The sequence below is a fragment of the Sinohyriopsis cumingii genome, chromosome 15 (genome assembly GCF_028554795.1).
Source record: "Sinohyriopsis cumingii isolate HCF-2022 chromosome 15, ASM2855479v2, whole genome shotgun sequence".
Taxonomy (NCBI): domain Eukaryota; kingdom Metazoa; phylum Mollusca; class Bivalvia; order Unionida; family Unionidae; genus Sinohyriopsis; species Sinohyriopsis cumingii.
In genome coordinates, this window is record NC_142975.1 from 4,360,115 (window position 1) to 4,590,833 (window position 230,719).

At 37.8% G+C, this 230,719-nt stretch overlaps 3 protein-coding genes and 3 non-coding genes across 7 annotated transcripts; 4 read left to right on the forward strand and 2 right to left on the reverse strand.

The window, feature by feature from the left end:
• Positions 1 to 521: 521 nt before the first annotated feature.
• LOC149781145 (cyclin-L1-like) lies at positions 522 to 34,514 on the reverse strand. The gene is made up of 11 exons (XM_089935254.1): positions 34,271 to 34,514; positions 34,083 to 34,157; positions 32,624 to 32,733; positions 20,663 to 20,783; positions 20,069 to 20,133; positions 15,211 to 15,310; positions 12,207 to 12,311; positions 11,237 to 11,357; positions 8,632 to 8,728; positions 4,296 to 4,382; positions 522 to 2,774 (listed from the first exon to the last, which is right to left on the reverse strand). Exons 1-11 carry the CDS (start codon positions 34,505 to 34,507, stop codon positions 2,411 to 2,413), a joined length of 1,482 nt encoding a protein of 493 aa, XP_089791380.1. The 5' UTR covers positions 34,508 to 34,514; the 3' UTR covers positions 522 to 2,410.
• Positions 34,515 to 34,900: 386 nt separating this feature from the next.
• Positions 34,901 to 66,070, forward strand: LOC149781146 (45 kDa calcium-binding protein-like). 2 transcript variants are annotated; one of them, XM_089935256.1, is made up of 6 exons: positions 34,901 to 35,057; positions 36,939 to 37,075; positions 40,335 to 40,448; positions 43,051 to 43,209; positions 51,967 to 52,142; positions 55,387 to 66,070. In XM_089935256.1, the coding sequence occupies exons 1-6, from the start codon at positions 34,984 to 34,986 to the stop codon at positions 55,561 to 55,563; spliced, it is 837 nt and encodes a 278-aa protein (XP_089791382.1). In that variant the 5' UTR covers positions 34,901 to 34,983; the 3' UTR covers positions 55,564 to 66,070. The 2 variants fall into 2 exon arrangements, with proteins under 2 accessions (XP_089791382.1, XP_089791381.1); XM_089935255.1 differs by having other exon boundaries at positions 34,918 to 35,426.
• A 26,851-nt stretch (positions 66,071 to 92,921) lies between these two features.
• On the reverse strand, positions 92,922 to 129,631 carry LOC149781147 (C-type Lectin CRL-like). Its single transcript, XM_089935257.1, has 4 exons — positions 129,370 to 129,631; positions 122,706 to 122,803; positions 122,127 to 122,214; positions 92,922 to 94,678 (listed from the first exon to the last, which is right to left on the reverse strand). Exons 1-4 carry the CDS (start codon positions 129,590 to 129,592, stop codon positions 94,434 to 94,436), a joined length of 654 nt encoding a protein of 217 aa, XP_089791383.1. The 5' UTR covers positions 129,593 to 129,631; the 3' UTR covers positions 92,922 to 94,433.
• A 69,021-nt stretch (positions 129,632 to 198,652) lies between these two features.
• Trnaa-agc (transfer RNA alanine (anticodon AGC)) lies at positions 198,653 to 198,725 on the forward strand. Its single transcript has one exon. It is a non-coding gene; the product is annotated as a tRNA-Ala (tRNA).
• Positions 198,726 to 221,187: 22,462 nt separating this feature from the next.
• On the forward strand, positions 221,188 to 221,260 carry Trnaa-agc (transfer RNA alanine (anticodon AGC)). The gene has a single exon. It is a non-coding gene; the product is annotated as a tRNA-Ala (tRNA).
• Positions 221,261 to 225,809: 4,549 nt separating this feature from the next.
• Trnaa-agc (transfer RNA alanine (anticodon AGC)) lies at positions 225,810 to 225,882 on the forward strand. Its single transcript has one exon. It is a non-coding gene; the product is annotated as a tRNA-Ala (tRNA).
• Positions 225,883 to 230,719: the final 4,837 nt, after the last annotated feature.

Consider the following 230,719-nt stretch of genomic DNA (forward strand, 5'->3'; position numbering starts at 1 on the left):
AAGCAATACTTGTGCTTTCTATTCTTTTGTACAAACTTTTAACACTTGTTAATAGGTTTATTTTCCACTTTCATCTTAATAACTTGTTGCTTTTTGGATGCCATCTTGGGTAATTTCTACAAGCAACTGCTTGATCATGCAGATGATTTGAACGAAAGTATATGTGCATTTGAAAGTGTCCGAGGTACTCCTGTAACAGTTGTATGGTTCCCAGTCAAATTCCATTAAATCTAATTTGAAACATGCCTGTATCCAGATTTTACTGCAACACTCATATTTCATTTTTGCTTTCATTCCACAAGTCTGTATTTTAAGGGTCATTTTCATACGACTTGTAGTCATATCATAAGGGATGGCAGGAGCGATGATGAAGAACCTGGGAAGAACCACCGACCCATATAAAACTACCTGCCAATTTCCTCACATACATGTACTGAGATGTAATGTGCTAGTACCTGTAAAGGAGAGTGCATTAGGTCACCCAGAGCACCCAGTGTCCAATACAAAACCATAAGGCATGCCAAATTTCATCCTTTTAATAAACTTACATTTTTATTGAGTAAATTCCAGATCTACTTTGAGACTAAGGACATGTACATTTGCAAGCTTACTTCATTGTAAATTCATTTTCACAACGATTTTTCAATATCAACATCTATACATCATAGCTGTATGAAAAACGTGATTAAAATATACATTAATATATTTGGTCCAATGATGCCAACCAATGAGCATGCTCTAAAGAAATACCAAAAGATCTTACTCGTGGCAGCCCATCTGGAATGGATCACATATTCTATTCTTTAAGGTAACAAACTTCTATACAATCATATTGCATCTTCCTATGAGCCTATACATACCTACAGAGAGCAAGTAACAAAGTTTAATTAAATTAATACCTGTGCCTTGAATTCCTTGCACATTTCTGCAATACCCCCATTAAAACATTAGTTGTCTCGCAAACTTTATCCTCTTCTCTATTTCCCCCATTGACAGTGTAATGAACTCGTTTAAACTCAGTTTGTCACATGGAAAAACTATATTCTATCGGAAAAAGGTATTGGTGCTTAAGTATGTTTCTCCCTAGCTGTGACCACACAGAAAACCTTTGCAAAATGCTAATAATGTTGCAGGAATTCACTGAATATAATTCAGAATGCGGAATTTCCACAAAATATTCACAGAATTTCCGCAAAATTTGGAATGGTTGGCATCTCTGTTGGCCATATTCAAGTACATGTACATAACTTTATTATCAGAGAATATGTACAGTTTCTCCTGTACTTCTGCATAAAAATCACATACTGAAAAACTTCACTGAAATGAATCTACCACATGAACCTAGGAACCAACACTGCAATCCATTTAGAAAAATTAAGGACGATCTGGACAATTATTTTGAAAATCATGATTGAACAATTTTCACAATGTATAATAACCTGCACTTATTGCACAACTCAAACTGATTATAAATCTGACATTGGTACCTGAAATAAAAACAATCCCCCTTTCTGTTGAGCCTGCTTTTATTGGTCTATGAAGAAGAAAACAATGAGCTCAACATATAAAAAAAACACCCATGTTAATGTTGGCCTTAATTGAGCATGTGGACGGAAAGGATGGTTTTATCTCTGCTACAGTACTCCACAAAAAAATAATCATTATTTGGTCAAGAGAAAATGTGTTCCACACAATTTTGACAAGGCTGAGAACAGTCTCGTGTTACTGTCTTTATGCAGACATGATAGAAACCAAATTATAGTGTTATTATACCAAGTTTCCGCTGAATACATATTTACACAACTTTCTGAAAAACGCTGACAATGCACCAGAACATGTTTGAATTAACAGTGAGACCATTAAAGGAAGTTTGACACCCATGCCCAACCATTCACGGCCAGGTCGGGCAGACACTTTCATGAAATTGATTGCCATTCCTATGTGCACCAGTCATCAGTATCCTCCAACTTTGCATTTCGTTGTTAAATTTGTTCACGAATCCTAGCAAATGCACTTTTCTATAATGTTTAATATCTTTGTCAATAGGCTGATTTTAATTACATTATTTCTTATGACATGTTACATATTTTAATGAATTGAAGCTTTTGTTTAAAATGGAATTAAGCTTTTTTTTTTGTTTGTTGATGAAATGAAGATTTTATTCAATGCAGTGTTCCTTCTCATGAATGATGGTGTGCTGATTCCACAAGTTTAATGAAATGACAGTAAATATTTTGCTAATAAAGAAAATAAATACAATTTTTGAGCAGCAATGAATCTTCAAGTACCTGAAAGAGAATGAAAATAAAAAAATACCCTGAGAATTTTTTTATGAGTAATTTTATAACATACATCTTTTCATTACTAGAATCACAGAATGTACAACTGATGTGCAATAAACAAATCATTATCATCTTCTGTATTTATCAGTGTATTTATCACTGTATGTGTCTCTGGAGGAACTGCGGTGTCCATTGTGGTGTTTCCTTGAATGCGAGTGCTCTGGTGAATAATATCGATCCTTTTTCCTCTCCCTTTCCTTCTCTTTAGACAACTTTTTACGATTAGGCTTATAATGCTCTGGTGACAAAGACACGGAATTGCTACGAGACTGAGATCGGGAATGTTGTCGTTTTCGTTTGTGAGATTTATGAGCATCTTTGTAGGAAGATCTGTCAGAGGAATACCGATCTTTCTTGCTCTTTTTTCCTGGAGAGCGACGCTTTCTGTGTTTTGCTACCGGGCTGTGGCTGTAACTTCTGCTGGAGCGAGACCTTAATGAAGTAAAGAAATGAATTTAACATAAAGAATGAGAGAAATCAATATAAACACAGTAAACACAGGTGGCTGACAAAACAGAGCATTGCAAATGTGCTAACATCAACACAACTAAGAACAAATATATAATACTATACTAAATAACATTAGTCAAAAGAATGTTAAGAAATTTTTTAAACGAGACTTTAACATACCAACATTACAATCATAGGCTACAAGTCTACTTTTTGAACATCTACAAGTTTTTTTTTTCTGGATTACTACTGGTTTCTTTTCTTAATTAATACATCTGTCACATCCTGTTGTTGACAGCGACTATTACCATTACCTTGTGATAGGTTATACTTCTATCATCAAGGGTAATGTTGTTCGATTAGTGGAATAGGGACACTATTACCGATGTCTTGCACAAGAACACACCATGGTAGACTAATCTGATCGTACATCTGAACCTGCACCCTTTTTGTCGGCAGTACGGCACTACAATCACCAAGATAGAGCAGATTTTTCAGCCACAACTTGCAGACCCGTTTACCCTTACAATAGACTATCAGTATTTTTCCACAGATCAATCTGCGGTTTTATCCTACCCTCTAACAGTCCAAAAGTAAAATGTGTTGATGCATGTGGCCATTTAAGCAGAACTGTTCTTTGATTAGATAAATCCACACCACCCCATCTATACCAATCAATAGTCTACATGCACTGGCTGATTCAAGTTTTTAATTATTTATGCACTTAAGTTGTTGTGCTTATTGTTATGTGGTTCAATGCCATTTTTCAGCACAAGATAGGCTAAACATGGCGGCCAGTATAAATGGTGGAGGAAGAACCCAAGAAAGAACCACTGACCCACAAGAAGCTACTTGCAAGCTTTCTCACATACGTACATTGGCCAAGCCCGAGACTCGAAACCCACGCAGAGGTGTGATGGAAGTAATCTGTAATGGTGAGTGCTGGGGGGGGGGGGCCTCCATACCACTTAAGACCATCTCATTGATTTATTCAGTGTCATGGTGATCATAAATTCCAATGCCTCATTTTATTTGTCCTGGAATGCAGCATCTTTGCAGAGTATGTCAAAACCTTGACCTAAAACACCCAAAAACTCTAGGAAAATATTCCATAATACCATGAAGAAATTGTAGCAGTAGATTTTTGAGCAAGTCAGGATTGATGGAGGCCATGTTCAACAGCATGGGAATAAAAAGTTGCAATGCATATTATTTATTTGTCTGATTGTAATGATCACAACCTGTGACTTTTAGATGCCAAAATCGAAATCTTTGTATTGTTGATAACTACAGCCTTTGGCCTGTGACCTTAACTATTGGTCGCCAGATCATAAGGTTTCTTTGTCTCTTACAAGACTACCATTCTAGAAAGTTGGGTGAGGGTATGTGAAGCAAGCTACTGCAGAACACCATTTTGCTTTGGTTACCAAGCAACCATAACCCTGATCTTGAAACCAACCAAATTAATGGACTTCTTTGAATCCAGCTCTACTTATGACAAACCTTGTTCTTGATTTGCTCCTGGATCTTGAGAATCTAGCTTCACTTCTATCATAGTTTCTTTTCTTGCTCACATGATTGTTGTGATCACTAAAAGAGAAATAAAGCATGAATGGAGAAAATCATAATAATTATTAAAAAAATATTAAAAAATCCCCAATGCTTTACAATTAAAACTCTGAACAATGTAGTCATTTAGGTTTATCTGAAAGAAGAGCAATAAATGCATGTCTGTGTGACATCTGGCACATCACAGCAATACTAACCGAAATCGGAATCTAATGAAAACAGGAGTACTGTGATTAGCACAATACAGCCTGCTCTTTGTGCATAGCTGCCAACCTTCCAGGCTCGCAATTAGTGAAAATAGGGATAAAAAGTAGTGAATTTGGACATGAATTAATCAAAAATACTATGACAATAACTCAATCCACTCTGTCAATACTACACTATATCAAGATCGCGATATAAAACTAAAACACTACATATACGCATAAATGTATCTGCATTTCTATTTATTATGGTATTTATAAACTTCACTTGTTCTTGTGGTTTTTTATCAAGTCATGATACTGCGGCAGACATGAACTTCCGCAACTGCTTGATCGTAAATGTTTTCTAAACAGTTCAGACTTCTTGCCTGCTGGTTTATCTTGGTGACTAAAATTGCTGACAAATTTTCTGCAGTTAAGGAGGCCCTAAAATCTGTCTTATTTTTCCTCACTAGAGAAAATACTCTTTCGCTGTCACTGTTGCTATGAGAAATGCACAGGAGCTGCAAGACTTTTGGTTCTTCCACAGGAAAATATGGAAGCGATTTTCGAGTCTGGGAACATCTGTCAGAACAAATGTTTAGCATGGTCTCCAGCTGATAAAGGTAGATTGTGTTCAACAAGAAAACTCACAAATAATGCTTCAGCGTTGATAGTATGCAGGTCTTCTGATGATGGCTTAAAATATTCCAGAGCTGAAATTTGAGAATTCTTAATTTTCCCAACTTCTATGTTTTTTTTGCAACCGACGTGCTTCTTCACATTGTTTCTGCGATGGCACACTGAGCGCAAAAAGCATGACAAATATCAATATTTAATGGAAGAATGCACAACCAATTTTTTATATATTCCAAATTAAACATTCACTTTTTGAGCAATACATTTCATTTTCCTCGGTGGTGAAGACATTTTCAAGATCTTATATTCGATGATGAACGGCAACTCAAATCAGTGTTGGCGATGCATGCCCTAAGCAAAATTCTGGTTAGGCCCCAGTTTCTCTCAAAAGTATTTGTAAAACTACTCTTATACATATAGATTAAAATAGGATAAAATGCTCGTTACCAGGCCAACTGTAATATTCGCCTGTAGGTCTACTAATATCGTGACCAGCAGTACCGAACCATTTCGGCAACTGCCAATATCATGACTTGCGCTTGACGGGAAATTGGTTATTTTATTAAAGATTTAAAAGACATGAGAATTGGAGAATTCGTGAATTTTCGGCTTGTGGCATGAATCGCTGAAAAAGTCATGAAATTCACACCAAATTCATGAGGGTTGGCAGCTATGCTTTTGTTATATTTCCTATATAGGCACTAGTGGGTATCATAATGTGGACTGGATTATTGACAGATGGGTCTCAATGATCTTTGGACAAGATGTGCAGTCTGTTAACTATGTTAAACAAAACCGCTGATATTTAGACTTAAATGTAAAGTCTGGTCAAGGCACTATAAAAACATTTATTCTTAAAATAAACTTGCATTTGTCCTTAAAATCAACTAACTTGAATTCAAGTTTTATCCTTTCGACAATGTATCCACAAACTCTGATTGTACATGGTCAAGAAATGACCCTTTTTTTGTGTACAGAAAACATTTAATTTTTAGAAACCGACCTTGAACTGTGACCTGGAATTCAATACGCTTCTTCTTTAATCCAAGTGCAAGCAATTCACAAATTATGTTCACGGTATAAGTTGCCATGTCAAAACTAAAATAACAGAAGGATGTCAATGTACAATCAGTCTTGTGCCAGGCAAAAAAAAAAAAACAAATCAAAAACCTTGAGTGAAATCTTCCAATTACAATTTCTGTACAATTTATGATTTTATACAGAATGCCAGTGACAGTATTTTTCAGGATGACACTACCACCGTTTCAAAAACGATCAATCGTAACAGAACATCAACTTGCATATTTAAATGTCGACATTATTACAGAAATAACCATCCCCAACACTATGCCATGCTAAATACATATAAAGTATCCCTTTCTAATTAAACTCGCATTCAGACTGCACATGAGAAAGTATCATGTCAAATTAAGTACAAGGCAAGGCTTTACCCACACGAACTTCACAAGCTTTTCGTTCTCATGGACAATTTCTAATTTGAAGGCCCAATCAGAGTAATAAAGATGTATTCAAAAACTATTACAAGCAACTACCGACTTCTCTTGTAATCACTATCTACAAGTGAATGAGAATTAGGGGTAAATTGTTGTAAGGTACTGAGTGTGCTGTTAATTCCCCACCACAGACACCTGTGAAAATAGCAGAATGGATGGAACCTGCTTGAGAACTGCAAGATTTTAAAAGCAGCCATTTCTGAAGCCAAATCTGGTATAAGTTCAGCATAAAAATAGCCACCTTTAGAAGACTTTCAATGAAAACCACATCTTTATAAATCTTCCAGTTGCAATCTCATTCCAATCTGACCGCCTACAACGTGGCTGTATGCATGACTGGTGCAATCTTCACTTAGGACCAACCAGACATAATGGAAAGTCTTTGTGAAAACCACAGGCTTTTAAGATGGTCACTGTGATGGCCATACTAGATCTTAAAGTGGAACCATTTTCTTACGGGCAAATTGGAGACAATGAGCAGTATTCAGGTGAAAACCATGTTTTTGTCTTTCGTTACTGAAGTAACAGAATCAGATTTCAGATTCTTACCACTTTCCTTTAGGATATCCCAACAAGTCTTTTAGTGAAAACCTCCTTTTGATATGATCATCCATTCATCAGGAGTAGCAGTAACATTTTTTAAGATGGCTGTAGTGGGATTCATATAAGATGTCTTCTTTAGAGCCAAGTAGAGTGAGAGATAAACGAGTGCATTGAGTTGCATCACAACCCTACATGTTGTTGTTGTTGTGGGGTTTAACGCCATTTTTCAGCACACGATAGGCTATACATGGCGGCCAGTATTAATGGTGGAGGAAGAACCCGGGAAAACCCCGGAAAGAACCACCGACCCTCGAGAAGCTACTGGCAAGCTTTCTCACATACCCACATTGGCTGAATCTTAGACTCAAACCACCGCAGACAGAAACCCTACATGTAGTTCAGTAGATATAGAATAATAAACTCCAAGACCTGCCAACCCTAACGGGTCCATCTCAGTAAGGCAGTTGATTTTTTTCTGTAAGACTGACCAGTTTTCAGTAAGGTGTAACAAAATATCAATAACTGTGATTGGAAAAATGGAAAACATCTTAAAAGTTTCACACAGAGACAATATACATTATGTTCAACTGTAAAGTTTGTAAAGTATGAGTAGGCTTTGTTTACCACTAGTACAGTTGCACAAACTTTAGTTCCAAACCCTATGCAACTCAATGGCTTGCTGCTATCTGTCAACTTGATGTAATTCTTTTAAATTCTTTTTCCATTTCACATGATGACGGCAGTCATATCTCCTGCCACGAGACATGCTCAAATTGACACGCGATCTTCAATCAACATAATCGTGTCCTTTCCAGCTTTTATTCACAAGAATCTGAATACTCCTTTCTATTCTTCTGTGTTGACTAACAATTTTCTAGAAGCTCACTTTCCCTTTTGTCTTCAACATGCATAGCTTTCTGGACGACATTTTAAAAAAAATAATACAATCAACAGTTTGATCACGCTGATGCTTTACATACACAAATAGGTGGAGTTTTAAGCATCTGGGGTGCTGATCTGGTGTTAATCTGGTTCCCTGTGTAAGTAATTTCACTAATTCTAATATGAAACCCAGATTCAAATCGAACACTAATGAACCTATTATCCAGATATTTTGGCAACTATCATTTTTCTGTAGTTTTTGCTTGAAAGCAGTTTAAATCTGTAAGGGCTGGCAGGTCTGAATTTCAAAAGATGGATGGATGGCTTTTCTGGTCATAACCAGCAGGATTTTATGGTTGCTAATCAATACTTTTTTCAGATATTGCAATTCCATCCATGTGGCCGATTATTTAATTATCTGTGCATATAATAAATGCTGTACATTCATGAATATCCATCTGGCTATGCAATCAAAGAAAAAGACATATTTATCTTGCAATAAAAGCATACCTTGATTGTTTCTCTTTTTGTTTTTCCTCCCCCTCCTTCTTAACTCTCCGAATTTCAGCCAATAATGTGGGATTTGGGCTGACGTTCTTTGGAGAATCTGTGGGAAAGAAGAACACATAAAAACATGGCCTCTAAATTATAACCTACTGTAAAAATTGAAGACTAGCATGTTACAACTATTTCAAGTTCTGAAGAACAAAAATCTTTTTCTTTTCCATTTGCAATGATGATGCTTTCATCATCTCCAGTCGATCCAAAAACACAGCCATGTTCAGCAAAGCAGTTAAAAGCTGTCCCTATAAACAGGCAATTTTTATCTGCAGTAAAATTTTGCTCTGAGTATGAATGGGGGTCTATCAAAGCTGACCTTTGCAAAAAGGTGGCATCTTTATGAAAATTGTCTTTTTGGAGGAAAACAGTAAATAAAGATGAAATAAAAAACACTATAAAGATGCCTTATTACCAGTATATTAGGAATTTTTGTATAGTTGAAGGACAAGCAGTACTAATTATATGGAAATGGGTGAACATAAAATATAGCATATATGGGTTTGGCTGGCCAGGATTGGTTAATAATGTTAAGTTATGTTTTACAAAAAGGAAACTTGTGAGAGTTTATGGGAAAAAAAACATTGACATTGTTTTATTGATGGCATTTCAGTCCTATAACATTCTGGAGTTTGGAACACTCATTACTAGAATTAGCACCAGACTCTTTGGTGCAGAATTGAAAGCACATGCTTCAAACACATGCATTTTCATAAAATGCTGTGACTCGTATCCTTTCCTGTACAAAGCAGCTGACATCCAGGTTTCATCGATACTGATAAATATAGGTTTGATCATGAGCACTCAGAAATTTCAAAGTTATTGAATTTTTAAAACACTTCAAATAGTTACATCATGGTGTTTGCATAGGTTTACAATGAATTAGTAGTGAATCCTGAAGGGTAAAAAAAATATTAGAAGTTAGAATCTGGTTAAAATTCAAATGTATTTTTAAAATGGAGGCTCTTCACATTAATTATACAACTATTGTTCCTTACATTCTTGGATAAGATGTTTTCTCATTAATTATTCAGAATAAATTATTTTATCTTTGAATAAAATGCCTTCTCTGTTAGAGTTTAATTTCCTAGACCAGGATCATAATTACTATATGATCCTAAAGTTATAACATTCCTCTGTTAAAACACTTCAAATAGTTACATCATTTGATCTGCGAGGTGCCTCCAAGAAAATTATCTTAATAATAAATTTCTATCACCAACGCCAGGTAAACAAAGCAGTTATTTAATTAAAAAAAGCATCAGGTTGTTGTTGGGTTCCTCATTCCCATGCCCAGTTTTGTTGATGAAGAGATTTTCATTGCATGATGAAATTGGTTTATTTCTTCTGTTTTGAAGATAACATCATAATGTCTTCCAAGTTTAAGTAAAACATGAAATTGGAAATAAGATGTTTTCAATGCATTCATGCCATGCAAACCAAACGGGCTGGTGGGTCTAGCGAGTTAAATTGAGCCACCATTAAATGGCCTAAATTGCTGAATAAAACTCATTGACAACCAACAGGCATCATGTTTGCAATTATCTTTGTTTTCTTGTGATCTATTGTTGTTGTTGTTGTAGGGTTTAACGCCATTTTTCAGCACATGATAGGCTATACATGGCGGCCAGTATTAATGGTGGAGGAAGAACCCAGGAAAACCTCGTAAAGAACCACCGACCCATGCGAAGCTACTGGCAGCTTTCTCACATACACACATTGGCTGAATCCGAGACTCAAACAGGCGCCAAAAGAGGCGAGATGGCAGTGATCTGTAACGGTGAGCACTTCAGACCTCTCGGGACCCCACAAAAGCATCAGGCAAGAAAGGTGTGAAGGCAATGGCGCAGTCAAGGTTTGACAATTACTATGACGTGTGATTTCTTGGCTCATGTTAATTCCAACACTGACAGTTTCACATCTATTACAACAGAAGATATTTTTTTAAATGAAGAAAGTGACCATTGTTTCTGCCACATGACGATAATAAGGACTCCACACCAGCTGTTCTGGTGTCAGCTATGTTCTAGAGAAGATGACAGACATTAGATGGTAGTTACTAGCTCAACAAGATAATCTTTATGAGCATCTTAACATGACTTAGAAATATACGTACAATAACAATTTCTTTCCATCCCATTTAAAAAAGAAATATTTCACCAGTAAAGTTAATGAACATTTTTCACAATTTTTTTTTAATGATTCACTGGCTGGTCTTGTACATCAACATGGCAAAGTAAAATAAATAAACAATTTAAAGATAAAGCAAAATGATTTTGTAGGCAACATTTCTCAAATGCAACATAAAAATCACAGTCCCTTGAAAAGCATTACCAATCTTTACTGAAGATATGATCGAGGATAGATGTTTTAAGGCAAATCAACTCGTGAAGGATTAGTTACTTACAGGCAACCCTATTAAAGTAATGCCCAGGGATCTATCATGGCAGCCAACTTGGGGTGATCTAGACAAGATACAAACCAGAAAGAACCCAATGAAAAGTACAAGTCATGCAACGATGAAAGATATTTAACATATTACTTAATGAACACTCACTAGTTCTTGAGGTAGAATTAGGTGTGTCCCTCTCAGAGGTCAGACCTTTTGCCTTCAATTTTGCTTCAATCTGTATTTTCCTTGCATCGTTCACCTTTTTTTCCAGGGCATCACAATTTGGCTGAAAAGGATGGAATATGCAAACATCACAGAAAGATGAAAGGGGTAGGGTTATGGTTAACCCATACCCTATCATGAAAAATTATGGAAGATTATCATTTTACAAATAAACTGCAAGAAACTGCTCGGCTAGAGATTTCATACATGATCAGGAAATTATACTTTGCCCTCCTACTGCCTAATGGGTTTTCCATTTAATCAAATTTGACACTGCAGGTAAATGATGACAAATAACATTTTACTTATTCTGGTCCTAACTGTAATCTAACAAGTTTTTAAGACAACCAAGGTAATGGTCATACTGATACCATATTCATCTACAGTCATAAGAAGCTATTCGGAGTTACCCCATGATAATGTGACCATTGACTTGGGATGGTCATCTACACATCATAAAGGGATTTCTGATGCAAAAAGCCATGGCAACATTATTTTCATTTCAAGAGGAACAGCTAACACAGCATTTTCAAGATGGTTGCCGTGTTAATTACAAAGATGTTAAGATCAGTAACAATTTTCATTGATGAAAAAGATTATAACAAATTTAGTATAAATCCAATATTAATATCACCATCAGTTCTGGAGGAGTAACCATAACAAGATTTTCATGACGGGTAATACGGTTACCATGTCAGATGTCTGACTGGCTCCATTTTCATTTGAGATGAACATGACTGTAGGATGACTGCGTGTCAAGTATCATGGAAATCCTCCAAGTGGAGTCTAGAAGCAGTAGTAAAAACAAACATGGCAAAAGACAAACAATACAACATACATCATCATCGAACTTCTGGTGTCACACTAGTACCACAAAACATTAGAAGAAAAGGCTTTTAAGCAATTTACTTACTCTTTTCCTTGCATATAGACGGAGCAAAGTTATGCAGATATCCTCAATCTCACGTTCATCCACTTGGAAAAGGTAGAACCATGGTGGGGTGTTTGGCAGAGGAATCTAGGAGGAGGAGAAACTTCAATTAAGCATGACATAACTGTGTGATGTAAAAAGAGCCAATACATTTTCATGGGTTCCATTACAACTGTTAAATTAAAATGCTCTTTCCATATGCAAACCAACACACAGAAAGGGCACAAGGTTTTATGAATAGCACAACAACATAACACTTGGACAAAATCCTTACAAACTGTTAAAGACATTAAAAACAATGGAACAAAATGCCTGTCTAAAATACAAAAATAAAAAGAAGAATGTCCATGCTATGCTTACCATGACTATGAATGCTACAGATAAGCAAGAAGTTTGTATATTTTGCAAAGAAATCCTCACAAATTACATCAAGTTTTCTTAATTGCATTCAAAGTAGGCAAAACTTAAAGATCGTAAAATGCAGCAAGACATGATTTCTCTAAACGAAAACTTGCCTCAAGGTCTGTACAGAGAAATATAGGTTTGATAACAACCGTTAATTTGAAGTTTCTGCACCTCTCCTATATGATTCCCACGCTTTTCTAATGATAAATTTCCAGGTTATTTCCTGGATGAAATTATTTTTTTCAAGGTTCACATCTGACCATTACTGAATGGAATTAAAGACTTTAAGATCATAAAATGCTCATTTTCTAAATCTAAAGATGTTTCTCTTTCAAGACTTTCCAAGGCAGAAAAGGTGATCATGTACAAAACCACAAAATGTATCACACAAAACAAGTTTGACAACATTCCTATAAATTGGCATGTAAATTCATCTCAATGTACAGAATAAAAAATTCTAAACTTCATTGTGCTGACCTGCATTATGTTGCTAAGTGGGAACAACATAACAAACATAATTTTGTTTCTTTTCAATAAAGAATTCTAAAGCAATATATACAAATCTTACAGAAAGTAAGCATTTCCTATTATAGCAAAAATAAAAAACCAATAAACACAAATAATTAGAATCCTGTCTTCTATCAAAAGGGGCCAATTTAAATTTTGACAAAAGTTCTTCAAAATTTCATACTGTTGTATAAACAAGGACTAAATTTTCTATAAAAACAAGCTGTCTTCTTGTAATTTGTTAAACCAGTCCCCAAACCTGTATTGATACAGGGGCACATATCACTTTTTAATAAATAATAAAAGGGACAACATTTTCTCGTTTCAGCTCAGAGATTCATCAATTGGGACTAAAAATTTGGCTTAAAACGAATATCAGTTCGTTTTCTATTCTGGGTTGCCTCCAAATATTACCATTGGGCCTAGAAAATTTGAACTTGTGTTATATCAATTTATAACTGCATGAAATCGATAGGAAAGTTATTTATCTTCTCAGAAATGGCAAATATTATAATCGTTATGTCTTAATCCACTGAAAGACTAGACGAAACTACGGCATAGAAGAAACCGGGCCCGGCAATCACCATTTGCATTACTAGTCACATAACTTCACAATTCTGAAACATCACCAAAAGTCCAATAGTCAAGTGATATAAAATACTCATTTTTAATGTTGTTGAAGTAAAATACCTTTGGTACAAACCAGCAATCTGTCCAGTCTAGTTTATCAAGCAGAGAGCACGTCGACATGGTGGTAGTCACGGGATGCAACAAAACTCAAGAAGTTGTTCTCGGATATATAAATATGAAACATTGTGTTCTTGCGTTTTTGAATTTTTATTACAACCAGTATTTATTTTTTTCCTCTTCTCTAAAACATTTGACAATGTGGGTTAGATTTATGTACTCAAGCGACTAGCAATACAAATCGCAAGTAACAGGTCACATTCGATCAATGCCGTAGTTTTATCGCGTCTTTTAGCAGAATTAAAAACGATTTTAATGCTTGCAATTCGATCAATGCCGTAGTTTTATCGCGTCTTACAGCAGAATTAAAAATGATTTTAATGCTTGCAATTTCTGAGAAAATAAATAATTTTCATATCAATTTGATGCATGTTACACTTGATCTAACGTTTAAAGTTTGCTAGGCCAAAAGGTAAGCAGCTACACTTTGCCAAAACCATGCTGGCTACACTGGTTTCCTTCCAGGCAAGGAAAGATAAAGATTATCGAGCTGACTTTGAAAATAAAAGTCTACTAATTTAATCCACAGAGCGTTTGGATTGACTCAGCGTAAATGTTCACTGCAAGCACCCAAATGTCCCATAGTGCACCCTCCAAATATTTTGTTTAGAACACGATAAATTTAACTCAGATCAGTTTAGTTATGACTCAATTTCGTGATTGTTTCAGGTTTAAAGTGGTGGCAGAAAATTCCCTGATTTTCCCAACTTTCATGGTCAGAATTTTTTTTATCATTTCTCCCAACTTTTTCCTGGTAGCGTGGGAACTCTGTTCCTATGGCAGTTGAATTAGCTAGTTCTGAATTGATGTTAATTGATGATCATAAGAATCCTCCCTTCAAATAGAATCATATAAGCAAACGAATTAGACTATAATAACCAGCCAGTTATCTGCTTTACATTGTTTAAAATAAAAACATCAGCTCCAAACTGAAATATACAATACTCAATTCACCAAAAATCTTATCTAGAACTCACTATCTGCTGGCTATACATATGTACTGATATCTGATGCGGAAATCCTACCCAAGAGACTTTTCCCATCAATATACAAGACTGATCATCATTTCCACATACATACGGGGGAAAAATGAATATTAAACAAAACAGCACCCAAATGGACAAAGTTTCCACAGAAAACCTGCAATGTCATGCATCTGATCTTATAACTGAAACATCATGCAAGGTAAGATGCTTTGTGCCACAGGATAAGGATTCTCTGTGGATGCACTGCTTGGAAAACCTCTTTATTGATAGGGAATGTGAGAAAACTAAGACCAGGGAATGGGGAATGTATACTTTATTTACAAGAAGGTTACTTTGTTTACCTGAAGCTGCCTAGCAGCAAGAAAAATACAGGCACAGGCAATTGTTTCTGGCTGGTAACGTACGAACACGTCAGTCCTAAAGCTGTCATTCATGTAGTTCCTGCAAATAATAAATGGTGAAATGATGTTTGGTTTTCACCAATACATGTTAGTGCAGTTTTTTTAACATACTTTAACTGATGAATATGGTAAGAATTTTATGTACTTGCATTTGCTAAATAAAATGCAAGATCAAGATTTATATAAAATAAAATAATCAAATAGCAACTTTCTCACAATTAAGTTATCAGATTGCTATTATCATTATATTAAAGCTGATAACTTCTGAAATGCTTGTATACAATCTTCAAAGTTGTCAGAAACATGAACACTGCTAATATAATTCTGACATTAATATGTATTGTGTTAAATGTAAAAGGAGCATGAAATAGTGTGACCAAGTGAAAACATGTCACCAACCATTTAACTTTTCTAACCAATTTACATTAAACCATTTTAGTGTGAACTTGGAATTCCTTAAACTCTTTGAAATAAGGATTGTACATACCTCCCCCATTTTTTTTAATTAAAAAAAGAATCTTGCATATTCTGATTCACTCTGTATGTATCCATACATTCATTATTACATTTCCTAAATCACCAAGCAGGATTTCAAAGTCAAGCTGCCCCATAAGGATACCTTCTGTGACCTGCTATCACTGTTGTCTCCTTCCTACTTTAACAAGACAACCTCTGTAGAGCATCTATTATTTTTCAAAAAGTGAGACAAATTTTATGTGTAATGAAACATTTACATTATGTTAGACCTGGAATGCATCCATATGAAAATCAAAGTGTAGTCTGACCCAGCAAAGGCAACATTATGCTGAAGTAAAAAGTCTGAAGTATTTCAATAAGTGCAGTTCCAATCCCTAAGGAGGCCAATTTTTCCTTGCTAGCTCTCTTAACTAAAGATTATGCTTCGTTTTTATCTTATGTGGTAGTTGGCCAAGAATCCCATTATTCCTTCAAATTTTGTGCGACTCCATGAATTAATTCAATATCCAAATGAAACAAATTTAATAATATACATCAATTATATTTTCCCTCCTGCTACTACAAGACATGGGAGTACAGAATACTGCCAATTTATAACAAACTAGGCTTCAAAAAAAAAAAAATTTAAAAACAAAAGACTTTAAAATGTACACTGTACTTTCCAGTCACATCTTCATTAAATTCTGCAAATCCCTTTTTCACTCAAATCAACGACATAAAACAGGTGTTGGATATTGTTCATGCATTGTAGTTTCCTACATATTCACCTCTTTCTCAGCTTCATTTAATCATCCTCTTTAATTTGGATGCAAGAAGTTGCCAATGCTAAACCTGCCCAAAAAAGTTTGCAAAGATTTTTTTATATCCAGTTCTGGTTTCCCACACAAAACTAAAAACTGTCAGCAAACATCCTTGATTCATCTCAAAGTTCAAATCTACTCAACACTTCTGAGCTCAAATGATTTCTTTCATTCAAAATAACTCTTCACAAGTCAAACACCCAAGGAATGTTGAATAAGATAATAGGATTAAAATTTCACAGTAATTGTATTATTACATACTTATTAGCACATTGTATCTTTGACAGATTAAAATACTTCCTAATGTGAGAGGAATTGATAACAATATTTGCACAGAAGCAGATGGCCATCTCACATACATACATACAATGCACAATTCCATGCTATTAAAACATCTTTAGAACATTTGAGATGAAAAATCCACCGAAAAAACCTTACCCAATTTTTGCTGACATCTTGAAATACTTGTGTTTGCCTATAAACTGACATAACTAAAGAAAATGGTATAAAATTAAACAAATGCAAATGATGGACATGGCATGATTCTTTCCAGCTGTCTTCCAACAGACTCCAGATTACACCTCTGAATCACACTCTCTCTTGCCCAGTGTAGTCCTTGTTGTGTCTGCTTTGGAACCAACAAACAACCTTTAATGGTCTTTTCCACTATTCACAGTTCTGCAGTCATATACTAGTTTCTTGTACATCCATGGACAGAATCACGAAGATTTCACATCATCTACTGTTTGATTTACAGTCGTCCTGAATCCAAATAAAATGACCCTGGGATTTTCGACCTGCTTCATTTGGTGGAAGCAGTTTCTGAAACAAGGTCAGACTAAAACAATCAATACAAAGTTCTTCCTGGCTGCCACTGTCACAAAACATACATGATTATAAAAACATTCAATGTATTACGGTTTACTTGATGTTTGAATGTATCATTCATTGTACAAATTTGTTCCCCTGCCTTCCTAAACATTTCAACATTGTCTATGCTTTAGTCAACAGGAACATGTAGTGAAATTATTCTTTTTCTAAGGTCTTACAGACTTCATTTATTTGAATTATTATCAGCTATGTAGAAAAAGAAATGATGTTCTGGCAATGCTTTAATACATGTGAATAACAATGCATTTATCAACACAGCTAGGGCATGATGAACATGCAGCACATCGACAATGTATAAAACTGGCTCTGAGACAAGATTCCCTCCATAGTCGAGGGCCGACTGGTTCTCTTGTAGTACAACCGACTCCTCAGATTGGCTCGTGGTGCAAGCTGACCTGAACAGACTGGTGCTGGTTACCAGAGAGATGCAATGCATGGTGTAGGAGGACATCTACCCACCTAAGCTGGGGTAGGCAAAAGGAAAAGTTCAAATTAATACTGTTCCAGATGTACCTAACACCTACATCATAGCCATAGTTGACAGCAAAGCTTTATGTATTGCAAAACTCATTTAAAAGGCTCTGGCAATGCTTTCTTAAAATATCTTGTACGGAGTACTCAATTCAAATTATTTTTTTTTAAATTTCACATGGTCTTATTTAATTCCCATCTCCCAATGTTCAATCTTTCTATGACCAGTGTACAATAAACGGAAAAAATACAATATTGAAGAGTTGAGCTGAGCATAGAACTTACTCAAACATCAGGATGTTTTATGAAAACAAAGCCAAGACAACATGCCACAAGACAGTTATAAAAAGTAAATACCAAGATGGAAAATGTCCATCGGATCTTTAAGAATTCTCGTAATTTGGATAAATTCACAGCATTTATTATTACAAAATATTTCTTAAATTTTTATTTCAAGTTTTCACATAGCACAACGCAATTCAGAGACTTATTATACAATATAAATGACTATTTAGACCACAAATAATACAATGAATTCAAGTGTACAAGTACATAATTCAATATGCTCCAGGCGAATACAACGATGGCAAATTTTAAACACCAGAAAACATTAATATATACTTGAAAAACAAATTTTATGATCTGGTTTAACATAAAAATTAGCAACAGCTGGTATAACATACAATTAGCAATGAATAAAAGGTGAGATTTATGAGAAAAAACATTGTAAAACAAGCAGAACTGTACATTCATTTTATTCTTAAATTTTCTGAAACACCAATGGCATAAATACATTAAATTTCATGGGTATGAGTATGTTCTATTTTAACCTTTGAAAGAGGTTAAATGTAACTGAAAATAAGAGTTTTACAAGTTTTGAAATTGAAAATAATGGGGGTGGGGTAGTGCAGTGCTTTCTATGCCTGTGATATTCTGGTTAGGATAAAAAAATATTTTAAAAAAAGTATTGGTAAAATGCTTTTTAACACTGAATGAAATGTAAAACTGCATTTCCTCAAGAACAAGACCATTCAACTGACCCACCCAAACCAATGACCCTCACAAGGTGAGAAGTCAACAAAATTTGAAGCATTATGAGCGTATAATCCAAAATACTGACCTAGTTAAGAGACAAATAAACATTCCCTCATCTCAAATTACATTTATTGCACTGGAAAAAGCAATGAAAAGGAAACTTACATGCATTTCAACATAAAATTAAATGACCATTATCGTTGTTTTAACACATTTTCATGAAATAGGTGTTGTCAAATCTTGCTGTATAATTTCCTTGATGTACTTTCTTGTTTATTACATACCCATTGAATCTTACATGGTTGATCTGGCACTGAACATATATGTTCAATCTGCATTTCTGCATCACACACTCATATTGGAACTGTTTTGGTGTATTCCATCAATGTCCACACATCATTATTCTAATATATATAGAATAAACCTTTTACAAATCCCATTTCGTTTTGAATTCACTGTAAAGCTACAAACATTCAGCATGTGAAATAGAGGGTATGTAATAAATACAAAACTCCACTCATCTTTTGTTCTGAGTCAGGGGAAATAACTCATTTTATATAGTGTATAAATAGGTGTGACAAACTAGATGCATCCCAACACTATTTCAAACTATTTTCTTCCAACTCTGAACAAAACATGTAGTCTTGTTTAATTATACCCTGAAGAGAAGTCATTCCAAGTTCGAAATTGCGTCAAGTCACAATATTTCAGCTCCATTACAACAGACTTTTGATATTTCTAAATTTAAAAACATTACTTGCTTCAGACCATCAGAATTTTAAATATATATAACCATTAATTATGTCTCCTTTACATGTTATTTATGCATACAAAAGCCACACTAGTTGATCACTGAAAGGTGCACCATCAGGATTCAATTAGAGCTGTAGTTATTTTCCAAAAAATCCAAATCCAGCTGTCCTAATTTAAAACTGTACATATCTGGATTAGTTACACAAGTTAAGTTAAACAACGATTAGAATTCCATTTTAACATGAACCAAAATTAGGGTCTTTCAAAGAAGTAAAAATCATAAATATAATCTTGTTACACAAGAGGCTTTTGATGCATAAAGTGGCATGTGTAAAGACGGAAAAACCTTGAATTAATTAAATGGTACCCACCAGGCACACTGGACAAGCTTCTGATTCTGTTCACACTCCAATACTTGTAGGTACATCACAATTATCTGTAAAATAGACAAGTTAAAAACTTTATATTTGTTCAATTACCGATTGTGCCCCTGATCTCGACAAGATTGTCGTTTTGTGCACCATCTGGATACCATGGTACAAGTCACATGATAGCAGTGATTAATGATAAGTTCATAATAAACACAAACATACCTTGTCTGCCCAAGTGCACTAAAACCAACTAACCTAAAAAAGGGACTAAATTTCCCAAAAATATAAAAATTCTTGTTACGTTAAGTTTTATTAGTTTTTAAACTTTTTTGATCACACATCACCAATTCCTTGAAAATACTAAGCCATACATCTTTAGTAAAACCTTTGTAGATACGGTAAACTGTCGACATCCAATCTAAAGTCTACCAATCTCAAATCCCACTAATGCCATTCGTTAACAAGGTGTGGTGTGTTCATCCAGTTTTTATCTGTACCAACCAAAAGCCATGCCATTTCAAAATTTTGGTGTGGTAGCAAAACAATTCACCAGGCAGACAATGTATATTGTGGACGATTCAGACAAATAATCACCTTGTGAGGATGCTGTACATGCACACAAAATCCAAGTTCCTTCAGGACTCTTCGCTCACTTTTAATAACCTGATTCTTGAGATTGATGTAGTTCTGATCCAGGACCAAAGGATGGATGTTTCTGTAAGTAAAGAACTCTTTGTAAGGAGAAAAATAGTACATACTTTTGTGCTATTATAAGCAAGGCAATGCAATGAAACATGGCTGCACAGCATCTGGAGGGTATCGGAACATGGCCTCAACATAGCTTCACAAAGATAAGGAACCCTCTTAAACCATTCCTACTTGTAGTGGACATGAATACCGGAACACCATGATAATATGAAGTGTCTACTCCTAGAGCAAAATAGAAGTAATACAGTAAATAATCTTGTAAAAGAGACTTCTCAACGTGATTACACAGTATGTAAAAAGTCTTTGTAAACTTTATTAGTAAATATTTTTCTATAGCCTGCATTCATAAAAGCTTACAATTTTGTTTCACTTAAGTTTGTATAAAACACAACACTGTCGAAACATTAATATAATCAATACCGCATTTCACACAATGTTGCACAACTCGACTTCACGGTCTTGAAAATTTCAGCAGGGTCTAAAATCAGTGTTGAAAACCCCATGAAACTTTGTGAACATCAATGAATATTGGAAAGGCATGACTTGTCATCCATGAGTCATGGGCTTAATACACAACCAAGTGTCCATGAGGAAAAGTCATTCTGCTGTCTTTCCTCTTCATAAAAATGGGTAGAACATTGCCCAAATTTACGGTTCACCTTGGGAAACCAAAATGTATAACATCTGGTTGCACAGCAGAATTTTCTGTGTGCCTGGTAAATAATTTCAGTCAGCCCCTGGGAACAACCATTTTAAGTATTTCAAAAAATGTTATAGTCATAATTCCACACAGTATGTGCAACTGGCCATTAGTTCTGCTAATGAAAAAGTGCCTAACAAGTTTATACATTTATTTAATCTATTCAAGATCTTCTTGATACTGTCCTGTTGCTTGCTCACCTTGAAATTAAACCTGAAATAAGGTTTCAGACAATCCAATGGTACTTTGTTTATAAACAATCCATGCAGGAAAATTAACTTTCCGACAACATACCTACTAAATATGCAACAACAATTTTAATCACGATTATTAAATGGGTCCATTTCTTCAACAGAGACCAAAGGTTCCACTACCATACCTTGGTGTGTTGACAAAAGATGAAATGATCAAATCTGAGGGGTTTGTAATAATGACGACTGTGATTAGAGAAGTAGCCAAACACACGAGGATTAGTATGGCCTCCTCAATAGTAATCATTTTCCTTGGTACTTGGATTAATGGACTTGGGAAGGCATCCTATGCCATGTAAAACAGTCAATTCACAGCATATTAATACAGTCATAACCTTGTATGCAGCTAAGCATGTCTGTGCATGTGTATGTATGTACAATGGTTTATCAGTCAATTCACAGCATAATACAGTCATAACCTTGTATGCAGCTAAGTGTGTCTGTGCATGTGTATGTATGTACAATGGTTTATCAGTCAATTCACAGCATAATACAGTCATAACCTTGTATGCAGCTAAGCGTGTCTGTGCATGTGTATGTATGTACAATGGTGTATCAACAAATTCTTGGCTATATGGAGCTGATAAAATGTAGTGATGGATAATTGCATAAATACTTATGGATGATAAACTGTTTTTTTTAAAAAAAAGAGTAATAAAAGGTACAGATGTTAAAAAGGAAAAAATCTAGGCCCAAATATAAATCCTTAAACTACAACAAATATTGGTTGCCATTAAAAGCAGACGAAAAAAAACAATGAACTATTATTAAAATTTTCATTTTAGAACAAAACCAACTGTTCAAACATTTTGGCATGGTAGGTCAGTGGGTCAAGTTTTAAATTTGTAACACAAGGATCATCAGTTACATACCTGCCCTGTTGAGGACCGACTTACTCAGTAACAACTACCATTTCTAATGCTCTCAACGAGTTGTTAAGAAGTAATCAACATCAACCAACCCTTCCATTTGTTTTCACAACTACAGAAGTACAAAATACTAGTAACTAATTAATCTTTGATATATTCCCCAAAAGGCTATTACAGTTTTGCTTTTTGTATTTTTTTACAAATAATTTGTTAGAACTTTACCAATTAAAATGTAGATCTTGCCAAGACACTTAAACCTTGTATCTTCATATGGGCACAAATCAGAGCAAACTTTCCAAATTGTAAAAGCAATGCATTAGATCCATATGATGAAGAAAAGAATGAAGAAAATAAAAATTGGAAATTAATAAGCTTTAAAATATAAAAAAGGATACAAAAGACAAGTTACAATCCCCAAAACCAAATTTGTTGGGTTTTAAAAAAAATGAAATCCCTAATTCTGAATTTGTCAAGCATTTATTGCAACAAAATATATATAGATATCTTGTATAGAAAAAATAAAAAATACAAGGTTATCTTGGTTGGAGTTATTTGTAGATTTGAAGATCAAGCTCTCATTTTCATGAGTCTAATTGTTGAATTTAAATTATAATAAATCTGCTTGTACTGAGATTTCATTACCACAAAATTTTCCATTAATTGATCCCATTTTGTAATAGTCTTAGCTTTGTATGTCTCAAAAATTGTTTCATTGCTCCTGGTCCTATTGGACTAAAGAAAAACAATATTGTAAAATTGTCTGCAGTTACAATGAAAATGACTCATCAATATCCAGCTTGTAAATCAGCAATACAAATAGAAGGATTCAGCGTTTTTCTAGCCCCAACTTGTTACCAATCGACAATTTATAATACGTTTTTTTTTAAAGAAACGTTTTCCTGAAAAAGCTGAATTGAATTTATTTTCTTACCTTTATTAAAGTAAAAAATATTTTAATCTATTCTTCTTGCATGAAACCATTTTCAATTTGAGTAGATGAGCTTCATTTGGCAAAGCATATCTGATCCAATTAATTTTTACAAGATGACAATTCATTGAATAGGTAGATGATTATAGGCAACCTAAGATGATAATACAAAATCAATTATAACCAAGAATTTTTATGGTGATTATCAAGAATGTACACCTGCGAATTTCATATTGACTGTAAATGGAGATATCAGTTCTGTTATGTCCATATTAGGATGTCCACTAATTTATGGAAGTACTGAGCAAGTAATTTTTGCCTATACTGATATCAAAATGACACGAGAAATATTTCTGCTACTAAATAATGAAACAGCCCAACTACAAAATAAGAACAATAAAAAGAAACAACATTATTGAAAATGTCGTTTTGGGTTTAACATTTCATAGCACAAGAAAGGTTGTCCTTAATGGCCAGTATACCTAGAAAAGGGAAAACCCAGGCAAAAACCACCGACCAACGGAAAGCTATCAGTAAGTGATTAAAACCTTTAAACCACAGCTACCCACCAGAGACCCCTTACTGTAATAAACAAGACCACATTTACCACATACTGCAGATTAGCTTTACATTACATATATAATCAGAATAAAAGTAAACATGATTTGGTTCATTATGAACTAAGCTAAATGAGATGTAAAGAGAATGGAATTTATTCATCCAATTCAAATTTGGAGCTTTTAAAAAAATACTCTTTATAACATTATTTCAAGCCTATGAAGTGACAGAATATTGTATCCTCTTATGTTACATGTAATTATTCTGATAAAATATGAAATGACTGGTACTGTTTCTTTTATTGTTTCAGTACACATGCTAATATGCAGTAAAACAATAATATTTGACAATTCAAATCCAAACAACTTCCAGTTACAACAGTTTCAAAATATTAATGGAAACAAAAAATTAAATGATAAAATTAGTTTTTAAATTTTACACATTCATGGCCTTCAAAATTTAATCATGTACACCAAAAAAAAAAAGAATTAGTTTACAGGCTTACCAGCACACTCTTGTGGAAAACAGGTTCCGGGTTTTCCAAGATGAAAGTGTCCAGGTCTGTTGTATGTTTTCTCCAAGGTGAAATTAGATATTTTCATGGTCCACATGACCTTTTTTAACGGAATCAAGAAAAACTGACTTCAAAAATGTGTATTTTTTAAAACTCAAAAGCCATTTCCTAACAACTGATTTAGACATGATTACCAGTAAAGAAAAGTGCAACTGGTACAAGTCATAATTAGCATGCAACTCATTTAAATTTACAGAATAAAAAGGTTGACTATTCTCTGCATAACTGCATGTCAAAGTCGTTTTAAATATTTTCATAAAAAGCCCTTGAAAAATATATACCTCTGACAGTAATGTTTAACAATGATGATAACAAAGTTACCTGTGTAAACTAACCAAACTATAAGTAAAGATTTATCACAATTAGTGTTTGCTAATTCTGTTTCAAAAGAGCAACTGCAAGAGATAGGTCATGGTCATACATCACGCAAGTCTCCAACATGTTGCAACACTGCAAATACCTTCTACACATGATACTTATACTGGGTGACCAGTCTAAATGACCAGTTCAATCTGCTCAATCAGTTCCATTGGATCGACAAGAATGACATGTTTAGGGAAAGCCCACAAATGATTCTGGAAATATAACTCAAAGCATGCAAGTTCTGCAACCTTTAAATATTACTGCTAAGAGCCACAAAAAAATTGAACTCCAGATCATTTAAATTGTGACTTCATCTGGACTTATCTCCCATGATTTTTTTCCCAGTAACAAAACAATGGAAAATTGAACTAAAATTCATTTTTTTTAAACAAAAGGAAATAGATGGAAGATCAGACAGATACAATTTTTTTGTTCCAGGAATAATCAATGCAGCTGCCAACTTATCTAATACGGCAGTTCATACATGGCCAACATTCACCTCTATCATACGGCAAAACAGGTGTGCCAGGCTGCCAAATTTCAGTAACATCCATGTCAGATGGTCCCTTAAAACAGCATCAATTAGTTCAAAGTAGAGTCAAAGAATGTCCCCATGACAGTTGTTCATAATAACTAGATACACAAAAAATACTTTTTTGAAAGGGAGGCAAATAGTAGTAAAATGAAGGGTGGGGAATACAAAGCCCAAATGAAAGCCTTGAACACCATCCAAACGAAATATAAGGCTAATATCACATCAATATGAAAATCTTGCAAGTGTATCAGCAGCAATCTTCCACCACTAAATGTCAGATCAGCTACAAGTTTACAAGCAGGTCATTTATACTACATGATTACAATCTTCCAGCTCCTGCACAATCTCAAATGATAAAATCAGTCTTGAACACTAACAAATGCAGCTTGCCAATCTAGAGAAAATAGGGAGAGAAAAAAATTACAATGAAGATTTCACTTACTGGCCATGTGCCACAATTTTGCCACACAGCATCCATTGAAACGAGTCCTATAGTTTGTATTGTTATCAATTCATTTTTCTGTTATACTTTGTTGTTGTGTATAAAAAAAAAAATGAATTTTTCTACGACAATGTACGAGTCCTTCTATCAGTGAACTTGGCAAAAACACATTAAGCACCCATTGATATACATTACATCAATAAATGTTACAGTAAATCTTTTCTATTTTCTTTAATGGTTTACAGGAAAAATCGTTATCATTGTGGTAAACAATTTTTAAATAGCAAGGCCTTTATCTTGCATCTAAAAGTTCTGCAAGATCAAACCTAATCTGATATTAACAGTATAATTTGTAAATCAAAAGTATTCAAGTGGACTTAAGATTTGTAATGTTAGAAATCAAAGTGTTCCACTGACAGCTCTAAATTGCACGTGTTAAACATTTTTAAAACTGATACTGAAGAAAGTCAACATGCTCAAACGGGACTTTGAGTTGCAAGTAAATTACTTGAATGTTTACATGTTTCAAGTGGCAAGTAAATTTGCAGAACAGATACCCCCCCCCCAGCTAAATCATTGACATGTATCACTGCTTACAATTTGCTCGTATTACAGGCCAATAATTATGCTTTAGGAATGCGTTACTTTTTCCCCCCACATAATTAGGTCTTATGCTCTCCTGTGTATTGATTATGCTTTCCCAGTTCATTAAAAAATAGAGCAAAAATGAAGCAATAAAATGTTGTACTTGCCATTTTTATCATGAAAATTAATATTATTTGTCAGTCCATGTAGTTTCCTAATTTTCTATTTATAGCAACTGTACATGACACATTTCCAAGAAAACCTGGGTTTCTTTAATCTGATTCATTATGTTGACATCAGGTTAATTAGCAGATCAGTCTGTGAAGACATTATCGCCGGATGTTCAGTTAAACATATTTTTACGGTTTGACATGTTGATAAATCTCGGAGCTTGTGGGTCTCTTAAAATAAAAAAACATGTCCAATTGGAAAAAGGACAAATCAATACTGCATTTAAAAAAATGAAACGAATAATACGAGGTTCAGGGCATTGTAATGGTCTCTGCAGAATCTGAACCATTCGACTAAAGTTAGACATGTAGATGAATTGGTGTGAGTGCTGAATATAAATAATTTGTCATTATGTTGTGTGTTTGTATTATGGTTCTAATTCACATGGCATTCTGACGTACTGCAGATAAGGTTAAGTAGCAAAAATAAATTTTTCATACTGTACTGTAATTATGGCCTGCAATATATAGATTACACATTATATGCTCAGACTTGCTTTCTGCCACATACATTAGCTAAAATTATGCTTACACCTCTCCAGATTGGCGTGTATGATACAAGCACTCGAAAAGAAAAAAAAAAAACATCAAAGGAAGGACACTTCTCATGCATAGTGTAATTTGGCAACCAAATGTTTGCAAATGGAGACTTATTTTCAAGTTGGCAGCCTTTCTGCAACCAATACATCAGATATAAGTGGAGCACTGATAAAGACAACCAAACAAGTAAATATACATTTTCTCCAGATACATGTTGCTTTAGCCAAGATACCCAAGACTCTTGCAGGTACCTTTGAAATCTTAAAACTTCAATCGTTTCAGTACTTGATTAATTAGTACACAAAGATGGATGACAACTTGCCCATAGAAATAAGAGATTTGACCTGTGAAATTTATAACCAGTGTTGTACCTAAAATCCCATCGGCATGGGACGCTGACTACCCCTCGCCTTAAATTTCAGGGACACAAAATTTCATCGAGACAATTAGTTGTTTCAGAAGTAATGGTCAAAAAGGCATGCATAGGAATAAAAAGTCTTGGGAGACATTGGGACAAAGATTGCAGGAAACCCACACTCAATGTGCAAGTTACACCAGTCGGACATTTCTAAAAAAAAAAACAGCAATTTGCAACAGCCGTTATTGGTGAGAACAATAGTTAATGACACTCCCGAGTCACAGTAGCTCAGATGACAGAACAATGGAATCCCAATCAAACGGTTGTGTGTAGGATACCTACTCAAACTGGATGCCATGTGTCCTTGTTATACAAATTTATCTTGCGTCTACTATGCATGAAAGAACCAAATAAAATGCCAAAAGAGCCATTACAAACCAAACATTCCTACAAACAAGGTTGCTTCACAACTTACGAACTATACTGTCACTATAACCTTAACTGGGTCCATGCAACTCATAGAATCATTTCAATACCCATGGTAAACTTTGTACAATATCCGATTCTGGAAGGCTATTTTACTGATTATGAATTTTTCAGGGAGGTTTGGTTGCAAGTAAGGTTTTCGAGCGATCAAGTTACAAAATATACTTTTTTAAGAGACAAAATAACCGTAATTTTTTTCATATTTCACCACAAGCAAAAAAAAAAACAAAAAACAAGTTGTGATTCTCATTAATGACAACTTTACAGGATTCTGGTCATGGGTCTTACTATCAAACAATTCAGTATATCACAGGTCTTACTATAAAATAATCCCATATATCAGTCTCTGATATTTCACTTCACTGCTTACATCATTGTAACATATATTACACAAGAATATCAGGTTGCCTCTTAATGTCATGACTCTCTAACAGTTATAGCAAGGTACCACTGTGATACGCTATGCATCAGATTACACTATATCAAATTATCACACAGCATTTATTTATTACACAATGTGAAATGTACTGCACATCGTTTTTGGGACAATTTTTTATATTCAATTATTCCCAGCGATTCGTTAAATTTCCAAGAATTTTATGTATGTCATTTTATGTTGTATTTTGTTGTTATGCAAGCTGTATTTTATATATGGCTCTGATATTATGGTGAATGGTCAACTTTAACAAAACAATAAAAATCATTCAGATTATAAAAAATGCAACAGAATAATACACTACACGACAAACAGAGCTATAGGTATGGGTGCACTTGATTCGAAGATCGAAAAACAGTCTGTGCGCATGTTTACTGTGCATCTGCAGGTACTACTTACATATCTTGGGTAGTACCTGTACTTCACGTGTATTGTTTCACTCATCATGTGTATTGTTACACTCACAGAATGAACAAAATTACATAAAAGACATCAAAATGTACTTCAAGTAGATTGTTAAATTTTTTACAAGGTTGGTCACGTGGCTCATCTTCTTTCAAGGTCTCTCTTAAGTAGCAACTACCACTGCTGGCACCCATCCCCGCCCATCCTCACAAATGAAAGAATATCTGGATTAGGGGGTTAACTAGAGAAAGAGCTGCAATTTTAAATGGTGTGTTCCTGATCCTGCCATTTTAAATCTTCAACCTTTCAACTAGCAACTTCGAATGCTGTACACTCGGGCTGTGAAAAATGATTCAACGTTGCTCATGGTTTCATATCAGTATCTAAAGGCACACATGCATCAACTGTTGAAAGGCATGCAAGGACGGACACTTTCCTGGCAAAGTTAATCAAATCCCGTTAAGCATTTTTTATTTCGAGATACACGCAGACCTGCCAACTCTGACGAGTCCATCTCAGTAAGGCAGTTTATTTATTCACGTAAGATTGACCAGTTTTCAGTAAGGTGTAAGAAAATATCAATAAGTGATTTGTAAAGCTGGAAAACATCGTTAAAAGTTTGATGCAGAGAAAACAAACAATGTTCAACTGAAACAAATGTATAGTATGCAGAGAGTTTATTTACCACTAGTACAGGTGCACAAACTTTAGTTCCGAACCCTATGCAACTCAATAATTTGTTGCGATCTCTTAACTTGCAAGTCTTGGAAATCATCCTTTTTCCATTTCACATGACGACGGCAATCATATCTCCTGCTACGAGACATACTCAAATTAGCATATGATGTTCAATAAACGTAATTGTGTCATATCCAGCTTTTATTCACAAGAATCTAAATACTCCTTTTATTCTTCTGTGTTGATTATTAACAGTTTTGTAGAAGCTTATTTTCCCTTTTGTCTTTAAATGCAACATTTTCTGGACGCTATTAAAAAAAATCTATTATCAACAGTTTGTTCGTTCAGACGGTTCGCATGAACAAAAAGGTGAAATTTAAATTGTCTGGGGTGTTACTGTAAAGATAGTCTGGTTCCAAGACTAATTTCACTATATTTAACAAGAAATCCGGATCCAAATGAAACGGAATGGTTCAATTTACAAAAATACCAAATGTGCCAAACACGCTCATTATATTGGCAGGCTCTGCTGTATTCATTGACATCCATTTTCTTCTTCAAATGCAAGTGGAATTTCAACCACCCAAATTTTGATGTATGCTCCAGAAACAAAAATAATTAAGGACTACACAAAATACATAACATTTGGTCAAGCAGTTCATTTTTTTACTAATAAAAAACTCTGCCTAGCAATCGAGGAATTGTACCCCAACATCATTCTCTGAGAATATTTTATTAGTACTATTCCCACCACAAACTGCCAGTGCAAACTTAAATTTATGAAATCGCCATATTCTGATCATTACTGGGGACAAAAACCTTACATGCAACAATATTTTATGAACAATAAATTTTAATACAGTTCCAAGACTTACCATCAGGGCCCCTGGGTGGCAGATTGGTGATAGAGTCCAAGGCACTTTACATCTCAACTCTGCCAGAGTTCAAGTCTCAGACTAATGCATGGGAAAAGTGAGAAAGCTTGCAAGTAGCTTCCTGTGGCTCAGTGGCTCTTCTTGGGGTTATACTCCACCAAATGTACTTGCCACCTTGTATAGCCCATCATGTGCTGAAAATGGCATTATACCCCACAAAACCAAACCAACTTACCGTCAACTTTAAGGACACTCAATAAAAAAGCACCACTGACTCTGCTTCTACAGTTTTCATCAGCCACAACTAGTTGTTGGCTTCCTGAAATCATTCCACTATTAGTCTAAACAATGAATTGCTGCACTTTACACATTAAAATATTGATTTTAGTTCATACATTACAATCACTTAATATGGTGTCATCTTGTACATGTCGTCATATATCAACTATATACATTCACACAAATATGAGGGTACCTAACAAAGTTTTAAAAAAAGGTGATTTGCAACACGGAAACTCCAAGCAGTCTTAAAGATACATGCCAATAAAACTGAATCTTAAATGATTTCTGGGCTTTAATCCATTAAAGTACTTTAGTATATTTTTTTTTAATTTACTAGACCTGTATGATCACACCCTAAAACATTCATATGTATGCAAAATGTACCATATCTATGTGAAGCTATGCCAACAGCCTTAAATGAACTTTTTTTGTGTGCACTGAAGACCCTTCTTTGCTTTTACTGTATACAAACCATATTTGCCATGTCAAGGGTCGTTCCATGTGGCATGGCGAATATTGGCCACGGATGGAGTTGACCCCTGGAGGATCTCAAGATGGCTTCTGACCCTTTCGGGTCTGGGATTGGTCAGGACTTGCTTTGACCCCAAACACAAGGTCAAGGTCAAGCTCCACTCCAGATGCTGTGCACGGCAGCAAAAGAAAAGAAATAAGAAGTTAACAAATGCTTCATGAATGACCGGCTTCTTAACAAATTAACCCAAAGCACTTACTTTTTAATTTTAATCTTTGACTTAACTTGGAACAATTTAAACCTAGTATCCCTGCGGAACGTCTAAAACTACTGGTATACCTCTATTCTTATTTCTGACCCTGTGCCATACAAGAATCTTACGGGGTGTTTTTTGTTTTAAAAATTGTCTAATTTTCTTGGAAGTCAAAGGCCTCGTGAAAAGGCATATTGATTGCAAAATAATTTTGTTTTAAAACAAAAACAGTTTAAATTATATACATGTCAATTCGATTTAACAGGGTTGGAGTCAAAGTGACCTTGCAGATCTGCAAATCAATTACCTGTAGACTGGGAGATCCAATGGCAAAAACATTCTCCAGAAGAAATTTTCTATAATTTTTTTTTTATTATAAATAATTGGTGGGGAAAAAGCCTCTTGTATGTAGTGCAAACATGCCGTTACATTTACAGTACATTAATGACCTGTAGCTATAAACATACATACCAAGAAAGGACTGCAAATCCCTGACATGTTCAACAGCTAACTGTGCACATGCTGAATTTCATTACTATAGATCTTCTGCTGGTATTTTGCTTCCATGGTTTTCAAATATTTCAATTCATCTAAGGCCAACAACAAAAACTGTGTGTTTTCTATCGCAATAGTTTTAAAATTAGAGTTGACATTTTGTCTTTTTTTTTACATACACATTTAATGTGATTTTTACTATTGTGAACATGAGGGAAGAGTGCTAGGGTTGGAAATGAGAAACTGGGATAGTTGGGTGACCTGAAACACACATTTTTTTGTTTGGCCTAAAGAAAAATTTAGTGTTTCAACTTCAGACTTTTATTCCGAGTTAAAACCAGAATAGTAAACTTCAAACCTGTATTCAAATTGAATTGTCAACTGCAGAAAACTGTGAACAAAATAATTATAGACATGGTTCATGTCTGCATCTTCTAAAAATCGCAAAATAAAAAGGAAGAAGCTAAATTACACTAGCTGAGGATGGATTAGGATATTTGTAGTTGCCAAGAATGATTATATGCATACTTACTTTTGGTTACGAACTTGTTTGATGTGATGGAACACGTTGATCACATCTCGAATCCGTCTTGGACATTCCTCAATCTTAGATGCCAGATTAATGCAAGCCATAGCAAGAACCTTAAAAAATAATTCCAGAAGAAACGATTTATAAATATTTCTATGTGAAAAAAAATAATGGACTTTACTAATGTACATTCGTTCTCACAAATTCAATTTCCAGTATGGTGCTCACTATACTGGTATATATACACTGAAACGAGCACCAACATGAAAATAGTCAAACGTTTTGACATTATTTCATGTCAGCTACGCACTCAAATGATCATCTCAGAAATGAAAGTTTCCCCCAGTTGGCATTATTTCCACTGCCAGCCCATTCTGCACATGGTGCTCTTTAGTTCTACAATGTAAGACATAGTACATGTATTTATTTTAGTGCTATGTCTTACTACCCAAATAACAACCTTGTATAGTGTGTTCCGATGTCGGTTAACATTGAAATGAGTAGTCAAACTTTCAGGAATATCACACACTTGGCAGCCTATATCAACACTCTTCCACTAATCTGTTTAATTAATATACTTACTATGCTGTTTCCATCCTGGCAGAATGAAAATATGTCACTAGCAAATGGATGCATTTTCATTTTCCATCGACATACATTTGAATTTGTTGCAATGCAATAGTAGTCTATGTATGCCAAAGTATGTTTAAGTAGGTTCATGTGGCGGTTATGTTTCTTGAACGAAACAAAATGTTGCTTACTGTTCCAATAGGCATAATATATTTTTATTTGTTTCGTTAAAGAATAATCTCAACTTCACCCAACTTACATATGACCAACAAAACTTGATAACCAGTCCATTTCTTTTTTCAGAATTTCAATTTATTAGAGAAAAGACATCAGTTAAGTCTGACAAAAATATAACTTTACTTTGTAGGAAAGCGTCATTATTGGTTGCCAGTTGTGTGTGATATATCTGAAAATTTGACTTTTGTTATACTGTTAGTCGACATAAAAACATGCTACACAGTGCCGATAGGAAGTAAGACACATCCCAAAAATAAAAAATCGGGTGATGTGTATTACGTTGTAGACACAACATCCACGGATTGCGCGAAATATTCATGAAAATTTGGCTTCCTTTTTCAATATCAGCAGACATCGAAACACGCTATACAGCGTTATTTAGGCAACAAGATATCGACACCCAATACATAAATATCATGGTCGATGTCATGCATTAAGCATGTAGAATGAGGACACAATGAAGCCCAACTCTTTAAAAAGCACTGCGCTTAACCCCAAAATAAATGTAAAACTATTTAAAGAGGGTGTGACAAGCCCTCACAAATTTTTTTAAATCCATTTTCAATTTGGTTAAAATGTTTAGTATTACAGTGAAAAGGAAAAAAGATAAATATGTAGGTCAGATTGGTTGATCACCAGTGAATAGCGTGCTTACCTCCATATTGTGTTTCACGAACGATTTCGAGTAGTAAAATCTTTGGAATAAAACTTGACCAGTGGCCATTGCGACCTGAAATTTGAAGATAAAAAAGTGTATAAACGACGGAAATTCTACAATTTACAACATTTAAGACTTTTTTTTAACAGCTTGTAAAATCAATATGGCCGTCATTATCGACATACCTGAGGCAACTTCAGCAAGATTCCTGCGGTTTGAATTAGCTCACACCCCAGGATCCGCAGGTCCATTTCTGTTTCAAAATCTAACCCATCTTGTAGAGAAGGTGTTGGGGATAGTTTATCATCAGGTATCAAGACGTTTTCAAGAGTAAGAATTACCCTACTAAAGTCACGAATCATCGTTACAGTAGGCTTCGAATTCACCTCCGCCATGTTGCCAAAACGTACCACTGACGTCATTTAGTCGATCCTGAAATATTAATACACAATATATATTCTCAAGTCCATGTAGAAACTGTTCTTTTTACATATTATATAAAGCTAAAATCGGACAGGGTTTATATTTATACACCTACTAATGCTGTTATAATCCAAGAAAACTCTTAAGAAACCTCTGAACTATACCTTGAGCGTGATAGACTCAAATATGTTGGTGGTAATGAGGTCCGATCGCTATCTACACAGAAAACTGTTACGTAAAACACAAAGACTGGTCCGCCACTATACATATCACGTGTTTTGCCTGGTTTCCGAACGCGTTGTAGATCCCAGAACAATGCAAAGTTATTATAGACTACCAGTTTATAAGGTTTATAGTGAATTTTTAACAGGAGGAAACAAGTCTATCTTTACATAGTGTTTTATGACTTTAATGATACGTCACCAATAAATACAAAATTTCTATGTCCCATAAATGATAACGTCTGTTCATTTTAATGATAAAACGATTCATATTTGAAAAACGGAATAATTCGTGGGATTGGCCATACACTGCAGTAGTAACACAAACGTTTGTATTTTATTTTTAGTTGAGGACTTGCTGAGGAGTCTACACAGAAAAGAACTACATATCTGAAATGACTAATATTTTTCGACCTAGATTGTACTTAATTTGCAGCGTATTGTATCTGAATTTTGAATTTTGCATTTCTCGTAATATTAACCTTGAAAATGTTGCGAAAGATGTTAAAATCGCAGAAAAAGATGTTTTATCAGTAGATAAACTTGAGGTTCCAGAGCATTTAGATGCCATAAAAATTGAACAAAATGGCATGCTGAACAAAGACTATAAGAAAGAGATATTCTTGGGAGATCATGAAGAAATAGAAAATGATGATGCAGAGATCGCAGAATCAAAACTGAAAGACATTTTCTCAAAGTATGTAATGTCAACAGTGCAATATGTAACAAAGAAAAGCATTGAATAGGGATGACAGTGATAGAACATTTGCATTTCTTGTTCAAATAATAATAGCTATACAATCCATCTTTGTCCGTTCACTGATTTGTAAAAAATTAAAACCATGACAAGTATTGTAAGCAGTAAAATTTCCCAAAATAGTTTTCAAGCATATCAGTCACCAACAGATTTTTTAAATAAGAAACTTGTAAATTCTCTTCTTACTTTAAAAGATTGATGCAGTGATTCATATATTGGGTATGATTATCACACTTTCATGAAATTCAGGCATTTTAAATGGCTTTGAAATACTTTTGTGTCCTTGTGATTTCTAATGGGCAGTAGTTTCTCTTCTGAATCTCAGATTTTGTTTTTGGTCAATACTTTCTGTCTCGTATCTTAGTCAGAACAGAGCTATTTGAAGACAAGGATCTCTGGACCTACTGCTCCTGAAACAGAGACCTGACTGGAAAACTTGGGGTGGGGTATAGGCAAGGAATGAGGAATTCCATTAGTTGATGTTATATTAAATCAATAATAAAAGATTACAATCAAAATACGAATGGAGGGTTCAAGACAAACAACTGAAGGTCCAGGATGTGCTGACATTCAGTCAACTAAATAGTGCATGTTAACTGCAGTTCATGTGTTATTTCACCTATAGCTTAAAATAGCAGAATCATGTATCTATAATAAAGATTGCTTTTGCGGTGAAATTGAGAATGCAAACCACTTTCTTCTAGACTGTTCCAAATATTCAAGTCTTAGAGATAAAATTTTATACCCATTACTGTCATTATTTGATGTTAACTGTAGAAAACAGCACAAATGTTTACTTAATTGCCTGAACTCACAACCATGTGAATTGCAATTCTGACTCATTCCTATGCTTTGTATGCATATTTTCTGTAAAACTATTGGTACACGCATTAAGATCCTTGATGTTATATTTTGTTGTTACATTTGGGGAGACTGCTAATAAGCTTATGCTTTCTACTGAATCCGCCAAGTCATTACATTTCTAATTTGACAGTGTCTCAAACAGATATGGTTTAAACTAAATGGCAGATGCATTATACAAAAATTACTTTGCATTCTTGTAGCACATGCATCTCTTTTGGTAAAGTTTATACAAATTGCAATTCACCTATGGCTATGCATTTTTCTTGGTTTACTCATTGAGAATGCATTACAGAGTTGCTGTTTGCATTTTCAAGAACAAATTTGTGAAAATAGGATCTATTGCATTCATTTTCATTTCAGAGATTGTTAGTGCATATATATATATATATATATATATATCTTTTGATTTGACAATGACATTATTTTGGTGGTATAATTATCAATTTTTATTCGTTAAGAGAAATATTACATCTGTCCAATCTACAAAAAATGTTCATTATTTAAATGTGATAGCAGGGAAACTTAAATTAAAAAATAACCATCCATATAGCTCAAGCTTTAAAAGTTTGTTGCTTTATTTACTTTCAGAGTAGATTTAAATAAGGACAATGAATTGACTGTTGAAGAAACAGAAGGATGGATTTTGGAAAAGGTGCAGGAACATTTTAATGAGGCCTTGGAGGAAACTAAAAATGTTTTTAAACACCTTGATCCTGACGGTGACGGTAAATTTTCAGATATATTTTATCAGCATGTTTTAGTGGGAAGATATTAAGATACCCTCCATCTGTGCTAAAGTACATTTTTAAACCCGCTAGACAGAAATGGACCAAATTGGGCAAATGAGTTGACCTGTGTTATGGGCTGTTCCAGTAAAACATACACGAGACCCAGGGAAGGCATGTTTAATGTGGGATACTCAACTGTAGATGCAATTTTTTTTTAAAAATTATCATTTTAATATGAACTCTGTTAAATCAAAGTACCCTAGCATATATTTTATAAAAACTGTTCCCTGGATACCATGTATGTTTAAATTGAACAGCCCTAACCATTTGTGAGAGGGGTAATATTTTATTTTTTTCTTACCAGACATTCTTAATGCATTCATAAGACCAGGATGTATAAGCACATATTTGATATTATAACCCTTGTGTCACATCTGGGCAGGGAGCAGGAACCATGTTATAAAAGGTAGGGATTTGCAATGGCATGCCATGGAAGTGGTTGTATTGTATTGCCTTGTTCTTTTCTATCTGCTTATGCTTAGTGTAATTTTTTGAAATTTTCTGATATTTTTATGTATTTTCTCTAAATAAGAAAACTTCTTCCCAAATGACAATGCTGAAATTCCTGTACTGTAGAAATGCATGTGTTTCACCAATTAGTATTCTTAATTAACAAAGCTAACAAACAAAATAGTGTATGGTTATACTTGGCAAAACATATGGGTATGTGAAGCATTCAGTTTGGCAAATTGACAATGGCAATACAAAAAAGGCTGTATCATAATTAACATTTCAGTTGAGTAACATAAGTATCTTAGGAAATTAATGTTGTCTTATGACAGGGATTATAAAGCTTTTAGTCTTTATCAAAACAGCTTGGGGCAAAACATACCAGAGCCTCTATAACCCCATGCCTAGAAATTGACCATTGTTATGTCATTTAATTGCACTAAGCTATTTATCATCTGATACTAATGATACCCCCAGGCTAGGAAATTGACCAGTATTATGTCATTTAATTGCACAGAGTACTTATCCTACTCACTCATACAAGAGCTGTTTTTAATAAGGAAGTGTTTTTAATTAATAAAATTGTGAATAGTGTCTTAGGTCTGTAGACAGGAAATTAAAGATGATAAAGAATTTTGCATTTTATTAGGAAGTATAACTCTGTTTTACTTTTTTAGTTATATAATTTCTAATATTATTTTAGATATCATCCCCAATGCAGATTCATTTCTATTATATATATATATATATGTATATATATATATATACACACACACACACACACATAGTATACATACTCTCGGATTCAGCCAATATGGGTATGTGAGAATACTTGCCAGTAGCTTCTGGAGGGTCGGGGGTTTTTTTTCCTGGGGATTTCCCTGGTTTCCTCCACCTTTAATACTGGCCACCATATATAGCCTATCGTGAGCTCAAAAATGGCATTAAACCCTACAACAACAACATATACATACACACTTTACTTACATTTGCTTATATCTACCGACATCTGACCAGGTTGGAGAAATGGATGAAGGGTACAATCTGTTACTCTTATTTTCATCAGAAGTTGACCTTCATCATGAGAGGCTATTTTTTTCTTTTTATGCTGAATACTGAAAAGAAATCTGAATTTGTACAAAACTGAGTGAACAGAGAAGTATTTTTTTAAATAAAAAAACTTCTATGTCAATAGGTAATTAAATTTTGTCCAGAAACGCACCAGCATTGAATTACATATGTGCTGCATTGAAGAAATGTTCTTGTGCAATTGCACTTTGTACTGGTTTGACTGAATATACGTATATAAGTATATAACAAATGAAGTCAAAGAACAACTTCATATATAGGACATTAGACATAAGGTGGTGTCCCTTTTCTTTCACTCCTTTATGATTGTGTTTTCCAGTATAAACACTAGCACAGGTTAGTTATATCCTGCATGTGACCATTTTTCCTGTCTTGTGGAGCATTCTGACCTTCTAATGTGAGCAAAGTAGCGAACATTCCGTATTTACATCATCACTTGTACATTCTTTCACAATAATCAAGATGAACATTAATTGCAACAAATTTATGTCTTGCAATGTACATTGATTGAAGTGTCATACAGATAAGCCATTTTGCTCTGATCAACCCAGTTACCTGGGTGCGTGCGCGTGTTTTGGATTTTTAATGTTGCTTTTTTTAAAATCGGTCATATTGCTACAATGTCTGCCATGTCATAGGTTATAGTGATGGCATCATGCTACAGACATGTAGCATGATATCCCACCCAATCACATTATCCTGACACCAGGCCAACCAGTCCTGGCACTAACCTCATAATGCTGATCGCATGACAAGGCAGCTGTTAGTACCATTTTTGTACGTGGGAAAGCCTGCCAGTAGCTTCTCCTGGGTCGGTGGTTCTTTCCTGGGTTTTCCAGGGTTCTTCCTCCACCAGTTATACTGGCCGCCATATATGGCCTATCTTGTGCTGAAAAATGGCGTTAAACCCTAGAACAACAACAACAACAACAACAACCATTTTTGTAAGTCTTTGATATGACTCCACTGGAGTTCGAACCAACATCCAAGTTACTTAGACCATTGGACTGGTCTATGAATTATGTACACAGTACCTCTAGTCCAAAGTAATGACATAAAGGACATTGATATAATTGTTTCATTTTCAAATTCATCTAGTCTTTAATACTTCTAAAGAGTCATTCTATTCTAGACCAGTTATAAATTAATAAATTTTCGTTATTTTGTTTCACCTGTCTCTTGTGGATAAGAGTGGACTTCATTTTTTTACCTGTTCACATTGGCATCATTGCACAAGCTATCTACAGTACACAATTCACATGTGTATTTCCATTACCATAGCACTGCAGTGTGCATCCTTTGAAAGTTAAAATGTGTTTAAACATTATTTATCCTTGCACTTAGTTTTTCTGTGTAAACCTAATTTGTTACACTGTCATAGGATATGGACATTTTCAGTTTGAAATTAATCTTCACAATACACCATTTTGACATAGTCCTTTATTGTTCATTTATAAATTGTGATAAAAACAATCTTGAATTATGCATTAATGTGGGATAGGAAAATTTGGGAGACAAACTTTGCATCAGACACTCAGCAAGGATTCATGTCCGATATAAAGCTATTAGGTAAGCAATCCTTTCACATGGATAAAATTAACTGCATGCAAAGTATGTTATATTATTTTTACATTTGTTTTCTTCTATTTTATTTAAGGTTTGGTAGATTGGAAAGAGTACTATGTCCATTTTCTGCTGGCCAAGGGTCATCCCATTGAAAAGGCTACTGATCATGTAAAGGATTACGATGTAATTGACATGGATTTTGATGGTAAGCAACACCGTAACTTGAAACACCATAAATCTATAAAAAAAAATGAACAAATATACAGGCATCCTACCGTTTTTTTTAAATCAATAAAACAAACATTATTTCACTTGTCAGAATTTTTATTATATTTTCAATTTTTCAATGTTCATATTAGGGGAAGGGACATTATATTTAAACGCTTAAATGCCCTCTGTGCTGCTCTGCTTCACAAAGTAAATCTGTCAACTAGGATTTCTGTAATTTAAATTGTGCTGGCCTTTCTAGAGGGGGATGACAAATGCATTTAGTAAATACATCTGAAGAAAGTTACAAGTACATTTATTTCTAAAACTTAATATTTTCATTAAAATATAAATTACATGTTGTGAAATAAATGTAAACAAACTGTGTCATCATTATGAATAACCATTGATATAGTTTTAAAACTGTCTTCATAATTATGTTACAGATCACATCATCTGTCACTCTGTTGGTAACAGACTAAAAAACAAACCAGTCTCCTCACAATTACAAATATTCTTGCTGTCATATCCCCTGCATATATCATTTAGTCTTTTGTTCCAAACTTCAACAGCTTCATTATTAACATCATCTGATTCTCCACTGAGGACAGAACACATAATGTTTTGTCGGACTTGAAATCTGTGCAGCCATCCGTTACTTGAGGTAAAGTTGTCATATTCCATTTCAACTGACAACATTTTACTTTTTTCTTAGATCATTTGAATGGTGAGTGGAAGTTTCTTAGTATGTGCAGTGCAAAACCATTCAAAAACCTTGTCATTCAAATCACGATACAGACATCTCTTGGCTCAAACAATCTTCCTTTCTCAATCCATTTCACCTTTACACTTCTGCAGAATTGTTTCCTTATCTTTCACGATATTGTTTATCTGAGTTTTTCCGACATCAGTTATCTGCAAGGATTCTCGCTTCCCCTTCCCCTTTTGGTCAGTTGAATTACTTTCACTTTCTCTTCTAAACTGAGAACTGTTCTTTTCCTCGATGACATGTTGATCTTTTTGCAGCAAGTTAAGTTGCCAACAATAATACTGGTAAAACAATTTTTTGGCATCTAAACAAATTGTCGTGTGTTTTTAAAGGAAGTGATCTTGTCACTTGATTCGTTACTCGCAGTCTGGTAGCCTATTGTTTTTATACATTTCTTTACACTAAGTGAGAGAAGCCAAAACAGCTTCAATATGTACCATTTACATCACGCAGATTTGACCTCACAGCTGTTAAGATTTGTAATCCTGACAATTATTGTCAGCTAAGTAATAGCCACTAATTATCAAAGTGAACAAGCTCAGCATCTTACTAAGGGAAGCCATTAAGGCTATCAAACCATTTTCCTGCTGACTTGTGTATTGTACATCAATGCTGCCACTTCTCAGCTGTTACTACTGTTCAATAATTGTAATCTTAACAATTGTCAGAGTGACTAAACTGGACATCTTATGATAACACAACAGTAAGGCTAATTGGATTACATGTACTTACACTTTTGTATGGATTAAAATTTCAGTCTTTCTCAGCTTTATGGAATGAATGTGGCTTCTCATGAGGCATAAATGATACAATATTAACCTTAGTTGTACATGTACTTTAGTCAACACTTCTTTTAGTAACGAAAACCTGACATCAGGAAACAGAAATCGGGTTATTTAACACATGTTATGAATAAAATACTGGTTCTGGATACATGTTAAAGTAAAATTTGGCTGCTTGTGAGGGGTAAATTTTATATTATTGCAATAATATGCTGGCTACTGGTTGCATTAGCCAGGTGGCCTTTCCTGAGGGGTACTTTTGAACACAAACTCATTGGTGCCAGTGGATTCTGACCATAAGGAGCTGGTGGTGAAACAGGCAATCTACCAGGTGAATTTTTTTATGTTTGGTGCTACTCACCATGTAAAAGTTAAATTTTTAGGTAGTTCTCCCTGTTTTGCTTTTGATGTTTTTCATCCAATTTTGAGAACCTTTAAAGATTTAGTTAACTACAGAAATGAGATTTAAAGAACAAATGCAAATGAAAGGCATGATGTCACCATTTTAATATTTGAAAATGTTAAGTTTATTAAAATATTCATGTCATTAGGGGCTAAGGTGGCTAGAGTGGTCTCAAGTGCTCTCCTTTATCAATCACTGACATCTCACCTCTTTCCATATTGATTTGAGTCTTGGATTTGGCAGTGTCAGCGGATGAGAAGCTTGCTTCCTGTGGGTTGGTGAGTCATACTGTGATTTTCCAGAGTTCTTCCTCGAACATTTATACTGCTCATCATGTATAACCTACATGTGCTGAAAAATGGCATTAAACCCAAAACAACAACAACAACATATCAGTTATTATTATTATTATTATTATTATAGTACAATTCCATTTATCAGAGCTACCCAGGGAACATCAGTCTTTTGTAGTTCCAGCATGTGGTTGTTGTGTAACTTGTTTTACATTAATTCAAAATGCTGTTTGGTACATAAGGTACTTTAAATGTTTAAGGTTTAGATAAACAGATTTATACTGGGTTGTTACTTTTTTATTGTTGTTTTTGTTGTTGTTATGGTTATTAGTATTAATATTATTATTTTCCAGAGAGAGAACAGCTTATAAGGTACAAATTTAAGTGGACTGATGCTGACCAGGACCCAATAGACAACAAACTAAGTGAATCAGAGTTCTTTGCCTTCCGACATCCTGAACAGAGTCCACAGACCTTGAAGAGCATGCTGCAGTCAATAATGAACTCACTTGGTGATTGACTTATCCACTAAGTTCCTCAAACTCTTCATTCTATATATTTTGTTTCTCCATCAAATAAATTACCCAATCACATTAGCATTAGGAATTACTTCTGCTACCTCCAGAATATTTCCCTCCAATAGACATGAAGTCTCACTGTCTGTACTTTGTTTAGACAAAGGAAATAACTCCTACAGATTATCTCCCCTCACCTTGCATAATACTGTGCTATATACTGGATATATTATCTCCCCTATCACGGTACTGCACTGTATACTGTATATGTATTATCTCCCCTCCCATGATACTGCACTATATCCTGGATTTATATTATCTCCCCTCCCATGGTACTGTGCTATATACTGGATATATATTATCTCCCCTTCCATGGTACTGTGCTATATATATAATGGACATTGTCAGTTTTAACTGTGAATTTCTTATTCTTTTTGTTAGTGATCCAGCCGTTTTTTTTATAGTACAATAAGTCAAACAGTCATACTGTGTAATCTATTCTACATTTTCATGTATTTTGGTTAAATTTCAGATATTTTGTCCTTTGTGATAAAAAAAAACCACAAACGCCAAAAATCATACCAACCGTCATCTGTCCCAGATATTTTGTCCAAATTTGTTACCACATCATTTTACCCTTTACTGCATGATGACGCCTTTTAACGCCAACCCCTTTACTACATGATGACACCTTTTAACGCCAACCCCTTTACTGTATGATGACACCTTTTAACGCCAACCCCATTACTACATGATGACACCTTGTAACGCCAACCCCTTTACTGCATGATGACACCTTTTAACGCCAACCCCTTTACTGCATGATGACACCTTTTAACACCAACCCCTTTACTACATGATGACACCTTTTGAGAACTTTGATGACAGACTGTATTAAGATACCCGGTACTACCAAAACAAAGTCTGTATATGTATAAATATCACTTATATGGCTGCAAGAATGAATCTAAAAAATAATTATGAACCAAATCATTAGTTTTTTTGCAGGATTAAAGCATCTTCTCAGTTAAATCTACACTCAGTGGTTGTACATAACAGCATGTCTCAATTTGTAAACATATCTACACTCAATGGTTGTACATAACAGCGTGTCTCAATTTGTAAACATATCTACACTCAATGGTTGTACATAACAGCGTGTCTCAATTTGTAAACATATCTACACTCAACAGTTGTACATAGCAGCGTGTCTCAATTTGTAAACATATCTACACTCAACGGTCGTACATAACAGTGTGTCTCAATTTGTTAACATATCTAAACTCAACGGTTGTACTTAACAGCATGTCTCAATTTGTAATCATATCTAAATTCAACGGTTGTACATAACAGCGTGTCTCAATTTGTAAACATATCTACACTCAACGGTTGTACATAACAGCATGTCTCAGTTTGTAAACATATCTACACTCAACAGTTGTACATAACAGCATGTCTCAATTTGTAAACATATCTACACTCAACAGTTGTACATAACAGCATGTCTCAATTTGTAAACATATCTACACTCAACGGTTGTACATAACAGCATGTCTCAATTTGTAAACATATCTACACTCAACGGTTGTACATAACAGCATGTCTCAATTTGTAAACATATCTACACTCAATGGTTGTACATAACAGCATGTCTCAATTTATAAACATATCTACACTCAACAGTTGCGTGTCTCAATTTGTAAACATATCTACACTCAGCGGTTGCACATAACAGCGTGTCTCAATTTGTAAACATATCTACACTCAACGGTTGTACATAACAGCGTGTCTCAATTTGTAAACATATCTAAACTCAACGGTTGTACATAACAGCATGTCTCAATTTGTAAACATATCTAAACTCAATGGTTGTACATAACAGCATGTCTCAGTTTGTAAACATATCTACACTCAACGGTTGTACATAACAGCATGTCTTAATTTGTAAACATATCTACACTCAACGGTTGTACATAACAGCATGTCTCAATTTGTAAACATATCTACACTCAACGGTTGCGTGTCTCAATTTGTAAACATATCTACACTCAACGGTTGTACATAATAGCATGTCTCAATTTGTAAACATATCTAAACTCAACAGTTGTACATAACAGCGTGTCTTATTTTGCAATGTGAAGTCGTTTTAAATTTTGAATAGCACACTTCAAAGATTTTTTTATAATATACACCGGAATATGCCATCCTTTTAACTAGTCCAGATTATTGTTATCAAGGTTACACCAATGAATGTCAATAAATATGCATAAAAATGATATAACTTTTACCTTCAAGCTTTTTATGAATTATTTGTCATTCATCAGTTTTCTTTCAAGTTTTTTTCATCTTGAACACAGGCATTGCTATTAGGGAGATTTGGTATAAAATCATCTTTAAGATAGTAATATTATCAGTGCATTTTTTGTTTGTTGCCATAGTAACCAAGCTATTTGGTATAAATTCAACAAATTAAATGTTAGACCGAAATACTCGTTATATTTGAAATGTTTCAGACCCATATTAGTAGAATAACATAATCACCGAATATAAACTATATTGATTTTAAATGATTAATCTTAAGACTTAAATGAAAACAAAACACCTGGTGTGCCTGTATTTGGTCAGATCTGGATAATCCAAGCCAAATAATTAGAAAATCTCACTTTTCACAATCATAAATTGAAATTTTTCAAAACCTGACTGATTCAGCAAGAAAGTAGAAAGCTTAATATAAAGAAATACTAAAAATATGTAATTTTGTCATGATTTTTATGCATTCCAGGCAGGATTTGGTTGCCATGATAACCAATCAAATCATATCTTCCCCTGCATGCTGAAATAAAGTATACTCAATACCCATCCAGTGTCCACAATAAATTTACCACTGTAAAGAAAATTGATATTGCACAGTAAGTAAATTCAAAAGTGATGCTAAATTACTGAATTAATGGATAAATCCTGTGCACATCAGGAAGTTAAACCTCTAGACTGATGCACAGTTAATATTTATACTGGCAACACCATATTACAGCTATGTAGTATCATAATAGACTGTTCCTTTTTATAGTTTCACCTATTCCAGCCATCTGTTTCATTCTATCCTTGTTTAATTCAATCAGTACCTGTTTTCTTTTAAAATTCACAGACTACTGTTGATATATGATGTCAAACAGAAATAAATATATTTGATATTCAATAGCCATTATCTAATGTTGTACTTGTACCTGGTGAGTTTTGTTCTTATAGTTTTCAGATAGTCTGAGACAAAAAATGGCTATTAAATGATAACAAATGCAGTGGCAGTTAACAAATCCTGCCTTGCCTAAAATTAATGCTCATCGTCTGAAACCTGTAAGATGTGCTTCTTTTGCACAGAAGATGTATGATCCAAATGCACTTCAAAAACAGCTCAACAGCAAAGAAAAAGGGCTTGATCCAAATTTAGCCTCCCTCTGACTCATTATCTAATTTAGCCTGGTATGTGGGAATGCATCCCCTACAGGGTATGTGGGAATGCCTTCCCTACTGGTATGTGGGAATGCCTTCCCTACAGGGTATATGGGAATGCCTCCCCTACAGAGTATGTGGGAATGCCTTCCCTTCAGGGTATGTGGGAATGCCTCCCCTACACCTGTTAAACTGCATCATGCAAAGGACGTATTATAGGCACCAACAGGTCCAGAATTGAGGGTGATCAATATGATTCATAAAGCTTTTTCAGAAAGAATGCTGACAAGTCAATATTATAAAGTTGCCTTATACAAATCTGGGCAACCCACTAGGCATAAGTCCAGCTCCCTGCCCAGACATGGTATAGGTGACAAAGTCAGATGTATGGAAGTGTTTCTTTTATTTTGCTGACTGACTTAATCAACATCATTCTTATGGCAATTTATTTCTGCTCCATCTGTCAACAAACCAGTCCAGCCAATCTGACTAATAAACTGACCACAGTAAAATATACTTGCAGTCCTGGCAGTGGACAGAATCATACAGTCATTCAGCCAGCAAGCCAACCACAATAATATATTTGCAGTCCTGGCTATCGACAGAACCATACAGTTATTGGGTCACATCATTCATGTGTACCATCAGCAAAAATGTCCTCTGCTGACCTTGCTACCCAGGCTGTCATTCTGGTTGTGCAACCAACTCAACTGTGTCCATAATGCTCTTTAATATGCACAAGTACAGCAGTCTAACCAGTCAAACCTATAAATCATATCACCCCTGTCATCTGTCCCACCCAAACAGTCTCAGCTGACCCAGCCTGTTATACCAGACCATCATATTAGTACACAAGCCATCTGGAATATCACAGAACCACCTTTCTTAGGCTTCTAGTGTGTAAAATTGTCGGTAATGAATTCTGATGAAATATTGTCATTTTTGTCATATGGTATGACATGTCCACTTGATGAAAAGGACCCTCAGGTCAACGATCATTACAACCTGGACTCTCCTGATAATTCTGATCCTGCCATGGAAAGAACTGAATTAAGTTTGAAAGCTGCCATGGAAGAAATCAATGTATCCTACCTTCTACAGATTGTCCCCCACTGCCAGTTATAATCATAAAATGCAAAGTCAAGATTTTATTTGATATAAACTAAGTATTCTTCAGTCTTTGAAGATTGCAGAAATAGTTGGTCTTTTTCCTGAAAAAATTAGCGATCCTGGTAATAATAAGGAACTTTTTTGAGCAAGTCAACTGTCACCTTTTCTAAGTATTGATGCAGGTCTTATGCTAACACCTATCATACACATGTGCCTAGCCTTGACAAAGATTTTACTGCCATAAATATCTCAGCTCTGGAATTTGGACAGACAAATTTCAACACAACTTAAGAGCTTATTCAGAAGTATTGTTTCTATTTCCTCTCATTTGGATTTAATGTCTCTCACAGTGTACCATGTGGTAGAGAAGGATCACACTTGGGATGTTGTCAGTCACATCTCCCAAGTCATTATTAGGGCTGCCCATCATGCTGTAGTTATGTTCCTAATGGTCTCCTCCAACCTAGTTCCAAGAAGACAGTATTCTCTAGTGCATTCTGCTTTGCTCAAACCATAACACATAGCGACTTTGTGCTTCCTTCAGGGATGTGATGACAAGCATCAGATATATGATAGAAGTTATACTCAGATGTGACAACCTTATAGAGGCAGACTAAATAATAGGAGATTGTCTCACCCTCCTTCTTGCAGACAGGCAAGAAACAGAGAGAAAAAATAGGTTTTCTCCTCTTCTGGACCTCCCAATTCCAAACAGTGACTTATCTCCTTTACCGCTAAGTTCTTTCTCTTCCACATCTTGTTCAGCCAGCACCTCCCTTCTCATCTGTTTCCTTCATGATGGAGACTCCAGTCGACCCAATGAGGCCAATAAGGAGATAAAGATATTACTAGAAAAAAGAGAGGTCAAGATCATTAAAAAAAACCACAGCATTCCCAGGTTTCTATTCTGGGCTGTTCAAGTCAACTTGAAATTGTGTCTTTTGGATTCACTAATGTAGCAGATTTAGTGTTAGGATGCTCTTGCCAAACCAATGGTTATATATAAAAGTTTAAACAGCCAACAACGTCGCCAACAAAAAAAACGCCATATGGCTGCCAATAAGGAAAAACAATCCAAGTTTGCGACATTGGCGAAGACCTACCCGATCCCAGAATAAACTTTTTATGAGTTATTTTTCATACTTTTAAGAAGAAAAAAATACTTTTTCGTGTACAAGAAACATACATATAAAACTTCAGGAGCCAAGCAACGATTTGTCTTGAATGTGTTATAAATGGAGCAGGCCCTCTGTGATGCACCCATCATTATTTGCTCTAGCTACACCTGATATGTGTAGACAGGTCCAGAATATCAAATAGACTGGATTTTGGTCCAAAATCCTTTTACTTTTGTAGTGAAAGCTGTGTGATGAAAAGTGCATACTTGTTTCTCATTGTTTAAGAATGTCTGCTGATCATAAACGAATGCTTTATACACAAGTCAAGAAGACTAAATAACCAAAGTGTGTTGATGTCATTTATTGGTAACCCTCTGTGGGCCTGGTGTGTAGTGAAAGACAACTAACAGAAGCAGCCATTTTACCTTGTGATGTATGATAGATTGCTTTATGATGTTCCATCTTGGAAGGTCTTATATTTTCAAAAGAGTGTAGTTTATATCAAATATTTAACTTTGTATTTTAAGGATCACCAAAGATTTCCCAGTGTCTTGTATAGTATATTCCAGATTTACGCATATTCGACTTACCCAAGTCTTGTGTTTACATGCTTAAGACAAAAGCAGAAAAATACTTACCATGAAACACATCATTCATATATATACATGAATGTATAGCATTGATTCTCAGGCAGGAACTGCCATTTTTTTAAATGTGTTTGACTGAGTGAAGATTTGGCTATCCATTGATGGATGAATTGAAGATTGTTGTCCATTTTGCATTTTTATTGTCCATTTCTAATAATGTAACTGAATAAATATGTTTACAGATGTTTTTGTTACCTAATAAATAAAGCATTGGATACTATTGGTATCATAAATATGAGGTCTAAGGAATGCAATCCCTCAATTTTTTAATTCAGCTGAAACCAATCACTTCAAGTCGCATGAATTTGACATGTGAGACATTTCTCATAAATGCATACTATGCGTAAATTAGGGGTTTACTCTGTTTATGCTGACTTATTCATTTTCTTTTCACAGAACTGTCATTTTGCTTAAATTGTGTTATAATTGGTTATTTACATTGTTATAACATTTCGTGTACATTAATAAATGAAAGACAGAAAATGTATCCATGTCATTTTGCACCCAGTCTTTACCAGCTTTTTACCACCACAGTACTACCATATGTCAAGGTAGAATGTGTTATTGTATCAGTGACATTACACATGCCAAGGTAGAATGTGTTATCATATCAGTGACATTACACATGCCAAGGTAGAATGTGTTATCGTATCAGTGACATTACACATGCCAAGGTGGAATGTGTTATTGTATCAGGGACATTACACATGCCAAGGTAGAATGTGTTATTGTATCAGGGACATTACACATGCCAAGGTAGAATGTGTTATTGTATCAGGGACATTACACATGCCAAGGTAGAATGTGTTATTGTTTCAGTGACATTACACATGCCAAAGTAGAATGTGTTATTGTATCAGTGACATTACAATGCTATGCAGCTTCTGTGTTTTGTACCCAGGAATCTAGATTCTAGAACCTGTTGTCTTGCAATTCCATTGAAAGTACTGTATCAGCAGTACCAACATTAAATTGAGAGTCAATACAAAACCAGTGTGTCACTCTCAACAGTATGCTCTCATTGCAGAAACATGTCATGAACATGTGCAAGGCTGCATATCTGGAGCTGAGAAACATCAGCTCCATTTGCAGTTTTCTTTCGATTGATGCCACTAAAACATTGGTGTTCCTTAGTACTTTCAAGTACTTTCACTTCTGTCTGGTTCATCTCAGTATCTATACAGAAACTTCAAAAAGTTCAAAACATGGCTGCTTGGATCATTCTTAGAGTACAAAGAACTGAGCACACCTCCCCACAGCTCTGTAATTGTCGCTACTTGATTGCGAATCAGAAACAAAATTTGTTCACTATACCACATTTTCTTCCTACTAGAAGAATTTGATGATTTGTTCACTATGCCACATTTCATTGACTAGTCCCAGTCCAATCTACCTTTCTGACTTCTCCCATGTTTACACCCTATCTTGAAACTTACTTTTCTTATTGTTCACACTGTTGAAACAATCAAATGGACAATGTTCTTTTGTGTACCATGGCCCAGCTACATGGAATGAATTACCCATAGATTTTAGACATATGCGACCATTATCTCATTCAAGAGTGCTTTTAAAACATACCTCCTTCAGCTACATGGAATGAATTACCCATAGATTTTAGGCATATGCTGTCATTTTCTCATTCAAAAGTGCTCTTAAAACATACCTCCTTCAGCTACATGGAATCAATTACCCAGCTACATGGAATGAATTACCCATAGATTTTAGACATGGTACTATTTTCTCATTCAAGAGTGCTTTTAAAACATACCTCCTTCAGGTACACGGAATGAATTACCCATAGATTTTAGACATATGCGACCATTATCTCATTCAAGAGTGCTTTTAAAATATACCTCCTTCATCTACATGGAATGAATTACCCATAGATTTTAGACATGGTACTATTTTCTCATTCAAGAGTGCTTTTAAAACATACCTCCTTCAGCTACATGGAATGAATTACCCATAGATTTTAGGCATATGCTGTCATTTTCTCATTCAAAAGTGCTCTTAAAACATACCTCCTTCAGCTATATGGAATCAATTACCCAGCTACATGGAATGAATTACCCATAGATTTTAGACATGGTACTATTTTCTCATTCAAGAGTGCTTTTAAAACATACCTCCTTCAGGTACATGGAATGAATTACCCATAGATTTTAGACATATGCGACCATTTTCTCATTCAAAAGTGCTTTTAAAACATACCTCCTTCAGCTACACAAACAGACTTAATGAGTTAATAATGTTTACTTCCTTAATTATTGTCAGTGTAATTTTTTTGTAATTGTTCTTGTAATCTTGTCTTTGTATATGCTTTTATGTATTATCTAGTATTGAAAAGTGCTTAGAGCTTCGAAAGATTGGGTGCTGTACTAAGTCCACATAATTATAATTATTATTATTATTATTATTATTATTATTCATAGACAAAGATGAAGATGGTGCTCTTACTAAAAAGGAATTCATTTCCTTCCCGCTAGCCGAATTTGATGATGAGGAGCAGAAAAAATTGGACAAAAATTGGCAGGCAGATAGACTAAAGGAGTTCCAAGGACGGATTGATTCAAATCATGATGGAAAAGCCACAAAAGAGGAACTAGAGGTACACAAATTACATGGCTGTATTTATCGAAATTAACTGGAAGATTAGTCAGTTTTCTTCTCCTTTTTGAGGATTTTAGAATTATTAATTATTTAAGCTGAGTCTTGCGAACATTGCATCATTCAGTAGAATCAGTGAATTAATTATTTTGTTACAGTAACACATGTGTTTGAACGTTTTTTTTCTCACATTTTGAAATCAATATTTGTAAATTTAATACTCAGTAGCATTGCATCAGGCTAACCATCGTGATGTAAAAATCAAAACTGACAGTTTATATTGGATTTGTAAATTTTGTTTTGTATGTTAGGCACAATCAAAAATTGTATGGGGCCCCGAGTGACCGAGTGGTCTAAAGCACTCACCATCACGGACCACTGCCATCTCACCTCTGTCTGCATGAGTTCGAGTCTCGGATTCGGCTAATGTGGTTATGTGCAAAAACTTGCCAGTAGCTTCTCGTGGGTCGGTGGTTCTTTCCCAGGTTCTTCCTTCACCATTTATTATGACTGCCATGTATAGACTATCTTGTGCTGAAAAATGGCGTTAAACCCTACAACAACAACAACAACAACAATTGTAGCATGGTGGCCATCTTGAAAATCTCAATGAATTGTAATGGTGCCTGATTGGTCAGAAATGAAAGTGATGTTGATCTTTTGTCCAGTATGAAAATTGTGTTATTGCTTGAGTGGATGGCCATATCGATATTTCACCAAAAGACTTTCATGATATTATAATTTTCATGACAGGTCACTTTCATTATCAACTTTCTATCTCATCATGGACTTCAGCTACACATTAATTGAAATTGGTTGCAGCATAATAATGTGGTTTATAGAAAGATGTCTTGTAGCATATGAAGCCCATACAGAAATTATGGCTATTACATTATACACTTACATGTCAACAAAGTGTATATTTAAGTATTTAGATAACAGAAACTCAATGAGAAATTAAGGATTTATTCAAGTCTTAATATAATTTACATGTTCTCTTATTGTGCACCCTCTATTCTATGACTCATCATGATAACCAAGTCACAACAGCAGTGTATTATCTCACAGTAGTGATCAAAATTTGCTATTAAAATGCAAGTATATTCATAGAGGTAACAGTAAAGTCCCAAAAACAAAAAATCAAATCAGCAAAATTACTATTGGAATTGGATGATCATTTCTTGAAAAGAAAATGTTAAAGTCATACAAGTATACAGGAATAGTTTTATGTAATCCCAATACCACTTTGTAAAAATAAATAAGCTGTCCATTCTTTAATACAGAAAGTTACTAAATGTTTTTATTTACAGCAAAGAAAGTTTACTTTCAAATACGATTGCTTTAGATAATTTTCTGTTTATAGAATAACTACATTAATTTTCCTACTGCTTTTGGAGGCTGATTTGTATAAGGTTAGTGTGAAACAAACCTTGGTGCCTGTTGGAGCAAATCTAATGTTCGGTTGTAATTGCCATGTAATACTCATGTAATTAATAATTATTGCTAAGATATGTAATTCAAGAAATACTGAATGTTGAGTCATATTATTCCACTTTTAATTCCAAATATATAACCAATCACTAAAATTCTTGCATAAAACAAGTGAAAATTAAACCATACAATATACTGAAGTGCCATCTTTACATGAGATAGTAAGCAGGTATTTTTAATGTCAAGTTAAACTTACTTCATTTAAAAAGTAATAATACGGATTGTTTATTATTGAAAAACTATCCCTGCACATATCACATTGAAAACTGATGGTGCCTCCAATATATAAATTACCCCCAAAACAAAGATTGCATGCATAATAAAATACGTGTTTTTCATTGAACATATCACAGAATAACAATTATTTCTCAGGAATACAGAACATTGTTTGGGCAAAACATTATGAATTTGCTAGCATAACAATTTTATGTGTAATTCAATCATGCTAACAAGGTAAACAAATATTGCAAACGTTTGTGCAGAAAATGTGACAAGCTAGTGGTACAGATTAATAAATAGACCCCCTCCTGAAAGTAAATATTTGGAATTCAGGTTAAATTTGTCACAAATTGGTCCTAAGTGAAAATAATGCCAGTTTTATTTCCAGCATTTGTGCCACAATTGCCATTTTGAAAATATTATTATCACTACTTTTGATTGGATGATGATATTGTCATTGCGATTTACCAAAGACATCGAAAGTGAACTGATTGGTCCTAAATGAAAATGCTGATATCCAAATATACCTCTCCCTCAATAATTCATGCACAGTGTAGTCCAAAATCGTTGATCGCAATATAAGCGAGAGCGTGAGTTATGGAGGGACCCATAAAAGAAAACCCCACACTAATAAAGGGATTGACATAGAGACAAAAGGTCTCTTAATATTTTTAAGGCAACAAACACTTCCCCAAGCTGTTGATCAGAAAAAGCCGGCATGTAATTAGGTTCTCACAGAACTACTTGCAGGTTTTGATGTGATGGTCGATTGACTCTTTTCATGTTTTCATAGAACAGAATACATGTATGTTGTAATTATAATGTTTGCACTGAAATGGAATTAAAGGATTAGAACATGAATTTCACATAGCAAGACATTTAACTGGTGTTTATTACATGAATTTCACATAGCAAGACATTTAATTGGTTTCACATAGCAAGACATTTAACTGGTGTTTATTTCATCCTCTATTGCCACCTGTTAGCATTTACCAGAAGTTTTCAGTGATCTCTCTTTCACCAGGCTGTTTATTTACAGTGTATTGACAACTATTTTTCCAATAAGACCTAACATAATATATGATATCTTATTTAGAACTTTCAAATTTCACAATATGGATTCTATCTTTACATGCATTAATGACCATTTTCAATGATGAAACGAGTGATGTATCAAAGATTAATTTATCAATTCTTATCATGACTTTTTCAATTTTAGCACATTTTAAAATAAATTTTCATTGGGGAAAAATCTGGATCCACGCTGGACTCTGCATTATAAGCAGGTTTGCGAGTTATTAGGGCACAAGTTATCGAGGGAGTCGTGTATGGACCAGCATAGTGATCAGTTTGAAAATCTGTCACCAAAGAACTCTAAAAAGAAGGTATATACTTGTAGTGGATCTCTGGAAATTCTTTTCAAACTATAGAGAATCAGTCCCTTCAAAGAATTCTTGTTTATTTTTGTTAAAAAAATATTTATGCAGATATAACTTTCTTGCTAAATGTGTGTACATATATATTTATTTATTCAGAAATACATGGATCCCAGAAATCCAGACCAAGCCAGGCAAGATGCCCAAAATCTTATTAGTATGCTTGATGATAATCATGACAACAAAGTAACATGGGATGAAATCCTGAATCACAAAGACATATTCATTAATAGCAAAGTCGTCAACGTCAAACGGATACTACATGATGAGTTTTAGACGAAGAAAAGTCTTTGTCCAACGAATTCCTGTCCTCCTGAATTTACTGTCCTAAAATTGTTGGCGCTGTTTGAGATTGTTATGCACATTCCATGCTATTTTTATACTGTTAATTTTTTAAAACAACATAAGTGACATGTTAACCTGAGGCTGTAATACAATCAACTGTGAATTATGTAGACCCAGTTTTGACTGAACATAATGCATCAGCAGGTTAGGGTCTATGTTTTTGATCAAAATCAAGAGCAGAATAAACTGCTTAGATGCCGATTGATTAGAATATCCTAGTCTCTTAGATGCTGATCAGTTGGAAATCCTAGTCTCTATCCAATCCAGATTTAATAACTTTGACACTGAAAGAGTTTTAGAGGTGATTTTGTGATCCTTCCCAAGTTGTTTATCATTCACATGGACAAAGAATGGTTGTGTGATATGTGTTTAAGATAGTTCTCAGTGGCATCAATTAACCACCTGTGCTTTTAAGAAGCTATTCTCTGTTCAGACTATTGTTTACATTGCTATTAATAATGACATTTCATCATTAGTGACATCATGAAGTTATTATTATAAAATAACAACCACTGGATTAAGGCAGTTAAAAATGGCCACAATTTACATCTGATGTTTTTCCCAGCATGCGATGGAAAAGGCCACGGACATTCAGATTTTGCATAGACTCTGATCTGCGAGTATATTATTCAGTCTTTCTGGTTCTTTGTTGGAGCAATTATATACTAGTATATACTATACAAAAAAAAGGCTAAATCTGCTTGATTCACAACAATGTACAAATCCATGAATGTTTAGATATTACAATGCAGGCAGTAATTTTGCCTTTGGGTTTAGGCATGATCCCTGCATGGATGATGTGTATTTTAATTGTGCTGCTAAATTTTACTAGATTTTATGCACATAGTCTGTTCATAAAAAAAAGACATGTCAGCATTTACTTGGACATAATGCATTACTGTTTTATAACTGAAAAGAGATTTTTTAAAATTATTTCATCCTGTTTGTGAAGCAGTAAATAATTTTGGTATAACATGACAAGGTGTGGTATATGAAAACTTCACAGTTTTAAAAGTTTCATGATTTAGGATTCATTCACATAGCATCAAAGAATTATTTGTTACTCTGTGCTGTTCCAAATAATCTATCTTACAGTGTGACATGTTGGGGTGGGGTGGGGTATGTATGATGCCATATTGATGAATATTCAGTTTGTCTGTTATTTCATGCTTTTAATATTTTATGAACTGAAGGTTTGGATCGGTGGGAGAGTGTGAAACTTGTTAAAGCACATGTTTGTGTTCTTTTTAATTTCACATCTGTGCATGTATACATACACAAATGTATGAGTGTGTTTGCTTTGTATTTTAAGAGTCATGTTGAAATGTTTTTGGGTGTGCGTGAGTTAGAATATATATGTATATACCAATCTCCCATCACTGAACGATAGACATATATGCATATACAAACTCACATGCACCGAACAATATATATATATGTGTGTGTGTGTGTTGTTGAGTGGGTATGGGTTTGTATATATATCTTTTGTCGAGTGGTTTGGTCTACACATTAGATCTAAGGCATCTAAATTATTGATAAAGCACACTTTGTTATTATGAGAGTTTGGATATAACAATCATATTATAGATCCACCTACCCCTCCACACACACACACAACTTTTAAATTCAGAATAAAATAAGATTCTGATTCCAGCAATATGAGAACCATCAGTAATGCTAATTGACAGATATTAATTTAATTTTAAAAAAAGAAGTCTATATCTTGCAGATCTTGATGAGTGTTGATTGTTGTCAATGTTTACAATCTTTAATTCCCATCATTAAATTAATAGGCAAGTAGTAAAATAAGCACTCATACTGTCCGTTATACAAAGGCTCTGTTCCTATATATAAAAATATACAAATCAGCTCATAAACAATGTTGAATAATCATTAGAGAGCATTTAGGTGGTCTTTCAATGTATTTAAGTATGCAACAATTTACGTCCAGTTATTTTCAACAAACAATCTTGAGATTGGCTTTGAATGCATCTCTACCCAAAATTTACCTTCACCCATTTGGCATATAGCTTAATTGAGGTAGGGGACCAGTTGGTAGTGTTAAGATTAATTAATTCTCTGCAAGATTTATACCTAATATCAGTTCATTTTTGCTTGTTTCCAAGATGTAAAATTCTGATGTCAATTATGGAAATATAATTTTGGTTAAAATATAACCTATTTGTTTGTCTCCTTAAAGAATTATGCCACTTTAACTGTTGATCATCCCTAAGCAAAAATACATAATGGATGATGGGTGACAGAGTACCAAGACACCATTTATGACTAGTGGATTGACCTTGCCAACATGTAGATTCTTGGACTTTTTACATTGAGTTTACAGCAAATCTAGAGGGATGTTTAGTTAGACTATATACTTAGATGCTCATTCAAGAACTTGAATTAAGTTTTTGTTCAGAATTTGCATTTTAAGTGCAGAAATCTACTATTAATTTCTGCTAGTCAAGGTTACTGCTGTCTGACATTCAATATTGGCACAGTTTTGTATTGCTTTGAATCAGCAACAGATGGATTAATTTGTGAACATTAATTTGAATTTATTTTTAGTTGAATCTGTTCATTGAAATATGCATTTTATTTGATACTGATTGTTTTAATTTCTTTTAGTTGATATACATTATACATGTGCCCCACCCCCACCCCCAACATTTCTATCATATTACATTTTGTATTTCTTTGGGAAGTTTGTATAAAATTGATCCCATATATAGTACATGGTCTTTTCATGGACCCCAACAACTGTTGTAACTAGGTTTATTTTGAATAGGATTGTGTCATAATAATGCGGCATCCCTTGATTCTACAGTTCTATATGTACAGAGATAGCTTTATATGAGGGGTTTTGTCTCCTTGTTTGTTCTGACTCTAGCAAGCCTTGTATTTGTTATTATTATTTTATCTCTATTAGTATCATTATTATATTATCATTGTTATTGATGTTAGTAGTATTATTCTTGTTAATGAATTGGTAGGAATCATATCTTTGAAATCAAATTATGCAGCTGTATTATAAGTTCATAATTTAAACATCAATCAAACACTCACCATCATTCCATAGCTTGCTCAGCATTATGTTTTCTTTTGTCCATAATATAAATAAACTTGATACATCCAAAGATGATTTAAAAAATATTCAACATAATTCATGCAATGTGAACTTAAAAGTTGTGGTTCAGGTACGTTATGTGAAGTCATCATTATAAGCATACAGATCACAATTGAATGTTTGTAAATATTAGAAAACTTTGCTCACTTTGTGTTGGAAGCTGTCCTCTTTGGATCGGCATTCTCTATCAACCAATATGATGATGCATGCCAAACATCAATCCTTTTCCATCTTACATCCTGGTCATTAGAGCCATTAGGTGGAGCATCTGTGTTTTATGAACACATTCCTGAGCTCAAGCTGGCATGCCTATTGGACGAGTGATCTGAGACAATCACCTTTCAGCTTGATGACAGGTCACCTGCCCTCATGAGGTCAAGTCTTGGCTTGCCCAAATTGATTATATGGGAAGACTCGTCATAGCTTCCCATGGGTCAATGATTCTTCCCCAAGGTTTTCCCAGGTTCATCTTCCACCAAATATACTTGCTCCCGTGCATAGCCTATCATAGCCTATGCCGAAAATAAATCAATATATGAGTCCCAAATCTTAAACGGGCTGCTACTTTGATAAGAATTAGGTTAGGTTCATGGAACTTTGAGGACTTATTTTATTTTTATTTCCTTTATTTCCTTTATTTTATTGACCTAGACTAACATCCAGCATCCTGTCTGATTTGGGTCAATTGAGTTTCGTGCATAACAAGTTTCTAAATATGTAGCTTAGTCTATGCTGTCCACATTAAGGGGAAACATTAGACCATTTCCTCCAGCTGTAGTCTCAGACTTCAAGAAATTTTGGGATATCATTTACCATAGTTATGAAAGGTCAGTTTCTTAAAATAAATGAATATTTAAACTTTAAATAGATTCATCATTTACAAAATATTTTAAGAAAGATGATATATGAAAAATCAGTTTTAAAATCATTACTGTTGGATGCAGTAGTAGATTTATGGGCTGGGTTGTTTCTAGCTACCCCAGCACATCAACACACACACAGAAATGCTTTCCATTGAAATAAATTTAGAGAAAGACACCTTGTTGCTGTACTGTGATAAACCATTCCCAAAATGGAAAATTATGATGGGAATGAATTTGCATGTGATTATCAAAGACTCTGGTACACTTGATGGAATCACTGTCACAGAAAGGTATATGTGTCAGTAAAGTTTTCCATGATTTTTACAGTATGTAAGTATACAGTGGTCTTTAACTTAACTTGTAAAAGCTTATTTTACAAGCCAGGTAACAAAAATGAAATTCTAATTATTGTTAAAATATTTCTGTCTCAATCTGCAGATAAACTAGTCATATTATAACAGCTTTTCACTGAATATTTTTGTTACTAATTTCTTTTACAAGCTTTTCTTATTAAATGTCTAGCTTTAAGGATTCTTGAAAGTGATTTAGAATCTTTTGCTTTTCCAAGAAATGCAAAACTATGCATAATGTAAATTAAGTGACGAATAATTCCAGTTTTGTATTCTTTATGCCGGTCTAATGAGATATATTCATTGTTGCCAACAAGAAAGAAATCCAACAAATTTAAATCTTCTTTTGAAGAGAGAAATTTGGCATGATTATTGATGCTTTGACCTGACCTGGAAATCCATGTAGTTGTACTTAATGTCATTTAAAGTTAATCAAGGGTTTTACATTTTATAAAAATTCAATCAGTTTTATTGATTATCAACAGGTTTAAATACAGTTATAAAAGTTATAGGTAGATTCACAATATTTATCCAGTAGCTGTCTGTAGTATACATTTTATATGTTTCAACTTTTTTAGCTGTTTAAAGTATGCCATTTCTTTTACTTTCTGTTCAAGTCATTGTATACAGTATGTACTTATTCAGTTGTTATTGGATTACATATTTGGTCTTTTTTGTGGGATAGTGCAATGGCACTGAAATAGCATTTGCTTTTCAACTAGAAACAAATTGTATTTATGTCAAAGCTCGACAGTGGCTAAATTTTTTTTACCATTTTCTTCATATTTGGTTAGGTTCAGTCAGTATAATAGTATTTTAATCAGTAATCAGTAATGGTTTCCGTCATTAAGGAATGTACGGAAATTTCCAAGGAATCTTGTTAAGACCTTAACAGTGTCTTTTCATTACGCATGACAAAGTAGTTCAAATTAATAACAAAGCTGTTGTATCTGTCATAAATTAATAGTGAATATTACAAATACAATAGTATTTATGATCCTTTAATTGCATGTTTGATGCAGATTATGTATCCCAACAAATAGAGTTGAAATTAACTGTTGTGAAGATATTCAGACCAAATCCAACTGTCAGAAAAATTTCAGATTTAAAAAAAATATGCATCTTTTCGTTATATACTGACATATGTGAATGTGTTAAGTATATGTATCCCTTTTTAAGACTGCCAATCATGCTTCGATTTTCAGGAACCACTTGTTTTTTTGTATGAACTTTACATAATTTCTCCAGTCCGCTAAATATTTTCTTGTTTGTTGAGAAAATGTGTTTTATGTTCATTGGACTTTGATGATAATTATTTTGCCCAGGTGTTGACATCCCACTCAATGTTTCCCAGTCTTTTATATCAATAGCGTGGCTAGAAAATTGTAAAACACTTCCTATTTTTGTCAGTAGGTTCTCTAATATGATGGGTGACCCGAGTGGCCAAGTAGTCTAAAGTGCTTACTGTTATGGATCACTGCCATCTTACCTCTGTCTGTGTGGGTTTGAGTCTTGGATTCAGCTAATGTGAATATGTAAAAATAGCTAGCCTGCAGCTTCTCGTGGGTTGGTGGTTTTTTCTGGGGTTTTCCCAGGTTCTTCCACCAACATTTATACTGGCCGCCATGTATAGCCTATTTTGTGCTGAAAAATGGTGTTAAACCCTACAACAACATCAACAGTGTATTTTACATTGTAAGCTTTGGTTATGGCATTTACATTACAACTTATGCAACATCCATTTTCATCTACTGTAGGTACTGGCCATTTTAATCTTTTTCAGAGAGATGTGATTTTCTTTTGAGCAGCTGAAGTATTCTCTTCCTTTGATCTTGAGGTAATTTTTTCCTTCTTCTGAATAATATGATTATTTAGTATTGCATTGTTTTGCTATAAATCAGTGCTAGATATTTTTGTCAGCTATTGACAGATGGAAATTAAACAAAAATGTGTTAGGCCCCTGCCCCAGAACATTGAATTGTGGTTCCTAAGTAGAGTTTTAAGTTTATTCCAATACAAAGTTTTGTTGGTAACCAGATCCAGATATATATATTGCATAAAATAACCTGTCTGTTTGCATACATGCCAACCATTATGCTTTTGGCATAATCATTATGCTTTTTTTCAGTAAATTATGCCTTACGCTTAAGCTTATTCATATTACGCATTTTCAGTATGTCTCCCTCCAGAAAATATTAATAATTTGTTTTTTTATTTTTATTAACATTTCATTAATCTTTCAGACCATATTCTAGAAAAGACGGCTGCTATGTAACTACGACATAAAGAATACGCTTGTCCCTAAGCTTGCATGCGCTTTCCTAACAGTATTATGTTCTATTTATAGCATCTGCCCTATTTCCAAGAAACATGCTGGTTTTACTTTCAAACTTTTTACCTCAGTTTCTATTTATAGCTGCTGTTTGGCTTAGTTCGGAGAGAAATGACTGGTTTTCTACTTTTTTTATCTTTGCTTGCAGAATTTTTGTTCTATATCATATTTTGATACAGAACCAGTCTGTAGGTATTTGGTGCTAAAAGTCAAGTCAGATTTATTCTAGTAGATGCGTGTGTTAGAGCAAAAATACGTTGCACATGCCTGGTCTAGTTATTTTATCTTGTGTGCATCCACCATGTTTAATGCATGCATACAGAGATAGCCTTTTCTTAGAGGCAATGAGCCCTATTAATTTCAATGAAAGATCCTATGAACATGTCATGTTGGTCAACCTATAATCAATGATCAGAATTTAGAAGCAATTCTTCATATCATGTGTCACATCTTTTCATTTTTTTTTAACTAAGTGGGAGAAGTAGTAAATATTTTGTTATGTCATCTTTGCCTTTATGCCTAAGTTTGATTTTTTTTAAAAGTTTCCACTTGAGTTGGTATGTTTTATGAATTTTACTTAATATGACAATATGTAACATTTTTTTTTATTGGATGGCATAAATTTCACTTATTGGAACAGTTTTGAGGTAATCTGGTAAGAATATTTGAATAATGTTTTGTAATTTGCCCCTAAGGATATTAATCTTTGCTTTCTTGTAGTTTTGGTTACTAGTAATGACATTCCATCCTTTATATTGTATGTTCTATTGTTTCTTTTGTAGTAAAGCTTCCACTGAAATCTACATATTGCTTATATGACAGTGATCAGTTTAGTATAATCCATTCTTATTATTTTCCACAGATCAGAAAGTTTGCTTAGAAAGGGTAAAATGTTGGTGGTATGTGTTACACAAACATTGTGATTTGCTTTGCTGAAACTTCGTTATCTACCTGCATCGAACAATGTGTCAGTGTGATTTGTTATGCTGAAGTTTTGTTATTTACCTGCATCGAACAGTGTGTCAGTGTGATTTGTTATACTGAAGCTTTGTTGTCTACCTGCACCGAACAATGTGTCAATGTGATTTGTTATGCTGAAACTTTGTTGTCTACCTTCATCGAACAGTGTGTTAATGTGATTTGTTATACCGAAGCTTTGTTGTCTACCTGCACCGAACAATGTGTCATTGTGATTTGTTATGCTGAAACTTTGTTGTCTACCTTCATCGAACAATGTGTCAATGTGATTTATTATACTGAAGCTTTTGTTGTCTACCTGCCTCAAACGGTGTGTCAATGTGATTTGTTATGCTGAAACTTTGTTGTCTACCTTCATCGAACAATGTGTCGATGTGATTTGTTATGCTGAAGCTTTGTTGTCTACCTGCATCGAACAATTTGTGATAAACATACTATCTTTTGGTTGTTTCATTGGTACACAGAATTGTCTCCTGCTCCTGTTTAGCCTCCCTCAGCAGTCAGTTGATATTTATAGATCAGCAGTCAGGTGTCAGTTTCCCCTGTCATTCCCTGCTGTTTAGCCTCCCTCTGCAGTCAGTTGATATTTAAAGATCAACAGTCAGGTGTCAGTTTCCCCTGTCATTCCCTGCTGTTTAACCTCCCTCTGCAGTCAATTGATATTTATAGATCAACAGTCAGTTGTCAGTCTCCCCTGTTGTTCCCTGCTGTTTTGCCTCCCTCTGCAGTCAGTTGATATTTATAGATCAGCAGTCAGGTGTCAGTTTTACCTGTCTTTCACTGGTCAGGTAGTTAACCTGTCTTTCACTAGCCAGGTAGTCAACAGAGCCAACTATCTTATTAGATCATGATATGAATCATATTTACCTAATGGCTACAAAGGTCAGACATGGATTAGGTACAAATATGTGCTCTCGTAGTATTTTCTTCACCTTTTACTTAATTTTTGGTTTAGTGACAAAAAAGTTATTTTCAAAAGCTTTTGATGTCCTTTTATTGACAGTTAGCTGGCAGGTTCAAGAACAGTGTAACACCATCTCATTTGATAAATACTTCCCTCTATTCACAGTTAGCTGGCAGGTTCAAGAACAGTGTAACACCTTCTCATCTGATAAATACTTTAGCCAATATGTATAGTTAGAACAATATTTTATAATTTGTAAAATATATGCCCAGTATGTATCTTATAATCTATTTGTTTAGGACACCAGTATCTTTAAGTAAAAGGGACTACTTGGGTAACTCTTAAATAAACTGGACAAGGGAGTTAATGAAAGAAAAACAATGCTAATAGGTGAAAAGCAACTTTGTTGTCAAAGATAATTTTATTATGAGTTTTTTTTAAATACCTTTTGTCATTATCAAAATAACATTATTTTGCTCATTGGCATTGAGTTCCTAATACATAACATGTACAACAAATTAATTATGTGTTTCACAAAGCTAAAGTGTTGGTTTACTATTGGAGAAACAATGAATTCATATTTGTGAACCAATTAAGTCATTGGATTATTGTTATAAAATCTAGTTTGGCCCTCTACTAACCAGTTGATCAGATGGATATAATCATTAGAAAAAATTATATATTATGTATGCATTGATTGCATCAGAAAATAATCCTATATTCTTTAACATTTTCTGTGATATACTTTGATTTGAGCAGAAAATAAATCCATATATTTCTTTTCTTGGTTAACTGACTACTCAAAAACATTTAATGTTCTTGCTGATTTTGATAGGAACACATAATTCCTCAATATTTGTCCATATGGTGCTTGCATGATGTCATTTTCCTGCTGAAAATCAAGGTTTATTATGTAGATTTTGTTATCTACTTACATTGCCTTTTGTAAATGATACTGTGCTGAAGTACATTTCAGTTACTTTGCAACTGAGATATTATTTTGGATAGATGTGTAATGGATACAATTTTCTCGTTAACGAGTCTTGGGGAATAGTATCAAACAATTGGATATTATTCAGATAGTTTCATCTGTCTGTTTTGTGCAGTCAGAAGAGGGTGCGAAGTAGAAAACTTCTTGCCTTGATCATTCAAAACAGCAAACATTTGAGCATAGTAGAATTTCAATTCAAGGAAAAACAAAATCAAGACATGCGTTTTCATATCATAAGCTGTTTTCATTTGTCAGAAATTCAGGTTCTGTTTGAACATGGTCATTGTTTTGCATATGCTTATTTTGGGGCCATATCATGCTAGCAAGAAGAAAATCATGGTAAAGCTGGACACCATAGATGTTCTAGACAAAAGTATGCATTGTCAGCCATAGCCCAGAATTGTGTTTATGTATTTATGAAACAGTCAGGCTTGCTAATTATCATGCATAACCCAAACGTGTATTTATACAGCAGTCAGATATTGTTGTTACCACCACAGACCATGAACAAAATATATTTAAAGCTTTGTAGATCTACACCAGGTCTCAGAATTAAAAGAAAACCCAAGTTTTTAGCTACATAAAAAATAATAATTAGTAATTGAATGTGCATTTTGAGATTTTAAACATTTTCACAAACATTTGGGACAAAATCTGAATTTTCACACTTCAGGATAAGAATCCTTGCATTTTTGACTTGCAATCTTTGCATGATCGATATTTTATCAATATATTGCGTGACTGCATGACTCTGTAAATATGATATATGTTATTGAGTTTTTGTATATGAATTGGGTAAATATGTAATATTTTCAAATCTGGTATTTTTTAATATAAATACCATGTTGGTTGATATTGGAGGTTATTATAATATTAAAAAATATAAAATTAGAGTCTTATTGTTTTATTTTTATCCACTTGTCTGGGATGAAGAAATTTAAAGAAAATTTATTGAACAGTTTTACATTTTAGAGATCTTGTTTGGTTGGGGCATTTTTTGAAATCATGAAGTGTTAGACCTTATTTTGAAGTACTGACTATAGCATGTGGCTAATTATTGTTCATGGTCATCTCATTCAACACACTTATGTAGGGTGTGTAATTACTGAAATTTTCTTTATAAATTGCAGTGCACATGGCTGACAAGGCTGAGTCATTCACCACATTAAATGGCTCATTCACCACATTGAGTCAATCACCACATTAATGAGTCATTCACCACATTAAACGAGTCATTCACCATATTAAATGAGCCATTCACCACATTAAATGAGTAAATTTCCACATTAAATGACTCATTAACCACATTAATGAGTCAATCACCACATTCATGAGTCAATCACATTAAATGAGTCAATCGCCATATTAATGAGTCCATCACCACATTAAATGAGTCATTCACCGCATTAATGAGTCAATCACCACATTAAATGACTCATTCACCACATTAACGAGTCAATCACCACATTAATGAGACAATCACCATATTAAATGAGTCAATCACTACATTAACTGAGTCAATCACCACATTAAATGACTCATTCACCACATTAACCAGCCAATCACCACATTAATGAGTCATTCACCACATTAAATGAGGTAGTCCTTGGAGACAGCAAAGACCTTGGCTGAATATGTCTTGAAAAAAAACCCACTTATTATGTAATGGAGAAACTATAGATTGTTAAGCCAATATCATAGGCAGATAACTAGTGAAACCTGTCTCTCCGGATTAGGTAGTGGTTTAGCAAAATTCATAGGATGAAGAATATGAAGGGATCCAGACTAATAGGTACAGTGCATCAGTGGGAGGGGAGGGAGGAATACAAAGAGGTAAAAAGCAGATTAAGACAGACCAGCCCCCTGTGTGCTGGTCCAAAATGGAGCCAGCCCAAATCCTCATTGAAATGAGTATGTAGTTTCATGATGTGATCAATGGTGAAAATGTTTGTTGCAAAAATTTGAGTCTGGTTAAAAAGTGGAAAGGGAATTGCCTCACATTGATTAGTTCCCGTCTAGTTTTGGACATTAAATGGCACGCATTGATCTTCCTAACACACTTGTGACTGAACAACTGAAAACTTTTTCAACAAAATGCTACTTTAGATCATGAAGAGGCTACACTGACTGTTACCGTATTCACAGAATGTTCTAGTTCCAGTCACGATTCATCAAACTTTGCTTACTTGCTATACGTGGGTCAACTTGCCCTCGCATGTATTTATTCCAAAGATAACTATAATTAGTCAAAACTCAATAAAGAGTATGTATGCTTTTACATTGCCTTGTTACGCTGGGACGGTAATTTTTTGGTTGAAATGGAAAGTACCAACCTGAAGCAAAGGAGTCGGTTTTGTACGTTATCTGGTGTGACACCAGTTTCGTTGTGTCACAAGTATAAATTCTATACGTAATTCATTATTTCATTCTGATAATAACACATACTTTCTCAGTCACATCCTTTACCTCAAACAATTTATATCAGTAACACCAACATTAAATTTACAGTCAGTACGAAACCTATGTGTCACTCTGGACAGTACTCGCACATTCCACCAACATGTCATAAACATATGCAAGACTGAATATCTTGTATGTTCATTAGTACTTTCAAGACTGGACTATTGTAACTCAATTCTGCCTGGTTCATCTCAATAGCTACTTCAGAAACTTCAAACTTCGAAAAGCTGCTCGGATCATAATTAGAGTACCACGATCAGAGCACACCTCCCCGCTGCTCTGTACCCTACACTGGCTATCTATTCGATCGAGAATCAAACACAAATTTTTTTATCTGTGCTACGTTTCACTGACGGACTGCAGTCCAACATACCTATCCGACCTCACCCATGTGTACACACCAGCAAGATACTTACGCTCCTCTTCTGACAATCGTATACTCATTATTCCCACTACGAAAACGAAGTCATATGGACAGCGTTCTTTTGTATACCAGGGCCCAGCAACGTGGAATGAATTTAGACACAAAGACACAGTGAACCCATTCAAGAGGGCTCTCAAAACTCACTTATTTCGACTGCAAGAACAAACTTAAAGACCTAGTAATGTTTCCTACCTTCAATATTTTCAGCATGTTTTTATGTGTTCTAATTTCATGGTGTTTGTTGTCTGTAATAATATCATTATATATGTTTTTTATCTTACAGGTGTTGTCTAATGTTGTAAAGCGCTTAGAACTTCTAAAGATTACAAAGTCCTCATTATTATTATTAATAGTAGTAGCAGTAGTAGTATTTAATAGGAATGAAATTATTACTATAATCAGATAACGTCTCTAATAATGTGGTAACATTTCCGAGAAACACCAGTTTTAGAAACACTATACTATTTAATAAGCATAGTGTTCTGTGTTCACAAAATTAAAAGACATTTATTGCATTTAATATCCTTTTCACCATGAACAAAAGCCATAAAAATGTTGTATGTTTAGTATTTGCAGTTATAAAAGAGAGTTATATCATACTTTCCCCATGCTCATTCACAACGCATGATGTTGTTTCCAGTTGTAGCAAGTAATCGTTTAATGGTTTTAAAAATATTTTAAAAAAGAGTTGACGTTACGTTAACACTGGTTGCCCCAAAGAGTTGACGTTACGTTAACACTGGTTGCCCCAAAGTTATTTAGGTAATAGCAGTTTCATGATGTTTTCTCCTCTGTCCGTTTCTAAAGGAAACCATTTTTATCACAACCGTTCTTCCCCACATGTAATTTCTTTTTTTCATCTATTATGTAGTAATAGTAGAACATTTTTTCCATATAATAAGTCCCTAATATAATTAATGTGATGTAAAGTTTTTGCCAAGAGTCTAAATTCGGTATGGCTTATCAGACGATTCGAATTTAATATGGAATTAACTAATAACTATGATAATGCAATGGTTAATAGGGAAGGTAGACATGTATTTTGCATTGATGTATTTTCCTTCTTTTTAACTGTTGGTCATTTTGTGTCCTTTAATTAACTTTAGTGTTAATTATTTAATTGTTCGTGATGTTGTGCCCTTTATTTAACTAATTGTTCATTATACAGTTTTTATTTATATAGAGTGAAGGGTTTAATTGTTGGTCATTTTGTGTCCTTTATTTAACTATAGAGTTCATTATTTAATTTTTGGTGATGATGTGTCCTTTATTTAACTAACTAATTGTTGGTCATGCTGTAGTCTTTATTTAAGATAGAGTCAAGGGTTTAATTGTTGGTCATTTTGTGTCCTTTAATTAACTATAGTGTTCATTATTTAATTGTTGGTGATGCTGTGCCCTTTATTTCACTAATTGTTGGTCATGCTGTAGCATTTATTTAACATAGAGTCAATGGTTTAATTGTTAGTTATTTGTGCCCATTATTTGACTAAATAATTGTTTGTCATGCTGTAACTATATTTATAAGTTACTGCATTTGTATGGGAAAATATGAACGAGTTGTTTGGATGGAATACTGCACGAACTTGTGAGTGCAGTATATCCTTCCGACAAAACGAGTTCATATTTTCCCATACAAATGCAGCAACCTTTTTATTATATGCTCATTTTTTTATTCTACCTAAGGTTTAATTATATAAACAAAATACACTACAAGAAACAACGTAAATGAATGAATGCCGTATTCCAAAGTAAATACACAAGCGCAGATTTGTCATTACACAATGACATCATTAGTAATGCGCACATAACTCCGCCCAGATAAATTTGAACTTAGTCGCGCGCACGACATAACTTTCGAAAGAAAATGGCGTGTCTAGTTAAAATTGAAATTTGCAGTCATATTGTGAATGAATGCGCATTGCAACAACTGTTCCATCTGATCTGGAATGAATATATTTTGGTATTTTGTTTCAATTCGACGAAAGTTTGTGAGTTTGGACTGGATTCATCTGTGTAAATTATACATGAAATACATCGGATTGAAGTGGCGCGGGAGAAGCGTGTTTACGTCTGCAAATGTGTTTGTTTCTGTCATTGAATGTTTGAAATCATAATGTGGGAAAAATATGAAGTCTTTCAATTACAATTATCAAAAAGACGCTATGGAATTTAATGCTTTTTTCATTTTGAGTGCAGTAAGGAGGATGCAATTGCACTTATCATCGAAATTACAGCACAGTTTCGAAATGTGCAATCCAGATTGAAAACCGATGACATGGCTCATGTAATTCGGATTTGCAGAATTAAGAAAATACATTTTGAGGAAATTCAGGATGTAAAACTGTAAGTATATTTTATTTTGCCATTCTTATCACCAGCTAAAGAAAACAGTATATGCCTTGTCACTTGTATGTTATTTGTAAGGACCTAATCTTCCGTCATTTATATAATGTAGCTAGCCTAACTCCGAAATATTGAATCAACGCGGAATGTGCCAAAACAGCTGGATTTTTTTTTTGCAAAATATGTTTTAGTTCATTCAGAAACAAATTTAAACAACCACAACGTAAAGAGCCTCTTACGCGAGTGTACATGATTTGTTTACAAATCAAAAGTGCTGGCGTCTGAGTCCATTGTTTGTTTACAAAAGAAAGTAGTTCCTTTATTCACGTGAATGCTATATGTGTATTGTCGCGCGCGTTCAGTATCGGGGAATATTGAACGATTCTGAAAATGTAAAGTTAACGGGGGAAAAAAATGAGCATATAATAAAGCCACTTATTTAATTGTTGGTCATTTTGTAACCTTTTTTGGACAGTGGATTCAGATATTAAAAAAAATGAAGCCTAAAATATCGACATATTATATACTATCTACTCGAGTGTACCAAAGTAACCGTAACAAGACATTAAATGATCATTTTTTGTTTTTATTACCTCGATTCAATAGAATACTTATTTACAAATTTCCTCAATTGTATTAACAGAAAATTTAAGGACGAAACTATTAGCTACATACTTTGGTTTCTAGCTATGAAAGAACTATTGTTGAATTTAGATTATACAAAAACGTATAGGGCCTATACATTCAAAAACCAATTAACTAATTTATCAGAACAAGTATTACCAAGCAAAGACAGATATTTAGAAGGTCGAAAGATGAATATATTTGCAAATTGCTATTTTTATTTATATCCCTTGGATGCTGCATTTCCAATAGCTTATATGTAGCATGTTCTTTACGGTTATATGTAGCACGTCATTACGGTGATATGTAGCACGTCATTACGGTTATATGTAGCATGGAGTTCAATACGGTTATATGTAGCATGCAGTTCATTACGGTTCTATGTAGCATGGAGTTCATTACGGTTATATGTAGCACGTCATTATGTAGCACGTCATTACGGTTATATGTAGCATGTCATTACGGTTATATGTAGCACGTCATTACGGTTATATGTAGCGTGTCATTACGGTTATATGTAGCATGGAGTTCATTACGGTTATATGTAGCATGTCATTACGGTTATATGTAGCACGTCATTACGGTTAAAAGTAATACAACACAAAGACTTTCTCATTCACATCCTTTACCTCAAACAATAAATATCAGCAACGCCAACATTAAATTCACACAATCAGTAACCTATGTGTTACTCTGGACAGTACATTTACATTGCACTAGGCGCTATACAAAGTCCTCATTATTATTATTATTATTATTATTATTATTATTATTTAGCATGTTATTACGGTTATATGTAGCATGCCATTACGGTTATAGTGGGTTGGTGGTTCTTCCCGGGGTTTTCCAGGGTTCTTCCTCCACCAATTATACTGGCCGACATGTATAGCCTATCTTGTGCTGAAAAATGGCGTTAAACCCTACAACAACAACAACAACAATCATTACGGTTATATGTAGCATGTCATTACGCTTATATGTAGCATGTCATTTCGGTTATATGTAGCACGTCATTACGGTTATATGTAGCATGTCATTACGGTTATATGTAGCATGGAGTTCATTACGGTTATATGTAGCGTGTCATTACGGTTATATGTAGCATGGAGTTCATTACGGTTATATGTAGCATGTCATTACGGTTATATGTAGCACGTCATTACGGTTATATGTAGCGTGTCATTACGGTTATAAGTAGCATGGAGTTCATTATGGTTATATAGCACGTCATTACTGTTCACGCAGATGAATCAGTATCAAAAGGAAAATTAGTTTGGTTAGAAAACTTACATATTTAAATTACATTTGTAACAGAGACACACACACACACACACACACACACACACACACACACGTGTGAGCGTGTGTGTTTAATTTGAATTGTTTGTTGACTTTTCTCTATCATTATATGTCATGCTTTTTTTTGTATTGAACTTAGTCCACAATTAAATCAATTGTCTACCAGGCTAGTGACATTTTTAACCAAACATACATGCCTGCATACATCATGATAGATAGATCGATACATACATACATACATACATACATACATACATACATATATACATACATACATACATACATAGGTAGATAGATATATACGAGCGGTTGCATATATGTAAAGTTTAAGAGGAAATTGAATATGGATACGTAAATAATTATTCATATATCAGTGTAGTTAATAACACTAATATATACGTTCTAATGATAGCATTGAGCACTGTCCATGTCTTTATTTGTGCCTTTAATGACCTTTCACTATTTTGTTCCTTAAGTTTAGAAATAGAAATGGTCATGCTGAAGATACAAGACCTTGATATAGTAACACCACTTTATGTTGGAATAATAATAATAATAATGAGGACTTTGTATATAGTAATGATAATAATAATGAGGACTTTGTACATAGTAATAATAATAATAATGAGGACTTTGTATATAGTAATAATAATAATAATGAGGACTTTGTATATAGTAATAATAATAATAATGAGGACTTTGTATATAGTAATAATAATAATAATGAGGACTTTGTATATAATAATAATATAATAATGAGGACTTTGTACATAGTAATAATAATAATAATGAGGAATTTGTATATAATAATAACGAGGACTTTGTACATAGTAATAATAATAATGAGGATTTTGTATATAATAATAATAATAATAATAATGAGGAATTTGTATATAGTAATAATAATAATAATGAGGAATTTGTATATAATAATAATGAGGACTTTGTACATAGTAATAATAATAATGAGGACTTTGTATATAGTAATAATAATAATAATGAGGACTTTGTATAGCGCCTAATCTTTAGAAGCTCTAAGCGCTTTACAACATTAGACAACACCTATAAGATAAGAAACATAACAATATTATTACAAAAACAAACAAAATGAAATTAGAAAAACATTAAAAAATTAATAAACATGCTTGGAAGGGTAGTATTTTAAAGTACTTTATTATCCAATTTGTGTTGCTCGATTTGTTTTCCAGTGCAATGATCTGCATGTTGTAGGCAATGAATAATGGTTGTAGGAGGCCCATTGGTTGACGTGCCAGGCTCGAGACCGAAAGGGTGCGGCTTCGAATCCTAACTGGCTTCCCTGGAATTTTTGTGTTGTTTTATGACTAGTAAATATTAGTTCTTCAAGGTTTACCATTTATAATTTCAAGAGTATCTTTCCTTAGAATATTTGACTCAAACAACATATTTTTTCAACACAGAATGTATATGCAAGTTCAGTATTATGCCATATAGATAAATATTTAACATCGAGAATGTGTCACTGTTATGAGCCTATGCTCTAAAAACAAGTAACAAAAAAGAGTGACGACAACAAACTTTGTAAGATTTAACAAATATTTTATTTCCATTGAATACAAAGTGAAAAATGAGAAAAAAGAACTTACTGTTTTATGAATTAAATCCTAATTGCAATCCAAGAATTAAAACATAAGTCCTATCAATGAAAAGTTCTAAATGAATCTCAGTTCAAATCCTGATGAAATTCAAGATGGAAGGCAATGCTGGCTGCAATAGTCAGCGTTGTACTGATGTGTCAACAGTCTCTTATTGCATCACAGAACTCCAGTAAATGTCTTTGTCCAAGAATTATCTGAGCACTTTTGAATTTCCAGAGAAAACAATCACTTGAATTCAATAATTTGAAGAAAAATAAAATTCAGTCCAAATTGGCTACAACATGATACAACTTAACTGTTCAAATGTTAAAGCGCGACTGATAGAATTCTTATCAAAACATCAGTTATACGACTAAGTAAGACGCAAAACAGATTCCCGGATTGGGAATTATATGTTATGCTGCGAATTTAAACATTGTATCTTGTTCATGGACGTTCATCCTTCTGGAAAATATAGAATTTGTTTTACCAATTGACACATAATACTTGTCACGTAGTCCATGTATGGCCTTGGCTCAACTTACTGATTCTTACTCTGAGAAAGATAATAAACAAAAATAAAAATGTTGTTTACCAAAACTGTCACTGATTTTGGAACAAGCTCAGTAACAAGGTACAGTGTTTAAATTCGCAGCATAACATATAATGAAAATTTTAAAAATTAAAAAATAAACATTAAAAACTAACAAAATATCCAATAAAATAAATATTCAGAATTGTCACTACCAGTTTCGCTTCTAAACAATTAAAATGGTAATGTGATGAGGTGGTTATGGGTGCAGATATTTTTTGGAGTTATAGTAATGTATTGTGACCGGATATTTGCATCATTCGACTATATTAGACTATAGTAGACTATATCAGACATAAAGACATTCAGAACTGCATCACATGATAAGAGCTATTTTACGACGTAAACATGCTGTGGTTGGCTAACGTACCTTCAGTTTGGAGGCCGGTCCACATGTTTTTATGAACAGGGGTGAGTTTATTTGCTAATACAAGTTAACATTTAAACCGCTTTTTTGTATATAGGGTTGATTCCATGTAACAGGGTGGATTCCATGTATATATATATATATATATATATATATATATATATATATATATATATATATATATATATATAGTGCGTATATGTGCATTTCACCATTTTCGTTCGTCCATCTACGCTAGACCTAAAGCATGTGTATACCTGCAAACTTTACTTTTTAGCACTTTTTAAACCCAATTTCATGCCTGAAAAGTATTGCCTTTAGCAAGAAATAAAGATATCAATATTAAAATTCTACATATCTCTTTCGTTGGAAATACTTAGGGAATGCATTATTCTTTAAAACTTACAGCAACGACTCCAGCCAATGTTATAAGCAACGCAAGAAGTATGGAACGAATGTAATTATTATCCTTGTTTTGGGGTTCTTTCCTGATATATCCACTATCAGGATATGTTATACTACCCTCGGGTAATATGGCCCATTCCTGATGAGACAATAAACAGGAAAGCTTTGAAGCACATCATGGATGATGCATATGATATAGTTCAAAACGGTAAACTCGCAAACAACATCAGTAGAATTATTTAATTTGACATTATTCTTTTCACGAGATAGAAATGTTGCAAAGAAAGAATTAAAAATCGAAGTACTGGATCATATTTGACGGCCATACTTGGTGCTCAAGTTTTAACTAGGATAGGTTTAATTCATTCTGAAACTACAATACCAGATACAGCTAAAACGGTAATGGAGGTTGTATTGTTACAAAACGGTAATGGAGGTTGTATTGTTACAAAACGGTAATGGAGGTTGTATTGTTACAAAACGGTAATGGAGGTTGTATTGTTACAAAACGGTAATGGAGGTTGTATTGTTACAAGTTATGCTTAGGATGGTATCATTATATCACGAATTCAAGAGTTAAATTAGATTGTGACGTTGGTGGTGATGGTATGATTCTTCTATCCAGTGGTATGTTTATACAAAAATTAATTAGCATCAGTACCAAGAACAGTATGAGAAATTAATCTGATAATTCCACTTTAAGATTCAATCACAAAAATAGACAACAATCTAGACAATTTTATAACCAAACAAAACATTTAACAAAGGCTGATAATGAATCAAAAGAAAAGAATATCAATGAGAAATGTGTGTGTGTGTGTGTGTGTGTGTGTGTGTGTGATTTTGATTTTTAACGTAGCTTTAACAATTTTTCAGTCATATCACTACGATGTCTGCAGTGTGGCAGTTTACAGTGATGTCTAGCACTGGGGCATCATGCTGCAGACATGTAGCATGATGTCCCAACCAGTCACATTATCCTGACACCAGGCCGACCAATCTTAACATTAACCTCTTAATGCTGAGCGCCATGCGAGGCAGCTGTAAGTACCCTTTGTAAGTCTTTGATATGACTCGGCCAGGGATCGAACCCACGACCTCCCGCATCCGATGCGGATGCTCTAACCACTTGGCCGCCAGAGCGGTCAATGAGAAATAAAAAAATTCATAATTGATTTAGGCCAAAATAAAGATCAGAGAATAATGAAGCAATCGTTCCTACAATATTATATTATAACAGGAGCTGATTTCATTGGTTTATTCCCACTCCGGTGGCCTAGTGGTTAGAGCGTCCGCCTCGGATGCGGGAGGTCGTGGGTTAGATACGCAGCCGAGTCATAACAAAGACTTATAAAAATGATTCTAACAGCTTTGCGCTCAGCATTAACAGGTTAGTGTTAGGACAGGTCGGCCTGGTGTCAGGATAATGTGACGGGGGTGGCGGGGGGGGGGGGGGCATCATGCTACATGTCCCAGTGCTAGACATCAGTATAAACTGCCACGTTGCAGACATCGTAGCGATATGACTGAAAAATTTTTACAATTAAAATCACACACACACACACACACCATGTCTACTTTATAAATAGGAATATAAGGTATAAGGAAGTATACGTCCGGAAATGGGGAAAGTTTAAAAACTGAGTTTAGTAAAAGTATAATCATCGCGCTCATGTTGAGCAGCAGGGAGGGTGAACCGGCTCTAATTGGTTCACCCGTATTTTCGCAAAATACGACTTCTTGTGGGATCGCAAAAATCGTTTAAAAAATGCACGATTATCAGTGACGCGTTGAGAGCGTCGCCCTCCCTGCTGCTGTCAATTAAAAATTGCTATACCAAATAATGGTACATTCGGAATCTTACACAGCTAGACTATCCAGAGAGCGAGAAGAAGCACTTAAAATATATATCCCTGTAAAAGAGGAGTTCAAAAAAAATGTGCAATCGCGGCAGGAATCACAAGTTGAGTACGCAGCGGAAACGGAACAGTTGTTTAAACCTATTACCGCGGTTACTGGAGATGTTTTAACTGCTATTAGGGGACCTAAAAAGGAACCAGGTGAGAAACAAGAAAGTCTTATTCAAGTATTAAAAGAAACTGCTGAAAAAATGGCTGCGGTCCAGCCTCAACCTGAAGGTGCTGTTGGAGAACCAAAAAAGGGAAAAAGGGGAGTTGATTTTAGGGAGAAATTTACTGAAGCGGGTCTAAAAGAAATTCAAACTTATGAGATAAAAACCCGCCAGGATGTAGTCAAATTTGGTGAGTTTGCTGTCGAAAGATTTAATTCCAGAGGTGATATTTTAAAACCCGAACATATTAAAGTAGATAAAAAACCGTGGACTGATTGGTTGTATAAAATAAATCGAGGTGATGAACAAATAGACAAGGATAGTACTGATTATAAAATTTATTCGCAGGGGATAACGAATCATAATAGGAATCAAAAAGAACGACAAGAAGAAGAGAGAGAACAAAGGCTAAAAGAAGTAGAAGAGAAACGAAAACAGCGACAAATAGCGCTGGCAGAAAAGAAGGAACGGCAACGAGAAATACGAGAACGAAAGAAAAAAGAAAAGGAGGAGAAAAAAAAACGATCTTTTATTGTTGTTCCGCACTATATACCTTCTCCTACACCTGAAGAAGACCAAGATGATCCTCTTTTATATCTACTGTAGTAAATTTAGAGTATGTGCACTTGGTTATAGCGCCCCGTTTTAAGCAATTCTTAGATTTGTGCGATTGCTTGTTTGATTATTGGAATTCGGCGCCATGGAAATATTTCTGGCCCGAACTAATGAGCTAATTAATAGGAGCAAACGTCACGGAGTGAAGTGTTATTGTGTTTCCATGATGTCCTGGTTAACTAGTAGTGAATTCCGACCAAAACCGAATGACTGTCCCTGTCGTAAAATAGTACATATTAAAATCTAGTGGTATACATCGGTAGCGTGACTGCAAGGACAGTACTTACGGTATTAAACCGGTAAATTACATAAGGGAATAAATAAAAAGGGACTTGGCAGACACCGTTTATGTCGCCATGCGGGCGAATATGGTGCAGTTATATCGGCGAAATGTGCCTGGAAAGCATACATTGACTGGCCTAAGGTGGCGGAGTTAAAATAGTTCTCATTACTAGGGAGTACTCATATATGTTCTAAGGCGTGAACGGTTGGTGGTACGGAAACATAATGAAGCCAAAACACGCAGATGTACGGTTGATAGGTAGTTGGCAGTTTGGTTTATCTGTGGTCTTGCATTAATTAGAGGAAAATTTAGGTATAGAATGGACACGGCGGGCTTTCTAATTTACAACTGGAGTTGTATGGAAGTCGTTGGAAAGTCGGGGTAAACTTATGACTTCTAGCGAGAATCGCGCCAGGGTTTGACAACCGCTCGGTCAAGTAAATACCCGTGTGCGTGTAACACTACCTTCTTCGTCTCAGCAGCAAACAGAACAACAATCTCAACTCTGGTCCGGATTACCATTGAATCCTGCAGAGATGTTTGAAGAAACTCCCATAAAAAATCTTCAATTGCATCCAATGCATCGTTTAATCGATATTGCTGCGAGATATAATTTTAAGACTTATTTGAAACCTGAGTATCTTGGAAAAGTAACACGTGAGCATTGGCCTGCTGCAGTATATTTTACTGCTAACGAATCACCTATTAACCTAACCGATCCCGATTACTTGTTATTTATGAAAAAGGTCGAAGAAAAACGATCAAAAAGTAAGCCTAACACCGGCGCTACTGGCAGTGGTTTAGGAAGTGGTTTTATTCCCTGCCCTGATAGTATCTTCAATGATGTTTCGCGATTAGAAGTTCTCATAGCAGGAAAACGAGCCGGAAACAACTCACCAGAAATGATTAATGAAGCAGCTGATATTTGTCAGCAATTGTTTCAAGGTGGTGTCATGGATGCTAGTATTTACCGAGAACTCGTTGATGAGCTCGTTGATGATTACAGCGATTAAACAATAGTAAATAACATAACATGGTCATATATAATCGACATACACCTGTGCAGATCAGAGCAGTAAACTCACGATTACCAATCTATAGAGCAGCTTACGGAGACGGACTTGGTGATGTGACTCAAAGATTATATGCAGGGTTAGCACCAAAATATGGTCCTCTTGCAAAACAATTATCAATGAAAGCTATTAATGTTGTTAGTGAAAAAGCTCCTGGTGCAATTGTTAGCGCTGCTAGTAAGGCACTTTCGGCAATCAAAGAAAGACGAGCGCGATTAATAAGACGAAAATCAGCACCGGTGAAATTACCAAACACCGAAATTATCCCTGCGGATGTCAGTAAGGTGATAAATCAAGCTGCAAATCAGAGACTAGCAGCGTTAATAAATCAGGAATCCGACTCACAAAAAAATATAACAGCGAATTTGATAGCAGGAAGTGGACTTCGTATGCGACGACGATAATCACCATTTGGAAAAATACGCAATAGTATAAAATGTTCAAACGCATATCCGACCCAGCATTTGACATTGATGCGCCGGTCGAGCGAGATTACTCAGTGCGTGATTATCAATTTTATTCCTATGATGCAGTTAAACCAGAACAACGAGGGCGTATCGAACTTCAAGTTCATGATACAAGTAGATATTTTCTACCTTGTGAGGCGTTTATTGAAGTAGAAGGTGAACTTGTAAAAAAGGATGGTACTAACTACGGTAAGAATGCCCGAGTTGGTTTTGTCAACAACGGAATCATGGCATTGTTTAGTAGCGCCACCTACTTGATTGATGGAAAAAATATCGAATCCATCCAAGATAATATTGATGATGCTACAACAATAATTGGTCTAGCAAGATATTCTGACGATTTTACAAGATCGGCTGGTCCATCAATGATGTTTGCTAAAGATATTACCGACAACGCTGACCATATTCAGTATACTAAAGTGACATTAAAAGATGCTTCTGCAGCTGATCGACCAGCTGACGCCCCCCTTGAGGTCATAGCTAAACCAGCTGCTGCTTTTAATGTTGCACAAATTAGTGCGACTTACAACTTAGGATTTGCAACACGCCGAGCAATGTTGTCAGGGGATAATAACAGTTTTTCGTGCGCGGTTCCACTAAATCACATCTTCGGATTTTGCAGGGATATTAGAAGGGTTATCTTTGGAGCTAAACACACAATTGTGCTCTTTAGAAAAAATGACGACAATGATGCGATCTGGCGAGGAGCTGGTGTTGTTGATAATGCTGATGATAATGCTGATGCTCTTCTTGCTGGCCAAGTAAAAATAACAAAACTTTCACTGTGAATGCCGGTATTAACTCCTTCGGTCACGGAAGAACCTCGATTACTTTCTTTTATGAATCAAGGTGGCAAATCGTTGCTATCGTGGTTAACAGTGACTACAGACGCTATCCAAAGTTCCGTTAGGGGTTTGTTTACTTGGCATATAGTATCACAGCAGGGTGTTTCTGCGCCACGACATATTTTTATTGCTTTTCAAAATAAAACTCGATCAGGTAGCCAAAAACGATCTCATATGATATTTGACCAATTTGATGTTATCGATGTTTCGTTGAGAATAAACGGACAACAAGAACCATCCGAAGATATATCATTAAAATTCGCGCATAATCATGTGGCACGTGTATACCATCGCTTGTCGACGTTCCTGGCGCGTAACACAAATGTGGATACTGGGTTGCAAATATCACAACTGGATTTTAAAAATTTGTATCCGATTTATTACTTTCCACTGGAGCATCTTGATTTATCCAAGCAGTCTGTTGCTGATATACACTTCCGAGCTCATGTTGGTGACCCGCCAGTTGGTGGTGTTGACCCTGGTTACAGATCAATCGCGGTCATACTCAGTGACAAGGCAATGTTACTTGAAGGTATTAGTGGTCGAATGAGAATCGTTGATGCGCCAGTGGAAAATATGTAGACAATTAGATCAATCGCGTTTATTATAAAAATGTCATACAGTCACGTTAATGTCACTTTGACTTCTGGTCAGATAAAAAAATTACAATCGAAAAACGCAAAAACGTGTGGGGCAACGATAACACTAAAAAACGATCAAATTGTTAATGGTGGTCCAAACAAGTTATCGCTGACTAAAACCCAACTAAAACATTTCAATAAAGCAAAACAGGCAAAAACCGGAGTTCAACTTGATTTCGCTCCAAAAGCTATCAAGGATATGGTTAAAATCGGTGGAATATTTCCAATTCTCGCAGCAATACCAGCGCTGATAGCTGCTGCTGCCCCAGCTGTCGCAAAAGCAGCCGCGTTAGGAGCTGTTGGAACAGCTGCTGGAATGGCATTAAAGAAAGCAACTGGAAAAGGATACAAAAAAAAGGACGGGGTCTCAGACTTCCAGGAACTCCACCTTCATGGTACCCAAAACGGTTTTAACACAATACGAAGTATTGCACGCACCGATGTCAAATTTTGATTTGCTCGATGATGCTAAACAACTTAAAATAAAAAAATTCAGAGATGTCTTTATGCGAGATCAGTTACCACGACAACCGAATAATCCAGAAACTGGAATTATTAATCTCGATAACAGTGATGGTTCAGGAACTCACTGGGTTGCTTACGCGATCAGTCCACGTGGAATTATCTATTTCGATTCGCATGGGTTAGCACCGCCAGTTGAATTCCTCAAATATGTGCAAAACACTCCCATTCCAGTCTGGTATTCAACGCTACCAACACAAACACTAACCGATCCACCAATATGTGGCCGTAAAGTATTAAATGTGCTTGACGCGATATCAAAGTCAACCAAACCGCCTCACAAAGTTGTACACGATTATACCGCGGGTCGATTTAAACAATCCTTAAGAGAATAATGGTAGATATTTACGGAAGATCTCTCATCGAAGCAAAGATAAAACGCGGTGATGTAGATTTATCAAAATATGCGACCAAAGATGAAATCTACAATCTTTTATCGTTATCCGGGATAGACCCAGATAAGGTTGCTATTTTTCAGGACCGACATGGCAAGCTAAAAACCAGCAATATCAAATTGAATGACATAGTTCTCAGGGTTCTCGGAGCTACCCCGGATAACATTCCTGTGTTTACTGACAGCGGAAAAATCAGGGATTCAAGTGTAACTGTTGCAAGTTTCAGAGACGAGATGAAAAAAGTTGTAGCAAATCGTTTAAAAAACACCGGTGACACAATGACAGGTGAACTCAGCATGAAAGGAAACAAAATAGTTGTTTTAAGAGATCCAACATCCGATGAAGATGCTGCAACGAAAAAGTATGTTGACGTTAACTATGGCACCGTAGATAATAAATTATCCACGTTGCGGGCCGAATACGACGTTCACGTAAACGCGTTTTCAAGACTTCGTAGAAACTTGCAAAAAATTAATGAAACCACAGAAGGATTCTTCGGCAATCCGCACACCGTTGACATAAATCTTTCTGATATCAAAACCAACATTGACACGATCAAACAAACACAGCCAGATATCGTAAGTGGGATTCCTGATATCGTTAATAAAACCAGTTTCATTAAAATCCCACCTGGAGTTACTCCCGGGCATTTTGCCAACATAGTATACACGGTATCATCTGGGTTTGCAACATGGTCTAAACAAAATAATACTATCAAATACTATCAAATACACCGCAACAGCCACTGGCGTGTACAGGTTTTCTGTGTTCTGTGCTGCAAAATTTGAGATTTTCACAACATATCCCTGGCGACATTCCACCGACAGGTTTTCCGGGGTTGTGACTGTAATAATAAATAGCGGAACCGAAGAGAAATGTATACTGGAAGCAGCCGATAAGACATTAAACGCAACATCTTACTGGTGGTGTTTGGAATTTGTAGCTGTAACACCTCAATTGGTTACTGCGTAAGATAATAAATGACCCCGTTAACAGAGTCAACGACAACAGCATCAACAACAACATTAGATGCGCAACAATATAGATATGATCAAGTGCGCGACTGGCAATCAGAGTTAAAAACCCTCATCGACAAAAGCAACCTAAAAGTAAAAAAATATAAACGACGAGCAGTCATCCTGGATGCGTTAGTATACTCAGTATCCGCGTTAGTTGCATCCACCGGAGTAGTATTATCAGCGCTAACACCAGTAACAATCGCAGTAACGATATGCGTCTCTTCATCAACTACCATCGCAGGGGTTTTTAATATAATCGCGAAAAATATATCCTCGTGCATGAGCACAAAATTGCACGATTATATCATACAACTAAACACAGCCGCAGCAGCATACTCAAAATTATCGTATTTGATATCATCAAGCATCGACGATACAACAATATCAGATTCCGAATTCGCGTTAATGGTTAAGATATACGAAGACTGCACCCGCCATTTAAAAACAACAAAGATAGATAATGACAGAATTACTTCAACAGATAGTCGAAAATACAAGCCCCAAAAGAACTTTGATGACAACGGTAAGTTCGACTAACCCTGAATTTAGTATTAATTTTCCAACTGCAATTCCCGTGAAAGAAATCGCACTAGCACAATTACGAGTGTATCACAGTTGGCCCAATATCAGATCAAAATCATTTGGTGGATTACCAGCGAATAATTCGTTTGTGTTTGCAAATAATAATACAGAAGATGGTACACCAGACTGGAACGTCATTGGGATACCAACCGGGTCTTATCAAATCGAAGAAATCAATGAGAAATTACAACGTCGAATAAAAGATATCACAGGAAAAGAATCCAAGATCAAAATAACTGTTCATGAACCAACTCTGTCTTCTGCGATCGAAATAAGCACCCCAGACTACGCCGTAGATATATATCAGAGTTCGATCAGAACAGTGTTAGGATGGCCTGACATTTCACCTGAAGCACCACCGATACCACCAGAACCGAAAAAGTCTGATTATGTCACGGACAATAAGTCATATCACGATGATGTCATCACCATGATCCTTTCTCGTGTGCGAGATCTAACAAATCCAAGTGAATACCGTAATGGGTTTTGTTTTTTTGAAAACAATGGGGTTTGGACTTCACTGGATCAAGCTGATGTTTTGGGATATTTCGATACCCTTAATAAAGGATATAAGGATAAATATTAAATCAAATTGCACATGACATTGAATTGTTTAACCTACGACTTATTCAAACTGTATTAAATGCCAAAGATGGTTCTGTCAGAGTAGGGTTTGCAAATAGGTATAAAATACACGTAGATGATATTTCAACATATAAATTTCCAGGGTATATTCCACCAAACGAACTCAAAAAATCAGTCAATGATATCATTGATGAATATTTTCCCGACATACTTGCTGCGTGGAGAAAAACACTGCCACCAGCAACTATTCTCCGGCACAACAATGACCCAGAAGGGACAGGCCGACATGTGTCCCCGGAAATTGTAAATATAACTAATGTGGTCGCGATCAATCTTGTGTGTGATGTAATCGATGGCCGATACAGCACACACACGACAGTATCAAATCAAGTCCAGCAAGGATTTGTTCTTTATTCATTCACCCCGAGAAAACCATCTGGATATCTGATTACGCAAGAGCCGATCAATCAGGTTTATTTGCAGTGTTATAATCCACTGTTATCAAGAATAAATTTCAAACTAACGGACCAATCTGGCCATCTTCTGGATTTAAGAAATGAAACGCTACATATTAATCTGCTTGTAAAATCCTAAGGATTTCTATCTTAAAAATCTCATTAAAAAAAAGTAATTCTCCTGACAGTCAGCGTGGATATTTTTTTTTTACTGTCGCTCAGAATTATAAGAAATTTATTTTTTACTGAAAAACTGTCAAATTTCTCAATTCGGAAGGGTAATATGCCTGTCAAAATCATAAAAATCGACCGATTTGCTAATTCGGAAGGGTAATATGCCTGACAAAATCATGAAAATTTAGTAAAACAAGTATATTGTTTGTTACCCCTGCCGATCCTTGACTTTGTCAACGTCGACCTTACCACTTTGTCAAGGGAAGTAATTGGAGATATTTACTTCCGTGTTAGGTAGCACGGAGAACCGTTTACCTGTTTTAGTGTGTATAGACGATTCGTTAAAGTTAACTGTATAACGTATCATTTGACTTTTGGTTGTTGCAAAATAATACTTGAAATTATTTCAACTTTTCAGGATATTACCGCAGAGGATAATGACATCGAAATCTTCTGAAAGTCAAGGGGAGGAAACTAATTGCATGAGATATGCTTAACGGAGTTATCTCCCTTAAATTTACATAAAAACCCTTACACAATCTAACAATAATGAAAAAGAATCATTTGATTATTTTTTTTTGAGAGGGCGGATTTGTATATATTTTCTGCGACTTTTCGTATTGAAGATACACAAATATCAAAATACTTGCTAGCTGCATACATCGATTGAAATTTTATTTTTTCGTTTGTCTTTAGATTTATAGATACAACTGCCTTGGCGCTTTTGTCGTGACGTCCAGTGTTTCCAAGTTCACAATTCTTGCTCTGCGTGACAATTCTCAGATTGGATAAAGAATTATCAAGTTTCTTGTTGTTGATGTGATCGATCACAAAACCATCTTCGATCACTCCGTTAAATACCTCAAACACGAAACGATGACAGAGATATCTTTTCTTCCCAACGGTAAATCTAAGATAACCAGCATTATTAACAGTACCAACTGATTTTTTCAACTTACAATTTCTAATATCACCATTACGATTCGCTTCGTTATTGTTGATGATGGGGTGTCGGACAAATTCCTGATTCATTTTATATAATAATGTCATTTGTCTAATTTATATTTGTCTGAGAACTTAGTTATATAATCGCGTTCACGTTTCAACGCATCATATTTATTGTTTTTGTTATAATATCTTTTAAGTTCCCTGTTTCGCTTACCGCCGCAACACAATTGTGTTATACCCCTGACTCCAATACTACATTGCAGACACGGTATTGGTCCGAAACCCCCTTTCCGAATGTTTTGTAAATGTTCTCCACAGAATTCTTTTCTGCAGGATTTGTTACAAGGAGTTACAGATCCCACTTGAAACCACTTGTACTGATTGGTTTGAGGCATTATATGTATATTTCTTATTTAAATGTTTGTCTTAAATATAATATGGATGAGTTTGAGAGATTATCTGCAATCAAGCCCCGGAAAGCTTCTAGATTTGATCTCGACAGACTAACCCCTGATTCGCGAAGGCGAGCTCTGACTGGTCTGTTTGATATTATCAGAGATGCCAAAGACGAATTTCGTAATGTTGGAGCATCTCACGTGTAGTCTACATTCAAAATTATACACGACGACGATGTCAAGGACGTTACAATGAGTGATGCACGAGCGAAAACAATTATCGATTACCTCAATCAGAAATATCATTTCAGAATAAAGTTTATTGTGCAGGCGGATTCCGATACGTGGATTATCCGTGACAAACGTGACCCTGTCCTTGCTAATGGAAAAACCGCTCTGTTAATTAAAGATTCCAAACCAGGAATGTTGACTGGGATTGATAAACCATATTACGCTCGAGCATATCCTGTGACCGCGGTCATTTATGGAATCTATCAGCTAAATGATAGACCTAACATTAATGATCTTACCCCGATGAGATTTTCAAAGCTGAATTGTGTAGCCGAGCGAGTAATAGAACATTTTAAAAATGCGAAGCGTGGCAACGGTTTAATTGATCTGCGACGTGAAAAAATAAACAAATGGGCAGAATCGGTTAAGGATACAGGGGCGTCAATAAACGATGTCGCTGAGTTATAAAGTAAATTAAAATTTCCAATGATAGTAAAAACGATAACGGGGGAGGTTTTATATGAATCAGTAAATAAGTCAATGGGAGCACCAATTGAAATTATTGACCACAACGCTCACGCTCGGACTAGCGCAGTAACAATATTTCCACGAAATCGTATTGTGAGATATTACTCGTCAGAAAGCTTTTGGGATGGAATGTTCGATGCTATCAGCCGGATAAGCAAAAACGACCCTGTGTCAGTGTGGTTGTTTAAAAGTTCCGAAGATGGCGAGTATGATCAATTTGTAAGACCTAACGCCGAATTATATCGTAAAGAATCTCTCCACGAAGAAATGAGAACTCGCACAGAGATACTCAGAAAATACTGAGCAGTTATTAACTAATTGTTTTACGGTTCCGTCAGTTGCTGCCCACGCCGCGGGAGGGAGAAATTCATGGAGACCAACACACGCTGAGTTCCTTGAAGATGTCCAGGATAGTTGTATCGAATACGGACACGGCGGTTTGTGGAACACCCAGCATAATAGCAGCGAGATGATTTCCGTAGATATGACCGCGTGTAATCCCGGAAGTTTTCTTGGGATGGGCGAGTGTGCTGGAGATTTTAAAAGATTTGGTCATCCTTGTCATGAGATGGTAAGAGTATCAATTAATGGTCCATTACCTGATTTTGATCTGACAGGATTTGCTCGTGTAACGTCGTTTGAATTTACTATGAATCTTCATCCTTGCTGTTATGTTTGGTTTGGCAGACACTTTTCGGAGAAACGTTGGGCGCCAATAGTGTTATTACGATATATGCTTGACAGTAAAATATTGATATCGTTGGTTGTCAGTGAAGCAATTATATCATATCGGCCGCAGACTTCGGTTTGGTTACCAACACCAGAGCGTATCAGTCTCGATGAAGTCATCGAAGAATGCAAACAGGAATATCCAAACGATTCTGTTGATGTCAATGTTAATGATGCTTCTAATATTCTTAAGATTAATCTCAACAACAGTGAAAAAACAGCAAAGGATCTCGGTAGAAGAATAATCGGTAAATTTACTCAGGGTGGTGCATATGATCATAAACGGCATCACTCACAATAGATTAAGGATGATGTTGAATTAGATTTTATAATTAAGGATGCCACTGCGAGAAATATACTTTGTAATCGGGAGGACGCCTACTTGTCTGACGGAACACGGTTGGGTACAATTGTTAGTTACATCAATGGAGAATCACCTCAGTACACCCATTTAAGATCTTCGATGCTCGCTTATGTTTCTATAAATTTGCTATCGATGATAAATAGATTTCCTGACACTGAAGTTAGAGTTGCTACGGATTCATTTTATATCGATAAAAAATATTCAGAATTACTGGCTCGTTTCAAAAGCAATGATGACTCATGGAGTTCATGGAGAATAAAAAAAGAAATGTTACATTGTTATTGTGAATCCGCTGATGTTGCGGTTAAAGATAGCTATTGCAAATCAGAATTATCAGAAATGTCGTCGGCGCCGTCTGTGTATGATCCAGTATCCAGACACAAGACTGTTAATTGAACGGGGCAGATGGCTCTGGTAAGACAACTCGAGTAATCGAATTATTTCGACAGAATTCAGATATAATCGTGCTAACAACTACACACAGACTCACGCGGGAGATGAAACAACGAGGAGTCAATTCTAGTACTTATCACAGCTTTTTCCAATACAGCGGTGGTGTGTGGACTTCAGATCGAATGGGAGAGAAATATATTCCAGAGGTTATTATTTGGGATGAAATATGTACGGTACCGTTAGAAACATTAAAAACATTTCTCGATTGGTTATTAACAAAAAATACAGCAGTGATAATGTGCGGCGATAACGGTCAGCCACCTCCCTTTGTTGGACCATCTCCACACGATTGGTTGAAGAATTTTGTTGATTATTACGAAGTAGTGACTGATGATCACAGATCTCTCGATGCAGAATTAAAGGAATTTAAAACATTAATCAGACTACAACCGAATAAAATTCAATGTGAAATTATGCGCAAGGTGATTTCAGAAACTTCCTTGAACGACTTTTGGAAAACGCGGAGACCAAACGATTTGATAGTGGCAAGTAGAAAGATAGTCAGAGACACACTTCAACAGCAGTTATTTCAATTATACAAGAAAAAATTTCCAACACTGCCAGTGCCATTGTGTTATAGACCAGCTGATTCGTGGTTACAGAATATCGACGATGATATACCAGGACAGTCAGGGAAACAAAACCTCGTATTAAATGATGTTGTCACAGTTGATGTCAATGTTGTTGAAGATGCACTGCACGCCGATAAATCCCTGTGGACGCTAGGATACGCAATGACGATACATTCATCTCAAGGACTATCTATCTCTGATACAGTTGTTTGGATGATTGATGATCGAATCGAGTGGTCAAACTTAGTTTACTTAGCTGTGTCCGGAGTCAGAAGAATATCTCAACTGCGAAGGATTGTCTTGGATGAGTCAATGGCTGATGAAATTAATAATGAAAACAGTAATGATATAATCAGAAAAAATTTAACTGGTTACAAACAAAGTGACAAAAAAAATAATCGAGAATTTGACCTTAATGTTGAATTTATCATGACACTGAAACAACAGCAGAATAATCACTGTGCAAGCTGTAATTGTATAATGTTGAGGCAGTATTCGGATAAACATTCAAGACAATTCACCGTAGATAGAAAGATAATCGTCTTGGTCATACACGAGACAATGTGATGCTGACCTGCCTCGAGTGCAACCGGCGTAGGGGTGCTGACACCCTTGGCGCTAGTAAAGTGATCTGGGTGATAATTGTGTGTCCTCGGGAATTACTTGTAATTGTTCACGTGTGAATCCACGTTGAGGAGCAGTTGAATCCAGTTTGTAGATTGCTGGTCTACCAGTAGATCTAGTTATGTTAGATATCTTGTGTGTAGTGATGCTCCAAATAGGATCAGTCGCTCTTTTTTAACCACCTTCAAATTCATCTGGTTTATATAAATATCTCACAGTGACATCGCCCAGTATCGGCTGTGTTGAAAAATCACGTCGCTTTGGTATATGTTTTTTGGTAATTGCGTTAATAGGTTTCATGTTGGTTGTTCGAGTAATTTCATTATTTAATGCAGCTATCACATTTGGTAATCTTGCAACCCATTCGCGTGATCTCTTGTCCTGAATGAATTCCTTCGCGTATTGATATCCAAATAACCGCTCAGCAGGAGTTCGATTAAATCGCTCAACAATTTCCTGATCACGATGAATTGCAGTATGCTCTCGTCTGATGGTGACATTATGTTGCTTCATCAGCGATGATACTATACCCTGAAATTCTTTGCCAGGATCAACTTGTAAGAGATGTGGCCATCGTAGACCACCTCGTTGATAAATTCGTTCAAAAGCAGAAGCAACCTCAGATGCTGTTTTAGTCGTTAACGGTTCCGCATCTTTGTATCTACTTGCAACATCAACTACAGTTAACGCGTATTTATATGTTATTTGACGTCTTCGGATTTTAATAGTATCATGTGGCAGAAATAATATATCAGCCTGATGAACTTCATTAGGAACACTAACATCAAAATGTGCGAAGTGAATTTGTTTAGGCGGTGGTTGGTAAATTTGCCATATTGCCTGTTTGGATAACCAATTTTTAGCAGTAACGCGAGTAACTTTTGCTGCTTCAGCGAGTTTACTAATTGCTGCGCTACCCCTCCAATATCCTTTTGGGGAATAATAAATCGACTCCATTTATAATTAATTACCAGCACCTAGCGCTAATTTACCTTTCATTGCGGATTTTATTAACCAGCTAGCTAATTTTTCCTTGAGAGATTTATCAGTGATGGAATTTAGCGCGTGAATTAATTTCACATCTGCGAGATGTCTATGCTGCAGATCTTTACTTTTATAAGCTACATCATGAGCATGACACGCCTTATCAATAGCGTTTATCGGATACTCACCTGGTTTTGGTTGATCTCGGTCATCAAGTCTGATATCAAGTCTGGTTCCAGGACCGCAGTAATTATATCCTGGAAGATGTTTTTCTTCTGGGTATTTAGCCCACGGAGTCCCAGGTAGTTTTGTTAATTTTGCTGCGATGTCACCTCCGTGTTGCTTTTTTTTAACTTGATTTTGGGTTTGACTTTTGGCTTTGGCTTTGGTTTTTCACCTGACTTGCCAGTGGAAATAAATTTAAATTTCTTTGTACCGCATCGCTCACACTTGCCCGTAACCGCAGATCTATTATTTTTTGTTGTAATGGTTGTTAGATCACTTGTTGGTGTGCGCGCCCTGCATTCACACAATATAAATCCATATTTATTTTATATTATTCTAATGGAGATCACTGATGTTTCTGCTACAAAACGACGAGAACCAGCTAAGCATCACGCAGAGCTACAAATTCTGTTCGTATGATTATTATTGGTGCATCTGGAAGTGGTAAGACGCAGTTGTTACTTAATTTAATAATGAAGTGGATGAAGTGGGATAAATTATAACTGGTAGCTCCATCTGTAGACGATCAGCGTTGTTATGATGTAATAAAATATTTTAATGAAAGCGCAAAATCGTTAAATGAAAACGGCGATGATGTTGTTGAATTTATAACTGACATTAATGAAGCGCCAAGTATTGATGATATTGATGGGTCAATTAACAATTTAGTTGTTTACGATGACGTAATGTTGGATAAACAATCAAATCCTGCCAGGATAATTTCCAGAGGTAGACACAAAAACACAGATGTAATTTATGTAACCCAGCGGTATACACAAATTCCTAAAGTGATCAGGGATAACTGTAATATTCTTACTGTCTTTAACGGAGTTGATACTCACACGTTACGAAATATTCATCAGACCTGGTGTAGCGGCGATATGAACATAAATAAATTTAAAAATTTCTTTAGTCGTGCTAAAATAATCCCACATGGGTTTATAACAATAAACTTACACGATCCTAGAATACGGTATCGAATCGGGTTAGATAAAAAATTTTAATTGACAGCAGCAGGGAGGGCGACGCTCTCAACTCGTTACTGATAATCGCGCATTTTTTTTAACGATTTTTGCTATCCCCCAGGAAGTCGTATTTTCAGAAAATACGGGTGAACCAATTAGAGCCGGTTCGCCCTCCCTGCTGCTTGTTGTCAATTGTTCCTTTCTCGTACGTCTCTGATTGTATTTTATGTAGAAGAAAAATGTGTGCTCTCAGACTTTATGCACTCAGCAGCGGACTTTGCAACTTTCAAAACTTATAATAGTATGTAGTATAATGATGTATATCGTTATGTCCTCTGTCTGCGCGTTATACAGGTGTAGCTCAATTTTCAAATGATCCCATTACTTCTCTCGTTTTCCCAATGTCTTGACAAAACCTGGGTACCACGAAATATTTGGTACCGTGATAGTTTTTAACATACCGCGATACTAACAACGGTATAAACTTGATATTAGGTACTAACAATTTAATGTTCTTCGTCAAGGACCTGACAATTTAAGAATAATTCTGCCTCTCAATTACAGGAAGAAATATCTAGCTTCGATTTATAGCAAAATAACACCGTATCATATCCCTTGTATCATTTGAATAAAAATATGATCTTAAAAACAAAAGAAATAAAATATCTCAGCTCAAAAGAAAGTTGCAGCACCATCCCACTCCCCGAAAAATGAATTTCCAAATACCTTACAGTCAATGAGTCTGCTGCGTGTATGTTGTTTATGCTGTAATCTGTAACTATGTGGAATGATGAAGCTTACAATATATACAAGACACTGAGAAAGTTGATACTGAAATATACAATTCACTAGCCGCACTACCGGTATAATAGGTAGGGAAACTTAATTTTATTTATCAAACAGAGCCAATAAACATAAAACTAAAAAAAATATATTAAAAAAATATTGAGTGGATTTGATAAATTGCGTATATTTCAACCAGAAAACAAATCCTCTCACAACAGTCATAGAATGAGTGTCCATCTTACAATGGAAAACATGTACTTAACACATTAATATCTGATAGTAAGTAACTAAAAATGACATTTCTTTAAATCCTTTTTTTCCCTCAAAGTTGTATTTTCCAACATGAGATGAAATGATCATACATATAGTTATAATTGTAATATTTTAAAATTAATTTGTGAGAAATATGACTGTAAAGTAAATAATAAAACCGCCCTGTTAATATCATTAAATTCGTAACAACAGTACTTGGGAAATTTCGTACATTCCTTACTCAGAGAAACTGTTGAAGAACCGGTAAAGTGAAAAGCACTGGGCGGGAAAATGTACAGCGGTAAACCCATATTCCGGTAATGTCGTGCACATTTAATCTTTGCCAAATCCTTTAATTTCTGACTCTTCCTCAAAATTATATAATTAGGATTTGTTAGCTTCCATGTCTTTAACAAAATTCATCTTTTGTTTCTTATCGTCTAATGATTAATTTATATCTATTGTTACAGCTCTATTTCCTCCAATACACTTTTCTGTGGTTTTTGTTTGAGCACTGGTTTCAATGATTAGTTATTTCTGGATCTATCTGTCTTAAGATTCTTTTGTTATCATTAATGTTGACACTAATGTTTAGAACGTGTGTCTTCAGTGTGGCATTCATATGCTAGGTTGTCAAATGTCTATTCGTGCCTTTAATTTTAAATTTTTATTTTTCAAAAAGTCTTTGGAAGGATTTTCTAGATCTTACTTACCAAAAGCTTTACTTGTACTTTCCTTTAAGAGATTGCCGTCTTTTGTTTTCCTTGCTTATACTTTCTCTCCATCTTTATATTTTTAAGTGTTAAAATCTTGCCGCGACAAGACTGAGTAGGATACATTGGTGTGTCCTTGGGCAAGGCTGTATACACCAGCTACCTCGCCATGATAGAACTTTCCATATGTTAATGTGCCATTCAACACCAGTCAGCCAGTGAGTTAATTTTGTGTAGCCGAGATAAAAAGAAAATACAGGATGCTTTCATCTATAAACATCTATTTATTTTTTCTTTAATATAGTCTAGACGTGAAATCAAAATGTAAAAATTAGCTGCACGAGTGAAATTGAATAAGACTGCTAAAGTAAAGGAAATATGTATCCTGAATTTCGACAAATGTTTATACGCCCACGTCTACTCATTTGGTTTCAGAACCATTGTAAATCAAGCTCGTTACACCAAGAAGCAACTAGTCATACAAATTATCAAATCTGTCGGCCAAGACAGAACAAGAAAAAGAAAATAATTGTTTCTGATAACACAAAACTTATTGTTCTGTATTTTTTCATTGCATGCAATTCTGCTTCTCTGTCATCAGGCTGGTTCTGAAAAAAAAAAGTTCAGTTACTGTGCTTCACAGAGAAAATGCATTTTGGAAGAACACGAGCCATCATTTCCAATATATTGTCCAGACACCTTCGCAAACCTCCCACAGTCTTCTTCTTGATTCCAGTCATCAGGTTGACCTGATGCCCAAAGACCCACTCCAGCCTTTCCGATCATTCTTTGGTCACCATTGCCTTTAGTCCAGTGCCAGATGCCTTCGTTCAGTACATCGGTACCGTCTATCCAAACACTGTCCGGCGCCTCTGAAATTATAGAATGTTGCAATGAACTGATAATTTATGAAGAATTCAGACTGAACGTTTATCTTGTCCTCGGAAAACTACTAGTCTCGTTTTCATTTGCCGGGAGAAGGTGCCTAAATGCAAAATAATTATCACTTCATCCATTATCCTTTGTGTGTCAGCCACTGGATGTTTGCTGAATACATGTTAGTTTTGCATGTTAGTTTAATTTTATTTGTCTCGGGTTTGCAACTGTTCGTACTTGCACTGTTACCTTTGATATTTAGTCTTGTGTTTACGTTTATTTGGAACGGTTTGTCCTCCTAAATTTGTTCTGGTGCAATTCTTTATATTCACATTTTTAGAAATTTACCTTTCATCGTCACAACATAGCGGATATGTCACCTGATGTGATCATTCGGAGTGAAACGCATATTGACGAAAATTATTTTGATGCCGTGATCCTTTCTAGTGACATCCCAAATAATCAAGAATTCCGGAAAGACAGAAAGGAGATGGTGAATAAAGGTGGGGCATGTGTTACCATCCCTGTCAAACCAGATTGCAAGTGTGAAGAATGCACAGGTCTTTTACCTTGCTTGCAAGCTAAAATCGATACTAATACAATGCTCAGTTAAAAACTAGCTTATGATTGGACAACCAAAATTGATTCTTGATGCATCACTTAAAAATTAATGTATCAAAAACCAAAGCTACAAAAGTACGAAAATCATGTTAGAATGTGATTTCAGGCTAGTTACATCAACTGGGACATTTGTAAAGCTAACCTTGGTACCAGAGATAAATCACATTGTGGTCATTTAACGGATACAGTGCGAAAATTTTACTCTTGAAATAGATCAACAAATCACCTACCAGATGGGGTCATCTACTTAATCTGAATAACCGTCTGGAGCCAAATATAAAGAGTAAATCGATGACGTTTTGGAAATATATGATATCTAAAACATAAGACACCATGAACGAAGGAACTTAAAAAAATTGAATTGAGTAACAACATAAACAGCTCAGAATAATGGAGACATGTTTACTGAACAATTCTTGACTCAACATATGAATGCATGACAATGATTCATAGTTCTGCTTGATGGGTGGAAATAGGAATGAGGATGCTAAATTCCAAAAGGTTGTCCAGATAAGATGATAATGTTAATTCTGACAGAAATCGAGGATACAGTAGCACTAGACCTTAAGTCAGTCTATTTATCATTAATCTCTTGACACATCAAAGGTACCATATGACTGGGATCCTGCTAACAAATTATCGCCCGGTATCACTAAATGTGCATGTATTGGTGGAACACATCATAATCTCCGGTATAATGGACAACCTAGACTAAAAGATCATCTTGAATGAAAATAAGTATGGTTTTAGAGCCAAATGGTCCTGCGAAACACAGGTCCTCATGACCCCCAACATCATGGCCAGAAACTTTGACAAAGGCACTCAAGTCGATATGGCCAGGATTGATTTACCCAAAATCTTTGACAAAGTCCTACTCCAGAGACTCTTACATAAGTAAGCATATTATGAAGTCACAACATACATTCATTTGTAGATAGACTCTTTCTTACACAAATGAAATAAGTCGTGCTAAATCGGTCCGCATCAACAAGCAATCCCAAATCATATGGCCTTCCCCAGGGGACAGTACTTGTCCCAATTGTGTTCTTGATCTAGATAAATTGTATTGCCCATAACATATACTATCCTCTTCACTGATGACTACGTAGTTTACCAACAGATCAAATACTTCAATGATCACTCGTTCTGCATGTAGGTCTATACAATCTGGTTAAATGTAGCGAAGCATGGCAGATGGCGTTTGGCATCAAGTAATGCGCCATCATGTAGATTTCAAGTATAACATCTAAGCAGTTGATCTACAACATGCCAAGCTTGTCGTGTTGTGCAGCACCATCCATACCTTTGAATATAATTAAGAGACAACTTGAACTACAACCTATATACTGATTGCATCACCAAAAAGGATTTTATGTGCTTCCATTTCTTGAATCTACTTAAGGAATTGCCGATCCAATGTAAACAGAGGGATATTTCAGTTTAGCAAGACCAAAGTTGGAATATTCACTGACGATGATGGAACATCAACAAAAGACCAATGTCATTTAAGTTGAACAGATCCAAATGAATGCATTTGTATCTAATAAACCAAAGAGCATGTACCATTCTAACAGCGCTTACGCTATGCTTCACGCCTTGCAATGACAATCGTTACAACAAAGACTCATCCATGCAGATTTGACCCTATTATATAAGGTCATTAATTGTTGTTGTTGTTGTTGTAGGGTTTAACGCCAATTTTCAGCACACGATAGGCTATACATGGCAGCCAGTATTATTGGTGGAGGAAGAACTCGGGAAAACCCCGGAAAGAACCATCGACAGTAGTGAAGGGGGGTAGATTAGCCTCAATGGGAATTAGCATTACAGAACCCCTTGGGTCAGATTAGCCTCAATGGAAATTTAACATGGAGAAAAATCGTGGGTCAGATTAGCCTCAATGGAAATTTAACATGGAGAAAAAATCGTGGGTCAGATTAGCCTCAATGGAAATTTAACATGGGAATAAATTGTGGGTTAATATACATACAAGGGAAATTGAACATGGGATTTTTTTTAAAAAAAAAAATAAATAAAATAAAATAAAAAAATAAAATAAAAAAATAAAATAAAAAAGGGGTAGGCAATGGAAAGGCTATCTCTTTTCGAGAAATATGGGGGCCCTGAAAAGGGCCTTTGGGTTTCTTCTTCTTCTAACTCCTTAACTTCTTCCACCAAGTCCTCACTTTTTCCATTATTCCTTTCTTCTTCTTTTTCTCCTCTGGCATCCAGTCTGGATGGCCCAAAGCTCTAAACTTTTCCTGGACTTTGATCCAATTCTGATTTAGTCTATCAAAATCAGCCTGTTTCTTTTTGTTTTCCTGATCTTTACTTTCTTTATACCATCTCTCTTTAATCTTATTTACCTCTACCTCCATCACTTTTCTCATCAACTCCTCACCTTTCCGAAGTCTTTCCTCACCTCTCTCCACATAAGAGCACTCTGTCCCATGTGACATTTTTTCAAGAAAGCACCTGACTTTGCTTGCATTGTCAAGTGCTTCCTTTAGGCTTCCCACTCTGACATAGGTGGGATTTATCATACCTCTCAATCTCTTTTCCTCCTCTTCTATCATTCCTGCTATCAGTTCTTTGGCTATGTTTAGACATTTTGCGTAGTCCAGGTACTCTGCTATCTTCCACTCTTTTTCTAGTCTCTCCACTACATAGATACCATCTATTATCCAGTTGTATATATGTACCAAATTGTTGAACAAGTCACTTGCAACCACCATCTTCGTTTTTTTATTATTCCGTAGAATGGTTCTAATGACGAACGTGGTGGGTTCTTATAGTGAAAGCGCGGACGTGAAGGAAAACATCCCCCTAAAAAACATAAAATTGATCTTACCTAGATCATGACCTAACATCGCGCGGACGTGAAGGAAAACATCCCCTACTTTCTCATTTCATATAATATAACCCTAACTATACTCTCTACATACGCTAATCTACTCAAAAAAATCTAAGAAAGTAAATCAAAGACCAGTTAAAAATATAACAAATCACTGTTTGGGAATTATGACGGCCGGCTCGGTCTCGTGGGTTCACAGACTGACACAGCCGTTCATAGCCCGAATAATAAAAACCAGTTAAGGACGAATATTACAAAATCACTGTTTGGGAATTATGACGGCCTGCTAGGTCTCGTAGGTTCACAAACTGACACAGCCGTTCATACCCCGAATAATAAAAACCAATTAAGGCCACAAAAAATTAAAATAGGAAAATAGGAATTAATTAAAACAGGACTCCATAATAACATACAAACAACCATAAAAACAAGTTTTCATTCCAAACCAATAAGATAGGGAATCAAAATAAATAAGGAATTGATGAATAAAAAAAAAAAAAAAAAAAAAATACTCCTAACCGTCTCCTTGTCTCTTAAACAACATCTGGCTGAACTTTTAAATCAAGCTTCCACAGCTATTTCTACTAACATACTCAGCCAAATCCAGGCAATGTTGGCAGACGACACTGAAGAATTTGAAACTTCCACGCTGGCAGCGGCCCTGGAAGTATCATCATCCAGCGGCGATGAAGCTGATGAACCTGCACCACCCAAACAGAGTGGAAAAAAGGAAGGCTCTGTCTACCGGAATATCGGACTGGGAAAGGCAATTGATGATATCAAAAAAGCGGGCCACTTCGTCAATGCCACAAGACCGGGTGTCCTAATGTGACCTCATCGCTGCAGACCAATCCTGGCGGGAGTCACATACTGCTTGGTTTGACACCTGGGGCATTTCAATCCAACTAAGAAACACGAGTGTGTGGTGTGACTATTCCCACTCATGTCTATTAGCCTTTCAGTCAGGTTGTTAAGGACTAGTTAGTCCTACACCTGAGTGGCTAAATTAAAAAGTACTCTTTGAGTACATAAAAGCCTGGGGGATGAGGCTCCTTTTCCTTCCCCCAGGAGTAATTAAAAATCACGCAGTGCGTGAATAAAAAAGTGGTACATGTTCAAAAGAACGAAAACCACTATAATCCAACTAACTAACTAACTAACGCTAAGAATCAATAAATTAACCCATAATCTACTATTCACACAAACTTACTTCAGCATTTACAAACACAAACACACAAACACATACACTTCCACTATTATTAAAGAGTTAGTGTTTATATTCACACTACTCTACCTACACACATTGACAAATTAATAGTTATTTCTTTTCTAGAGTATTGGGTAGCCCTGAAAAGGGCTGTTGGTTTTTTTTTTTGAACTCCAGATGCACCTATCTAATGGTTGCACCTTCCTGGCCTGGCGCCACACACGCATCTTCTTCCCCAGTCTTCTTTCACCTTTCTTCTTGGGAGTGCAGAGGCAGGATATGTGGCTTCAGAATCCCAATTTTCGGTTTCTGGGATTCTGAAATTTCTTCTTCTCTCCTTTTCCTCCTCCTCCTCTTCTTTGTTTCTTCTCTCCTCCTCTTCTTTTCTTCTTCTTTCCTCCTCCTCCTCCTCTTTCATTCTTGCTTCTTGGATAATGGCCTCCGCGGCCAGTTCATTTAGTATGCGCCTGGCATATTCCAGGTGCATCTGGAGTTCTAACAGTTTCACTATTCTGGTGTTCATTCTTCTGGTGTTGATCAATCAATAAGGGTATCTAGACTGCCCAGCGAGTTTCAATTTATACTGAAAGCGCGGACGTGAAGGAAAACATCCCCCTAAAAACATAAAATTGATCTTACCTAGATCATAACCAAAAACAACAACGCGCGGACCTAAAAGAAACACTCACTCACTTTTTATGCTACCCATCACTATTTTAAAAATTTTTATAAATCACTTCAATAGACTATCCACATACGCAAAGCAATCCAATCTAACCCCAAATATACACTTCAAACACCAAAAAAAGACATCATTTTAATCTACTATTCATACCAACTTACAAACACAAACACACAAACACATACCCTCACATTTTTAAAAAAAGAGTTAGTGTTTATTTTCACACTACTCTACCTACACACACTGGCAAATCGATCGTTATTTCTTTTCTAGAGTATTTGGGTAGCCCTGAAAAGGGCTGGTTTTTTTTGTTTGCGATGGCATTCTTTTTTTAGTTTCTAAGAATGCGATGTCCTCTGAGGATAGACTTTCTGGCGATAGGTCTGCTTCTTCGGAAAGAGAAGAAGAACTCTTTGGTGTCGATACGACAATCGACAAAGCCTCTGTCAGCTTCAGGTTGCTGCTGCTGCTGTTGTTGTTGTTGCTGTTGCTGCTGTTGCTGCTGTCTCTGAAGTCTGTACTTCTCTGTCCATTCTTCTTTTTCCCTGTTCATTTCTTCTCTGAAGAGCTCTTCTATCAGGTCTTCAGTGATTTTTAACATTCTCACATTCTCTATTTCTTCTGGCTTCGGTATCAGACTGTGTCTGACCCTATGCAAATTCACGTAGGCTTCGTTGAGCTTAGCTAGTTTGGAGCACATCTTCGTAGGAGGATGAGTCGACAATGGATGGTTAGACTGGAAACAACCCCGGTTCTTAAAGTCAAAGCGCGGACGTGAAGGAAAACATCCCCCACACGATTTTCGAGCCGCAACGTTCAGTGAGTGTCATTAGAGGGATAGTAAGAAATGAAAGAGCATCAATCCAACATTCTTATAGCTAAACAAAAGACAAAGGCATTTTTTCAAAACACAACATTTTTATTCAAAAATCACTTAACACTAAACAACAACTCTAACATTTTTAACAATAATCCAACATGATAACATCAAACAATTTTTTTTTTCAAAACACAACATTTTTTCTCAATTGACAATCTACTTTAAACAGGGCTGACAACGTTGTGAATGAAATTGTGATTTCCACTGTTGGAAATCATTAGGCCATTGATGGACACTACGTTTCCTAGCTTGAGACAAAAGATAAGCATAATGGTCACAAAACCATCGATCTACTTTCACATCGTTTCTAGAAGAAGAACGAGGATCGAAATGAGTCACTAAATGTTCTAAGGAATAGCCTAGGCTGCGATGATGCAGAAAATACACACAGTATTGTCCACACACCAAGGAATCTGTGCCTTGTAATTTCACATTATTGAATCGGGTGGTCTGAGCATTTCTTCTCATAAAGTCGATGATATCGTCTTCCAAAGGGGGCAATCCGTACGAATCGAAATATTCCACACATCCTTCTTGAGGAAAGTAGACGGCTACCCAGTGGGTTCCTGGGAGATGACTGTCATCCCTGTTGATGACGTAAGCTTGATGGTCTTTAGGTTTGCGATGAGGGAGTTCATCTTTAGCACAGACGACAGGATTCCAAGAAGCCGTATACGAACTGTGGTTCAAAAGGTAATAAAGTTCCCAGGTATCCATTGATTTGTGTGTTGTTTTCTTCTTCACAGATAATAATAAGTCGTCAATTCGATCCTGACCTTTTGCTTGAAAATGTCTGACGAATAAACGGTTATTCGTTCTGTTTCCTCACTCTGATTCAGGAGAGATTCGATACGATGGATCTCTTGTGTGGTTAATGGTGGACAAGAATGTTCACGCAAGTCTTTATACCACTGGTGCAACACGTCTTTGTTCGAGATGAGACTCAAAGCTTCGTCCAGATACTCGTCCAATTTTTCTTCTTGACTTAACATCAGGCATTTATCGTGTTGAATTTGACTGGGATGATCGTTTTGACATCCATAGCAATTTTTCTTGATCAATTCCGTCATTTTTTCGACCAAGTGTTTGGCAAAACAGCAGACTAAATGGGCTTCTTGTTCTGGCCATCTTGACTTCATCATGATCACTTCTTCTTCCACAGTCTCCTCACATTTCATGTGCAAAGTTTCTCCACTAGGTAAAGAGGGATAACAGTCTTCCATGGTTTCTAGTAATCTAGAATGACTTCTCTCAAACTGTTGATTTCTATGGTATTATCGAATTCTGCATACAGGATGACGTTCACCGTTTCATCAGGGATACGGTTTGCAAACTGAATTTCCACACGAATCTGGCCAGATTTTATAGGGTGGAAATGTCCCTCGTCGCTGCCTTGGTCAGGAGTGAAATCAAAAGCCCACAAAGCATAGCCTCCTGCATAATCCTCGTACGTAATACCGTGACTGGTGTTGGTTCCTAACTGACCCGTGGCTTCGTACAGGGACAAGTACGATCTCAAGTAATTCTTCTTCTCAAAGTTGGGTTCAAAAGGTCGGGTACACAAGGTCTTGCCATCGCGACTGACTTCGATCTTGGACACGCCAAAGTGTTGAAAGTAGAAAGGATTTTTACCCAAATCTCCGTTGAAGGCTGTATTCTCGACAATACCAACGATCAAACGTTTCGGTAGCTGTCCTTGGAACAGATGATCTTCGATCATGGATCGCTGTCCCTTGGGAATGGTGAAGGTTTTCACTTCCACGCGACGGATCGGATACTTGGCGTTCGTTCTGCTCAACGTTTGACTGATGTCGTTACCCACTTTAGGTAACACTTCCACGCGTCTTGCTTCTTGGATAATGGCCTCCGCGGCCAGTTCATTTAGTATGCGCCTGGCATATTCCAGGTGCATCTGGAGTTCTAACAGTTTCACTATTCTGGTGTTCATTCTTCTGGTGTTGATCAATCAACAAGGGTAGCTAGACTGCCGAGCGAGTTTCAATTTATACTGAAAGCGCGGACGTGAAGGAAAACATCCCCCTAAAAACATAAAATTGATCTTCCTCGATGACAGTTTTGCAAGCAGTAGTACCTATCAAATGGAAAGTGGCACTGCTCCGATTCAGTCTCAGGCGGACATTCACCCCGTTCAGCAAATACTTCTCTTGCAACCACATGTCCAAATGCAAACGATCCATCAGTTCTAAACTATCTCCACTTTTGATTCTGTTTCTTCGTTCTATAAATCCATCATTTGTTGATTTAGTTTTATCCTTTGTATCAATTTCGAATTCTTCAAACTGGCCTGCTTCGTCAGCTTCCCAAAGCACACAGGCATTGAGATGAGTATTCTTGGCGTCTATTCCGTACGTCAAGAGATTTTCCAGGTAGGCGCGGTAAGGGTAAGTATCCATGCTGCTACTGACCAGTTTGTTGTTCAAGTACAAGTCCACTCCGCTAAACAAGGAATGCATGAAATTGTTGACGGGAGCTATTACCTCATCGCCATCTAGGGGCGTATTATCCTCATCGACAACTTTGACTTTCAAGTACAAGTAACTGCTATTCAGATCGATGTAATCTTTGGGCTGTCCTTTGATTTCAAACTCGATGGGAGTTGAGGCTGTCAATGAGGAGACGGGGTGAAATTCCACCCACTGGGATTCTTGCATGGTCATCATGGTGGGGGGCATGGCAAACAGATCCAGTTCCGACTTCGAACAAGCGCAAGACTCTCGGTGCATCATTTTGTTTTTGTTGCTGTGTCTCAATAATCGAAAACGTCTAAGTCTCGAACGGTTTTTCTTTTCTTGGCCTTTCTAGCTTGAAGTCTGGTGAAAGGGTGTTTTCTTCTTCGCCGTCTCTTTCTGCCTTGTCCTTGCTGAATGCTTGATTCGGTAGCATGCAGGGCATTTATAGGTGTGTCTCGTCGGCCTAAAATGTCTTTGCCCGTTTGCAGCAAGACATTTTTGCCTGCCCTCATGAAGGCTTCTTTAGGGTTTTGTTTGTCGATGATGACATTTTGGAGAAATTCTTTGCCTTGCGTCAGTGCCGCATCTTTCAAGGCGTGCAATCCGCGTGTCACCATCGGTTTCAACACCGGGGCCACCGAACGAAAGGCCGATTTTAACATGTCTCCTAAACCGTGTCCTCGCTGTCGAGCAACCCCTCGGTACACTGGATACATGACTTACTTACGAGTCGTGAGAAAACCGTTTTCGAAAATGGAGTTTCACCGTGACTTTTCCTTTGGTGAATGGAATATTTTGTCCCAAATCTCCTTTTATAGCAATGTTGACGTGTCTAAATACGACTTGCTGACAGGCAAATAGTGAGGATGCACAAATTCCCGGTGGATGTGGTAAGTGTTTCCACCTTCCTGGTCACTGGTCGTGGTACTATCCACTTTGAAAGGAATGACACGCAGTAATGGCACAGAGGTGTGTCCCACTACGTTGTATTCCACCACATCGGAGTACACAAACATTAAATTCAGTCCTTGGTTCAGTTCTACAGGGAATCGAAAAAACTTGTAAAATTCCGTATTGCTGTTGATCTTCGGTTTAAAATTTGGAGCCATTTTTGTGTCTCCACCTAAAATATCAAACAAGTCACGATTAAAACTGATGGACAACGTTTGGGTATCCTGAAATTTCATCAGTAAGCGACGAGCCACTTTATGGTACTCCAGGGTGACACTTTTTTTGATTCTGTTCAGGGCTTTGCCAAAGGCGAACTCGAACCTGGAAGTAATGGTGTCCACCAAATGTTGGCCACTAAAATAAAACCCTGGTGGAATTTTCACGGTGTAGATATTGAAGGGTGAATTGTTGGATGGTCTTGTGTCCCCTGAAAACCCGATATCATTCATGGCTTCTTGTAATTGTTGGTTCATGATTTCGACCTCAAAAGTGTTTTGCTTTTCGGTGATGTTTTGGATTTGTGTAGGGTGAATCATTTCTACTAAAGCCACTTCCCAATGGGCTTCGTGATCTAACTGGATGGCCTGAGGTAATTTAGCCGTGTAACAGCACAACGTGTTGTGGGGAAACACCTCCATGGAACTGTCACTGGGTAAGGTCAAGGAAAATTGGTTTTCGTGACTCATAATTCCAGAGTTCTGTGGCTGTCCGAGGGAATATTACTGGACGTCAGAGGCGTGTCTCCGCCCAAAATGGGGTTCTGGTTGTGGTTGTTGTTGGAGTGGTGACTGACACTGGCACTGGACACAAGGTTCCCGTTGGAAGAGAATTTCAGGGAGGGATTGGGAAGCAGGTAACCGATGCAACTGCTCAATAAAATGGTCCACAATTGTTTGTCTCCTTGTTGCAAACTCAAATTGGCAATGGCTGCCCCGATGACACAATACACCACGAAGATTTGGCAGAAAAAGACGATTTGCGTTTTAGGCACACGTTCTCCGCACCACACCCACAAGGGTTGTTTTTGTAAATCTTGCACAGAAGAACTAGGTGAAGAAGGAGTGGTGGACGTAGCTGCGTCTCCTGTGTGAAAGGGCATGATGGTCACTTCTTTTTATAGTCGATGACTTGCGAAGCGTCGATCCAAGAATCGAAACTGGGTGGATATCCTTTCCAACGTACTTTGACTTCTTTGACACGTCGTTTGCCCACTTTACGGGTTCTGCGTTCGAGAATGCTTTCGATGTCGTACACGTCGTCTTCTTTTTTGGTGACACGTTGTAACTCGGGCAAATAAAACGTTCCTTTGAGCACTTCTCCGTTCATGTCTTCCAATTTATAGACGGCAGGATGACGACCATGCACTCGTCCAGTGACGCGAAACAATTCCGTCGTCCAGTTAGGTAAGTAACCTTTGTCGAAAGTGCGTTTGGTTTTGCCAATGCGCACCCAATCTCCTACGGCCAACTCTCCACTTTTCTTGGGGACAGCCCTCGTCGGGAACGCACCAAACAGGCGCTCAAACACCAACACTTCGTTGTCGGGAGTCACGTCTTGCGGGGCACGTCCGATGCTTCGATGGTAAGATTGGTTGTACGCTTTCACCAGGTGCGGTAAGATGTCGATGTACTTCAGAGTGTGGTGATGCGTAAAATATTTCCACATGCGTTCTTTCAAAGTGCGTTGAAAACGTTCCACGATGCTGGCTTTGGTTTCGGGATTCTCGGTGGTAAAAAAATGAATGTCACGTTTCTTTAATTCTTTTTGGAAAGCTTGGTTCAGAAATTCGGTGCCTTTGTCCGTTTGCCATCGAAGAGGGTGACGACCGCTTTGTTTCAACACCCGTTGCAGGGCTCGCACTAACTCGCTGCTCGATTTGGAAGTCAAGGGCACGACCCAGGCAAATTTGGAAAAGACGTCGATGACACAAAACAAATATTTGTAACCACGATTGTAGCTGGCCAAATGAGAGACATCGGCTAAATCGGCTTGCCATTGATGATTGATGCCTTCCACTCGGGTGCGACTTCTGGCAAACTTGCGTCGAATGGGTTTGTGTAAAGTGTAGGTAGCTTGTTCTTGTAACCATCGTTGCACTTGAGGTAAACGGAGACTTTTCAGTCGCGTTTTGGCAGCACGATACAATTTTTGAACTCCTGCGTAACCTGCAGGATGCGAGGGATCGTAGTAAATGCTGGCTAAGACTTTTTCCATTTTTTTGTGTTTGTGTGTTAATAAGTCACCCACTCTTCGGTGATGCTACTTTGGGTGGGTCGAAAGGGTGGTTTGGAAACGGATTTACGTGTCCGATGGGCTACGGGAGTAGAAGTCGAAGGTAGTGGTGGTGGTGGAGGTGGCAATGGAATGGCTTTGGTTTTCTTTTCTTTTTTCGCTTCTGGTTCCCCTTCTTTCTTTTTCACTTCTGTCGAAGGAGGCGTGGACATCATCTTTTTAACCCAAGCTTTCATTTCTTCTCGTTGGGGTGTGGGGGACGGGGTCAACAAGGATGCAGCAATCTTACTCGAAATGGGAGCTGCTGACGGCGTTTGAAACACTTCGCGCATCTCTTCTTCCTCAGGTCTTTTTGGGGTAGCATCTCTGGTGACCCTTGGGGATGGTAGTGGTGGTGATGGTGGTAATGATGATGATGGTGCTGGACTTTTCATCAAGGTCTTAAAATCTTTTAGAGTGGGTAAAGCTGTTTCGTCTAAAGATTTCTAGTGAAAGAGTTGCAGTCTTTGCAAGAGTTGACCGTACTTTTGCGATTTTTCTGTTCCGGACAAATCTTGGCGATCCATCAAGGATTGCAATTCGTGTTGTAACTGGGACATCTCGCTCAAATTGGGATTGGGAGGTAAATGCGGGGTGCGTTGTTCTTGCCACCGATGGTATTCCATCCATCGTTTGTAAGGCACTAAAGCTAGTTTTCGTCCTTCCATGGGGTTGTCAGGGGTGAATTCTCAGATCTTGGGACTTCCGAGGGCCTTTTTATCTTGCTCCCACCAGTCCTCCCAACATGGTTCCCAAGACTCCTTTCAGTATGGGGCCTAACAAGAGAGGTAAAATGCCTCCACGTTGGACCAACATCTTCTTTTTTGACGAATGGGAATTTTCTTTTGAACCATTTTCCGAAGAAAGTGACGATGTTTGCCTAAGCATTGTTTCTGGTGTTTGGACAAAGGGATCGTGCCTTTCAAAACGTTCAAACAACATTCGCACACGGTATCGATGACCTCTTTGGAGGCCGTTTGAATGAGTTTTTTTCGTAGGGGTGGAGAAGCTTTGGACAGGACAGATAACATGTCCCCATGTTTGGCTAAACGTGGTGGTAGTCCTTTCCTTTTCTTTCCTTGGGGTTTTCTGGAGGGTGACATCTTTGCTTGTGGGTTCCGGGACATTCACCAAACAGACACTAACGTCGATGACTTAACACACACCCTTTTATCTTTTTTTGGGACTATCGCTTTGTCATAAAGGTGACAATGTTTTTCCCAAAATCGCCAAGGAATCCTCCCCTTTGTTGACGCCTCTTTTTCTTGGAACGACTGTGTCTTTTCTTAGGTAACGTCGATGCTTGGCTAAGCGCTTTGTCGGATGACGCGTCTGCCTTTGTCTCTTTCTTTTGTGGCTTCTTGGAGGTGACATCTTTTACAAGTTCACTGATACCCCGACTTGGTCACAGGTCTTTTTATACTGGAACGCGTCGCCACTGATTGTCTTTACGTCGTATCAGTTTGAGGACAGGCATGACACGTCGTGCAGGGGTACGCAACGGACTAAATCGAGCCAGTTCTTGCTTGGACAAATCCAGTAAACTTTGTAACATACCCGATCTTTCATGGACTTTGATTTTGGGAGAAGGTACTTTGTGAGCAGCAGCCACTGCCGCTAAATTGGAGGGTCCTGCCACTGGGGAAGTTCTTTTGGGGGTCATCAACGGAGAAGTTCTTGGTGTGATCAACGTCTCCAAGTACTCTTCAGTTCCTGGTGACATCAACGGAGAAGTGGACAAACGTGAGGCTGCCGGAGACGCAGTCACCGCTGTGGCAGGTCGTGGTTTGCGAGTGTAAGGTTGCGTCCTGGCCGAAGTGCCTCTCTTGCGACTAGTTTTCTTCTGTGGACTTTTCTTTTTCTGAGGACTTTTTCTCTGTTTCTTTTTCTGGGGGCTTTTTTTCTTTTTCCGGGGTGGTGTCTGGTCAGAGGAGGGTCCTGCCACTGGAGAAGTTATTCTTCTTGGGGACCTGGTCTTTTTCTTTTTCTTCTTGGGGCTTCGTTGGACTTTTGTCTTGGGGATAACTTTGGGGGGCATTAGGATCCCATCTTAATAGTGAGCGAATGATGACCCCTCCTAGAGTACCGCTCCCTCCAGGTTTCAAAATGATTTGTTTTTTGGTTTGAGTGTCGATGCGAGGATCGGCCAGTTGGACCAAAGCAACTTTGTTTCGATCGAAAAAGCGTTGGGTTTGATGAGGAATCTGAATGATTCCTTGGAGTATTTGACGTGCTGTCACCGTGAACCATCGTAAGACTTCTTTGAGACTAGCTTCTAAGACACGAGCTCGTGTTTGTGGATTTTTTTCTCGACTGATGCCATACAAGGCACGAATCAATTTGACGGGAAGATGCGACTGAAGGGACGTCATGTTCACACTGTGTGAGACAGACGAAAAAGGGTCTGAGGTTTTTATAGATTTTTTATGGGGAGTGAAATGAAGTCGAGGACGGAGACGTGTACAGGACAGGCCCTCCGTCTTGGTACCAGTGGTGAAACAAGTGGGTACGAAATCGCAAATCCTCGGGAGTCGTAGGTTTCAAATCGACGAGTAAATAGGCGTGTGGCGTTTGAGTGGCATCGTCGTACGCCTGAGTCAGCCAAGGCGTTCCTAACTGTTTGGCTAAGACTTGCACTTGCGATTTATCTCGAGGGCTTTTAAACAAGACCACGTAATGCGCATTGAGACTGATGGTGCGATGGGCTTTACTTTGTTGAAACAAATTTTGAGTGATGTAAACGACACTGGCATTACGGTGATGCCCTTTGCGCGTGAACCACAATTTAATTTCTTCTTCGTCTTCTCCTAACATGTCGTCGAAAATGACCAAATGGGTTTGACGGGAGTCAGAGACGATGCCGTCGTCTTCTTTAGGAATGCCTTCCACAAACACGATGGAATCGCCTTGACTTTCTCGCAAGAGGCTGTACGCCGATTGCCACTCTTTGTAACACCACACGATCCGTTGAGGGGGCCGATCGATCAAATGATGTTTATGTTCGATCAAACGTTTGACGAAATCGGTTTTGCCAGAACCGCTAGGTCCAGCAATGAGCATGTTAAAGGGATGGCGAAGATACAAAGCCTCCCAACTGGCACGATCTAAGTGTTCGTCGATGACTTTGACAGTAGAGGAAGAGGGAGCAGAGACAGTAGAGGTAGCCATGGTGAGAGAAATGTCACTTGTGACACGAAAACAAACAAGACAAGAGTTTATGTACTTTTTCAGAACACGTTTATTGAATGTTTTTTTTCAAACATGAATACGAAAGACAAAAATACATAAAAGCCAAAGGCTTAAGTACAAGGATAAAAGGCACATGATAACGATGAACATGGAATAAACACAAGTGTCTGTACAACAACCACATGTTTTGGGTAATGTTCTAACCAGTTCTATAGTAGGGGGTAAGGTCACACAAGTGTCCTCCCGAAAGGGTCTTTCAGGCCTGTCCACGACAGTCCTGTCCTGGGTGACGGGTTCTTCTGGCACCGTCACTAACACGGGTTGAAAAGTAACTTTTTTCCTTGAACAACTCTTGTGCATACTGGGCCACTTCTTGGGTCCAAGCCTCAAAACCCCATTCTTTCCAGGCACGGACATCTGTCCAATGGGGATGTAAGTCACAAACTACACACACATCGTCATACACGTCTTGGGTAGCTAAAAGTTGACGAATCTTTTTTTCCTGTTGAGGTCGAGAAGTATCCAGATGAAAACGCAAGGCTTTGAGCAAAAGGAGTTTTTCGTGACCATTTAAGGCCATGGGGGGTATGGTAAGTACTGATCGTAAAGAGTCCACAAAGAATCGGCTGGTAAACGAAATCCCAGAAAACAAGTCACTAAGACACACACCACTTGTCGTCCCAAATTGAATGGATACAGTTCTTGTAATAATTGATGGTAATGATCCACGGTTTGAATATGGTCATTGAGTTCCTTCCACGGAATCTGTTGGATTACATACGACATAAGTCGTGGCATGGCAGCCTGTTTTTATAGTCTCTTTGTTTTGGAAGCAATACACGTACTTTCTAGCCAGTGATGTTCGTTTTCCAGTTGGGAATGTAAATCTTGCATACTGTAATCTGAACTTCAGATTTCGATTAGAAGTTTCCTCTTCCGCTAAGTAGATTCCACGTAACAAATGTTGGCAATCCTTTACCTCGTCTTCCTCAATGGGTTGCTCTAGGTGAATCTCGAAGTAACCAAAATGATCAACACGTGGATCATCGGGGGCCTGGAAGTATTGAACAAGGTCTGACCACTGAAACAATTTCTGACGAATCAGTTCTCTTATACCATTCAGGTACCAGTGCTTAAAGATCTGGTGACGTAACGGATGCAATTGTTCTTTACGTTTCACTTGTATTTTGACCAGCTCTCGGTAAATCCTTTCTCTCAACTCCTCAGGCAAGCCCAAAATGTTCTCTTGTAAAGTATCCATAAGTATATACACTGTTTTTGGAATCGTTGGGTGGTGGCCAATAGCCTCGTTTAACTTTGTGCTTAATGTAATATCCACTCATAACCAGTCTTCTTGTACTTTGGAACATAGCATAATTTAAAAACGGATGAATCACTTTGAGTTTGCGTTTCACTTGTATTTTCACCAGTTCTCGGTAAATCCTTTCTCTCAACTCCACAGGCAAAGCACGAATGTTCTCTTGTAAAGTATTCATGAATAGGTCAGTCCGTACAATTCACAAAAGTAATCCACAAAGTGAGTAATTTCTGACCACTGCCATTCAGGGTAACGTCCAAGAATGTCAATGAACTCTTTTGATGTAAACGGTCTAAAGTAATATAATAGGATGAATGCAGCCTTGACCCAACGAAATCTAACACACTGGTTCACTTTTTTCACTTTCCTCTTGTGAATTTCTCGGCACAAAAGTTCTACAGTGACCCATTGAGATTTCACTCTGGCAAACCCCTGCCAAACTTCCTTGTAAATCTTCTCTTGCAGTTCTTTAGGTAATGATTCAATATCGTTTTTGAAATGCAGTTTAAATACTGGTCTCGGTGATGTCCAACATTTGACTCCTAGCCAATCTGGTTTCTTCATCAACGACATGGTAAGTTCTTTCAATGTCTCGGTCCCACTAAGGGTAAGTAATGACAATTCGGTGACCATCGAGCATGTTCAACGTAGGCCGAATCTTGCGGTTCCCAGTGGTGAAGTGACACACCGCAACTGAAGCACTTGACTTTATCTCCTTCGCCTAAGTAGAAAAATCCGGCTCTGGCTAATTCTTCAGGGGTCGGTCCTCCCAGATACTTAGGCCATTTTCCTTTGAACGATTGAAGACGATTTTCAAAGTCACAGTATTCCGACAAACGCACAGGAAACGAATATTCGTTTTTCACAGGTTCGTTTCGATGAGGGTTGGGTGACAGGAACAGGAGTTTGCTCAGGGCTGGATGACATCCGTAGGGGGGTAGACGTGAAGGTGAACATTCCCCTTTAAAACGAAACCCAGTAAAATGTCCAAGAGGACGAGCGGCATCACTTTCGCATCCCTCAGGTTTGACACGCACAGCATCACTTTCCATGATAGGGGTAGGGACACTAAAGTTCCCATGATGCTTTACGGCATCGCTCAGGTCACAACGTACAGCATCGTACCCATCGCAAGGCTCACAATCGCATTCCACTTCCGAAGCCTCACACTTGAATTGTGCCTTTCTAAACAACTTGTTCTGTGTTTCTCTGAAAGTATTCATCTTGTTCGCTCGGTCTTGGTAGTCACAATGAACTATCGATCTTGACCATAGCCCCCTTTTTATACTAGTCGCAATGCAGTCTCCAGCTTGCACATCTTTCCTTTTTTACGTTTTTTATGTCTTGTTTCGGAAGGTACCGTCTCTAAGGTACCGTCAACATTGTACCGTAGTGTGATGGGTGGAAAGGCCATAGAAAGGTAAGGGCAGTGCGGAGACCATCGAGTATGTTCCAGAATAGCTGAATCTTTATAGATACATAGATCCATTCGTAACTTCAGTCCGCAAGCGAAACACTGTACCTCGTATCCCAATCCTGACTCAGGTCCCAAGTAGACAAATCCTGTTCTAGCTAAAACATGCGAAGAAGGTAATCCTTCTCTATCCGTAGGCCATTTCTGAAACGTGTCCAATCGACGGGCACAATCACAATAGTCAGGTAAGAAGACTGGAAAATGGTAGGGTTTGAACTTGGAGTTCTCATCGGGTTTCTCACTCGATTCTTGCTGTGGCGAAGTCATCTTTCTGGTGGGTGACTATCCTCTTACAACCAATGTTTTATACCAACGTGTCCATACGGTAAGGTGAAATGATTGGGAAGTCTCACTCGCTTCTGGTACACGATTTGATAGACTTTTTCCAAGGGCCGACTGACGATGTGGTGAGTGGGTAAACGTACAATCTTGTTCGGTTGGTAAGTGGTCACTTTAAAGTTTCCATCCTCTCCCGATTGCAAGGCTTCTTTCAATACCCCAAAGTTGACCACTCGACTGGTACGATAACACTGGTCAACAGTGAAATCATTACTGACTTGAAAAGGCCCTAATCTGTAGTATTTTGGTGTGCCGAACACGAATATAACCGTGAAAAATTTGTATTGGCTCTCGTTTTGAAGATATTCATATACCTCATTTTCTATGTTTCACTGTGTAAATTTCTCCAGTAGGACTGCAGCAACATCCGGAATAATGATGTAACATTGCATAATACCATCATGCTCACATCATCCACAGTTGATTGCATCATTTTCTGATGCAACGCAATACTAATGCCATGCGGCTGCTGAAGTAAGTTGACGTCAGCAGTGTACTATACATGTGTAGGCCTATTATACTAATGCCAGGTGGCTGCTGAAGCTGACGTAAGCAGTGTACTATATAAAACCCAATCAGATAGGTTCAGCATTTAAAATATTTTAGACGTTGTGCGAGACAGTTCAAGCTACTGTTACATAAAACTTATTATTTTATCCATTTACGTACAATAAAGAACAGTAATGCCTCGAAAGTGTGTTAATACCGCGGACAATTTTTGCTATATTTGTGGGGAAGTGACATTTGCCAACCAGAAGAAAAGTATCAATTCTCAAGTGAAGAAGGCATATCATCTTTACTTCGGATGCAAGGTTGGTGACCAAGACAAGCCTTGGGCTCCGCATATATGCTGTGCTACATGTACAACACAGCTTTCACAGTGGTTGAATTGCAAAAGGTCATCAATGCCGTTTGCAGTCCCAATGGTGTGGAGAGAGCCAAGCAACCACCTAAATGACTGTTACTTCTGCTTGGTTCCTCCTCTTTCCGGCGGAATAACGAAGCGAAAGAAGTCGAGAATAGTCTACCCAAACATTCCGTCTGCATTGAGACCAGTTCCACATGGTGAGGGACTTCCTATTCCAGAACCTCCAGCAGAATATTCTCTTGATTCATCTGACGAAGACAAAGGTGAGTCGACCTGTTCTTCTCCTGGTCCATCAGCATGCAGTGATCCAGATTTTCACTGTGGTGCATCATCAACCCCACACAGAATAACACAGGAAGAACTAAATAACCTGATTCGTGATTTGGACTTATCAAAGGACAAGGCAGAATTGCTAGGATCAAGACTCCAACAATGGAATCTTCTAGAAGAAGATGTCACAATTACTGCATATCGAAAGCGCCACCAGCAATTGGAGCCTTTCTTCAGAAAGGAAAGTAATCTGATATTCTGTTCCGATATTGAGGGCCTCATGAATGCTTTAAAAATCACTCATGACCCACAAGAATGGAGACTATTTGTGGACTCTTCGAAACTGAGTCTCAAGGCTGTGCTTTTGCACAATGGAAACATTCTTCCATCTATTCCAGTAGCGTATGCTGTCCACATGAAAGAGACATACGATAACTTAAGGCAGCTACTGAATTCCATTGAGTATAACAAGTACAGCTGGCACCTCTGTGGTGATTTGAAGGTAGTTGCCCTTTTAATGGGACTGCAGCAAGGATATACAAAATACATGTGTTTCTTATGCGAGTGGGATAGCCGAGCAAGGGAAATGCACTACATGAGGAAGGAATGGACTCACAGGCAGAATGTAGCCATTGGAGAGAAGAATATCCAACACCCAGCTCTGGTTGAGGCTCAGAAAATCTTGCTACCACCCCTTCACATCAAACTAGGTTTGATGAAGAACTTCGTGAAAGCCATTGACCGGACTTTGCCAGCATTCCGATACCTGCATGAAAAATTCCCTCGACTCAGCGAAGCAAAGATTAAAGAGGGAGTTTTTGTGGGTCCTCAGATTCGAGAGCTTTTCAAAGATGACCGGTTCAACAACTTGCTGGAAGGTGACGCGAAACAAGCATGGAATGCTTTTCGCCTAGTTTCTACAAACTTCCTCGGAAATGTTAGGGCAGAAAACTATAAGGAACTAGTAGAAGACATGTTGATGAAGTATAAGAAACTTGGCTGCAATATGTCTCTAAAGATTCACTTCCTTCATTCCCATTTGGATTTCTTTCCTAGCAACTGTGGTATTGTTAGTGATGAACACGGCGAACGTTTTCATCAAGATATCGCAACAATGGAACAAAGATAGCAGGGAAAATGGTCCACTACAATGCTGGCTGACTACTGCTGGACACTCCTCAGAGATGCTCCCGAACAGCTGTACAAGAGACAGGCGAAGAAATCTAAGATGTAGTCAATGACTTGATTTTTTATAGGTAGGCTATTACAGTTGACCTTTTACTATTGGAATGCATTTCGTTATGTAAACATTAATTTCTTGCAGATTACAAAAAAACTAGAGCCAATTTTGCAATTTGACTGTCATATTCGTGTTCAGCACATAAAAATTGATAAGAATTGACTAATTTTATTTCAGTAACATGACTTTTGTAAAAATTTGTTGTCCAGTGTAATTCAGATTCAGTCCTTTCACTTTGCACGTCGTGTGCACTTCTCCTTGTTTGTCACGGTATTCGTAGCCGTAATTTTTGGGACCGCCACTGACGAAACTTAGAATCTTGTCGTCGGGATGCTCGTCTGTCCAGGCTCCTAAACGGTCTCCTTCGATGTTAGGGTGATGTTGAATCGGGTGATGGATGTAAATGCAACTGTCCGTGTCAAAGTACAGGACGCGTTCCCCTAACAGTTCTAAAGCTTCGTACAATTTTAAGCGAGCATGGGCTGTCACGTAAGCCGCAATGATGACATTTCCAAAAGGGTCGTCTTGTACAAAGTCCAGATCTTCTTCGTAATTGACCAAGATTAAATTATCTCGAACGACGTCCACGTGTTTCATGTATTTGGTTTTGTCGTGAATCATCTGGAAGTAGCGGGAAGGTTCTGTCAAATATTCCGTCTTGGGTAAACACGGTCGTTGTGCCATTTTACCCCACAAGCAATTTAACATCACTTTGGCAAACGATCGCCTGCCTTCGTTTTTCTCGATGTGGTCTAAAGTGATGCCTTCTTGTTCGTAGTATTTCTCTTTGAATTTTATTTGGTCTTCGGGAGTGTGACACCAGGAAGGATAGCCGCTGGCTTCTTGCTTCAGTTTCAAAAAGGCATCCACGTAGTCTGCGAAAATGCCTTTCTGAGTAGGGTCACCCTTGCGGTATTGTTGTGTCTTGGGAAAGTGGCAAATTTCGTACACTTCTAACAGTTGGTATCCCATGTCCAGAGCTTTGAACAATTCTACGCTGACCCAGGTTCCCGTCAAGGCCCGTTCTTCATGGATGTGCTGACAAGGTTGGTCTTGGTTGCACGTTTCGGCACAAGTACGGCACAAGGGAAACATCAGTTTGCCTTGACAATGGTGAGGTAAGACGGGATGGTATAGGTTCGTGGGAGGCAAAACTTTGCACTTGATCAAGCCTTCGTATTGTCGAATGTTGACCAGGTCGATGTGTTCCGTCAGCAATTGCGGGTGCCCTACAGGAAAGCGACAATATTTGCACACGTAGGGATACAGCGAACACACGTCCAAGTATTTGATTTCTTCTCCTTTCTCTTCGTCGGCTTGGTACAGCAAGCAGGTGGCATTGGTCCTTCCTCCGTACAAACTATCCCTCGGGTTCAGCGGGTCTATGAACTGGTAACTTTCCACGAGGCGTTTAAACTCGGGATCGGTTTTCATACGGTGATCGTACTCGTGTTCCCACATTTCCACTACTTGGTATCCTTGCTGTTCTAACTTTAGGCGCCGCTGACAAGTGTTCTTGTACAAGTCTTCCATGGTTCGTTGCAAAAACTGATTTTTAGTGCCACGGTCAGGGTAACAGACGGGACATCCGTGAAATAAGCAACCGTTAAACTCGTACACGATCTTGGGGTTTTCTAAGTCCCAGCCATCGACCGAATACGTTCCGATGGTCTTTTCGCCCCCTCCGTTGCGGGCATGCTGAATCCACTTGTCTTCCTTGTCGCACAAGTAATGTAACCAACGTAGGGCTTTGACCGAGTATTGACGTTTGACATAGTGGGTCGTTTGAGGACTGATGACAGCCACGGTGTTTCCAGGCATGAATCGTTGTCGATACACTAAGGAACACGCTTTGGCAATGGTGCAAGCTTCTTTCAAAGGATCGACCCCTCCGTGTTCCATGAACAGTTCTCGAAATTTTCCACAGCAACGCCGTAAAATGTCCACGTCGGAACGACAATACTTTAGCATTTCTTCCTGAAAGTCGAAAGGGTCCGAGGCGTGAGCCTGGTACCAAGCGTAGAAAGCTTCTCGTTGTTCGGTACGCATGTTGTCGGGGTCGTAATAGTGAGCCTCAGGTAAATGGGGTAGAACGGCGTGTTGATTGGCTTCCGTATTGAAAAAGTGTGGAAAGTACCCTTTAGCCATTTCTGTCATTCCAAACGTTTTAGGCATTCGACTCAAAGGCATGGCCAAATAGCTCATCGAATCTTTAAACTGTACTTGTCCCACTTGCATGAAAATGATTTTGGCTCCGTTCAAAGTCACTTTAGGACGCTCGGTGCCTTGTTCCGTATAGTACCTCAAAAGAAACTGTCCATCGTATCCGGAGACATTGTGAGCCATCACCGTGGCATGACGATGACAATCTCCATAACGTTCGATGTCCTCTTGGCTCCACGTCTTGTCGACGGGGTCTAAGACCCATTGGGCAAAATCAGCTAACGTGTTCGGCCCCCGAAAGATTTTTTCACGCCCTCCGGGAATCTTGCTGCAGTGAGGGCAATGACTGAAGATAGGTTCTTGAATGCACTTCTCGCACGCTCGATGAGCCACGCAGAAATTAGGAATGTGAATGCCAGTCTCTTGCATGCATTCGAAATCGAAAAAAATGAAATTGCCTTTCTTCTTGTGACCGTCCTCTTTCTCTGGTGGGGGTTGGTATTTTTGCACGTAACATTGGTGTTCCAAGTCCACAATGTGGTGACAAATGTGACATTTTTTCTTTCCTGAACATACGTGTGCCTTGGTATTATTGGTACGTATGACTTGTTCACACGTAGGGCACAATCTCAGCAGTTGAGAAGCGCATTTCTTCTGTGAACCTTGCGTCTTCAAATGTTGTTGGTAACAGGTAGGGCTGACAAACGTGCGCAGACAAGTTGAACAAGGCACTGGTTCTTCGCTCAGACAGGGTGAAGAGGCCAAACATCCTGTGCATTTCGATCCACAATGCTTGTGTTGCTCTCGATTGTTATAACCATGGTCACATTTCTCACAGTAATAACTGTATCCCAGGAATCCGGTGATACTGGTAATGGTATCGAAATGTTCATCGTGATAATAGACATGAATGTATTTTCCGTCCTTAAAGTCTTGCCCTTGAAACAACAGAGGTCCGCGCACCTCTTGAGGGTGCACTTTCAAGGTGTATCGTGGAGCTAGGACATCTTGCAATTTTTGCATTTCAGGAATGCCACAGGGTGTGTCTTTGGACAGTCCGGCTTGTTGTAACAGGAGTTCTGCTTCGTTTCGTTGTTTGGCTCCGTCCGATTGTCGAATAGTTTTCCAGGCTCTTTTCCATTCTGCCGTGTCGTTCTTGTTGGCATAGGTTCGTCCCACCACGATGGCTCGGGCTAAGCACATCTGGTCTTGAGAGTTGTTAATTTGGACGAGACTCTTTTTGGTGCTGCGAAGGTCGTTCACCAATTACATCTTTTTGAATCCAGTTCCTTGAGGAGGAGAGACGTGGGTCATGTCCAGTGTGGCTTTACCATCAGTGATGTCAAACTGATCATTAGATTGTTGTACGTGTTGAATCTTGTCCATGACTTTGGAAGCGGTCAATTCTGCAGGGGTGCTAAACTCGATCCAAACAGGGGATTTCAAACCCTCGTGTTGTATGGAAAGTCTCAAGCGGTCGTCTTCTTTGGGTTGACATTGTTGCTTGAGTGAAGTGAGCAAAGAATCCCACACCCCAGTGATAAACACTTCTGCTTTCTCTAACGGCACTTCAGCCTTGAAATCTTTAAACTTCACCGTGTATTTGTAAGCCGTGGTTCTAAATTTTCTAGAGGAGCGCTTTTCCGTCTCTCGAATGGAATAGTATTTTTCAGGGTTGACTAAGGGTGGTGAACTTAGTTTAGAGGTTTCAAATTCTGGTTCACTCATGTCCTCTTCAAAATCACTGGCATGAAATTGTGCCAAGATTTCAGCCCTGGTACGAGGCGATAGATCACGTTTCTGCCTCTTACTTTCTTCTTCTTTCTTCTCGAATGAATAGGATCGTTTCATCTTGAGTGAAAAACGTCAAATGACTCAAGTTCAAACACCATAGACTAATTTATAGTCATAGCAGACCAGCGTATATAAAAGGGTGTGTGTCTTGTCCTTTCACTATTCATTTCACTCTCATGCCGAGCACAACGATGGAAGAGACTAACCAAATCGAACGTTTCGTCAGAGCTTTGCGAGGGGTCATTAGAAAATTCTCTTCAGATCAGCCTACGGACTACTCTCCTTCCTTTAGAGATAAAAGTCAGGATACTTGCTATATCTGTCAGAAGAAAGGGCATTGGTCTTCAGAATGTCCAGACCGTCAAAAAAGAAAAAAAACAGGGGATAAAAAAGACAAAAGTCAAGATACCTGTTATTATTGTAAAGAAAAAGGACATTGGTCTCCAGATTGCCCAAAAAAGAAACAAGAGGAGTCAGAAGAAAAGAGGAATTCTTCAGAAGAAGAGAGGGATTCTTCAGAGGAAGAGAGGGATTCTTCTGAGGAAGAAAGAAGACAGGTGAAGAAAAAGAAACAGGAGAAAAAAAGAAGAAGGGAAGAAAGCGAGGAGGAAGAAGAAGAGGAAAAGAGTGTGACGGTGAAGAAATTCAAAAAACAGAGAGATTAAACAAGGAGAAAAGAAGAAATCAATGAACTTTTAATTAAAGTGTTGTGTTATGAATTGGATTGTAAAGATGGAGAAAAGAATAAATTAATGATATAAGGTAAGTGTCTTTGAGTTTTGATTTTAAAATAAGAACGTACACTCACGCACTCATACACAGACACGTACTATAAGGGTAAAATGGGCTGTTTAATATTTTCTTTGAGTTATTGGCAAATTGAAAGGCTGTCTCTTTTCGAGAAATATGGCTGGCCCTGAAAAGGGCCTTTTTTCTTTATGGTGTAGGGGTGAGTTTAACCAATCAACTTTAACTGCCTTATGCCTTTGCCACGGCCAAGGCCTACTTCTGAACTGCGTAATGTTGATGATGATGATTGGGTTGAAATCACTAAGGGTGGTACGGTAGGCTTAGTCACAGGGTTAACGTGTTTAGCTCGGGAAGGTCGTATTCTCTTCGGTCGTAATAAAGAAGTCTGATACATTTGTTTCAGACTTCTTAACTCCGCTAAAATGTCCAACAGTACCGTGACTGTTTGATTTTCACCCTCTTGTTTCTTTGCTACTACTTCTTCTTGCTGTTGTTTTTTTCTTACCTCTTCTTCTTCTTGCTGCTGTAGGAGAAAAGCTTGTTCCGCTTCCTTTTGTCGTTGTATAAATTTCTCCAATTCTTCTTTCTGTCTCTGTCTAAAATTCTCCACTTGCGGTAATGAAGAAGGTAACGAAGGTTCCGGAACAAATTCTTGCGAGGAGAGAAAATCCACAAAATCCCAATTCACCTCTTCTGAAAGTAAGTCCGGGTTCCCTTGGGTGGTCTCCCCTGTTGGTGCACCCCATTGGATCGTTTTCTGAGTTTCCGTCATGTTGAATCACTGTCGCATAGATTGACTGCACACAAGCGCTAGCGAATCTATATAGACTACGTGACGTGACAGACTGCTCTCTTCGGATTGGATGCGGGCTGACTGAATTTTGTAACGCGTGTTAGGATTGGTGAATGAACTCAATCCGTTTCAATCCTACCTCTGCCTATAAATAAGCGCAATTCACTGCATTGATTCACCTGTTCTCGTCGCTTCAAGATGTGGACCACAGTTGAGTCATCCACCCTTGTGTCTTCCATGATGTTTCGGACAGACTTGCTCATGTATGTCCGATCCAAGTGGACCGTTGTCCACAGGACAAACACCAGCCTGTGGATACGTAGGATCTACGTTGAAAGACAAGGATGCCTGAAAAGAGTGCTGATTTACGGACCAACAGTGAGACGCAGCCTAAGGACAAGAAGAAGACCAATGCGGTGCCCTTTATGTTAATGAATACATTAACATAAACCCAAAGGCCCTTTTCAGGGCCAGTCATATTTCTCGAAAAGAGATAGCCTTTCAATTGCCTACCCTTTTTTGGAAAAAATTTATAAAAAAAAAAAAAAAATCCCATGTTCAATTTCCCTTGTATGTATATTAACCCACAATTTATTCCCATGTTAAATTTCCATTGAGGCTAATCTGACCCACGATTTTTTCTCCATGTTAAATTTCCATTGAGGCTAATCTGACCCACGATTTTTCTCCATGTTAAATTTCCATTGAGGCTAATCTGACCCAAGGGGTTCTGTAATGCTAATTCCCATTGAGGCTAATCTACCCCCCTTCACTACTATCGACCCACGCGAAGCTACTGGCAAGCTCTCTCACATACCCACATTAGCCGAATCCGAGACTCGAACTTACGCAGAGAGAGGTGAGATGGCAGTGATCCGAAACGAAGAGCGCTTTAGACCACTTGGCCACTCAAGGCCCCTATAAGGTCATTAATCACTTAGTATGTGTACCATGTTTGATAATATAATATTGGTTCGTTAAAGATTTGACACTTATCCGTAAAGAACATATTCCTAATATTTAATAAAGTGGATTTTATTTTTCAATGGGTTTTCCTTGTTACTTTATAAGGAAAACATGGTGTATTCTTTCCCCTTCAAGTATGCATTTTTTTTTTTGCGAGAACTTACCTGTGCAGCTACGGCTGCATGAAGTGTTAAAATGTCATTAAATTTATCTAAAACCATAACCTTTTCTCTGGACAAATACTTGTTATTCTAAGCCAGTGTCACGTGTTTTGGTGATCTTAGAAGTAACGGTTTTTAGATGACTAAAATTTCATACAATAGAAAGTTATGCATGTACTTACTGCTTGACTGAAGATAATCTTGAATTACCGTCAGTTCTTCTCGCGTTTCTATGCTGGCTAACGAACCGCCAAACACTCTGCAGTACATCTACCAAGATAAAAAAAAAAAAAACAATCTTTGGTAGGGGATATCCTCATGGTATGATTTGACAAGGCAGAATATTATATACTCACTGAGTCAGCATTTCATTTTCCGAAATCACTAATTCATATATCGTGCTTGCATTAGTTCCTGCAGATATGAATTTCTTTTTTAAAAAAGATTATAGCGTGGTATTATGTCACCGCAGTGATTACGTATCCCAAAGCATGTCAAACGGTTCATTAATATAATTCCTTCCACAAGTTTGAAAATGTTGAATGTACTGTAACATTCGTAGTAATATACTTAAATGGATATATATATATATATATATATATATATATATATATATATATATATATATATATATATATATATATATATATATATATATATATATATATATATATATATATATATATGAATGCAGGCAAGTATGTATGTATGTATGTATGTATGTATGTATGTATGTATGTATGTATGTAAAATTGTGTTACCTGGGCCTCTATCCATGTTGCTGCCAATGGTACATATATGTAGCAATGATTTGCACGTGGCACAAAAAAAAACTTGCACTGGCTCGACGACGTTACATCTGTGGTGAAGAGAGCATATATACATATATATATATATATATATATATATATATATATATATATATATATATATATATATATATATATATATATATATATATATATATAAAGAGAGAGAGATGCAACGAAAAATAATATTACCGTGCATGGTAGAGAGTTTATAATATATTCTCAACAATTATTCTGTGATATTATCATTGTTCTTCGTATATGTATAACCTTATCAATTATTTCATAAAGATATTGCATATTTATAACATTTTTAAAGGAAATTAATAAATACAACAAATTAAGTACCAGTAACATTATTACATATTCTCCAGGATTTGCCATTGTTGTCTATTTAATTAGCTAAATCTCAGAATTTCTTTGATTTCATTCCGCGTCACGTTTACTACATATGAACACTAGCACCCATTACAGTGACAATACAAACATACTACACATAAAGACTCAAACCCACTACAGCGACAATACAAACATGCTACACATAAAGACTCCAACCCATTACAGTGACAATACAAACATACTACACATAAAGACTCAAACCCATTACAGTTACAATACAAACATACTACACATAAAGACTCCCACCAATTACAGTGACAATACAAACATACTACACATAAAGACTCAAACCCATTATAGTAACAATACAAACATACTACACATAAAGACTCCCACCCATTACAGTGACAATACAAACATACTACACATAAAGACTCCCACCCACTACAGTGACAATACAAACATACTACACATAAAGACTCCAACCCATTACAGTGACAATACAAACATACTACACATAAAGACTCCCACCCACTACAGTGACAATACAAACATACTACACATAAAGACTCCCACCAATTACACTGACAATACAACCATACTACACATAAAGACTTCCACCCATTACAGTGACAATATAAACATACTACACATAAAGACTCCCACCCACTACAGTGACAATACAAACATAGAACACATAAAGACTCCCACCAATTACAGTGACAATACAAACATACTACACATAAAGACTCCCGCCCATTACAGTGACAATACAAAAATGCTACACATAGAGACTCCCACCCACAACAGTGACAATGCAAACATACTACACATAAAGACTCCCACCATTACAGTGACCAAACAAACATACTACACATAAAGACTCCCACCCATTACAGTGGCAACACGACCATACTACACATAAAGACTCCCACCCACTACAGTGACAATACAAACATAGAACACATAAAGACTCCCACCCACTACAGTGAAAATACAAACATACTACACATAAAGACTCCAACCCACTACAGTGAAAATACAAACATACTACACATAAAGACTCCCACCAATTACAGTGACAATACAAACATGCTACACATAAAGACTCCCACCCATTACAGTGACAATACAAACATACTACACATAAAGACTCCAACCCATTACAGTGACAATACAAACATACTACACATAAAGACTCCCACCCACTACAGTGACAATACAAACATACTACACATAAAGACTCCCACCAATTACACTGACAATACAACCATACTACACATAAAGACTCCCACCCATTACAGTGACAATATAAACATACTACACATAAAGACTCCCACCCACTACAGTGACAATACAAACATAGAACACATAAAGACTCCCACCCATTACAGTGACAATACAAACATGCTACACATAAAGACTCCCACCCATTACAGTGACAATACAAACATACTACATATAAAGACTCCCGCCCATTACAGTGACAATACAAACATGCTACACATAGACTCCCACCCACAACAGTGACAATACAAACATACTACAGATAAGACTCCCACCATTACAGTGACCAAACAAACATACTACACATAAAGACTCCCACCCATTACAGTGACAACACGACCATACTACACATAAAGACTCCAACCCACTACAGTGACAATACAAACATACTACACATAAAGACTCCCACCAATTACACTGACAATACAACCATACTACACATAAAGACTCCCACCCATTACAGTGACAATATAAACATGCTACACATAAGGACTCCCACCCACTACAGTGACAATACAAACATAGAACACATAAAGACTCCCACCAATTACAGTGACAATACAAACATACTACACATAAAGACTCCCACCCATTACAGTGACAATACAAAAATGCTACACATAGAGACTCCCACCCACAACAGTGACAATGCAAACATACTACACATAAAGACTCCCACCATTACAGTGACCAAACAAACATACTACACATAAAGACTCCCACCCATTACAGTGACAACACGACCATACTACACATAAAGACTCCCACCCACTACAGTGACAATACAAACATAGAACACATAAAGACTCCCACCCACTACAGTGAAAATACAAACATACTACACATAAAGACTCCAACCCACTACAGTGACAATACAAACATACTACACATAAAGACTCCCACCAATTACAGTGACAATACAAACATACTACACATAAAGACTCCCACCCATTACAGTGACAATACAAACATACTACACATAAAGACTCCAACCCATTACAGTGACAATACAAACATACTACACATAAAGACTCCCACCCACTACAGTGACAATACAAACATAGAACACATAAAGACTCCCACCCACTACAGTGAAAATACAAACATACTACATATAAAGACTCCCACCCATTACAGTGACAATACAAACATACTACAGATAAAGACTCCCACCAATTACACTGACAATACAACCATACTACACATAGAGACTCCCACCCACAACAGTGACAATGCAAATATACTACACATAAAGACTCCCACCATTACAGTGACCAAACAAACATACTACACATAAAGACTCCCACCCATTACAGTGACAACACGACCATACTACACATAAAGACTCCAACCCACTACAGTGACAATACAAACATACTACACATAAAGACTCCAACCCACTACAGTGACAATACAAACATACTACACATAAAGACTCCCACCCATTACAGTGAAAATACAAACATACTACACATAAAGACTCCCACCCATTATTCTGACAACACGAACATACTACACATAAAGACTCCCACCCGTTACAGTGACACTACAAACATACTACACATAAAGACTCCCACCCATTACATTGACAATACAAACATACTACACATAAAGACTCCCACCCGTTACAGTGACAATACAAACATACTACACATAAAGACTCCCACCCGTTACAGTGACAACACAAACATACTTCACATAAAGACTCAAACCCATTACAGTGACAATACAAACCTACTGATACGTTATCGGCTTCTTCAGAAGGCTTGTAAAATCAAATCCTTAAGTTTAAATTATCTTTGTTTTTCTAAAAGAACATTTCTTAAACACGTTATGTGTCATTTTATCTGCAAATCTTTTATAGCATTTATTATGTCGTACTCTTTCATCATGGCACCATCAGATCATCTAATCAAAGCATAATGTTAGTTCCCGAGAATGATATATTTACAACAGATCCTCAATTTATAAATGCTGATTTTGCCATAATTATGCTAAGTAATGGTTTTATACTTTTAAATGTTAGATAAATGATTCCTCAGTAATTATCTGGTCTACCTGAAAATAATATTGCCCTCCTCTTCAAAAATAATATGTCGTCAATGTATTTTGAACATAGTTTTGTAAAATTATTGATATCTGAAGCACACTTTTTATAAATGCCAATATCTAAAACAAAATTCAAAATTAGTTAAGAATATAATATATAAGATTCAAAAAATTTAATGTAATCTTGATTTCTTTATTTCAATAGCATAATTCGCTGCCTTGTCTATTGTCTGGAACATGTTTTCAGTAAAACATTATTTGAACATAATCAAATCCGTTAGAAGTAGCTTTGTTTGGGATTCTGTGAAAATAACTATGTTAAAAAGCCGTATTGATCATCTTTCAAAATCTTCTAGTAGCATATACTCCATTTATTATTGCAAATAAATCTCAATCAATTGATCTATTGGGAAAATCATAATCAGATATTGGTTCTTTATTAAACATTCTTATAAGATTAAATATCCTCTTACATTTTTTTCTAATGTCATAAATGGAAGTGTTTTTATTGTAATACTCCTTATCTCAGTTTCTTTCTTTTAAATAAGTTTTGTATGTGTACCTGTCTCTTTCTATTTCTGATTTAACTATATCGATTCTTTGACTTAATGGCGATTTGTTTTCTCAGTACTTATACTGATTGCAAAGGGTTTCTTTTATATTCTGATTTTTGAATATATTTGTTATTATTTTTTATTCCATGTCATCAAGATCTTTTTGAACAGTTTATCCTTTAATCCAGTTTTCAATACTCCTTGTATCACACCAGTAGTATTAATTATTTATCAGTTAACGAAGTTTTCAATACTCTTGTATCACACCAGTAGTATTAATTATTTATCAATTAACGAAGTTTTCATTACTCCTTGTATCACACCAGTAGTGTTAATTATTTATCAATTAACGAAGTTTTCAATACTCCTTGTATCACACCAGTAGTATTAATTATTTATCAGTTAACGAAGTTTTCAATACTCCTTGTATCACACCAGTAGTATTAATTATTTATCAATTAACGAAGTTTTCAATACTCCTTGTATCACACCAGTAGAATTAATTATTTATCAATTAACGAAGTTTTCAATACTCCTTGTATCACACCAGTAGTATTAATTATTTATCAAGTAACGAAGTTTTCATTACTCCTTGTATCACACCACTAGTATTAATTATTTATCAATTAACGAAGTTTTCAATACTCCTTGCATCACACCAGTAGAATTAATTATTTATCAATTAACGAATCCCTAGTTGTTTGGTTTTGAGCGTTAGCAGTGAGTTGATTTATTAGAGTTAATAAGGTTTGATCTTTGAGTCCCTTAATCGTGTGATTTGAGTCAGTAATAGATAAGTCGAAGTTCGTTCTAATAGATCTAATAGTAGTTTCACTCGCGCTATTGATTTTATGTGGGCTTTTTTTCTCTCGTTTTTTTTTTAAATCTTTCTTTTCTGCTATATTAGCAAAACCAGTCAGTTTATCTTACAAACTCTACCATACCAACTTTAAGTCATCAAGCTAAGTTTAAAACTCTTCAAATGATTGGGGTGTGGTTTTCTTGCCGTTAAATCGGTTTTCTTGCCGTTAAATCGATTTTGAAATTGTTTATGTTCAGATTTCACAGGATTGAATTTTTCCAGAAACTTTTTAATTTATTTCATATCAATCTCTAAGGCTGATATTGTACTGTTTATCCACTGCTCAACTAGCTGTAAGTTTTATTGTATCAGTGGTATTTGACCATGTATGTCTCTAACGCTTTGTAAAACTTGTAAATTACTGGATAAAATACATATTCTCATGATAACCGAATCCCGGGCATCTTTAATATTTATCTTGTTATAATCCTGTATGTTTCTGTTGTTCTCAAGTATTAGCTGGTTTTGTTTGGGTTTTGTTTGTGTTTCTGATTTAGCTTTGTTATATTGTTATTAATATGCGCATATTTTCGATTCGTGTTTTAATAATATCTTTCAAACCATTATCCTCAAAATCAATACGTTATTGAATATAATTAATTGTGTACGAAACCTTTGCTAAATGCATCTGATTTTATTACCGGACCTGCTAAATTTGTAATATGATAATTACTTCAATTATTTCTTTCACTTAGCTAATTAAGAACTTCCTCAGTCTTTCTCAACGTATTTAAATTATCATACCACTAAGATATGTGTAGATACTTCTCTCCTGTGTTAGGGTTAGGGTGTAGATACTTCTCTCCTGTGTTTCTTCACGTATATTTTTTCGTAAATCATGTGTATCCTAGAATACTTACTACAGTACCCGTTCATTTTAACGTTAGGAATAAAAGCCCGACCCCTCGAATTCAGCCCTCCCAAAGACGTAAATTCGTCTTTCCTGTCTATATATATCTATGATTTATTGCTCCATTAAAGAGATTGTAGCAATAAAACAGGAAATTCTTGTACTGGAAGATAAAATATATAATGAATATGCTCATGAAACTGAAAATATTGAAATAACAACTACCTCCTTATAAATAAGACCTGTCACATGAAAGTTTGTTGTCTGATCCCGTACATTCCCACTGTTGTCTTGTTACCAAGTAGCAGTTGATACATTTAGACATATGCAGTCTATACTCGAATATAATCAAACAACACAGACCCTGATCTGCCGTCGCATAATCAGTCTGCAGATCATGGTCTTTGTTGTGTTCCACTAATTTTCTTTACAAACTGCATATACTTAGATGTGCTCTCGCACCGAGTATCTCAGAGCGGAATCTATGCTGTAGTGCAGTTGAATCTGACTCCTAAACGAGTACTCACCCATAATGAATTTCACATTCATCGAAACGGTGCGTGTGATTGAAAAGGATAGGAACATCAGTGTAAAATATTTAGATACAAAACAAAAATTAATAATATAGTAAGAAAACGAAAATAAAATTAAAACATTAGGAGAGAGTATTTTTACCGGTTGAAGTTCTGTCCTTCTTGCAAAGGCGGTCCAGTTCTGCAAGCTTTAGCATCATGGTCTCGACGTCATTTTCTAGAAGTAGACGTTTTTCCTTTTCATCTTGAAGACGATACCGGACTGCTTCTAGGTCTGCGTCCCCTACGTTATCCAGAATACACGTTGATGAGCAGAATAGAGAGCATAACAATGTTAGTAAACCGACCAAACAATATAGTTCCATGTTTCATCGGCGCCACTGGGTTACAAACTGCTGGTATATAAATGCGCAGAAGACATATAAGCAGAATCCATGTCAAGAGCGTATAAAGGAATTTGAAAGTGCTGTGGGAATAAACTTCAGATTTAATGTCTGGGTGGAAAAAGGTCATAATGGATGGATTCTTGGGAAAGTGTTCTGCGCAGACTACCTCCTAACTCCACATAACAGCGCCATTCTGCTTCTTCGTGGAGAAGTCGAGCCAAATTTAGAAAATGGCATAGTAAATTTCACGCTGTTGCGGCCACTATACTGTGAAAAAAGGTTTAATTTCGTAAAGGCCTGCCCCACACAAACACGTGAGCAATCGGAGTATGTAATATCTATTGCATTTACTGGAGTATCTTGTATTCTGACTTTTCTGACTAACCTCCAGCACTCCCGGCACGGGAAGTAAGATTTTACTTATTCTCTCAAATTTTACGGAAATGGATTGTCTTTATTACATTGAAAACAACTAATAACCAAGTCTTCGGTCAATAATTTTGATCTAATGGTTCTCGGACGATTTTAAAAGTCTAAAATTGATTCAGGTCTATTAAATAATTAATTTAGCTTCTATTTCAATCTCAGGTAACCCAAGATGGAGTAACTGTGTATACTATCGTATGTGAATGGCGATAGAAAGAGACTTTCACCTTTAAGATGCTGTTTAGATCTGATATTTGCTGAAAAATAGTGCCAGCTTCTTGACTGGTATCTGACTGCTTTGTTAATTTAAGTACATATACATAATTTCAATTTCTGATATGAAAATGATACAGTACCCTATTTATGACAAGGGAATGCCTCTCCATAGAACTTATTTCGCTGTACATAAATAAATAAATAAATTCTTTTCTTATGTCGCAGCTATTACCAGCCAACAGCCAAAAGAAACGGAGAGTTCATGTTTTCACTGCGTATGGTTGACGAACATACCAGTCCAAGGCTCGGCTAGCGTGGGTACGTGGGAAAGCCTGCAAGTAGCTTCTCGTGGGTCGGTGGTTCTTCCCTGGGTTTTCCAGGGTTCTTCCTCCACCAGTTATACTGGCCGCCATGTATAGCCTATCTTGTGCTGAAAAATGGCGTTAAACCCTAGAACAACAACAACAACGAACATACCAACAATGGGGAGATAACTCCTGGATAAAAAGTGAAATGATTTAGTTTTCAGACTCGCTACTGCACATATGTGGTTCGTTATTCGTGTATCTAGTTTTTATTGCGACGCTTTAGTGGATACATCACGCAACGTACAATTTGTGATTGTATATCCGCCCAAAATACATCAGGAGCAGTGGTTGTTATACAGTTGTACCACTGACCACAAGGGTGCGGTTTCACTTTGTACATCTCCACATACAAATTTGTAAACTATCGTATGTATGATATCATTCCCTACTCCCGGTGACTTAAGCTTGGACTATTATATTTCACCGGACGGTGGGGGAGGGGCACTCGAATTTGGTTTATGGTCGGAATATAATACTTTTATTCCTACTTTAAGTAATACAAGAACATTTGGTTTGCTTGATAATATAGTGCATATGGACAAGTCGGAATACAAGTAATACAAGAACATTTGGTTTGCTTGATAATATAGTGCATATGGACAAGTCGGACTACAAGTAATACAAGAACATTTGGTTTGCTTGATAATATAGTGCATATGGACAAGTCGGAATACAAGTAATACAAGAACATTTGGTTTGCTTGATAATATAGTGCATATGGACAAGTCGGAATAAAATTAGATTCTTCTTGCAGCCAAAGAGTAGATTGAATCGAAACACAACGCTCAATCATGTACACACGGATATCAACGCTCAATCATGTACACACGGATATCAATGTCCGATCATGTACACACGGATATCAATGTCCGATCATGTACACACGAATTAAAACGCCCATTTCATACACACACGAATTAAAACACCCATTTCATACACACACGAATTAAAACGCCCAGTTCATACACACACGAATTAAAACACCCATTTCATACACACACGAATTAAAACGCCCATTAGTAGTGAATGGGGATCCTATAGGGTCTATGGGACTTATCATTAAAAATACCCTTGGGAACATATAGGGTCTATGTAAATTTAACATGGAGAAAAATCGTGGGACAATATAGGGTCTATGGGAATTAACATGGACAAAAATCGTGGGACAATATAGGGTCTATGGGAATTAACATGGCCAAAAACCCTGGGACAATATAGGGTCTATGTAAATTTAACATGGCCAAAAAAAACCTGGGACTGTATAGGGTCTATATAAAATTGAAACAGGGAGGGTCTCTATTTTTTTTAAAAAAAATAAAAAATAAAATAAAAAAGGGGTAGGCAATTCAAAGGCTATCTCTTTTCGAGAAATATGGGGGCCCTGAAAAGGGCCTTTGGTTTATGTTAATATGCCCTTAACATAAAGGGCATTTGCGACATCTTCTTGTCCTCAAACTTCGTCTTACAGCAGGGCCATACATCAGAGTCCTCTTGAGGCAACCTTGTCTCTCTCTATAGACTCTTCTTATCCACAGGCTGCTGCTGCTCCTGTGGACAACGGTCCACTTGGATCGGACATACATGAGCATGTCCGTCCTGAACATCATTGTTGACACAAGGGTTGAAGATTCAACGTCGGTCCACATGTTGAGGCTCCGAGAATAGGTGAATCAATGCAGTGAACTGCGCTTATTTATAGGGACAGAAAGGACTGAAACGGATCAGAATTCAGTCAGCCCGCATCCAATCCGAAGAGAGCAGTCTGTGACGTCACGTAGTCAATATAGATTCGCTAGCGCTTGTGTGCAGTCAATCTATGCGACAGTGATTCAACATGACGGAAACTCAGAAAACGACCCAATGGGGTGCACCAGCAGGGGAGACCGCCCAAGGGAACCCGGACTTACTTTCAGAAGAGGTGAATTGGGATTTTGTGGATTTTCTCTCCTCGCAAGAATTTGTTCCGGAACCTGTGTTACCTTCTTCATTACCGCAAGTGGAGAATTTTAGACAGAGACAGAAAGAAGAATTGGAGAAATTTATGCAACGACAAAAGGAAGCCGAACAATTTTTTCTCCTACAGCAACAGCAGCAAGAAGAAGAGGTAAGAAAAAAACAACAGCAACAACAGCAAGAAGAAGTAGCAGCAAAGAAACAAGAGGGTGAAAATCAAACGGTCACGGTACTGTTGGACATTTTAGCGGAGTTAAGAAGTCTGAAACAAATGTATCAGACTTCTTTATCACGACCAAAGAGAATACGACCTTCCCGAGCTAAACACGTCAACCCTGTGACTAAGCCTACCGTACCACCCTTAGTGATTTCAACCCAATCATCAACATTACGCAGTTCAGAAGTAGGCCTTGGCCGTGGCAAAGGCATAAGGCAGTTAAAGTTGATTGGTTAAACTCACCCCTACATCATAAAGAGAAAAAGGCCCTTTTCAGGGCCACCCACATTTCTCGAAAAGAAATACAATTTCAATTTGCCAATAACTCAAAAAAAACCCACCCATTTTACCCTTATAGTACGTGTCTGTGTATGAGTGCGTGAGTGTACGTTCTTATTTTAAAATCATAACTAAAAGACTCTTACCTTATATCATTCATTTATTCTTTTATCCATTTTTTACAATCCAATTCACAATTCACAACACTTTAATAAAAAGTTCATTGACTTCTTCTTTCTCCTTCTTTAGTCTCTCTGTTTTTTGAATTTCTTCATCGTCTTTTCCTCATTTTCTTCCCTTCTTCTTTTCTTCTTCTCCTGTTTCTTTGCCTCTTGTAAATAGAATTGTCTTTTTTCTTCCTCTTCTTCCTCTGAAGAATCCCTCTCTTCTTCCGAAGAATCCCTCTCTTCTTCTGAAGAATCCTTCTTTTCTTCTGACTCCTCTTGTTTCTTTTTTGGGCAATCTGGAGACCAATGTCCTTTTTCTTTACAATAATAACAGGTATCTTGACTTTTGTCTTTTTTAGTCCCTGTTTTTGTTCTTTTTTGACGGTCTGGACACTCTGAAGACCGATGCCCTTTCTTCTGACAGATATAGCAAGTATCTTGACTTTTATCTCGAAAGGAAGGAGAGTAGTCCGTAGGCTGGTCTGAAGAGAATTTTCTAATGACCCCTCGCAAAGCTCTGACGAAACGTTCCATCTGGTTAGTCTCTTCCATTGTTGTGCTCGGCTTGAGAGTGAAATGAATAGTGAAAGGATAAGACACACACCCTTTTATATACGCTGGTCTGCTATGACTATAAAGTAGCTCATGGTGTTTGAACTTGAGTCATTTGACTTTTTGCTTTCAAGATGAAACGATCCCATTCATTCGAGAAGAAAGAAGAAGAAAGTAAGAGGCAGAAACGTGATCTATCGCCTCGTACCAGGGCTGAAATCTTGGCACAAATTCATGCCAGTGATTTTGAAGAGGACACGAGTGAACCAGAATTTGAAACCTCTAAACCAAGTTCACCACCCTTAGTCAAAATTGAAAAATACTATTCCATTCGAGAGACGGAAAAGCGCTCCTCTAGATAATTTAGAACCACGGCTTACAAATACACGGTGAAGTTTAAAGATTTCAAGTCCGAAGTACCGTTAGAGAAAGAAGAAGGGTTCATCACCGGAGTGTGGGATTCTCTGCTCACTGCACTCAAGCGACAATGTCAACCCAAAGAAGACGATCGCTTGAGACTTTCCATACAACACGACGGTTTGAAATCCCCTGTTTGGATCGAGTTTAGCACCCCTGCAGAATTGACCGCTTCCAAAGTCATGGACAAGATTCAACACGTGCAACAATCTAATGACCAGTTTGACATCACCGATGGAAAAGCCACATTGGACATGACCCACGTCTCTCCTCCTCATGGGACCGGACGCAAAAAGATGTTATTGGTGAACGACCTTCGCAGCATTAAGCGTAGCCTTGTCCAAATTCACAATCCTCATGACCAGATGTGTTTAGCCCGTGCCATCGTGGTGGGACGAACCTATGCCAACAAGAACGACACGGTAGAATGGAAAAGAGACTGGGAGAACATTCGACAATCGGACCGAGCCAAACAACGAAGTGAAGCAGAACTCCTGTTACGACAAGCTGGCATGTCCAAAGACACACCCTGTGGCATTCCTGAGATGCGAAAATTGCAAGATGCCCTAGCTCCACGATACACCTTGAAAGTGTACCTTCAAGAAGTGCGCGGGTCTCTGTTGTTTCGGGGGCAAGATTTTAAGGACGGAAAATACATTCATGTTTATCATCACGATGACCATTTCGATACCATTACCAGTATCACCGGATTCCTGGGATACGGTTATTACTGTGAGAAATGTGACCATGGTTATAATAATCGAGAGCAACACAAGCATTGTGGATCGAAATGCTCATAATGTTTGGCCTCTTCACCCTGTCTGAGCGAAGAACCAGTGCCTTGTTCAACTTGTCTGCGCACGTTTGTCAGCCCTACCTGTTACCAACAACATCTGAAGACGCAAGGTTCACAGAAGAAATGCGCTTGTCAACTGCTGAGATTGTGCCCTACGTGTGAACAAGTCATACGTACCAATAGTACCAAGGCACACGTATATCGAGGAAAGAAAAAATGTCACATTTGTCACCACATCGTGGACTTGGAACACCAATGTTACGTGCAAAAATACCAACCCCCACCAGAGAAAGAGGACGGTCACAAGAAGAAAGCCAATTTCATCTTTTTCGATTTCGAATGCATGCAAGAGACCGGCATTCACATTCCTAATTTCTGCGTGGCTCATCGAGCGTGCGAGAAGTGCATTCAAGAACCTATCTTCAGTCATTGCCCTCACTGTAGCAAGATTCCTGGAGGGCGTGAAAAAATCTTTCGGGGACCGAACACGTTAGCCGATTTTGCCCAATGGGTCTTAAACCCCATCGACAAGACGTGGAGCCAAGAGGACATCGAACTTTACGGAGATTGTCATCGTCATGCCACGGTGATGGCTCACAATTTCTCCGGATACGATGGACAGTTTCTTTTGAGGTACTATACGGAACAAGGCACCGAACGTCCTAAAGTGACGTTGAACGGAGCCAAAATCATTTTCATGCAAGTGGGACAAGTGCAGTTTAAAGATTCGATGAGCTATTTGGCCATGCCTTTGAGTCGAATGCCTAAAACGTTTGGAATGACAGAAATGGCTAAAGGGTACTTTCCACACTTTTTCAATACGGAAGCCAATCAACACGCCGTTCTACCCCATTTACCTGAGGCTCACTATTACGACCCCGACAACATGCGTACCGAACAACGAGAAGCTTTCTACGCTTGGTACCAGGCTCACGTCTCGGACCCTTTCGACTTTCAGGAAGAAATGTTAAAGTATTGTCGTTCCGACGTGGACATTTTACGACGTTGCTGTGGAAAATTTCGAGAACTGTTCATGGAACACGGAGGGGTCGATCCTTTGAAAGAATCTTGCACCATTGCCAAAGCGTGTTCCTTAGTGTATCGACAACGATTCATGCCTGGAAACACCGTGGCTGTCATCAGTCCTCAAACGACCCACTTTGTCAAACGTCAATACTCGGTCAAAGCCCTACGTTGGTTACATTACTTGTGCGACAAGGAAGACAAGTGGATTCAGCATGCCCGCAACGGAGGGGGCGAAAAGACCATCGGAACGTATTCGGTCGATGGCTGGGACTTAGAAAACCCCAAGATCGTGTACGAGTTTAACGGTTGCTTATTTCACGGATGTCCCGTCTGTTACCCTGACCGTGGCACTAAAAATCAGTTTTTGCAACGAACCATGGAAGACTTGTACCAGGACACTTGTCAGCGGCGCCTAAAGTTAGAACAGCAAGGATACCAAGTGGTGGAAATGTGGGAACACGAGTACGATCACCGTATGAAAACCGATCCCAAGTTTAAACGCCTCGTGGAAAGTTACCAGTTCATGGACCCGCTGAACCCGAGGGATAGTTTGTACGGAGGAAGGACCAATGCCACCTGTTTGCTGTACCAAGCCGACGAAGAGAAAGGAGAAGAAATCAAATACTTGGACGTGTGTTCGCTGTATCCCTACGTGTGCAAATATTGTCGCTTTCCTGTAGGGCACCCGCAATTGCTGACGGAACACATCGACCTGAAAAACATTCGACATTACGAAGGCTTGATCAAGTGTAAAGTTTTGCCTCCCACGAACCTCCACCATCCCGTCTTACCTCACCATTGTCAAGGCAAACTGATGTTTCCCTTGTGCCGTACTTGTGCCGAAACGTGCAACCAAGACCAACCTTGTCAGCACATCCATGAAGAACGGGCCTTGACGGGAACCTGGGTCAGCGTAGAATTGTTCAAAGCTCTGGACATGGGATACCAACTGTTAGAAGTGTACGAAATTTGCCACTTTCCCAAGACACAACAATACCGCAAGGGTGACCCTACTCAGAAAGGCATTTTCGCAGACTACGTGGATGCCTTTTTGAAACTGAAGCAAGAAGCCAGCGGCTATCCTTCCTGGTGTCACACTCCCGAAGACCAAATAAAATTCAAAGAGAAATACTACGAACAAGAAGGCATCACTTTAGACCACATCGAGAAAAACGAAGGCAGGCGATCGTTTGCCAAAGTGATGTTAAATTGCTTGTGGGGTAAAATGGCACAACGACCGTGTTTACCCAAGACGGAATATTTGACAGAACCTTCCCGCTACTTCCAGATGATTCACGACAAAACCAAATACATGAAACACGTGGACGTCGTTCGAGAGAATTTGATCTTGGTCAATTACGAAGAAGATCTGGACTTTGTACAAGACGACCCTTTTGGAAATGTCATCATTGCGGCTTACGTGACAGCCCATGCTCGCTTAAAATTGTACGAAGCTTTACAACTGTTAGGGGAACGCGTCCTGTACTTTGACACGGACAGTTGCATTTACATCCATCACCCGATTCAACATCACCCTAACATCGAAGGAGACCGTTTAGGAGCCTGGACAGACGAACATCCCGACGACAAGATTCTAAGTTTCGTCAGTGGCGGTCCCAAAAATTACGGCTACGAATACCGTGACAAACAAGGAGAAGTGCACACGACGTGCAAACTGAAAGGACTGACTCTGAATTATCGTACCAGTCGTGTGGTCAACTTTGGGGTATTGAAAGAAGCCTTGCAATCGGGAGAGGATGGAAACTTTAAAGTGACCACCTATCAACCGAACAAGATTGTACGTTTACCCACTCACCACATCGTCAGTCGACCCTTGGAAAAAGTCTATCAAATTGTATACCAGAAGCGAGTTCGACTTCCCAATCATTTCACCTTACCGTACGGTCACGTCGGTATTGGTCTGTATATAAAAAAGGAACCCTAGGCAAGATCGATAGTTCATTGTGACTACCAAGACCGAGCGAACAAGATGAATACTTTGAAAGAGGCATCGTTCCAGTTTGGGGATTGTAAAAAAGTTGTATCTTCCTCTAATGTGACTAATATTGGATGGATAAGACCCATGCATTGCGACGGAAAATGTCCGGAAGGAAACTGCGATTGTCCATGTGGTTACCATTGTAATTGCGTAACGGAGTTTGCAGACGAGTGCGATTGTGAGCCTTGCGATGGATACGATGCTGTACCTTGTGACCTGAGCGATGCCGTAAAGCATCATGGGAACTTTAGTGCCCCTACTCCTATCATGGAAAGTGATGTTGTGCGTGTCAAACCTGTGGGATGCGAAAGCGATGCTGCTCGTCCTCTTGGACATTTTACTGGGTTTCGTTTTAAAGGGGAATGTTCACCTTCACGTCTACCCCCCTACGGATGTCATCCAGCCCTGAGCAAACTCCTACCCATGTCACTCAACCCTCATCGAAACGAACCTGTGAAAGACGAATATTCGTTTCCTGTGCGTTTGTCGGAATACTGCGACTTTGAAAATCGTCTTCAATCGTTCAAAGGAAAATGGCCAAAGTATCTGGGAGGACCGACCCCTGAAGAATTAGCCAGAGCCGGATTTTTCTACTTGGGCGAAGGAGATAAAGTCAAGTGCTTCAGTTGCGGTGTGTCACTTCACCACTGGGAACCGCAAGATTCGGCCTACGTTGAACATGCTCGATGGTCACCGAATTGTCATTACTTACCCTTAGTGGGACCGAGACATTGAAGTAACTTACCATGTCGTTGACGAAGAAGAAACCAGATTGGTTAGGAGTCAAATGTTGGACATCACCGAGACCAGTATTTAAACTTCATTTCAAAAACGATATTGAATCATTACCTAAAGAACTACAAGAGAAGATTTACAAGGAAGTTTGGCAGGGGTTTGCCAGAGTGAAATCTCAATGGGTCACTGTAGAACTTTTGTGTCGAGAAATTCATAAGTGGAAAGTGAAAAAAGTCAACCAGTGTGTTAGATTTCTTTGGGTCAAGGGTGCATTCCTCCTATTGTATCGCTTTAGACCGTTTGCATCAAAAGAGTTCAGTGACATTCTTGGACGTTACCCTGAATGGCAGTGGTCAGAAATTACTCACTATGTGGATTACTTTTGTGAATTGTACGGACTGACCTATTCATGAATACTTTACAAGAGAACATTCGTGCTTTGCCTGTGGAGTTGAGAGAAAGGATTTACCGAGAGCTGGTTAAAATACAAGTGAAACATAAAGAACAATTGCATCCGTTACGTCACCGGTGTTTGAACCACTGGTACCTGAAGGCTATACAAGGATTGATTCAATTGAAAGTGTTCCATCGGACAGACGTTGATCAACGATCCTCTAGTTTTAAAAAGGATTGGTTTGGTATGGACGATTGTAGTTACATCATTGTAAACGTACTGCATCGAATTCCAGAGGAAGAGTTAACGAATTACCAACATCTTGAACACAATGTCAACTTAGTGAAAGAGGAAACTTCTGAACGAATTGTAATGTGTAGATTAGTGACTCAACGATTTAAATTTGACACTGAAGTGAAACCATGTTTGTGCAAAGAGTACATTTCTTGTGTCAGACCAAAGAGGATTTAGTATGACCTATTCATGGATACTTTGCTAGAGAACATTCGTGCCTTGCCTGTGGAATTGAGAGAATGCATTTACCGAGAACTGATCAAAATACAAGTGAAACGTAAAGAACAATTGCATCCGTTACGTCACCAGATCTTTAAGCACTGGTACCTGAATGGTATAAGAGAACTGATTCGTCAGAAATTGTTTCAGTGGTCAGACCTTGTTCAATACTTCCAGGCCCCCGATGATCCACGTGTTGATCATTTTGGTTACTTCGAGATTCACCTAGAGCAACGCACTGAGGAAGACGAGGTAAAGGATTACCAACATTTGTTACGTGGAATCTACTTAGCGGAAGAGGAAACTTCTAATCGAAATCTGAAGTTCAGGTCACAGTATGTAAGATTTACATTCCCAACTGGAAAACGAACATCACTGGCTAGAAAGTACGTGTATTGCTTCCGAAAAAAAGAGAATATAAAAACAGGTTGCTATGCCACGACTTATGTCGTATGTAATCCAACAGATTCCGTGGAAGGAACTCAATGACCATATTCAAACCGTGGATCATTACCATCAATTATTACAAGAATTTTATCCATTCAATTTGGGACGACAAGTGGTGTGTGTCTTAGTGACTTGTTTTCTGGGATTTCGTTTACCAGCCGATTCTTTGTGGACTCTTTACGATCAGTACTTACCACCTCAATGGCCTTAAATGGTCACGAAAAACTCCTTTTGCTCAAAGCCTTGCGTTTTCATCTGGATACTTCTCGACCTCAACAGGAAAAAAAGATTCGTCAACTTTTAGCTACCCAAGACGTGTATGACGATGTGTGTGTAGCTTGTGACTTACATCCCCAATGGACAGATGTCCGTGCCTGGAAAGAATGGGGTTTTGAGGCTTGGACCCAAGAAGTGGCCCAGTATGCACGAGAGTTGTTCAAGGAAAAAAGTTACTTTTCAACCCGTGTTAGTGACGGTGCCAGAAGAACCCATCACCCAGGACAGGACTGTCGTGGACAGACCTGAAAGACCCTTTCGGGAGGACACTTGTGTGACCTTACCCCCTACTATAGAACTGGTTAGAACATTACCCAAAACATGTGGTTGTTGTACAGACACTTGTGTTTATTCCACGTTCATCGTTATCATGTGCCTTTTATCCTTGTACTTAAGCCTTTGGCTTTTATGTATTTTTGTCTTTCGTATTCATGTTTTAAAAAAAAACATTCAATAAACGTGTTCTGAAAAAAGTATATAAACTCTTGTCTTGTTTATTTTCGTGTCACAAGTGACATTTCTCACACCATGGCTACCTCTACTGTCTCTGCTCCCTCTTCCTCTACTGTCAAAGTCATCGACGAACACTTAGATCGTGCCAGTTGGGAGGCTTTGTATCTTCGCCATCCCTTTAACATGCTCATTGCTGGACCTAGCGGTTCAGGCAAAACCGAATTCGTCAAACGTTTGATCGAACATAAACATCATTTGATCGATCGGCCCCCTCAACGGATCGTGTGGTGTTACAAAGAGTGGCAATCGGCGTACAGCCTCTTGCGAGAAAGTCAAGGCGATTCCATCGTGTTTGTGGAAGGCATTCCTAAAGAAGACGACAGCATCGTCTCTGACTCCCGTCAAACCCATTTGGTCATTTTCGACGACATGTTAGGAGAAGACGAAGAAGAAATTAAACTGTGGTTCACGCGCAAAGGGTATCACCGTAATGCCAGTGTCATTTACATCACCCAAAATTTGTTTCAACAAAGTAAAGCCCATCGCACCATCACTCTCAATGCGCATCACGTGGTCTTGTTTAAAAGCCCTCGAGATAAATCGCAAGTGCAAGTCTTAGCCAAACAGTTAGGAACGCCTTGGCTGACTCAGGCGTACGACGATGCCACTCAAACACCACACGCCTATTTACTCGTCGATTTGAAACCTACGACTCCCGAGGATTTGCGATTTCGTACCCACTTGTTTCACCACTGGTGCCAAGACGGAGGGCCTGTCCTGTACACGTCTCCGTCCTCGACTTCATTTCACTCCCCATAAAAAAATCTATAAAAACCTCAAACCCTTTTTCGTCTGTCTCACTCTCAGTGCGAACATGACGTCCCTTCAGTCGCATCTTCCCGTCAAATTGATTCGTGCCTTGTATGGCATCAGTCGAGAAAAAGATCCACAAACACGAGCTCGTGTCTTAGAAGCTAGTCTCAAAGAAGTCTTACGATGGTTCACGGTGACGGCACGTCAATTACTCCAAGGAATCATTCAGATTCCTCATCAAACCCAACGCTTTTTCGATCGAAACAAAGTCGCTTTGGTCCAACTGGCCGATCCCCGCATCGACACTCAAACCAAAAAACAAATCATTTTGAAACCTGGAGGGAGCGGTACTCTAGGAGGGGTCATCATTCGCTCACTATTAAGATGGGATCCTAATGCCCCCAAAGTTATCCCCAAGACAAAAGTCCAACGAAGCCCCAAGAAGAAAAAGAAAAAAACCAGGTCCCCAAGAAGAATAACTTCTCCAGTGGCAGGACCCTCCTCTTACCAGACACCACCCCGGAAAAAGAAAAGAAGCCCCCAGAAAAAGAAACAGAGAAAAAGTCCTCAGAAAAAGAAAAGTCCACAGAAGAAAACTAGTCGCAAGAGAGGCACTTCGGCCAGGACGCAACCTTACACTCGCAAACCACGACCTGCCACAGCGGTGACTGCGTCTCCGGCAGCCTCACGTTTATCCACTTCTCCGTTAATGTCACCAGGAACTGAAGAGTACTTGGAGACGTTGATCACACCAAGAACTTCTCCGTTGATGACCCCCAAAAGAACTTCCCCAGTGGCAGGACCCTCCAATTTAGCGGCAGTGGCTGCTGCTCACAAAGTACCTTCTCCCAAAATCAAAGTCCATGAAAGATCGGGCATGTTACAAAGTTTACTGGATTTGTCCAAGCAAGAACTGGCTCGATTTAGTCCGTTGCGTACCCCTGCACGACGTGTCATGCCTGTCCTCAAACTGATACGACGTAAAGACAATCAGTGGCGACGCGTTCCAGTATAAAAAGACCTGTGACCAAGTCGGGGTATCAGTGAACTTGTAAAAGATGTCACCTCCAAGAAGCCACAAAAGAAAGAGACAAAGGCAGACGCGTCATCCGACAAAGCGCTTAGCCAAGCATCGACGTTGCCCTAAGAAAAGACACAGTCGTTCCAAGAAAAAGAGGCGTCAACAAAGGGGAGGATTCCTTGGCGATTTTGGGAAAAACATTGTCACCTTTATGACAAAGCGATAGTCCCAAAAAAAGATAAAAGGTGTGTGTTAAGTCATCGACGTTAGTGTCTGTTTGGTGAATGTCCCGGAACCCACAAGCAAAGATGTCACCCTCCAGAAAACCCCAAGGAAAGAAAAGGAAAGGACTACCACCACGTTTAGCCAAACATGGGGACATGTTATCTGTCCTGTCCAAAGCTTCTCCACCCCTACGAAAAAAACTCATTCAAACGGCCTCCAAAGAGGTCATCGATACCGTGTGCGAATGTTGTTTGAACGTTTTGAAAGGCACGATCCCTTTGTCCAAACACCAGAAACAATGCTTAGGCAAACATCGTCACTTTCTTCGGAAAATGGTTCAAAAGAAAATTCCCATTCGTCAAAAAAAAGAAGATGTTGGTCCAACGTGGAGGCATTTTGCCTCTCTTGTTAGGCCCCATACTGAAAGGAGTCTTGGGAACCATGTTGGGAGGACTGGTGGGAGCAAGATAAAAAGGCCCTCGGAAGTCCCAAGATCTCAGAATTCACCCCTGACAACCCCATGGAAGGACGAAAACTAGCTTTAGTGCCTTACAAACGATGGATGGAATACCATCGGTGGCAAGAACAACGCACCCCGCATTTACCTCCCAATCCCAATTTGAGCGAGATGTCCCAGTTACAACACGAATTGCAATCCTTGATGGATCGCCAAGATTTGTCCGAAACAGAAAAATCGCAAAAGTACGCTCAACTCTTGCAAAGACTGCAACTCTTTCACCAGAAAGCTTTAGACGAAACAGCTTTACCCACTCTAAAAGATTTTAAGACCTTGATGAAAAGTCCAGCACCATCATCATCATTACCACCACCACCACCACTACCATCCCCAAGGGTCACCAGAGATGCTACCCCACAAAGACCTGAGGAAGAAGAGATGCGCGAAGTGTTTCAAACGCCGTCAGCAGCTCCCATTTCGAGTAAGATTGCAGCATCCTTGTTGACCCCGTCCCCCACACCCCAACGAGAAGAAATGAAAGCTTGGGTTAAAAAGATGATGTCCACGCCTCCTTCGACAGAAGTGAAAAAGAAAGAAGGGAAACCAGAAGTGAAAAAAGAAAAGAAAACCAAAGCCATTCCATTGCCACCTCCACCTCCACCACTACCTTCGACTTCTACTCCCGTAGCCCATCGGACACGTAAATCCGTTTCCAAACCACCCTTTCGTCCCACCCAAAGTAGCATCACCGAAGAGTGGGTGACTTATTAACACACCAAAAAAATGGAAAAAGTCTTAGCCAGCATTTACTACGATCCCTCCCATCCTGCAGCTTACGCAGAAGTTCAAAAATTGTATCGTGCTGCCAAAACTCGACTGAAAAGTCTCCGTTTACCTCAAGTGCAACGATGGTTACAAGAACAAGCTACCTACACTTTACACAAACCCATTCGACGCAAGTTTGCCAGAAGTCGCACCCGAGTGGAAGGCATCGATCATCAATGGCAAGCCGATTTAGCCGATGTCTCTCATTTGGCCAGCTACAATCGTGGTTACAAATATTTGTTTTGTGTCATCGACGTCTTTTCCAAATTTGCCTGGGTCGTGCCCTTGACTTCCAAATCCAGCAGCAAGTTAGTGCGAGCCCTGCAACGGGTGTTGAAACAAAGAGGTCGTCACCCTCTTCGATGGCAAACGGACAAAGGTACCGAATTTCTGAACCAAGCTTTCCAAAAAGAATTAAAGAAACGTGACATTCATTTTTTTACCACCGAGAATCCCGAAACCAAAGCCAGCATCGTGGAACGTTTTCAACGCACTTTGAAAGAACGCATGTGGAAATATTTTACGCATCACCACACTCTGAAGTACATCGACATCTTACCGCACCTGGTGCAAGCGTACAACCAATCTTACCATCGAAGCATCGGACGTGCCCCGCAAGACGTGACTCCCGACAACGAAGTGCTGGTGTTTGAGCGCCTGTTCGGTACGTCCCCGACGAGGGCTGTCCCGAAGAAAAGTGGAGAGTTGGCCGTAGGAGATTGGGTGCGCATTGGCAAAACCAAACGCACTTTCGACAAAGGTTACTTACCTAACTGGACCACCGAATTGTTTCGCGTCACTGGACGAGTGCATGGCCGTCATCCTGCCGTCTATAAATTGGAAGACATGAACGGAGAAGTACTCAAAGGAACGTTTTATTTGCCCGAGTTACAACGTGTCACCAAAAAAGAAGACGACGTGTACGACATCGAAAGCATTCTCGAACGCAGAACCCGTAAAGTGGGCAAACGACGTGTCAAAGAAGTCAAAGTACGTTGGAAAGGATATCCACCCAGTTTCGATTCTTGGATCGACGCTTCGCAAGTCATCGACTATAACAAGAAGAAGTGACCATCATGCCCTTTCACACAGCAGACGCAGCTACGTCGACCAGTCCTTCTTCACCTAGTTCTTCTGTGCAAGATTTACAAAAACAACCCTTGTGGGTGTGGTGTGGAGAACGTGTGCCTAAAACGCAAATCGTCTTTTTCTGCCAAATCTTCGTGGTGTATTGTGTCATCGGGGCAGCCATTGCCAATTTGAGTTTGCAACAAGGAGACAAACAATTGTGGACCATTTTATTGAGCAGTTGCATCGGTTACCTGCTTCCCAATCCCTCCCTGAAATTCTCCTCGAACGGGAACGTTGTGTCCAGTGCCAGTGCCAGTCACCACTCCAACAACAACCACAACCAGAACCCCATTTTGGGCGGAGACACGCCTCTGACATCCACTAACCCCTCGGACAGCCACAGAACTCTGGAATTATGAGTCACCAAAACCAATTTTACTTAACCTTACCCAGTGACAGTTCCATGGAGGCGTTTCCCAACAACACGTTGTGCTGTTACACGGCCAAATTACCTCAAGCCATCCCCTTAGATCACGAAGCCCATTGGGAAGTGGCTTTAGTAGAAATGATTCACCCGACCCAAGTCCTCAATGTCCTTAACAATCAAAATTATTTTAAGGTGGAAATTCATGACAAACAATTGCAAGATGAGTTGGATAAGATTGGCACATATACCAATAAAACCTATGATGACAAAACTAAAACGTGGACCTACAACTTGATCATTCCCCCAGGCTATTATTTCAGCGGTCAACATTTGGTCAGCACCATAGCCACCAAGTTTAATGGCGTGTTCCATAAAGCTTTGGGGAATGTCCAAAAAAGTGTCACCCTGGAATACCACAAAATAGCTCGTCGCTTTCTGATGAAATTTTCTGAGGGGTCCAAAAAATTCATGTCTTTCTTATTTTGTCCTGAATTGTTTGACATATTGGGCGGTGACATGGAGATGAGGAAGAAATGAGAACAACAAAAAAAGGAATTACCAGTCATTTCTGACAACGACTCTTTTACCAAGTTATTTCGTACCCCGGTAGAACTGAACCAAGGACTGAATTTGATGTTTGTGTATTCCGATGTGGTGGAATACAACGTGGTGGGACACACCTCCGTGCCGTTACTGCGTGTCATTCCTTTCAAAGTGGATTCTGCCACAAACGCTGACGAGGAAGGTGGAAACACTTATCACGTCCACCGCGAATTTGTCCATCCTCACTATTTACCTGTCAGTAAGTCGTATTTGGACACGGTCAACATTACTATAAAAGGAGATTTGGGACAAAATATTCCATTCACCAAAGGAAAAGTCACGGTGAAACTCCATTTTCGAAAACGGTTCTCTCACGACTCGTAAGCAAGTCATGTATCCAGTGTACCGAGGGGTGGCTCGACAGCGAGGACACGGTTTAGGAGACATGTTAAAATCGGCCTTTCGTTCAGTGGCCCCTGTGTTGAAACCGATGGTGACACGCGGATTGCACGCCTTGAAAGATGCGGCACTGACGCAAGGCAAAGAATTTCTCCAAAATGTCATCATCGACAAACAAAACCCTAAAGAAGCCTTCATGAGGGCAGGCAAAAATGTCTTGCTGCAAACGGGTAAAGACATTTTGGGTCGACGAGACACACCTATAAATGCCCTGCACGCTACCGAATCAGGCATTCAGCAAGGACAAGGCAGAAAGAGACGACGAAAAAGAAAACACCCTTTCACCAGACTTCAAGCTAGAAAGGCCAAGAAAAGAAGAACCGTTCGAGACTTAGACGTTTTCGATTATTGAGAAAGAACAGAAAAAAAATGATGCACCGAGAGTCATGTGCTTGTTCCAAGACGGAACTGGATCTGTTTGCTATGCCCCCACCATGATGACCATGCAAGAATCCCAATGGGTGGAATTTCTTCCTATCTCCTCTTTGACCGATTCCGCTCCCATCGAGTTTGAAATCAAAGGACAGCCCGAAGATTACATCGATCTGAATAGCAGTTACTTGTATTTGAAAGTGAAAGTGGTCAAAGTGGCGGACAACAATAATCCTGCAGTCGATGCTAGAGTAGCTCCTGTCAACAATTTCATGCATTCCTTGTTCAGTGAAGTGGACTTGTACTTGAATAACAAACTAGTCAGCAGCAGCATGGATACTTACCCGTATCGTGCCTACTTGGAAAATCTCTTGACGTACGGAAAAGAAGCCAAGAATACTCATCTGGATGCTTGCGTGGTATGGAAACCTGACACGGCCGGTGCAAACACGTTTAACGACACAGCCCTGACAGAAAATGCGAATGCTCACAATGTGGGGTTTAACACACGTAGAACTAAAATTCTGCAAGGGCGAAGTTTAGAACTGATGGATCGTTTGCATTTGGACATGTGGTTACAAGAAAAGTATTTGCTGAACGGCGTGGATATCCGTCTGAGACTGAATCGTAGCAGTGCCACTTTCCATTAGATTGCTGCTGTTGGTGATGATATCCCTTCTTACAAAACTATCATTCAAGAAGCCAGACTCTACGTGCGTCGTGTGGAAGTGTTGCCTAAAGTGGGAAACGACATCAGTCAAACGTTGAGCAGAACGACCGCCAAGTATCCCATACGACGCGTGGAAGTGAAAACCTTCACCATTCCTGCTGGACAGCGATCCATGATCCAAGATCATCTGTTCCAAGGACAGTTACCCAAACGTTTGATTGTTGGTATCGTCAAGAATTCAGCCTTCAACGGAGCCTACGATCAAAATCCTTTTGAGTTTAAACATTACAATGTGTCCAAGATCGAAGTCAGTCGCGATGGCAAGACCTTGTGTACCCGACCTTTCGAGCCTAACTTTGCTGACAGAAATTACTTGAGATCGTACTTGTCCCTGTACGAAGCCACCGGTCAGTTAGGGACCAACACCAGTCACGGCATTGAGTACAACGATTATGACGGAGGCTACACTTTGTGGGCTTTCGATTTCACTCCAGACCAAGGCAGCGACGAGGGACATTTCCACCCTATAAAATCTGGCCAGATTCGTGTGGAAATTCAGTTTGCAGAAGCTTTACGCGCAGAAAACACGGTGAACGTCATCCTGTATGCAGAATTCGACAATACCATAGAAATCAACAGTTTGAGAGAAGTCATTCTAGATTACTAGAAGTCATGGAAGACTGTTATCCCTCTTTACCTAGTGGAGAAACTTTAGACATGGAATGTGAGGAGCCCGTGGAAAAAGAAGAAGAAGTGATCATGATGAAGTCAAGATGGCCAGAACAAGAAGCCCATTTAGTCTCCTGTTTTGCCAAACACTTGGTCGACAAAATGACGGAATTGATCAAGAAAAATTGTTATGGATGTCAAAACGATCATCCCAGTCAAATTCAACACGATAAATGCCTGATGTTAAGTCAAGAAGAAAAATTGGACGAGTATCTGGACGAAGCTTGGAGTCTCATCTCAAACAAAGACGTTTTGCACCAGTGGTATAAAGACTTGCGTGAACATTCTTGTCCACCATTAACCACTCAAGAGATCCATCGTATCGAAGCTCTCCTGAATCAGAGTGAGGAAACAGAACGAATAACCGTTTATTCGTCAGACATTTTCAAGCAAAAAGTCAGGATCGAATTGACGACGTATTATTACCTGTGAAGAAGAAAACAACACAAATGGATACCTGGGAACTTTATTACCTTTTGAACCACAGTTCGTATACGGCTTCTTGGAATCCTGTCGTCTGTGCTAAAGATAAACTCCCTCATCGCAAACCTAAAGACCATCAAGCTTACGTGATCAACACGGACGACAGTCATCTCCCAGGAACCCACTGGGTAGCCGTCTACTTTCCTCAAGAAGGATGTGTGGAATATTTCGATTCGTACGGATTGCCCCCTTTGGAAGACGATATCATCGACTTTATGAGAAGAAATGCTCAAACCACCCGATTCAATAATGTGAAATTACAAGGCACAGATTCCTTGGTGTGTGGACAGTACTGTGTGTATTTTCTGCATCATCGCAGCCTGGGCTATTCCTTAGAACATTTAGTGACTCATTTCGATCCTCGTTCTTCTGCTAGAAACGATGTGAAAGTAGATCGATGGTTTTGTGACCATTATGCTAATTTTTTGTCTCAAGCTAGGAAACGTAGTGTCCATCAATGGCCTAATGATTTCCAACAGTGGAAATCACAATTTCATTCACAACGTTGTCAGCCCTGTTTAAAGTAGATTGTGAATTGAGAAAAAATGTTTGTGATTTGAAAAAAATTGTTTGATGTTATAGTGTTGGATTATTGTTAAAAATGTTAGAGTTGTTGTTGTTTAGTGTTAAGTGATTTTTGAATAAAAAATGTTGTGTTTTGAAAAAAATGACTTTGTCTTTTGTTTAGCTATAAGAATGTTGGATTGATGCTCTTTCATTTCTTACTATCCCTCTCATGAACGTTGCGGCTCGAAAAAACCGTGTGGGGGATGTTTTCCTTCACGTCCGCGGTTTGACTTTAAGAACCGGGTTGTTTCCAGTCTAACCATCCATTGTCGACTCATCCTCCTAAGAAGATGTGCTCCAAACTAGCTAAACTCAACGAAGCCTACGTGAATTTGCATAGGGTCAGACACAGTCTGATACCGAAGCCAGAAGAAATAGAGAATGTGAGAATGTTAAAAATCACTGAAGACCTGATAGAAGAGCTCTTCAGAGAAGAAATGAACAGGGAAAAAGAAGAATGGACAGAGAAGTACAGACTTCAGAGACAGCAGCAACAGCAGCAACAACAGCAACAGCAGCAACAACCTGAAGTTGACAGAGGCTTTGTCGATTGTCGTATTGACACCAAAGAGTTCTTCTTCTCTTTCCGAAGAAGCAGACCTATCGCCAGAAAGTCTATCCTCAGAGGACATCGCATTCTTAGAAACTAAAAAAAGAATGCCATAGCAAACAAAAAAACAGCCCTTTTCAGGGCTACCCAATACTCTAGAAAAGAAATAACGATCAATTTGCCAATGTGTGTAGGTAGAGTAGTGTGAAAATAAACACTAACTCTTTTTTTAAAAAATGTGAGAGTATGTGATTGTGTGTTAGTGTTTGTAAGTGCTTAAGTAAGTTGGTATGGGTAGTAGATTAAAAATGATGTTTGTTTTTTTGGCTGTTAGAGGTGTATATTCAGGGTTAGATTGGATTGCTTTGCGTATGTGGATAGTCTATTGAAGTGATTTATAAAAAAATTTTAAAATAGTGATGGGTAGCATAAAAAAGTGAGTGTTTCTTTTAGGTCCGCGCGTTGTTGGTTTTTTTTTGGTCATGATCTAGGTAAGATCAATTTTATGTTATTGGGGATGTTTTCCTTCACGTCCGCGCTTTCACTATAAATTGAAACTCACTGGGCAGTCTAGCTACCCTTGTTGATTGATCAACACAGCCAGAAGAATGAATAGCAGAATAGTGAAACTGTTAGAACTCCAGATGCACCTGGAATATGCCAGGCGCATAGTAAACGAACTATCAGCGGAGGCTATCATAGAAGAAGCAAGAATGAAGAAAGAAGAGGAGGAGAGAAGAGAGAGGGAAGAAGAGGAAAAGAAAAGAGAAGAGAGGATGTCGTTCAATATTCCCGAGACAGAGGATTGGGGTGTTGAAGCAAATCATCCTCCCTCTGCGCTCCCCAGAAGAAAGGTGAAAGAAGACTGGGGAAGAAGATGCGTGTGTGGCGCCAGGCCAGGACGGTGCAACCATTAGATAGGTGCATCAGGAGTTCAAAAAAAACCAACAGCCCTTTTCAGGGCTACCCCAATACTCTAGAAAAGAAATAACGATCGATTTGCCAATGTGTGTAGGTAGAGTAGTGTAAATATAAACACTAACTCTTTATTAATAGTGGAAGTGAATGTGTTTGTGTGTTTGTGTTTGTAAATGCTGAAGTAAGTTTGTGTGAATAGTAGATTATGGGTTTATTTATTGATTCTTAGCGTATGTAGAGAGTATAGTTAGGGTTATATTATATGAAATGAGAAAGTAGGGGGATGTTTTCCTTCACGTCCGCGCGTTGTTGGGTCATGATCTAGGTAAGATCAATTTTATGTTTTAGGGGGATGTTTTCCTTCACGTACGCGCTTTCAGTATAAAACTAACAGTGTTGGCCATTGGAACCCATTCTACGGAATAAGCAAACAAGAAGATGCCAGCAGCTTCAGCTTTATACAACGATCTTATGGGAAGTTGGTATTGGATGGTAGATGGATTGAGTGTAGTAGAAAGGGTTGAACAGGAATGGAGGTATGCAGTGACAAAAGACTTCGTCTCAAGACAAGTAACCAGCCTCCACTTATCCGTAAATATTGTAAAAGAAATGATAGAGGATGAGGAGAAGAGAATCAGAGGTTTAATTAACCCACCGTATGTCAAAGTAGGTAAGTTAAAAGAAGCGATAGATCATGTGACGAGTGCAAAGTGCTTTCTAGAAGACATTGTAGAATGGACAGATTGGTGTTTCGCGAAGTGGGGGTTAGAAAAACTTAAGAAAGCTGAAGAACTAATGAGGAATGTGCTGACCGAAGAGGTCAAGAAGATCAAAGAAAAGTGGTCAAAGGAAAGAAAAGAAGAAGAAAATAGAAAAAAGGATGAATTCGAAAAACTGAACACAAACTGGATGAAAATCCAAGAGAAGTTTCGGGCCATGGGCCACCCGGACTGGCTGCCGGAAACAGAAAAGAAAAAGAAGAAAGGAATGATGGACAAAATAAGAGGATGGTGGAAGAAGTTAAGAAGTTAAAAGAAGAAGAAGAAAAACCCAAAGGCCCTTTTCAGGGCCCCCATATTTCTCGAAAAGAGATAGCCTTTGAATTGCCTACCCCTTTTTTATTTTATTTTTTATTTTTTTTAAAAAAAAATAGAGACCCTCCCTGTTTCAATTTTATATAGACCCTATACAGTCCCAGGGGTTTTTTGGCCATGTTAAATTTACATAGACCCTATATTGTCCCAGGGTTTTTGGCCATGTTAATTCCCATAGACCCTATATTGTCCCACGATTTTTGTCCATGTTAATTCCCATAGACCCTATATTGTCCCACGATTTTTCTCCATGTTAAATTTACATAGACCCTATATGTTCCCAAGGGTATTTTTAATGATAAGTCCCATAGACCCTATAGGATCCCCATTCACTACTCCCATTTCATACACACACGAATTAAAACGCATATTTCATACACACACGAATTAAAATGCCCATTTCATACACACACGAATTAAAACGCATATTTCATACACACACGAATTAAAATGCCCATTTCATACACACACGAATTAAAGCGCCCATTTCATACACACACGAATAAAAAAGCATATTTCATGCACACACGAATTAAAACGCCCATTTCATACACACACGAATTAAAACACCCATTTCATACACACACGAATTAAAACGCCCATTTCATACACACACGAATTAAAACGCCCATTTCATACACACACGAATTAAAACGCATATTTCATGCACACATGAATTAAAATGCCCATTTCATACACACACGAATTAAAACGCATATTTCATACACACACGAATTAAAATGCCCATTTCATACACACAAGAATTGAAACGCCCATTTCATACACACACGAATTAAAACGCCCATTTCATACACACACGAATTAAAACGCCCATTTCATACACACACGAATTAAAACGCATATTTCATACACACATGAATTAAAATGCCCATTTCGTACACACACGAATTAAAACGCATATTTCATATACACACGAATTAAAATGCCCATTTCATACACACAAGAATTAAAACGCCCATTTCATACACACACGAATTAAAACGCCCATTTCATACACACACGAATTAAAACGCCCATTTCATACACACACGAATTAAAACGCCCATTTCATACACACACGAATTAAAACGCCCATTTCATACACACAAGAATTAAAACGCCCATTTCATACACACACGAATTAAAACGCCCATTTCATACACACACGAATTAAAACGCCCATTTCATACACACACGAATTAAAACGCATATTTCATACACACATGAATTAAAATGCCCATTTCATACACACACGAATTAAAACGCATATTTCATACACACACGAATTAAAATGCCCATTTCATACACACAAGAATTAAAACGCCCATTTCATACACACACGAATTAAAACGCATATTTCATACACACACGAATTAAAACGCATATTTCATACACACACGAATTAAAACACCCATTTCATACACACACGAATTAAAACGCCCATTTCATACACACACGAATTAAAACGCATATTTCATACACACACGAATTAAAACGCATATTTCATACACACACGAATTAAAATGCCCATTTCATACACGCAAGAATCAAAAGCCACCACCACCCGTATAAAAATATTTCCAAAGAGATTCGAGAATTATAATTTGTCAAAAGTCTTTCATTGGTAATCTAGGCCACAGGCCCATAATGCAATAATATATACAATAATATATACAATAATGTATGCAATAATATATACAATAATATATGCAATAATATATACAATAATATATACAAAAACAAAATCTATCAACTGAAAGCACATATACATATTGTGTTTATGTCAAATAGTCTGTGTGGGGTTTTTTGTTGTTGACGCAGCATATGGCATGTAAAAAATGCAACTCTGTGAAGCACAACGGGATCTTGTTCTGACATAACGCCTTAAAAGTTTTCCAGAGTAGGATTATTATACCAATATTTTCTAAATACTTTTATCTTAGATCTTGATAATGTTTACAAATGAGAAGTCATGATATTACTCTTCCACAAACGCCCCAAACGCCAAATTCCTGCGATAACAAACATCGCATAAACGATATGGAGTACTGACATTGTCATATTTACTAATCTCCATAAAATGTTTATTACTAGAACATCTGTATATCGAAAGAGCTTTACGGTCATAAATAGGCTAATCCTTTGGTATGATATATCTCAACATTTAGTAACTGTATTAAAATACTGATAATACATACTTTTGACGACTATGTGATTTTATTATGACAGATTTGATTAGTGCAAACCTCCACACTTTGAAATATATTAATATTTCCAGTATCTTGCGATATCCATACAAGGTCAAAACCATAGCTAAATAATAAATGTCTCACACGTGATGCCCATGTAAAACAACGTCTAGCATCATGCAATAAGTTAAGCATTTTGTAGAATTCTGCGGGATATCTGCTCCTGTCTATACGGAACAACATACACCAGTAAATCCCACACCTAGAGTAATTTGTAACACACAACGGTAGTCTACCACATTCACAAGGGCATCATAATTATTCACTTTACCAAGTTACGCTAGATATAGACAGATATTGTTTGTAGAAACCTCTTTGAACACTTTCAATACATACTGAACATGTATGTCACCAAATGTCAGAAACATAACATAATATAGGTTTTGCCATAATATCAAACAGTGTAAAGACAAAACTAAAGTATTCAAATGTCTTTTGAAATAAAATATTGCCAAAACAGACGTGATCCGATAGATGTTTGTTTATCATTCGTCCAAGATAAGATAGAGGTAAACACAAGACTTTACATATGTCAAATAAAACTGTATCAATGTGTGCCCCATTTTAAAACCACTTTTCATATTCCTTAATGGTCCTCCATAGCGAAACAAGATATATTTTGTCTTATCCAAGTTAACTACCATTCCAAAATCGTTCTATTATCTGTGTAAGTTCTTGCAATGTTATTGCTGTATGGGCGCAATTGGTTACATCTTCAGCAAATAGGGATGTCGTGGGTTCGAACCCCTGCTGAGTCACATCAAAGACATACAAATGGTACTAACAGCTGCCTCGCTTGGCGCTCAGCATTAAGAGGTTAGTGTTAGGACTGGTCGGCCTGGTATCAGGATAATGTGACTGGGTGGGACATCATGTCCCATGTACGCGGCATGACATTAATATAAACTGTCACACTGCAGACATCGTAGCAATATGACTGATATTTTGTTAAAGCTGCGTTAAAAATCCAAGTCTAATTCACTCATCAGCAAAGAAGAGTGTTTAAAGTTGTATAGACAGTCAAGTGCGGTAGCTCATGGTGTCACCCCCAACACCACGGATCTCCTTCCGGCACAAAAATTAAAAAATTGTATACACAGTCATTTGGTGTCACCCCCTCTGTTGGTGTCACCGGTGCGTTCCGCACACTCCGCACCCCCCTAGTGATGCCACTGGATTTAAGTCTAAGTAGGATGCGTGCAACTTCCTCTTCCGATTCAGTTAGAATATCACAATCTAATGATGCGAATCCCTACTCACTAATATCGACAAAAACGTTTCCTAAATATAGTATGTCTTAAAATAGTTATACCACTCTGAGCTAACTATGTTAGATTTACTCAAATAAGCCGTGTTACCACAGTATATAAGCATTTTCCAAAATGTCTTTGGATTATCTCTCATAGAAACTATAATGCTTCTACTCCTCTTGATGTGTTTTCTTTCATTACTTTACATTCATATTTGGATTTCTTTTTGCACAACTCAAGATTAAATAAGAGTTAATTACTCTAAAACTACGTAACAAAATATTTTTTTAATCTTTTCGTTATGTTTGCAGTCCTCTATCTAACCAAACAGGTTGAAATAATATTTTTATATAACAGACTGTGTCAAACTTTAAAATAATCCACAAACGTATGCAGCAAAATTCAATAACGCACTTAAAAACACATCAATATATATATATATATATATATATATATATATATATATATATATATATATATATATATATGAATACATTCCTTAGATTCATCTAATGAATTTTTTAAATATGTATCCACTGTTCATGTTCAAGGAATGTGCCGTCTATATAATCATTATCCTCTGAAATATTATAAGGAAAACTTTGCGTGCATTTTAACGGGAAATGTATGTATTAGTCTCTTTTTCAACACGGAAATATGTTATGAACTGATAATGTCCTGGGGAAGCAAACATGTAGTGTACAAGGAACGCACGTTCGTTAACTATACACGTAAAACTGCCATCACAGTCACCAAAATCCTTCTGGAGAAACGTATAGTCAGCATAGAATTTTTAGCTTTAAGAATATGAAAATCATTGCATTCAAAATGTATTATTACACAATAGTCAAATTCAGGAAATATGCATCTCACATCACCATATTTCATTATCTTACCTTTACGAAAAACAGAAACACTACTGCTGTTTCTCCCCATAACAGAACATTTTGTTCTGATACTATCAACATGCTTATATCCAATAAAAATATTAAATTCATCGTCACTACTCATCCCCTATGTTTCATATAAATCCACACTCTTGAATTTAGAACAATATTGGAGAGAACTATATGACTGTTTATATTTCGATAGACTTTCAAAGGTTCCTTGATATTAATAGCAATGTTTAATGTGACTGGTGCATCAGAGATTCCATGATATTAATATCAATGTTTAATGTGTTTGGTGCATCAGATATTCCATGATATTAATATCAATGTTTAATGTGCTTGGTGCATCAGAGATTCCATGATATTAATATCAATGTTTAATGTGCTTGGTGCATCAGAGATTCCATGATATTAATATCAATGCTTGGTACATCAGAGATTCCATGATATTAATATTAATGCTTGGTGCATCAGAGATTCCATGATATTAATATCAATGCTTGGTGCATCAGAGATTCCATGATATTAATAGCAATGCTTGATGCATCAGAGGTTCCATGCTATTAATATCAATCCTTGATGCATCAGAGATTCCATGATATTAATATCAATGCTTGGTGCATCAGAGGTTCCATGATATTAATATCAATGCTTGATGCATCAGAGATTCCATGATATTAATATCAATGCTTGATGCATCAGAGGTTCCATGACATTAATATCAATGTTTAATGTGCTTGGTGCATTAGAGATTCCATGATATTAATATCAATGCTTGGTGCATCAGAGATTCCATCATATTAATATCAATGCTTGGTGCATCAGAGATTCCATGATATTAATATCAATGTTTAATGTGTTTTGGTGCATCAGAGATTCCATGATATTAATATCAATGTTTAATGTGTTTGGTGCATCAGAGATTCCATGATATTAATATCAATGTTTAATGTGCTTGGTGCATCAGAGATTCCATGATATTAATATCAATGCTTGGTGAATCATAGATTTCATGATATTAATATCAATGCTTGGTACATCAGAGATTCCATGATATTAATATCAATGCTTGATGTATCAGAGGTTCCATGATATTAATATCAATGCTTGATGCATCAGAGATTCCATGATATTAATATCAATGCTTGGTGCATCAGAGGTTCCATGATATTAATATAAATGCTTGATGAATCAAAGGTTCCATGATATTAATATCAATGCTTGATGCATCAGAGGTTCCATGACATTAATATCAATGTTTAATGTGCTTGGTGCATTAGAGATTCCATGATATTAATATCAATGCTTGGTGCATCAGAGATTCCATCATATTAATATCAATGCTTGGTGCATCAGAGATTCCTTGATATTAATGTAAATGTTTAATGTGACTGGTGCATCAGAGATTCCATGATATTAATATCAATGTTTAATGTGTTTTGGTGCATCAGAGATTCCATGATATTAATATCAATGTTTAATGTGTTTGGTGCATCAGAGATTCCATGATATTAATATCAATGTTTAATGTGTTTGGTGCATCAGAGATTCCATGATATTAATATCAATGTTTAATGTGCTTGGTGCATCAGAGATTCCATGATATTAATATCAATGCTTGGTGAATCATAGATTCCATGATATTAATATCAATGCTTGGTACATCAGAGATTCCATGATATTAATATCAATGCTTGATGTATCAGAGGTTCCATGATATTAATATCAATGCTTGATGCATCAGAGATTCCATGATATTAATATCAATGTTTAATGTGCTTGGTGCATTAGAGATTCCATGATATTAATATCAATGCTTGGTGCATCAGAGATTCCATCATATTAATATCAATGCTAATAGTTAAGTGGGGTACATTAGCGACAATGGGAATTAGCATTACAGAGACCCCTGGGTCAGATTAGCGACAAGGGAAATTTAACATGGTGAAAAATCGTGGGTCAGATTAGCGACAAGGGAAATTAACATGGAGAAAAATCGTAGGTCACTCTAGCGACAAAGGGAATTTAACATGGAACTATAGTGTGGGTCTGTCTAGCGACAAGGGGAAATTAACATGGGGAATAGAGTTTGGGCTTTTGGGATTTTTTAAAAAATTTTTTAAATTTAAATTTAAATTTAAATTTAAATTTTAAAAAAGGGTAGGCAATGGAAAGGCTATCTCTTTTCGAGAAATATGGCTGGCCCTGAAAAGGGCCTTTGGGTTTTCTTCTTCTTCTGCTTCTAATTTCTTCTTTTTCTCCACCAAGTTCTTATTTTATCTCCAACACTCTTTCTCTTCTTCTCTTTCTTTTTCTCCTGCTCTTCTTTCTTCTTCTTCTCTTCCTCCTCTTCTTTCTTCCTCTTCTCATTTTCTTCTTCTTTTTCAATCTTTTCGTTCCATTTGCTTATTCTTATTCTTTCCTCTTCATCCTCCTTCTCCTCCTTTATCTCTTTCATGACACCACTAATCTTGTCCTTTACCTTTTTTAAGTTATTAATTTCCATCTTTACACGATGGGGACTATAGGAATAATAGTCTTCAACCAGTCTTATTAACATCTGCTCCATCATTCCTAAGTTGTCTAAAACGTCTTGTAATGTTTGCATTTTGTCCATTTGGTTAGAAGCCATCTTCTTTTTTTATTCTTTGCAGAATGGTTTGAACGACGAATACTGTGGGTTCTTATACTTAAAGCGCGTACGTGAAGGAAAACATCCCCCTAAAACGTAAAATTGATCTTACCTAGATCATAACCAAACAACGCGCGAACGTGAAGGAAAACATCCCCCTACTTTTTCATTTCATATAATAAAACCCAAACTATACTTTCTCATTTCATATAATAAAAACCCAAACTATACTCTCCACATACGCTAAGAAACAATAAACAAAATCCATAATCTACTATCCACACAATCTTACGTGAGCGCTTACAAAACCCAAACTATACTCTTCACATACGCTAAGAACAATAAACAAATCCATAATCTACTATTCACACAATCGTACGTGAGCGGGTACAAACACAAACACACAAACACAAACACACAAACACAAACACACAAACACAAACACACAAACACAAACACACAAACACATACGCTAAGAAACAATAAACAAATCCATAATCTACTATCCACACAATCGTACGTGAGCGGGTACAAACACAAACACACAAACACAAACACATACGCTAAGAAACAATAAACAAATCCATAATCTACTATTCACACAATCGTACGTGAGCGGGTACAAACACAAACACACAAACACAAACACACAAACACAAACACACAAACACAAACACACAAACACAAACACATACGCTAAGAAACAATAAACAAATCCATAATCTACTATCCACACAATCGTACGTGAGCGGGTACAAACACAAACACACAAACACAAACACACAAACACATACCCTCACACTATCTTAAAAAAGAGTTAGTGTTTATATTCACACTATTCTACCTACACATTGGCAAATTGATGGTTATTTCTTTTCTAGAGTATTGGGTAGGCCTCAAAAGGGCTGTTTTTTTGGAACTTCAATGACACCTGGTTAATGGTGGCACCTTCCAGGCCTGGCGCCACATACACATCTTATCCCCCAGTTACTTTTTACTTTCTTGGGGGAGAGAGCAGAGGCAGGATATGTCGCTTCAGAATCCCAATTTTCGCTCTCTGGGATTCTGAAATTTATTCTTCTTCTCTTCTTTTCCTTCTCCTCCTCCTCTTCTTTGTTTCTTCTCTCCTCCTCTTTGTATCTTCTTTCCTCTTCTTCTTTATATCTTCTCTCCTCCTCTTCTTTTTTTCTTCTTTCCTCCTCCTCTCTTATCCTTCCCTCCTCCACAATGGCTTCCGCGGCCAGTTCATTCAACAGGCGCCTGGCATATTCCAGATGGTATAACGGTACCAATTGCGCAAGTCCAGGTGGGCGGAGCTTAAGGTGTATGGAACATTGTATTCAGAATTAAAGAACAAAACTAGCTGTGATTGGTGCATTATGTAAGACTTGTACTTTCTGTTTGGCTTAAAAAAAAGTTGAGCCTCTTGGCAACATGTGAGTTTGTGTTAATTTCTATCTAGATCATATTTTGTATTTTTTATGATTTTTTTAAAATATGGTACACATGCCTGAAAATGTGCTTGTTGTGACTAGATAACTCTTACCCCTGTCTAGTTCCAGTAGAGTTATCTCTCTTAAATGCAATGGAGTACCTGGTTATGTCATTGTCAAATTGACAATCTAGCATTGTTCTATATGACAGCGTGTGACATGCATGCCCAAGTAGGACAGAAAGTATATTTATTTCACAAAACATTAGCATTGAGGTATATGGAAAAACAATTGGTACCGTGATACCTAAAGGAAAGAATAGCCTCACAGTGTTTCCATAGAAACGCATACATGTGGGCGGCATTTATGAACTATACTAGTTTGATGTAGGAAAACAAATGTATGCTGAACACTTTTGGTCAAATATTGAAAGTTCTTTAAGAATAAAATGTATGAAATCTTTAGAAAATAGCACAAGATGGCTTTGGATGGGGACTTTTGGTAACTATAGCTATGATAGATATAGACTTGTGTTACCTGATGCCTTTATGTATGTGCTGTTACCTCCTAGATTGGAATGCATGCAACAAAATAAGTTATGTAAACATAATATAGTTGATTTTGGCCAAATATTGGCTATTGTACCTGCAGAAGATGAAAAATCATGTGTACAAAAACAACTATCTTGTTCTTGTAAGGCATGCCATAAACCAGGATAGAGAACATTCTAAGTACACTTGTAGATAGATCACTTGTACCATGTGGGATGTTCTGGCATGAGTAATTTTTAGGTAGTTTATTAAGGATTCGGTATTCCTTCCCATTTTGATTTGAATTGTCCTGCTCTAATTGTCCCTTTTTTTTTTTACACTCTCCTGCTTTGAAATTGTTCATGTAGTTAGTTCAGTTCTCTTGCATTCCCTTTTGTTGAAGTAGCAGTGAATACCAACAAACAAGAACAGTTTCCTTAAGTCAGCATTTCCCATTGGCACTTGTATAAGCCCATTTATAATCTACTATTGACTTTCAATTAATCCTATTTCTTTCTGTCAAGCTGCTCCTGTGGAATTTCCATGTTTGGTCCAACATTACAGAATGATAACCATTTTAGTCACACAGTGCGTATTCATTCCATTCAAATCCACACTGTTCTTGAAACTTTGCATCCCATCGCAAGAATCCAAATTGGCATGAGATGATATCTGCATGGTTATGGAAGGCTGCACTCTACATGCCGGCATTGTAGAAAATATGAACTATGTGATATGAAAGAGCTGCGTCATCTTAGAAATTAAAATTACATGACTCTTGAGGTCTCCACTAAACATAGGAGTCTAAATGTTAGGTTCTCACTTTGTCAGTAATGTATTTTGAGATAATTTAATTGCAATGAAGTTAATACAGGTTGTTGATGAACTCATCTATATTACATGGATAATGTATTCAAGGTTACCACACCTTATGTATATCATTCAGTTATCTCCCTTACACCAGTCATAACATTTCAAGGAAATAAAATCTCACATTTTCAGTGACTGATTATGAAAATAAAGAGAAGATTTGTGAAGTATTATATTAGCCCTCAATCTTGATGCAAATGTAAGTAGAAGCAATTTGATAATTTCTCACAGTAAAGTTTACAAGTTTAAAAACTGATAAGGTATGTTCTGCTTGGCTCTGAGATAAGTTTCTCTCTATCTTATGCCAATTATTATTAAATTCTTATGTAGAAGAAATATACTTTATATGTATCTATATTATCTAAATTATTCACCCTTTTATATTAGATGGAAATGAACACAACTTCACTTGAAATTTGGGTCCTGTAAGGGATGTTATAGCACAGTTGCCTTTGGGCTGTCCTTGGACCTGTTGGGCCCTGCCCCATATATTTGTCCAAGGTAAGGTCATCAAACTTTCACTTCTCATTTTTCGCATTGCTGATTTTGCCACCTTTAATTCCTTTATCATAAGCTACCTCTCCCTTTTAGATAAACACTTTCCTCCTGTTTTTAACTCCATTTGATGTGCTATACTTAGTGTTTATATTTGGCATTTTTCTGTATTTTATTCCCCTAATTTCACCTCCCAATCCAAACATAACCACTTAGAAGCTGCGATTTACTATATTTGGTGACTGACTGGCTTATTGAAACAATTTTATTCACATTACAAAGGAGGAAAGCTTACTATTTGTGTTACAAAGAGGATGGGTAGGTGGACCTTTGTGTGAGGACTGGTGGTTAGTGACCTCTTGTATCTGTAGATAGTGTAAAGTGGTCAAAGCTTATACTTTATAATAAGATTGGGTCATGTCCACCTGTCTCTGATGTTAAGTTCTGCACCTACCAAACAAATATAAATTCCTTTCTTTTAGGTGAATTGTACATTTTGAAGTAGGACAGGTGCATACTATTTGGTACATTGACCTTTGACCTAGTTATTACATAATATGATATAATGTGATTTATCCCATATCACCTATGTGAAGTTCAATAATTGCTGATATGAGTAAGATACAACTCATAGTTGAAAGAATTCATTTTATTTCAAAAGATGATTTTGATGGTGAAGCAAAAGTATGAAAACAATAGTTCAAACAGCTCAATGACATTTCTATACACATTCATATAAGACATAGGTTAGTACCTCATCAAATTGTTTTTCACAAATGAGACTAAGTATATTTGTTACTTATACAGTCCCGAACTATTTCACAGATTATTGGAAAAATTAAGGTTTGCTATAGGTATAACGGTACCAATTGCGCAAGTCCAGGTGGGCGGAGCTTAAGGTGTATGGAACATTGTATTCAGAATTAAAGAACAAAACTAGCTGTGATTGGTGCATTATGTAAGACTTGTACTTTCTGTTTGGCTTAAAAAAAAGTTGAGCCTCTTGGCAACATGTGAGTTTGTGTTAATTTCTATCTAGATCATATTTTGTATTTTTTATGATTTTTTTAAAATATGGTACACATGCCTGAAAATGTGCTTGTTGTGACTAGATAACTCTTACCCCTGTCTAGTTCCAGTAGAGTTATCTCTCTTAAATGCAATGGAGTACCTGGTTATGTCATTGTCAAATTGACAATCTAGCATTGTTCTATATGACAGCGTGTGACATGCATGCCCAAGTAGGACAGAAAGTATATTTATTTCACAAAACATTAGCATTGAGGTATATGGAAAAACAATTGGTACCGTGATACCAGATGCACATGAAGTTCCAACAGTTTAGACAGTCTCGTGTTCATTTTTGGTGTTGATCAATCAACAAGGGTAGCTAGACTGCCAAGCGAGTTTCAATTTATAGTGAAAGCGCGGACGTGAAGGAAAACATCCCCCTAAAAAAAACATAAAATTGATGTTACCTACATCATGACCAAAAACAACAACGCGCGGACCTAAAAGAAACACTCACTCACTTTTTTATGCTACCCATCACTATTTTAAAATTTTTTATAAATCACTTCATTAGACTATCCACATACGCAAAGCAATCCAATCTAACTCCAAATATACACCTCAAACACCAAAAAAACATGATTTTAATCTACTATTCATACCAACTTACTTAAGCACTTACTAACACAAAAACACATACCCTCACATTTTTTAAAAAAGAGTTAGTGTTTATTTTCACACTACTCTACCTGCACACATTGGCAAATCGATCGTTATTTCTTTTTTAGAGTATTGGGGTAGCCCTGAAAAGGGCTGTTTTTTTGTTTGCTATGGCATTCTTTTTTTAGTTTCTAAGAATGCGATGTCCTCTGAGGATATACTTTCTGGCGATAGGTCTGCTTCTTCGGAAAGAAAAGAAGAACTCTTTGGTGTCGATACGGCAATCGACAAAGCCTCTGTCAGGTTCAGGTTGCTGCTGCTGCTGCTCTTGTTGTTGTTGTTGCTGCTGTCTCTGAAGTCTGTACTTCTCTGTCCATTCTTCTTTTTCCCTGTTCATTTCTTCTCTGAAGAGCTCTTCTATCAGGTCTTCAGTGATTTTTAACATTCTCACATTCTCTATTTCTTCTGGCTTCGGTATCAGACTGTGTCTGACCCTATGCAAATTCACGTAGGCTTCGTTGAGTTTAGCTAGTTTGGAGCACATCTTCTTAGGAGGATGAGTCGACAATGGATGGTTAGACTGGAAACAACCCGGTTCTTAAAGTTAAAGCGCGGACGTGAAGGAAAACATCCCCCACACGGTTTTTGAGTCGCAACGTTTAGTGAGTGTCATGAGAGGGATAGTAAGAAATGAAAGAGCATCAATCCAACATTCTTATAGCTAAACAAAAGACAAAGGCATTTTTTTCAAAACACAACATTTTTTATTCAAAAATCACTTAACACTAAACAACAACTCTAACATTTTTAACAATAATCCAACAATATAACATCAAACAATTTTTTTCAAAACACAACATTTTTTAATTCAAAAATCACTTAACACTAAACAACAAGAACTCTAACATTTTTTAACAATAATCCAACACTAAAAGTTTCTCCACTAGGTAAAGAGGGATAACAGTCTTCCATGGTTCTAGTAATCTAGGATGACTTCTCTCAAACTGTTGATTTCTATGGTATTATCGAATTCTGCATACAGGATGACGTTCACCGTTTCATCAGGGTCTCGGTCTTTAGACTGAATTTCCACACGAATCTGGCCGGATTTTATAGGGTGGAAATGTCCCTCGTCGCTGCCTTTTGTCTGGAGTGAAATCGAAAGCCCACAAAGCGTAGCCTCCTGCATAATCCTCGTACGTAATACCGTGACTGGTATTGGTTCCTACCTGTCCGGTGGCTTCGTACAGGGACAAGTACGATCTCAAGTAATTCTTCTTGGTAAAGTCAGGTTCGAAAGGTCGGGTACACAAGGTCTTGCCATCGCGACTGACTTCGATTTTGGACACGCCAAAGTGTTGAAAGTAGAAAGGATTTTTTGCGGCAGCTCCGTTGAAGGCTGTATTCTCGACGATACCAACGATCAAACGTTTGGGTAACTGTCCTTGGAACAGATGATCTTCGATCATGGATCGCTGTCCCTTGGGAATGGTGAAGGTTTTCACTTCCACGCGTCGTATGGGATACTTGGCGGTCGTTCTACTCAACTTCTGACTGATGTCGTTTCCCACTTTAGGTAACACTTCCACACGGCGTACGTAGAGTCTGGCTTCTAGGATTTTGGTTTTGTAACCGTCACTATCAGCCATCAAATGGAAGCGGCACTGCTACGATTCAGTCTCAGGCGGACATCCACCCCGTTCAGCAAATACTTTTCTTGCAACCACATGTCCAAATGCAAACGATCCATCAGTTCTAAACTTGTGTCGGCTCCCGTGATTCTCTTTCTTCGTTCTACAAATCCATCATTGTTGTCTTTCTTTTCATCCGTTTCCAATATTTCAAACTTGGTAGGTTCGTCAGCTTCCCATACCACACAGGCATTGAGATGAGTGTTCTTGGCATCTATTCCGTACGTCAAGAGATTTTCCAGGTAGGCACGATAAGGGTAAGTATCCATGCTGCTACTGACCAGTTTGTTATTCAAGTACAAGTCCACTCCACTGAACAAGGAATGCATGAAATTGTTGACGGGAGCTACTGCTTCATCGTCTATAGCACCTCCAGTCTTATCTAGAATTTTGACTTTCAGGTACAAGTAACTGCTATTCAGATCGATGTAATCTTCGGGCTGTCCTTTGATTTCAAACTCGATGGGAGCGGAATCGGTCAGTGACGAGACGGGGTGAAATTCCACCCACTGGGATTCTTGCATGGTCTTCATGGTAGGGGGCATGGCAAACAGATCCAGTTCCGTCTTGGAACAAGCGCAAGATTCTCGGTGCATCATTTTTTTTGTCTCTTTTCTCAATAATCGAAAACGTCTAAGTCTCGAACGGTTCTTCTTTTCTTGGCCTTTCTCGCTTGAAGTCTGGTGAAAGGGTGTTTTCTTCGTCGTCTCTTTCTGCCTTGTCCTTGCTGAATGCCTGACTCGTTAGCGTGCAGGGCATGTATAGGTGTTTCTCGTTGGCCTAAAATGTCTTTGCCCGTTTGCAGCAAGACATTTTTGCCTGCCCTCATGAAGGCTTCTTTAGGGTTTTGTTTGTCGATGATGACATTTTGGAGAAATTCTTTGCCTTGCGTCAGTGCCGCATCTTTCAAGGCGTGCAATCCGCGTGTCACCATCGGTTTCAACACCGGGGCCACCGAACGAAAGGCCGATTTTAACATGTCTCCTAAACCGTGTCCTCGCTGTCGAGCAACCCCTCGGTACACTGGATACATGACTTACTTACGAGTCGTGAGAGAACCGTTTTCGAAAATGGAGTTTCACCGTGACTTTTCCTTTGGTGAATGGAATATTTTGTCCCAGATCTCCTTTTATAGCAATGTTCACCGTGTCCAAATACGACTTACTGACAGGCAAATAGTGAGGATGGACAAATTCGCGGTAGACGTGGTAAGTGTTTCCACCTTCCTCGTCAGCGTTCGTGGCAGAATCCACTTTGAAAGGAATGACACGCAGTAACGGTACGGAGGTGTGTCCCACCACGTTGTACTCCACCACATCGGAATACACGAACATCAAATTCAGTCCTTGGTTCAGTTCTACCGGGGCACGAAATAACTTGCTAAAAGACTCGTTGTCGTAAACGATGGGTAATTCGTTTTTCTTGAGCATGGCCTCTCTCATGTCCATGTCTCCGCCCAACATGTCAAACAATTCAGGACAAAATAAAATGGACACGATTTTACTTCGTTCAAATTTCATCAAGAAGCGACGAGCTGCTTTGTGGTACTCCATGGTGACATTTTTGTTGACATGCTCCAAAGCTTTCAGAAACACGACATTAAACCTGGAGGTTATGGTGCTGACCAAATGTTGACCACTAAAATAATAGCCTGGGGGAATGAACAAGTGATAGGTGGTGTACTTTTGTGTACGGGTTTTCTTGTCATATTTGACATTGCTATCCATCCACTGTTGCATTTGCTCGTCATGAACTTCCACATCAAAAAAATTTTGATTGGGAAGGACATTGAGGACTTGGGTCGGGTGAATCATTTCTACTAAAGCCACTTCCCAATGGGCTTCGTGATCTAACTGGATGGCCTGAGGTAATTTGGCCATGTAACAGCACAACGTGTTCTTGGGAAACACCTCCATGGAACTGTCACTGGGTAAAGTTAAGTAAAATTGGTTTTGGTGACTCATAATTCCAGAGTTCTGTGGCTGTCCGAGGGCATATTACTGGACGTCAGAGGCGTGTCTCCGTCTAAAATGGGGTTCTGGTTGTGATTAAAGTGGTGACTGGCACTGGCACTGGACACAAGGTTCCCGGGGTTCCCGTTCGAGGTGAATTTCAGGGAGGGATTAGGAAGCAGGTAACCGATGCAACTGCTCAATAAAATGGTCCACAATTGTTTGTCTCCTTGTTGCAAACTCAAATTGGCGATGGCTGCCCCGATGACACAATACACCACGAAGATTTGGCAGAAAAAGACGATTTGCGTTTTAGGCACACGTTCTCCACACCACACCCACAAGGGTTGTTTTTGTAAATCTTGCACAGAAGAACTAGGGGAAGGGGAGTGGTCGACGTAGCTGCGTCTGCTGTGTGAAAAGGCATGATGGTCACTTCTTTTTATAGTCGATGACTTGCGAAGCGTCGATCCAAGAATCAAAACTGGGTGGATATCCCTTCCAACGTACTTTGACTTCTTTGACACGTCGTTTGCCCACTTTACGGGTTCTGCGTTCGAGAATGCTTTCGATGTCGTACACGTCGTCTTCTTTTTTGGTGACACGTTGTAACTCGGGCAAATAAAACGTTCCTTTGAGCACTTCTCCGTTCATGTCTTCCAATTTATAGACGGCAGGATGACGGCCATGCACTCGTCCAGTGACGCGAAACAATTCGGTCGTCCAGTTAGGTAAGTAACCTTTGTCGAAAGTGCGTTTGGTTTTGCCAATGCGCACCCAATCTCCTACGGCCAAATCTCCACTTCTCTTGGGGACAGCCCTCGTCGGGGACGTACCAAACAGGCGCTCAAACACCAACACTTCGTTCTCGGGAGTCACGTCTTGCGGGGCACGTCCGATGCTTCGATGGTAAGATTGGTTGTACGCTTGCACCAGGTGCGGTAAGATGTCGATGTACTTCAGAGTGTGGTGATGCGTAAAATATTTCCACATGCGTTCTTTCAAAGTGCGTTGAAAACGTTCCACGATGCTGGCTTTGGTTTCGGGATTCTCGGTGGTAAAAAAATGAATGTCACGTTTCTTTAATTCTTTTTGGAAAGCTTGGTTCAGAAATTCGGTGTCTTTGTCCGTTTGCCATCGAAGAGGGTGACGACCGCTTTGTTTCAACACCCGTTGCAGGGCTCGCACTAACCCGCTGCTCGATTTGGAAGTCAAGGGCACGACCCAGGCAAATTTGGAAAAGACGTCGATGACACAAAACAAATATTTGTAACCACGATTGTAGCTGGCCAAGTGAGAGACATCGGCTAAATCGGCTTGCCATTGATGATCGATGCCTTCCACTCGGGTGCGACTTCTGGCAAACTTGCGTCGAATGGGTTTGTGTAAAGTGTAGGTAGCTTGTTCTTGTAACCATCGTTGCACTTGAGGTAAACGGAGACTTTTCAGTCGAGTTTTGGCAGCACGATACAATTTTTGAACTCCTGCGTAACCTGCAGGATGCGAGGGATCGTAGTAAATGCTGGCTAAGACTTTTTCCATTTTTTTTTGTGTTGGTTGGTGTGTTAATAAGACACCCACTCTTGGAGGATGCTACTCTTTTTCTCTTGGGGTATTTTCTTGGATTGCAATGCTTTGCGTGTGCGGCCAGCAATAGGCGTCGAAGAGGAGAAGGATGTCTCAGCGGGGGATATCGGTTCTTGTTTCACTTCTGTCTTCACTTCTGTCTTCACTTTCTTTTTCTCTTGTGAGGAAGAAGGGGTGGCCATCATCTTTTTAATCCATCCAATTCTGGAGGTAGGTGGTGTTGTTAACTTGCGTACTTTTTCTGGTGGAGTTTGAAACCCTTCCTCTTCTTCTCCTTTTTCTGTCTTGGTCACGGGTACTGGTGGTACTGGTACTGGTACTGGTACTGGTGATGGTGCTGGACCTTTCATCAAGGTCTTAAAATCTTTCAGAGTGGGTAGAGCTGTTTCGTCTAAAGCTTTCTGGTGAAAGAGTTGCAGTCGTTGCAAGAGTTGACCGTACTTTTGCGATTTTTCTGTTTCGGACAAATCTTGGCGATCCATCAAGGACTGCAATTCGTGTTGTAACTGGGACATCTCGCTCAAATGGGGATTGGGAGGTAAATGCGGGGTGCGTTGTTCTTGCCACCGATGGTATTCCATCCATCGTTTGTAAGGCACTAAAGCTAGTTTTCGTCCTTCCATGGGGTTGTCAGGGGTCGATTCTGAGATCTTGGGACTTCCGAAGGCCTTTTTATCTTGCTCCCACCAGTCCTCCCAACATGGTTCCCAAGACTCCTTTCAGTATGGGGCCTAACAAGAGAGGTAAAATACCTCCACGTTGCACTAACATCTTCTTTTTTTGACGAATGGAAATTTTCTTTCGAACCATTTGGCGAAGAACGTGACGATGTTTGCCTAAGCATTGTTTCTGGTGTTTGGACAAAGGGATCGTGCCTTTCAAAACGTTCAAACAACATTCGCACACGGTATCGATGACCTCTTTGGAGGCTGTTTGAATGAGTTTTTTTCGTAGGGGTGAAGAAGCTTTGGACAGGACAGATAACATGTCCCCATGTTTGGCTAAACGTGGTGGCAGTCCTTTCCTTTTCTTTCCTTGGGGTTTTCTGGAGGGTGACATCTTTGAGTCTTCAGGAGCACCGAAAAAACACTGATACCCGACTTGATCACAGGCCTTTTTTATACTGGAACGCGTCGCCACTGATTGTCTTTACGTCGTATCAGTTTGAGGACAGGCATGACACGTCGTGCAGGGGTACGCAACGGACTAAATCGAGCCAGTTCTTGCTTGGACAAATCCAGTAAACTTTGTAACATGCCCGATCTTTCTTGAACTTTGATTTTGGGAGAAGGTACTTTGTGAGCAGCAGCCACTGCCACTAAATTGGAAGGTCCTGCCACTGGGGAAGTTCTTTTGGGGGTCATCAACGGAGAAGTTCTTGGTGTGATCAACGTCTCCAAGTACTCTTCAGTTCTGGGTGTCATTAACGGAGAAGTGGACAAACGTGAAGCTGCCGGAGACGCAGTCACCGCCGTGGCAGGTCGTGGTTTGCGAGTGTAAGGTTGCGTCCTGGCCGAAGTGCCTCTCTTGCGACTAGTTTTCTGTGGACTTTTCTTTTTCTGGGGGCTTCTTTTCTTTTTCCGGGGTGGTGTCTGGTCAGAGGAGGGTCCTGCCACTGGAGAAGTTCTCCTTGGGGACCTGGTCTTTTTCTTCTTGGGGCTTCGTTGGACTTTTGTCTTGGGTATAACTTTGGGGGCATTAGGATCCCATCTTAAGAGTGAGCGAATGATGACCCCTCCTAGAGTACCGCTCCCTCCAGGTTTCAAAATGATTTGTTTTTTGGTTTGAGTGTCGATGCGGGGATCGGCCAGTTGGACCAAAGCGACTTTGTTTCGATCGAAAAAGCGTTTGGTTTGATGAGGAATCTGAATGATTCCTTGGAGTAATTGACGTGCCGTCACCGTGAACCATCGTAAGACTTCTTTGAGACTAGCTTCTAAGACACGAGCTCGTGTTTGTGGATCTTTTTCTCGACTGATGCCATACAAGGCACGAATCAATTTGACGGGAAGATGCGACTGAAGGGACGTCATGTTCGCACTGAGAGTGAGACAGACGAAAAAGGGTCTGAGGTTTTTATAGATTTTTTATGGGGAGTGAAATGAAGTCGAGGACGGAGACGTGTACAGGACAGGCCCTCCGTCTTGGCACCAGTGGTGAAACAAGTGGGTACGAAATCGCAAATCCTCGGGAGTCGTAGGTTTCAAATCGACGAGTAAATAGGCGTGTGGAGTTTGAGTGGCATCGTCGTACGCCTGAGTCAGCCAAGGCGTTCCTAACTGTTTGGCTAAGACTTGCACTTGCGATTTATCTCGAGGGCTTTTAAACAAGACCACGTAATGCGCATTGAGACTGATGGTGCGATGGGCTTTGTTGAAACAAATTTTGGGTGATGTAAACGACACTGGCATTACGGTGATGCCCTTTGCGCGTGAACCACAGTTTAATTTCTTCTTCGTCTTCTCCTAACATGTCGTCGAAAATGACCAAATGGGTTAGACGGGAGTCAGAGACGATGCCATCGTCTTCTTTAGGAATGCCTTCCACAAACACGATGGAATCGCCTTGACTTTCTCGCAAGAGGCTGTACGCCGATTGCCATTCTTTGTAACACCACACGATTTGTTGAGGGGGTCGATCGATCAAATGATGTTTATGTTCGATCAAACGTTTGACGAATTCGGTTTTGCCCGAACCGCTAGGTCCAGCAATGAGCATGTTAAAGGGATGGCGAAGATACAAAGCCTCCCAACTGGCACGATCTAAGTGTTCGTCGATGACTTTGACAGTAGAGGAAGAGGGAGCAGAGACAGCAGAGGTAGCCATGGTGTGAGAAATGTCACTTGTGACACGAAAAACAAACAAGACAAGAGTTTATATACCTTTTCAGAACACGTTTATTGAATGTTTCAAACATGAATACGAAAGACAAAAATACATAAAAGCCAAAGGCTTAAGTACAAGAATAAAAGGCTCATGATAACCATGAACGTGGAATAAACACAAGTGTCTGTACAACATGTTTTGGGTAAAGTTCTAACCAGTTCTATAGTAGGGGGTAAGGTCACACAAGTCTCCTCCCGAAAGGGTCTTTCAGGCCTGTCCACGACAGTCCTGTCCTGGGTGACGGGTTCTTCTGGCACCGTCACTAACACAGGTTGAAAAGTAACTTTTTTCCTTGAATAACTTTCGTGCATACTGGGCCACCTCTTGTGTCCAAGCCTCAAAACCCTGGTCTCGGTGATGTCCAACATTTGACTCCTAACCAATCTGGTTTCTTCTTCGTCAACGACATGGTAAGTTACTTCAATGAACAATGAACTATCGATCTTGCCTAGGGTTCCTTTTCATATACAGACCAATACCGACGTGACCGTACGGTAAGGTGAAGTGATTGGGAAGTCGCACTCGCTTCTGGTATACAATTTGATAGACTTTTTCCAAGGGTCGACTGACGATGTGGTGAGTGGGTAAACGTACAATCTTGTTCGGTTGATAGGTGGTCACTTTAAAGTTTCCATCCTCTCCCGATTGCAAGGCTTCTTTCAATACCCCAAAGTTGACCACTCGACTGGTACGATAATTCAGAGTCAGTCCTTTCACTTTGCACGTCGTGTGCACTTCTCCTTGTTTGTCCCCGTATTCGTAGCCGTAATTTTTGGGACCACCACTGACGAAACTTAGAATCTTGTCGTCGGGATGCTCGTCTGTCCAGGCTCCTAAACGGTCTCCTTCGATGTCAGGGTGCTGTTGAACCGGGTGATGGATGTAAATGCAACTGTCCGTGTCAAAGTACAGGACGCGTTCCCCTAACAGTTCTAAAGCTTCGTACAATTTTAAGCGAGCATGAGCTGTCACGTAAGCCGCAATGATGACATTTCCAAAAGGTTCGTCTTGTACAAAGTCCAGATCTTCTTCGTAATTGACCAAGATCAAATCCTCTCGAACGACGTCCACGTGTTTCATGTATTTGGTTTTGTCGTGAATCATCTGGAAGTAGCGGGAAGGTTCTATCAAATATTCCGTCTTGGGTAAACACGGTCGTTGTGCCATTTTACCCCACAAGCAATTTAACATCACTTTGGCAAACGATCGCCTGCCTTCGTTTTTTTCGATGTGGTCTAAAGAGATGCCTTCTTGTGCATAGTATTTCTCTTTGAATTGTATTTGGTCTTCGGGAGTGTGACACCAGGAAGGATAGCCACTGGCTTCTTGTTTCAGTTTCAAAAAGGCATCCACGTAGTCGGCGAAAATGCCTTTCTGAGTAGGGTCACCCTTGTGGTACTGTTGTGTCTTGGGAAAGTGGCAAATTTCGTACACTTCTAACAGTTGGTATCCCATGTCCAGAGCTTTGAACAATTCCACGCTGAACCAGGTTCCCGTCAAGGCACGTTCTTCCTGGCTGTGATGGCAAGGTTGGTCCTGGTTGCACGTTTCGGCACAAGTACGGCACAAGGGAAACATCAGTTTGCCTTGACAATGGTGAGGTAAGACGGGATGGTATAGGTTCGTGGGAGGCAAAACTTTACACTTGATCAAGCCTTCGTATTGTCGAATGTTTTTCAGGTCGATGTGTTCCGTCAACAATTGCGTGTGCCCTACAGGAAAGCGACAATATTTGCACACGTAGGGATACAGCGAACACACGTCCAAGTATTTGATTTCTTCTCCTTTCTCTTCGTCGGCTTGGTACAGCAAACAGGTGGCATTGGTCCTTCCTCCGTACAAACTATCCCTCGGGTTCAGCGGGTCCATGAACTGGTAACTTTCCACGAGGCGTTTAAACTCGGGATCGGTTTTCAGACGGTGATCGTACTCGTGTTCCCACATTTCCACCACTTGGTATCCTTGCTGTTCTAACTTTAGGCGTCGCTGACAAGTGTCCTGGTACAAGTCTTCCATGGTTCGTTGCAAAAACTGATTTTTAGTGTCACGGTCAGGGTAACAGACGGGACATCCGTGAAATAAGCAACCGTTAAACTCGTACACGATCTTGGGGTTTTCTAAGTCCCAGCCATCGACCGAATACGTTCCGATGGTCTTTTCGCCTCCTCCGTTGCGGGCATGCTGAATCCATTTGTCTTCCTTGTCGCACAAGTAATGTAACGAACGTAGGGCTTTGACCGAGTATTGACGCTTGACATATTGGGTCGTTTGAGGACTGATGACAGCCACGGTGTTTTCAGGCATGAATCGTTGGCGGTACACTAAGGAACACGCTTTGGCAATGGTTCAAGATTCTTTCAAAGGATCGACCCCTCCGTGTTCCATGAACAGTTCTCGAAATTTTCCACAGCAACGCCGTAAAATGTCCACGTCGGAACGACAATACTTTAACATTTCTTCCTGAAAGTCGAAGGGGTCAGAGGCATGAGCCTGGTACCAAGCGTAGAAAGCTTCTCGTTGTTCGGTACGCATGTTGTCGGGGTCGTAATAGTGAGCCTCAGGCAAATGGGGTAGAACGGCATGTTGATTGGCTTCCGTATTGAAAAAGTGTGGAAAGTACCCTTTAGCCATTTCTGTCATTCCAAACGTTTTAGGCATTCGACTCAAAGGCATGGCTAAGTAACTCATCGAATCTTTAAACTGTACTTGTCCCACTTGCATGAAAATGATTTTGGCTCCGTTCAAAATCACTTTAGGACGTTCGGTGCCATGTTCCGTATAGTACCTCAAAAGAAACGGTCCATCGTATCCGGAGAAATTGTGAGCCATCACCGTGGCATGACGATGACAATCTCCGTAACGTTCGATGTCCTCTTGGCTCCACGTCTTGTCGATGGGGTTTAAGACCCATCGGGCAAAATCGGCTAACGTGTTTGGTCCTCGAAAGATTTTCTCACGTCCTCCAGGAATCTTGCTACAGTGAGGGCAATGACTGAAGATAGGTTCTTGAATGCACTTCTCGCACGCTCGATGAGCCACGCAGAAATTAGGAATGTGAATGCCGGTCTCTTGCATGCATTCGAAATCGAAAAAGATGAAATTGCCTTTCTTCTTGTGACCGTCCTCTTCCTCTGGTGGGGGTTGGTATTTTTGCACGTAGCATTGGTGTTCCAAGTCCACGATGTGGTGACAAATGTGACATTTTTTCTTTCCTCGACATACGTGTGCCTTGGCATTATTGGTAAGTATGCCTTGTCCACAGGTAGGGCACAATCTCAGCAGTTGACAAGCACATTTCTTCTGTGAACCTTGTGTTTTCAAATGTTGTTGGTAACAGGTAGGACTGACAAAAGTGCGCAAACAAGTCGAACAAGGCACTGGTCCTTCGCTCGGACAGGGTGGAGAGGCCAAACATCCTGGGCATTTCATTCCACAATGCTTGTGTTGCTCTCGATTGTTATAACCATAGTCACATTTCTCACAATAATAACTGTATCCCAGGAATCCAGTGATACTGGTAATGGTATCGAAATGGTCGTCGTGATGATAAACATGAATGTATTTTCCGTCCTTAAAATCTTGGCCTCGAAACAACAGAGTTCCACGCATTTCTTGAGGGTGCACTTTCAAGGTGTAGCGTGGAGCTAGGGCATCTTGCAATTTTTGCATCTCAGGAATGCCACATGGTGTGTCTTTGGACAGTCCGGCTTGTTGCAACAGGAGTTCTGCTTCATTTCGTTGTTTGGCTCGATCGCATCGTTGAATAGTTTTCCAGGTTCTTTTCCATTCTACCGTGTCGTTCTTGTTGGCATAGGTTCGTCCCACCACGATGGCACGGGCTAAACATATCTGGTCTTGTGGGTTGTTAATTCGGACGAGACTCTTTTTGGTGTTGCGAAGGTCGTCCACCAATAACATCTTTTTGCATCCAGTTCCTTGAGGAGGAGAGACGTGGGCCATTTTCAGTGTGGCTTTACCATCGGTGATGTCAAACTGGTCATTAGATTGTTGCACCTGTTGTATCTTGTCCATGACTTTGGAAGGAGTCAGTTCTGCGGGTCTGCTAAACTCGATTCAAACAGGGGATTTCAAACCGTCGTGATCTATGGATAGTGTCAAGCGATCGTCTTCTTTGGCTTGACATTGTCGCTTGAGTGCGGTGAGCAAAGAATCCCACATCTCGGTGATAAACCCTTCTGCTTTCTCCAAGGGTACGTCGGCCTTGAAATCTTTAAACTTCACCGTGTAGGTGTAAGCCGTGGTTCTAAATTTTCTAGAGGAGCGCTTTTCCGTCTCTCGAATGGAATAGTACTTTTCAGGGTTAACTAAGGGTGGTGAACTTGGTTTAGAGGGTTCGGAATCTGGTTCACTCATGTCCTCTTCAAAATCACTGGCATGAATTTGTGCCAAGATTTCAGCCCTGGTACGAGGCGATAGATCACGTTTCTGCCTCTTACTTTCTTCTTCTTCTTTCTTCTCGAATGAATGGGATCGTTTCATCTTGAGTGCAAAACGTCAAATGACTCAAGTTTAAACACCATAGACTAATTTATAGTCTTGGCAAACCAGCGTATATAAAAAGGGTGTGTGTCTTGTCCTTTCACTATTCATTTCACTCTCAAGCTGAGCACAACAATGGAAGAGACTACCCAGATGGAACGTTTCGTCAGAGCTTTGCGAGGGGTCATTAGAAAATTCTCTTCAGACCAGCCGACGGACTACTCTCCTTCCTTTCGAGATAAAAGTCAAGATACTTGCTATATCTGTCAGAAGAAAGGGCATTGGTCTTCAGAGTGTCCAGACCGTCAAAAAAAGAAAAAAAACAGGAGCTAAAAAAGACAAAAGTCAAGATACCTGTTATTATTGTCAAGAAAAAAGACATTGGTTTCCAGATTGCCCAAAAAAGAAACAAGAGGAGTCAGAAGAAAAGAAGGATTCTTCAGAAGAAGAGAGGGATTCTTCGGAAGAAGAGAGGGATTCTTCGAAAGAAGAGAGGGATTCTTCAGAGGAAGAAGAGGAAGAAAGAAGACAATTCTATTTACAAGAAGCAAAGAAACAGGAGAAGAAAAGAAGAAGGGAAGAAAATGAGGAAAAAACGGTGAAGAAATTAAAAAAACAGAGAGACTAAACAAGGAGAAAGAAGAAGTCAATGAACTTTTAATTAAAGTGTTCTGTGGTGAATTGTGAATTGGATTGTAAAAAAATGGATAAAAGAATACATGAATGATATAAGGTAAGTGTCTTTGAGTTCTGATTTTAAAATAAGAAGCTACACTCACGCACTCATACACAGACACGTACTATAAGGTAAAATGGGTGGGGTTTATTCTTGAGTTATTGGCAAATTGAAATTGTTTTTCTTTTCGAGAAATGTGGGTGGCCCTGAAAAGGGCCTTTTTATTTTGGTGTAGGGGTGAGTTTAACCAATCAACTTTAACTGCCTTAAGCCTTTGCCACGGCCAAGGCCTACTTCTGATGATTGGGTTGAAATCACTAAGGGTGGTACGACAGGCTTAGTCACAGGGTTGGCGTGTTTAGCTCGGGAAGGTCGTATTCTCTTCGGTCGTGATAAAGAAGTCTGATACATTTGTTTCAGACTTCTTAACTCCGCTAAAATGTCCAACAGTACCGTAGCCGTTTGATTTTCACCCTCTTGTTTCTTTGCTGCTACTTCTTCTTGCTGTTGTTGCTGTTGTTTTTTTCTTACCTCTTCTTGTTGCTGTTGCTGTTGCTGTAGGAGAAAAGCTTGTTCCGCTTCCTTTTGTCGTTGCATAAATTTCTCCAATTCTTCTTTCTGTCTCTGTCTAAAATTCTCCACTTGCGGTAATGAAGAAGGTAACGAAGGTTCCGGAACAAATTCTTGCGAGGTAAGAAAATCCACAAAATCCCAATTCACCTCTTCTGAAAGTAAGTCCGGGTTCCCTTGAGCAGTCTCCCCTGCTGGTGCACCCCAATGGATCGTTTTCTGAGTTTCCGTCATGTTGAATCACTGTCGCATAGATTGACTGCACACAAGCGCTAACGAATCTATATAGACCACGTGACGTCACAGACTGCTCTCTTCGGATTGGATGCGAGCTGACTGAATTTTGTAACGCGTGTTCGGATTGCTAATGAATTCAATCCGTTTCAATCCTTCCTGTACCTATAAATAAGCGCAGTTCACTGCATTGATTCACTTGTTCTCGTCGCTTCAAGATGTGGACCGATGTGCAATCTTCTACGCTTGTGTCTTCCATGATGTTCCGGACGGACATGCTCATGTATGTCCGAGCCAAGTGGACCGTTGTCCACAGGACAAACACCAGCCTGTGGATACGTAGGATCTACGTTGAAAGACAAGGATGCCTGAAAAGAGTGCTGATTTACGGACCAACAGTGAGACGTAGCCTAAGGACAAGAAGAAGACCAATGCGGTACCATTTACGTTAATGAATACATTAACATAAACGCAAAGGCCCTTTTCAGGGCCAGCCATATTTCTCGAAAAGAGATAGCCTTTCCATTGCCTACCCTTTTTTAAAATTTAAATTTAAATTTAAATTTAAATTTAAAAAAATTTTTAAAAAATCCCAAAAGCCCAAACCCTATTCCCCATGTTAATTTCCCCTTGTCGCTAGACAGACCCACACTATAGTTCCATGTTAAATTCCCTTTGTCGCTAGAGTGACCCACGATTTTTCTCCATGTTAATTTCCCTTGTCGCTAATCTGACCCACGATTTTTCACCATGTTAAATTTCCCTTCTCGCTAATCTGACCCAGGGGTCTCTGTAATGCTAATTCCCATTGTCGCTAATGTACCCCACTTAACTACTAATGCTTGGTGCATCAGAGATTCCTTGATATTAATATCAATGTTTAATGTGACTGGTGCATCAGATATTCCATGATATTAATATCAATGTTTAATGTGTTTTGGTGCATCAGAGATTCCATGATATTAATATCAATGTTTAATGTGTTTGATGCATCAGAGATTCCATGATATTAATATCAATGTTTAATGTGTTTTGGTGCATCAGAGATTCCATGATATTAATATCAATGTTTAATGTGTTTGATGCATCAGAGATTCCATGATATTAATATCAATGTTTAATGTGCTTGGTGCATCAGAGACTCCATGATATTAATATCAATACTTGGTGCATCAGAGATTCCATGATATTAATATCAATGCTTGATGTATCAGAGGTTCCATGATATTAATATCAATGCTTGATGCATCAGAGATTCCATGATATTAATATCAATGCTTGGTGCATCAGAGGTTCCATGATATTAATATCAATGCTTGATGAATCAAAGGTTTCATGATATTAATATCAATGCTTGATGCATCAGAGATTCCATGACATTAATATCAATGTTTAATGTGACTGGTGCATCAGAGATTCCATGATATTAATATCAATGTTTAATGTGTTTTCGTGCATCAGAGAATCCATTATATTAACATCAATGTTTAATGTGCTTGGTGCATCAGAGATTCCATGATATTAATATCAATGTTTAATGTGCTTGGTGCATCAGAGACTCCATGATATTAATATCAATACTTGGTGCATCAGAGATTCCAAGATATTAATATCAATGCTTGATGTATCAGAGGTTCCATGATATTAATATCAATGCTTGATGCATCAGAGATTCCATGATATTAATATCAATGCTTGGTGCATCAGAGGTTCCATGATATTAATATCAATGCTTGATGAATCAAAGGTTTCATGATATTAATATCAATGCTTGATGCATCAGAGATTCCATGACATTAATATCAATGTTTAATGTGACTGGTGCATCAGAGAATCCATTATATTAACATCAATGTTTAATGTGCTTGGTGCATCAGAGGTTCCATGATATTAATATCAATGCTTGATGAATCAAAGGTTTCATGATATTAATATCAATGCTTGATGCATCAGAGATTCCATGATATTAATATCAATGTTTAATGTGTTTTGGTGCATCAGAGAATCCATTATATTAACATCAATGTTTAATGTGCTTGGTGCATCAGAGATTCCATGATATTAATATCAATGTTTAATGTGCTTGGTGCATCAGAGACTCCATGATATTAATATCAATACTTGGTGCATCAGAGATTCCAAGATATTAATATCAATGCTTGATGTATCAGAGGTTCCATGATATTAATATCAATGCTTGATGCATCAGAGATTCCATGATATTAATATCAATGCTTGGTGCATCAGAGGTTCCATGATATCTATATCAATGCTTGATGAATCAAAGGTTCCATGATTATTAATATCAATGCTTGATGCATCAGAGGTTCCATGACATTAATATCAATGTTTAATGTGCTTGGTGCATTAGAGATTCCATGATATTAATATCAATGCTTGGTGCATCAGAGATTCCATCATATTAATATCAATGCTTGATGCATCAGAGATTCCTTGATATTAATATAAATGTTTAATGTGACTGGTGCATCAGAGATTCCATGATATTAATATCAATGTTTAATGTGTTTTGGTGCATCAGAGAATCCATTATATTAACATCAATGTTTAATGTGCTTGGTGCATCAGAGATTCCATGATATTAATATCAATGCTTGGTGCATCAGAGGTTCCATGATATTAATATCAATGCTTGATGAATCAAAGGTTTCATGATATTAATATCAATGCTTGATGCATCAGAGATTCCATGACATTAATATCAATGTTTAATGTGACTGGTGCATCAGAGATTCCATGATATTAATATCAATGTTTAATGTGTTTTGGTGCATCAGAGAATCCATTATATTAACATCAATGTTTAATGTGCTTGGTGCATCAGAGATTCCATGATATTAATATCAATGTTTAATGTGCTTGGTGCATCAGAGACTCCATGATATTAATATCAATACTTGGTGCATCAGAGATTCCAAGATATTAATATCAATGCTTGATGTATCAGAGGTTCCATGATATTAATATCAATGCTTGATGCATCAGAGATTCCATGATATTAATATCAATGCTTGGTGCATCAGAGGTTCCATTATATCAATATCAATGCTTGATGAATCAAAGGTTCCATGATATTAATATCAATGCTTGATGCATCAGAGGTTCCATGACATTAATATCAATGTTTAATGTGCTTGGTGCATTAGAGATTCCATGATATTAATATCAATGCTTGGTGCATCAGAGATTCCATCATATTAATATCAATGCTTGGTGCATCAGAGATTCCTTGATATTAATATAAATGTTTAATGTGACTGGTGCATCAGAGATTCCATGATATTAATATCAATGTTTAATGTGTTTTGGTGCATCAGAGAATCCATTATATTAACATCAATATTTAATGTGCTTGGTGCATCAGAGATTCCATGATATTAATATCAATGCTTGGTGCATCAGAGATTCCATGATATTAATATCAATCCTTGGTGAATCAGAGATTTCATGATATTAATATCAATGCTTGGTACATCAGAGATTCCATGATATTAATATCAATGCTTGATGCATCAGAGGTTCCATGATATTAATATCAATGTTTAATGTGTTTGGTGCATCAGAGATTCCATGATATCAATATCAATGCTTGGTGCATCAGGGATTCCATGATATTAATATCAATGCTTGGTGCATCAGAGATTCCATGATATTAATATCAATGTTTAATGTGCTTGGTGCATCAGAGATTCCATGATATTACTATCAATGCTTGGTGCATCAGAGGTTCCATGATATTAATATCAATGCTTGGTGCATCAGGGATTCCATGATATTAATATCAATGCTTGGTGCATCAGAGATTCCATGATATTAATATCAATGTTTAATGTGCTTGGTGTATCAGAGATTCCATGATATTAATATCAATGCTTGGTGAATCATAGATTTCATGATATTAATATCAATGCTTGGTACATCAGAGATTCCATGATATTAATATCAATGCTTGATGTATCAGAGGTTCCATGATATTAATATCAATGCTTGATGCATCAGAGATTCCATGATATTAATATCAATGCTTGGTGCATCAGAGGTTCCATGATATTAATATAAATGCTTGATGAATCAAAGGTTCCATGATATTAATATCAATGCTTGATGCATCAGAGGTTCCATGACATTAATATCAATGTTTAATGTGATTGGTGCATTAGAGATTCCATGATATTAATATCAATGCTTGGTGCATCAGAGATTCCATCATATTAATATCAATGCTTGGTGCATCAGAGATTCCTTGATATTAATATCAATGTTTAATGTGACTGGTGCATCAGAGATTCCATGATATTAATATCAATGTTTAATGTGTTTGGTGCATCAGAGATTCCATGATATTAATATCAATGTTTAATGTGTTTGGTGCATCAGAGATTCCATGATATTAATATCAATGTTTAATGTGCTTGGTGCATCAGAAATTCCATGATATTAATATCAATGCTTGGTGAATCATAGATTCCATGATATTAATATCAATGCTTGGTACATCAGAGATTCCATCATATTAATATCAATGCTTGGTGCATCAGAGATTCCTTGATATTAATATCAATGCTTGGTGCATCAGAGATTACATCATATTAATATCAATGCTTGGTGCATCAGAGATTCCTTGATATTAATATCAATGTTTAATGTGACTGGTGCATCAGAGATTCCATGATATTAATATCAATGTTTAATGTGTTTTGGTGCATCAGAGATTCCATGATATTAATATCAATGTTTAATGTGTTTGATGCATCAGAGATTCCATGATATGAATATCAATGTTTAATGTGTTTTGGTGCATCAGAGATTCCATGATATTAATATCAATGTTTAATGTGTTTGATGCATCAGAGACTCCATGATATTAATATCAATACTTGGTGCATCAGAGATTCCATGATATTAATATCAATGCTTGATGTATCAGAGGTTCCATGATATTAATATCAATGCTTGATGCATCAGAGATTCCATGATATTAATATCAATGCTTGGTGCATCAGAGGTTGCATGATATTAATATCAATGTTTAATGTGTTTTGGTGCATCAGAGAATCCATTATATTAACATCAATGTTTAATGTGCTTGGTGTATCAGAGATTCCATGATATTAATATCAATGCTTGGTGCATCAGAGAATCCATGATATTAATATCAATCCTTGGTGAATCAGAGATTTCATGATATTAATATCAATGCTTGGTACATCAGAGATTCCATGATATTAATATCAATGCTTGATGCATCAGAGGTTGCATGATATTAATATCAATGTTTAATGTGTTTGGTGCATCAGAGATTCCATGATATCAATATCAATGCTTGGTGCATCAGAGATTCCATGATATTAATATCAAATCTTGACGCATCAGAGATTCCATGACATTAATATCAATGTTTAATGTGACTGGTGCATCAGAGATTCCATGATATTAATATCAATGCTTGGTGAATCAGAGATTCCATGATATAAATATCAATGTTTAATGTGCTTGGTGCATCAGAGATTCCATGATATTAATATCAATGCTTGGTGAATCAGAGATTCCATGATATTAATATCAATGTTTGATGTGCTTGGTGCATCAGAGATTCCATGATATTAATATCAATGCTTGGTGCATCAGAGATTCCATGGTATTAATATCAATGTTTAATGTGAGTGGTGCATCAGAGATTCCATGGTATTAATATCAATGCTTTCTGCATCAGAGATTCCATGATATTAATATCAATGTTTGATGTGCTTGGTGCATCAGAGATTCCATGATATTAAATATCAATCCTTGGTGCATCAGAGGTTCCATGATATTAATATCAATGTTTAATATGCTTGGTGCATCAGAGATTCCATGATATTAATATCAATGTTTAATGTGCTTGGTGCATCAGAGATTCCATGATATTAATATCAATGTTTAATATGCTTGGCGCATCAGAGATTCCATGATATTAATATCAATGCTTGGTGCATCAGAGGTTCGATGATATTAATATCAATGTTTAATGTGCTTGGTGCATCAGAGATTCCGTGATATTAATATCAATGTTTAATATGCTTGGCGCATCAGAGATTCCATGATATTAATATCAATGCTTGGTGAATCAGGGATTCCATGATATTAATATCAATGCTTGGTACATCAAAGGTTCCATAATATTGATATCAATGCTTGGTGCATCAAAGGTTCCATGATATTAATATCAATGTTTGGTGCATCAGGGATTCCATGATATTAATATCAATGCTTGGTGCATCAGAGGTTCGATGATATTAATATCAATGTTTAATGTGCTTGGTGCATCAGAGATTCCGTGATATTAATATCAATGTTTAATATGCTTGGCGCATCAGAGATTCCATGATATTAATATCAATGCTTGGTGCATCAGAGATTCCATGGTATTGATATCAATGCTTGGTGCATCAAAGGTTCCATTATATTAATATCAATGTTTGGTGCATCAGGGATTCCATGATATTAATATCAATGCTTGGTGCATCAGAGATTCCATGATATTAATATCAATGTTTAATGTGCTTGGTGCATCAGAGATTCCATGGTATTGATATCAATGTTTGGTGCATCAAAGGTTCCATTATATTAATATCAATGTTTGGTGCATCAGGGATTCCATGATATTAATATCAGTGCTTGGTGCATCAGAGATTCCATGATATTAATATCAATGTTTAATGTGCTTGGTGCATCAGAGATTCCATGATATTAATATCAATGCTTGGTGCATCAGAGGTTCCATTATATTAATATCAATGCTTGGTGCATCAGAGGTTCCATGATATTAATATCAATGCTTGGTGCATCAGGGATTCCATGATATTAATATCACTGCTTGGTGCATCAGAGATTCCATGATATTAATATCAATGTTTAATGTGCTTGGTGCATCAGAGATTCCATGATATTAATATCAATGCTTAGTGCATCAGAGGTTCCATGATATTAATATCGATGATTGATGCATCAGAGATCACATGATATTAATATTAATGCTTGGTGCATCAGAGGTTCCATGATATTAATATCAATGTTTAATGTGCTTGGTGCATCAGAGGTTCTATGATATTAATATCAATGCTTGGTGCATCAGAGATTCCATTATATTAATATCAATGCTTGGTGCATCACAGATTCCATGATATTAATATCAATGTTTAATGTGACTGGTGCATCAGAGATTCCATGATATTAATATCAATGCTTGATGCATCAGTGGTTCCATGCAAGGTAGCTTATGAGTAAACAAATTATACTTATTATAAAATTCAAATGCAATTATTGCATTCATCCTATAAACGTACTGAAATGGTTTTCGATCGTGATAATATAAATACTACGAATGACGAACCACAATGAATATATGGTGTTAATAAACTAAATTACAGAGTTACTGAAAAGGATTTGACCAGGCATATTGTCATTATTAATCGAGCGTTTGGTATATATTTTCTCCACTGGGAAACAAATTTTAAAGATTATCAAATGGGAATATATTAGTTGCTAATTGCTTAAAAGAATTAACAAATTACGGGTAATCATTCCTAAGAGAGTATTCAGCAATTCAGTATTGGACATTGAATCAATAATCACACCAAATCTGGTCACGGTCTTTTGTAAGAAGACTACATACGGACAGAAAATGATCAACCAATGAGGTTCACACTTCTTGAGAAAGGGGGTGGGTGGAGAGGGGGAGAGATACTATGTTATTATTACAAAGAAATGACTAAATATCTCTTTAATAACGATACATGGTAGACTGGAGGATTACCATTGGTCTCATAAACGACTGAAATTCAATAGGAGGAAAATGGCATCTAGTTATTTATCAATCTACTCTTTCATCCATCCGTCTCTTCACTGATTCAATCACACACGAGAACAGTTTAGTTTTTCATTGTTCTTAAGTAGTTCATACTCATTAAAATAATGTAGTATAAACATTGGACATAGAAGATGTTAATAATATTTATTTATGTATCAAACAAGCTAGTCAGCTGATAAACAGCCCAACAAACCGAGGAGACATACGTAAACAAACCGAGGAGACATACGTAAACAAACCGAGGAGACATACGTAAACATAAATTAAAAAAGACGAGCCATAAATGCCAAAGATAAAGAGACTCACAAAATATTCTTTCATAGATAAAAACACTTGAAAAATTAATATAATTTCATGAGTACGAAGTTATGCTTTGAACTGAACAATTATTAAGCTAAATACTTTCTTTTGATAAACATGTCCTTGAGTTAGATAACTTAGTCAGAAACGGTAACGTCAACAGAGTATTTTTTTCACTTCACAGTAATTAAACTCTAAGTTTATTTTGCCGAAACCACGCATTTTAGAAGCCGTGCCTTTTTTTATAGACAATTCTTTACAAGCAGCAGTCAGCTTTTATATTAAAAAATTATTTTGAGAGGGTCGAGTGCAGACATGTTGACAGCACTGCACAAGGGAAGAAAACCACACCAAGAAGAATGTTCGAAAAGTGGTTAAGCGAAACTGAATGGATGTATCGTTTGTAATATTAAGTGTGCTATTACGCACCCTCATCCCCAAGAAAATAAATAACCACACAAATGTCCAACTTCCTTTCATTCCAAATTATATAAGGGCACTTCGTAGTACTTATTAATTTTTTGTCTGAAGAGTCCTTGGGAAGTTTTTCGTTTTGTGCGTACGGTTTCCTCACTTTTCTCTGATATATTTTCTTTAGGCCATCAATAATAAGCATATAATATTTAGAAGCACACGGCAACAATATGCGTCGGTAAATTTGATATATTTTTTCATAATTGCTTTTTGAACATATATAGTTGGATTGGACATAAAATAATCAACAAAAGCTGTTCAGGGGTGATTAACTGCGTCTTTCAATTTTTCTCACACAAGTTGGTTGTTCAGATTGATTCATTGCTGGCTTCAGGAGTAAAAGGGAAGCTAATTCAGTCTTGACTCTGGTATTTTCGTGTCCAGGTTTTCGGCAACATTTTAGACATACCAAAAGTATGTGAAAATGAGAGAGGCTTTCTGGATTGCATGGTGTATGGGGGTTTTATGCGTTTAAAGCTGATTTTCAGCACATGATGGGATGTTCGTGGCGGGCTGTATATTTGGTTAATTAAAAGCCTGGGAAAGCCCCGGGAACAACCAGCGTGGATCACGGGTAGTTATTGCCAAGCTTTCTCACATACTCACAGTGGCTGAGGTATGGCTCAAACCTACACGGAAAGAGATGGGATGTCAGTGATCTGTGCCTAAAACCGCTCTGACACTCGGGGCCACTATCTGGAGTGTGACATTACTATAGAAGAAATAGTGCTGCTTTGGCCAAGTTAACTAATGACGTGGGGGGAGGGGTTGCTTTTTTCCCGTTGGAGTCGACGAAGTGTTATGCATTCTTTTGGGGAAATAAGAAATGTAGTTGTACAATTGTGTTTAATTGCGCGTGTATATGTCCTAAATGTTTTTTTTAAAGCAACGGGCGTAATATCTTTTTCAATAATTGGTGACGTTATTTAATACGTAATTATTAATAAGCGACCATATCTTTCAATTGCAATTGCCTAAATAAAAGGCATTCCACTCAGAAATCAAAAGAGGATGAGAAAGAATCATTTACCTTGTTTGGGCATAACTCGCAATATTCGCCCCTGTTAATAAGTTGAGCTGCGAAAATTAATCAGGGTTATGTCAGTTAGATTTGTTCAGTCTTTTGTTACAAACAGAAACATGTTTGAAATCTAACATACCTGCCTTGAAAGCTATCCGGATTTAAACGTTTACAATTTTTCGTAACTGAAGCATTTATAATTAGCATAGGATATGCATCATAATAATAAAGGTCAGACTATAGTGATACGTGTTATGTATATATATTTTTATTTTGGTGTATATGTCACATGAGAGGTGTTGCGACAGAAATCAAGTAGGACAATATTACGATGTAGAACCGTAATATACGTATAAAGCGAGACGTAGACAACTGATTCATTTCTCTTTCCTATGTTCTTGTTTGAATATTAGTCTGCATATGTGTTAAATGTTGTGTTTAGATATACTTTGAGAGGAACCGTTTGATTGAATTATTCACTGAAATTACAAAGTGCTTATTGACTCTGGACTAAAATATTATTCTGGGAATATTGTGAATTTATTTAAAGGAGTTTTGGATTGTGATATATCAAGACTGTTGGCACTTTAGCGCATTCAAGGCAACCGTTACGTCAACACATCCAGGGCCAGGAATCATTTCGGAACACACGATCCATTTTTGGGGACTTGTGTAAAACCTTCCAGTATATTTTTGAATTTTCCTCGTAATACTGTAGGTTTCTCATAAATTTGCATTTAATAACTTAGATTATTAAATTCTTTGCCAAGCTTTATAAAACTTGTTGATTTTGCTTCTTTCTGTTACTTATTTTAAGACTTTTGAGTCTTAATATAGGACACAATTGTTACATGGATGGCAATCATTAAATAGCCCCTTCATAAGAAGCCTTAGCACATTGTTGCTAAATGACCGTGTCTTGAATACAGTGGATAGTCCGACAAACACAGTATCATTAGAGACATCGGAGTCAGTATCTATAAAGTCAGAATCATTATAGTCATCATAATTAGAGGAAGCATCATCAAGATCATGATCATTATAGTCATCGTGATTTCAGTAAGCATCATCATGGTCATGATCATTATAGTCATCATGATTAGAGGAAACATCATCAAGATCAGGATCATTATAGTCATCATGATTTCAGTAAGCACCATCAAGATCATGATCATTATAGCCATCATGATTAGAGGAAGCATCATCAAGATCATGATCATTATAGTCATCGTGATTTCAGTAAGCATCAAGGTCATGATCATTATAGTCATCATGATTTCAATAAGCATCATCATGGTCATGATCATTATAGTCATCATGATTTCAGCAAGCATCATCAAGATCATGACCATTATAGTCATCATAAATAGAGGAAGCATCATCAAGATCATGATCATTATAGTCATCGTGATTTCAATAAGCATCAAAATCATGATCATTATAGTCATCATGATTTCAGTAAACATCATCAAGATCAGGATCATTATAGTCATCATGATTTCAGTAAGCATCATCAAGATCATGATCATTATATTCATCATAATTAGAGGAAGCATCATCAAGATCATGATCATTATAGTCATCGTGATTTCAGTAAGCATCATCATGGTCATGATCATTATAGTCATCATGATTAGAGGAAACATCATCAAGATCAGGATCATTATAGTCATCATGATTTCAGTAAGCACCATCAAGATCATGATCATTATAGCCATCATGATTAGAGGAAGCATCATCAAGATCATGATCATTATAGTCATCGTGATTTCAGTAAGCATCAAGGTCATGATCATTATAGTCATCATGATTTCAATAAGCATCATCATGGTCATGATCATTATAGTCATCATGATTTCAGCAAGCATCATCAAGATCATGACCATTATAGTCATCATAAATAGAGGAAGCATCATCAAGATCATGATCATTATAGTCATCGTGATTTCAATAAGCATCAAAATCATGATCATTATAGTCATCATGATTTCAGTAAACATCATCAAGGTCAGGATCATTATAGTCATCATGATTTCAGTAAGCACCATCAAGATCATGATCATTATAGTCATCGTGATTTCAGTAAGCATCAAGGTCATGACCATTATAGTCATCATGATTTCAATAAGCATCATCATGGTCATGATCATTATAGTCATCATGATTAGAGGAAGCATCATCAAGATCATGATCATTATAGTCATCGTGATCTCAGTAAGCATCAAGGTCAAGATCATTATAGTCATCATGATTTCAATAAGCATCATCATGGTCATGATCATTATAGTCATCATAAATAGAGGAAGCATCATCAAGATCATGATCATTATAGTCATCGTGATTTCCGGAAGCATCAAGGTCATGACCATTATAGTCATCATGATTTCAATAAGCATCAAAATCATGATCATTATAGTCATCATGATTTCAGTAAACATCATCAAGGTCAGGATCATTATAGTCATCATGATTTCAGTAAGCACCATCAAGGTCATGATCATTATAGTCATCATAATTAGAGGAAATATCATCAAGGTCAGGATAAGTATTGTCATCATGATTTAGAGGAAGCATCATCAAGATCAGGATCATTATAGTCATCATGATTTCAGTAAGCATCATCAAGATCATGATCATTATATTCATCATAATTAGAGGAAACATCATCAAGATCATGATCATTATAATCATCAAGATTTAAGTAAGCATCATCAAGATCATGATCATTATAGTCATCATGATTAGAGGAAACATCATCAAGGTCAGGATCATTATAGTCATCATGATCGGAGTCAGCTTCTATAAAGTCAGGTCCATTATACTCGTCATCACTGGATTAGACATAATTAGAGTCTGGATTAGTTATGATCACAAGTATAGACCTGGAGATAGATGTTTGGGATAACATTTTAGGTAGTAATTCTCCAGTCAGCATTTCGGCTAATATATCAGCCACTGTCTCATCCAATATGTTAAAGGTCATATTTCATTGAGTGCGTATTTTCTACTAGTCTGTCCGCTTATATTCATCACATTTTTATCATCAATGTCTCAGTGTCTGTTACCAGGACGACTTTCTCACAATGTGTGTATTTCAACGTGTCATGCTTTTGTGTTTATTTTGATAATAGGTACAGTAGGAACTTTAGACTTGGACACACAATTAGACTAAGTCATAGATGCAGCCCAATATTTTCAATCCATATAAGTATAGACTGAAGTAATTCGGACGATATAGGTTCATAAGGTGTATTAGGTTTACACGAATTAAAGGAAACAATTTAGCTACGGCAGTAAAATATTAAATATAGGTCACATTGACCTAATCTTATAATGTTGTGGTTCTAATACAAATGCATAAAGTGAAAGAAACGGAAGATACAATTTAACCAAGGTCAGTGCAACATGAAATATGGGTCAATGTAACCTACATTTTTGTTGTGAAGGTGTAGTACTTGTCCCATGTATTTTCTTACGATGTTTCCAGATTCCAGGTACAGCAATATATAGCGAGGCAGCTATTTGTACCATTTTTATAAGTCCTTGACATGACTAGGCCGGGGTTCTTATGCCCCTTCTGGGGTAAAAGGGTAAGTACAGGCAATGGAATCAACTCCAAACGGCTGCCTAGAACTTAAGAAAAAAGAATAGTTGACATGCGATTAGGTGTGTGTGTGTGTGTGTGTGTGTGTGTGGTAGGAAGAAATAGGATCTACATACTTCGTTGCTTTATTATATGTACTCTGACGCCAATGCCGTTGTGTAGTGTCATAGTACTTCTCTGTTTCAAGGAGGCAAGCTCAAGAGTATCACACAGTGCTCTTTTTGAGGTTATTTAACGAATTATGCACCAAAGAAATATCTCGTGTTACCTAAAGGTAATATAACATGTCTCGATGTTGGACAAGTCAGCATACAACTCCACAACAATGGCAATACTTATTTTTATTATACTGAAAGAAAAGCGAATTTACGTTTATAAAATGACAAAATCTGAAATATTGTATTCCTATTGATCAAAATAAATTTCTGAACAAATGCAAGAAACGTTTTTGCATATGCAGGAAACAAAAACCTAAACAAATAAGATCAACAACAGCAACAAAAAAACAAGAAAAAAACAAAGCCAAACGAGCAAATAAACCAAATGGAGATCCAAATACTCGAAAAAGGCAAAATGGGGTCATGGTCACATGAGTGCAATGGTACTATGAAATTGAATAAAATATAGGAATATCGGATGAAATACGTATATTTATTCAGGTCATATAATATGTTAAATGTCTGAATTTCTACTATTGACCTATGGGATTCTAAACGGGATGTTATGTATCTTATTGACAATAGTGAGGCGAAATACTGCACCTAAGGTCATTTTGGCAGGAAATAACTGTTTTGCAATGCTCAGTGAATAACATTGTATTATATAATTAAAAATAAAGCATAATTGTCGTTATTTTATGTTTAAAAATATCATAACATGAAGCAAAATTGACATTAATGTTACACTGAACATTTTATATGCAGCTCATAGAAAGGAAAAGACCCCAAAATGAATCAAAATCTTTCCTGGAACCATCTATGACCGATGGTCCAGAGTGGCTTGGGTTCAATAATCAAGAATCCAGCTGAAGTTCAAGCCTTCAGAGCAGAATTTACCAACCTGGAAACAACAGTTACGAATCAGCGAAAGCCGATTTCTACCAACCAAAATTATTTAGGTCATAGGTTACATAGCTATCTCATGAATCACAGTGTACAACTACTTTTCTAAGTGTATCATCACAAGTATTGGTTCCACCTGACAGCAAAAACGAATAAGAACCAAGCCGTCCACAACAACCACCACTGTGTGATTATATGTGGTGCATCTTTTCATAGTTGCACCCTGGGTTAAGCATTTCGTTGTTTGTTTTTTTTCCATTGCAATCGCTTTCTTCCAAATATCAATATTTTTGTATTTCTTTAAAAACTTGTTATTCCATATATTTTACAAAAATGGTTTTGTTCACTGCTGACAGAGCAGCACGGTTTCTCTTACCTCCCTTCCATATAATAAAGTAGCGTGTACGACTGCGCGGTGCTAAACTTTAATTCACCGAATTAAAAACATATACAATGTTCAATAAAACATTTAAGTGACTTTAAAAATTTGATTTCTGTCTATAATATAATAAAAAAGATTCATGTGCTTCGCATTGTTCATTCTTTTCTTATAACATGCATATATCTTGGATATCCACTTCATCACTTGAATGTCCAGCAGTATTTTTTCACAGGTGTTTCTACAGATTGTTAAAAAGAATCATCGCTTGCATGTGGTTTTCACGCCTGAATGAGTGTGTCTTGGTAAGTGTTCTTTGACAGCTAATGACATCAGGATTAGCTGTTAATCAAATCCTGACCCTTGTGTCTCAAATACAAAATTCTTCATCGGGAAAACATCGAAGTTGACAGATGAAAAGTATGAATTGTAAAACTGAGCTAAAAATCCGGGTCTCAGCTTGTTACGTCATCAGTGCGTGAATAATCTACATATTCTGGGAAGCCTTCCAGATCGAAATTAATGGTATCAACTGATGATTCGACCTGAATAACCAAACACTTATCTGGGAAGCCTTCCAGATCCAAATTAATGGTATCAGCTGTTGATTCGACCTGAATAACCAAACACTTATCTGGGAAGCCTTCCAGATCGAAATTAATGGTATCAACTGATGATTCGACCTGAATAACCAAACACTTATCTGGGAAGCCTTCCAGATCGAAATTAATGGTATCAACTGATGATTCGATCTGAATAACCAAACACTTATGTCCTGGGTTAATATTTAGTTAGTAAACAATCAACTAAGGAAAAAAAATTAACATTTCGAGACAGATGGATAAAAACTATTAAACAATGGCAATAGTAGAAATACGATTCTCTCAGTTTGTAATGTTATCGGTTGACGTGGTGGACAATAACCTGTCAATAGCTGCAGATAACGGTTGTCTTTAGCGTAAATAGGACGTCAGAACAAGATAACTGGGGCACATGAAATTAATATCTCTGTTAAATCATCTTATGGGAGACAGGAACAAAAAGACCGCTAATATGTTCATGTTTCCTGGTACTATATAATGTGGTTTCTTTTTAGAAACTGCCAATGGATTGCAGTGAAGGTCCAATTGCCTCTGTAAATGGGCTGTTGCTAACTGGTGTGCTTTAATCAGTTGTTTGAAGCAACCACGTAATCCATTAGAACTGGTATCTCAAGATTGACAGCTAATTCACAGGAGGTAATTTTCTTGAATTTTGTTTCCTTGTCTGTTTGCTTTGTTGTTGTTTTATGTTTGTTTGTTTGGGAGTGTTGGAGTGAGGCAGGATTCAGAAAATTAAAGAGAGAGAGAGAGAGAGAGAGTATAACATTGGGAATGAGAGGTGGTTCAATTGTTGTGCGTCGTAAATCCTCCCAGTGGAATTCTTTCAACCATCCATGTTTTGGTATTTCCTGCGGGGTGAAGCGTTTGGAAGGATTTTTGCTTGGAAAGAAAGAAAAAGGGAATAATTCATCAATACATCATACACCAATTATGCAGAGGGCGAATGGTTTACTATACGCATGTCTCTTTTGGTTTTAAATTTATAGCTATGAGTTTTATTCCTAAGCAGAGTATTGTTATATGTAAACTCATTCAATAAATTATGTTGTATGCTTCACCCTCATGCAACGGACATATATAGACTCATTCAATAAATTATGTTGTATGCTTCACCCTCATGCAACGGACATATATAGACTCATTCAATAAATTATGTTGTATGCTTCACCCTCATGCAACGGACATATATAGACTCATTCAATAAATTATGTTGTATGCTTCACCCTCATGCAACGGACATATATAGACTCATTCAATAAATTATGTTGTATGCTTCACCCTCATGCAACGGACATATATAGACTCATTCAATAAATTATGTTGTATGCTTCACCCTCATGCAACGGACATATATAGACTCATTCAATAAATTATGTTGTATGCTTCACCCTCATGCAACGGACATATATAGACTCATTCAATAAATTATGTTGTATACTTCACCCTCATGCAACGGACATATATAGACTCATTCAATAAATTATGTTGTATGCTTCACCGTCATGCAACGGACATATATAGACTCATTCAATAAATTAATCTGTACACTTGACTTGAGATACAAGACAATATATATATGTTGAAATGTTTTAACCAAGAATTATGTCTCCATCACGTGTCTTCTTCTTCTCTGAGTTATCTCACATAATGGAAATAAATTAGCACATGCTAGAAATAGAGACTGTAAATATTTCACAATTGTATTTGCGAAGGCTCAAATGATTGTGCACGATGTCACAGGTTAAATACGCATTTAGCATTTGCTGCATCCGATAACAGTAACTGAAAATGATTACTGACAGATGCATCCGTCAATTGACTAGGTAGAATGTAAAATAGTGCATGCGATCATCCGTCGCAATAACTCAATTACTATCTTTTGTCCGAAGTAATTTTGCTGTAGCGGTCTCGGTTGAAGTACCCAAAAATGCATTAGATACAGACGCATACACATTCTCACATTACACATTAATTAATAATATTGCATGACTGTATTACCTATCATCCACGGGGTATAAGTTTAATTACGGCCGTTGGTATTGTTTTTATAAATAGTGTATATAATGCATAAATTAAAGTTCAAGATTTTTCTTAAGGTTAACACATAGTATGTGTATGAAAATCGATTTCTTTTTTAAATTGATATGTTTTACTTGCGGTTCAGATTTAAAATGTGTTATATATTTTTGTGAGAGAAGACGTATGTAAATAATTGTATTCTCTGTTATACTTTAAGAATAATAAATATATCATGAATAAAATGGCTGATGGGTTAATAATCAGTCTTACGGCAGTTCTGACTATTTTGACATGTTAGCTATTGCAACTTCAGCTGTACACAAACATCAAAGCTTCGCGTACTGTTAAAATAGATGTATTGCACACACACACACACACAAGACGCGCGCGAAAGGTATTGGTGCATAGCAAATAATTTCTAACTCCCATACAGAGTGTTTGTCATTTTTACCGGCCAGAAAGTATAGCAAAACAAGAACTCCCAAAGACTAAATACCTGCCGCTGTGTCATGCCCCTTTTTTAAAAATAATCTCAGAGGCTAAATAATCTGGCGTTCCACATAGCGTCCGGGTCTTTTTTCCTGTCTCACCTTCTTGGCCATCCCAAAGTCAATCTATGGAGAAAAGTAACGCATAAAATGATATGTGTTATATGTAGCTGAAAAGCAGAGTGTATTCAGAAAGTAGTTAGTAACCTTAACTTGACAATTACCCACCATAAGTTAAGAAAGGTGAAATGTGTACTTAACAAACCCATGAATGAGGATGGGGATAAACTAGCATTGATTCACCGAATGCGATTTATATCAATCCGAAATCTGTTGCAAATTATTTCTCTAAACGTTTTACATAAACAGTGTTAATTTGTGTATGACACTGCGCAGTTAAATTTGGACTATGAAATAAGAAGTTGCAAATCTATGGAAAAAAGGACAAAAATATTAGATAATGTTTTCTCAACACATAAAGTAATTATATTTAATAGCGAAATGAAAGAATGAAAAACCAATAATACAAAACGCGATGTATAAGATTTAGTTTTAACGTATCATATTGACACAAAAGGCTAAAAGAGCTAGGCCACACGTTTATAAAGGTTAGAACATGCCTTCCCTTGACATGTTCAAAATACAAAACAAAGCTATGTCAGAGAATCTTGTTGATGGAGAGTGGAAGGCAGTTATTTACATTATTATGGGCATGAAACCATTTACGAGTATTGACGAAAATACCTTTCGTCATACGGCTGTATGTTTTATTCATATTTCTACATATTTGTTGAAACGCAGTGTGTTAGTTATAACGCCAGATGAACCAAGACTTTCATATTTGTATTAAGAACTAACCTGGTCAAATCGCGTAGAAAATTCATATGAGTTTATGCGGCATTTTATTAATCTAATTCCATTGAACGAAATACTGGACATGTTAGTGCAAATGACCTTTTCGGAATCAAGCAAAAACCAAAACTCTTCTTAGTCACCCATAGCAAAATCCTTGATACTCAACTCAGTAAACATGTTATTTTCTGTTTATATTTTATCCTGTTTTGTTTTAATGCAAGCAAAATTTATCATAACAGCAACTTCATATCAACTCGTGATGTATATTGATCATTTAAACCTGGATCAGCTATTAGAATGATATGTGCCTCAGTCAATGAGGAAGTTATAATGATCATTTAAATTTAATGAGACACAAGAATGTAAATTGATTCAGTGAAGGGGATACATAATACAAGCCATTATGTATTTGAGAGTAAAATCTAGAGGTATGCATACTAGTTTTATCCTTTCTCTGTAGTCAAGGATGACGTATTTAAGAGTAAAAATGTGTAGGTATACATACCAGTTTTGCATATCCTTTGGAGTCCAGGAGTACGTTTTCGGGCTTTAGATCTCTGTGGATGATTCCTTTTGAGTGTATGAAGATGAGTGCCTCTACTATACAGGCTGTGTAGAATTTCGCTGCCCTATGACTATAATAACAAATAAACAAATTTACAAGCGTAAACAAACATAGTATTACACTTTGTTTAAAGTCGACATACATTGAGTTGTGTCAGGATTTACATTAAAGCTACCAGACCTTTTTCGAACATTCTTCTCATTCTGGAGAATATCAACAACTCACATCTTCAACAGAAATATGTTTTCATTCAGAAAAGACAAAACGTGAACTTTTTCGCCAAAGTCAAAAGAGTGATTGCATTTCATTCATTCGACACATGTGTAAGGTTATGAATTTTGTCAAATCTCGGATTTCGCTTCCAATTTAGGTTGATTGCATTATTTGTCTCCCGCAAGGCTCTGCCAACCGAGGAGAAATAATGTAAACGTCGACTTCGATTTTCTTACCTCGGTGAAAAAGAAACATCGTTTTTTAAATTTTCTCTTCAACATGTTTCATTTCGATTTTAAAAAATCTAAATTTCTGGAATATGGTTTAGTACAGCCAACAAACACGGTATTCATCAAATATTATTACTTCTAGCCTTCCTGCCTTTTCTACAAGTCACAGGGTATAAACATAAAATCGTACAACATATGCAACTTAAAGAGTCACGTGGTATTAGTTTAAAAGACTTCCAATTAATACCGATGTGTTAATTAAGGCACAGACGTGGTCGGTCGAATCGTAGTACCGAACTGAACGAGAAAACAAGAGGAATAAAAGTAGATGATATTGTTACATTTATCCAATGAATGTTCTATGTATAAAAAAAATATAAAAAAACTTACTTAATTTTCTCTATAAAGATAACTTTTAAGTTTTGAGAAAGTATTTGTTACAGCTGATGCGAGTAATGCGTTTATATCACTGAGACAACCGGATCAATATTAGATCTGACAGAAAATTTACGTTTTTCACACGTTGATTTTTGGTAAATGCTGTGTGAATTCATTCCAACATTCCAGTACCTATCCAGTATTCTCTACGAGGCTTGTATTCAACAATGGAATCTCTCTCTCTCTCTCTCTCTCTCTCTCTCTCTCTCTCTCTCATAAGGATGAGAGCTCGTTTTCTTGTGGAAGTGGGTACGTAGTTTTGAAGATTATGGTAAACAGTTTGTTTCGTTTACACGAATATCGTTGCTGTCTTGGTGATGACACATTTTGTTTCTTTTAATACGTCGGAGAATTAGCTCACATGGTAGAGCGCTCGCTTAGCATGCGAGAGGTACCGGGATCGATACCCGGATTCTCCACATTTTTAACAATTATTTTCTAAACTTTCTGATTTTAACTTGTACTTGTTGCTTCGCCGATATTTTTCGTGGATCGGGCGGATAATACTATCGTGAACGAAAGTACAATGTTGTCCCTAGGGACAAATGTTTATTTATGTTACTATGATATGTGGATTCAGTATAGCAGATATATGTCTTTGTCACTAAAAAAAATGACGATTAGGACTCTCTCTCTCTCTCTCTCTCTCTCGGTTTGACCTAACTTGTACCATCATTTATAGGTCAAGAGACATCGTCGTATGACAGAAGTGAAAATCACAGCTCAATCCTCTTCGCTCGTCTTTCCATGGATTTTATACCGTATCTTGGTACTATGGTCCAGAAAGAGAGAGAGAGAGAGAGAGAGAGAGAGAGAGAGGGCTCTGGACAGTTTCAAATTTAATTACTAATAATCAATTTTTAGAACATTATAATAGGTTGAAGAACAACATAAACAAAACATTAAACACCTTACAGTATGTGTGCCTTGTAACCAAGAAAGTTAGTGTATATTCTTGACAGTCTTTTGCAACTTTGTATCATTGAGTATAAAAACATCGTTGATAAATCCCAAGAAAAGTGTGCACATACCGTTAGGACAAACCATATTTGTGCAGATAACTTGGTCTAAATTTAGGTTCAAGCTTTTCATTTAGCCCTAACTCTTTTCTCTCACTCCAGATTTTTGCGTATTTTGTCCTTTATTCATCAACGGGTAGGGGGAACGGAAAGCAGAAAGGACTGCGATGGAATTGAATACCGTATTAAATTCATTTGGAAAACTGGAATTCTAATACTTTTTCACCCTTATTTTCATACATCACTATTGATTCGTGTGTGGAAATTCATCATTGATCTATAGGAAACACTCAATTTCAAATATCCTTATATGCTTTGCTGTCGATTATTTCTGCGCACATAAGGTTTCCGTCTCCAATATTGAAGCAAAACGCATACCCAATTAGACCGATTGACGCCAGTAAATTACGTCAATGCTTACCATTTGAAAAGAAGCAATTGTCACCAGAATATTCTGTTCAAAATAGTATTTAATTTGTGCTACACGGGATACCTCCCCTGTGTTTTCATGGCTCGCGATATGTCGGCCTATTCTGCGCACAGCTTTCAAAAGATCTAATGTTTATCCATCGGGCTATAGAAATGAAATAGCATTACTTTGGACTGTTTCTGTCAGCACTTCAGTCAAGTAACTAGGTCAGGTTTATAGTTAGATTTTCAGCGAAACGATGCCAATAAATGGCAAGAGATCTTAACCGCACCGGGTGACACCATCAGAGAGGGGTGACACCAAAATGAAAAATTGCAAGTTTTACATAGTACACACTGCTAGGTCTAGTCGGATTTCATAAGCGGATAACCGATCATAGTTAAATACATGACTAGCAGGCACAGCAGTGGCATCGCCAGGGGGATGCGGGAGGTGCGGACTGCACCGGGTGATACCATCAGATGGGGTGACACCAAAATGACATTACTAAGGATTCTGTATGGTCTGTTACGGAAGGAGAACCATGGGGGTGACACCATGACCTACCGCACTGGATGACACCAATCCGAGTGACGCCACTGAAACTCATCTTGTCAAAAAAACTTTTAGTAAATTACAACATTTTACAAAAAATTAAGCTATTATTTGGAAAAGAAACAACAATGAATCGGATGTAATGTGCTTAGAGCGTCTTGTTTATGGGGATAAATTACTAAAGAAATTAGAAACAGACTATACGCCGGGGAATTTTTTGAGAATCCCTCTCTAGTGGCAAGTTGACAGGTTGCGTAGCAGACCATATTGTACGTGTGGCACTTCTTGCAAAATTGGAAACTTGCATTAAGATGCAGAATTTTATAATCTATACATTTTAATCGTTTAAATAATGTATTTATTTATATGGTTCTAAAAGATACTTAGTAAAGATGATTTTCTGGGATTCAGGTTTAAGAAGTTCATGGATTGGGTCTTCATGTTGCGTATTATTGGGCCATGAACGGATCACAAGTTATTATCAACATTTTAAAAGCCATATTAATTTTAATGTATGTTATATATATATATATATATATATATATATATATATATATATATATATATATATATATATATATATATAGAAGTAGTAAAGTGGGCCACCCTAGCGACAATGGAAATTAGCATTACAGAGACCCCTGGGCCACTCTAGCGACAATGGAAATTTAACATGGAGAAAAATCGTGGGCCACTCTAGCGACAAGGAAAATTAACATGGGGAATAGACTTTGGGCTTGTCTAGCGACAAGGGAAATTGAACATGGGATTTTTTGTTTGTTTTTTTTTTTTTTTTTTAAATTTTTAAAAAAAATTTAAAAAAAGGGATAGGCAATGGAAAGGCTATCTCTTTTCGAGAAATATGGCTGGCCCTGAAAAGGGCCTTTGGGTTTTCTTCTTCTTCTAATTTCTTCTTTTTCTCCACCATGTTCTTATTTTATCTCCTACACTCTTCTTCCCTTTCTTTTTTTTCTTCTCCTCCTCTTCTTTCTTCTCTTCCTCCTCTTCTTTCTTCCTCTTTTCATTTTCTTCTTCTTTTTCAATTTTTTCGTTCCATTTGCGTATTCTTATTCTTTCCTCTTCATCCTCTTTCTCCTCCTTTATCTCTTTCATTACACCACTAATCTTGTCCTTTGCTTTTCTTAAGTTATTAATTTCCATCTTTACACGATGGGGACTATAGGAATAATGGTCTTCAACGAGTCTTATTAGCATCTGTTCCATTATTCCTAAGTTGTCTAAAACGTCTTGCAAGGTTTGTATTTTGTCCATTTGGTTTGACGCCATCTTCTTTTTATTCTTTGCAGAATGGTTTGAACAACGAACACTGTGAGTTCTTATAGTGAATGCGCGGACGTGAAGGAAAACATCCCCTAATAACATAAAATTGATCTTACCTAGATCATGACCTAACATCGCGCGTACGTGAAGGAAAACATCCCCTACTTTCTCATTTCATATAATATAACCACAACTATACTCTCTACATACGCTAAGAATCAATAAATAAACCCATAATCTACTATTCACACAAACTTACTTCAGCATTTACAAACACAAACACACAAACACATACACTTCCACTATTAATAAAGAGTTAGTGTTTATATTCACACTACTCAACCTACACACATTGGCAAATCGATCGTTATTTCTTTTCTAGAGTATTGGGTAGCCCTGAAAAGGGCTGTTTTGTTTGGAACTTCATGGACACCTGGTTAATGGTGGCACCTTCCAGGCCTGGCGCCACATACACATCTTATCCCCCAGTTACTTTTTACCTTTTGGGGGGAGAGAGCAGAGGCAGGATATGTGGCTTCAGAATCCCAATTTTCGGTTTCTGGGATTCTGAAATTTTTTCTTCTTCTCTCCTTTTCCTCCTCCTCTTCTTTGTATCTTCTCTCCTCCTCTTTGTATCTTCTTTCCTCTTCTTCTTCTTTATATCTTCTCTCCTCCTCTTCTTTGTTTCTTCTTTCCTCCTCTCTTATCCTTCCCTCCTCGACAATGGCTTCCGCGGCCAGTTCATTTAATATGCGCCTGGCATATTCCAGATGCACATGAAGTTCCAACAGTTTCTCCAGTCTCGTGTTCATTTTTGGTGTTGATCAATCAACAAGGGTAGCTGGACTGCCGAACGAGTTTCAATTTATACTGAAAGCGCGGACGTGAAGGAAAACATCCCCTAAAAACATAAAATTCATCTTCCCTAGATCATGACCAAAAAACAACAACAACGCGCGGACCTAAAAGAAACACTCACTCACTTTTTTATGCTACCCATCACTATTGTAAAAATTTTTATAAATCACTTCAATAGACTATCCACATAAGCAAAGCAATCTAATCTAACCCCAAATATACACCTCAAACACCAAAAAAGACATCATTTTAATCTACTATCCACACCAACTTACGTTAGCTCTTACAAACACAAACACACAAACACATACCCTCACATTTTTTATAAAAGAGTTAGTGTTTATTTTCACACTACTCTACCTACTCACATTGGCAAATTAATAGTTATTTCTTTTCTAGAGTATTGGGTAGCCCTGAAAAGGGCTGTTTTTTTGTTTGCTATGGCATTCTTTTTTAGTTTCTAAGAATGCGATGTCCTCTGAGGATAGACTTTCTGGCCATAGGTCTGCTTCTTCGGAAAGAGAAGAAGAACTCTTTGGTGTCGATACGGCAATCGACAAAGCCTCTGTCAGCTTCAGGTTGCTGCTGTTGTTGTTGTTGCTGCTGTTGCTGCTGTTGCTGCTGTCTCTGAAGTCTGTACTTCTCTGTCCATTCTTCTTTTTCCCTGTTCATTTCTTCTCTGAAGAGCTCTTCTATCAGGTCTTCAGTGATTTTTAACATTCTCACATTCTCTATTTCTTCTGGCTTCGGTATCAGACTGTGTCTGACCCTATGCAAATTCACGTAGGTTTCGTTGAGCTTAGCTAGTTTGGAGCACATCTTCGTAGGAGGATGAGTCGACAATGGATGGTTAGACTGGGAACAAACCGGTTCTTAAAGTCAAAGCGCGGACGTGAAGGAAAACATCCCCCACACGGTTTTTCGAGCCGCAACGTTCATGAGAGGGATAGTAAGAAATGAAAGAGCATCAATCCAACATTCTTATAGCTAAACAAAAGACAAAAGCATTTTTTCAAAACACAACATTTTTTATTCAAAAATCACTTAACACTAAACAACAACAACTCTAACATTTTTTAACAATAATCCAACACTATAACATCAAACAATTTTTTTCAAATCACAAACATTTTTTTCTCATTTTACAACCTACTTTAAACAGGAATGACAACGTTGTGAATGAAATTGTGATTTCCACTGTTGGAAATCATTAGGCCATTGATGGACACTACGTTTCCTAGCTTGAGACAAAAGATAAGCATAATGGTCACAAAACCATCGATCTACTTTCACATCGTTTCTAGCAGAAGAACGAGGATCGAAATGAGTCATTAAATGTTCTAAGGAATGGCCCAGGCTGCGATGATGCAGAAAATACACACAGTACTGTCCACACACCAAGGAATCTGTGCCTTGTAATTTCACATTATTGAATCGGGTGGTTTGAGCATTTCTTCTCATAAAGTCGATGATATCGTCTTCCAAAGGGGGCAATCCGTACGAATCGAAATATTCCACACATCCTTCTTGAGGAAAGTAGACGGCTACCCAGTGGGTTCCTGGGAGATGTCGTCCGTGTTGATCACGTAAGCTTGATGGTCTTTAGGTTTGCGATGAGGGAGTTCATCTTTAGCACAGACGACAGGATTCCAAGAAGCCGTATACGAACTGTAGTTCAAAAGGTAATAAAGTTCCCAGGTATCCATTGTTTTGTGTTTTCTTCTTCACAGGTAATAATAAGTCGTCAATTCGATCCTGACTTTTTGCTTGAAAATGTCTGACGAATAAACGGTTATTCGTTCTGTTTCCTCACTCTGATTCAGGAGAGCTTCGATACGATGGATCTCTTGAGTGGTTAATGGTGGACAAGAATGTTCACGCAAGTCTTTATACCACTGGTGCAACACGTCTTTGTTCGAGATGAGACTCCAAGCTTCGTCCAGATACTCGTCCAATTTTTCTTCTTGACTTAACATTAGGCATTTATCGTGTTGAATTTGACTGGGATGATCGTTTTGACATCCATAGCAATTTTTCTTGATCAATTCCGTCATTTTATCGACCAAGTGTTTGGCAAAACAGGAGACTAAATGGGCTTCTTGTTCTGGCCATCTCGACTTCATTATGATCACTTCTTCTTCTTCCACAGTCTCCTCACATTTCATGTCCAAAGTTTCTCCACTAAGTAAAGAGGGATAACAGTCTTCCATGACTTCTAGTAATCTAGAATGACTTCTCTCAAACTGTTGATTTCTATGGTATTGTCAAATTCTGCATACAGGATGACGTTCACTGTGTGATCTGGAGGTGGATTTGCAAACTGAAGTTCCACACGAATCTGGCCTGATTTTATAGGGTGGAAATGTCCCTCGTCGCTGCCTTGGTCTGGAGTGAAATCAAAACCCCACAAAGCATAGCCTCCTGCATAATCGTCGTACGAAATACCGTGACTGGTGTTGGTTCCTAACTGTCCCGTGGCTTCGTACAGGGACAAGTACGATCTCAAATAATTCTTTGCGACACCAAAGTTGGGCTCAAAGGGTCGGGTACACAAGGTCTTGCCGTCGCGACTGACTTCGATCTTGGACACATTGTAATGTTGCAACTCATTAGGATTTTAATCGTGGGTTCCGTTGAAGGCTGAATTCCTGACGATACCAACAATCAAACGTTTGGGTAACTGTCCTTGGAACAGACGATCTTCGATCATAGATCGCTGTCCAGCAGGAATGGTGAACGTTTTCACTTCTACGCGTCGTATCGGATACTTGGCAGTCGTTCTGCTCAACGTCTGACTGACGTCGTTTCCCACTTTAGGTAACACTTCCACACGACGCACGTAAAGTCGGGCTTCTTGAATGATAGTTTTGTATTCGTTGGCATGGGCCATCAAATGGAAAGTGGCACTGCTACGATTCAGTCTCAGACGGATATCCACCCCGTTGAGCAAATACTTTTCTTGTAACCACATGTCCAAATGCAAACGATCCATCAGTTCTAAACTTCGTCCTTGCAGAATTTTCTTACGACGGTCGTTAAACCCCACATTGTGAGGATTGTCATCTTCTGTCAGTACTGTGTCGCTAAACGTGCCTACACCTGCTGTGTCAGGTTTCCATACCACGCAAGCATCCAGATGAGTATTCTTGGCTTCTTTTCCGTACGTCAAGAGATTTTCCAAGTAGGCACGATATGGGTAAGTATCCATGCTGCTGCTGACCAGTTTGTTATTCAAGTACAAGTCCACTTCGCTAAATAAGGAATGCATGAAATTGTTGACAGGAGCTACTCTAGCATCGCCTCCTGGATTGGTGTTGTCCGTTTTGATCACTTTCACTTTCAAATACAGGTAACTGCTATTCAGATCGATGTAATCTTCGGGTTGTCCTTTGATTTCAAACTCGATGGGAGCTGATTCCGTCAAAGAGGAGACGGGATGAAATTCCACCCACTGGGATTCTTGCATGGTCATCATGGTGGGGGGCATGGCAAACAGGTCCAGTTCCGTCTTGGAACAAGCGCAAGACTCTCGGTGCATCATTTTTTTTCTCTTTCTCAATAATCGAAAACGTCTAAGTCTCGAACGGTTCTTCTTTTCTTGGCTTTTCTCGCTTGAAGTCTGGTGAAAGGGTGTTTTCTTCGTCGTCTCTTTCTGCCTTGTCCTTGCTGAATGCCTGACTCGGTAGCGTGCAGGGCATGTATAGGTGTGTCTCGTCGGCCCAAAATGTCTTTACCCGTTTGCAGCAAGACATTTTTGCCTGCCCTCATGAAGGCTTCTTTAGGGTTTTGTTTGTCGATGATGACATTTTGGAGAAATTCTTTGCCTTGCGTCAGTGCCGCATCTTTCAAGGCGTGCAATCCGCGTGTCACCATCGGTTTCAACACCGGAGCCACCGAACGAAAGGCCGATTTCAGCATGTCTCCTAAACCGTGTCCTCGCTGTCGAGCAACCCCTCGGTACACTGGATACATGACTTACTTACGAATCGTGAGTGAACCGTTTTCGAAAATGGAGTTTCACCGTGACTTTTCCTTTGGTGAATAGAATATTTTGTCCCAAATCTCCTTTTATAGTAATGTTGACCGTGTCCAAATACGACTTGCTGACAGGCAAATAGTGAGGATGGACAAATTCGCGGTGGACGTGATAAGCGTTTCCACCTTCCTCGTCAGCGATCGTGGCAGAATCCAGTTTGAAAGGAATGACACGCAGTAACGGTACAGAGGTGTGTCCCACCACGTTATACTCCACCACATCGGAGTACACAAACATCAAATTCAGTCCTTGGTTCAGTTCTACCGGGGCACGAAATAACTTGCTAAAAGACTCGTTGTCGTAAACGATGGGTGATTCGTTTTTCTTCATCATGGCCATTCTCATGTCCATGTCTCCGCCCAACATGTCAAACAATTCAGGACAAAATAAAATGGACAGGATTTTACTCCCGTCAAATTTCATCAAGAAGCGACGAGCTGTTTTGTGGTATTCCATGGTGACACTTTTTTTGACACTTTCCAAAGCTTTCAGAAACACGACATTAAACCTGGAGGTAATGGTGCTCACCAAATGTTGACCACTAAAATAATACCCTGGGGGAATGAACAAGTGATAGGTGGTGTACTTTTGATTTTTTGTGCCAGGGGTTTTCTTGTCATATTTGCCATAGGTATCCAAGTACTGTTGCAATTGTTCATCATGAACTTCCACATCAAAAACATTTTGATTGGGAAGGACATTGAGGACTTGGGTCGGGTGAATCATTTCCACTAAAACCACTTCCCAATGGGCTTCGTGATCTAAGGGGATGGTCTGAGGTAATTTGGCCGTGTAACAGCACAACTGGCACTGGACACAACGTTCCCGTTCGAGGAGAATTTCAGGGAGGGATTGGGAAGCAGGTAACCGATGCAGCTGCTCAATAAAATGGTCCACAATTGTTTGTCTCCTTGTTGCAAACTCAAATTGGCAATGGCTGCCCCGATGACACAATACACCACGAAGATTTGGCAGAAAAAGACGATTTGCGTTTTAGGCACACGTTCTCCACACCACACCCACAAGGGTTGTTTTTGTAAATCTTGCACAGAAGAACTGGGTGAAGAAGGACTGGTCGACGTAGCTGCGTCTGCTGAGTGAAAGGGCATGATGGTCACTTCTTCTTTTTATAGTCGATGACTTGCGAAGCGTCGATCCAAGAATCGAAACTGGGTGGATATCCTTTCCAACGTACTTTGACTTCTTTGACACGTCGTTTGCCCACTGTACGGGTTCTGCGTTCGAGAATGCTTTCGATGTCGTACACGTCGTCTTCTTTTTTGGTGACACGTTGTAACTCGGGCAAATAAAACGTTCCTTTGAGCACTTCTCCGTTCATGTCTTCCAATTTATAGACGGCAGGATGACGGCCATGCAGTGCAGTCGTCCAGTGACGCGAAACAATTCGGTCGTCCAGTTAGGTAAGTAACCTTTGTCGAAAGTGCGTTTGGTTTTGCCAATACGCACCCAATCTCCTACGGTCAACACTCCACTTTTCTTGGGGACAGCCCTCGTCGGGGACGTACCAAACAGACGCTCAAACACCAGCACTTCGTTGTCGGGAGTCACGTCTTGCGGGGCACGTCCGATGCTTCGATGGTAAGATTGGTTGTACGCTTGCACCAGGTGCGGTAAGATGTCGATGTACTTCAGAGTGTGGTGATGCGTAAAATATTTCCACATGCGTTCTTTCAAAGTGCGTTGAAAACGTTCCACGATGCTGGCTTTGGTTTCGGGATTCTCGGTGGTAAAAAAATGAATGTCACGTTTCTTTAATTCTTTTTGGAAAGCTTGGTTCAGAAATTCGGTGCCTTTGTCCGTTTGCCATCGAAAAGGGTGACGACCGCTTTGTTTCAACACTCGTTGCAGTTCTCGCACTAACTCGCTGCTCGATTTGGAAGTCAAGGGTACGACCCAGGCAAATTTGGAAAAGACGTCGATGACACAAAACAAATATTTGTAACCACGATTGTAGCTGGCCAAGTGAGAGACATCGGCTAAATCGGCTTGCCATTGATGATCGATGCCTTCCACTCGGGTGCGACTTCTGGCAAACTTGCGTCGAATGGGTTTGTGTAAAGTGTAGGTAGCTTGTTCTTGTAACCATCGTTGCACTTGAGGTAAACGGAGACTTTTCAGTCGAGTTTTGGCAGCACGATACAATTTTTGAACTCCTGCGTAACCTGCAGGATGGGAGGGATCGTAGTAAATGCTGGCTAAGACTTTTTCCATTTTTTGTGTTGGTTGGTGTGTTAATAAGACACCCACTCTTGGAGGATGCTACTCTTTTTCTCTTGGGGTACTTTCTTGGATTGCAATGCTTTGCGTGTGCGGCCGGCAATAGGTGTCGAAGAGGAGAAGGATGTCTGAGCGGGGGATATCGGTTCTTGTTTCACTTCTGTCTTCACTTTCTTTTTCTCTTGTGAGGAAGAAGGGGTGGCCATCATCTTTTTAATCCATCCAATTCTGGAGGTAGGTGGTGTTGTTAACTTGCGTACTTTTTCTGGTGGAGTTTGAAACCCTTCCTCTTCTTCTCCTTTTTCTGTCTTGGTCACGGGTACTGGTGGTACTGGTGCTGGTACTGGTGATGGTGCTGAACTTTTCATCAAGGTCTTAAAATCTTTCAAAGTGGGTAGAGCTGTTTCGTCTAAAGCTTTCTGGTGAAAGAATTGCAGTCGTTGCAAGAGTTGACCGTACTTTTGCGATTTTTCTGTTTCGGACAAATCTTGGCGATCCATCAAGGACTGCAATTCGTGTTGTAACTGGGACATCTCGCTCAAATTGGGATTGGGAGGTAAATGCGGGGTGCGTTGTTCTTGCCACCGATGGTATTCCATCCATCGTTTGTAAGGCACTAAAGCTAGTTTTCGTCCTTCCATGGGGTTGTCAGGGGTCGATTCTGAGATCTTGGGACTTTCGAAGGCCTTTTTATCTTGCTCCCACCAGTCCTCCCAACATGGTTCCCAAGACTCCTTTCAGTATGGGGCCTACCAAGAGAGGCAAAATGCCTCCACGTTGCACTAACATCTTCTTTTTTTGACGAATGGGAATTTTCTTTCGAACCATTTGGCGAAGAACGTGACGATGTTTGCTTAAGCATTGTTTCTGGTGTTTGGACAAAGGGATCGTGCCTTTCAAAACGTTCAAACAACATTCGCACACGGTATCGATGACCTCTTTGGAGGCCGTTTGAATGAGTTTTTTTCGTAGGGGTGGAGAAGCTTTGGACAGGACAGATAACAGGTCCCCATGTTTGGCTAAACGTGGTGGCAGTCCTTTCCTTTTCTTTCCTTGGGGTTTTCTGGAGGGTGACATCTTTGAGTCTTTAGGAGCACCTAAAAAACACTGATACCCTACTCGGTCACAGGCCTTTTTTATACTGGAACGCGTCGCCACTGATTGTCTTTACGGCGTATCAGTTTGAGGACAGGCATGACACGTCGTGCAGGGGTACGTAACGGACTAAATCGAGCCAGTTCTTGCTTGGACAAATCCAGTAAACTTTGTAACATGCCCGATCTTTCATGGACTGATTTTGGGAGAAGGTACTTTGTGAGCAGCAGCCACTGCCACTAAATTGGAGGGTCCTGCCACTGGGGAAGTTCTTTTGGGGGTCATCAACGGAGAAGTTCTTGGTGTGATCAACGTCTCCAAGTACTTTTCAGTTCCTGGTGACATCAACGGAGAAGTGGATAAACGTGAGGCTGCCGGAGACGCAGTCACCGCTGTGGCAGGTCGTGGTTTGCGAGTGTAAGGTTGCTTCCTGGCCGAAGTGCCTCTCTTGCGACTAGTTTTCTTCTGTGAACTTTTCTTTTTCTGAGGACTTTTTCTCTGTTTCTTTTTCTGGGGGCTTGTTTTCTTTTTCCGGGGTGGTGGTGTCTGGTAAGAGGAGGGTCCTGCCACTGGAGAAGTTATTCTTCTTGGGGACCTGGTCTTTTTCTTTTTCTTCTTGGGGCTTCGTTGGACTTTTGTCTTGGGGATAACTTTGGGGGCATTAGGATCCCATCTTAAGAGTGAGCGAATGATGACCCCTCCTAGAGTACCGCTCCCTCCAGGTTTCAAAATGATTTTTTTTTTGGTTTGAGTGTCGATGCGGGGATCAGCCAGTTGACCAAAGCGACTTTGTTTCGATCGAAAAAGCGTTTGGTTTGATGAGGAATCTGAATGATTCCTTGGAGTAATTGACGTGTCACCGTGAACAAATTTTGGGTGATGTAAACGACACTGGCATTACGGTGATGCTCTTTGCGCGTGAACCACAATTTAATTTCTTCTTCGTCTTCTCCTAACATGTCGTCGAAAATGACCAAATGGGTTTGACGGGAGTCAGAGACGATGCCGTCGTCTTCTTTAGGAATGCCTTCCACAAACACGATGGAATCGCCTTGACTTTCTCGCAAGAGGTTGTACGCCGATTGCCACTCTTTGTAACACCACACGATCCGTTGAGGTGGCCGATCGATCAAATGATGTTTATGTTCGATCAAACGTTTGACGAATTCGGTTTTGCCTGAACCGCTAGGTCCAGCAATGAGCATGTTAAAGGGATGGCGAAGATACAAAGCCTCCCAACTGGCACGATCTAAGTGTTCGTCGATGACTTTGACAGTAGAGGAAGAGGGAGCAGAGACAGTAGAGGTAGCCATGGTGTGAGAAATGTCACTTGTGACACGAAAACAAACAAGACAAGAGTTTATATACTTTTTCAGAACACGTTTATTGAATGTTTCTTTCTTTCAAACATGAATACGAAAGACAAAAATACATAAAAGCCAAAGGCTTAAGTACAAGGATAAAAGGCACATGATAACGATGAACGTGGAATAAACACAAGTGTCTGTACAACATGTTTTGGGTAATGTTCTAACCAGTTCTATAGTAGGGGGTAAGGTCACACAAGTGTCCTCCCGAAAGGGTCTTTCAGGTCTGTCCACGACAGTCCTGTCCTGAGTGACGGGTTCTTCTGGCACCGTCACGAACACGGGTTGAAAAGTAACTTTTTTCCTTGAACAACTCTCGTGCATACTGGGCCACTTCTTGGGTCCAAGCCTCAAAACCCCATTCTTTCCAGGCACGGACATCTGTCCAATGGGGATGTAAGTCACAAGCTACACACACATCGTCATACACGTCTTGGGTAGCTAAAAGTTGACGAATCTTTTTTTCCTGTTGAGGTCGAGAAGTATCCAGATGAAAACGCAAGGCTTTGAGCAAAAGGAGTTTTTCGTGACCATTTAAGGCCATTGAGGTGGTAAGTACTGATCGTAAAGAGTCCACAAAGAATCGGCTGGTAAACGAAATCCCAAAAAACAAGTCACTAAGACACACACCACTTGTCGTCCCAAATTGAATGGATAAAATTCTTGTAATAATTGATGGTAATGATCCACGGTTTGAATATGGTCATTGAGTTCCTTCCACGGAATCTGTTGGATGACATGTGACATAAACCGTGGCATGGCAGCCTGTTTTTATATTCTCTTTTTTTTGGATGCAATACACGTACTTTCTAGCCAGAGATCTTCGTTCTCCAGTAGGGAATCTAAATCTTGCATACTGTAACCGAAACGTCAGAGTTCGTTTAGAAGTTTCCTCTTCCGCTAAGTAGATTCCACGTAACAAATGTTGGTAATCCTTTAACTTGTCTTCCTCAATGTATTGCTGTAGGTGAATCTCGAAGTAACCATAATTATGAACATGTCGATCATTAGCGACCTCAAAGTGTTGAACAAGGTCTGACCATTGAAAGAATTTCTGACGAATCAGTTCTCTTATACCATTCAGGTACCAGTGGTTAAAGATCTGGTGACGTAACGGATGCAATTGTTCTTTACGTTTCACTTGTATTTTGACCAGCTCTCGGTAAATCCTTTCTCTCAACTCCACAGGCAAAGCACGAATGTTCTCTTGTAAAGTATCCATGAACAGATTATTATGGTAAGAAGTTACTTCAATGTCTCGGTCCCACTAAGGGTAAGTAATGACAATTCGGTGACCATCGAGCATGTTCTACGTAGGCCGAATCTTGCGGTTCCCAGTGGTGAAGTGACACACCGCAACTGAAGCACTTGACTTTATCTCCTTCGCCCAAGTAGAACAATCCGGCTCTGGCTAATTCTTCGGGGGTCGGTCCTCCCAGATACTTTGGCCATTTTCCTTTGAACGATTGAAGACGATTTTCAAAGTCGCAGTATTCTGACAAACGCACAGGAAACGAATATTCGTCTTTCACAGGTTCGTTTCGATGAGGGTTGAGTGACATGGGCAGGAGTTTGCTCAGGGCTGGATGACATCCGTAGGGAGGTAAACTTGAAGGTCGACATTCCCCTTTAAACCCGGTAAAATGTCTAAGAGGACGAGCGGCATCGCTTTCGCATCCCTCAGGTTTGACACGCACAGCATCACTTTCCATGATAGGGGCAGTGAGAACAAAGTTCCCATGATGCTTTACGGCATCGCTCAGGTCACAAGGTACAGCATCGTATCCATCGCAAGGCTCACAATCGCACTCGTCTGCAAACTCCGTTACGCAATTACAATGGTAACCACATGGACAATCGCAGTTTCCTTCCGGACATTTTCCGTCGAAATGCCTGGGTCTTATCCATCCAGTATTAGTCACACTAGAGAAAGATACAACTTTTTTACAATCCCCAAACTGGAACGATGTCTCTTTCAAAGTATTCATCTTGTTCGCTCGGTCTTGGTAGTCACAATGAACTATCGATCTTGACCATAGCCCCCTTTTTATACTAGTCTCAATGCAGTCTCCAGCTTGTACATCTTTCCTTTTTTACGTTTTTTATGTCTTGTTCTGGAAGGTACCGTCTCTAAGGTACCGTCAACATTGTACCGTAGTGTGATGGGTGGAAAGGCCATAGAAAGGTAAGGGCAGTGCGGAGACCATCGAGTATGTTCCAGAATAGCTGAATCTTTATAGATACATAGATCCATTCGTAACTTCAGTCCGCAAGCAAAACACTGTACCTCGTATCCCAATCCTGACTCAGGTCCCAAGTAGACAAATCCTGTTCTAGCTAAAACATGCGAAGAAGGTAATCCTTCCCTATCCGTAGGCCATTTCTGAAACGTGTCCAATCGACGGGCACAATCACAATAGTCAGGTAAGAAGACTGGAAAATGGTAGGGTTTGAACTTGGAGTTCTCATCGGGTTTCTCACTCGATTCTTGCTGTGGCGAAGTCATCTTTCTGGTGGGTAACTATCCTCTTACAACCAATGTTTTATACCAACATGTCCATACGGCAAAGTAAAGTGGTTGGGCAGTCTCACTCGCTTTTGGTACACGATTTGATAAACTTTTCCCAAGGGTCGACTGACGATGTGGTGAGTGGGTAAACGTACAATCTTGTTCGGTTGATAAGTGGTCACTTTAAAGTTTCCATCCTCTCCCGATTGCAAGGCTTCTTTCAATACCCCAAAGTTGACCACTCGACTGGTACGATGATTCAGAGTCAGTCCTTTCACTTTGCACGTCGTGTGCACTTCTCCTTGTTTGTCCCGGTATTCGTAGCCGTAATTTTTGGGACCACCACTGACGAAACTTAGAATCTTGTCGTCGGGATGCTCGTCTGTCCAGGCTCCTAAACGGTCTCCTTCGATGTCAGGGTGATGTTGAATCGGGTGATGGATGTAAATGCAACTGTCCGTGTCAAAGTACAGGACGCGTTCTTCTAACAGTTCTAAAGCTTCGTACAATTTTAAGCGAGCATGGGCTGTCACGTAAGCCGCAATGATGACATTTCCAAAAGGGTCGTCTTGTACAAAGTCCAGATCTTCTTCGTAATTGACCAAGACCAAATCCTCTCGAACGACGTCCACGTGTTTCATGTATTTGGTTTTGTCGTGAATCATCTGGAAGTAGCGGGAAGGTTCTGTCAAATATTCCGTCTTGGGTAAACACGATCGTTGTGCCATTTTACCCCACAAGCAATTTAACATCACTTTGGCAAACGATCGCCTGCCTTCGTTTTTCTCGATGTGGTCTAAAGTGATGCCTTCTTGTTCGTAGTATTTCTCTTTGAATTTTATTTGGTCTTCGGGAGTGTGACACCAGGAAGGATAGCCGCTGGCTTCTTGTTTCAGTTTCAAAAAGGCATCCACGTAGTCGGCGAAAATGCCTTTCTGACTGGGATCACCCTTGTGGTATTGTTGTGTCTTGGGAAAGTGGCAAATTTCGTACACTTCTAACAGTTGGTATCCCATGTCCGGAGCTTTGAACAATTCTACGCTAACCCAGGTTCCCGTCAAGGCCCGTTCTTCCTGGCTGTGCTGACAAGGTTGGTCTTGGTTGCACGTTTCGGCACAAGTACGGCACAAGGGAAACATCAGTTTGCCTTGACAATGGTGAGGTAAGACGGGATGGTATAGGTTCGTGGGAGGCAAAACTTTACACTTGATTAAGCCTTCGTATTGTCGAATGTTTTTCAGGTCGATGTGTTCCGTGAACAATTGCGGGTGCCCTACAGGAAAGCGACAATATTTGCACACGTAGGGATACAGCGAACACACGTCCAAGTATTTGATTTCTTCTCCTTTCTCTTCGTCGGCTTGGTACAGCAAACAGGTGGCATTGGTCCTTCCTCCGTACAAACTATCCCTCGGGTTCAGCGGGTCCATGAACTGGTAACTTTCCACGAGGCGTTTAAACTCGGGATCAGTTTTCATACGGTGATCGTACTCGTGTTCCCACATTTCCACCACTTGGTATCCTTCCTGTTCTAACTTTAGGCGACGCTGACAAGTGTCCTGGTACAAGTCTTCCATGGTCCGTTGTAAAAACTGATTTTTAGTGTCACGGTCAGGGTAGCAGACGGGACATCCGTGAAATAAGCAGCCGTTAAACTCGTACACGATCTTGGGGTTTTCTAAGTCCCATCCATCGACCGAATATGTTCCGATGGTCTTTTCACCCCCTCCGTTGCGGGCATGCTGAATCCATTTATCTTCCTTGTCGCACAAGTAATGTAACCAGCGTAGGGCTTTGACCGAGTATTGACGCTTGACATAGTGGGTCGTTTGAGGGCTGATGACAGCTACGGTGTTTTCAGGCATGAATCGTTGGCGGTACACTAAGGAACACGCTTTGGCAATGGTGCAAGCTTCTTTCAAAGGATCGACCCCTCCGTGTTCCATGAACAGTTCTCGAAATTTTCCACAGCAACGCCGTAAAATGTCCACGTCGGAACGACAATACTTTAGCATTTCTTCCTGAAAGTCGAAAGGGTCCGAGGCGTGAGCCTGGTACCAAGCGTTTAAAGCTTCTCGTTGTTCGGTACGCATGTTGTCGGGGTCGTAATAGTGAGCCTCAGGTAAATGGGGTAGAACGGCATGTTGATTGGCTTCCGTATTGAAAAAGTGTGGAAAGTACCCTTTAGCCATTTCTGTCATTCCAAACGTTTTAGGCATTCGACTCAAAGGCATGGCCAAATAGCTCATCGAATCTTTAAACTGTACTTGTCCCACTTGCATGAAAATGATTTTGGCTCCGTTCAAAGTCACTTTAGGACGCTCGGTGCCTTGTTCCGTATAGTACCTCAAAAGAAACTGTCCATCGTATCCGGAGAAATTGTGAGCTATCACCGTGGCATGACGATGACAATCTCCGTAACGTTCGATGTCCTCTTGGCTCCACGTCTTGTCGACGGGGTCTAAAACCCATTGGGCAAAATCGGCTAACGTGTTCGGTCCCCGAAAGATTTTTTCACGCCCTCCAGGAATCTTGCTGCAGTGAGGGCAATGACTGAAGATAGGTTCTTGAATGCACTTCTCGCACGCTCGATGAGCCACGCAGAAATTAGGGATGTGAATGCCGGTCTCTTGCATGCATTCGAAATCGAAAAAGATGAAATTGCCTTTCTTCTTGTGACCGTCCTCTTTCTCTGGCGGGGGTTGGTATTTTTGCACGTAACATTCGTGTTCCAAGTCCACGATGTGGTGACAAATGTGACATTTTTTCTTTCCTCGACATACGTGTGCCTTGGCATTGTTGGTAAGTATGCCTTGTCCACACGTAGGGCACAATCTCAGGAGTTGACAAGCACATTTCTTCTGTGAACCTTGTGTCTTCAGATGTTGTTGGTAACAGGTAGGGCTGACAAACGTGCGCAGACAAGTCGAACAAGGCACTGGTTCTTCGCTCAGACAGGGTGGAGAGGCCAAACATCCTGGGCATTTCCATCCACAATGTTTGTGTTGCTCTCGATTGTTATAACCATAATCACATTTCTCACAATAATATCTGTATCCCAGGAATCCAGTGATACTGGTAATGGTATCGAAATGGTCATCGTGATAATAAACATGAATGTATTTTCCGTCCTTAAAATGTTGGCCTCGAAACAACAGAGGCCCGCGCATTTCCTGAGGCTGCACTTTCAAGGTGTAGCGTGGAGCTAGGACATCTTGCAATTTTTGCATCTCAGGAATGCCACAGGGTGTGTCTTTGGACAGGCCGGCTTGTTGCAACAGGAGTTCTGCTTCGTTTCATTGTTTGGCTCGATCGGATCGTTGAATGGTTTTCCAGGTTCTTTTCCATTCTACCGTGTCGTTCTTGTTGGCATAGGTTCGTCCCACCACGATGGCTCGGGCTAAACACATCTGGTCTTGAGGGTTGTTAATTCGGACGAGACTTGTTTTGGTGTTGCGACGGTCGTCCACCAATAACATCTTTTTGCGTCCTGTCCCTTGAGGAAGAGAGACGTGGGCCATTTTCAGTGTGGCTTTACCATCGGTGATGTCAAACTGGTCATTAGATTGTTGTACGTGTTGAATCTTGTCCATGATTTTGGAAGGGGTTAGTTCTGCGGGTCTGCTAAACTCGATCCAAACAGGGGATTTCAAACCGTCGTGATCTATGGATAGTGTCAAGCGATCGTCTTCTTTGGGTTGGCATTGTCGCTTGAGTGCGGTGAGCAAAGAATCCCACATCTCGGTGATGAACCCTTCTGCTTTCTCCAAGGGTACGTCGGCCTTGAAATCTTTAAACTTCACCGTGTAGGTGTAAGCCGTGGCTCTAAATTTTCTAGAGGAGCGCTTTTCCGTCTCTCGAATGGAATAGTATTTTTCAGGGTTGACTAAGGGTGGTGAACTTGGTTTAGAGGTTTCAAATTCTGGTTCACTCATGTCCTCTTCAAAATCACTGGCATGAATTTGTGCCAAGATTTCAGCTCTGGTACGAGGCGATAGATCACGTTTCTGCCTCTTGCTTTCTTCTTCTTCTTTCTTCTCGAATGAATTAGATCGTTTCATCTTGAAAGCAAAAAGTCAAATGACTCAAGTTCAAACACCATGAGTTACTTTATAGTCATAGCAGACCAGCGTATATAAAAAGGTTGTGAGTCTTGTCCTTTCACTATTCATTTCACTCTCAAGCCGAGCACAACGATGGAAGAGACTAACCAGATGGAACGTTTCGTCAGAGCTTTGCGAGGGGTCATTAGAAAATTCTCTTCAGACCAGCCTACGGACTACTCTCCTTCCTTTCGAGATAAAAGTCAAGATACTTGCTATATCTGTCAGAAGAAAGGGCATTGGTCTTCAGAGTGTCCAGACCGTCAAAAAAGAACAAAAACAGGGACTAAAAAAGACAAAAGTCAAGATACCTGTTATTATTGTCAAGAAAAAGGACATTGGTCTCCAGATTGCCCAAAAAAGAAACAAGAGGAGTCAGAAGAAAAGAGGGATTCTTCAGAAGAAGAGAGGGATTCTTCGGAAGAAGAGAGGGATTCTTCAGAGGAAGAAGAGGAAGAAAGAAGACAATTCTATTTACAAGAGGCAAAGAAACAGAAGAAGAAGAAAAGAAGAAGGGAAGAAAATGAGGAAAAAACGGTGAAGAAATTCAAAAAACAGAGAGACTAAACAAGGAGAAAGAAGAAGTCAATGAACTTTTTATTAAAGTGTTGTGTTGTGAATTGTGAATTGGATTGTAAAAAATGGATAAAAGAATAAATTAATGATATAAGGTAAGTGTCTTTGAGTTTTGATTTTAAAATAAGAATGACACTCACGCACTCATACAAAGACACGTACTATAGGGGTAAAATGGACTGTTTGTTTTTGGGGTTTTTTTGAGTTATTGGCAAATTGAAATTGTATTTCTTTTCGAGAAATGTGGGTGGCCCTGAAAAGGGCCTTTTTCTTCATGGTGAAGGGGTGAATTTAAGCAATCAACTTTAACTGCCTTAAGCCTTTGCCACGGCCAAGGCCTACTTCTGGACTGCGTAATGTTGATGATGATGATAATGATTGGGTTGAAATCACTAAGGGTGGTACGGTAGGCTTAGTCACAGGGTTGACGTGTTTAGCTCGGGAAGGTCGTATTCTCTTCGGTCGTAATAAAGAAGTCTGATACATTTGTTTCAGACTTCTTAACTCTGCTAAAATGTCCAACAGTACCGTGACCGTTTGATTTTCACCCTCTTGTTTCTTTGCTGCTACTTCTTCTTGCTGTTGTTGCTGTTGTTTTTTTCTTACCTCTTCTTCTTGCTGCTGTTGCTGTAGGAGAAAAGCTTGTTCCGCTTCCTTTTGTCGTTGTATAAATTTTTCCAATTCTTCTTTCTGTCTCTGTCTAAAATTCTCCACTTGCGGTAATGAAGAAGGTAACGAAGGTTCCGGAACAAATTCTTGCGAGGAGAGAAAATCCACAAAATCCCAATTCACCTCTTCTGAAAGTAAGTCCGGGTTCCCTTGGGCGGTCTCCCCTGTTGTTGCACCCCAATGGATCGTTTTCTGAGTTTCCGTCATGTTGAATCACTGTCGCATAGATTGACTGCACACAAGCGCTAGCGAATCTATATAGGCCACGTGACGTCACAGACTGCTCTCTTCGGATTGGATGCGGGCTGACTGAATTTTGTAACGCGTGTTCGGATTGGTGAATGAACTCAATCCGTTTCAATCCTTTCTGTCCCTATAAATAAGCGCAGTTCACTGCATTGATTCACCTGTTCTCGGAGCCTCAAGATGTGGACCGACGTTCAATCTTCAACCCTTGTGTCAACAATGATGTTCAGGACGGACATGCTCATGTATGTCCGGTCCAAGTGGACTGTTGTTGATAGGACAGATACTAGTCTATGGATGAGGAGAGTTTATATAGAAAGACAAGGATGTCTCAAGAGGGTACTTGTGTATGGACCGGCAGTTAGAAGGAGTTTAAGAAGAAGAAGATGTGACAGATGCCATCTATGTTAATATTAATATTAACATAAACCCAAAGGCCCTTTTCAGGGCCAGCCATATTTCTCGAAAAGAGATAGCCTTTCCATTGCCTACCCCTTTTTTAAATTTTTTTTTAAAATTTTTTTTTAAAAAAAAAAAACAAACAAAAAATCCCATGTTCAATTTCCCTTGTCGGTAGACAAGCCCAAAGTCCATTCCCCATGTTAATTTCCCTTGTCGCTAGAGTGGCCCACGATTTTTCTCCATGTTAAATTTCCATTGTCGCTAGAGTGGCCCAGGGGTCTCTGTAATGCTAATTTCCATTGTCGCTAGGGTGGCCCACTTTACTACATATATATATATATATATATATATATATATATATATATATATATATATATATATATATATATATATATATATATATATATATATATATATATATATATATATATATATATCTATATATATATATATCTATATATATCTATATATATCTATATATATATACATATATATATATATATATATATATATATATATATATATATATATATATATATATATATATATATATATATATATATATAGTAAGAATAAAAGAATCAATAGAAACAATATTGCTTTTTTTCATAAAATAACCTTTACGAGAGTATAAGAATAAAACCCCAATAGAAAACAGTTAATTTTGCACATGATCATTGTAACTCTCATATCACATGAACTATAGTAGCAGAATTTAAAATTACGAGAATGAAGAAGTGCTACCTTTGATGGCGAGGGGGATATTTAATGGTTTATTTTGTTGTTGATGTCTTTTTCATACCAAACCATAGAACATTTCTCTTAACATGTGGTTTTCATAAACGCATGGAACGCATTTCAACATCTTATAATTAATTATGGGGCCTCAAAACAAGTTTTTTAAAATATATATTCTCCTACGTGTTGTATATATTTGTCTGTCCATTTTTTGCGGACATTGATATGAACAAACACAGCATGATTTAAATGATATATTTGACACTGATGTGATATAATAAAAAAATCCGTCTTTTAAAGATAGTTCAGTAAAGCCATGCTTCTTTATTTTTGTCTTTTCGATGATACATTTATTATGTTATGAACAGTAATTAGGCAATTAGCCGAGGTTGCAAAAGTTCACTTAGCATGCTGGGAAGGATACCATACTTCTCCAAATGTTTCTTTTGCATTCTTCTTCTTCATGCTCGCAATTCATATTTTCTATTACCTTTTTCACACGTTGATTTTTGGTAAATGCTGTGTGAATTCATTTCAACATTAGAGTACCTATTCCAGTATTCTCTACGAGGCTTGTATTCAATCATGGAATCTCTCTCTCTTTTCCTCTCTCTCCCTCTCTCTCTCTCTCTCTCTCTCTCTCTCTCTCATGAGGATGAGAGCGCGTTTTCTTGTGGAAGTGGGTACGTAGTTTCGAAGATTATGGTAGACAGCTTGTTTCATTTACACGAATACCGTTGCTGTCTTGGTGATGACACATTTTGTTTGTTTTAATACGTCGGGGAATTAGCTCACATGGTAGAGCGCTCGCTTAGCATGCGAGAGGTACCGGGATCGATACCCGGATTCTCCACAATTTTAACACTTATTTTCTAAACTTTCTGATTTTGACTTGTACTTTTTGCTTCGCCGATATTTTTCGTGGATCGGGCGGGTAATACTGTCGTGAACGAAAGTACAATGTTATCCCTAGGGACAAATGTTTATTTATGTTACTATGATATGTGGATTCAGTATAGCAGATATATGTCTTTGTCACTACAAAAATTGACGATTGGGACTGACTCTCTCTCTCTCTCTCTCTCTCTCTCGGTTTAACCTAACTTGTACCATCATTTATAGGTCAAGAGACATCGTCGTATGACAGAAGTGAAAAGTACAGCTCACTCCTCTTCGCTCGCTTTTCATGGATTTTATACCGTATCTTGGTACTATGGTCCAGAAAGTGAGAGAGAGAGAGAGAGAGAGAGAGGGCTCTGGACAGTTTCAAATTTAATTACTAATAATCAATTTTTAGAACATTATAATAGGTTGAAGAACAACATAGACAAAACATTAAACACATTACAGTATGTGTGCCTTGTAACCAAGAAAGTTAGCGTATATTGTTGACAGTCTTTTGCAACTTTGTATCATTGAGTATAAAAACATCGTTGATAAATCCCAAGAAAAGTGTACACATACCGTTAGGACAAACCATATTTGTGCAGATTACTTGGTCTAAACTCAGGTTCAAGCTTTTCATCTAGCCCTAACTCTTTTCTCTCACTCCACATTTTTGCCTATTTTGTCCTTTAATCATCAACGGGGAGGAGGAACCTAAAGCAGAAAGGACTGCGATGGAATTGAATACTGCATTAAATTCATTTAGAAAACTGGAATTCTACTACTTCTATATCGTTATTTTCATAAGTCACTATTGATTCATGTGTGGAAATTCATCATTGATCGATAGGGAACACTCAATTTCAAATATCCTTATATACTATGCTGTCGGGCATTTCTGCGCACATGAGGTTTCCGTCTCCAATATTGAAGCAAAACGCATACCCAATTGACCTATCGCCAGTTGTCAATCATTCTGCTCGATTGACCAATCAGCGAGCGCTATTATACACACCTCCAGGCACTGTTTACGTCCGCCATTTTCCTCCGACAAGCTGCTTCTATCGATATGGACTCGGCTATTGTATATATTTACAAATTTCGCAACGGTTCGGAGAAGTCGCCCCACTTCGCCTGGAGAAGTCGCCCCAAGGATCATGTATACTAATTCTGAGATACAGCCACATGGTTAAGACTTTATTTATTGTTGTTTTTCTTCAACTTAATAACTTATTAAATTTATCAAATTTGCAATTTTTCAACTTTTCCATTTGATCAGTTCCACTTGTGTACTTAACGAAAAATAAGTGTTATCTGTCCCTTTTGCTCTGCTCTTCAAATCATTAGATGCATTTTAATAATATTTGTAGAGATAGTGTTATCAACATTTTTTATTACATTTACATCTAAAAATGAAACATGCGTACTAGATGCAGTAAAAGTAAATTTAATCGTCGGGTGAAAATGATTTAGGCGATCAATAATTTTTTTCAGTTCTTCAGTTGAATGCTTCCAGATCATAAAAATGTCATCTAAAAATCTGAACCAAAGAGATGGATTAAACTTTTCGTATTGAATAAAATCCTTTTCTAATTCACCCATGAAAGGGAAGAGTATATAGGAGCCATATTAATACCCATTATCTGTATGTAATTCGTATTATAAAATTGAAAATAATTATTTTCCAAGATAAGTTTTTATTATTTCACAAATATCTTCGCTAGATAGTGTGCTATTATTAGGATTGTTATCAAGAAAATATTTGCACGCTTCAATACCATCTGAATGCGGAATGGTGGTATATAGTGATGTTACATCTAATGATACGAGGATTGAAATTATCAGATAGATGTGGAACAGACTTCGACTTTTTAATGAAAGTAGTTGTATCTTTAATGTATGAAGGAAGTGATTTCGTTAAAGGTTGTAAAACACTATCAACAAATTTTGATAGGTTTTCAGTATATGAACTACAACCTGATATAATGGGTCGTCCGGGATAATTTAAAGGTAAATTATGGTCAGGATTTGTATGAGTTTTGGGTAATATGTAGAATTGAGGTGTACGTATGTTAAGAGGGAAGGTATCAAATTCCTCACATACGGAATTGCTATTTTTGAGGTGTACGTATGTTAAGAGGGAAAGTATCACATTCCTCACATATGGAATTATTATTTTTCGCGATCTCATTAATGCATGTTGAACTTTTTTATTTAATTTCTTATTGAAGTTCAACTTCTTTAACATAATCATCTTGATTCACAATAATAATAGTGTTTGACTTATCATCCTTTTTAATCACTATACTGTCATCATTCATTAGATTATATACAGACTTAATTTTGTCCTTATAAATATTACTATGATATTGCTTTAATTTAGTTAATATCTCTTTTGTGATCGCGTATATATACAAATATAAATATGAATCACGTAAAAGATGACTTAATTCTGTTATAAAAAGGTTATTTGGGTAACAAGTTTTTGGATGACTTCTCCAACCAATTGGGGCGACTTCTCCAACCACTCTGGGGCGACTTCTCCAGATACGTGGGGGCGAGTTCTCCGCATACTGACGTAACTTAGAGAAGTGCAATCGATGGATAAATGCTCTCGCTTTCTGTCGCTGTCTCAGTGTTGTTTCATATGACAAATATTGCTCACCAATATCGTCTGGTATATCTTTTAATGTTATCACGCCCGCCATTTCCACAGAATGTTTGTCGGAGGTTAAGACGTTGTCAAGTCACGTGTTCGGTAGGCGGAGCGATCTACCTTCTGGCGTAAGGTCAATTAGACCGATTGACGACAATAAATTCCGTCAATGCTTACCATTTGAAAAGAAGCTATTGTCACCAGAATATTCTGTTCAAAATAATATTAATTTTTTATACACGGGATACCGCCCCTGTGTTTTCATGGCTCGCGATATGTTGGCCTATTCTGCGTACAGCTTTCAAAAGATATAATGTTTATCCATCGGGCTATAGAAATGAAATAGCATTACTTTGGACTGTTTCTGTCAGCAGTTCAGTCGAGTAACTAAGTCAGGTTTATAGCTAGTTTTCAAAATTCAGCGAAACAATGCCAATAAATGGCAAGAGATCTTAACCAAACTAAACTGATCTTGTAAAAAAACTTTTAGTAAATTACAACATTTTACACAAAAATACAAGCTATTATTTGGAATAGAAACAACAATGAATCGGATGTAATGTGTTTACAACGTCTTGCTTATGGGGAAAAATTACTAAAGAATTTAGAAACAGACTATACGCCGGGGAATTTCTTGAGAATCTCGTTCTAGCGGCAAGTTGACAGGTTGGGTAGCAGACGATATTGTACGTATGGGACTTCTTGCAAAATTGGAAACTTGCATTAAGATGCAAAATTTTATAATCTATACATTTTAATCGTTTAAATAATGTGTTTATTTGTAGGGTTCTGAAAGATACTTAGTAAATATGATTTTCTGGGATTCAGGTTTAAGAAGTTCATGGATTGGGTCTTCGTGTTGCGTATTATTGCGCCATGAACGGATCACAAATTATTATCAACATTTTAATAGCCATATTAATTTTAATGTATGTGGTATATATATATCTATCTATGTATATATATATATATATATATATATATATATATATATATATATATATATATATATATATATATATATATATATATGATCATTGTAACTATGATAACACATGAACTACAGTAGTAGAATGTAAAATTACGAGAATGAAGAAGTGCTACTTTTGATGGGGAGGGGGATATTTCATGGTTTATATTGTTGTTGATGTCTTTTTCATACCAAACAATAGAACATTTATCTTAACAACATGTGGTTTTGATACACGCATGGAACGCATTTTAACATCTTATAATTAAATATGGGGCTTCAAAACAAGTTTTTTTATATATATTCTCCTACGTGTTATATTTATTTGTGTGTCCATTTTTTGCGGACATTGATAGGAACAAACACAACATGATTAAAATTATATATTTGACACTCTGATGTGAAATAATAAAAACTTAAGCCGTCTTTTAAGGATAGTTCCGTAAAGCCAAGCTTCTTTATTTTTCTCTTGGCGATGACACATTTATTATGTTATAAAAAGGAATTCGGCAATTAGCCGAGGTTGTAAAAGTTCACTTAGCATGCTGGGAAGGATACCATACTTCTCCAAATGTTTCTTTTGCATTCTTCTTCTTCATGCTCGCAATTCATATTTTCTATTACCTTTTTCACACGTTGATTTTTGGTAAATGCTGTGTGAATTCATGTCAACATTCCAGTACCTATTCCAGTATTCTCTATGAGGCTAGTATTCGATTATGGAATCCGTCTCCCCCCACCCCCCACCCCCGTCTCTCTTATGAGGATGAGAGCGCGTTTTCTTGTGGAAGTGGGTACGTACTTTTGACGATTATGGTAAACAGCTTGTTTCATTTACAGGAATACCGTTGCTGTCTTGGTGATGACACATTTTGTTTGCTTTACTACGTCGGGGAATTAGCTCACATGGTAGAGCGCTCGCTTAGCATGCGAGAGGTACCGGGATCGATACCCGGATTCTCCACAATTTTAACACTTATTTTCTAAATTTTCTGATTTTAACTTACGTTTTGCTTCGCCGATATTTTTCGTGGATCGGGCGGATAATACTATCGTGAACGAAACTACAATGTTGTCCCTAGGGACAAATGATTATTTATGTTACTATGATATGTGGATTCAGTATAGCAGATATATGTCTTTGTCACTACAAAAAATGACGATTAGTACTGACTCTCTCTCTCTCTCTCTCTCTCCCTCTCTCTCTCTCTCTCTCTCTCTCTCTCTCGGTTTGACCTAACTTGTACCATCATTTATAGGTCAAGAGACATCGTTGTATGACAGAAGTGAAAATCACAGCGAAAATCCTCTTCGATCGTCTTTCCATGGATTTTATACCGTATCTTGGTACTATGGTCCAGAAAGTGAGAGAAAGAGAGTGAGAGAGCGCCTTTGGACAATTTCAAATTTAATTACTAATAATCAATTTTTAGAACATTATGATAGGTTGAAGAACTTCTCCAAATGTTTCTTTTCCATTCTTCTTCTTCATGCTCGCAATTTATATTTTCTATTAACTTTTTCACACGTTGATTTTTGGTAAATGCTGTGTGAAATCATGTCATCATTCCAGTACATATTCCAGTATTCTCTGTGAGGCTTGTATTCGATTATCTAATCCCTCTATGCCCCCCCCCCTTCTCTCTCTCTCTCTCTCTCTCTCTCTCTCTCTCTCTTATGAGGATGAGAGCGCGTTTTCTTGTGGAAGTGGGTACGTAGTTTTGAAGATTATAGTAAACAACTTGCTTCGTTTACACGAATATCGTTGCTGTCTTGGTGATGACACATTTTGTTTCTTTTAATACGTCGGGGAATTAGCTCCCATGGTAGAGAGCTCGCTTAGCATGCGAGAGGTACCAGGATCGATACCCGGATTCTCCACATTTTTAAGAATTATTTTCTAAACTTTCTGATTTTATCTTGTACTTGTTGCTTCGCCGATATTTTTCGTGGATCGGGCGGGTAATACTGTCGTGAACGAAAGTACAATGTTGTCCCTAGGGACAAATGTTTATTTATGTTACTATGATAAGTGGATTCAGTATTGCAGATATATGTCTTTGTCATTAGAAAAAATGACGATTAGGACTCTCTCTCTCTCTCTCTCTCTTTCTCTCTCTCTCGGTTTGACCTAACTTGTACCATCATTTATAGGTCCAGAGACATCGTCGTATGACAGAAGTGAAAATCCCAGCGATAATCCTCTTTACTCGTCTTTTCATGGATTTTATACCGTATCTTGGTACTATGGTCCAGAAACAGAGAGAGAGAGAGAGAGAGAGAGGGCCTCTGGACAGTTTCAAATTTAATTGCTAATAATCAATTTTTAGAACATTATAATAGGTTGAAGAACAACATAAATAAAACATTAAACACATTACAGTATGTGTGCCTTGTAACCAAGAAAGTTAGCGTATATTGTTGACAGTCTTTTGCAACTTTGTATCATTGAGTATAAAAACATCGTTGATAAATCCCAAGAAAAGTGTGCACATACCGTTAGGACAAACCATATTTGTGCAGATTACTTGGTCTAAATTCAGGTTCAAGCTTTTCATCTAACCCTAACTCTTTTCTCTCACTCCACATTTTTGCGAATTTTGTCCTTTATTCATCAACCGGGAGGAGGAACCTAAAGCAGAAAGGACTGCGATGGAATTGAATACTGCATTAAATTCATTTAGAAAACTGGAATTCTACTACTTCTATATCGTTATTTTCATACGTCACTATTGATTCATGTGTGGAAATTCATCATTGATCGATAGGGAACACTCAATTTCAAATATCTTTATATACTATGCTGTCGGGCATTTCTGCGCACATGAGGTTTCCGTCTCCAATATTGAAGCAAAACGGATACCCAATTGACCTATCGCCAGTTGTCAATCATTCTGCTCGATTGACCAATCAGCGAGCGCTATTATACACACCTCCAGGCACTGTTTACGTCCGCCATTTTCCTCCGACAAGCTGCTTCTATCGATATGGACTCGGCTATTGTATATATTTACAAATTTCGCAACGGTTCGGAGAAGTCGCCCCACTTCGCCTGGAGAAGTTGCCCCAAGGATCATGTATACTAATTCTGAGATACAGCCACATGGTTAAGACTTTATTTATTGTTGTTTTTCTTCAACTTAATAACTTATTAAATTTATCAAATTTGCAATTTTTCAACTTTTCCATTTGATCAGTTCCACTTGTGTACTTAACGAAAAATAAGTGTTATCTGTCCCTTTTGCTCTGCTCTTCAAATCATTAGATGCATTTTAATAATATTTGTAGAGATAGTGTTATCAACATTTTTTATTACATTTACATCTAAAAATGAAACATGCGTACTAGATGCAGTAAAAGTAAATTTAATCGTCGAGTGAAAATGATTTAGGCGATCAATAATTTTTTTCAGTTCTTCAGTTGAATGCTTCCAGATCATAAATATGTCATCTAAAAATCTGAACCAAAGAGATGGATTAAACTTTTCGTATTGAATAAAATCCTTTTCTAATTCACCCATGAAAGGGAAAAGTATATAGGAGCCATATTAATACCCATTATCTGTATGTAATTCTTATTATTAAATTGAAAATAATTATTTTCCAAGATAAGTTTTTATTATTTTACAAATGTCTTCGCTAGATAGTGTGCTATTATTAGGATTGTTATCAAGAAAATATTTGCACGCTTCAATACCATCTGCATGCGGAATGTTGGTATATAGTGATGTTACATCTAATGATACGAGGATTGAAATTATCAGATAGATGTGGAACAGACTTCGACTTTTTAATGAAAGTAGTTGTATCTTTAATGTATGAAGGAAGTGATTTCGTTAAAGGTTGTAAAACACTATCAACAAATTTTGATAGGTTTTCAGTATATGAACTACAACCTGATATAATGGGTCGTCCGGGATAATTTAAAGGTAAATTATGGTCAGGATTTGTATGAGTTTTGGGTAATATGTAGAATTGAGGTGTACGTATGTTAAGAGGGAAGGTATCAAATTCCTCACATACGGAATTACTATTTTTGAGGTGTACGTATGTTAAGAGGGAAAGTATCAAATTCCTCACATATGGAATTATTATTTTTCGCGATCTCATTAATGCATGTTGAACTTTTTTATTTAATTTCTTATTGAAGTTCAACTTCTTTAACATAATCATCTTGATTCACAATAATAATAGTGTTTGACTTATCATCCTTTTTAATCACTATACTGTCATCATTCATTAGATTATATACAGACTTAATTTTGTCCTTATAAATATTACTATGATATTGCTTTAATTTAGTTAATATCTCTTTTGTGATCGCGTATATATACAAATATAAATATGAATCACGTAAAAGATGACTTAATTCTGTTATAAAAAGGTTATTTGGGTAACAAGTTTTTGGATGACTTCTCCAACCAATTGGGGCGACTTCTCCAACCACTCTGGGGCGACTTCTCCAGATACGTGGGGGCGAGTTCTCCGCATACTGACGTAACTTAGAGAAGTGCAATCGATGGATAAATGCTCTCGCTTTCTGTCGCTGTCTCAGTGTTGTTTCATATGACAAATATTGCTCACCAATATCGTCTGGTATATCTTTTAATGTTATCACGCCCGCCATTTCCACAGAATGTTTGTCGGAGGTTAAGACGTTGTCAAGTCACGTGTTCGGTAGGCGGAGCGATCTACCTTCTGGCGTAAGGTCAATTAGACCGATTGACGACAATAAATTCCGTCAATGCTTACCATTTGAAAAGAAGCTATTGTCACCAGAATATTCTGTTCAAAATAATATTAATTTTTTATACACGGGATACCGCCCCTGTGTTTTCATGGCTCGCGATATGTTGGCCTATTCTGCGTACAGCTTTCAAAAGATATAATGTTTATCCATCGGGCTATAGAAATGAAATAGCATTACTTTGGACTGTTTCTGTCAGCAGTTCAGTCGAGTAACTAAGTCAGGTTTATAGCTAGTTTTCAAAATTCAGCGAAACAATGCCAATAAATGGCAAGAGATCTTAACCAAACTAAACTGATCTTGTAAAAAAACTTTTAGTAAATTACAACATTTTACACAAAAATACAAGCTATTATTTGGAATAGAAACAACAATGAATCGGATGTAATGTGTTTACAACGTCTTGCTTATGGGGAAAAATTACTAAAGAATTTAGAAACAGACTATACGCCGGGGAATTTCTTGAGAATCTCGTTCTAGCGGCAAGTTGACAGGTTGGGTAGCAGACGATATTGTACGTATGGGACTTCTTGCAAAATTGGAAACTTGCATTAAGATGCAAAATTTTATAATCTATACATTTTAATCGTTTAAATAATGTGTTTATTTGTAGGGTTCTGAAAGATACTTAGTAAATATGATTTTCTGGGATTCAGGTTTAAGAAGTTCATGGATTGGGTCTTCGTGTTGCGTATTATTGCGCCATGAACGGATCACAAATTATTATCAACATTTTAATAGCCATATTAATTTTAATGTATGTGGTATATATATATCTATATCTATCTATGTATATATATATATATATATATATATATATATATATATATATATATATATATATATATATATATATATATATATATATATATATATGATCATTGTAACTATGATAACACATGAACTACAGTAGTAGAATGTAAAATTACGAGAATGAAGAAGTGCTACTTTTGATGGGGAGGGGGATATTTCATGGTTTATATTGTTGTTGATGTCTTTTTCATACCAAACAATAGAACATTTATCTTAACAACATGTGGTTTTGATACACGCAT

What these genes read in the sequence shown, in the direction of transcription:
- LOC149781147 (XM_089935257.1), bottom strand. Translation starts at nt 129,592, where the DNA reads ATGGAACTATATTGTTTGGTCGGTTTACTAACATTGTTATGCTCTCTA. An exon ending in GAAGGACAGAACTTCAACCG is followed by an intron (nt 122,804 to 129,369) that starts GTAAAAATACTC and finishes TCTTCACCACAG; the next exon opens with ATGTAACGTCGTCGAGCCAG. An exon ending in AGATTATCTTCAGTCAAGCA is followed by an intron (nt 94,679 to 122,126) that starts GTAAGTACATGC and finishes CTATAATTTCAG; the next exon opens with AGGCGCCGGACAGTGTTTGG.
- LOC149781145 (XM_089935254.1), bottom strand. Translation starts at nt 34,507, where the DNA reads ATGACGTCAGTGGTACGTTTTGGCAACATGGCGGAGGTGAATTCGAAG. An exon ending in TCTTGCTGAAGTTGCCTCAG is followed by an intron (nt 34,158 to 34,270) that starts GTATGTCGATAA and finishes TTCAAATTTCAG; the next exon opens with GTCGCAATGGCCACTGGTCA. An exon ending in TAATTCTACCTCAAGAACTA is followed by an intron (nt 8,729 to 11,236) that starts GTGAGTGTTCAT and finishes TCTTTCCCACAG; the next exon opens with ATTCTCCAAAGAACGTCAGC.
- LOC149781146 (XM_089935255.1), top strand. Translation starts at nt 35,125, where the DNA reads ATGACTAATATTTTTCGACCTAGATTGTACTTAATTTGCAGCGTATTG. An exon ending in GTCAATAATGAACTCACTTG is followed by an intron (nt 43,210 to 51,966) that starts GTGATTGACTTA and finishes TATTATTCATAG; the next exon opens with ACAAAGATGAAGATGGTGCT. An exon ending in CCACAAAAGAGGAACTAGAG is followed by an intron (nt 52,143 to 55,386) that starts GTACACAAATTA and finishes TTATTTATTCAG; the next exon opens with AAATACATGGATCCCAGAAA.